The following is a 288,358-nucleotide window of genomic DNA, read 5'->3' on the forward strand; positions in this document are numbered from 1 at the left end:
TCTCTAGCAGAGGAAAAAAAGGGGGGGGGGAATTGCAGTTTACATTAAAAATTGGCTAAACCCTATAATGATTTATAGAGATTAGGAAGGGAGGATTCTGAGAATAGAAATTGAATTTAATCGAAAAAAGATAACATTAATTGTGATCTATGCACCTAATATTGATCAAAAAGCTTTCTATAAAAAAAACTATCAAAAAATAATAAAATTTGAGAAAGAAAATATTTTGCACCAGGGACCGGCTTTAAGCTAGACCAGTTTTCCATGGCCCGGTGGGGGGGGGAGAGCTAGCTGTCAGCGGCGCCGTAAAAGGGGCGATCAAGAGAGGAATGGGTGAATGAATGCATCTCTCACTCTCTCTCTCTTTCTATCCCTCTTTCTTTCTTTCTCTTCCTTTCTCTCTCTCCTCTTCCTTTATCTCCTCTCTCTCTTTCTCTCCCCCCTCTCTCCCCTTTTCCCTCTCTCTTTCTCTTTCTCCCTCTCTTGCTATCTCTCCCCCCTTTCCCTCTCTCTCCCTCTCTTGCTATCTCTCCCCCTCTCCCTCTCTCTTTCTCCCTCTCCCTCTCTTTCTCTCTCCCCCCCTCTCTCTTTCTCTCTCCCCCTCTTTCTCTCTCTTCTCACTTTCTCTCTCTTGTTTTTCCGGCGAAGGTTTTTCTTATTTTGAATATTCCGAGTGGGCTAGCAGGGAGATAGGGAGCACGCGCAACCGCCCGTGCGCCCCCGACATTGAATATCACCTTCGCTGGCCGCCGCAGACTGGCTGAAAAACCCCAACGGCCTGGTCCTGGTCCGCGGACCGGCGGTTGGAGACCTCTGCTCTAAGGCAATAACAATTAAAGAAGATCAGGGGACTAATTTTAAAAATTCAAATGAAACTGGAAAAATGGAATAAGTTACCGATTTCCCTCATTGGAAGAATTTCAGCAATAAAAATGTCCATCCTTCCTAAAATATTATCTGTTCTGAACTAATACAACTCTGAAGAAAGATTTATTTCAACAACTGAATAGAATCATAACGAAATTTATTTGGGCAGGAAAAAAACAGAATTAAATTACAGTATTTACAAGACAATAAAAAACAAGGATTCAGATTACTCGATTTCGAATTATATTATCATGCATCAATTATAGATTGGCTAAGAGAATGAATCAAACTTGAGAATAAAAAAATATTGTTACTAGAAGGCCACGATCTGATGTTAGGGTGGCACGCTTTCTTATGGGATGAGAAAGACAGAACCCACAAATATTTTAGACACCATATTATCAGAAACTCAATATATGAGGTATGGACCAAAATTAAAAGAGCTCACTACCCACAAATTCCGAAATGGTTTTCCAGCATGGAAGCCACGATGCATCTGAACACTAAAGATTTAAATAGAATAGTTAATTATTACCAACTATTGGACAAGAGAGGTAAATTGAAGACCAGGGAACAATTAGAAAAAAACGAGATAAGAATGGATTGGTGGCCGTATGCCCAGATAAAATCAAGATACCAAGAAGATAAAAGAAAAATAGGGATACAAAAGGGGGAAACAGAACTTGATAAAATAATCTTGGGACAAGATAAAAAAATTATCTCCCAAAATAAATTATAAATATTTATTGAACTATAAAGTGGAGGATTATATAGTTAAAAATAATATTCATAGTTGGAATAGGAATTTTGGTTATAGTGTAAATCTAGATAAGTGGGATCTGATCTGATCAAAAACTAACAAAACCAGCAGCATACAGGGAAAACTTATACAAAATGTAGTATATATGGCACCTCCCCCTGGCAAGATTAGCTCAGATGTACACTGGAATAAAGCCATAGTGTTGGAGATGCAAGGAAAACATGGGGACTTACTACCATATCTGGTGGACCTGCCCAAAAATAAAGGAATTTTGGATTAAGATACAAAAATGGATAATGGATATACTTAAAATTAAAATAAACAGAAGACCCAAAGCGTTCCTCTTAGGAATTATAGATCAGAAATTAGACAAAGATAAATATTATTTAATGAGAAACATTGACAGCAACCGGAATGGTGGTAGCCCAATGTTGGAAGCAACCTAACTTGCCAGATGACTAGCTGATTTTAAAAAAATTATGGATTGCACAGAAGCAGACGCATCAACTCTTAAATTAAAAAAAATAAAGAAGACTGTTTACTATAAAATCTGGAACTCTTTTTACGATTGGTTCAAGAGAAGGAAAGAAAGTTTAAATTAAACTACGACAATAACAATTCATTTGTTTTTTTAATTGGTATAATAAATTTGGTATGATATGGGCGTAATAGGTACATGGAAATAAAGATCTTTAGGAAATTAAATACTCAATAAAGAGTGCATAGAAGGCAGGGAGGAAATAAATTACTATTGACAGAATATGGATAACCAAAATGATTAATAGTGGATACCGGCTCTATTTACCAGAACATGAAATATTTAACAATAGAAATATTTTCCCTCTTCATGATGATGTAAAGTATACTTTGATTGTTATTTGTTATGGTGGTGGTGTTTTTTTTCTTCGTTGTTGGTGTCATTTTCGTTTCTTTTTTCTTTTGTTTTTTTTCTTTAGTTGTTATGTTTTTTTAAAGAATTTAAATAAAAACTATTTTAAAAAAAGATAACTCCTCCCCCCAAAAGAACACAGGTGTCAAACCTGATTGCATGATATAATGTGATATATCACAATTTTTTTACCTTTGTGTGTGATGCATCTGGCCCGCGGGCTGACAGTTTGACACCCATTATAGATTTTTTACAGTGGCAACAAAAACTGGGTGCTGTATTCCAAGTGTGGCCCTAACAAGGCATTATAAAATGTTACAGTATTAACACTTCACATAATCTGAATTCTATTCCTCCATTAATGCAGTCTTGAACAGTGTTTGCTTTATTGGCAGCGGCAATACACTGCTGGCTCATTTTTTTAAAAAATATTTTTTTAAAAAATGTTCTTTCAACATGTAAAAAACAAGAGAAAAGTCAAGCAAATGATTGGTCCATTAATAGGAGAACGTGGCAAGAAGATGGCAAGCAACGGGGAGAAAGTAGAACTATTTAATTCATTTTTTGCATCCATCTTTACACAGAGGAAAAAGCAGTGCAACTTACCAAAAACAGTACTGTAAAAAACAGATTAAATGGTGAGTACCTGTTCATCCTAGACGAGTTCAGATCACTAGGACCAGAAGGATGCACACAAGGTTCTGAATTATTTAATAATGGAGATCAGACACATTCTTCCATAACCCTAACTCTTGGTGTGTATTCAGAGGTGTGGTTTGTGTACATGCAAGTTTATTGAGTCCGTCCTATGCGGTTTGGGATGCTCCTGCCTTAATCCTGAAGTGCATGAAATATGAAAAGAAAGATTATGCTCAGATATATAGCTCTCTTTTTTCACCTGGTGCTTTCCTTACCCTGAGGGAATTCCTCTTCTTTGATGTAGGATCCTAGTCTTAAGTGCTAGGATTGAATGGTGATCTGCAGATCAGAAGGCTGCTAAAAGAAGTGTGGAGAAGATCAAAGGCCTTATAACTTCCAACAGGTAGACAGATAAAATATAGCAAGCAGCTCTATCATTCTAATACAAGACATGTCTACAGCACTGCTTTGAGGAAGATAAAGTGTGAGGCTGACCACACACAGGAAAAAGTCTGTATTACTTGTTGGTTTTGACCTCCAAGCTTGGCAATTAGGTTGCAAATGTTCCAGGAAACATCTTCAGTGCACTGGCCATTTTAAAAAAAGCTAATTTTTTAAAAGGCCAATGCTCCCTCAGACAAGCACAATGCAAAGAATGTCTCCATGAATGGGGACCATCAACCAAATTGCCAAGCTCGGAGCTGGAACCAACAAGGTAACTACCAATCTGAGCTAACAAATATTCAAGGACAGTGCAACCTGTATTAGTGTTTATCTCGCAGGGGGATACGACCTGTGAAGAATAACGACTTTATTGCTGTTATTTATTTCTGGGTGAGGAGAATCTCGCAAGGTCGCTGTGTGAAGACTATGTACCTAGATTTGGCCGGAAGAGGGACACTGGCCGTGGGCTCAGCCGCTTGTGTTCTGGATCCCATGCCCATCCTGGCTTATGGCCAAGTAGTAATAAGTAGCATCTCCAAAACCGACGCCTCGCCGCGAGGGTTAAGAAGGTGCAACATACGTATCTAGAGGTTTACTGCGTCGGGGGGGGGGGGGGGTTGTCCCTCAAGAGGGAGCGTGCAAGCCCACAGTACTCCTCCTCTTTTTCCGCCCCGGAAGAAGGAGTTGCAGCAGGAGCGGAAGTCTGGCCTTCGAAAGCAAAACAAACCCACCCCCTGCCCTCTCCGGATTGCGTAGCGGTGCGGAAGGGAAGGCGCTCCTGTGGTCCAGGCCAGCTCTCACTGGAGGTTTTATCGGAGGTGCCGTGAGTGCTTTTTGTGGGGTGGGGGTGGGGTTCGGAGCTTCTTTAGGTGCGGAGGAGAAGCGGGAGAAAATAATAATAGGAGGAACGAAGACCTTTGTCTGCAGCCATAAATTGTACGGCACAACGTCCTGTCTAGGTTAATTCTCGGCGGGGTGAAGAAACAAAGAGGTTCGCGTGGAGCCCAATCGGAGCCTAAGAAGTCGGAACGCCGTGCATAGTGAAACCGATAGAAACGTGTGTTGGCCATCGATGGCGGAGACGGTAAAGAAGGAGCCGGGCGGGAAGGGGACGTAGGGAAGCGGGGTGGCGTTTCGTCCCGCAGCGGGTGATGGCCTTTCCTCCGTTACTCATGCCCTCCCCAGCAGGTGACTATAAGCAGCGACTCGGAGCCAGAGACGCCCCCCAGGAGGCCCTTCCCCAAACGGCGGCGCATTTTGACCAGCGCGCCCATCCCGGTCTATTCGACTCAGGTATGCTTGTAGGGATACTTGTACATTTATTTATTTATTTATTGGTGTGCCTTATTAATTTGTCAAGCATGAGGAAGGTAGCAGGTATTGACCCTAACCACAACAACACAAGGGCACACAACAGATTCAAGCTTAATATTAACTGCTCCAAACTTGACTGTAAAAAATATGACTTTAGTAATCGAGTTGTCGAAGCGTGAAACTCATTACCGGACTCCATAGTATCATCCCCTAACCCCCAACATTTTTCCCTTAGACTATCCACGGTTGACCTCTCCAGATTCCTAAGAGGTCAGTAAGGGGCGTACATAAACGCACTAGAGTGCCTTCCGTCCCCTGTCCTATAGTCTCTCCTATATCTCGTATTTCTTCTCTACTATATCTTCTATAACATTCATTGTGTATTATTGTGTATTGGACAAAATCAATCAATCAATCAATAGTCAATGGGGTGGTGGGTACAGTGGTACACTTATGCTCGCCCCTTGCAGACCTCTTAGGAATGGGGTGAGGTGAACTGTAGATAGTCTAAGGTTAAAGTTTTTGGGGTTTGGGGAAATTAAGATTAAAGGGTGAGCCACGTAGTTTCTTCCCCTCCCACTTCCCCCACCCCCCAAAGTTCTCTCTGTCCCTTACTTTGTTTTTCTGGACCCGGAATCACACATTTAACACATTTCTCAAAGAAATTCTGAGCTGAGTTGTGCTGGTCAATTGAAGATTACCTGTAGTTATTATAATAATAAGAACAACAACAGAGTTGGAAGGGACCTTGGAGGTCTTCTAGTACAATCCCTTACCTGAGCAGGAGACCCTCTACTATTTCTAACCAATGGTTATCCTACATCTTAAAAACTTCTAGTGTTGCGGCATTCACAACTTCTGGAGGCAAGCTGTTCCACTGATCAATTGTTCTGTCAGGAAATTTCTCCTTAGTTCTAAGCTCTTCTTGATTAATTTCCACTCATTGCTTCTTGTCCTACCTGCAGTGCTTTGAATAGTTAATTAAACTATCCCCTTCTCAAACCTAGTTTGTCAGGGAAAGATAAAATTGACAGAGGAAACCTAAAACATTTCATTGCAAAGCTTGTGATTTGGAACTGTTGGGTAACAAGGGATGTAGGGAGATAATTAAGGTATCCATGTAATTCTTATTCAAAGTAGAGACTTTCCCTAACCTTGGAATCCAGGGCTTTCTTATTGTTATTGTTCTGCTCTCATTCCCTCATTGTCTTTATCACGAATACATTTCCGGTTAAATTACTGTATGCTACTGTATCCAATCTGTATACTGTATTATTTGCATTGTAATTGATATTAATCTGTATAATGTGACTGAGTGCCAGTTTAGTGCAATGGTTTAAAGCAGTGATCCCTGAGAGAAAATGTTGATGGTCCGCAGAAAATATTTTTTACATTTTATATGTTGCACTAAATACTATTTATCTTTTTAAAAAATCATATTAGTGGTCAGTGGGATTTAAAATTATGAATTTAGTGGTCCCTGAGATCCGACAGGTTGTTGAACCCTGGTTTAAAGGCATTGGAATAAAAATCAGATTGTCTAATCCCGGTTTTAGACATGAAATCTCAGCCCTAGGAATAAAATAATGACGGCGCTATTGAAAAGCTTGTCAAAAATGTGTATGGGCAATCACAGATAATCAATATTAACTCAAAGACATGACTATTTATGAAAAATACATAAAAATAGCCAAACTGGTGAATTAGCAGTCTTTATTTTTCTTTAGTACAGGCAAAGGAAATAGAGCAGTCAAAAATACAGAGAATTTCTCTCTGAGGGAAAGTGGCGTGTCTCTAACTATTTATATGTTTCGCCAAGTAACAAACCCCATTTGACATGGCAACAAGCCTCCCGCCAGAACGAACAGCCAATCAGAGGCCAACATGCGTACCCTTTCTTCATGGATATGCGCATATTTAACAATTTATATCTAAAAATAAGATTGTTAGCCTCTGCTGTTGCTTGTTCTATATGGAAAAAATATGTAAGATTTCCTTATTAAATAAATTGATGAAAAGTTTTTTTTTAATATACTGCAAACATATTGGTATTGTTTGCAGGGACAAGAGAGCGCTTAATCGTGTCCCCCTATTGGCCATTTTCCATTTTTCCTAAGTTTTTTAATGCTGCCACTTTTACCAGAGGTCTGCAACCTTGGCAACCTGCTGGCTGAGGAATTCTGGGAGTTGAAGTCCACAAGTCTTAACATCGCCATGGTTGCGGACCCCACCTTACATTATTGGGGAAAATAGTGCTGTAATTGTCCTTTGCCAAGTTTTTATTTACTCTGTGAAACTGACAGAAGAATCCATCTCACGTGTAACTTGCATCATGTGATGCAACCAGCCGGCTACTCGGTGGTCATATCCATGTACAGTTCTTGGCAACAGTATATAAATTATTTGCCACTGCTGTCTTCTGAGGGTTTTTCTTCCATTCTCTGCTGTCTCCTCTAGAACTATTAAGATTTCCACCAGGTGACTTGCTTAGAATAGTTCTTGCAATTTTCTTGGTATATTTTTCAGTAGTGTGCCATTGCTCTCTTACTATGGTTGAGAGGGCGTAACTAGCCCAGTGCTTCTCAAATAGTGGAGTGGGGTCCCTGGGAGGGACGGAGCAATGCTGGGGGGGAGTGCATATGACCCCGAGGAATATGGATGGTCCCTCTTGGTGGATTCCTCCAAACAGGGAGTGTTTTCCCAGTTGCACACAGCTCTGAGCCCGGAACAGAAGGTGACCAGGGGAACGGGACAGCTGCATGGGTTCTTCTTGTTCTCGGCAGGTGCCGCAGTAACCATGAACGGTGTGGCAAACCTCAGCTGGACAAGGCGGAGCATCCTTTACAGCTGGGCGAAAGCTTTGAATGGCGCTCTAAAGCTTCCTTCCACACCATTCTCTTGAGTGCCCAGCAGAGACGGCACTTATGGGCCAGGTTAGCAATATGAATATGAGTCAGCAGAGAGACATAGTAACCATAGGTCTTAGGTTTTATTAAAAACATGTCCAGGTAACAGAAAAAGTGATTTAGTGTTCATGTTTGCATTCTTTCTTCTTCCTCTTTTTTAAAAACAAAACTGTTGATTATACAAAATATTTTTTAAAAGACTTCTGGATGTTTTTTAAAGAGAAGGGCATTGTAATTCTTTATAATGCATGCAATTAAATGATGCTCTCAAACTTATCTTGGTTACCTTCCATTATTGTCACATTTGTTTCTTATTCTCATTAGTACCCTTTGTCTTAAAACAGTGTTTCCCAACCTTGGAAACTTGCAGATACTTGGACTTCAACTCCCAGAATTCCTCAGCCAGCATTCGCTGGCTGGGGAATTCTGGGAGTTGAAGTCCAAATATCTTCAAGTTTCCAAGGTTGGGAAACACTGGTCTAAGAGAGCAAAGAACCACAGCATCCCACTTTATCTGTGATGGATCATTCATCTAGTAATCACTGACTCTTATATATTGAGTGATTAATTCTTGTTTCTCTTTCTAGTAACCTGATAAATCCCACCCCCTTTTTGTTTCTTATCTGCAGGTTGAAAGAGGCTTAAAGCTCTTAGACAATCCTATGGAGCTTCCTGGTGAAATCAAAGCACGTTGTAGTAGCAACCTGCCCTTTAGCTCAGAAGAAGACGAAGATGAGGAAAAGCCAATTCCTTTAAAGCAATTGAAGTCAAGACCAAGGTTTCAGTTCTCTTCTGCCTGACTTTCCAGAAAAGCTGAATTTAAACCATTACTTTGTTCTCCTTTTGACAAATGTCAGGACCTTTCATATTCCACTCCACCTCCACCACTGCAAAGGAAGAGTCTCAAAGCCCAATTAGAAATTGGTATTTCTGGAAATGAGGTGGAAGTATAGTGGATTGATAAGAATGGAGAAACAAAATATTTAGGAAGGATTGTGGTCTCTGGGGCATAATTGATTTAAATTGGGTTTCTTTCTCTATCTTGCTCCTGCTAGAGTGTTTCAGATAGCTGAGCAATTATTTAATGTGCATAGGAAGAAAGTTGGCAGATGTAGCAAGCACATTTTGATTAAGGTGGTTATCTGAGTGCAGCATATCAAGTCCAGCAAAAATTTTGCTGATCTGCTTATGTTGATATCATAATCTCTTTTGACACTGATTAAAAGTCAGCATGAGCAAAGCAATATTGTGCTGAAAGTAACAGTTACACAGGATTGAATAAACAGTTATGTCCTATACAGTGGTACCTCTACTTAAGAACTTAACTCGTTCCGTGACCAGGTTCTTAAGTAGAAGCAATTTTTCCCATAGGAATCAATGTAAAAGCTAATAATGCGTGCAAACCCATTAGGAAAAAAATTTGGGTGGGAGGAGGAGGAGGAAGAATAGGACAGTCACTGCCGAAGGAAGAAGTTGAGGTGAGGTGAATCAAAAAGATCCAAAACTTTAAGGCTTTAAAAAAAAAAGAAGGACTCTGAGGCGGCGTGGAGGAGCACGTGTCTCCAATACATGGCGCCTTTCCTTCGCTGTGGTGACTCCTCGGCTACCCAGAGCGAAGAGAGCGTTTCTTTTCTCTGGGCGCTGGCAGAGGTTTATTCCCTCTCCAAGTGCCCAGAGAAGGGAAAGTGCTTCGTTTGCTGTGGGCTGCCAAAGCCTCCTTAAGCACCATCAAAAGGCTCATCTGGCAACCCAGAAAAGCCCAAGATGGTCAGGATTAAAGGGGAAATGGCAGGAAACTGGCTGGGCCTTCATGCTGTTCTCAAATTTCCTGGGAAATTTTTCCGGGCTTGAGTTCTTAAGTAGAAAATGATTCATAAGTAGAGGCAAAAAAATCTTGAACACATGGTTCTTATCTAGAAAAGTTCTTAAGTAGAGGCGTTCTTACGTAGAGGTACCACTGTACTTATCAATACAGCTCCATTGCACAATTTCAGTGAATTGGCTGATATAACTGATAAGGCTGGTCCATGCCCACCTGTTCTTTGTGTATGTAGCTTGCTTTTGTGGTATATGCCAATTTGATTAATACTTAGAGCTCTTAGACTCTCAAAGGCTGAAGAAGAGGACTGGTTTATTGGTGGTGAACTTAGGTTAGGAGTGACAGAATAATACAGATAGTGTTAGAGTCAACCATTTGATTAGTGACTATTTAAAGTTACAGTGGCACTGATAAAAATTGACTTGACAAACTTGACTCACACAACAGTCACAACATCCCCAGAGCCATGTGATCAAAATTTGAGTACGTGGCAACCAGGATGTATTTATGATGGTGACCTGATAGTTATTTGTGACTTTTCCAGCTGATTTCCAAGAAGCAGAATCAAGGGGGAAAGCTGGATTTGCTTAATGGCCACCTGATTCACTTATGAGCAATAATTTGATTAATTTGATCATGTGACTCACTTAACAGGTACCTTAATAATGGAAATTGTGGTTGTAAGTCAAGACATGTATACCATTTCGTCTCTACCTTCCTACAGTATTTTTAGAGCAGTCTTACAAAAAAGGGTAAACTGGTTCCTGTTTATTAAAGAAGTTATGAAGAAAGCAAATTAATTCACTAAGGACTCCAAGACAAATGCTAATCTTCCCATTTCCAATTTTTCTGTAAATGTTAGACTAGGAGTAGAGGCAGGTATGGGAAATATGTTCCAAATTTTTAGAGAAATATTAAATTGGGAGAGAATTGTGGCTCATTGTCTCTTGGGTCAGACACCTTGTCTTTTCTATGCTATATTTGTTTTTAGAAAAATTTTGGGGATTTGTCTTTTCTATGATATTTTGTTTTTAGAAAAATTTTGGGGATTTATAGAGTATCTGTGCAGATAATTCTTAATTTCAGGCGGCCTTATGAAGGTGACAACACCTTCATAACACCTTGCGAAGGATGAAATTGCTGAATCCCATGCATACAAGTGCGACCTCAGTTGAGCCCAAGATTTCTGTTCCTAAGTGAAACATTTGTTAAGTGAATTTTGCCCCATTTCACAATCTATCTTGCCACGGTTGTTAAGTTATTAACATGATTGTTAAAGGAAAACGGCTTCCCCATTGATTTTGCTGCAACCATCAAATATGAATCAGTTGTCACATATCTGAATTTTGATCACGGGAGTTCTGCAAAAAGTTATAATTGAAAAACAGTCATTTTTCAGTGCCATCGTAACTTTATAAACGGTCGCTAAATAAATTGGTGTAAGTCAAGGACAACCTGTATTTTAGTAAATCTGCTGTGTTTAAGTCAACATAAAGTGCTTTTTCCTTAAGGTGCCTTCAATACAGAAAGGGTTTCCATAACAGATCCCAAGTACCCTTGCCTGCTTCAAACTGAGTAAAACATACCTCTAATTAATGGCGTCCCAAACCAGAACCCAAGCACATGTTTGTCTTTGTTTTGTTGGCAGAATCTTCGATCAGAATCTCATAAATTTGAGTAACACCCTCTCAGCTGCTAAGAAGAGCTTACTGGATCAAGAATTGGAGGAGGAGGATGTAGTTTTGGTTGATGCATTTGAACCACAGGAGCTGTTGTTGAAAGTCCAATGCCGAGCTGATCTTTACAAAGTTTGTATTCTAATGGTATGAGGCTTTGATATCCGTATTCACTAACCTTTGCTGTCATAATGTGGTTTTTTCTCTTTTCCTCACACTTGTCTAGGACTCAGTCCTGACATCTGCAATAGACACTAGAGTTTTTTTAATGAGCTTCAATATAGAAGCAGCCATCTTGTGCTTTGGAACCTTATTTTTCATTATTAGATATTCCCCTACTAATCAGCGGACCTGCATATACAATCTTGCATAAATCCATCATTATATGTGAATTCCAATAACCACACTATGAATTTACAGCCCGTGACAATGTAACAAAAGTTTGTGTGTGTGTAACATATTTTTGTGAACTGAAAATGAAGGGAGATTAGTATAGATCTATTTCGAGCTTGTTTCCTCTTATCCCCAAGCCATACCCTCACTGGGATTTGAACCTGCAGTCTCTGAATTAACCTTTAGCCCACAGGATCTCATCCTTACAGCTTTGTGCCAGGGAACTGTTGTATGTGTTGAATGTGGGATTTGAGGGTTGAAAACATGCCTACCTCAAAATGTTACTTCTGAATCCACATGTCACAGGAGTGGACAATTTGCAAATTCCTGAAATCTCTTTGTAGCCCCTTGAAGTTTTTTGTTTGCCAAAAATTGAAGGTCTAACTTCAGTAGAATAAAAATTGCCAAAAATTGAAGGCCTAACTTCAGTGGAATAAAATTGCCACATGTCTCAGCTTAAAAAAATTCCGAAACTCTGTCACAACTTTCTGTTTGCTTTGCTTATAAAGCCATTGCTACATACTATTAAAATTCTCATACCTGTAACCTTCATCGACGCAAAACAATAGGCAACAATTTTTGAATGGGGAAGTACTGTCCCTGAGGTGGATCAGTAACCTATTGTATCCTATTCTTACTGTCTTACAGCTACTTTTATTGTTTTAAAAAAAAAGATAAAATGAACAAAACAAAGATAATGGTGATTATCATTATGCTAATACATTATCAAACAAAAAAGTGCATAAGTGCTTTAAAAAATAACTCGAAAATATAATAACATATTGTTACAACAGCAGAGAGTTTCAGTTCTAGGTATGTAATGCAAATATGCCTGTATGTTCATAAAGGGCTGGTATTATCATTTCTTTGATCCACTGTGTAACTGGTGCCATATATTTATTGTCCCAATGGTGTAATACAGTTTTTTTAGCCAGTAAGGGCAGAGAGAATCCATTTACCTTGTTCTCTAACACAGCTACTTAACTTCACCTTTTCTAGACAGAGCCTCTTCAGCGAGTGGTTGACCACATGTCCACGATACTGAAGGTTCATCCAAACAGAATTAAACTCCTGCACAATGATAAGGAGCTTTCAGTTGATGCAACTCCTGCTAAGTTGGACCTTGGTGTTGCCAGCATCATTGGTGAATAGCTTAGGGACTTCTTTTTTTAACTTCAGATCATCATTGCTTCTAGTCTGATTGACTGTTTTAAATTCCTCAAACCTTTTGCTTCCCAAATGAATTAAAGTTTTGTACTATGAAGTATTTTACAGCTATTTTCTTGTATTGTCTAAACCTGTTTGTTTGCTTTTTCAAAATTAGAACTATGGTAAAGCTTGGGAGATACTAAATTCTAATCCTCCTTCAGACACATACTCTCAATTATTGTGGCCCGGCTCTACCTTTATGGGGCAGTTGGTTAGGATAATATTGGGGTAAATAATTATTTGGCTGTTTTGAACTCAGTGGAGAAAAAGTAAGTTGAACATTCTCTGTGTGATAACTTTCAGATTGTGTAGTGGAGACCGAACGGAGTGATGGTTCTGGAACCCTGTTGCTTCGAGTGCAAGGAAAAGACAAAAGTTCTGTGATGGAGATTACAATCCAGAAGGTAAAGGAACTAAGGTGTGGATTGTAGGATTTCTTCTGTGAGAGGAAGCATTATAGTACAGTGGTACCTCTACCTAAGAACTTCTAACGCCTCTACTTAAGAACATTTATAGATAAGAACTGGGTGTTCAAGATTTTTTTGCCTCTTCTGAAGAACCATTTTCTACTTAAGAACCCAAGCCCGGAAAAATTTCCCAGGAAATTTGAGGACAGCACGAAGGGCCAGCCAGTTTCCTGCCATTCCCCCTGGGTTTCTCTCTCTGGCGTAGTGTATAGGATACGCTGGGTGCATGGGAGGCATGTTCTCCTCCTCGCCACCTCAGAGTCCCTCTTTTTTTTTTTTTTAAGGCTTAAAGTATTGGAGTTTTTTGATTCCCCTCACCTCACCTTCTTCCTTCGGCAGTGACTGTCCTCCTCGTCTTCTTCCTCCTCCTCCTCCCACCCAAATTCCGAGCTTTTATTTCTTTTCTAATGGATTTGCATGCATTATTTGCTTTTACATTGATTCCTATGGGGAAAATTGCTTCTACTTACAAACTTCTCTACTTAAAAACCTGGTCACAGAATGAATTAATTTCTTAAGTAGAGATAGCATTGTACAGTAGAACCCCGACTTACGAGACTAATTGGTTCCGGAAGGAGGCTCGTAAGTCGGAACGCTCGTATGACGAAACATTGTTTCCCATAGGAAACAATGTAAAGTCAATTAATCCGTGCAACAACAAAAAAAAACCGCTGCCGCCGAACGCGGAAGTTAGCGTTCAGAGACAGCTGCGAAGCGGGGCGGGTGTTTTAAAACGTGGCAGCCGGCCTGGGGGGCTCGGGGGGGTGCTGGCAAGCTTCCCCCCGAGCCCCCCAGGCCGGCTGCCACGTTTTAAAACACCTGCCCCGCTTCGCAGCTCTCTGCTGAATCCGAACGCAGAAGTTAGCGGTCCGGATTCAGCAGAGAGCTGCGAAGCGGGGCGGGTGTTTTAAAACGTGGCAGCCGGCCTGGGGGGCTTGCCAGCACCCCCCCGAGCCCCCCAGGCCGGCTGCAACCTTTTAAAACACGCGGGATACGAGCGCCAAGGAGCTGTCTCCTGAAGCCGAAAGCGGAAGTTAGTGTTCGGCTTCAGGAGACAGCTCCTTGGCGCTCGTATCCCGAATATGAGCTCGGGAGGCGAACAAAAATGTCGCTCCCCTCCCAGCTCGTATCTCGAGTAGCTCGTAAGTAGAGCTGCTCGTATGTCGAGGTTCCACTGTATTGTAATTTTGTTCTTCTTTTTGCAGTGGGAGCCCTTAGCATCCCTTATGAACCAGTACAAAAAAGCTCAAGACGGCAGACGATTTGTGTTCTATTTTGATGGGCAGCGTTTGAAAGAAACTCAGACCCCTGAACAATTGGGGATGGAATCTGGTGATGTTATTGAAATGTGGAAGTAGCATCCTTGCATTTCCAAAATAATCCATATCTAGATTTTATTATTATTATTGTTTTTATTTTTATATATATATCTATCTACTGTAAGTGACTCATCTGTGTCCACTTGTTTGATATTTGCTATTTATACACAGTGTCATATTTTTTAAACTTTCTATGCTATTAACAAGGTTTTCTAAATATAATCTCATCAATTAGAAAAAATCTAATTCTGTTCGATTTCCAGGCAATAAATGGACAATTCTCTGGATGGAAAGAAGTGAGAAGTGGTGTACCCCAAGGTTCAGTTTTGTGTCCTTTACTTTTTAATTTATTCATTAATGATCTGGATGTAGAAGTAAATCGTGAGATAGCAAAGTTTGCTGATGACACTAAATTGTTCCGGGCAGTGAAAAGTGAAACTGATTGTCGGGAGCTCCAGAAGGATCTCTTGAAATTGAGTGCAACAAACTGGAAAAAATGCATTTTAACCTAAAGAAGTGCAAAGTTATGCATATAACTATCTTTCTTGTCCTCCCCTCCTTTGGTGGGGGAAGCACGGGGGGGAGGCACGTTGGGGGGGTGACAGGGCTAAGGAAAGGGGAAAAAATTAAACCAAGGGCAAAACAAGAAGGGAAAAGGGTTATTTTGGTATATTATGATTGAGTGTAAGATAATGGTTTTAAATGTGAATGGTTTTGGATCAGATTTGAAACATTTTAGGATATTAAGGATGGTTAAGCAACATAAGGTGGATATTATGATTTTGACAGAAACACATAAAAGACGGGGAGGAAGGGATAAATTGATTAATGATAGAAATTGGAAATGGGTGTATGAATCTAGAGGAACGCAAAATAGTAGAGGTACAGCGATTCTTATTCATCAGAGGGTTCCTTTTGAAGAGGTTGGAGTTCAGAAAGACAGAGAAGGAAGGTGGATATTTGTTAAAGGGAAAATAAATCAAAAGAAGTTGACATTAGCAGCAATTTATGCCCCAAATACGAAAACAAAACAATTTATAATAAATACTAAGAGGCAGTTAGACAACTTTATGGAGGGCTCAACTTTTTTGGCAGGAGATTTTAATATGCAATTAACAAATGGGATTGGAAACAGTAGGACGTTACATTTAAACAGACTTAATATGGTGGATCTTCATGCAGATATTTCAAACAGAAGTACATATTATTCAGCAAGATATCATACATTTAGCTGCATAGATTATATATTAAACTATACAAGTTTAAAAAGTAGATATTAAAAGTATTTGGCTATCAGATCATGCCCCACTATTGGCAGAATTGGAAATAGGTCAGGAACACAATCAAATAATTTGGAGAAATAATGCAGGTGTAACTGCTAGTGAACAAGATAAAGAGAAATTGCAAACTGAGTTACGCAAATATTTTATAATTAATGATGTGGGTGGTATTAAACAATTGTGTGGGATGCATGTAAGGCCTTTATGAGGGGACAATGTATATGTATGGAAGCAGATATTAGGAAGAGATGGGGTAGAGAAAGGGAAATAAAGATAAGGGAAATAGATTTGATACAAGAGCAGTTAAGATTAACTAAAAGTAGAGATTGGAATAGTTTATTGAAATTGAAAAAGAAACAATTGATGGTGTATGATGAGATCAAATGGAACAAGATGAGAATGATGATGCGACAAAAAATATGGAGCTGTGGGACAAAATCTTCGGAGAGGGGCGGCATACAAATCTAAATAATAAATAAATAAATAAAATAAATAAAATAAAATCAATGCAGCAAATGGCCAGATATCTGAAGAAGAGGAAAGAAAAATCATGTATTTTAGCATTGAGAGACTCTACTGGAGTGGTTAGATATGGTAATGAGCAGCTAGAGAAGATAATGGGGAAATATTATGAAGATTTGTATAAAGAGGAGCAGGTGAAGATAGGAGTCCTCAATGTTGGGAAAATAGTAAGTGAAGAAAATAAACAAATATTGAATGCAGAAATTACACAAGATAAAATTGCTAGAGTAATTAAAGGGTTAAAACAAGCCAAAGCACCGGCCCTGATGGGTTTATAGGGGAATTTTACAAAACTTATATGAATGTATTATTGCCGCATTTGGGGAAACTGTTCAATAATATATTGTTAAATTGTGATATCCCGCAGACATGGAAACTTTCAGAAATTGTTACTATTCCGAAGATGGGTCGAGATTTAAGAGAGCCTGGGTCCTACCGTCCTATCAGTTTGGCAAATCAAGATTAGAAAATATTTATGAAAATATTGGCAAATAGATTAGAAAATATTTTACCAAAAATAATTGAAGAGGAAATTGAGTGCAACAAAGTGGCAAATGCATTTTAACCTAAACAAGTGCAAAGTTATGCATATAACTATGTTGCCCCAAGTCTACAGAGAGGGGCGGCATACAAATCAAATCAATCAATAATATATCGGGGCAAAGAACCCCAATTATACCTACCAACTGATGGGGATGAAGCTTTCTGAGACAACCCAAGAAAGGGATCTTGGGATTTTGGTGGACAGCTTAATGAAGTGTGCAGCAGCAGTAAAAAAAAGCAAATTCCATGCTTGGCATGATTAGGAAGGGAATCGAAAATAAGTCAGTAAGTGTTATATTGCCTCTGTACTTGGAGTACTATGTACAGTTCTGGTCACCTCACTTCAAGGATATAATGGAACTGGAAAAGGTGCAAAAAAGGACAACAAATATAATCAAGAAAATGGAACACCTCCCTTACGAAACCAGGTTGCAACGCCTTGGTATCTTTAGCTTTGAAAGACCACGTTTACGGGTTGACTTGATCGAAGTGTATAAAATCATGCATGGGATAGAAAAGGTGGATAGAGAAAATTCTTTTTTCTATCACACAATACTAGGACGAGGGGGTAACCCCTAAAGTTCACAGGTAAGAAAGCAAGGACAAATAAAGGGAAATATTTCTTCACCCAGAGGGTTGTTGGTTTATGGAATTTACTTCCAGAAGAGGTTGTGACAGTTGTCAGCCATGGTAGCTTCAAGGCAGGATAAGATAGATTCATGAATGCCAAGTGTATTGGCTGTTATTTAAATGGATGTCCATGTGCCGCCTCTATGTTGGTTGAGGCAGACAGGATTCCCTTGAGTACCATTTGTTGGGGATCAAGGGAAAAGGAGGGCTCTTCTTATGTTCTTAGGTTGTCTTGGATAAACAGATGTTTGTTCCATTTAGCTACTGTTACTTTGAATTTCTCATAATCACCAAGTATGGTGATTTGGAGTCCAACACAACTCAAGAATACATCGTCTTAATGTGTAGAGCTGAAATCCCAATACAGTAACTCTGAAGGATTAACTTGTGTTTCTCTTGACAACACTATATTGTTGTCAAGAAATCCACAACATTATATTGATACTTTTCCAGTTTAGTCACTGAATCCTGATACAGTGGTACCTCTACTTAAGAACGCTTCTACTTAAGAACTTTTCTAGATAAGAACTGGGTGCTCAAGATTTTTTTGCCTCTACTTAAGAACCATTTTCTACTTAAGAACCCGAGCCCGGAAAAATTTCCTAGGAAATTTGAGAGTGGCACAAAGGCCCGGCCAGTTTTTGCCATTCTCCCTTTAATCCCGGCCATCTCGGATTTTTCTGGGCTGCCAGAGGAGCCTTTCAGTGGCACTTAAGGAGGCTTTGGCAGCCCAGAGCAAGCGGAGCGTTTTCCTTTCTCTGGGCGCTTGGGGAGGGAATAAACCACTTCGCTGTGGTGACTCCCTCACGCTGCCTCCCATACACCCAGCGTGAGGTTGCCTCTCAGAGCATCTGGGTGTGGAAAGGCAAAAGGGAGTGCTCCCCTCACCTTCCTTTGGCAGTGACTGTCCTCCTACTGCTTCCACCCAAATTTCAAGCTTTTATTTCTTTCCTAATATTGCATGCATTATTTGCTTTTACATTGATTCCTATGGGAAAAATAGCTTTTACTTAACGTTTCTACTTAAGAACCTGGTCACGGAACGAATTAAGTTCTTAAGTAGAGGTACCACTGTATTTTCTAGTAGATTCGCACAGTTCACCATCCTTAACTTGTCAAGAGCGCTGATCATGTGCTGGCTTCCAATAAGGCATGGGGAGAATACCAACTTGGAAGAACTGCTTATGCTTAAAACATATGCACATTAAAAATTGGCAATTCAAGGTGTTGGTTATTACCTATAAAACCTACATGGCTTAGGATCAGGTCACTTAGGGGACCATCTTCTGCCTCATACATCCAAGCGACTGATCCGATCCCACAGTCGACCTCCTCCGGATCCCGTCAGTCAAACAATGCCGGCTGGTGGGACCATGGGGGAGAGCCTTCTCCATAGTGGCTCCAGCACTCTGGAACCAGCTTCCCCTGGAGATTTGCACCATGCCCACACTCCTGGCTTTGCTTGTTGGCACAACATCTTGCTCCAGCCTAATTGTTGAATGATTGAAGGATGAATGTTTTACTATAGGGTTTTAACTTTTGTAAGCTGGTCTGAGTCCACGAGGTGATGGGCAGGAAATAAATGTAATTAATTAATTAAATAAATAAAATAAACAAGTATGGTGTTCTTCAATAAAACAGCTGACATTTTAAAAGAAGGGTAAATCATATTGCACGTAGAAAACACAATATTTTAATTTATGAACAGCTTCTAATGATATTGATGTTGAAAAATAACATTCCAAAATTGTATGCAAGCCAAGTGAAAAAGCCTTTCCTACTTTTTTCTTTTCTTGGATATGCACACTGATATTTTTTTAAAAAAAATTACTTAGCTTTTTTTTAAAAAATCATAATTTGCAGAACTTTTGTAAACCACAGTGAATACACTAAGAAACCAAACACTTAAAGGAGTTCTGTAGGAATCTTTTATCTCTATATGCCTTGGATCCCTTTCTCTTGAGCAATTGCAATTACAGTGATCCCCCGTTTATTGCGTCCCCAACCATTGCGAACAGGGTACTTCGCTATTTTTCAACCCGGAAGTCAAAATACCATCTACGCATGCGTGTATGGGCACGCATGCGTAGATGGCAACCGGGAGATCAGCTGCTGGGCGGCTTTCCTGGGTCTTCCCTCTCTTGCTGGCGTCAGCGAGGAGTTTCCCCACCGCCCACGCAAACTCCTCGCTGCCGCCCGCCCTTCGCCAGCCCACGCCGTTCATTCTCGCCGCTTTCGAGCTGAGTCCGGGAGCGAATTCGCTCCCGGACTCAGCTCGAAAAAGCGCCAAGACAAGCCGTTCCTTGGCGCTGTTTCTCGCCGCTTTCGAGCTGAGTCCGGGAGCGAATTCGCTCCCGGACTCAGCTCGAAAAAGCGCCGAGACAAGCCGTTCCTTGGCGCTGTTTCTCGCCGCTTTCGAGCTGAGTCCGGGAGCGAATTCGCTCCCGGACTCAGCTCGAAAAAGCGCCGAGACAAGCCGTTCCTTGGCGCTGTTTCTCGCCGCTTTCGAGCTGAGTCCGGGAGCGAATTCGCTCCCGGACTCAGCTCGAAAAAGCGCCGAGACAAGCCGTTCCTTGGCGCTGTTTCTCGCCGCTTTCGAGCTGAGTCCGGGAGCGAATTCGCTCCCGGACTCAGCTCGAAAAAGCGCCGAGACAAGCCGTTCCTTGGCGCTGTTTCTCGCCGCTTTTTCGAGCTGAGTCCGGGAGCGAATTCGCTCCCGGACTCAGCTCGAAAAAGCGCCGAGACAAGCCGTTCCTTGGCGCTGTTTCTCGCCGCTTTTTCGAGCTGAGTCCGGGAGCGAATTCGCTCCCGGACTCAGCTCGAAAAAGCGCCGAGACAAGCCGTTCCTTGGCGCTGTTTCTCGCCGCTTTTTCGAGCTGAGTCCGGGAGCGAATTCGCTCCCGGACTCAGCTCGAAAAAGCGCCGAGACAAGCCGTTCCTTGGCGCTGTTTCTCGCCGCTTTTTCGAGCTGAGTCCGGGAGCGAATTCGCTCCCGGACTCAGCTCGAAAAAGCGCCGAGACAAGCCGTTCCTTGGCGCTGTTTCTCGCCGCTTTTTCGAGCTGAGTCCGGGAGCGAATTCGCTCCCGGACTCAGCTCGAAAAAGCGCCGAGACAAGCCGTTCCTTGGCGCTGTTTCTCGCCGCTTTTTCGAGCTGAGTCCGGGAGCGAATTCGCTCCCGGACTCAGCTCGAAAAAGCGCCGAGACAAGCCGTTCCTTGGCGCTGTTTCTCGCCGCTTTTTCGAGCTGAGTCCGGGAGCGAATTCGCTCCCGGACTCAGCTCGAAAAAGCGCCGAGACAAGCCGTTCCTTGGCGCTGTTTCTCGCCGCTTTCGAGCTGAGTCCGGGAGCGAATTCGTTCCCGGACTCAGCTCGAAAGCGGCGATAGCCAGCGCCCCCCGGACCCCCAACCCGGGTTTGGGGGGCTGCTAGGAAGCCCTCCATGCCGGCGGCAAACAGCCGCGCCGCCCCCAATCTTCGGCTCCTCGCTAGCGCTATGGGAGTAAAAACACCATCTGCACATGCGCAGATGGTGTTTTTACTTCCGCAGCGCTACTTCGCGAAAACCCGCTCATTGCGGGGGGTCCTGGAACGGAACCCTCGCAACGAGCGGGGGATCACTGTATACAGTATCCTGCAAGAAGTAATTCAGGAGCAGCATAGGTGCTGAAGATATATTTTGCCTACCTTCAAGCAAATTCTAATTAGATACAAATCTCTCCATAAAGTAAGTTGATGTAGAAATTCATTTATGCCAGTATTTGTACTTTTGAGCTCACAAGATCTACATTTGGATGAAAACATTACAGCCTTGCCAATGAAAATGAACATTGATCCCTAAAGAATCTTGTGAATAAGTCAATAAACATATCTACAGATAACAGGAACAGACAAATACAATTTATTTCCTAACTAGAATAAACCATGCCTCTCAAGTAAACTGATGGTAGAAGACTATCTGGGATTTTAGGTCGTGTGGCAGAAAAAGACTAAAGTGGTCTAGAAAATGTTTTAAGATTCATCATTTCAGAGCTATTTCTTTACCCTCAATCCTTCAACAATAGCAGAGTCTAATGTACTTGAAAAGTACTTAAAAATTCAGGGAGATATTCAGAGGCATCTGCCTTGAAATAGCCTATGTTGAACATCAAGGCAGAAAATAGTTCATGATATTTTATAATGTCACAAATTGATAATTTTTATGTTATAAAACATTTTATAGTGCAGTGATAACTTGATATACTCAACTGTTTTTAAGCTAATTGAATTTGGTATGCAACACATTTTGATGTGAAAATTCTGTCCCGATACTGATAAGTTTGCTTGATATTGAACATACCTGCTAGAACTTGGTGGTGAGGGATGCCATGAGACTCATTACATTATTTCTCATGGGAAAAAATTGATGCACATGGTTTTTGGTATTCATCACATCTCCCGGAACCATAAGATGAATACCGAGGTACCACTGTAGTTACCAAATTTCAATTCCACAGAGTTATAGGTATTGGATTTTGGATGCATGCTGTAAGTTAGTTCATTTGAGGTATATTGGTTCAAAAATTGTTGTCCTGTCATGCGTTGTTTTGGTTAGAATTCACTTCCAGAAGGGGTTGTGACAGCGGTCAGCCTGGATAGCTTCAAGGCAGGATTAGATTCAAGGATGCCAAGTGTATCAGTGGTTATTGAAATGGATGTCCAAGTGCCACCTCTGTTGGTTGAGGCAGACAGGATTCCCTTGAGTACCATTTGTTGGGGATCAAGGGAAAGGGAGGGTTTTGCCTTCTCTTTCTGCTCAAAATCCCAATAGACAATTGGTGGGCCACTGTGACACAGAAAGCTGGACTTGATGAGCTTTGGCCTGATTCAACATGGCTCTTTTTATGTCTACAGATTAACAGAGTTGGGAGAGCCCTTGTAGGTCATCTAGTCCAGTGTTTCCCAACCGGTGTGCCGCGAGACACGGTCAGGTGTGCCGCGAAGAAAAAAGCTCAGCTTCTGGTCTCACAACTTTTTGCGAAGATCGAAAAGTTGTGAGACCGGAACCTGAGCTTCATTATTTGTGCCTTCCAAGTTTTCCGGCAGCTGCAGCGCCCCGCCTGGCTGGAGTATCCGTGGCGATGGCAGCAGGTGAGCTTTGGGGCCTGGTGAGAGGGTGGCGCGCAGCGGGAGAGTGATGGCAGCGGCAGCGGGCAGTAGCCGTGTGGCGGCGCCAGGGTGGACAGCTGTGAGGCGGAGCTCCGGGACGGAGGCTCCGACCGGCGGCTGGACATGCTGGAATTGCGTGGCTGGCACTTGCCTGCTGGCTGGGCTGGGATGGAGGCTCCAGCCCCACGTCCATGCCCAGCGCAATGCCAGCATGTACGGCATCTAGCAACATGTCTAGCCGCCGCCGTCGGTGCCTCGGTTCCGGAGCTCCGCCTCACAGCTGATCACCCTGCTGCCGCTGCTGAGAGAAAAAGAGAGGGAGAGAGGGGGGAGAGAAAGAGAGGGACAGAGAGAAAGGGGGGATAGCACCAGAGGGAGAGAGAGAAAGAGAGGAGGGGAGAGAAAGAGATAGCAAGAGAGGGAGAGAGAAAGAGAGAGGGAGGGGGGAGAGAAAGAGAAAGGGAGGAAGAGAAATATTTTTTTGTCCAAACTCCCCCCCCCCCCCGCTCAATGTTTCCCAGGATTTTGTAAATGTGAATAATGTGTCGCGGCTCAAAAAAGGTTGGGAAACATTGATCTAGTCCAACCTCCCCCCACCAAGCTGGAGATTCTAACTATTTCTGACAAATGGCAGTCCCATCTTTCTTGAAAACCTCCAGTGATGAAACTCACACAACTTATGAAGACAAGCTGTTCCATTGGTTGATTGTTCTCATTGACAGAAAATTTATCCTTATTTCTAGGTTAAATCTTTCCTTGATCAGTTTCCATTCATTATTCCTTGTCTGGCCTTCAAGTGCCTTGAAAGATGCCCTATTCTTCATTGCTTATTTCAGTGATTTTCAACCTTTTTTGAGCTGCGGCACATTTTTTACATATACAAAATAATGGGGCACCTTGAGCGGGGGGATGGGGGGATGGGGAGGCTAAAAAAAGTTTGGACCAAAAAAATATATCTCTCTCTCTCTTCCTCCCTTTCGCTCTATTTCTCTCCCTCTTTCTCTTCCTTCCTTCCTCTCTCCATCCCTCTTTCTCTCTTCCTTCCTTCCTCTCTTTTTTGCTCTTTCTATCTCTCCCTCCTTCCTTGCCTCTCTTTCTCTCTCTCTCTCTTGCTTTCTTTCTCTTTCTCTCTCTCTTGCTTTCTTTCTCTTTCTTTCTCTCTCCCTCTTGCTTTCTTTCTCTTTCTTTCTTTCTTTCTCTCTGTCTCTCTTGCTGAGCTTCGCGGCACACCTGACCATGTCTCGCGGCACACTAGTGTGCCACGGCACACTGGTTGAAAAACACTGGCTTATTTGACTCCTATGGCAATCATTAACTGTTGTACCTCATAATCTGTGACAAATCTATCTTTTCTTTTATGTATACCGAGAGCATATGCACCAGACAAATTCCTGGTGTGTCCAATCACACTTGGCCAATAAAAAATTGTATTCTGTTCCTATAACGGTTCTTTGTATGTTTTAGTCTCCAGTCCCCTAATTATCCTGGTTGCACTTTTTCTAGAGCAAGGGCAAAACTGGTAGTAATAAAATAAAATGTGATATTTTGTAAATTGGGGCACACTGAATGTCATACAGACAGTGCAATGCAATGAAACAGCGCTAGGCAAAAAAGCAATACTCCGAAACCATAACAACCGACAAAGACACGCCACCCGCTGCTCGAGGGGAGAAGTAGGAGGAGCCTGCGCCCGGGATGATAACGAGCGCAACAGAAACTACCATTTTCCTTTGCGTCTTCCAAATAAAGAGCCCATTCTATTGGCTGTCATCGGAGCAAATCGTCCTCGCACCCCCACACCAGGGTGAGGCTCCGCCTCTCGAACGTTCTGAGTCGCAGCGCGCAAGGCGGAGGGGAGGCGGGGGCGGAAAAGGCGGGGAAAAAGTCATATGATAAGGAAGGTGGTCCTTTAAAGAAAAAGAAACAACACTCACGTGATCTGAATCGGCTGTTCAAACCGAGGGGAGGAAGGCCGGGTAAGTTTATGGAAGAGGAATATTACATCGAATTTGGAAATGGAGAGAGGGGGGACTTTGGCACGCGCTCATTAAAGAGTTCCTCCCCCACTTCATTTCTAATGAATCCTTCTAAGCGGGAGGTTGAGTGATCGAGGGAGGAGGGGGCGCTGTGGCTAAATTATACCTGCAGGATGAAACCAGCATTTAGGGTTTATTCGGGGGACAGTTAAGCCTCCCACAATCATGATTAGATGTAGTTCGTATTTTGAGAGAATCATCCTGCCTTCCTTTACCTTTTTCCACCCGTATTTCCCTCCGTTCTTTCGGAAGAAGCCCGAGAATGTGTGTGTGTTTTTAAAGTGTGTGTGTGGGGAGGGGAATGTAGTTCTGTGAGAAATTTCTAGCAACAACCCTGTAGAGTAGACACTCCAGTGAAGGACCTTTCTGCCCCGCTGTCTTAGAAGCAGGTGTGGGTAGGAAACAGATCGGCTTTGAGGTATCAGGGATTTGTGGTAAAGATTCCTGAGGTTCGGTTGTGAAATGAAGGCATCCGCCAAAGGAATTTGCAACTTTTCCCACTGCTGAATGAGAATTCGTGATTGGCCAAATGTGATTGGCCACACACAAGGAACTTGCCTCCGGGTGCATAAGTTCTCAGTGTACATACAAGCTACAAATCATCATAAATTAAAGGTACAACACAATGATAGTCATAGGGTACTGAGACAATCGACATAAATCATAACAGGACACCAAATGAAGGTTTATGATAAGTGTGACAAGTACTTTCTTTGTCTGGGCTCTAAATTGACCAGTGCCTTTAATAACAGCATTTGTTTTTCTACCATGCTTCAGTGGATTGATTGAAGAAAGTTTGTAGGGCCTCTCACTCACATTCAATGACTCTGAATGGCTTACAAAATTAGATAGGCCTTCTGGGTTTTTTTCTCTCTTTAATAATTAATATTTATTTGACTTCTATGCTGCCTGATCCCAGTTCAATGATAGCACTTGTTTTTCTGTAATTGTACTTGTTTTGCAAATGTAAAGTCTGTTTCCCCTGTAATTGGACTTCTTTTTCCTTCTTACAGTGGATCTTTCTTCTTTTCAGCCATGGGATCCCAGCAGCAACCTTATGGTGACACAGCTCCAATTTTGACCCAGGCAGATGATATTGAAGGTGAAGGAAAAGATGATCCTCAGCCAGAGCACATAGGGGAAGAAGAAGTGCGTGCCCTGACAGGGATAAACTCTAAACATGCTGGCCTTATTGTGGGTGTGCTCTTTTTTATTAATCTACTGAACTACATGGATCGCTTCACTGTGGCTGGTAAGCATAATGGAATGGGAGCTGAAATTCCTCCAGTTTCTTTTTTGAACTGATGAAATGGGTGAAGGTATATAACTTTTAAAGCAAAGGTAAATAAATAGATTATTTCCATTTGTTCCTAGCTTTGATTAGATCAGAGGCATCAAACTCAAAGCCCACGGGCGGGATGGATCATATGCTGGCCATGCCCATGCTCAGTTTAGCGAAGGGGAGGGGAATCATACATCATATGATGCTGTTGTGATAGTGTGAGTTTGACATCCCTTGGTTAGGTCATTAAGAATGAAATTGATGAAAACTACTATATTTGTCTCCTCATCTAAAGCTCTGAATTTCTTTTGCCTTGTTTCAGGTGTTCTTCCTGACATTGAGAAGTTTTTTGATATTGATGACAGCAAATCAGGACTGCTACAGACAGGTGAGGACTGATGCAATAGCTTTGCTTGTCTTTTCTATCCCCTCTGTAGCCATTTACACAGTTGATATGGAAAAGAAATGGAACATAAAACTTTTTTCTCCCTAACAGTTTTTATTAGCAGCTACATGGTACTGGCACCTATTTTTGGTTACCTGGGTGATCGTTACAATCGCAAATACCTGATGTGTATAGGAATCTTCTTCTGGTCTATTGTGACTCTAGGAAGCAGTTTCATCCCCAAGCAGGTATTTATTGGGTGTTGAAGATGGGACGTCTTGTAAATTAAAATTACAGGGATAAATAAATTGAATAAATATATATATATTAATCTTCTGTCTGTTGCTGTTTTCAAGTAGTTGCATTTCTTGCTCTCTTTTAATCAAACCTCAAATTATCCAAAATTAGAAATAATATTTCTAAGGTTACCTGTTTTTTTGCTGGAGGCGCTTTTGTTTTAAGTAAGCAATAAATAAATAAAATCTGAACAGAGTTAAAATATTTAACTCATAACTCACAACCAGAAGTTTCAAGGTTCCCATTGAGGGTATTTTAGATTTAAAGCTTATGTCTGCTTCTCTATTGTTCATACACTGTTTTTTATCTCCTCTTCAGTTCTTCTGGATGTTGCTACTTACACGAGGCCTAGTGGGTGTGGGAGAGGCTAGCTATTCAACTATTGCCCCCACCATTATTGCTGACCTATACTTGGGTGAACGGAGATCCCGCATGCTTAGCATCTTCTACTTTGCTATACCTGTAGGCAGGTGGGAACATCCTGTGCTCTATATATGGAGGGAGGGTGAAAGATAGGTGTTTAAGGAGAGATCGTTGTTGAAAATTAAAAACTAACATTACATTATATAGCTTGCATATCTATATTCCAAAAGACTAAGCTGATAAAGTGTTAACTAGTTTTGGTGGACGTTGGAAACCCTGCCAGAGTATAGATTTGAATGCTCTCCTGGTTTTCTTCTGCAGTGGACTGGGTTATATTGTGGGGTCAAAAGTGAAAGATGCGGCTGACGACTGGCATTGGGCCTTGCGGGTAAGTAGAATTATAGCTACTTTACTCAATGCTTGTTATGTTACAACTCTTTTAAAATCTAATTCTGAAACTTCTTTTTACCTAAAGTTAGACAGCAGCCTGTTCTCCACTCATTCACATATACTTTTCTCTCTTCAGAATGTTTCACACTGGATTTTTTTTTAAATTATGTTCTCCACAGGTGACTCCAGGTTTGGGAGCAATAGCTTTGCTATTGTTGATAATTGTGGTGCGTGAACCACCCCGAGGAGCTGTAGAAACACGCACTGATGCCCCACTTCATTACACTTCATGGATAGCTGATTTGAAAGCCCTGAGCCACAAGTGAGTCATGTGACCGAAAGAGATCTTGTTTCCTGAATTATCTTCTAGCCCTCATTTTAATGGTTCCAACTCAATGCAAATATTCATAAATGAGAGTTAAAAACAAGCTTTTATTTCATAAGTTGCAGGATTGCCTGAAGTGACATGAAATTTTGTCCCTCCATGTGAAAGGGCTAGTGCAGAGGGCTGGATCACTGACATTTCTTTGGGAAACATCTTTTTTATTTATTTATTTATTTATTTTATTTGTTTTTATTTGTTTGTTTTGTCAAGTACATATTAGTGGTGTACAAATATATAATAATATTTATATGCATGATACTAGTACAGTGGTACCTCTACTTAAGAATACCTCTACTTAAGAACGCCTCTACTTAAGAACTTTTCTAGATGAGAACTGGGTGTTCAAGATTTTTTTGTCTCTACTTAAGAACTGTTTTCTACTTAAGAACCTGAGCCTGGAAAGATTTCCCAGGAAATTTGAGAGCGGCATGAAGACCCGGCCAGTTTCCTGCCATTCCCCTTTTAATTTAATTCCAATATTTTGATTCACCTCATCTCACCTTCTTCCTTCAGCAGCGACTGTCCTCATCCTCTTCTTCTTCCTCCTCCCACCCAAATTCCGAGCTTTTTTTCTTTCCTAATGAGTTTGCATGCATTATTTGTTTTTACATTGATTCCCATGGGAAAAATTGCTTCTACTTAAGAACCTGGTCACGGAACAAATTAAGTTCTTAAGTAGAGGTACCACTGTTAAACATTAGGACAGGGGACGGAAGGCACTCTGGTGCACTTATACACATGTATTCTTCAAAAGAATACAAAACTTGGTTTTTTATTCTTTTGAAGATGAGGAGCTCACTCCTGAGTATGAAATTCACATGCTGACAGAGAACAATAGATTGCTATGCTCTACTGGTATTCTTGGTAGGAGATTTCTACAACATGTCTGGCCAAGGAACTACACATTTATGTGTAGATTGTAGAGTATTAGATTTTTTTAAATAATTACCAGGGAAGTGGTCACTACTTTGGTGTAGTGGTTAAGATACTGGCCCTAGAAACCAGCATACCATTCATTTAAGGTATTATTATTATTATTATTATTATTATTATTATTATTATTAATTAGACTTGTATGCCGACCCTCTCCGAGGACCAGAAGCGGCTGACAACATGCAATACAAAACAATTTATATACAAATCTAATAGTTAAAACAATAAGCTAAGAATCCCATTATGTTAAAAAACAGTCAGCCTACTCAATCACATCCACAAATAACAGTTAACGGTCAAAGCAGAAGGGTACGTGGTCTAGCTGCCCATGTCTGGTGACATAGATGGGTCTTTAGGGTCTTGCGAAAGGCGAGGAGGGTGGGGACAGTGCAAATCTCTGAAGGGAGTTGATTCCAGAGGGCCGGGGCTGCCACAGTGAAGGCTCTTCCCCTAGACGACATTGTCTGGTCGACGGGACCTGGAGAAGGCCAACTCTGTGGGACCTGATCGTCCGCTGGGATTTGTGCGGCAGAAGGCGGTCCCACAAGTAATCTGGTCTGATGCCATGTAGGGCTTTATAGGTCATCACCAACACTTTAAATTGTGTCCGGAAACCAATCAGCAGCCAATACAGGCTGCAGGTGTTGGAGAGACATGGGTGTATCTGGGAAGACCCATGACGGCTTGCATTCTGCATGATTTGAAGTTTCTGAACACTCTTCAAAGGTAGCCCCATGTAGAGAGCATTGCAGTAGTCAAACCTTGAGTTGATAAGGGTGATAAGTGACTGTGAGCATGGACTCCCTGTCCAAGTAGTCCTCGGAGAGGGGCGGCATACAAATCTAAATAATAAAATAAATAAATAAAGTAGGGCCACAACTGGTGCACCAGGCAAACCTGGGTAAATGTCCCCCTCGCCACAACCAAAAGATGGTTTTCTAATGTCAGCTGTGGATCAAGGACCACAGTTGCGGACCCTCTCTGAGGGGGTCAATGATCCATCCCCCAGGGTAATGGACGGACAAATGGGATTGTCCTTGGGAGGCAGCTACTCCGTCTTGTCAGGTTTGAGTTTGAGCTTGTTGGCACCCATCCAGACCCTAACAGCCTCCAGGCACCAGCACATCATTTCCACTGCTTCACCGAGTGGACATGGGGTGGAGATGTACAACTGGGTGTCATTAGCGTACTGATGGCACCTCACCCCATGTCCTTGGATGATCTCACCCAACGGTTTCATGTAGATATTAAAAAGCAGGGGGAGAGGATCGACCCCTGAAGAACTCCACAAGGGAGAGACCTAGAGGTCGACCTCTGACCTCCCACTAACACTAACTGTGACCGACCGGAAAGGTAGGAGGAGAACCACCGTAAAACGGTGTTCTCCCACTCCCAACCCCTCCAGCCGACGCAGAAGGATACCATGGTCGGTGGTATTGAAAGCCGTTGAGAAGTCAAGGAGCACCAGGATAGAGGATAAACCTCTGTCCTGGGCCCGCCAGAGATCATCCATCAGCGCGACCAAAGCAGTTACCGTGCTGTAGCCAGGCCTGAATCCTGACTGCTGCAGGCCTAGATAATCGACTTCTTCCAAGGACCATTGGAGCTGGAGTGACACCACCTTCCCAACAACCTTCCCCATAAAGGGAAGGTTGGAGACTGGACAGTAGTTATTAAGTATGACTGGGTCCAGGGAAGGCTTCTTGATTAGGGGGTGCACAAGTGCCTCCTTGTAGGGAGCCAGAAAGGACACACACACCCTCAAAGAAGCATTGACAATCTCCTGGACCCAGCACCATGTCACCTCTCTGCTGGCCGAAACCAGCCAGGAGGCACACGGGTCCAGCAAACAGGTGGCGGAACTCACAGCTCCAATGGCCTTGTCCACTTTATCAGGTGTCACCAGGTCAAACTTCTCCCAGACAGATGGACAAAGACGGGCCCCTGTCACCTCGACTGACTCGTTGTCAGCCGACACTCCTTACCCATGAAAGCCTGCTAGGTGAATTCATCCCAATCATTTGGATCAGCTCATTGCACAGGGTTGTTTTGGAGTAAATAGGCAGGTGTAAAAGGTACATTCACCACCTTGAGTTATACATTAAAAATATGTATATGAGATAGAATAATAACAAAGAAGTGCTGATTACTATAGGAGGCTCATGTGGGTATTTTTTCAAGATAATCCTTTTGATATTTTATCAGCAGGAAGCTAAAGAGCTTTTTAGCAGATTTGTCATTTTGTTCAAGCCAATTTTGACAGACACAATTGCAAAGAAATTTATTTGTTTGTTTGTTTGTTTGTTTGTTTGTATGCCACCCTTCTCCGTAGACTCGGGGCAGCTTGTAAGAGATGTTGGGTGTGACATAGAGTATCCACTAAGTTTTGAAAGGTCTGGTCAGTTTTCTCAAACTATGAAATTCTACTCCTAAATCTTCTGCAATAAACAAGTAGGATAGCAAGTCAATATAGAAAATGTTCTTTGAAGATAATATTCGAATGTTCTTGCCTTGGCCTTTGATTTATAGTTTTAATCTTAGGTTAAATGTCATCAGCAGGGTGTTTTTCAAAGAAATGAGCTGCTGAGCTGTTTTTGTTTTACCATGATATGTGAATAAACCACAATAGACAGGTCTCTAAAACAAGCCATATTCTGCTTTAGTCTGTTATATAAATTTGATTCATGGAGTTTGCATGTTGTACAAAGCCACAATGTAGGTTTTGCTTAATAAATATTGAATTAATTTGAGATTTATTCAATAAACAATGACTAAAAACCCTGGTATAGTAGGAAGCACTACCAGAGTTCCTAGTACTCTTTTAAATAGCCTAAATAAATATCACTTTGATAGGGGTTGGATTTGCTTTTCTTTAATCTATTGAATTTGTATAGGTAGCACTACAGGAGAGAGGGAGTATGGGATGCCAGAGTCAGAAATGTTAGCTTACAAGACTTCTGCAGTTAGATAATGCTTATCAGCCTTGTGCTGTTCATGTAACAAATTGATTACCCATGGCCTAAGATAGTACTTCCCAAATTTTACATAAAATTGAGTAAAAGCAATTTTTATTTAGGTAAAGGTAAATGAACTAATCACCTATTACAACAGGGACATTTAAATTAACTCAACATTGCAATTTTTATTAAAATATATTAGAAAATCTCCCAATGTATTCTTTTTGAGATGAAAATTGATTGAATTACCAGTGATTCTTTGTTGAAGTGGCATAAAGGTTATTCAATGATATTGTTTGCCAGGAGTTCTAGTGCACTGATAAAATTTACTTAGTTGGGTAATGAAGTCTCTCTAAGCAAACAACCAAGTTCAGAAAACACCAAGCACACCAAAACCCAACCCCTGCCTATATATGTTATCTTCTGTTGATATTGATTTCACAATGTAGATAGTTCTCAACTATTCATTCAGCAACATTTGAAATTATAGTGGTGCTGAAAGGACTTAAAAATGCTCTTTGAAGTGGTATTGGAGTGGTAATGAAGAGAAAAAAATTGTGAAAGACTGGCCTAAGATGTATACCATCAGAAAAGTGCCATTTATGACTGCTAACATGTGTTCAGGTTGTGTCATCTATAGTCATTTTTTGGACAACTTGTGACTCAGTTGTAAATCATTAGGTATGAACATACTGCATTGGCTGCCGATCAGTTTCCGGTCACAATTCAAAGTGTTGGTTATGACCTTTAAAGCCCTTCATGGCACTGGACCAGAATATCTCCGAGACCGCCTTCTGCCGCACGAATCCCAGCGACCGATTAGGTCCCACAGAGTGGGCCTCCTCCGGGTCCCGTCAACTAAACAATGCTGGTTGGCGGGCCCCAGGGGGAGAGCCTTCTCTGTGGCGGCACCGACTCTCTGGAACCAACTCCCCCCGGAGATCAGAACTGCCCCTACTCTTCCTGCCTTCCGTAAACTCCTCAAAACCCACCTTTGCCGTCAGGCATGGGGAAACTAAACATCTCCCCCTGGGCACGTTGAATTTATATATGGTATGCTTGTGTGTGTGTATGTTAATATAGGGGGTTTTCTTAAATTTATAATATTTTAATTAATTGGATTATGTATTGGATTGTTTTTTTTTTCACTTGTTGTGAGCCGCCCCGAGTCTTCGGAGAGGGGCAGCATACAAATCCAAATAATAAATAAATAAATAAATAAATAAATAAATAAATAAATAGAGGACATTCTGTTTAGGTGACAGATCTCTTGACAGCTCAGATCTGTTATCATTTGGTTCTGGGAATCCAGAAGGCTATAGTACATACTGACATTACTTCTTCCTTTCTTTCTGTCCTCCAGCCGTAGCTTCGTGTTATCATCACTAGGATTCACAGCCGTGGCATTTGTAACAGGTTCCCTAGCGTTGTGGGCACCTGCATTTCTGTACCGCTCACGGTTGGCTACTGGAAATCTCCCACCTTGCCCAAGTGGTAAGGTTTGTCAGGGAGACTCTGACAGGTGAGTTAACAATGCGCACTGTCTTATGTCTTGATTTCTTGTTTAGTTTATTTTCCTGGTCTCTTGAAGAACCTCATGACAACTCATTTCCGAGTTCTTCTAAATACTTTGTATCGCTTTTGAAAAGATTTCCAACTTGCTGATTATTTAACCATTTTGAACCATTTCTGAAAAGCCTCACCAGGCCATATGTAATTATCTCTGCAGTCTCATCTTTGGTATTATCACTTGTGTGACTGGTGTCCTGGGTGTTACTGCTGGAGTGGAAATTTCAAGACGCTGGCATCGCACCAATCCCCGTGCTGATCCCCTGGTGTGCGCCATTGGACTGATTGGCTCTGCCCCCTTCCTGTTCCTGGCCGTGGTCTTTGCTCAGCAGAGCATTGTTGCCACTTATGTGAGTTTCTTAAATTTCTCCTTGATTTTATAAGTATAAGTGTTGGGGGCATGGAAATGAGTGTTTCTATGTATGGCACTTCATGAAAAATGATGTATCATCATAACTAAAAGATTCTTCTTCCTTCTTCCTTGTAGGTATTTATTTTTATTGGTGAAATCCTCCTCTCCCTCAACTGGGCCATAGTGGCAGACATGCTTCTGGTGAGATAATGGGGAAGGCAAAACACATACATTTGCTCAACAAACAGGGTCTGAGAATTGGAAATTAATAGCATCAGTGCAAGCTTTTAAGTAGAAATAGAGAAATAATCAGCGGTAGAGTTATATCACTAGTAACTGTTGTACCCTAAGGACCTCTGATAGTTCATGTGACCAATCTGATATTTAGTTCCCTTCCCTGGAGAAAATGTTGCAGAGAGGTTCATCACTGAATCTATGTTTAATTTAGCCGCCCCGAGTTTTCGGAGAGGGGCGGCATATAAATCCAATAAATGAATGCATGAATGAATGAATGAATGAATGAATGAATGAATGAATGAATGAATGAATGAATGAATGCCTCATACCTTAATGGTAGCAGTGCCAATTCCCCCTATCCGCCTTTCTTGGCTTTCCCCTCTTCTGATAAGAAGTAGAAGGGCTAGTAGCTCCAAGCCTGTAGAATCAAACTCCCTGCCACTGGTTTGTTTGTTCATTAAATTTATTTTCTATCCCTGGCATGGAGTTACTTTGGGTACAACAATATAATGGGAAAAAATATATAAACAGTTGCAGCTTCGGGGGTGCAGTAGTTAGAGTGCAGTACTGCAAGCTACTTCTGCTGATTACTTGCTGCCAGCAGTTTGGCCGATCGAATCTCAGTAGGCTCAAGGTTCACTCAACCTTCCATCCTTCCGAGGTTGGTAAAATGAGGACCCAGATTGTTGGGGGCAATATGCTTACTCTCTGTAAACTGCTTAGACAGCGCTGTGAAGCATTGTGGAGGGGCATATAAGTCTAAATGCTATTGCTAAGTGGTATTGCTATTTATCCATTTCTTTTTGCAGTATGTTGTCATCCCAACTCGCCGTTCCACAGCTGAAGCTTTTCAGATTCTGTTGTCCCATCTCTTGGGTGATGCAGGGAGCCCTTATCTTATTGGTTTGGTAAGCATTTGAATATAAGGCTTAAACTGGAGTTGTAGGACTGATATTTCTGCCATCTGTTCCACCTCCTAATCAGCTTTTCTCCCTCCCTCTCTCTCTCTCTCTTTCTCCTTCTTTCTCATCTCTTTCTCCCCCCACCCCCTGCCCTTCTCTCTGTCTCTGTTTTTCCCCCCTGTTCTTTCACCCAATTAGAACAGTCCTTACCAAATCGAAACAATTCACAAAATCTCTTGGACTACCTGGATTCCAGGTTCACCTTGTAATTCCTTTTTAATTCCTATTTAAAAGTAAACATTCCAGCACAGTCGTATACATTGTAGCCTTCCTAGGATTGCAAGGTCATTGCAGATGCTGGGTTTTGGGATTGGAATTACAGTGGTCCCTCGATCATCGCGAGGGTTCCGTTCCAGGACCCCTCGCGATGATCGATTTTTCGCGAAGTAGCGGTGCGGAAGTAAAAACACCATCTGCGCATGCGCAGATGGTGTTTTTACTTCCACCGCAGCAGCAGCGAGGAGCCGAAGATTGGGGTTTCCCCGCCGCCTCGCTGCTGCTGCTTATCCGCGCGCGCCGCCGGGGCTTCCCCCACCCACCCGGTTAGTGTTGTTGCTTCCCAGCTGGGAAGCGGGCCTCGCGCGCGCGCCGCCGGGGCTTCCCCCACCCACCCGGTTAGTGTTGTTGCTTCCCAGCTGGGAAGCGGGCCTCGCGCGCGCGCTGCCGGGGCTTCCCCCACCCACCCGGTTAGTGTTGTTGCTTCCCAGCTGGGAAGCGGGCCTCGCGCGCGCGCCGCCGGGGCTTCCCCCACCCACCCGGTTAGTGTTGTTGCTTCCCAGCTGGGAAGCGGGCCTCGCGCGCGTGCCGCCGGGGCTTCCCCCACCCACCCGGTTAGTGTTGTTGCTTCCCAGCTGGGAAGCGGGCCTCGCGCGCGCGCCCACGCCGTTGCTCGCGCCACTTACCGGGGCAAGAGGGGGAAGACCCAGGGGAAGCCGCTCAGCCCGGTGGGGAAACTCCACCATCTACGCATGCGTGGCCATAGAAAAAAAGGGCACGCATGCGCAGATGGTGTTGTTTACTTCCGGGTTGAAAACTCGCGATATAGCGTTTAGCGAACATCGAGATCGCGAAACTCGAGGGATCACTGTAATAGATAAGATTAGAGAAGGGTACATTCATGTGGTTTTGTTTTTGACGCAATGTAAATTCCATACCATTCTTGCTTAGAGATACCTAACTATGTTTCTTTTCTTCAAAATGTGAGACTTACCGGTAATTGAAAACTTGTGTGGAACTGCTGTTGTAAAATCATGTTTATTTCTTTTATGATTTGCATGCAGTCGGCTGCTATTGTTCAGATTTCAGATATGGAGTATTCCATATTCATGAATTTCATGAAATCAAATTCTTATTTTCATATTTTCCATTGCAAAGAAAAAATAAACTATGGTGTGTGCCTGTTTAGCTATTTATTTCAAATGGGATGAAATAGCAAGAGAAGCAAAATAAAAATAATATCCTGGTTCTAAAGACTTTCTGTAGGGAATTACCTAATAGATTGCATAATAATATATATTTTTTTCATAGATTAGTGACCGAATCCAGAGTGATCGTCCCGTTTCATTGCTATCACAGTTCCGAAGCCTGGAATATGCACTCATGGTCTGCAGCTTTGTGGGTGTTATCGGTGGTGGTTTCTTCCTAGCTACAGCTTGTTTCATTCAGGCAGATCGTAAACGCACAGAATTGTATGCACAAGGTAAAACCTTTTTCCTCTGCCACTTCCAGATTCTGTTGTCCCATCTCTTGGGTGATGCAGGGAGCACTTATCTTTTTGGTTTGCTAAACCTCCAGGGTTGGAATTAATGCCTCAGGAATTCAGGCTGTGTCTAAATTCAGTGCTATGTCATAAAAGCACATGCTGCTAGTAAAATAGCCGTTGGTTTTATTGTATGCCACACATGAAGGAGGCAGTGCTAGAAGTGCAAAAATGAACCAACTATCCTGAAATGTTGAGTGTTTGGGAACGTTTTCAATGTGATGTCCTCAGGAGATAGTCGCTGGTATTGAATAGTATGCCCTGGAAGCATTCTTAACCTTGGATGTTTCATAGATGCTTCTTTCAAAGTTATTCTCAAAATCTACAAAGTATTGAATCACATGAATAAGTTTTCTCTTTTTTCCTAGCACTGTTTTTTTCCCAGCACTGTTTAGTTCCCTACTTTATCTACTTTGTCATTTTCTTATTATTATTTGTGTGTTTCTTTTTTTCCTTTTTCTTTCTTAAAAATTCTGAAAAAAAAAAAAACTTTTCTCAAATGCTTCTACTTGCAACCATTGAAGCCTTAGCCCCAGCACAAGCGTAATGCCAGGGCACTCAGAATTGCTGTATGGATAATTTTTGATTTCTGATCAGAACTGGGACTAGAATTTTCTTTACTAAGCAAACGTTTTTAAGTGAATCATACCTAATTGTATCACCTTTTTGTGGTGGTTAAGTTAATCATTGAATCATTTGGCCATTAAGTGAATCTGACTTCCGCCCTCCCTCTTTTTTTAAAAAAAATCAGAAGCTGATTGGGAAGGTCACAAAGGGTGATCACATGACCCTGGGACCCTTATTTATTTTATTTAGTGTAATGCATCCTAAAACTCTACAACTGTTGTAAATGCCAAGTGCCTGGATGTTGATCATGTGACAAGGGGTGCCGAGAAGTTTGTGAGTGTGAGGACCTGTCAGAAGTCGCTTTTTTCAGTGTCTTTATAAGGTTTGAACAGTTGGCCAAATTGTTGTAAATCTAGGGCTACCTGTAGACGGCAACATGTAGCTATTGCCATAAAAATATCCCAGTAAAGAAAAACAAGAAACAGCAACATAAACAATAATTCTTATTTTAAGATTCAGAGATTTATTGCATGACCAATTTGGAACATGAACAGCCATCACAACACACATATATCAATAACCCATTGCAACGAAGTCATTGAAATAGCTGATTCCAGCAAGGAGTAGCTGTGAAGTCATCCCAAGACATTATTTTTATACTTTTCTGCACACATTTTACAATTTACTTCCTTGTTCTCTCTTGCTGACAGTCAGTCTCCACATAAACATCTCAAGCCTCTATCCATTGGCTACTTTCAGTTTCTTATTTCTCATACGTTTGCTCTCCTGTGTCCAAATATATTTCAAAACTACGTACCTTGCAAAATCACATTTCACACAAACAGCTCAGAAGGATTACAAATAGTTCTAATACACTTCAAAACCTTTCTATCTTAAACTTTTGTTCATGTAGATTTATATGGTCTGCTTTTTCTACTTAGACCATATTGAGTCTAATAAATCAAGAGCCTATATTTTTGTTTCCCACTCTGAAGAAAATAAGGGACAACAATAACATTGAAAAATAGGAAAGAGAGCGCAGACATATGTTATTTTCCTTTCAGAATTGGACAAGGACAAGGCTCCTCCCTGTGAAGGCAGACCTTAACATGCTCCTTTCCTCACTCCAGGTCAGCTGCACGAATCTTTGGAAGGGGAGGACCGTATTGATGTTCCTCAGCGTGGGCGATCAACAAAAGTTCCTGTCTCCAGTGTCCTTATCTGAGAGAGAGAGACAAAGAGACTCTTTTAAATGCACCAAGGCAGGCATTATAGACAACAGGAAATGAAATCACAATTTTTTGCTATGTATATAGGACTTTTTTTATAAATCACAAACACTATTCAGAGTCGTGTGGCGTTTCTCAGATGAATGAGGGTGAAATAGCAAAAACACATCTCCTTAATCTCTAACTTTTACTTGGATGATTTTATTATATCATTCCCCCCCTGCACTGTGAAATTCAAAGCAACTTGTAAAAGGTTCACAAATAAATAACTGAAAAGATCACTCTTCAATAACTTTGGGTTTTAAGAAAAACAAAATCTTCCAGGCCACATCTATGCTTTCATACAAAGGCTTTCATTTCTAGACTTGCTGCCTTCATATATTTTTCCAGAATATTTGGATAGTGTCTGTATTTTTACAATCCCCTAAGTATACTAGACGCCATCTAAATGTCCCTTGCTTTATTTCCTTTTTTCTTTTCTTTTCAGGAGAAAACTTTGTATTCATGACAAAGTCAGTGTTAGGAGGGATTCTTTAAAAAAAAAAAATCACTATGACATGTCAGTTATACTTTATTTGAGAAGCTAAAAAGGTTTGCAGCTCTATGAAGATATCATTGTCAACTTCTGAAGTATGAAAATTTGCATGAAAAAAAATGTTACGTAAATGATTGTAGCCTCAGACTTGTATTTAATATTTGTGTTCCTAACATATCATTGCTGTGGAGCATTGGAATGAAGATGGGCAAGGTTTGAACGGTTGATAACTTTGTTTTGTACAACCAACTCTTGTTTTTCTTTTCCTATCATCCATGGAGGAACTTACCAGTGATAACTATTTTCATCTCCCTTTCCTATTTTACAATGCTTACTGTTGTGTGTTACTTGTGGTTCTACTGGCATCTGGCTTCTGCTCCTGGCATTAAATGCAGGGGTTTGTTAGTTTCATTTGTCACATTGAAATCCTTGTAACATAGTTGCTAGCTGCGTTTTACATAAACTTGCCTTGAGAAGAAGCTTAAATAAAAAGGCTTCCTGCAAAGACATATGAAAGAAAGTGGTTGCACTTTAACAATAAATGGGCTTTTATTAATTTGTAATAAAGATGGATTAGAACCATTATAGTCAATTATGGGTTCATTTCAGTGTGCTTCAATGTAAAACCAGATGTAGAAAAATGACTTGTAATTCAAATTAATTTTTTCTGGCCTGATATCTTACAAATATTTTGAATTAAGCTCAGCCCCCAGCGGCACTGACTGGTTATTATGGTGGTGCAATAACGTTAATACCACTAGGATGGCAAATCTCTCTTAAACTCAAGTTACAATCTGCAGTTTGATGTATTTTTTTTCCTACAGATTTCATTCCTTTTTTGTTTTTGTTGCCTGTGTTGAATACAGCTACTTATTTCTTCATTCATCTGAAAAAAGTGGGTCTTGACTTGCGGCACAATAAATTTTAAAAATTTTTTGAAGCGTTCTTATTAATTTACATTAGTGTTTCCTTTTTCTCAGATAGCAGAGATGGGAATAATTTGTTATCAGATTAGATGAGATAACTTTTTTCAACCGCATAGAATTTGCGAATTGTTCAAGGCAAAAACCATATGGAATTTCATCTGATAGCAAGTGTAAAAATTATATGATTGTGTGCTTTCACTGGTTTTGTTTATAAAAACAGATTTTTGAAGTAGTAAAAGCACGATTGGAATGCAGTATATGGAGGCAATATCTACTGAAATCATAGCAGTTATCTCCTTTGGGCAGACAAGATAGAAAAGCAAGACAGATTAGCAACATAATTCAGCATTCAGTAGTAATAGCATTTAGACTTATATACCGCTTCATGGTGCTTTACAGTCCTCAATGAGTGGTCTACAGAATCAACATATTCCTCCCCAATAATCTGGATTTTACCAACCTCAGAAGAATGGAAACCTGAGTCAACCTTGAGCTGGTCAGGTTTGAACTGCATTCCGACTACTGTGCTACCAAGCCTCAGGTCCAAAATAATGTTTTCCTTGAAACAGATTAATGTTTGACTTGTTAATCATTTATCACTTTTGAACTTTTTTTCAGTTTGAATGCTGTCTTGACCTTCTTTTGATATCTTGAACTTGAAAGTCAATGTTAATTTTACAGATATTTGGTGAATCTTTTACCTGAATCATGATCATTGTGGCTTGCTGTTTTGAATTTCAGGTGGGGTGGGAGATAAGGGAAAAATCACAGAATGCCATGTGTAGATAACTACTGTAAGATTGGTGCAGAAATAAGAGGACATGATTAGTTAAGACTGTTTCTGGATTTGCAGTTTTGTATTGTATGGTGCAAGTAAGAAGCAGTATAGCGTTTCAATCCTGGTAAGTACAACTTTTTTTACTGATCTCACTGATACATCAAATCTTATGAAATAGACACTGCTGTTTGCAAACTTTATATAGAGTAATCAGAAATGCATAATGCCTTTCATTACTCAACCATTTTTGCATATTTGAGGGGAGGTGCATGCTAAAAAGTAATTATGCATTTGGCATAATACCAAATTAAAAAGACAAAGATAGCTCTTGTGTCTGTCTATCCCATCTGCATAAGTAAATGACACTCTAAAAAAAAGTTGGGTAGTGTGAAGGAAGCCTTTTTTAAAAAAACAAGCAATGATAAGAGGATATAATTTGTTCCTTTGCCTTGGTTTTTTATGCAAAGAGCAGACTTACAATGACCACTTTGTATACTGGTACATTCGGATATATGTATTAATAAAACATGAAGCTGCTTTATCATGTTTACTTTGTGGTGTCTTGTCTTGATTTTACTGTACATCAGAAGACTTTTTTTTCTGAAATCTGTAATCGTTTTCCTCTTCCGTTGCCCAAAATGTACAGTCCAGCAAACCTACATAGGATTTAATGCCAATGATCATATAAACTTGGCCTTTGTTCTTACAGCCATACCTTGATAAAATGATTCTTGCATTCATATATAATTTGTCTCTTAAATATTTTCCCTCAGAACTCCTTATGGGATAGATTTTGTATTTCTCTAATTTGTGTCCGATGCTGCTTTTATATTGCTATCCTATACAAAGTGGTTCAGAACCTTATTCGAAAACCTGCCTATTTTGTTCATCCAATATAAAATCTGATTGAAGCAGGGGGGGAAAGGGGTTTAAAGAATGCATTTCAGGTTTCTGTTGAAAATCTCTTATTTTCACCACTTTTCAAAGATGAAAGGTTATCATGTTTCAATGTTTTAAGTCTTCAAACTTTTCTGTTTCACGAAAAGAGCACTCTACTTTAAATATTTTCTTTAAATTGACTTTTGCCTTTTAATAATTTTTTATATCGGGCAGGGGTCTGGGATAGAGATTTACTTCTGTCTAAAATATCCTTATATCCATAATATATTTATCTGCTGGGGGGGGGGGGGGGCAATCTGAAAAAAGAGTAGGAGGTGCATTTCAAATTTATCACATACAAATTGTTATCTAAACTTACAAGTGAGAGTGTTTGGAAAGTACAGTCACATCTGATAAGTGTCTGCAATCTGAATTATGATCTGGTGGGCGATTCAGAACTTCCTAGGAAATTGGTGACTGGGATAAAATAAGTCTTGAAATCACCCCTTCATGCTATGTATATTCCTGAAACCTCTGAATATGGTATTGTGTGATTCCTCATGCCTCCCCCACCCCTCCCCATGTCATGCTTTAATGCATCTGCCCTGTGACTTCCTGCTAGTGGCTGTAGTACTTCCTTCCTGCCGGAACGATCAAACAGCGCATCATCTCTGCTTTAGCAGACAAGCCTTCATCCAGATGTGGAAATAGAGACTCTAGATGTGAGTTTACACAAGGGGGAATTGAGAAAGGGTTGGAGGGAGGTGGAACAGCTGCTGCCACAGTTGTGTCGCTTACATTTTCTGTGATGCCAAACTGTAATTTCCTGGGTTCTTCTTGAGAAAGGAGTGGAATTTCACAAATTGAAGCCTAGAAAGTGAACTAGAGTTGGGAGGTAAGAAAGTGGAAACAACAGGGGAAATTATAATGCGACAGACCATAGAGCAGAATGAACGGAAAGGGAAGTATGTCTTTTCTCTGTGTGTTTCCCTACTTTCTCTCTTGATACTGTCTTTTTTCCCTATCTTGATATCTCATATATTTCCTTAATTCTCTCAATCTGGTCAAAGTTTGAAAGTTGGGACGATGGCAGGCTCTGTTAAAGGAGAGGTTAAAATAAATGAATGATTCCCTTTAAATTTTAACCTGGGAGAGGGTATCCCATGCTACCCTTCCTATATTATGATTCTTCCCAGTTCCCACTAACAAGCCCTCTTGCAATATTGGTGATGGGCCCCTAAGATTATATCTCTCTTCACCTGATGCTAGAGCTCCAGACAAGTGCTGAGGGCTGAACAGGTGTTTTGCAGTATGCCATTGTGTAGTAGAGTAACAGTGCTGTCTACTTCAGATGTCTTCTGTCCCCCCCTCCCTTTTCTCCATTCCAAATACTGAGCTCTCCTTTTTGAATAGATTGCCTCTGCTGCTTTTAAATTTTTTCTCCCAAGTAAGGCTATCTGATCGTGCATTAACAAGGCTGTAACTGCACTCCCTCACAAGGCAGCCACAGAACTCTGCAAGATTGATTTTGCAGGCGCCCAAATCCGGTGTTGGCTCAGCGTTACTGATGTGACTCATCTCTTGTGTTCCTCTGCTGTTCCCATACTTTTTTTAAATGTTGAAATGAATAGGGAGAATTGATAATCTCTCTAAACAAATAAGAAGCTTTGGCTTCTTCCTGATTTTTTTAAAAAAGTATCTCTATGTGGGATAGGCTTAGAATATCTGCAAGGCACAGTTATTATAGCATAACTCAATAATAAGTTCTAGTCTTTCTTTGGAGGCTGTTTCTTGGTCTGATTTGCCTGTATCTGGCTGACGTGCACCTTGCATACCTCATTCCCTCTTTGCTTGCCTCCTGTCTGTTTTCCTCAAGGTCACACCCCAGATTCTCTACATCGTCTGCATCCTCTTGACTTCCAGTTGTATTGACATGTAACTACATGTGTAGTCCTCAACCTATAACCACAATTGCGCCCAACATTTATCTTGCTAAGTGAAACATTTGTTAAGTGAGTTTTGCCCCATTCTGCGACTTTCTTTGGCATCATTGTTAAGTGAATTACGCAGTTGTTCGGTTAGTAACATGGTTGTTAAGTTATCCTGGCTTGACCTTGGTTCTCAGAAGGTCAAAAAAGATATTAAGAGAAAAGAGTAAGAATATAAAAGCACAAGCAAGTAATATATATAGGGAATTATTACAAGCAGAGGAGCAAGTAATAAAGGAATTGACGAGATATTGGCAGGACGAGCTAGAAATTGATGAATGGGATATGGAAGGCATAATTGAAAATATTAAAAGAATTAAAAATACAAGAATAAGAGAGATGAGAAGAAAAATTTTACACAAATGGTATTATACACCAGTACAACTAGCACGCTTTCAAACGATGATAAAAGGAAACTGTTGGCATGGATGTAAGGAAAAAGGAGTACCGGTATTTATGCATATGTTTTGGGAATGCAGCAAAGTCCAAAAATTTTGGAAGCAAATAAAAGTGGAAGTGAATAAAATTACGGGAAGTAACTGGGAAATAACTAAGGAAGCAGCATTATTAATAAAAAATAGCGAGGTAAAAGAATACGAAGAAATTAAAACTGCAGCAATAGAAAGCGCCCAAGCAACTATAGTGTTTGGGTGGAAAGATGCTAACAAATGGACGATGAAAAATTGGTGTAAGTACATGGTGGACCACATTCACTATGAAGTTATGGAAATTAGATTACACAATTACAATGAAGAGAAATTAGCAGAAACAATGAGGCGGTGGGAAAAGGTTAAAAATTATATATTAACAATATCAGTAAGCGATGCAAACGTTAAAAATAAAATTAAATCACTTTATAAAGAATGAATAATGTAACCCAGAAAAGAAGGGAATGAAGGATATAGAATTGAATCTTCCTTGGTGAAGAGTTTTTTAATTTTCTGTTTGGTGATGGTATTCACTTTTATGCTTTCTGTTTTTTGTAAAAATTTCTAAAAAAATCAATTAAAAAAAATTATTAAAAAAAAAAAAGGTCAAAAAAAGATGATCCCATGATCCCCGGACACTGCAACTGTCATAAATATGAATTTGTTTTCAAGTGTTTGAATTTTGATAATGTGACCATGGGGATGGTCATAAATATGAAAAACAGGCACGTGATCACCTTTTTCGACCTTATGAGAAGGAAACTTGATGGGAGAACCAGATTCACCTGACATCCAGGTTACTAACTTATCAACTGCAGTGACTCACTTAACAACTGTGGCAGGAAAGGTTATAAAATGGGGCAAAACTCCCTTGATAAATATCTCACTTAGCAACAGAAATGTTGGGCTCAATTGTGGTCTTAAATCGAGGACTACCTCGACCATTCAAATCCGCATCTGACTTTTAGCATGGGTTCATATAATGTAACTTGCAACCGCCATAGTAAAAGCATGAATAAATGTAATTTTAATGAGTGATTTGTGGTTTAGTAAGTTGTACAAAGTCAGCTTGGAAAATCTGTTCTACTTATTGTGTGCTTATCCCATCATAATGTGGTAGCGGCCACAAGGTCAGCTTCCCTACCGCCATCATGTGTTGTATTTGGGATCCAATTCCCAGAACTTTTAGCCAGCCTAGCCAGGAGAGCCAATGGAGCTCATAGCTAAGGAACTTTTTCAACCTTGGCAAGTTTAAGATGCCTGGACTTCGATTCCCAGAATTGAGCCACATTGGGCTAAAGTATTAAACATGGATCTCTCTCCTAATTCAAGTTCCTTTTCACCCTGAAAATTCCTTCAACCAGTTGTAGAATGTAATGGAAAGAAATCCATGGACAGCATATAGTCAAGGGGTTTAAAAAAAATTTAAGCCATAAAAGCTGTTTAAAAAAACTAACTTTCTTTTTCTTCTAACATTCTTGATTTTTAATATCTTCAAAAAAAATCTTAAAACTTGATTTCTTTACATTTTTCTTTGTCCCTTCTCACAAAATTCTTTAACAAGCCATTTTTGTAAATCCAGTGTGTCTGGATTTTGTAAATTTCTTTTTTATGTCCAGTGTAATATCTTTTTCCATGACATTCTTGTAGCCTGTCATTTTAAATTCATGATGAAATTATTTTCAATCATGTCAGTTTAAAATTTTGCTTTTCTGTAACATCTTTTAAACACAGTCCATCTATACAAAAAAACATACATTTTTAAAATTAACTTCTGGATCCATTCTTAAAAAAATATGTCCAGTGTTAAAATAGCTTGTTTCATTCTATATTTGTAAATCAAATTGTATTTCTGATGGTTTTAATTGTATTCATTAGATCCTTTAAGTTTCCTCTAATGTCCAATTTTAAGTCTTACTCTTTTTAATAATTCAAAACAAAAACATTTTTCCACTGGAACTATTCTTTATAATTGAATCCAAAATCTTATTTCAAACTTAACTAAACCCTTATTTGTTTTAGACCAAATTCTAAGACCAAATTTTTAATCACTGTTTTACTTGTGTGCCTAAAGCTTTGATTTATGTACAGGTGAACCTTGATACTCAACTATTTAGAAGCGTATCAAATTGGTACTCAATGCATTTTGATGCAACAATTTTGTCCCGATTCTCATTGTTTGCTCAATGCACAAGCTAGAACAGTGATGGCAACCCTTTTTTCCCTCGGGTGCTGAAGGTGTGTGCATGCCTACTGTTGCATGTATGCAAGCGCCCACATCTATATGGCAATGCCCCTCTCGCACATCCCGCCTCCTGCACATGCATTCATGACCTCCCTGTTTTGGACTCCTTTCCCCAAATAGAGCTGGAAAGGGGAGAAAGCTTCCCTGCCCCAAACGGCGCTGTGAGGAAGGGAAAAACCTCCTTTCCCCAAACAGCTCTAGAGATCTGGGGTGGAATCTAGAGATCTGGGAAGGCTCAGGCTGCAGAAAGTGAGGAGAAAGCATGCATCTGTCCGATCCAAAAATCAGCTGGCCATCGGGAGGCATTCACACATGTACAGTGGAGTTGAGCTGGTCAACAATAATGGCTCGCTATTCATTACTCCTGATGGGGAAAATTTGTTTGGTATCTTTGGGGTATATTTGTCAAGCAATTTCCAAAAGGGATTAGGAGGTGCAATGTCCAAACTCAGTATCCTTTCAAAGGTGCTGACCACAGATTGAACAAGATGGCGACTCCCTTGTCTTCCGGAGCTCAAACACACTGGAGGCTGCTACATTACGGCATCTGTATGATGATTTCCTCTCCTTAGGAGAGGTTTCAAAGGATACACTTTTAATTCCACTGCAGTTGTTCACCTGGCTTTTCATGGAGCCATCTTCTTCTCCAGAAGTCCTTTCTTTCCTCCCCAGATGTAAAACTTTACATTTGCCTTGAAATTCATTTTGCTGTTCGGCTATGTCTATTATTGGTCCGTCTACCTCTGTATCCATTTAGCATTGGCATAATGAAATCACATGTTGTCCTTTTCTCTATTAGAAGCCCATTGAAGTTTTGTTGTCAAATGCTTTGTTGGTAAAGATAAGTTTCTATGTGTAGAAACATAGAAACATACAAGACTGACGGCAGAAAAAGACCTCATGGTCCATCTAGTCTGCCCTTATACTATTTCCTGTGTTTTATCTTAGGATGGATATATGTTTATCCCAGGCATGTTTAAATTCAGTGACTGTGGATTTACCAACCACGTCTGCTGGAAGTTTGTTCCAAGGATCTACTACTCTTTCAGTGAAATAATATTTTCTCACGTTGCTTTTGATCTTTCCCCCAACTAACTTCAGATTGTGTCCCCTTGTTCTTGTGTTCACTTTCCTATTAAAAACACTTCCCTCCTGAACCTTATTTAACTCTTTAACATATTTAAATATTTTGATCATGTCCCCCCTTTTCCTTCTGTCCTCCAGACTATACAGATTGAGTTCATTAAGTCTTTCCTGATACGTTTTATGCTTAAGACCTCCCACCATTCTTGTAGCCCGTCTTTGGACCCGTTCAATGTGTGTTACATTATTTTGTTCAATTATACTGATAGTTCTCTCAAAAAAACCCAACAGACTGGTTTAATTTATTAGATGAACAATGCTGTTTCCTGCCAAGCGATGCATTCCCCCAAATATTTGAAACTGCTTAATAAAACAACAACCACTGTTTTTCAACTGGAAAATGGTTACAAAGGAAAGTGGAGAGAATGCTTTTCTACTGGTGGAGGAAAGAAAATGCATGCATGCCTTCATGTTTGTGCACGCACACACACACACACTTTCAACTCCTGGGTAAATGATGGTAATGAAGTATAATTGTAAAGTTGTGGCGGAAGAATGGAGAAAAATTCTTGCCGGCAAACAATTCCATGAAAATCCCTAGTCCTTTGACATAGTTGTATTAGCTCATTTATAAAGACCTTTTTTGAGGATTTTTGCTTTTTTAGTGATAATTATGTGCTTAGCCTCCTTCCATGAAATGTCTGTGGAAACCATGAGATTATTTAGATAGCTTCCCAGCTTGATAAATTGGAGACTGATAACCAGTGTTCCCTCTAATTTTTTGGGAGGGTGGGCGGAAAAGTACAGTGTCTGAGCGGCAGTCCCTTTGGGACTGGGCGGCACGGAAATAATAAAAAAATAAACAAACAAACAAACAAATAAAAAACCCACCCTGTTTTGCCTCAGAGAATTTCAAAATAAAATACTGTACTGTGTGTCTATAACAGTGAGCTCATAATAGGGCAACTCTATCAATATCAAAATGCCACTTAAATAGTTGAGCTAGTTTCAAACTAGATTTTGATTTTCTTTCTCTCTTCCTTACTCCCATTCTTTTTCTTTCTCTTTTCCTTCCTCTCTTTTTTCTATCTGTTTCTCTCTCTTCCTCTCTTCCTCTCTCTCTCCTTCCCTCTCACTCTTTCCCTCTCGGCTTCTGGGCAGGTTTGGAAAACTCTGAGTTGATGATTTTTAAGTGAACGATTGCTCACTGCTCAGCTTAGAGGGAACTATGCTGATAACTACTTCGCTACACACCAAAATGACTATATCTAATGGCCTGGAGCAGTGATGGTGAACCTTTTTTTTCCTCAGGTGCGGAAAGAGCATGAGCATGTGGTATCACACGTGCGTGAGTGCCCACACCCATAATTCAATGCCTGGGGAGGGTGAAAACAACTTTCCCCACGCCCCGGAGGCCCCCTGGAGGCCGGAAAGGGCCTGTTTCCCAACTTTTGGTGGGCCCAGTAGGCTCGTGTTTCACCCTCCCCAGGCTCCAAATGTTTCCCTGGAGCCGGAGAAGGTAAAAACGCCCTGGAGGCTCTCTGGAAGCCAAAAATGCCTCTGTGCAAGTCAAAAATCAGCTGGCTGGCACACACATGCACATTGGAGCTGAGCTAAGGCAACAGCTCACATGCCAGCAGATATGGCTCCACGTGCCACCTGTGGCACCCGTGCCTTAGGTTCACCATCACTGACCTAGAGGGAGAATTGGATCTGGAGGTGAAAATAATTATTTCTTAGCAAATTTCCCTGGAAGAGAATTCCTTAATGTGGCAACGTTTCATACTGTTAATTGTGATTATTAGCTACAATGCAAATGTGGACCCCAATACCTGTCATTTCATATTGAGAACTGCATTCAACATTTGTTTTTGCAATTATTCTGTCATGGAGCTCTCTTCCATTTTAAATATGCTCTTATTTTCAAAACAGCATCTCCTGATCTGTGCCAACTATTCCTCTAGAGATACCTTTTGTTGCAGAAAAATAACTCTTTTTACAATAGTGTGTGGTTGGCTATGTTTCAGTTGGAAAACCACTGCCTCACTCACTCTCCCCTTTCATTGCACCTGGTTATGTGGTCTCCCTATCTGCTGTAGATGTTGTGGGGAGCTCTATGATCTTTCAGTGATTGTGAAGTATTACCTTCTAAAGGCAGCCACTCCCACTCCTTCCCAATGCCGACTTCCTCCTGCGAAGATGCTGCAGAGCAACATTACATGTGCTCAAAGACACATTTGCACTTTGCAGCCTGACACCTCACAATTTCAAACAGCCTCCAGCGTCTTTGGGATGCAATCCCCAGAGCCTCTCCCAAGTTTTGCCTGTCAAATGTGCAAATGGCAGAAATTAAGGGTAATCCTTGACCTGTGATCTTAATTGAGCCCTGATAATTACGGTCATAATTTTTGATGGTTGCAAAGTTGATTACATGACTGGACCCATTTTTTATACTTTTCTTGTGGCGATTGTTAAGCAAAGGCCATGATTGTTCAGTAAACTCAGTGTTTACTGTGAAACAGTTTTTTGCTGGAAACCGTAAGTAAATGCCAGTTTCTGGCAAAAATGTTATAAATTGCAATCACAGGACACTGCAACAAGTCATAAATGGAGGGGGGGGGTGTTTGATGTCAGAACTTTGAAACTGGATTGTAAGTCTTTTGAGCGAGGGTGTCTGTCATAATTTTGAATGGACATTAAATGACAAGTCGAAAGTGAACCTGTACCAAATATATAGCAATAAATCAGACTCATTGTTTTTAATTTTGCTTAATTGTAGTCATATCAAAATGTTGCTTCAATTGATTATTATAAAGTGCATTTTTCCTAGCTTAACCCTCAAAAGTCATGGTCGGCCCAAAGGCTGCTGTGGTTTTAGCTTTTAGCTGTTCTGAAGAAGATCATGTGCTTAGAAATACTTCTCTAAGACTGTTCCTTGGAAGGAACTTAAGCAAGTATCTGCCTAAGAAGCATGGGAAAAAAATAATTTATCCCAGTGCTTTGAAAATTATTTCTTTCTCCCCTCCATTGATGCGTCTGCTGGCATTTGCTTATGAACAGGAGTTTGGAACTGATATGTAATAAAGCTACACAGATTCAAAAGCAAAAAAAAAAAGGCTTTAAATCTCAAATCAGCTGCATCTTCTCCACAGTAACAGCAATTCAGTTTTAAGAAAAGATCCATTTGGTTTAAGAAGTGGCAGACATGTTATGCGAATGCTGGGCGGTGGTCTGAAACATATTTTCATCTTTAATCCAAAACACCTTGCTTACTTCTTACTCATTAAAATGTGAAAAGGAAGACTTGATTTACTCAAATGATCATTTTATGTAAAAATTCCAGTTTACTTTTTGTTTAAAATTGGCCAGAGAGTTTTCCACATTTTGAGAAAAGTGTGAAAATAAATAGAATAAGTCCTAAAGTTCTTAACATAACCTTTAAAAAAAGAATTCCTCAAAGAAGCATCATCTCTCTCTCCCCCCTTTTCATCCCTTTATCTTTATATGATCCCATTAATTTTGCATCAGTATCTCATCTGCTGAAGCCTGAATGTTCCTAAATATGTTAGGAACATAGCCTGGATATTTTTTTTAAATGCCCATCTTACAATTAATTTGCACTGGATTTAATGTATTAACAATTTCTGCATTACTTAATTAATCGTAAATTAACCAAAAAAGCCAATGAATGAAACCAATATGAATATATATCCCAGGATAAGGATGTGAGATCGAATTTGGGTTGCTCATTAAATGGACCAGATATTTTGTCTTCTGAGCTTTTGGATTCATGCTAGAGCCCATCTTCAGGGAATTTCTCTCTATGTTTTGGAACATTACCAGTCCAAAGAACAGTCCAAAGCTCATATTCCAGTAGAGAGAAGTTCCCTGAAGATGGGCTGCAGCATAACTCCGAAAATCTGGAATAGTAAATCTCTGAGCCTGGTCACCAGCCCAAATCCAATCTCAAAACAAACCAAATTTATCCCTTCTCTACAACGGAAACTATACAAAATGCGGTGATATATAAATGACTTTACTAGGATTTTTTCTAATCTGGTTAAATCATGTGAATTCAGTCCATCTTATTCAGCTTCCCACCATCTTCCTCCTTTTTTCATTTCTCCAACAATCATGAAGCAAGAATATGAAAGCCATGTCAGCTTTGAAGCACATGTCTTCTCCTCCACTCTTATTGGCTGCTTGTGGACTTTCTACTCGTGAATGTGGCTTCTGATTTTTCTAACAAATGTCCACCATTTTAGAATTGCCATTCACCTGACCAAGCCAGTTTCATCTAGTTGTTAGGGCACCAGATTAGAAATAAGAAAATAATGAATTTCAGTCTTGATTTAGGCATGAAAGCAGACTGGGTGATTTTGGGCTAATCCCTCTCTCAACCCAACTAACTCACATGGCTATTGTTAAAAGTAACATTCTGTGTGCTCACCACATTGAGTTATTAAAATAATAAAGGGGAGGGAAGCAAGCAAGGAAGGATGGACGGACTACTTCAGATAATCTACGCTGTATCCTTAGGCACCCTTCCTTTTTAAAATTCCTTTTGTTTTGTGTTTCTCCTTAGTGTTAAAAATTCCAAATGCTCCCCAAACTTAATTTAGAATAAGAAATGTTACACAGATTGAATGCCATAGAAGGATATAAGAGAGAAAAATGTTTGTATTTGCTTTATATCTTACTCCTAATTTGGTTATTTTTCACAGGGCTGTTGATATGCTCCACTAGCCTCCTCAATGCTATATTTCACTCTGGATTCTGCTGCCATCCCAAATCTCCAATCTCTACTGTCAGTTTGCAGGTGGCATGGATATCTTCCACACGGGTGATTTCTTCTGGATGTTGGCACTCGCAGTCCCAATCCTGGTGGTTCTATTGGTACTGTGTACCGATTGTCGTGACCCTGATATAGACAGTTAAGTCTTGCCCTCCCTGTTCCTAAAATATTTTGGGGGGATAGCCCCCAGTTCTTAAATCCTTTATGTCTTTCATCTCAAGACAAATTGTAGGGATTTCCTAATCTTATTGGTGTATCTGTTTCTTTTTCTGAACAGCACCTGCTATTGATGACTACCAATACAAGTGAGTCCATGACTATCTTATCTTGGGGCAAAATAAAGAATGGGAAACCAGAATTTGGGCAGATTTAGAAAGTAGAAGTAAAATGTGGTCTTAGGAACAACTTTATTTGTTTGTTTGTCTGTTTGTCTGTTTGTCTGTCTATCTATCTATCTATCTATCTATCTATCTATCTATCTATCTATCTATCTATCTATCTATCTATCTATCTGGTTGGTCCAATACACAATAATGCACTTATGTATGCCCCTGCTAGGAATCTGGAGAGGTCAACTGTGGATAGTCTAAGGGTAAAGTGTTGGGAGTTAGGGAGTCCGGTAATGAGTTCCACGCTTCGAGAACTCAATTACTAAAGTCGTATTTTTTAGAATCAAGTTTGGAGCGGATAATATTAAGCTTGAATCTGTTGTGTGCTCTTGTGTTGTTGTGCTTGAAGCTGAAGTAGTCTTTGACAGGCAGGACATTGCAGCATATGATCTTGTGGGCAATACTTAGATCATGTTTAAGGCGTTATAGTTCTAAGCTTTCTAGACCTAGGATTGTAAGTCTAGTTTCGTAGGGTATTCTGTTTCAGGTAGAGGAGTGAAGGGCTCTTCTGGTGAAGTATCTTTGGACATTTTCGAGGGTGTTAATGTCTGAGATGTGGTATGGGTTCCAAACAGATGAGCTGTATTCTAGGATGGGTCTGGTGAAAGTTTTGTAAGCTATGGTAAGTATTATCCTACTTTTGTGTGCACTGCCCTCATTAAATACACACTCCAAATGTTATGGGGACACCCTGAAACAGGTAGCAATCAAAGAATCTAAAGAGAGGCCATAGCTGTTTAATGCTGCATATTCCTTGATTATTTCATTCAACCTTGCCATCTTCCAATTTAAAATAGTGGTGAGGTAGCAGATGATAAACAAGAAAGATGAAAACCACAGCGTGTCTTTTATTTTTACTTCAGCACTTCCACAACTAAAAAGGTTTGAAGGTGTATTGAGATGCCCTTGTGAGTGTTCCAAATTTCAAGAGTTTACAGGTTGGGTTGAACCTGTTTAATTCTTATCTTGAAATACCTTACAGAATAAATAAACAGACACAGGCTTGGCCAATATGCAGCCATTTTATCAAGCTGGATTATTGATAGGCTTTCCTCTGATAGGGAAAATTATAAAGGTTATAAAATCCATACAAAGCAGTGCCAGTGACAAAAGCAAAATATATTACCAAACGCACAACATCTAAAGCATTTCAGCAATAATGTAACAGAGGAAGCAGCAGCAGTGAAGAAAACCTATGTCAAAGTTGAATGCAGTTCTGGAAAGATTCCAAAAAAAGTACTTTATTATTATCTGAGAAGCAACTATTAAGGCTGTTTTTTAAAAGGCCATCAATTGTTATAAATTGGCTCAGCTATCATGCGATTTGTTTAATTTCACTTAACACCTTGTTTGGACCCTGTCATTATAATTGTAATCCATGGTTTATTGTTTAGTGTGTTATGTGAACCCACTCAATACTTATTCAGGAATTCATATTAAGCAAGTATGGCTTAATTGTGAGTGACTCGTGTCATAATCTGACAGTTTAAGCTGTACCGTTTGGTAGCATCTCAATGGAGACGCAGGAGTAAATGACTGGTTAAAGGTATTTATTATACGGAAATACATCAGAAGGGGAGAATTGTATTCGCTTCTACCCATTGCCCTTAAAGTGATACAACAGTCTGGAACAGTCTTTGAACTTATTCTTTTGGATGAGCTGCTGCTTTGAATATATAGCTTGATTCAAAGTGTATTTCAATATGAATACATTTGATCCCTGAGTGTTTTTTCTTCCCTCATTGCACAGTACTTGGAATGAATCAGAATTATGTGAAATATCTTTTGGCTATATTTTGGCTTATAACGGGTCTCCTGTAATTCTTATCACAGGTAGTTGCAAAATATGGCTCCAATTCCTGTTTCAAACCAAAGTACAGTACTGGTATTTTTACAATATTGCTTTCAGCAGTGGTGTTTTGTTTCAGGACTGATTTGAGTTGCTGTGTCCTGCTAAAAAAAAAGAACAAGGCAGTTATAATTCAACATTATTTCAAGGACATTCAATGAGGATTTTCTTTATAGCTTGTAATTTTTTAAAAAAAGTTCTCAGAATTTGCAAGTCCTTAATGAACAAACTTAAATGTGTCATGAAGAAGAGTTTTTGACAATCATAGAGGAAAATAGAGAGCAATGTTAAATAGGAAGATTAAAATATAAATTTAACCTATTTATACTTTCCAACTTGCTTAGTTTAGCAGCATAAGACTACCAGTGGAAATATTTTTCTAATTTAGGCAGAGAGAGGCTGGATTCACATATCAAAGTGAAGCATGACTTGACTATATCTCACATTGACTGGGTTCACACAACATCCAGCTATTAGTCAAGATTTATAAATTGCAGTGGTTGGATTCACAAAGTGAATATGATCGTTGGGATTGGGTATCTGTTTTTATTTTTTGTATATTATTTTTATGTTAACAGCTCAGTTACTCTGGGAAACGGTAATCGTACAAATTGATAATTGGATAAAGCAAAAATAAAGGAAAATCACACCATACTTGGCTTAGCATGATATATAGTTTAAGAGTGGCAGCTGTAGCTCAGTGAAATAGTGTGGGAGCTCTGCATGTAGAAGAAGCCAGGTTTATTCTTTGGTTCCTCTGGATATTTGTGGGAAGTGCTTCTATTTTAAAGCTTTTGCAAGCAGAAGCAGCAGCATTGCCAGGTTTGGTGTCAGGTTTGCAAAGGTTTATTTACATAGATGCCATGGAATGATGAGCAAATCACTCGACACAGTCTAGAACAGCTGTAAAAAGATTCTCACGATGACTGCTGAGTAAGGTAGTTGAAAAATGATAAATGCATCTTTCTGACTTATGTTCTTTAGAAAATAGACTCTGAATGTTTTGTTATTCTCACAGGCCTTCCACTAATGCTCATTCCCAGACTTTCAGACTGTTGAGGCGTCCTCCCTGTAAGTAGGCCTCAATTTTGCCATATTTCAAAACTGACCAGTTTAAGTTGAATTTTCAACGTTACCTCTTCTTTGCCTTTTTTTTTTTTTTTGAGATTTATGGTTTAAAATTTGGGGAAGTGGATCCTCCATCTCAGGATTCAGTAGCCCTGCTGCTAAACTCTCAGCTTTATTATTATTTGAGAGTTTAATCTCTCAGCGTTACCATTCTCAAGCCATGCTCCCTTCCATTAATAGTTTTCAATGTAAGATGCCACCAGTGTCACAAAAGTGGCATTTGATGCTGAAGGCTGTAACTTACTGATGTAGTGTAGTATTTGAAGGTGTTTGAACCTGGTTTTAATTCGGACAATCCGTTCCTCAGAGGTTCAAGCCAACATTTTAATATTACATTATGCGGCTCATCTGTTCATGAGCTTTTTCTTTTAGCACCCCGGGGTTATGTGTATTTATACCAGTGATGGCGAACCTTTTTTGCTTGGGTGCCAAAAGAGTGTGCACACACACTATCGCACATACATGAGGGCCCACGTCCATAATTCAATGCCTGAGAGGGAGAAAACAGATTCCCCCGCCCACTAGAGGCCCTCTGGAAGCCAGAAATGGCCTGTTTTCTGGTGGGCCCAGTAGGCTCATGTTTCACCCTCCCCAGGCTCCAAAGGCTTCCTGGAGCCGGGGGAAGGTAAAAACACCTTCCCCAATCCTCCCGGAGGCATTGTGGGAGCCAAAAACACCCTCCCAGAGCCTCTGTGTGAGCCGAAAATCAGAAGGCCGGCACATTTTATTTTTATTTATTTATTTTGTCCAATACACAATGAGGGTTTTAGTGTGTATATATCTATATACACGATGAAATACATGATGAAGGTTATAGAGGAGATACTCATAGTAAAATATATCTAAGAAATAATAGAAAAGAAGATATAGTAATAGAACATATCAATGAAAGAATAGAAGAAGAGATATAGGAATAGAAGAAAGGTATAGGAGATATAGGAGAGCAATAGGACAGGGGACGGAAGGCACTCTAGTGCACTTGTACTCGCCCTAGGGCAATGGTTAGGAGTTAGGGCAATGGTTTGCGTGCCAGCAGGTATGGCTCCGCATGCCACCCATGGCACCCATGCCATAGGTTCGCCATCACTGATTTATACAAACCTGTTTATGCTTATCACAGGAAATATTTTTCTTAAAAAAAGAAAATACTGGCTCAGATCTAAGATGAAGTTAGATTTGTAATGTATTCAAAGCGTAGCTTTATGTTTGGATCTTGTGGCCAGCCCTACCCTTGGGTGAATTGTGTCATACAGAATGGGATGGCTAACTGAGGCCATTTTCAGCTTCGGAAGGCAGAAAATGGTTAATTACTATGTTTACCATTAGTGTTCTGGCTCATTCCAGCCTTAGATCATATTTCCTTGCCCTAAACCAGTATTTCTCAAATAGTGGGGTTTCTCCCCCCCCGAGGGGGAACAATACCAGGAGGAGGGCGCATGACCCCGGGGAACATGCTTTTTTTGCCGTATGGAATAGGGGTTTTTGCACCAAACAATAGCACACAGCACAAAGTAAGAGGTATGAAGTGCATATAACAAGCCCTTAAGAGACACCGTGGAAAAATATTTAAGAGGGATGAAAAGATACGAGAAGAGAGACAGAGATAATGTGACAAACATAAGATTCCCGAAAGCTAAGATGAGGAAATGATAGGAAGCATATGTAGCACTTGGCTTCTCTGTGACTACGATGGGAGACAAAGAAAGACTGGTATGTTTACTGTGTCTAAAAATGTTGGCAGCGAACAGCATGAAGCCCAATCATTTTATTTATTTATTTATTCAATTTTTATGCTGCCCTTCTCCTTAGACTCAGGGCGGCTTACAACATGTTAGCAATAGCACTTTTTAACAGAGCCAGCATATTGCCCCCACAATCCGGGTCCTCATTTTACCCACCTCGGAAGGATGGAAGGCTGAGTCAACCTGGAGCCGGTGATGAGATTTGAACCGCTGACCTTCAGATCTACAGTCAGCTTCAGTGGCCTGCAGTACAGCACTCTACCTGCTGCGCCACCCCGGCTCTTCATGCTGATAAGCCGCTGTTTTCAGCAAAAACACGCTGAATATTGCAAACAATCGTCCCAGCGGAGAGTTGGGAGCACGCAAAATGGGAGTGGTGGTTGAACAAAAGAAAATAATTGAAAAACACTGCCCTAAACCAATAATGGTCCGAATAAAAATATTTCTATTGCTCTTTATCAGTGTATGCAGCTAAATATTACTGTTTTTTCTCTTTTGTTAAATATATATATATTAAGGACAGAAAGATGAAATAGTGTGAGTTAATATATTGAAGAAAAAACCTGAATTCTTGGTAACATTTTGTAAATAAGCCCATGTTCTTAAATTTTGAAAGCGCCCTTGTTTCAGTTTAACTCCTACTTTCAACCAGAAGAAAACAATTGGGGAGTTACAGCAAATTTCAATGAACATATGGTGACACCCAACAACACACTATCCTTTGTATGTGTAGCTTTTAAAAATATGGTTTAAACTTGGCTAGCCAGCTATTCCCTTATGCCGGTTGTTGCTTTGAGCCACAGAAGATAAAAAAAGGAACCTAGGTTCTGCCCAGTCTTATCTGAGATTGTTTCTTTTTCCCCTTCTCTCCTGCCTCCTTTTGCAGCGCCACCTTGGTCTGACATCCAATACCAGCTAGATTCTCAGAGGTGAGCTGCTTTCTTTCCCACTGTTCTCTATGTTACTGGTGTTATAAAACATCTGCTTAAGATGAAGGATGCTGGGAGGTAAATGGCCGCAACAGCAAAACACTAAAAGGTACAGCTTTGTGTCTTTACTCACTTGCTGCATGCTCTCCTAATGTACTGAGCTCCACTTACCTGCATTGTAGAAACTGTCCTGCTTCTGAGCTGCAATTCGATTCAGTTTTTAATGTGGGTGCATTTTTATTTAATGCAAGTGAGATTGTCCCTTGGATTTGCTTTTTTACTTTGTCTGCTATTTCTTAATTCCTCCCTAGTTGCTTTTCCATGGGTAAACAGTAATATAGGTTTAAGACTTCCTGGGGCAGAATAGACCAACACACCATGGCTATCTTGCCATGGCAGAACTCGCTGCAGCCATCTTTTTGCAGACAAGAAATCCCAGCGACCAGTTAGGTCCCACAGAATGGGTCTTCTCCGAGTCCCATCAACTAAACAATGTCGTTTGGCGGGACCCAGGGGAAGAGCCTTCTCTGTGGCGGCCCCGGCCCTCTGGAACCAACTCCCCTAGAGATTAGAATTGCCCCCACCCTCCTTGCCTTTCGTAAGCTGCTTAAAACCCACCTCTGCCGCCATGCATGGGAGAATTGAGATACTCTTTCCCCCTAGGCCTTTACAATTTTATGCATGGTATGTCTGTACGTATGTTTGGTTTTATAATAAGGGTTTTTAACTGTTTTAGTATTGGATTATTATTATATGTTGTTTTATTGCTGTTGTTAGCCCTCCCGAGTCTGCGGAGAGGGGCGGCATACAAATCCAATAAATAAATACCGGTAAATAAATAAACTTGCCATGGGACCACTTGCTGCAGCCAATTTGCCAGCAGGGCAACTCGCCATTTCATGATTCCTCATGGGATAAATTGACATTATTTCAATTGACAAGGATGGAAATAATGTAGAAGAAAAAGTGGCGGGTAACATCATGTTGAGTTATCACACACGGATTGTGAAGTGATTAATAGTCCTCAATGAGATGGCTGTGGCAAGATGGCCTTCATGAGTTGGCTGTGGTGAGTTGTCCATGGCGACCCTATGGCACGTGTGGCACGCAGAGCCCTATGGAAGGGTACGCAAGACTTTTCTATGTTTCCGCTCCAGCACGCATGCGTCCGCTGGCCAGCTGATTTTTTGGCCTTTGGGAAAGCCGTTTCCTCCTCTGGACGCTTCAGGGAAGCTTCCCTGAAACTCTGGAGGCCAAAAAAAAATCCTCCAATGAACAAACAGGAAGTTTGGAAAAACATACTTCCGGTTTGTTTGTTTGGACATTTTTTTAACCTAACAGCAGGGATAGTGAGGGCAGAACTGTGCCCCACTGATTTTTGGTGATTTTCTTTTTGGGTGCCTCTGTGTGGAGGAAGCCCACAGCTGTGTTTCGGACAAAGGTTAAAGGTCAGCATTAAGACGTGGGAGAGCTCCTTCTGAAATGGAAATGACAGAAATAAAATCTCCAAAAATTAGTTGGTTCATACTGGTACAGCTCTCCGGACCACGCCAGTATGAACCCACCACTGCCTGCCAGGCTTCAGAAAGGCTTGTGCGCATGCGCGGAGGGGTAGCGCAGGGGGAACGCATGTATGTGGGTGTGGGAAGGGATGTGGGAATATGCATGCATGCTAGCACACCCATGCACTCCCTTTTGGCACACAAACCAAAAAGGGTTTGCCATCTCTTCCCTAGACCCTCCTGGTTACCTTGCCAGCATAACGAAAGAGGGTCCTATTAGGAAATGTTGATGGGCTCCTTGTGTCAAGTTGGGTGTACTGGTGCAAGGGTTTGTAGGTGGGAATTCTTGGGGAAGTAGATGGGAGATTCATACAAGCTTTATGTTGAAATTGAAGAGGCTAGTTCAGGAATGGAGGACCCAGATTGTGGGGGCAATAGCCTAGCTCTGTTAATAAGTGCTATTGCTAACATGTTGTAAGCCGGCCTGAGTCTAAGGAGAAGGGCGGCATAATAAATAAATAAACAAACAAACAAACAAACAAATAAATAAATAAATAAATGAACGAATAAATAAATAAATAAATAAATAAATAAATAAATAAATAAATAAATAAATAAATAAATAAGAATCCAGAATGCACATGTCCCAATACCTTTTCTTGTCATCAAAGATTCTGCTTTGAATTTGAATAGCAAACCCCTGCATTATGGAAGTGTGAGGAATTTTCTTCTTTAAAAAAAAATAATTATGGTAAATGTACAATAGTCTTAAGAGTTTTAAATAACTTTCTTCACAGTTAATAGCAAAAAACCCACACATTTTCTCTTTACATCCCTCTACTGATATCACAGCCACTTTTTTATTTAATAAGAAATTCTTGGCAGATGAAATTGCTAAAAATAAAACGTTAAGAAAATGAAGAGTGCTCCATTCCTGTGTTAGATCATGTTCTTTAGGCTGTATGATGTATACAGTAATGTCAAATTTAAAATGTAAAATATACTGCTCAAAAAAAATAAAGGGAACACTCAAATAACACATCCTAGATCTGAATGAATGAAATATTCTCATTGAATACTTTGTTCTGTACAAAGTGAATGTGCACAACAGCAGGTGAAATTGATTGTCAATCAGGGTGCTTCCTAAGCGGACAGTTTGATTTCACAGAAGTTTCATTTACTTGGAGTTATATTGTATTGTTTAAGTGTTTCCTTTATTTTTTTTGAGCAGTGTATATGTATGATGTAAAATACCACCAACAAATGCTGCTACACTTTAAAAAGTCCTTGACTATGTGTCAGAATGGTTAAACAAGATGGCAACTTGAAATCTCAACCAAGAAATGCTGTCTTAGAAATTGGGGAAAAAAATCAGAAAAAATACAAACTGGATGTACACGGACTTATAAATGACCCTCACTCTGTTAATGATCTTGGCGTACTCATTTCTAATGATCTAAGTGCCAGAGACCACTGTAACAACATTGCCAAAAAAGCATTAAGAGTTGTTAACCTAATCTTGCGCAACTTTTTCTCTGATAATATTGTACTTTTAACTACAACATACAAAACATTTGCTAGACCAATTTTAAAATACACCTCTTCTGTCTGGAATCCACACTACATTTTGGACATTAATACAATTGAAAATGTCCTGAGATATTTCACGAGAAGAGTTCTCCACTCTCTGTTCACAACAGAATAACTTATGCCACCAGACTTGAAATTTTGGACTTAGACAATTTAGAACTATGCTTTCTTAGGCCTGACCTAGGCCTGACCTAAGTGCTTATAATTATCTGTTAAAATGTCCTACCCATTAAAGACTAGTTCAGCTTCAACCACAACAATACACGAGCACACAATAGAAACAAACTTCAGGTAAACCACTCCAAACTCAATTGCAGAAAATATGATTTCAGCAACAGCGTGGCCAATGCTGGAATACACTACCAGATTGGTTTCTTCCCCAAATCCCCAAAACTTTAACCTAAGACTTTCTACTATTGACCTCACCCCTTCCTAAGAGATCTGTAAGGGACATGCATAAGTGCATTAACAGGCCTACCGTCCCTGTCCTAAAGTCCCCATGTACTCAATTGTCTCGTGTATGCATGTCTATACTTTTATTGTAAACTTATATATGCTTGACAATAATGATGATGACTGATGATGATGTAGGTATGTTCACATGTATTAATGACTTTCTTTCTCTTCTGGTTTGCAGAACAGACTCTGAATATAGATTTGAACCTACATTCATCAAAATTGAGGATAATGGTAAGTTGTAAAAATAGCATTGACTCCCTTATGTTTATTTATTTTATTTTTATTTATTTATTTATTTTGTCCAATACACAATAATACACAATGAAGGTTATAGAGGATATAGTAGAGAAGAAATACGAGATATAGGGGAGATTATAGGACAGGGGACAGAAGGCACTCTAGTGACCTCTTACTGACCTCTTAGGAATTTGGAGAGGTCAACTGTGGATAGTCTAAGGCAGTGATTTTCAACCTTTTTTGAGCCGCGGCACATTTTTTACATTTATGAAACCCTGGGGCACATTGAGCGGGGCGGGAGGGGGGGCTAAAAAAGTTTGGACAAAAAAATTCTCTCTCTCTCCCTTCCTTCCTCTTTCTTTCTCTCTCTCCATCCCTCTTTCTTTCTCTTCCTTCCTTCCTCTTTTTTGCTCTCTTTCTCTCCCTCCTTACCTCCCTCTATGTCTTTCTCTCTCTCCTTCCCTCCCTCTCTTTCTCTCTCTCTTGCTTTCTTTCTCTCTCTTTCTCTCTTGCTTTCTTTCTCTTGTTCTCTTTCTCTCTCTCTCTCTTTCTCTCTCTTGGTTTCTTTCTTTCTCTTTCTTTCTCTCTCTCTTTCTTTCTCTCTCTGAGCTTCGCGGCACACCTGACTATGTCTCGCGGCACACTAGTGTGCCACGGCACACTGGTTGAAAAACACTGGTCTAAGGCAGTGTTTCCCAACCTTTTTTGAGCCGCGGCACATTATTCATATTTTCAAAATCCTGGGGAACACTGAACGGGGGGGGGGCAGGGGGGGGGGCTAAAGAAAAGTTTGGACAAAAAAAATATCTCTTCTTCCATTTCACTCTATTTCTACCTCCCTCTTTCTCTCCCTTCCTTCCCTTCTTTCTCTCTCTCCATCCCTCTTTCTTTCTTCCTCTCTTTTTTGCTCTCTTTCTCTCTCCCTCCTTCCCTCCCTCTATGTCTTTCTCTCTCCCTTGCTCTCTCTCTGCCTCTCTTGCTATGTCTCTTTCTTTCTCTCTCTCTATCTTTTTCTCTCTCTTTCTCTGTCTCTCTCTCTCGGGTGGGGGGGGGCGCTAAAGAAAGGTTTGGACAAAAAAAAATCTTCCTCCATTTCACTCAATTTCTCCCTCCCTCTTTCCTCCCTCCCTCTTTCCATTGTATCTCTCCCTCCCTCTTTCCTCCCTCACTCTTTCCTTTCTATCTCTCCCTCCCTCTTTCCTTTCTATTTCTCCCTCCCTCTTTCCTCCCTCCCTCCCTCTTTCCTTTCTATCTCTTTTCTTTCTATCTCTCCCTCCCTCTTTCCATTGTATCTCTCCCTCCCTCTTTCCTCCCTCCCTCTTTCCTTTCTATCTTTCCCTCCCTCTTTCCTCCCTCCCTCCCTCTTTCCTTTCTATCTATTTTCTTTCTATCTCTCCCTCCCTCTTTCCTCCCTCCCTCCCTCTTTCCTTTCTATCTATTTTCTTTCTATCTCTCCCTCCCTCTTTCCATTGTATCTCTCCCTCCCTCTTTCCTTTCTATCTCTCCCTCCCTCTTTCCTTTCTATCTCTCCCTCCCTCTTTCCATTGTATCTCTCCCTCCCTCTTTCCTTTCTATCTCTTTCCTTTCTATCTCTCCCTCCCTCCCTCTTTCCTTTCTATCTCTCCCTCCCTCTTTCCATTGTATCTCTCCCTCCCTCTTTCCTCCCTCCCTCTTTCTTTTCTATCTCTCCCTCCCTCTTTCCTTTCTATCTCTCCCTCCCTCTTTCCTTTCTATCTCTCCCTCCCTCTTTCCTTTCTATCTCTCCCTCCCTCTTTCCATTGTATCTCTCCCTCCCTCTTTCCCTTCTATTTCTCCCTCCCTCTTTCCTTTCTATCTTTCTCTCCGTCCCTCAGCGGCGGCAAAGAAGAAGGAAGGCAGGCTGCAGAGGGCACCGAGGACAAGAGCGCTCGCTCGCTCCCTCGCCCTCTGACTTCTGTCCCTCGCTGCTGAAGGGACGAGCGCGCGCGCGCGGGCCCGCTGCAAGAAGTTTTTGTTTGCTTTTTTTTCCCTTCCCCCACCTCACGGGAGAGAGAGAGAGAGAGAGAGAGAAAGAGCAGCGCCCTGTCGGTTCCGAGCGCAGCCAGGGAAAGCAGCCTCGAGCCGAGTGCGAACTGCGGGATACAGCAAAGGACTCCTTGCGAACCAAAAAAGAGGTGGGGGTGGCGAAGGCAAAGCCTGGGAGGCGGGGAAGGGAAGAGCGGGAGACCCCCAGACAGAACGGCTGAGGGGAAGGAAAGACGGAAGGAGGGAGGGATTGAGAAGCGAAGCCAGGGAGGGCTGAGAGAAAAGGGGAGCGGCGCGCGCGCGCGAATTCCTGAAACGGACGGAGAAAGCCCTCTCTCACAGCGAAAGTGCTCCCAGCCAGGGGGTTGCGAGAGAGGGCTTTCTCAGTCCGTTTCGGGAAAGCCCGCCCCGGCACCGGCAGCGCCCCGCCCAGCTGGAGCTTCCCTAGGAGCTCCACGGCGCACCTGGCGGTGTCTCGCGGCACACTAGTGTGCCGCGGCACACCGGTTGTGAAACGCTGGTCTAAGGGAAAAATGTTGGGGGTTAGGGGATGATACTACAGAGTCCGGTAATAAGTTCCATGCTTCGACAACTCGATTACTAAAGTTGTATGTTTTACAGTCAAGTATGTATATGAGTAGAAGAAAATGGGATACTACCCATGTTGTAGCTGCTCTAGGACCATAAACTCTGTTGGAATAGACGGACTTTTGAAAAACAATTGTGAAACAGAGCAAGGATATAGGTCACAATGTACAGTACCTTTGAAAATCTGCTATAGGGCATTCTGACTACCTAATCTCCTTTACAAACGTTGTCTCTTTTCAGAAAGTGTTCCCAGTTATGAAAATGAGGGTAAGTAGCAGCATAATATGGTATTCTTTTTCTCTTCCACTTTTTCTCCTATAATCTTTGCCTAGATCATGCATCATGCCTCATTTTTCTTGAATCTTTTTGGTCTGGACTTGTGCAAGGCCCTTCTCTGTATTCTTGGAGCTTCTTCATAGATTCAGTGGAGTTGTAGTTTCAAAGTGAGAACTAAGAGTAGATCTCAGTTATATATATAAAAAGAGCATCTTTATCTTTTTGGACTTTGTCTTCCCAGAAATACCTTGCCCCACTGATGATGATGAAAATTATACTACTGGATACATGTAAGTCTTTGGGAAGGGAAGGAGTCGGGGGAAAGCTTGTTTCAGTCAATAAAATGCTACTTTTAGGCTCCAAATCATTTAGTCTTCTATCATTTCCAGTTTGTGCAGAGAACAGCCAGGGAATGTAACTACAGTAGTCCCTCGCTATACCGCGCTTCACCTACTGCGGCTTCACTTCATCGCGGGTTTCTGAGGAAGTCGATCGGCAGATTTAAACAGCCCGCCGAACTCAATCGGCAGGTTTTTTAAAAAAAATAAAAATCTAAAATTGTAAATACTGTATTTAAATACTGTATCTAAAATAAATACTGTGTGGGAAGGGTTTATAAACACTTAAAACAATGAAAACATACCAAACAATTACAATATAAATACTTAAATAAGGACTATCAGTCGATAAATTCCACATCGCGGATTTCACCTATCGCGGCCAGGTCTGGAACGTAACACCAGCGATAGGTGAGGGACTACTGTACAGCTATAGACAGCCCCCAACTTTGCAACAGTTGATTTAGTGAGTGTTACATCAGCACTGAAAAAAGTGACAATGATTGTTTTTCACACTCATGACAGTTGTAGCATCCCACATGATCATGTGGTCAAAATTCAGATGCTTTGCAACCGACTCATATTTATGATGGTTGCAATGCATTGGGGTCATTTGATCAGCTTTTGTCATGTGCTGTTAAGCAAAGTCAATGGGAAGCCAGATTCACTTAACCACCATGCAGTCAGGCGGTAGGGAAAGCAAGTAGGATGCTTGGCTGCATAGCTAGAGGTATAACAAGCAGGAAGAGGGAGATTATGATCCCGCTATATAGAGTGCTGGTGAGACCACATTTGGAATAGTGTGTTCAGTTCTGGAGACCTCACCTACAAAAAGATATTGACAAAATTGAACGGGTCCAAAGACGCGCTACAAGAATGGTGGAAGGTCTTAAGCATAAAACGTATCAGGAAAGACTTCATGAACTCAATAAGTATAGTCTGGAGGACAGAAGGAAAAGGGGGGACATGATCGAAACATTTAAATATGTCAAAGGGTTAAATAAGGTCCGGGAGGAAAGTGTTTTTAATAGGAAAGTGAACACAAGAACAAGGGGACACAATCTGAAGTTAGTTGGGGGAAAGATCAAAAGCAACATGAGAAAATATTATTTTACTGAAATAGTAGTAGATCCTTGGAACAAACTTCCAGCAGACGTAATTGAATTTAAACATGCCTGGAATAAACATATATTCATCCTAAGATAAAATATCAGCATGGCTTTACTGAAGGCAAATCATGTCAGACTAATCTCATTGATTTCTTTGACTATGTCACAAAGGTGTTGGATGAAGGTGGTGCCATGGATATTGCCTACCTGGACTTCAGCAAAGCCTTTGATATGGTTCCACATAAAGAGCTGATAGATAAATTAGTGAAGATTGGACTTAATCCCTGGATAGTTCAATGGATTTGCAGTTGGCTGAAGCATAGACATCAGAAAGTTATTGTTAATGGCGAGTATTCTGAGCAGAGTCAGGTTGCAAGCGGTGTGCCACAAGGGTCTGTTCTGGGTCCTATTCTTTTTAATATGTTTGTGAGTGACATAGGGGAAGGTTTGGTAGGGAAAGTTTGCCTATTTGCCGATGACTCTAAAGTGTGCAATAGGGTTGATATTCCTGGAGGGATCTGTAATATGGTAAATGATTTAGCTTTACTAGATAAATGGTCAAAGCAATGGAAACTGCAGTTTAATGTTTCCAAATGTAAAATAATGCACTTGGGGAAAAGGAATCCTCAATCTGAGTATTGTATTGGCAGTTCTGTGTTAGCAAATACTTCAAAAGAAAAGGATTTAGGGGTAATGATTTCTGACAGTCTCAAAATGGGTGAACAGTGCAGTCAGGCGGTAGGGAAAGCAAGTAGGATGCTTGGCTGCATAGCTAAAGGTATAACAAGCAGGAAGAGGGAGATTATGATCCCGCTATATAGAATGCTGGTGAGACCACATTTGGAATACTGTGTTCAGTTCTGGAGACCTCACCTACAAAAAGATATTGACAAAATTGAACGGGTCCAAAGACGGGCTACAAGAATGGTGGAAGGTCTTAAGCATAAAACGTATCAGAAAAGACTTAATGAACTCAATCTGTATAGCCTGGAGGACAGAAGGAAAAGGGGGGACATGATCGAAACATTTAAATATGTTAAAGGGTTAAATAAGGTCCAGGAGGGAAGTGTTTTTAATAGGAAAGTGAACACAAGAACAAGGGGACACAATCTGAAGTTAGTTGGGGGAAAGATCAAAAGCAACATGAGAAAATATTATTTTACTGAAAGAGTAGTAGATCCTTGGAACAAACTTTCAGCAAACGTGGTAGATAAATCCACAGTAACTGAATTTAAACATGCCTGGGATAAACATATATCCATCCTAAGATAAAATACAGAAAATAGTATAAGGGCAGACTAGATGGACCATGAGGTCTTTTTCTGCCGTCAGACTTCTATGTTTCTATACAGAAAATAGTATAAGGGCAGACTAGATGGATCATGAGGTCTTTTTCTGTTGTCAGTCTTTTATGTTTCTAGGTTTCTATGTTGCTAATTTAACTGCAGTGATTCACTTAACAACTATGGCAAGGAAGATCGTAAAATTGGGCAAAACTCACTTAAAAACTGTCCTACTTCATAACAGAAATGTTGGCTCAGTTGTGACTCAGTTGAGGACTACTTGTATAGTACTGTACTTGTATTGTGATGGTTCTCCTTCTTTGAAATGCTCTCCCTGACCATTCTACATTTTAAGCATCTGAGTGAAGAAATGACACATACTTTGTGTGAAACCTACTGTATGATTTCCCCCCACCCACCCAATTCTTCCTATTTGTGTACTTGTGTGTGTGTATGTATGAGTGTTATTCAGAAATTTAATACACAATTGTTTCCTTTGCCTGCATCTGAATAGTTTATATGTTTTACAACACAGAAGCTAATATGCTGTTTAATGTAAGAATATAATGTAGAAGTTGTATTAAAAATTGTGGATCGTAGATATGTGGGATGAGTTAGAATGTATGAACTAGAAATTTATAGAATTTCTTGGTTCCATACTTAAGAACATGAGAAGAGCCTTGCTGAATCAGGCCAAAGCCCATCGATTCCAGCATTCTGTGTCACACAATGGCCCACCAATTGTCCATGGGGATTTTGAGCAGAAAGAAAAGCAAAATCCTCCCTTTCCCTTGACCCCCAACCAATGTTACCCAAGGGAATCCTGCCAGCCTCAACCAACATAGAGGCGACACTTGGACATCCATTTCAATAACCACCGATACACTTGGCATCCATGAATTAAATGAATCAAATCCATGAATACTTGAGAGTTTTGTTTTCTGGATTTTTTCCCCATTTATAGCATTCCTTGCCAGTTCATTCACAGCAGGTCAAGCAATTTAATAATTATTTCTTAGAAATTTAAGAAAGATAATACAAAAAAGAAAGAATGAGCAGTAGAAATAGAGACCAACCCCAATTTATAAGTGCTAATGAAAACAGTTGTGGGCACGAAATAGTAATATTGATTCACTTGTTCATTCTGGTTTTACTTGCCTTCAACAGAGAGGTATTGCCTGATGTTCCAATCACAGAACAGAAGAACAAAGATCATGGCTCGTCTGGTAAGTGGGCAATTAGGAGGATTCTTTTTTAAAAAATAGTTTTTATTAAACAATTTTCTCATTAAAAAAAACAACATAACAAACAACCACAAATACAAAAATAAGACAAATCAAAACATAACAACAAACATAATAGATACCATTTTAAAATATTTTACAGCTTTCCGTATTGCCTTGCATAGTTTGCATTTATATCTCTCTATTAGTATAATAACATATTTTTAAACAATTCTATGTATATTAATTTTTCATATCTACATTTATTTACATTGTTATTTACATCTTTAGACAATGCTGTTTAATTACTCCAGTTAACATTCATTCTATTACCATATCATGTTCTATTTTTGAGCCAATTGTACCTGTTTTTTGTATTTCACAATAATCCGAATTGTCCCTCTCTTTCAACTAGGAAGATTCTTTCGTCCCGTCCCTCCCTTGTCATACTTTCTTTAGTATTATTGGATTAAGTTGCCTCTCTTTGCCTTTGGGATTCTCATGCTGCTCTCACATAGTCTCTTAATTTGCATGGCAAATTGGAATTGGAAAGAGAGGAACCTCCAAACTCAGCAAGAAGAACTAAGGGAATAAAAAAAGGAAGGGAACCCTTAGAAGAAAAAGGAAGTTGAAGAAAACAGCCTACCCAAATACGCTTATGTTCATACTATCTTATATGATGCTGTAGTCACATGCATTCCCCATAGTCATCTGATTGTATTTTGGATGCTTGGCACCCAGCTCATCTCTACAGTCTTTTGCAGTGCGCTATGGTCACAAGGCTGATTTTGATGGGTTTTTTTTGCTGGTTTCCAACATTTACTTCCCATTTCCAACATTGGATAAATGGATTTGCTTTACAATTGCTGCAAAAAATGTCATGAGTTTGGGCACAGATGGCACAGCTGTTTTTAAAACTTTGATGTTCTGAAAAAAAAATAATTTGCTTTGTAATTACTATATTAATTCATTATCTTAATTTAATTGTCAGCAATCCTGAGTATTGTGCATTGGTTTATCCCTTTTAAACATGTTTTTCTTCATCTATTTTTTTTTCTCTAGAATCCATAATAGACCAATATGAAAATGTGGGTGAGTCTCTACGGAATTCACCCAGTAAGTGGAACTGTAGACTGATAGGAGGACTAGCAAGAATATATATATGAATATCATCCCAATTGGTGGGATACCACTGTAGAGAAAAACTCTCTTACTTTAAAAATTAAAAAGAGCAAAGAAAATAAGACACATGTTACATTTGCAAGAATTCATCTACCGTATTTTGGGGTGTATTAGATGCACCTTTTTCCTCCCCTAAATAGTCTGATAATTAGGGTGTGTCTTATACACTGAATGTAGCTTCCCCCTCCCAGCCCTAACTAGCTGCTAACTATCTTCTCAGCTCTTACCTTGCAGCTTCTTTCATTGTTACTCTCTGTGAAGAATGTTTTCCAAGCCCCAAGTCTTTGCAGGTTTTTTTCATTACTTTAACTTGCTCTGAGTAAGTTTCTTTCTAGCCCTAACCAGGCACTAACGATGTTCCCAGCTTTTACTGCTTGCAAGCTCCTTCATTGTTAATCTCTGCCAAGAATGCATTCCAAAACCTGTCTTTGTAGGTGGGGGGGGTTCATTCATTTGTTCCAGATATTTCCTTGCGGCCCTAACCAGCTGCTATTAATGTACCCAAGCTCTTTCATTGTTACGCTCTGTGAAGAATGTTTTCAAGCCCTAAATCTTTGCAGGGTTTGTTTCATTACTCTAACTTGCTCTGAGTAAGTTTCTTTCAGCTCTTTCACTGTTACTCTCTGCAAAGAAAAATGTTTTCCAAGCCCTAAATCTTTGCAGGGTTTTTTTCATTGCTCTACTTGCAATGTAAGGAAGCTCTGAGGAAGGTATTGGCTGGGGTGTGAGCTCAGATGGGGATGGCTAGCTTTCCACCCAGTTCTTTTCTTTTAAAGAGAGAGAGAAAAAAGGGAGTGGGCGACTAACAAGCTTCTCTAGAGAAAGAAATGTGTATCTCCCATCAATTGCAATGCAAAGACAGAAAGACAGAAAGAAAGACAGAATTACACTGCAATTGATGGGAGGTACACATTTCTTTCTCTAGATCAGTGTTTCCCAACCTTGGCCACTTTAAGATATCTGGACTTCAACTCCTAGAATTCTGGGAGTTTATTTATTTTATTTATTAGATTTGTAGTTGAAGTCCAAATATCTTAAAGTGGCCAAGGTTGGGAAACACTGCTCTAGATAAGCTGGTTATTTGCCCACCCTTCTTTCTCTCTCTCTCTCTTTAAAAGAAAAGAACCTGATGCAAAGCTAGCCGCCCCCAGCCAAACTCACACTACAGCCCATCCCAGGTGCATAATCCTCATCAGATTTTCCTCAGCTGGGCTTGGCTTCCCACTCACAGCTGCTATTTCTTCAGAGCCCGGAGATGTCATGCAGTTGCAAAGCGATGCCAGCTCTAAGTCCAGCTAGAGCAGAAGGGGGTGTGAATCTGAACCGTGGGGTGGGTGGGTATGGGGGGGGAGAGAACCAGGAGGAGAGCTGAGTCTGGTATGACTGATGGAGGAATTCTTGGAGTTGAAGTCCACAAGTCTTAAAGCTGCAAGTTGGAAGACCCCCAAGTTAGAGGTTAGGAGTAGTGTTGGGCGAACCGAACCTGCACAATTTGGGTCCAGTACCGAATTTTGCAGTGTTCGGCATGCCGAACCCGAACCCCATTTTTTTTTAAAAAAATTTGCTTCGGTTCGGCATTTGTGCTGAGCACCGCGAAGCGCCACCACCCGGCTGTCATCTGCTGAGAAGAGGAGGAGGAGCTGGTCACCGGTGGCGGTGGAGGAAGGCGAACACCGGGGAGCTGTCGGCCGGTCGGGAGGCTGTGAGGGAGGCACAAAAGGAGCTGGGGATTCCGGGGGCGGAGCTTTGACATCACATATACCGGTAGGTTGCTAAGCACGCCAAGGTGATCACTTCCTGGATTCCGGGGGCAGCACTAGAATAATGGAGGGAGGATGGAATCCAGGAAGTGATCACCTTGGCATGCTTAGCAACCTGCTGGTATATGTGATGTCAAAGCTCCGCCCCCGGAATCCCATTGTTTTTATTTTTATGGATTTTTTATTTTTATTTATTTTTATGAAAAAGGATGCCGCAGCAGCACCGCAAGCAAAGGGAGGTCCTTTCAGGTAAAAATATTTTTTTTTATTTTTACGTGAAAAGACCTCCCTTTGCTTGCAGCGCCGCTGCGGTGTCCTTTCATGTAAAAATTGTTTTTTTTAATTTTTACGTGAAAGGACCTCCCTTTGCTTGCGGTGCCGCTGCGGCGTCCTTTTTCGTAAAAATAAAAAAAAATTAAAAATCCGTAAAAATAAAAAATAATGGGATTCCAGGGGCGGAGCTTTGATATCACGGACCGTTTGGGTTCGGCCGAAATTTGCGTGAAGTTCATCCGAACTTGCCGAACCCGAACACCGTTGGGTTCGCCCATCACTAGTTAGGAGTGCAAGGGTCTTCAAACCTGGCAAGTTTAAGGCTTGTGGACTTCAACTCCCATTTCTGAGCTAGCATGACTGGTGGAGGGATTCTGGGAATTGAAGTCCACAAGTCTTAAAGCTGTCAAGTTTGAAGACACCTGAGTGAGAGGTTAGGAGTGCAATGGTCTTCAAACCTGGCAGGTTTAAGGCTTGTGGACTTCAACTCCCATTTCTGAGCTAGCATGACTGGTGGAGGAATTCTGGGAATTGAAGTCCACAAGTCTTGAAGCTGTCAGGTTTGAAGTTCGTAAAAAGTGTACGTGGTTTAAAAAAGTATACATGGTTGTAAAAAGTATTCTGCTACACTGGTTATTTTATTAAACAATATAATACTACATCATTTGGTTCAGAATGCTTTTTTCCTTGTTTTCCTCCTCTAAAATCTAGGTGCGTCTTATACATTGGGGTGTCTTATACACCGAAAAATATGGTACATATGCTCAAAAAAATAAAGGGAACACTCAAATAACGCATCCTAGATCTGAATGAATGAAATATTCTCATTGAATACTTTGTTCTGTACAAAGTTGAATGTGTACAACAGCATGTGCAAATGATTGTCAATCAGTGTTGCTTCCTAAGTGGACAGTTTGATTTCACAGAAATTTGATTTACTTGGAGTTATATTGTGTTGTTTAAGTGCTCCCTTTATTTTTTGGAGCAGTATATAAAATGCACATTTTGAAATAATATTATGGTGAATCTTAAAAAAATCTCATAGAAATATCAATTTAAAGAGAGATACAGTAAATTTCAAAGGAAAAGCAGTTCCTAATTTTTGCCCTGCCATCTACCTCCAAGGTCTTTTGAAATATAATAACCATAACTTCTAAGCGCTGAACTCTGGATTTATTATTATGTTGGCTGAACCTAGCCAGTAGTGGTTTATTAAATAACCCACAATTGAAATAAACCTTGGTTCAATCTGTATGTATTATCCCAGACAATGGTGGAAAAGTATATTTGTGTGCCTTCTGACTGATTCTGTTTTATTTTGGTTTCCCACCCAAGCCTTTCTGACTAATCACATAGATGTAAGGCAGGACCAGCTACTAAAAGGGAAAAGAAAGCAAAGTATTATCAAATGGGCCATAGCTATTTTGCCTACAAGGTTTATTCTAGTTTTTTCAGCAAATCATGCTGGTTAGGACCTACACAGGGGAAGGCTGTTGTCCTCTATTAACATTGATATGGGATTTAATGCCTCCTTTTTTGTTTTTCCTTTCTCCTGCAAAGATGAATATGTGAACATACTAGAGCCGAAACCAAGCATACTAGATCCTTGTTTTGGTGAGTAATAATAATAATAATTAATAATAATTTATTAGACTTGTATGCTGCCCTTCTCTGAAGACTCGGGGCAGCTCACAACAACAATTTATTTATTATTTATTTATTTATTGGATTTGTATGCGGCCCCTCTCCATAGACTCAGGGCAGCTAACAACAGTGATAAAAAACAGCATGTAACAATCCAATACTAAAACAATTAAAAAACCCTTTTTATAAAACCAAACATACATACAAACATACCATGCATAAATTGTAAAGGTCTAGGGGGAAAGAATATCTCAGTTCCCCATGCCTGACGGCAAAGGTGGGTTTTAAGAAGTTTATGAAAGGTGAGGAGGGTGGGGGCAATTCTAATCTCTGGGGGGGAGTTGGTTCCAGAGGGCTGGGGCCGCCACAGAGAAGGCTCTTCCCCTGGGTCCCGCCAAACAACATTGTTTAGTTGATGGGACCCGGAGAAGGCCTACTCTGTGGGACCTAACTGGTCGCTGGGATTCGTGCAGCAGAAGGCGGTCCCTGAGATAATCTGGTCCGGTGCCATGAAGGGCTTTATAGGTCATAACCAACACTTTGAATTGTGATCGGAAACTGATCAGCAACCAATGCAGACTGTGGAGTGTTGGTGTAACATGGGCATATTTGGGAAAGCCCATGATTGCTCTCGCAGCTGCATTCTGCACGATGGAACAATACAGATATAATTCTAATAATTAAAAACTGTAACTAAAACCCATTACCTTAAAAACAATCGATACTACACAATCATAACCACACATAACTTTCAGTGGTCAAAGGGCGGGATACAGTAGTTATCCCATGCCTGGCATCATAGATAGGTCTTAAGGCTCTTGTAGAAGGTGAGTGGGGGGCAGTTCCAGAGGGCTTGGGATGGGCAAGAAAGAAGTCCTTATTCTCAGCATTGCATTCAATTCCTTTGGCCTATCAGTAAAAAGCCAGTCCTTTTAGCTCCAAATTTGGACCAGGGAGTCTTTACTCACAGTCACTCATGCCCTTATCACCCCGAGGTTCGACTACTGCAATGCTCTCTACCTTTGAAGAGTGTTTGGAAACTTCAAATCATGCAAGCGCAGCCGCACGAGCGGTCATGGGCCTTCCCAGATATGCCCATGTTTCTCCAGCACTCTGCAGACTGCACTGGTTTCCAGACACAATTCAAATGTTGGTTATGACCTATAGAGTCCTACATGGCATCGGGCCAGATTACTTGTGGGACTGCCTCCTGCCGCATGAGTCCCAGAGACTGGTGAGGTCCCAGAGTTGGCCTTCTCCAGGTCCCGTCAACTAGGCAATGTCGCTTGGCGGAGTCTAGGGGGAGAGCCTTCTCTGTGGGGTTTCTGGCCCTCTGGAATCAGCTCCCCCCAAAGATTCGCACCGCCCCCACCCTCCTCGCTTTCCGCAAGAATCTCAAGATTCATTTATGCTGCCAGGCTTGGGGCCATTAGACTCTAGCCCCCTGACAAACAAGTGTAGTGTATGCTTGTTGTGTGAATGGTAATGACTGATTTTAATATTGTTGGAGTTTCAGATTAACTGTTTTAATATTAATTGGATTATGATGCTGCATTGTTTTTATATGTTGTAAGCCGTCCCGAGTCCTCGGAGAGGGGCAGCATATAAATCCAATAAATAAATAAATAGATAAATAAATAAATTGCATGCCATACTGAATGGTGGGTTGGAGAGGGTGTCCTATCCTTATCCAGGCAAATGTACAGTATCCCATGAGCCTTCTCCTCCAAGCTCCTTCAAAACAGCTATGGGCACTAGAGAAGCAAAATAATAGTCCGTCCTTATTTGTCCATCCTTTTTTGAGTTCCATTGCAGCTGGTTTTTATTTTAGGGATGGCTATACTTCCACGGCTATAATAGAGTTTTCTCAGAGCCTTCTATGCTAGAGACAATTCTATGACCATCAGACTTTATATAAATGGTTTTTTGTTGTTGTTTGCAAGAGTAAGTCAGGAGAAAGCCATAAGTCACTGTGATAGGTAGAAGGTCTTGAGTCAAGAGTTATTGACTTCTGGTTTAGTCTCTCATTAACCAGTTATCCCCTAAGAGTTATTAAAAACTATGTGCGTAGACATGTACACACTTTTAACACACTTCATTGTTTCTCATGTTCCAGCAGTTGACACTAGTGATCGAGAAAGTGAAGATGATATTCCAGACTATGAGAATGTCTGTTTTGGACTTTGAGGTATTTAGATCCCGGGAAGGGGATTGGAATAAATAAGACTTGAACTGTGGTATCAGATAATGGTTTGTATTAATCCCAGCATTGATTTTGTTGTGGCAACATCATTTGGCTGATCTTGAAAAAGCTAATCACTTGGTAAATGCCACTCCAGAATTGTGGTTATCAGAAAAATATCTTGGAAGTCCCTAAGAAAATATTGTAGATGTGTCTGAATAATTAACGGAAGTTGAGCTGAGCAACAGTATTATTTTTTGAAACTAGGCAGCCTAAAGTTGCCCCAGATGGCAAACTGGGCAGTATATAAATTTAATAATTAATTAATACTTTTTTTTTACTATATTTGTAATAGTGAGGGAAGTTCTATAATACTGAATATGAATAAACTGCTCAGTGGAGATGCTTGTGATACTACTAGGTTATGCATATTGAATTCTGTATTTTTTAAAAAAAAACAACAACTAAAAATGACTGTAATTTCTAAAATTTGGCCATGCTTTTAAAACCTGTGACAGTGGCTGTTGCTGAAAAGGCTGCAAATCGTGCTGTATGCAGTCCAAAGTATAATTTCCTTTTTTTTCTTTTCCCTAGGTTAAAAGGAGGATTTCAAAGGATCAGTTTTGCATTGGTGGATCTATTCATTTTTGAGAAGGATGGATCACCACGCAGGACATGTCCTCCTGAACAACTTCCAATTTTGTCATATCCTATTTTTTCTTCCTTGCACTTTGGATGACACATCCTGAGAATTTCTCCCAATTATTAGTAGCAGTATTTCAATGGACTTTTCCTAAAGCAACACAATTTTGCTTTTAAGTTTGGTTGACTAATAAAGAACCAAGAATTTCACAATCATTTCTATTTGAATTATAATTGAGCCAGGGAATGAAGAGAAGTCTCGATTAGTCTATTGCGGGGGTCCCTAAACCTGGTAACTTTAAGACTTGTAGACTTCAGCTCTCAGAATTCTCTGGCCAGATATGTGAAAAATGGGGCACACAGAGGGTTTGGGAAGCCTGCAGAGTACTCTTGGGGGCTAGAGGAAGGCAAAAACGCCCCAATTTTTGCGAAAAAAATCCAAGCCCGTTTTTCAACCATTTTTTGCAGAGGATGCCTGTAGAATACTTCTGCCTGGAGGCTGGGGCAAGACAAAAATATTCCCATTTTTGCAAACAATGGCCCATTTTTCATCCTTTTTTATTTTTGCAAAAAAAGGAGTGCACAAAGGGTTTAGGGGACCTGCAGAGTGCTCCTGTGGTCTGGGCCCAGTTTTTTGCAACTATTTTTTTGCAAAAATGGGGTGCACAGAGGATTTGGTAGTCCTGCAGAATGCTCCTAGGGGCTGGGGAAGGCAAGAACACTCCCCATTTTTGCGAAAAAAATGGCTCATTTTGTTAAATCAGAAGCTGGAGGCCGAGGAAGGTTAACAGCTCTTTATTGGCAATGAGGAACAGTTGAAGTGACCAGCTTGCAGGTAGGAAGTGACTGCGAGCTGCCGGCTAAAGCTGCACCTTATACCTTGCTGGTGTGGGGAAAACAGCCGTGAGTTCCTCTTTTTTAACATTCGCCCCAAGGCTTCCCTTGGCCGCGACTTAAGACAATCAGTGGTCACCTTTTATTTAAAAGTACAAGCATAACACATTTTTTGCCTGTTTTCCACAAAAATGGGGTGTTTTTGCCTTCCTCCAACCCCCAGGAACATTCTGCAGGAGTCCCAAACCCTTCCTTACCCAATTTTTATGAAAAACGAGCTGGTTTTTCACAAAAAATGGGACATGGGGGCGGGGCTTTGGGAGGCCAAAAATGGGGCATTTTATACTCTAAAAACAATGTCGTCTGGCGGGACCCAGGGGAAGAGCCTTCTCTGTGGCGGCCTCGACCCTCTGGAACCAGCTCCCCCCGGAGGTTAGAAAGAAAAGGAACACTCAAATAACACATCCTAAATCTGAATGAATGAAATATTCTCATTGAATTCTTTGTTCTGTACAAAGTTGAATGTGCACAACAGCATGTGAAATTGATCGCCAATCAGTGTTGCTTCCTAAGTGGACAGTTTGATTTCACAGAAGTTTGATTTACTTGCAGTCATATTGTGTTGTTTAAGTGTTCCCTTTATTTTTTTGATCAGTGTCCATCAGAGCTTGCATATATATTCTTGGTCAGAGAGCTAGAAACCAGGGGAGGGAGGGAAGTAGGAATGCTGTGTTTTATATTTTAAAAAGCCTCTTTCCCCAAATCCTGTAATGACTAGACTTAAAGTTATTATTCAGTATTATTTCTTGGTAGGACCAAAACTATTACCCTATTTTTCGGAATGTAACATGCACTGAAGTATAAAATGCACCTTAGTTTTGGGGAGAAAATTAATCAGGTATTCATCTGGCTGGCATCCTTAGTCTGATCAGCTTCAGCACATTATTTTTATCCCCTAGTTAAGGCTGAAAAAAATCATATTCGGAGCGAGTAGCAATGAAAAAAAGCCTGCAAAAACTTAGGGCTGGAAAAAACATTCTTAGGTGGGAGTAGCAATGAAAAAAAAGCCTGCAAGCCAGGAAGATTGTTAGCATCTCATTAGGGCTGTGGGAAAAAGCTTTAGAAAAAGCTACATTCAGAGTATAAGACGCACCCAAATTTTCAGCCTCTTTGGGTATGTGTGTGTCCATCTTATACTCCAAAAAATACGGTATATTTGTATCCTGTAAAACAGAGGTCTCCAACCGCCGGTCCGCAGACCAGGACCGGGCCGTTGGGGTTTTTCAGCCGGTCCGCAGCGCCGCTGACAGCTAGCTCCGCGGCCCTGCGCCTGGTCAGAGCTCGCGTGGAGGCTGCCTCTCTCCTCCTCCCATATTTCGCCCCCCTCCCAGCCTCCTGGCCACATTCACCTTCCTCCGCCACCTCCATCATCCAGCTCTTCCTCCGCTTCTCGCTTCTCTGCAAAATGACAGCCGAGTGGCGGCCCGGAGGCTGGGAGGGGGGCGGAGCACTTTGAATCCTGGCAGAAGCTGCTGCCCGAGTGCTCTTGGCCAGCGGGATTCAAAGTGCTGGGGTGGGGGGTGTCCCGACAGCCCCCCCACCCCAGTGCTTCGCCTCCCGCGGGGCAAGAGCACTCGGGCAGCAGCTTCTGCTGGATACGGGCGATGGGTGGGACGAGCGGCGCAGAAGCCGGTGGCTGTGGCAGCTGCTGCAAGAGGCTTCCGCGCTGCTCTGTCCCACTCATCGCCCGTATCCAGCAGATAGGCTTTGAGTTTTTGGCTGGGAGGGGAGAAGTAGGACCTTCCTAACTCCTCCCCCCCCAGCCAAAATCACAAAGCCAGGCAGCCCCCAGCCGCCAAAGGAGCCTCCTGATTCTCCCCGCCCTTCTGTCCCGCTCATTGCCCGTGTCTGGCAGAAGCTGCTGCCCGAGTGCTCTTGGCCGGCGGGATTCAAAGTGCTGGGGTGGGGGGTGTCCCGACAGCCCCCCCACCCCAGTGCTTTGCCTCCCGCTGGGACACCCCCCACCCCAGCACTTTGAATCCCGCCGGCCAAGAGCACTCGGGCAGCAGCTTCTGCCAGACACGGGCAATGAGCGGGACAGAAGGGCGGGGAGAATCAGGAGGCTCCTTTGGCGGCTGGGGGCTGCCTGGCTTTGTGATTTTGGCTGGGGGGGGAGTTAGGAAGGTCCTACTTCTCCCCCCCCACCCCCACCGGGCCATGGAAAAGTGGTCTAGATTAAAGCCGGTCCCTGGTGCAAAAAAGGTTGGGGACCTCTGCTGTAAAAGAGAAAAGCACTATATTAATCATTACTGCAAAGCAATCAGACTTTGCTTTCAGATATGAAATCTTGGCCAAGGGTAAATCTCGGTCTATGGAGTGATAACCATCCCGAGTCCTCAGAGAGGGGCGGCATTCAAATCAAATCAAATCAAATCAAATCAAATCAAATCAAATCAAATCAAATCAAATCAAATCAATAAACAAAGAAAGAAAGATAGAAAGAAAGATAGAAACAGATAAATATCATCAGTTACTGCCATTTTGTGGTGAGGGATCATGAAAGTTCAGTGATATTGTAAAGCAAGAATACAAACGGGGAGGGGGCCATTAGCAATTCCTGAGACCCTGGATTAGGATTTTTGTTACCCTGAGACCAATGATAGCTCTATGGGGAGAATTCTTTTTACACTGTTGTATTGTTCATCTGGAGGGGAAAAGGTGAGCATTAAGAGATTTGCAAAACCAACTACAGATAGTTCTTGACTTACAAACAGTTTGTTTAGTGACCAAAGTTTCAATGGCACTGAAAAAAATAACTTATTGTTCTGGTCTCTGGCTAAGGTCACTGTTAATTGGAATAAAGGCTTGCTGAATGCAGAAATTTATAAAAACAAAACTTCATCTTTATTTTTCAAACTGTTACAAACTGCGTCATCGGTATGCAGTCACTTTTATCTCAGTCTTTAGTAATTAAGGCAGTATAAACATCCTCAAAGCATTCCTCCATTCATCTTAAAATTTATGGCTAGGCAGCATTAGCTCAGGGTAATAAAAACTGCAATTAAAAACACATAAAACATTAATTACTTAATTAATTAACCCATTCCTCTCCTAATATTTCTTCCCTGACACTTATTATTTATTTATTTTATTTTATTACTTAGATTTGTATGCCGCCCCTCTCCGAAGACTCGGGGCGGCTCACAACATGTAAAAACAAATCATAAGCAATCAGACAGATGTAATATTTAAATATTTAAAAAAAACCCCATATGCTAACAGTCACACACACAGACATACCATGCATAAAGTAAACGTGCCCAGGGGGAGATGTTTCAGTTCCCCCATGCCTGACGGCAAAGGTGGGTTTTAAGGAGTTTACGGAAGGCAGGAAGAGTAGGGGCAGTTCTAATCTCCGGGGGGAGTTGGTTCCAGAGGGCCGGGGCCGCCACAGAGAAGGCTCTTCCCCTGGGGCCCGCCAACCGACATTGTTTAGTTGACGGGACCCGGAGAAGGCCCACTCTGTGGGACCTAATCGGTCGCTGGGATTCGTGCGGCAGGAGGCGGTCTCGGAGATATTCTGGTCCGATGCCATGAAGGGCTTTAAAGGTCATAACCAACACTTTGAATTGTGACCGGAAATTGATCGGCAGCCAATGCAGACTGCGGAGTGATGGTGAAACATGGGCATACCTAGGTAGGCCCATGACTGCTCTCGCAGCTGCATTTTGCACGATCTGAAGTTTCCGAACACTTTTCTAAGGTAGCCCCATGTAGAGAGCATTACAGTAGTCGAACCTCGAGGTGATGAGGGCATGAGTGACTGTGAGCAATGAGTCCCGGTCCAAATAGGGCCGCAACTGGTGCACCAGGCGAACCTGGGCAAACGCCCCCCTCGCCACAGCTGAAAGATGTTGTTCTAATGAGAGCTGTGGATCGAGGAGGACGCCCAAGTTGCGGACCCTCTCTGAGGGGGTCAATAATTCCCCCCCCAGGGTGATGGACGGACAGATGGGATTGTCCTTGGGAGGCAGAACCCACAGCCACTCCGTCTTATCCGGGTTGAGCTTGAGTCTGTTGACACCCATCCAGGCCCCAACAGCCTCCAGGCACCGGCACATCACTTCCACCGCTTCGTTGACTGGGCATGGGGTGGAGATGTAAAGCTGGGTATCATCCGCATATTGATGATACCTCACCCCATGTCCTTGGATGATCTCGCCCAGCGGTTTCATGTAGATGTTGAATAGCAGGGGGGAGAGGACCGACCCCTGAGGCACCCCACAAGGGAGAAACCTAGGAGTCGACCTCTGGCCCCCCACTAACACCGACTGCGACCGGCCAGAGAGGTAGGAGGAGAACCACTGAAGGACAGTGCCTCCCACTCCCAACCCCTCCAGCCGGTGCAGAAGGATACCATGGTCGATGGTATCGAAAGCCGCTGAGAGGTCAAGGAGCACCAGGACAGAGGATAAACCCCTGTCCCGGGCCCGCCAGAGATCATCCATCAACGCGACCAAAGCGGTTTCCGTGCTGTAACCGGCCCTGAAACCCGACTGCTGGGGACCTAGATAATCCCTTTGTCTCTGTAATCGTCTGAACGAAGGATTTAACCATCTGATATCTGTCTCTCCTTCACTTGGGTCTGAATTCATAGGAACGTCCCGTGATTGGTCTCCCCCTTCGTCCTCTGCCTGTAAATCAGGACCTGCCACTAATTCATAAACACTATCCAAATCAGAATCTGCAAAATCCTCAAACTGAACAGGAGTATACACAACACTTATTATGACTGTTTTTCACGCTTATGACTGTTGCAGCCATGTATTCGAAATCCAGATGCTTTTTTTTTCCTCTTTCTTGTTCAACTTGCATTATTGAGATACTTTGTATTTAATGATGTTCTCTTTTTAATATATATATTTAATAAAGACTATTTTTAAAAGTAAATTTTAAAAAATCCAGATGCTTGGCAGCTGCAGAGGCCATGAGGTCTTGTGAATCCCTTTTACGACCTTCTGATAAGCAATGTCAAAGGGGAAGCCAAATTCACTGAACAACTGCCTGTTACTAACTTAAAACAATTGCAGTGGTTGACTTAATAATTGTGGCAAGAAAGGTCTTCCCTCTTAAAAATCTTCTTACTTAGTAACAAAAATTTTGGGCTCGACTGTGGTTGTAAGTCAAGGATTGCCTGTATTTAAAGAACAGAACACTCCGGTGGATTCTGGAAAGTTCTCTTCCTTCTCTGGACTAAACCAATCAAACTGTTTTGTGACCAATACATTATTTATGGAAACCCACCAGTGCATCTCCAGATTAGCCAGCACAGCACAATCCAAAGGAGAAACAGTAGATTTTGCCAATCCTTAGTAAGCACTGACTGATTTGATTCGTCAAGCTTTGGCCTTTCAAGACGGAATGCAGGAGAAGTGGCTCCTATTCTCTCTCACCTTTAAATAAGAGTCACTTGATAGTGAGATGGGAGGCATATGAAGGTAATAAAACAAGTAGATCTCTAGACTCAGTATTAATTCTTGAGAATTGCTCCATAGCATCCAACAAACTTTGAGAATAATTCAAAACATTTATTTTCACCACTCTCCCCATCCTCCAATACCTTGGCTATTCAAATGTCCTGGACAAAATAGATCAAATGTCAAAAGTGTTTGAAACAACTTGGAGCAAACCTTCGGGAGCTTGCCAGGCAGATTCCCACAAAATGTTCTAACGCTGTTTCCCAACAGCCCTTGCCCTAACTATTTTTACACCGTCTCATACTTAGACTGGATTCAAACCCTGTCTCCATTCCATTAAAGGGAAGCTTGGGGCCATTATAGTTCCGTGACAGGATTTCAGTAGCTAGCAAATCATTAGCTGTACATAAATCCAGATTGGACTCCAAACTAGGCTTTAGAATGTGCACAGCCATGCTTTTTAAAAACTGTCTCCCAATGTTTGCACATATCCAGGAGAGTTCATCCTTAACTTATGACCATAATTGGGACTAGAAGTTCTGTTGCTAAGCTATGCGGTTATTAGAGGAATCATTTTATTTATTTTATTTGTTTGCTTTTTTGTTTTGTCCAATACACAATAATACACAATGAGGGTTATAGAGGATATAATCAGTTAGAATGTTTTAAAGGGGGAATAGAGGAGAAAATAAAGGAGAAAAATCATCTTCAGAAAAGGAGACCCCTCTCTTGTCGATAACTACAGACCAATTTCACTATGCTGCGTCCCATGCAAAGTCATGGAATCAATTATAAACAAATCAATTACTCTCCATCCAGAAACTAATAATTTGCTCTCTAACAAACAATTTGGTTTCAGAAAAAAACTATCCTGCAACCTGCAGCTCCTCCACTGCAAAAATATATGGACAACTCATCTAGATCAAGGGAAATCTACAGATGCAATTTATATTGACTTCTGCAAAGCCTTTGATTCAGTGGTCCACGACAAACTACTCCTAAAACTCAAATCCTATGGCATCTCAGGATCCCTCCTTAGCTGGATTACAGCATTCCTGTCAAACAGACAAGAAGTGGTCAAAATAGGAAGCACCATATCCACCACTGTCCCAGTTAAAAGCGGTGTTCCCCAAGATAGTGTACTGGGACCAATGCTCTTCATTCTCTACATCAATGACCTTTGCGATTATATCACAAGCAACTGTGTCCTTTTCGCCGATGATGTAAAAATCTTCAACACCACTGATAACACAACTACTCTCCAAAAAGACCTTGATGCTGTTTCTGAGTGGTCTAACACATAGCAACTCCAAATCTCAACTAGCAAATGCTCTGTCCTACACATTGGGAAGAAGAATCTGAACTCCAAATACGAACTGAATAATCAAATTATCACAGATAATCCCCACTCGGTTAAAGACCTTGGTATACTAATAACAAAAGATTTAAGTGCCGAAGCCCACTGCAACAATACAGCCAAGAAGACTTCAAGAGTTGTAAACCTAATCCTACATAGCTTCTGCTCTGGCAATCTCACACTACTTACCAGAGTTTACAAAACTTTTGCCAGACCCATCCTTGAATACAGCTCATCTGTTTGGAACCCATATCACATTTCAGACATTGACACCCTTGAAAATGTCCAAAGATACTTCACCAGAAGAGCCCTTCACTCGAAATAGAATACCCTACGAGACTAGACTTTCAATCCTGGGCCTGGAAAGCCTAGAACTTAAACAAGATCTAAGTATTGCCCACAAGATCATATGCTGCAACGTCCTGCCTGTCGGCGACTACTTCAGCTTCACCACAACAACACAAGAGCACACAACAGATTTAAACTTAATATTAACCGCTCCAAACTTGACTGTAAAAAATATGACTTCAGTAACCGAGTTGTCAAAGCGTGGAACTGATTAGCGGACTCCATAGTGTCATCCCCAAACCCCCAACACTTTACCCTTAGATTATCCACGGTTGACCTATCCAGATTCCTAAGAGGTTAGTAAGGGGCAAGTACAAGTGCACTAGAGTGCCTTCTGTCCCGTCTATTGCTCTCCTATATCTCCTATACCTTTCTTCTATTCCTGTATCTCTTCTTCTATTCTTTCATTGATATGTTCTATTACTATACCTTCTTTTCTATTATTTCTTAGATATATATTTACTATGAGTATCTCCTCTATAACCTGCATCATGTATTTTACTATGTGTATATAGATAAATACCCACTAAAACCCTCATTGTGTATTGGACAAAATAAATAAATAAATAAATATTTTATTTGTTTGTTTGTTTGTTTCGTCCAATACACAATAATAAACAATGAGGGTTATAGAGGATATACTCAGGTAGAATGTTTTAAGGGGGGAATAGAGGAGAAAATAAAGGAGTAAAATATACTATGAGAGAATAGCAGAAAAGGATATAGGTATAGAAGAGAAGATATAGGAGATATAGGGAAGGCAATAGGACAGGGGATGGCAGGCACTGGTGCACTTATGTACGCCCCTTACTGACCTCTTAAGAACTTGGTGAAGTCAACCGTGGATCGTCTAAGGGTAAAGTGTTGGGGGTTAGGGGAAGATACTACAGAGTCCGGTAGTGAATTCCACGCTTCGACAACTCGATTACGAAAGTCATGTTTTTTACAGTCAAGTTTGGAGCGGTTAATATTAAGCTTGTATCTGTTGTGGTAATAACAGATAATTAAAAGGTAATAACATGCCCAATGTTATTACCTTTTTTATCACAGTGAATCCTTGCAGTTGTTAAGTGAATCTGGTTTCCCCCATTGACTTTCTTTGCTGAAAACCAGCTGGGAAGTCACAAATTGTGACCACATGACCCCAGATATTCCAAGCTTTGTAAAAACTGATTGCCAAGCTTCTGAATTTTGATCATAATATCATAGAGGTGCTGGGACAGACACACTGTAAGTGTAAGGACTGGGACATCATTTTTTCAGTGGTGTAACTTCACAAGGAAACTATTTCAGAAGGATATTTTAATATATTTCAATATTAATGTTTTTTAATGGTTAAATTATGTAGATAAATATTGGATAAGATGAATTTGAATGCCAACATGCTGACTGAGGAGTTCTCATCTTAATATCTTAAAGTTACTAAAATTAAGAAACATTGGTATAGAGCAGGGATGGGGGAGGTTATTTAGCAATTTTTAAGACTTGTGTACTTTATTTTTATTATTTATTAGATTTGTATGCCGCCCCTCTCCGAAGACTCGGGGCGGCTCACAACAATGATAAAAACAATATTATAGTGACACAAATCTAGTATTAAAAGAAATAACTAAAACCCATCATATTAAAACCAGACAACACATACATACCAAACATAAATTATAAGGACCCTGAGGGAAAGATGTCTCAAATCCCCCATGCCTGGCGGTATAGGTGGGTCTTGAGTAGTTTACGAAAGACAAGGAGGGTGGGAGCAGTTCTAATCTCCAGGGGGAGTTGATTCCAGAGGACCGGGGCCGCCACAGAGAAGGCTCTTCCCCTGGGGCCCGCCAGACGACATTGTTTAGTCGACGGGACCCGGAGAAGGCCAACTCTGTGGGACCTTATCGATCGCTGGGATTCATGCGGTAGCAGGCAGTTCCGGAGGTACTCTGGTCCAATGCCATGTAGGGCTTTAAAGGTCATAACCAACACTTTGAATTGTGACCGGAAATTGATTGGCAGCCAATGCAGGCCACGGAGTGTTGTAGACACGTGGGCGAATCTGGGAAGCTCCACAATGGCTCTCGCGGCCGCGTTCTGCACGATCTGGTTTCCGAACACTTTTCAAACGTAGCCCCATGTAGAGAGCGTTGCAGTAATCGAACCTCGAGGTGATGAGGGCATGAGTGACTGTGAGCAATGACCCCCTGTCCAAATAGGGCCGCAACTGGTGCACCAGGCGAACCTGGGCAAACACCCTCCTCGCCACAGCCGAATGAGGATGTTGTACTTCAACTCCTAGAATTCCTCAGCCAGCCATGAATGGGAGTTGAAGCCCACAATTCTTAAAGTTGCCATGTTTGGAGATATGTAAAGTGACTGAAGTAGCACCCTTATAATAATTCTCAGGGGTCTGAACTGTGATGGGAGAAAGAAGTTGACTGTATTTAAAGCAGGTGATTTCTCTGAATAGTGGTCAAGAGAGGGTGAATATGGGGCACTACCACCAGTTGTCCTTTTAACACTTGATACAACAATTCATAAGGCAGAAAACATCATTTGCATTATAATGAGGCTGTATCTCAACTGTTTGGGGCTACAATTCTTTTTTTATTGTGGTACTAGCTGGTCCAATATAGCAATTGCAGCCCAGAGCATTATAAGGCATCAAATGGTGAAACTGTGCTGCTGCTCAATAGCAAGAGATAAATGACCTCTTATCAGAGAACAAGCCTTTTTTCCCATTATACCTCAAATTTCAGGGCAAAATTCTTAGGATGGGAAACAAACATTCTAAAGACAACAGATTATGAACAACGCTGGCATCAAGGGCTGAAAAACAATTATGTGCTAAGGCAGAAGAGATTGCCTAAAAATTGTATCCAACCCCCTTAATGTAAATCTTAACAGTGTTTACTCTAAGCTCAAATAAGTCAACACACTGTGTCAAAATGTAGTCTGCAACTTTTTAAGTTGGAACATTGAGTGAAATGTGCCATTTTCAGTGATTCAATAAACTATTGTTAAACAGTCTGGCTAAATTGGTGGAGTTAGGAATCAGCCAATTCTTTTTGTGACCACATACCATATTTTATAAGTCACTACTGGCTGGGTTGCATGATACCCTAAACCAGAGGTCCCCAACCGCCGGTCCGCGGACCAGGACCGGGCCGTTGGGGTTTTTCAGCCGGTCCGCGGCGCCAGGGCCCCCTCGGCCTTTCCGCACCACCAGCGGCGCTCCCCCCGCTAGCCAGCCAAGCCCCGCGCCCGCCGGAACCGGCTCCTCGCTCTCCCCCCCGCCGCCCGCCGTGTTTGCAGGAGGTGGGGAGGGTCGGGCGGCCCGCCAAGGCCAGGAGGGACGCCGCTGCCCCCCCTTCCCTCTCTCCGCCCGCCGCTGCGCCTCCTTGACGCCAAGAGGATTTGCCGGCAAAGGTTTTTCTCAGCGGAGGCCAGCGAAGGTGATATTGAATGTCGGGGGCGCACGGGCGGTTGCACGCGCTCCCTATCTCCCTGCTAGCCCACTCGGAGTATTCAAAATAAGAAAAACCTTTGCCGGCGAAGGCTTTTCTTATTTTGAATATTCCGAGTGGGCTAGCAGGGAGACAGGGAGCGCGCGCAACTGCCCGTGCGCCCCCGACATTCAATATCACCTTCGCCGGCCCCGCCTCTCCTGCAAACCCCCTTGCTGAGAGCCCGGGACGAAAGTGCTCTCAGCAAAGGTGAGGCGGGCAGGGCGTGCGTGCGCGCGTCACCGCTGAGAAGAACGGAGAGAGAACGAGAGTGAGTGAGAGCAACAGACAGCAAGATAGAGAGAAAGTGAGAAAGAGAGAGTGGGAGAAAGGGGGGGGGAGAGAAAGAGATAGCAAGAGAGAGAACAAGAGAGAGAAAGAGCGTGAGAAAGAAAACAAGAAAGAGTGAGAGAGAGAGAAAGCAAAAGAGACAGAAAGAAAACAAGAGAGAGAAAGTGAGAAGAAGAGAGAGAAAGAGGGGGAGAGAGAGAGAAAGAGAGAGGGGGGAGAGAGAGAAAGAGAGGGAGAGGGAGAAAGAGAGAGGGAGAGGGGGGAGAGATAGCAAGAGAGGGAGAGAGAGAAAGAGAGGGAAAGGGGGGAGAGATAGCAAGAGAGGGAGAGAGAGAAAGAGAGAGGGAAAGGGGGAGAGGGGGGAGAGAAAGAGAGAGGGAGAGAGAGAGGAGATAAAGGAAGAGGAGAGAGAGAAAGGAAGAGAAAGAAAGAAAGAGGGATAGAAAGAGAGAGAGTGAGAGATGCTCAGTGAGCCTTTCTTTGAAGTTGCCTTTCTTTCTTTCTTTCTCTTTCTTGCTTTCTTGCTCTTTTTCTTTCTCTCTTTTACCTTCCCTTCCTCTATTTCTTCTTTTCTTTCTCCTTCCTACCTTCTTCTCTTACTCTCCCCTTTCATAAGTTTCCTTGCTTCCTTCCTTTGTTCCTTCCCCCTTTCTTTCTTTCCTTCCTTACCTCCCTCCATTTCTTGCTTTCCTTTTCCTTCCTCCCTTCTTTCCTCCCTCATTCCCTTCTTTCACTCCTTCCTCTCTTACTCTCCCCTTTCACACCTTTCCTTGCTTCCTTTGCACCCTTCTTCTGTTCCTGTCCCTTCCCTCTTTCCTTCCTTCCTTCCCACCCTCCGTCCATTCATCCATTCCTCTCTTGATCGCCCCTTTTACGGTGCCGCTGACAGCTAGCTCCCCCCCCCCCCACCGGGCCATGGAAAACTGGTCTAGCTTAAAGCCGGTCCCTGGTGCAAAAAAGGTTGGGGACCTCTGCCCTAAACCAGTGGTGGCGAACCTTTTTTCCCTCAGGTGCTAAAAGAGTGTGCACATGCGTGAGTGCCCACACTCATAATTCAATGCCTTGGGAGGGGGAAAACAGGTTCCCCCACCCTCTAGAGGCCCTCTGGAGACCTGAAATGGCCTGTTTCCCAACTTCTGGTGGGCCCAGTAGGCTCATATTTCACCCTCCCCGGGCTCCAAAGGCTTCCCTGAAGCTGAGGGGAGGGTAAAAACGCCTTCCCTCATCCCCCCAGAGGCTCTCTGGAAGCCAAAAACACCCCCCCAGAGCTCTATGCAAGCCAAAAATTAGTTGGCTGGCACACAAATGCATGTTGGAGCTGAGCTAGGGCAATGACTCGCGTGCCAGCATGTATGGCTCTGTGTGTCACCTCTGGCACCCGTACCATAGGTTCGCCATCACTGCGCTAAACCATAAATTACAGTTTGCAAGTCACAAGGGCTGGATGTGGGCAACATGTAACACTAAATCAAGACAACATATGATGACTTAATGTATTATTTCCAGTAGACCTCTATGTTAAGAATAGAGTGAATAGACTGTCAGGTTTTGCCTCCATTCAAAACTCGAGAAAGAAACCCCCCAGCTCCATTGAATTAGAGAAGAGTATTTTTTGCTAGTTTGAAATGAGGCCAAAGTCTTCATGTGCAGTTAGAGAGTTCAGCCTGACACAACACAAGGGGGGATGGGAGGGGTAGTGTGTAGTCAGAGGGGAAAGTTACTAGACACAACCAAAGATTCCTTTCTCCAAGCCAAGGCCGCCGTTTGTTCTCCCTCAACTGAAGAGGAGAGGAAGTTGATAAGCCCCTGCACACAGACTAGTTCTCGTGATGAACTTGTGGGTGTGGGGGATGTAAGATGAAACTTAACCTAGGTGGGATTCTGGGAAGGACTCAGAATCGGAATGACAATGGCGTAGCTAACATGGTTCTGTTAATAAATCAAGCACTGATTGAGAGAATTGGACTGGGACTTGTTTTATTTCTCAGATGCTATTTAGAACACTGACACAAAGCAAGATCTGATTCAAAATACACGAAGGTTACACACCCCAAATACCTCCCCACAGGGTTCCCAGCTCTCAGAGTCCAATCAACACCCCAGTATGATGTTATGGGTAATCTCTTCAGATATCTAAGAACGATTGACTTTGACAAAGTATAAACAATTCCACTCAGTATTCACCATAATTAATGAGTACTGTACAAACCTCCCTTCCAGTTCTCATGGATTTTTTACACACCAGCTGGCTTCCCCATTCCAAATGTCCATGCCCCCCTTCCCCGCTGATAACAAGCATGCCGAAGAAATAAAAAATCCAACCAACAAAAAGGCAGATGAAAGCTGTGAAAATGAAACATTCCTTTGAAGTAGTACAGTGGTTGGCCTTTATTTTTTTCCCCTGGACTTTTTATCTACTTATGGTCTAGTCTCTTGATGGCAAACCTTTGGCACACATGGCTTTCTTTCTTTCTTTCTTTCTTCTTTCTTTTTTCCCTTTCTTTCTTTCTTGATTGGATTTGTATGCCACCCCTCTCCAATGACATATCTGAACAACACAACAATACATCTAAAAATCCAATTTATATGACTAAAAAAACTTAAAAACTCTAATATGATTTTTTAAAAAAACATCATCACCATTCACTTAACCAAACATACTAAACATTTGTTGATCAGGGGGCTAAGATCTAATGGCCCCAAGCCTGGTGGCATAAATCGGTCTTTAAACTTTTATGGAAGACGAGGAGGGTGGGGGCAGTGCGAATCTCAGGGGGAGCTGCTTCCAGAGGGCCGGGGCCCTCACAAAGAAGGCTCTTCCCCTAGGCCCTGCCAAACGACATTGTCTGATTGACGGGACCCTGAGAAGGCTGACTCTGTGGGACCTGACTGGGTGCTGGGATTCATGCGGCAGAAGGCGGTCTTGGAGGTAATCTGGTCCGATGCCATGTAGGGCTTTGTAGGTGATAACCAAGACTTTGAATTGTGTCTGGAAACTAATTGGCAGCCAATGCAGTCCGTGGAGTGGTGGTGAAATATGGATATGCCTTGGAAGGCCCATAACCACTCGTGCAGCTGCATTCTGGACGATTTGAAGTCTCCGAACACTCCGAACAGAGGTTGCCCCATGTTGAGAGCATTGCAGTAGTCAAACCTCGAGGCATTGTCCTATGTCAGCTCCAGCACGCATGTGTGCATTAGGCAGCTGATTTTCGGCCTTGGGAAATGCCATTTCGCCCTCTGGAGGCTTCATGGAGTGCAAAAAACAGCCCAACGGACAAACCAGAAATTTGGAAAAACAGACTTCTGTTTTGCCCATTGTGTACACCGGAAGCTTCCTTGAAGGTTATGGAGTGCAAAAAACAGCACAACAGGCAAACCGAAAGTCCATTTTTGCTGTTTTTTACCGTCCCAGGCTTCAGTGTGGCCTGTGTACATGCACCGGTGCAGGGGGGATTGTGCGCATGCACAGGGGTAGCGCAAGGGGTGCACATGCACGGGAGGGAGGAAATGGGTGTGGGCACATGCGCGTGTGCTAGCGCATGCACACACAACGTTTTGGCATGCAATCCAAAAAGAGTTCGCCATCACTGGTCTAGTCCAATGTTTGTCAACTTGGCAAGTATAAGCCATGTGGATCAGCTCCGAGAATTCCCTAGCCATCATATTGACTAGAAAATTCTGGGAGTTGAAGTCCAGACATCTTAAAAGTTGCCAAGATTGAGAAACAAGGATGTAGTAAGGTTAAGGTTTAATATCCTTTGTTCCAAGTACAATTAATCAATCAATCAATTAATTAATTAACCAACCAGCCAACCAATCAATCAATTGATCAATTTATTGATTGATTAATTAATTAATTATTGGATTTGCATGCTGGCCCTCTCCGTGGACTCAGGGCGGCTCACAACAAACATAGAATACATAGTAAAACAATTTGATCCAATTAATTATGATGAAAAGACTTTTAAAATATCCTAAAAACTTAAAAACATTCAATTCACTCAATAAGTCACTCTAAACACACTCGCTGGTCAGGGGGAGAGACCTAGCGGCCCCAGGCCTGGCGGCAAAGATGAGTTTTCTGGGGGGATGGGGGAGGGCATTTTTACCCTCCCCTGACTCCAGGGAAGCCTTTGGAGCTGGGGAGGGTGAAACACGAGCCTACTGAGCCCACCAGAAGTTGGGAAACAGGCCATTCCTGGCCTCCAGAGGGCCTCCAGGAGGTGGGGGAAGCTGTTTTCACCCTCCGCAGGCATTGAATTTATGGGTGGGGGCACTTGCACATGCGTGATAGTGTGTACTCACGCTCTTTTGGCACTCGAGGAAAAAAAGGTTCGTCATCACTGCTTTAAACTGATTTAGTCTTTCTTTTGTTTTTAGACACAACTCGGTTTTTGAAACTATGAATTTATTATGTAAGATGTTTTTAGATATAAAAATATAGATACACTTATGTATTCTTAGATATGATTAAGATGATATATGCTTTCATTTATGTATGTTTTAAGGTGCAGAAATATAAAAAATATGTACCCAAAAAAGTTGCCCGTGTGAAAAATGGTCATAAGTCAATTTTTTCTTTCTCCCCCCCCCAAAGTTTATTTATTTATTTTTTTAGTTTATTTGTTTTTGTCAAATACATATTGGAGGTATGTAAATATATAATAATATTCATATGCATGATACTAGTAAGAAGAAAAAAACTAAGAAGAAACATTAGATATAATAATATTCATATACATAACAATAACAATAATAATTTATTAGATTTGTATGCCGCCCCTCTCCGAAGACTCGATGCTAGTAAAAAATAAAAGAAACATTGGGACAGGGGACAGAATGCATGCTGGTGCACTTATGCACGCTCCTTATTGACCTTTTAGGAATCAGGTGACGTCAACAGTGGATAGTTTAAGGGAGGGGAAGGCAAAGTTGGCTCTTCTATGACATGTGGACTTCAACTCCCAGAATCCCTGAGCTAGCATGATTGGCTCAGGAATTCTGGGAGTTGAAGTCCACAAGTCATAAAAGAGCCAACTTTGCTTACCCCTGGTGTGAAGGAAGCTTTAGAGCGCCATTCAAAGCTTTCGCCCAGCTGTAGAGGATGCTCCGCCTTGTCCAGCTGAGGTTTTCCACACTGTTCATGGTTACTGCGGCGCCCGCCAAGAATAAGAAGAATCCATGCAGCTGCCCCGTCCCCCTGGTCACCTTCTGTTCTGGGCTGAGAGCAGCGTGCAACTGGGAAAACGCTCCCCGTTTGGAGGAATCCACAAAGAGGGACCATCCACGTTCCTCGGGGTCATATGCACTCCCCCCTAGCATTGTTCCGTCCCTCAAAGGGACCCCACTCCACTATTTGAGAAGCACTGGGCTAGTTACGCCCTCTCAACCATAGTAAGGGAGCAATGGCACACTACTGAAAAATATACCAAGAAAATTGCAAGAACTAGTCTAAGCAAGTCACCTGGTGGAAATCTCAATAGTTCTAGAGGAGACAGCAGAGAAGGGAAGAAAAACCCTCAGAAGACAGCAGTGGCAAATAATTTGTATACTGTTGCCAAGAACTGTACATGGATATGACCACCGAGTAGCCGGTTGGTTGCATCACATGATGCAAGTTACACGTGAGATGGATTCTTCTGTCAGTTTCGCAAAGAGTAAATAAAAACTTGGCAAAGGACAATTACAGCACTATTTTCCCCGGTAATGTAAGCAGGAGTCGGTAACCATGGCAATGTGGATTTCAATTCCCAGAATTCCTGAGCCAATCATGCTAGCTCAGGAATTCTGGGAGTTGAAGTCCACATGTCATAGAAGAGCCAACTTTGCTTACCCCTGGTCTAAGGGTAAAGTTTGGGGGTTTAGGTGATGATACTACAGAGTCTGTTAGTGAGTTCCAAATAAGTCATTTTTTTCATTGTCATTATAACTTTGAAGGTTCCTAAATGAACTGTTGTTAAGTCCAGGGCTACCTGTACTTTAAAGGTGATGAGTTTGAGGAACACCGATCTAGCAGCCTCTCTTTCCTCTGCAACCAGCCTGCGGAATCTAGAAATCCCTAGAGATGTGCTAGGAAACCGACCGACCGAGCCTCTTCTCTGCACCTCCATCTTACACGATGCAAAAATCAATAGAGTTATAAACAGGGGGGGGGGGGGGGGCAGCCAGATGAAATCTCAGCAAAGCGCAGTCAGAGGGCGGGGAGGGGGGACGGGCAGGCCCAAGTCGGTTGCGGCGGAGGGGGGGGGGGGACAGGGACGGATTTGTAGACTCTTTCTGTTTAAAGTCCTCCAATTGGACGAGTGGAGAGGGTAGGACCAGCCTGGCGAGTGCTTTTCAACGTCGGACAGACGAAGACGGAGCGGCCGCCCCCCTCCCCTCCGCAATCATGGATAGCTCGTAAGCGATTGCTCGCAACCCCCCTCCCTACTTCGCCTGTTAACAATCAATAATCAATCAATCCATAACCATTGATTTATGCTGATTGCTTGTTTAGTATCCCATAACCGCTGCGTTGTATCCTATGATTTATTATGATTGTGTTTTATTCTTTATGATCATGATTTATAATTTGTTGCTTATACAGTATATGTATACTGAGAGATTAGGCGCTGGAAGCAAATTCCTGGTGTGTCCATTCACACTTGACCAATAAAAAAATCCTCTAAACATGCAAAATGTGTTCGATTCCTATGGCTTTCCTTAGTCACCTGCAGGGCTGTTGCTTTAAGACAGAGGTCTTCAAACTTGGCAACTTTAAGACTTGTAGACTTCAACTTCTGGGAATTGAAGTCCACAAATCTTAAAAGTTGCTAGGTTTGAAGATCTCTGCTGGGCACGTTCGCCGCCCCATCCTCCTTTTCACCTGGTTCTTCTGCTTCCGTTTCCTTACCTTTTTTTTTTTTTTTGCAACGCGGTTCTTTCGCGGGTGTATTAGGAGAAAGGAAGTAAGCTGCTAATATCGCGGCTCTCAGACCGCACTACGTGGTCGCTTTCTCCAGTAGGTAGAGCATTCTTGCTTAGGGAACTTACTACCGTAATAGATGTAATACAGCGGCCTTTCAATAATAGCCATGTTAAGCCTTTGAGAGTGGTCCTGAACATCTGTAGAATGGAGTTCTTTTTTAACTCCACGTTCTTCAGTGGGCTTTCTCTTCTGTAAATTTCCGTAGGATCGCAATTGCAAACTTCCCAAGTTTCAAATGTATTCTAAAATCTTCCTTAAATTAAGCTTGTCTTCTAGTTGTTTGGTGGATGTGCCCTTTGGCAGAAGAACCACCATGAGGTTTTGCTGTTACAATATCTTGATTTGGAGGGTGCTTTTATGCAACTTTCAGAGATCAATACATTAAATTAGCTAGTTAGATTTTTCCTGGAAAGTTACTACAGGTAGCCCTTGATCTATATGTTTATCAACTGTTCAAATTTACTTTAGTAATGAAAGAAATGGCTTGTAACTTGTCTTTGCACTTACAACTTGCACAACAATTATACAATTGATGATAAAAATTTGGATTTTTGGCAACTAATATGGACTCACAATGGTTGCAGCATCCTGGTCATGTGATCACTTCGTAACCTTTCCAGCTGGGTCATGTGATCATTTGGTAACCTTTTCAGCTGGGTCATGTGATCACTTCATAACCTTTCCAGCCGGCTTCTCCCAAACAAGTCAATGGGGAAAGTGGAATTCGCTTATCAATCAATCAACGTGATTCACATAATAAACTCTATCATTAATCAAACATGGCAAAAAAAATATTTTTTTTTTGTAAAATTGGGTGCAATTTATTTAACAACTGCCTTGCCTAGCAATGGAAATTCTGGTCCCAGATGTGAGTATGTAAAGAACTAACTACCTGTATTCCTGAGAAAAAGCTCATTTTCGCTTCATGTCTCAGTTCCTTGTATATAGCAATTCTTCCACTTTTATTACTGTACTCTGATCTGTAACTGCTAATAAAATGTAAGCTTGATGAAATGCCACTGAGATTACAACATAGAGTCCTTTTAATGTAAATTACTATTTTTATTTTGTGCCTGCAAAATATTATTTTGTGCAAATTATTATTTTTATTTCGTGCATGCGAATTTCAGGTTAACCCTGGTGCAATCATGACATGCTGGTTTCAAAATACTAATTCCACGAAATGTGTACTTTCCTAAGGATTGGCCAGTTTTGTTGAGGAAACAGGATGGGGATATCCAACCTCAGCAAATAGATTCTAGTGAATTAATACAAGTTGCAGCTTTTAGGAGAATATATTTATAAAATATATTTCAATATTTTCAACACATGCATGGGAAGGTTTTACAGTGTGTTTGTGGGTGCTGCGTATATATTTTTTCCTGTAGCTGCCGTACCCCCTCCCAAGAAGCCTATCGTGCAGCCATGGTGCTTTCTGGAGCTGGGGATGCCCTTGGATATCGCAACCAGCGCTGGGAATACTGTACTTCGGGGGCCCAGATCCACCAAGAGCTCCAGGAAATGGGGGGACTTGGCAAGATCCATGTAGCTCTTCCTGATTGGCCAGTCAGTGATGACACTGTGCTACACCTGGCGACTGCTGAAGCCCTGGCCACAGGTGAGTGGTTGGAAGCGATGGGAAGCCTTGAAATCTTATTTTGCAAATTTTTGTTCCTCCCACTACCAAATAATAATAATAATAATAATAATAATAATAATAATAATAATTTATTAGATTTGTATGCCGCCCCTCTCCAAGGACTCAGAGCAGCTCACAACAACTAAAACATCATATACAAATCCAATGTTAAAACAGTCTTTTAAAAAAACCCTATTAAAAACAGTCATACAACCCAAACACACCATCCATAAAGTCAAAGGCAGCTAAGGATATGTCAGTTCCTCCATGCCTGGTGACATAGATGAGTTTTCAAAAGTTTGCGAAAGGCAAGGAGGGTGGGGGCAGTTCTGATCTCCGGGGAAAGTTGGTTCCAGAGGGCCGGGGCCGCCACAGAGAAGACTCTTCCCCTGGGTCCCGCCAGACGGCATTGTTTCATCGATGGGACCCGGAGAAGGCCAACGCTGTGGGACCTAATCGGTCGCTGGGATTCGTGCGGCAGAAGGTGATCCCGGAGGTATTCTGGTCCTCTTGTGGTGTTTTATATGAGTTTGGGTTTATACAATGAGGTTTGATTACTGCAATGCCCTATACATGGCACTGCCTTTAAAGAACGTTTGGAGACTGCAGTTAGTGCAAAATGCAGCCATGCGAGACGTTATAAGCCTTCCAAGGCATACACATATCTTATAATCACTCCGTGAGATGCATTGGTTACCGATTGGTCTCCAAACGCAATTTAAAGTGTTGGTTATGACCTATGAAGCCCTACCTGGTTTAGGACCAGGTTACTTACAGTACTGTCTCCTGCCTCAAGTAACCCAACAGCTGGTCAGGTCCCACATAATTGGCCATCTCCAGGTCTTGTCAGCTAAGCAATGGTGACTGGCGGGGCCTACGGGAAGAGCCTTCTCTGTGGCAGCCCTGGCTCTTTGGAATCAACTCCCTCCGGAGATTTGCACCACCCCCACTCTCTTGGCCTTTCATAAGGTTTTAAAAACTCAACTCTGCCACCAGGCCTGGGGTCGTTGAGTGCTGGCATCCTGCTCTGGCCGATGATATGAGTTAAAAGGAATGTAGCTGCTAGTTTTTAATAATCCTAGGGTTTTAGTATTAGATTTTGTGCTTGGCTTTCTCATTGCTATATTTGTATTTTATCCCTGTTTTGTAAGCCGCCCTGAGTCTACAGAGAAGGGCAGCATAGAAATCCAAATTAATTAATTAATTCATGAAGAAAGAAAGAAAGCCAGAAAGAAAGCCAGAAAGAAAGCCAGAAAGAAAGCCAGAAAAAAAGCCAGAAAGAAAGAAAAAGAAAGAAAGAAAGAAAGAAAGAAAGACGGACAGAAGGAAGGAAGAAAGAAAGAAAGGACAAAAAAAAAGAAAGAAAGAAAGAAAGAAAGAACTCTTGGTAAAATATTTCAAGGTGCATCTATCTCCTACCTTAGAGGCCCATGCAGGACTTACCCAATAGTAGCAACTCCTGCTTTTTAACCAACGGTGGCAACAGGCGACCATTTTAATTTCTTGCCTGATGTTGAAAAAACTAAGCTGAATACAAGTTGGTTAGCACTCAGCTCACTCATAATAGGAAATACTAGATTAGTGTTTCTTAACCTCAGCTACTTTGACAGGTGGACTTCAATTCAATTCCCAGAATTCTCCAGGTACCCTTCTTAAAAGTTGCTGAGAAAAACAGATTGGAACAGGAGTCTCCAATCCCCAGGCTGCAGCCCATTGCTGGGCTGAGGCCTATTTGCAACTAGGACATAGGCTGGCACACAAATGCTTGCATGCAGCTTAATTTGTAATTATGTTGTGTGTGATGCATGGATACACTGGACTGCCACTCATGCAGGTCAAGCTGGGTGCATGTGTGTGTCAGTCTGCCACTCACACAGCCCAGTTTCCCTCTCCACCCCCACATGGACTATCAAGCTGCAAAGGTTGGTGACCACCGACCTAGATCACTGAAAGTCAGAAGATAATGGTGGCAGATTACACCTGTACTGTTACCAATTAGTCAAAAGGGACATGAAGTCAATAGGAACAGCAGCTACCTGAGATGAATTGGAATATTGAGTCATAGAGTCTAAACAGACATTTATTTAGCCCTTCATGGCACCGGACCAGGGTATCTACGAGACTGCCTTCTGACGCACGAATCCCAGCGGCTGGTTAGGTCCCACAGAGTTGGTCTTCTCCGGGTCCCGTCGACTAAACAATGTCGTCTGGCGGGACCCAGGGGAAGAGCCTTCTCTGTGGTGGCTCCCTCCAGAGATTAGAACTGCCCCCAGCCTCCTTGCCTTTCGTGAACTTCTTAAAACCCACCTCTATTGTCAAGCGTGGGGGAACTAAGACATCTCCCCCGGGCCTATGTAATTTTTGTGCATAATATGACTGCATGTATGTTTTTGATATTGGGGTTCCTTGCTTTTTAGACTTTTTAAATGTACTATTGTTATTTTAGATTCTAATTATTAGATTTGTCATTATGTATTGTTTTTAATCACTGTTGTGAGCCGCCCCGAGTCTACGAAGAGGGGCGGCATACAAATCTAATTAATAATAATAATAATAATAATAATTATTATTATTATTATTATTATTATTATTATTATTATTATTATTATTATTTATTTATTTATGCAGCCCTTCTCTGAGGACATTCCTAGGATGGTGGCTTGAAATTAATGCTACAAGCTTTCTGAGTTTAGGTTTGGGGATTACAATATGATTTCATTTTTTTTTTTTAGTTCTTAATTCATTTGTATAGCTGCCTTTCTCGTCATTTGTGTCTCTGGGTAGCTCACATCATTTTAGAGTACTCACGCTCTTGATGAGGTGGGTGATTCAAGGTGGTGCTGAGATATGAAGGCTCCTATTCTTAAGCAGTGATAACACAAATGTTTTTCTCAACAACCTTTACCAACTGGATGGTGATAAAGTGTGGTTGCCCTACAAGTTTTACTTCTCCAATTAGCATAGCTAACAAATCCCAGCGACTGGTTAGGTCCCACAGAGTTGGCCTTCTCCGGGTCCCGTCGACTAAGCAATGTTGTTTGGCGGGACCCAGGAGAAGAGCCTTCTCTGTGGCGGCTCCGACCCTCTGGAACCAGCTCCCCCCAGATATCAGAGTTGCCCCCACCCTCCTTGCCTTTCGCAAGCTCCTTAAAACCCACCTCTGTCATCAGGCATGGGGGAATTGAAATTTTCCCTTCCCCCTAGGCTTATAGAATTTATACATGGCATGCTTGTATGTATGATTGGTTTCTTAAATTGGGGTTTTTAAGATTATTTTTAATATTAGATTTGTTCACATTGTCTTTTTTATTGTTGTTAACCACCCCGAGTCTTCAATTATTTTTAATACAGTATTAGATTTGTTCACATTGTCTTTTTTATTGTTGTTAACCCCCCGAGTCTTCAATTATTTTTAATATTAGATTTGTTCACATTGTCTTTTTTATTGTTGTTAACCCCCCGAGTCTTCGGAGAGGGGTGGCATACAAATCTAATAAATATAAATACAAATACAAAAGAAATATTACAGGAAAAGGGATCCTTCAGAAGGAATTACTTTGTTTGTTTGTTTGTTTGTCATATAAATATAGTACTGTATTGTAGTATGTTTAGCATAATATAAGTATAAAGTAGAGATAGAAAAGATAAAAAGACATTAGGACAGAACGGTAGGCACGAAGGTGCACTTATGCACACCCCTTACAGACCTCTTAGAAAAGGGGAGAGGTCTATTGTAGATAATGTAAGGTTGAAAATTTTGGGATTGGAGGAAGAAACAACAGAGTCCAGTAGTGAATTCCAGGCGTTGGAATTTTGGAATACAGGAATTTTGAATAAGCTTTTATTGGTGATAAACTGCATCAAAAGAAGTCCTCGGCAGAGTCTCAGATTTAAAAATAAAAATGTTTATTTTGTGTTTCCCATCTTTTTTGCTTAGGGAAGACTGGGGAGCCCTTGTTCCAGGAGCTGGCAAGATGCTATGTGGAGGCCATGAAAGATATGGAGGGAAGAAAACCTGGACCCACCAGTATTCTGGGTAATACACCATACAGTGATCCCCCGTTTATTGCGTCCCCAACCATTGCGAACAGGGTACTTCGCTATTTTTCAACCCGGAAGTCAAAATACCATCTACGCATGCGTGTATGGGCACGCATGCGTAGATGGCAACCGGGAGATCAGCTGCTGGGCGGCTTTCCTGGGTCTTCCCCCTCTTGCTGGCGTCAGCGAGGAGTTTCCCCACCGCCCACGCAAACTCCTCGCTGCCGCCCGCCCTTCGCCAGCCCACGCCGTTCATTCTCGCCGCTTTCGAGCTGAGTCCGGGAGCGAATTCGCTCCCGGACTCAGCTCGAAAGCGCCGAGAGACAGCGCCAAGGAACGGCTTGTCTCGGCGCTTTTTCGAGCTGAGTCCGGGAACGAATTCGCTCCCGGACTCAGCTCGAAAAAGCGGCGAGACAAGCCGTTCCTTGGCGCTTGCTATCGGCGCTTTCGAGCTGAGTCCGGGAACGAATTCGCTCCCGGACTCAGCTCGAAAGCGCCGAGAGACAGCGCCAAGGAACGGCTTGTCTCGGCGCTTTTTCGAGCTGAGTCCGGGAGCGAATTCGTTCCCGGACTCAGCTCGAAAGCACCGATAGCAAGCGCCAAGGAACGGCTTGTCTCGGCGCTTTTTCGAGCTGAGTCCGGGAGCGAATTCGCTCCCGGACTCAGCTCGAAAGCGCCGAGAGACAGCGCCAAGGAATGGCTTGTCTCGGTGCTTTTTCGAGCTGAGTCCGGGAGCGAATTCGTTCCCGGACTCAGCTCGAAAGCGCCGATAGCAAGCGCCAAGGAACGGCTTGTCTCGGCGCTTTTTCGAGCTGAGTCCGGGAGCGAATTCGTTCCCGGACTCAGCTCGAAAGCGCCGATAGCCAGCGCCCCCCGGACCCCCAACCCGGGTTTGGGGGGCTGCTAGGAAGCCCTCCATGCCGGCGGCAAACAGCCGCGCCGCCCCCAATCTTCGGCTCCTCGCTAGCGCTGTGGGAGTAAAAACACCATCTGCACATGCGCAGATGGTGTTTTTACTTCCGCAGCGCTACTTCGCGAAAACCCGCTCATTGCGGGGGGTCCTGGAACGGAACCCTCGCAATGAGCGGGGGATCACTGTATATTTATTTCTGCAGGTTTTAAGTACAGATAATCCATTCCTTTAATGACTATTCAAATTTACAAGGTCAATGAAAAGAGTGACTTGTGACTGGTTCTTACACTTATGGCCATCACAGCATCCTCACATGATCAAAATTCAAGCACTTGGCAATCAGCATGTGTTTTTGATGGTTGCAGCATCCCAAGGTCATGTGGGTGCCATTTGTGACTTTCCCAGCTGGCTCCCAGCAAGCAAACTCAATGGGGAATACAGGATTCACTTCACATAACTTGGAAAGTTCAATCCTGACAGACAGACCACACTTACTATTTTCACATTGCATACATTAGGCTGGGTTTGCTGTACCGCTGTTACCTGTATGCTGCGCATACAACTTTTTGTATTCAGCATGCACGTGCATGTGTCCCAGCAAGATTTTTCTTCTGTGCATGCACAGGAAGCAAAATCTAATGATTTTTTTCACGGAAGCAAAAATCTCATGTGTGTGCGTATCCCCTTACAAGATTTTGTTTCCTGTGCATGCACAGAAGAAAAATCTCGCTGAGACGTGCACCGATGCATGGGACATCTGCGCGCAGTTCCCATTTTACTACCAGTGCGCAAATGTGACCCGTACCCAGGGGTGGGCCAGGCCCTGGAACCGTGGGAACACTGTTCTGGTGGTGGAAATGGAGCATGTAGCCTAGCTCCAGTGCCGCCGGGCATGCACACACAACTTGCGTGATTTTAGTAAAAAATTACCGGATTTTTGCTTCCACGCATGCATGGAAACAAAGAAACCGGCATTTTTTGCCCAAATTTCGCTGCTGTAAGGACGTTCACGTGAGATTTCAGCTGTTGCACATACGCAGCAGCCGAATCTTGCTCTGGCACCTAGAGCAGCAGCTGGGGTCAACAGCAACAGCGGCCTGCCTGAGCTCCAGCCGTGCAGCCTGTTCTGTTCTCTCCCTCGCTGCAGGCATCTCTTGGTGCGGCAATGCCGCCCCGAGCAAGTCGTGGCCTTTGGAGCAGCAGCACTGTGCTTCCAAAGGCCACAACTCGCTCAGGGTGTCATCACCGTGTCGAGAGATGCCTGCGACAAGGGAGAGAACAGAACAGGCTGCGTGGCTGAAACTCGGGGCTGCCCAGCCTCCTCCACGCGCTGCATGCCATCTTCGGCACCAGAGAGAAAGTTAAGGCAGTTGGCAGGCAGGGGAGTACTTGGACTACTCACAGCGGAGGCACCACTCACAGCAGGTTAGACAGTGCTCGGGCAAATTGGCAGGGCAGGTGGCAGGGGTAACTTACCCAATTTTTGCTGTTTTTGGCTTTTTTGCTTCTGCGCATTTGCGAAAGCAAAAAATACCAGAAACTGCACAACCTCGCGCAAGACTTGGCTTCTACGCATGTGCAGAAGCTGAAACCCGCACTGTGCAAGCACGTACATGCTCCCAGCCCTATTCCAGTGGCACCGGGAATGATATCCCGTTACTACCTTTGAAAAGTGTTTGGAAACTTCAGATCGTGCAGAACGCAGCTGCGAGAGCCATCGTGGGGCTTCCAAGATTCGCCCATGTTTCTTCAACACTCCATGGCTTGCATTGGCTGCTGATCAGTTTCCAGTCACAATTCAAAGTGTTGGTCATGACCTCTAAAGCCCTACATGGCATGGGACCAGATTACCTCTGGAACCGCCTGCTATCGCACGAATCCCAGCGACCGATAAGGTCCCACAGAGTTGACCTTCTCCGGGTCCCGTCGACTAAACAATGTCGTCTGGCAGAACCCAGGGGAAGAGCCTTCTCTGTGGCGGTCCCGGCCCTCTGGAAACAACTTTCCCCGGAGATCAGAACTGCCCCCACCCTCCCTGTCTTTTGTAAACTACTCAAGACTCATTTATACCGCTAGGCATGGGGGAGTTGAGATATCCCTCCCCCCTAGGCCATTATAAGTTATGCATGGTATGTCTGTGTGTATGTTTGGTTTTATTATAAGGGTTTTTAATTGTTTTATTAATTGGATTTCTACATGCTGTTTTTATCATTGTTGTTAGCCGCCCCGAGTCTGCGGAGAGGGGCAGCATACAAATCCAATAAGTAAGTAAGTAAGTAAGTAAGTAAGTAAGTAAGTAAGTAAGTAAGTAAGTAAGTAAGTAAGTAAGTAAACAAACAAACAAACAAACAAATAAACAACCAGGTAGGAACCCGATACCGATGTTGTTGCATTACAGTTACAAGACTAGCAGTTCTTTGAGTTAGTCTAATTTTTAAAAAGGCGTGTTCAAAATCCAAGGATGCTCTTAATTGTAGTAAAATAGAGTAACAGAGTCTTGAAACCTCTCAGCATTTCTCTGTACCCCAGTGTTTCTCAACCTTGGCAAATTTTAAGATGTTTTGACTTCAACTCCTGGAATTCAACAACATGTCTGGTTAGTGAATTCTTGGAACTAAATCCAGATATCTTAAAGTTGCCAAGGTTGAAAACAACATTCAGATGGGTTTCTTTGGAATTTCTCACGCTTTCCTCTTCTTTTTTGCCTTAAAAAAATACATTTCTCCTTTCATTCCCTAATAGCCTGCTCATTCCTTCCCCCTCCCAAAATTAGCTCCCAATTTCTCTACACAGAGAGGGAGGGAGTGACACCTTAAGGTTACGCAGCGAATATATTGTAGTAAAATGGAAATACAGAACCTTGAAACATATCAGTATTTCTCTCTACCCCAGTGTTTTTCAGTCTTGGCAACTTTAAGATATTTTGACTTCAACTCCTAAAATTCAACAAAATGTCTGGTTAGTGAATTCTTGGAACTGATGTCCAGATAACTTAAAAGTTGAGAAAGAGGGTTCTACATGAACTTGCGGGTTTATTTTGAGTTTTTCACACTTTCCTCTTCTTTTCTGCCTTAAAAATCCATCCCTCCTTTCTTTCCTTAATAGCTACTGTACTCCTTCCTCTTCCCCAACGTTAGCTCTAAATTTCTTTGCAGAGAGAGGGATAGCCTAAGGCTATACAGCAAATGTACAATAGAAACTATAACTGAACAATAGACTTCTTTTATTGCTGTTTAGTCAGAGCCACAATTTATAACAGCCATGTTATGGGTGACAGTCAGAGGTGGTATTGTTTGGGCAAGCTGATTTCGCTGTAGAGATGGAGATGAGGGAGGGTCAGTGGGCAGAACACCGAGGATCGGGTGGCGGTCTCTGCGGGATATTATTATTATTATTATTATTATTATTATTATTATTATTATTATTATTATTTCAATACAACACAGCAAACGAGATCACTATGCTGGATTTCGTATTTCACAGTTTTAGACTGTGTGTGTGCTTGAATAAGGCTTCAAAAATGTGATTCCTGCCTCACTAATGACATTCTTTGCTGGATGAAGTTTGTCCGAATTTCTGGTGAGCTGGTTTCTTCTGTTGAATGATAAATAGACTCTGTTATTTAAGGCAGTGATTTTCAACCTTTTTTGAGCAGCGGCACATTTTTTATACTTACAAAATCCTGGGGCACACCACCAACCAAAATGACACAAAATGACACCCTAAGACACTCTCCTCTATTTTTCCATCCCTGTCTCCTCTCTCGCCTCCCTTGTGTGTGTGTGTGTATATATACACAGTCTTGAACCATTTCCAAAAACAGGTGAGGGCTGGGGTTTTTTTCTCTCTTATTCTTTGGGTGCTTTTTATCATATGCTTTAAATCAAGAGTCACTTCTCTCTCTCTTTTGTTTCTCTCTCTTTCCTCTCATTCTCTGTTTCAATCATTTTCTCATTTCTCTTTTTTCCTCCCTTTTTTGCTCATTTCTCTCTCTCTCTCTCTCACTCTTGCTTTCACTCTCTCTTTTCTTTCTCTCTCTTGCTTTCTCTCTCTCTTTCTCTCTCTCTTGCTTTCTTTCTCTCTCTTTCTCTCTCAGCAAAAAGTTGCGAGACCGGAACCTGAGCTTCCTTCTTCGCGGCACACCTGACCATGTCTCGCAGCACACTAGTGTGCCACGGCACACTGGTTGAAAAACACTGATTTAAGGAATGCCATTAGGCCAAGCTAGTGCTTGCCCCAGACTTTGTTGATGCGTCACTCCAGAGAGAGGAATAACTCCCTTTTAATAATAATAATAATAATAATAATAATAATAATAATAATAATAATTTGTTAGATTTGTATGCCGCCTCTCTCCGAAGACTAAGGGCGGCTCACAATAATAATAAAAACAATGTTACAGTGGAACAAATCTAATATTAAAAGAAAAAAAAGACATATAAAACCCCATCATTTAAAACCAAACAACACATACATACTAAACATAAAGTATAAAAGCCTGGGGAAGGTGTCTCAACTCCCCCATGCCTGACGATATAGGTGGGTCTTGAGTAGCTTACGAAAGACAAGGAGGGTGGGGGCAGTTCTAATCTCCGGGGGGAGTTGAGTCTATTTCCTTGCCCTTCAATATGCTTTTTGCTGGATGTTGCTTTTATCAATACAGAGTGTGATTTTACCATGCAATAAGGGATTGTTGAGTTGGTAGGTTCACTCCTAGAGGTCAGAGCGAACATCTTGGATACCAGGTAAATGCAGGGGCTGTGTAGAGGCTCTGGGAGGGCAAAAAACAGGCCTAACAGAAGTATCTGGAAACAGGCCTGTTTTTGGCCTCTAGAGTCCGGGGGAGACCGTTTTTGCCCTGCTGGAAGCTTGAGGAAAGCCTCCACACCCTGGGGAGGGTGAAAATACCACTCCCATGGTGCAAGTGTCTGAGTAGGCCAGGCCCCCATGGCCACACCCAGCCAGCTAGCCAGGCAAATAATTGGTTGCTAAAATTTTTGAATCCCATCTCTACATACACAAGTCTTCCACTTTAGATCAAACCCTTTATTATTATTTTTAAATACGATGCTCAGGACAATGAAAGTCTTAGTGAAATCCAATGTCTTTGGATTTCTGTGTGCTATTTTCCCCCACCTGCTTCTAGGAACATCTCAGTTATGTCCAGGAGAGCCAGGTGGATATCACATTCCTTTCAACTCTAATGCAACCGGTTGTGGTGCAGCTATGAGATCCATGTGCATTGGGCTAAGGTAATACATGTTGGAAGAAAAAATACATGTAAAGTATCAATAGCAGAATGATCGAAGGTCAACGCATGTTCATCCTGATTCTCAACCAATATTTCTTCAAGGTATCCTCAGCCTTCTGACCTCAACATCTTGATCCAAGTCAGCATAGAAAGTGGAAGAATGACGCATCACCACCCGACAGGTAAGGGGATATATGGAGCCATTGTTACATGACTGACAGATCTCAAGGCTTAAAGCAGAGATCTGTAACCTTAAAAACTCAAAGAACCATCTGGGACTATTTCCCACAGGGAAAAAAACACTGGGAGCCACAAAATTTGATTGGGCATGACCAACTCAACATCACTCACTTCCAATGACATGATAACCCCCACCCCCCCGGCAGTCACGTCTCGCCAGCCAGTAATTAGGGAAGACAACCAGGAACCACAAAATCCTATTTTCTCTCCCCCTTCTCTCTGTTTCTATGTCTCTCTCTCTCTGCCTCCCTCTCCCTGTATTTCTCTCTATCTCTCTCTTCTTTTTGGAAATCCGGGGTGGCTGAGAAATGAGCGCAAACCGCAGGGGAGGCTTCCCTTCGGGTGACCCTGCTACTCCTCTCTTTTCTGAGATTTGGAGATGCTAAACACGAATGATTGGTATTGTGTTGATTATGTCACAATTTCTGTATAATACATACCGTACTTTTCCTATCTATCTTCCTTGATGTAATCTGAATTGGATTTTTAAAATAAATAGGGCCCTGCCACTCTTCCCCAAATTATTATTGGAAAAATACGATTTTAGCCTGTTCCTAATATGTAAAATCCCGGGAAAACCAGACAATTTAAACGTGAATCATCGTTTAGAGATTAAAAATCCTTTTTCACTTGTGCAGTAATCAAACTTTGTTTTGCCACAATGAAAACAAGGCAAACTTGGTCTCAGGAATAAATGCTTCAGTTTTATACATCAATTCAGCTTTCAATCAATTAGTTTTTATTAAGTCACAGGCCAGAATTATAAAGTCAGTTTTATTATGTGTCTTTTTGTTTTAGGCAATATGCATTTTACTTCATAGATTGTAATATTTTAGATGCCCTGTTTATACTTTCGCTGTTAATTAACATACCAGCAGAGAAACATAGTATAGTTTCTATGAAATTTCTTGTCCTGTGAAAATCCTTTGGGTATGAACTTAGCTATATTGTTTCCTTTACTATCCTTACTCTTTTAGTGCTAGAAATGTTTGTGAAACATCACAACACACCCATTGTCAAAGCCAACAAGAGGGATCTCATTCACATGCTTTTATCCAGAGGTGAAATGCTAGCAGTTCAGATCAGTTCCCCCAAACCAGTAGTTAAAATTGCTACCAGTTCAGGCGAACCTGTATATCTGACGATCAGCTGTGTGATGATCAGCTGTGCCGCGTGATCCAGAAAGCGGGATTTCTAGCTAATCTAAACTATGCGCCCCAGCTGACCTTCCCCTTGCTGTTCTACTTACCTTTGCAGATTCTGATGGCTTCAAAATGCTCCTTTTTCAACACTGTACATTAGTGCCTGCGGCGTGCAGGTACACACAAAGTGTGCATGAAGCAAACCAATAGCAGACTTCAGAGGATTTCATCCCCGCTCTTATCTATATGGTTGCTAGAAATGGAAAATTTGATAGCACATAATCTATCATAGTAGTGTATAAGTATTGGGTTCCTAGCGGTAGGCACCACACTGCATTCTAGTAGTGAAAATGGAGCTGCATGTGCAGCTCTGTGTTGCCAGCATGTGTGAGCGCGCCCCAGTGAGATTTTGCTTCTGCGCATGAGCAGGAACCAAAATCTTGCAAGGGGATGCACGCAAGTATGAAATTTTGGCAATTTTTTGTTTTCACACATGCACAGAAACGAACAAAAAAGACCAAAATCTTGCAAGAGGAAGCGTGTGAGCGAGATTTTGGCGGATTTTTTTTGCTTCTGCGCAGTTGTGAAAGCAAAAAATCGCCTAAACCTCGCACTTGTGTGAATCCTCTTGCGAGATTCCTCTCGCGAGATTTTGCTTCCTGTGCATGCAAAGAAGCAAAATCTCGCTAAGGCGCATGTGCATTCATGCTGGCGACGCGGAACTGCGTGTGCATTATTCCGGTAGCAGGGGTAGGTAGCAACTCCTGCCTGTAGTCTATGTTACCTTTTTATTACAGAGACTCTTGTTACGTTCATATTTCATCTCATCCATTTGATTTTACTTTTGTGTTGCCTGTTTGACTAGTCATTGGACAAATTTGCTAAACAGGCCATAACTTTGGTAGCTTGGAGTAAATTTCAGTAATTCAATCCAAAATAAAAGACATGTCCTTTCTCTACTTCCCCTCTGTAGGCTATTTGGGATCTCTGGCCTCAGCCCTCTTCACTGCGTATGCTGTCCAGGGACTGCCCCTTGAACTCTGGGGATCTGGGCTGCTGAAGACTCTGCCCCTTGCCCTGGAATACATCCAGGCTGCTGGGGTTGAGACTGAAGCCAATGTAGCAGCTTGGTCCTATTTCCAAGAGAAGTGGGAATGGTAAGTAGTTGGGGAGGGAACAAGGAATGCAGGGTTTTTTATTACAGCTGGAAGTCATAGTAGAGGAGATATGTGATTCAAAAATGTGATAGATAGATAGATAGATAGATAGATAGATAGATAGATAGATAGATAGATAGATAGATAGATAGATGTTGTGGTTAGCTCTGCCCCAGCTCCTGCCCCAAGGAATGTGGAGGTGGATGTGGGGGAGACATCCACATGCCGCAGCCCTGTTTTGCTCCCAGTGGAATCTGCCGACGAAGTCTCCTCTGACCAAGGAGGTGTGAGTGACAGGGAGGAGGGGAGTTTGGCAGACAGCCCAGGAGGAGATCAATCATCTGTACCATCCCTGGATTCTGAACAAGAATTAATGACACATCCATGCATGCTTAGAGTGATGCATAGGAGACAACAACTGAAGGATTATTACAAGAGAAAATGAGGCCATCTGTGGTTGGGTGGGGCTGCTGTAATTAGTGCTACAGATAAAAGCACAGCCTGGTGTTTTAGCCTCATGGCAATTTATCTGATTCATCGTTTCGACAAGATCGTGGTTTTTGTGTGTGGACTCTCTGGACTTTAGAATTGGACTCAATTTCCCAATTATTGGGTAAGCAATTGGATTGCATTTAACCTGTGCCTTGTGTGTACCAGAAAATCCCTTTGACATTTAAAAAGGGAGCTGTTTCTGTTTTTCTGTTTATAAAAATTTTTGGGTTTTCCTTTTATTGTGTGGTGTGTGTCTTCCTGGACTAATTACCCTGTAATTACGGGCTGTTGAAACACACCGGCAGAATAGATAGATAGATAGATAGATAGATAGATAGATAGATAGATAGATAGATATGGACCGCTGGACAGGACAGACTGACCGACAGATATAATTTGAAGAACAATTTTTTGAGGATCTACTTTCCCAGTTTGCGGAAACTCTTAGGGCTATTCCAACTGATACGGAGAAAGGAAGAAATTGCATCCTAGTTTCCAAGGTTTCTCAGGACTTTTTTGTTCCTTCTACTCCTGTGCTTGTACCAGCCAAGGATCAAAGTTCACCAGTGTGCTAATAATGACACATTAATCTTTATCCTGAGCCAAGCAGGGAAAATACTGTGTGTTCACTGCTTTGAGTTATTTATAAAAATAATAAAGGCAGGATATAAATAAATAAGATCATCTAGGAATGGCTATTAGGCCAGAGTATGGTGGCAGGGAAATTACCAATGCATCAAAGTAAGTCCAGTTAACATCACAAGCTTCACTGGCTTCCTATAAGCTTTCAGGAACAATTCAAGGTGCTGGTTACCAAGTACAAATCCCTTCTAAATCCCGCCTGCAGTTATCTCTATCTGCCCCATGAGATCCAGCAGGGTGGTATGTGTCCTTCTAGGAAACAAAGTCATTAAGTGAGACATTAAGTGTGCCTTCTCTGTCCAAACAATGCCTGGTATTTGAAACAGCATATTCCTCCCCCAAATTTCATAGGTCTCTGAACCTGTTAACCTTCCACTTGTTTTCTCTCCCCCGACATACACACACAGCAAAAATTGGGCCAGAGGTTAAAAGAGTCCACCTGAGATTGATTTGAGGATCAGATTATGTCTATGGAGATTCTCAGTTATCCAGGTCATGGTTGCCCAAAAGTGCTTTTTCAAAAGGCAAGTGGAGCCAGAGGAAGCCTTACTTACTTACCTGTCTCTCTGTCTCTCTGTCTCTCTGTCTCTCTGTCTGTCTATCTATCTATCTATCTATCTATCTATCTATCTATCTATCTATCTATCTATCATCTATCTATCTATCTACCTACCTACCTACCTACCTACCTACCTACCTACCTATCTATTTGAACAAGTACAGGATTGTAGTTTGTATAAGCATAACATAAATAGTAAATAATGATAAAGAAGACAATAGGATAGTAGGACAGGGACGGTGGGCTCAATAAACAGCCGAGGTGGCACAGCAGGTAAAGTGCTGTACTGCAGGCCATTAAAGCTGACTGTAGACCTGTAGGTCAGTGGTTCAAATCTCATCACCGGCTCAAGTTTGACTCAGCCTTCCATCCTTCCAAGGTGGGTAAAATGAGGACCCGGATTGTGGGGGCAATATGCTGGCGCTGTTAAAAAGTGCTATTGCTAACATGTTGTAAGCCGCCTTGAGTCTAAGAAGGGTGGCATAAAAATTGAATAAATAAAATAAAATAATAAAATAAATTATGCATGCCCCTTAGCACGAAAGGTAAATTATACAGAAAAACTAGTGTGTAAAATATAGTGGCACCCTTTATTGTCCATTTTGAATGGCTGGTTCTTCCACAGCGAACTTGCATGGTTTCTTCATCCCAGCCAGGGGTTTACCCGATTGCTTCAAGAAGTACTCTGAGAGCATCTGGCTACTTAGGGGAGCAAAAGGGTTGGTTTCCAAAGTCTCTCCTTTCTCAGGGAGGTTTCTAGAAGTATGGAGAATCTGTAGCAGAGGTCAGGGAATTTTCTACAGTCAAGGCGCGATTCCCGCCAGGGAAAAAAAGTCCAGATAACTTTTGAATTGAAAACAAAAATATATAAAATTATGTAAATTTAATGTGAAAGAGATAAAGAAATGAGAAATATGATTGAGAGAATCCAGTTGACAAAAAAACAGAAAAGGAGGCAGGATTAGATAAATATGTAACCTGAAATTAAACTAGAATAGGTTGGAAATTGAATTTAAGATTTAAGAATATGATTATTAGAATTGAAAAGTGAAGAAAAATTGTTTAGTCTGTCATTTATTAAATTAAAATTAGCTGTTGAAATTATATTTCACTTTTTTCTTTCTTTCTCTTTGACAGACTGAATGATTTGTGAAATGTGATTTGGGATACTTTATGTTTTTATATAAAAGATTTTACAAACATATTCTCATTCGTTGAAGGTATATGTATTGTCATATATGTTTATTTTAAGGTGCAGTAAAATATTTTTTTAAAGAAAAAAACACTTTTGATCAGGGGTGAAATCCAGCAGGTTCTGACAGGTTCTGGAGAAGTAGTTTGGAGAACTGGCACCTCTCGTTGGTCCCAGGAGTAGGGAAGGAATGGGGATTTTGCAGTATCCTTCCCCTGCCATGCCCATCATGCCACGCCCCAGAACCAGTAGGGGGGGGGATTGAATTTCACCCCTGGATCAGATTATATTTACTGTTCATGCTTTATTGTGCTGTGCTTTGTCCTTTTGTTTACTTTGTTTTTTGTCCCTAGGCCACCCTCTCAGAATCCCTATTTCCGAGATCGACGGCCATATAATTTGAATAAATAAATGTAACTTAATTATCTCACATTTAGGTACCTCAAAGAACGGGGTCTCATCGATGGTCGGGGCCCAGTTCGATTTCCTTCTGCCTACGGTCCTGCTGAGCGGGACGTCATCTACAAAACCTTTAGCCTGGATGGCTGGGCTGGGCGGAGTGGCCACGATGCCCCCATAATTGCCTACGACGCCCTCCTTGGCGCTGGAAGCAGCTGGGAGCAGCTCTGTGGACGGTCCATGTTCCATGGTGGTGAGTGACAACCTCCTCTGTAAAATGCTTGATCCTTGAACTAGCTAACACACACACTACACACCACAGATATTAGGAGCAGTGAAGGGCTCCCTATCGCTAGCACTACAGTGCACTCCTGGTGACTGGCGCAAGCACGCGGGTGTCCAACATGTGTTCTGATTTCAGGCTCATGCAGATAATAATTGAAATAAATGATTGCTCAATGCATCTTATAATAAAACACTTCTTTATTTTTCTTTGTTCTCTTCTGAAATACACCAACATTGCACACAGTGTTTTTCTTCCTCCTCTCTATCCTTAGCAATTAAGTAGATTAGCTTGGTAGTACTATCAAAGCATTCCACAAGTCATTCTAAAATTTATGGGCTAATCAGGGCTAGCCAGAAATCATAAAAGCAGGCAAATAAATCACACAAAGATTATCTTACGCTCTGGAGCTTGCCGTGGACGCCCCCATCTTGGAACGGCAAGATTGACGAAATCAGCTTCTCTTCCGTTTCACACCGGATGTGAGGTAATTAATTAATCCCTCTAATATCTCCTCCCCTTCTCCTCTAAGCATTTGTGAAGCCTTCTGAAATGGACATTTCTCCATCTTTTATCTCCCCCATTTGATTTCCTGAATCTATTTGTATATCACTAGCTCTGTGGTCTCCACTAACCGTGCCGTCTGTGGCTAAATCTGGCAAATTTACTATCTCTAAAACATCCTCCTCACCTGAGTGTGAATATTGCTCAAGCTGCAAGGGAGTATGCACAACAATGTGTGTGCAGGTTGGCACGAGATTTGGCTTCTGCGATGGACAGGAAACAAAATCTCATGTAAGGACGCTTGTGCGCGAGATATTTCACTGATTTTCAGCGATTTTTTGTTTCCACACATGCAGAAAATCAGCAAAATTTTGCACGTGTGCGCATCCTCCCATGAGATTTTGCTTCCTGTCCATCGCAGAAGCCAAATCTCGTGCCAACCTGCACACACATTGTTGTGTATACTCCCTTGCAGCTTGAGCAATATTCACACTCAGGTGAGGAGGATGTTTTAGAGATAGTAAATTTGCCAGATTTAGCCACAGATGCAGGGATGCAGAGATTCATACACATCTCCATTTTTCCAACCAGGACTGCGTTTCGGACCATCCACGCAGCAGCCCACTACTGGTTAGGAGTCTTTATTAAAGGTTCCAAGTCTGAATTAGTATTCTCTTGTGCCAGCACCAGCTCAGTTCTAAATCATTCCACAGGCTATTCACAAAAAGCCAACACTAGACCTCAAGGCAAAGTTTAGTTTAGTTTATTTAGATTTGTATGCTGCCCCTCTCCGAAGTCTCGGGGCGGCTAACAACAATGAAGAAAACAATGTAACAAATCTAATATTAAAAAGTAATCTAAAAAACCCCAATTTAAGAGACCAATCATATCAACAAGCATACCATGTATAAATTCTATAAGCCTAGGGGGAAGGGAGAAAAAAATTTCAATTCCCCCATGCCTGACGACAGAGGTGGGTTTTAAGGAGCTTGCGAAAGACAAGGAGGGTGGGGGCAACTCTGATATCTGGGGGGAGCTGGTTCCAGAGGGTCGGGGCCGCCACAGAGAAGGCTCTTCTCCTGGGTCCCGCCAAATGACATTGTTTAGTCTTTGGGACCTAACCGGTCGCTGGGATTTGTGCGGCAGAAGGCGGTCCCGGAGATATTCTGACCCAATGCCATGAAGGGCTTTATAGGTCATAACCAACAAAGACATGTCCAGTGCACTAGGCCAGTGGTAGGCAGAGTTGGTTCTTCTATAACATGTGGACTTCAACTCCCAGAATTCCCGAGCTAGCGTGATTACCTCAGGAATTCTGGGAGTTGAAGTCCACAAGTCATAGAAGAGCCAACTTTGCCTACCCCTGCACTAGGCAAAAGCAAATTCCTAAGGCAGACAAAGCAAGGCAAGAACACTTCCCTGACTGAGCTAAATAACTGCTTCTTGGTGCAGTTCGTCAAGAGAGGTGAGGCTGCCTCTTCATGAGTAATCTGGCCAACCTTCTTTGTGCCTGCCTCCTCGCAGCCCTATGTATTTACTGATCTAGAGGAGGAGGTAATTCTTCTTCATCTCCACCAACCAGCTGGGTGCCCTCTCTACCCAAAGCCTCTGGGTTTCCCATCTGCAGCTGTGCCTCTCCTGTCTCTAACTCAGCTGGCTGCTCATCAGGTTGTTTCCCTGTGCTCAGCCCTTTCACTCGACTCATAGCTTTCTGGTGCTGGCGCATCCTTCTCTGAATTGGCATCTGGAGAAGCTCCTGGGGAAGCATCCAGGGGAGTCCTCACAGCCCCTTAATCTAAGGGAGATTGTGATCCTGCTATATAGAGCGTTGGTGAGGCCACATTTGGAATACAGTGGTACCTCATCATACGAACTTAATTGGTTCCAGGAGGAGGTTCGTAAGGTGAAAAGTTCGTAAGATGAAACAATGTTTCCCATAGGAATCAATGTAAAAGCAAATAATGCGTGCAAATCCTTCAGGAAAATCCCAAACTTTAGAAGGGAGGCGAACAGAGGGCAGGGAGGAGCAGCTAAAGGGGGCGGGTGGAAGAAGCAAGGCTAGGCTAAAGGGTGAGTGGGAAGAAAGAAAGGCAAGGGGGGGCGCCCCTCCCTTTTCTTTCTTCAAAAGACACCCTTTCAGTGCCTTTGCAAGCACGTTGTTCTCTGCAAAATCTTTCCTCCTCCAAGCCGCCCCTCCCTTTTCTTTCTTCAAAAAAGGGGAAAAAAAGAAACCCCTTCATCCCAGCAGCAGCTGCTTGGGTTCATAAGGTGAAAATAGTTCGGAAGAAGAGGCAAAAAAATCTTAAACACCGGGTTCGTATCTTGAAAAGTTCGTTAGAAGAGGCGTTCGTAAGATGAGGTACCACTGTACTGTGTTCAGTTCTGGAGACCTCACCTACAAAAAGACATTGACAAAATTGAACGGGTCCAAAGACGGGCTACAAGAATGGTGGAAGGTCTTAAGCATAAAACGTATCAGGAAAAACTTAACAAACTCAATCTGTATAGTCTGGAGGACAGAAGGAAAAGGGGGGACATGATCGAAACATTTAAATAAGTTAAAGGGTTAAATAAGGTTCAGGAGAGAAGTGTTTTTAATAGGAAAGTGAACACAAGAACAAGGGGACACAATCTGAGGTTAGTTGGAGGAAAGATCAGAAGCAACATGAGAAAATATTGTTTTACTGAAAGAGTAGTAGATGCTTGCAACAAGCATCCGCTCCAAGTCCTCGGAGAGAGGCGGCATACAAATCTAATAAAATATTATTATTATTATTAATTATTATCCACGCGGTTGGTAAATCCACAGTCACTGAATTTAAACATGCCTGGAATAAACATAGATCCATCCTAAGATAAAATACAGGGAATAGTATAAGGGGAGACTAGATGGACCATGAGGTCTTTTTCTGCCGTCAATCTTCTATCTTAATATTTTTTGTATGTTTCTCTTGTCCTACAGGGGACAGTGATTCCACAGGGGTGATCGCCGCTTGCTGCTGGGGCCTTACATATGGTCTCCAAGACATCCCACCTGGAAATCACATGGAACTAGAATATCGAGACAGAATGGTATCCGCAGCCGACTCTCTCTATCGCCTGGCTTGGCAGCGGGGGTCTGTTTGAGAAGCCGTTCCTATAGCTAATATTCTCAATTCCCGGGAGGACATAAGCTGAAAACTTTCAATAGATTGAAACCTGCTGCTTTCAAAATAAATCGAATAGCTGTACTGTATTCTGACTCACTTTTGTGGGATAGGGGAGGGATCCATGCCAGATTCTTAAGATTCCATATAGAGGAGTCCTTTAAGATATAAGTTCCTGTATAGATCAGGACCCATCGACTAAAACAATGCCATTTGGCGGGACCCAGGGGAAGAGCCTTCTCTGTGGCGGCCCCGACCCTCTGGAACCAACTCCCCCTGGATATCAGAGTTGCCCCCACCCTCCTTGCCTTTCATAAGCTTCTTAAAACCCACCTCTGTCGTCAGGCATGGGGGAATTGAGATATTCCCTTCCCCCTAGGCTTATAAAATTTATGCATGGTATGTCTGTATGTATGATTGGTTCTTTAAATTGGGTTTTTTAAAATTACTTTTAATATTAGATTTGTTTCTATTGTCTTTTTACTGTTGTTAGCCGCCCCGAGTCTGCGGAGAGGGGCGGCATACAAATCTAGTAAATAAATAAATAAATAGATGCGTCCACAAGGAAGTGATTAAAAATACTTCAATATGGAACCAGAACCATGTGATCGAAGTCCCACTCTTTGGGGGTGGAGTTGCAACCATATGTTTGTGGCGGCCATTTTGACTCCTTTGACCTGTTTTGTAGATGAACTATTTCCTTTGACTTGAAAGATCATCCATTTAACAAGTAAGAGAATAGTGATTTCACAGAGGATTGTGCATTATATACGGAATTTCTGGTAGCAGCTTTTTTATTATTTTACACGTTTTATAGCTAATCTGAGCCACTGTGGTAAAAATGTAATGGCACCTCTACTTACAAATGCCTCTACTTACGAATTTTCTAAATAAGAACCCTTCAGCTTCCCACAAGCAAAGTCAACGGAAAAGTCAGCAGGGAAGGTCACAACTAACTTCATTAATAATAATAATAATAATAATAATAATAATAATAATAATAATAATAATAATAATATATTAGATTTGTATGCTGCCCCTGTCCGAAGACTCGGGGCGGCTCACAACAATAATAAAAAACAATATTGTAGCGAAACAAATCTAATATTAAAAAAGAAGCATATAAAACCCTATCATATTTAAAAACCAACCAACACATACATACCAAACATAAAATATAAAGAGCCTGGGGGAAAGGTGTCTCAACTCTCCCATGCCAGGCGGCAGAGGTAGGTTTTAAGAAGCTTACGAAAGGCAAGGAGGGTGGGGGCAATTCTAATCTCTGGGGGGAGTTGGTTCCAGAGGGCCGGGCGACATTGTTTAGTTGATGGGACCCGGAGAAGACCCACTCTGTGGGACCTAACTGGTCGCTGGGATTCGTGAGCATGCGCATTCACACTTTCACACATCCGTATAGTCTTGTGGTACCTAAGGAAAAAAAAAGGTTTGCCATCACTGCCCTAGGCTGTTTGCTAAACCAAAGAGGTGGCAGGTCCAATCTTACAAAACTGAGCCCGGACTACAGGACACCTGACCCAGTCTGTATGGAGATTGGGTAAACTTGCATAACAATGTTCATTGGCAAGATTTCACTTCTCAAAGCTTACCCCTGGACTTTGACTTTGCTTGGACTCTGGAATAGTCAGGGCATTGGCTGGCATGAAAAATGCTGAAGTAGCAGTAAATGCGACAAAAGGAGATAAGGCAGTTGCTGCAAAAATGCTGCTTGAAAGAGGAAACAGGAAGACTCCAGTATGGAAGATCTATAAGGAATAAATTGTACACCTCTCCTCTTCAAAACCAGAATGCTTTATGTTCCTGAATCTAAATAAGAGCAGTTTCACTGGGTCATCCTATACTTTTTAATAAAATAAAAACAAAGCTATAAAATACAAGAGTTTTAAAATATTCAATCTCTGCCTCAGTTAAGAAATAGTGAACTCTAAACCTGGTGTTTATACAGCCTCCTTTTCAATTCCATTGTTTATCTCTGCTGTGTTTGGGGACACATTTTGCCTGTTGTGGTTTCCTCCAGAATTATGTTTTAATTGGACCACTGAGATCCTTTTTAATATATCCAACCCTCCCCCACCATACACCTTTGTTCAACCAACTTGCCAAGCCATTTTGCTATACAACTCAACTGAGAACGAAGTGGCACAGTGAACATGGCTATAAGTTGCCAAATACTTGCACCATAAAAAGTACGCCAACAGATGCCGAATATTCTCGTCCTCCCCCTTCTGTTGTATGAACTGTGCTCCCTGATAGCTTTTTTGCAATCCAGATCTGTAGCCAAAGATGCAATGGATGGATTGGGCAGTCATTCTAATGGATTCAGCAGTCATTCTAATTTTGAAGAGGTGCTAAATAAAGGGGCATAATTCTGCTTGTATATTAGCATTTACTGCATAAAACTGCTTGTATATCAGCATTTACTGCTATTGAAACTAAGAAGGTTTTCTGGAATGTGGGTTATTGCCATATGGAATGGAAATCAATTTTTCCATCAATTTTCACGTACCAGCAGTGGTGGGTTCATATGGGCGTGGTTCAGAGTGCCGCACCGGTGGGAACCCACTGATGCAATTTATCCTGAGAAGGAGCTTCTCAGCTGGGCTTTGAAGGAAGACATTAAGAGGAGGGAGGGCTGGAGGGCTTCTTCTGACCCCGAGGCGCAGGAAAATAATTGCTGAAAAAAGCATTCGTGGGTTCCTACCGGTGTGGCCCTCTGGACCACAGCAGTATTAATCCATTAATCCATTAATTAATTAATTAATTAATTAATTAATTAATTAATTCATTCATTCATTCATTCATTCATAAGAACATAAGAAGAGCCATGCTGAATCAGGCCAAAGCCCATCAAGTCCAGCATTCTGTGTCACACAGTGGCCCACCAATTGTCCTTGGGGATCTTGAGCAGAAAGAGAAGACAAGAAGAGCCGGGGTGGTGTAGCAGGTAGAGTGCTGTACTGCAGGCCACTGAAGATGACTGTAGATCTGAAGGTCAGCCGTTCAAATCTCATCACCGGCTCAAGGTTGACTCAGACTTCCATCCTTCCGAGGTGGGTAAAATGAGGACCCGGATTGTGGGGGCAATAGGCTGGCTCTGTTAAAAAGTGCTATTGCCAACATGTTGTAAGCCGCCCTGAGTCTAAGGAGAAGGGCGGCATAAACATAAAATAAATAAATACATAAAAAAATAAACAAACCAAGCAAGCAAGCAAGCAAGCAAGCAAGCAAGCAAGCAAGCAAGCAAGCAAGCAAGCAAGCAAGCAAGCAAGCAAGCAAGCAAGCAAGCAAGCAAGCAAGCAAGCAAACAAACAAACAAACAAACAAATTGAAAAATGATCTACAGCAGGGGTCTCCAACCTTGGCAACTTAAAGACTTGTAGATTTCAACTCCCAGAGCTGGCTGAGGAACTCTGGGAATTGAAATCCACAAGTCTTAAACTTGCCAAAGTTTGAGACTCCTGATCTACAGGGATCAGATTGGTCGTCTATTGGAAAACCAGGCAGTTTGAGATGATTGTAATACTGCTTCAGAAAACAGGAAAGTGTTTTAGTCCTTTACTGTTCAAATAGACCCCATTTTCCTCACCAGAGACCCAGGATTACTGGACACACACATACACAAAGGCTCGGCCAAGATGTTTTATTTTGGCAGGTTTTTTTTTTAAGGCAGCCACCCTATGAGGTGGCTATGAAAAGAGAGAAAGAAGTGACATAGAAAGCTTAACCCCCCCAAGGCAAGATGGAAACTTAAGACAGAAATACTGGACGCCTTTCCCCCTCCAGTGGTTGGATTAGAAAAATGTTCAGAGATTGATGGAATTCTCTGCAATTTGCAGTTGTGGGAACCATTTCAAAACATTATATGGTCCTCAGAACAGCGACTGTTGATTTAATATGAAATGTATGCCAGATGTGGTCAAGCAAAAGTTTGAAGCAGCAAGGAATGTTGGGATTGCCAGCAGCAACAATAGATGGGATAACATCTGCAGAACTAACCTAGTTAGTCCCAACCATAAGAAACAAGATGTTCAGCTAAGATTTCTTGCATGGAAGATTGTGTGTGATGAGAATCCCAGAACATTGGGTCCTAGATCCAAACAAAATGTCTCCTCAAAAGAAAACCATGATGAGATGATTAAAACAAACCATGATGAGATGACTCCAGTAGAACAATATCTCCAGAGGATAGTGGTGAGAAGGGATTGACTTCAGCACAGCATGATGAAATGGGGCACATCCAATCAAGCAGGAGTCTCCATGGACAGACCATGATTCTGTTTGTCCACAGAGTGGCAGAAGATGATGGGGAGATGGCAGGCATACCAGGATGACTGGTTTTGCATGATTTTGACTGACATCTGGGATACTAGGAAAGGTTAGTAAGAGTCATGATGATCAAAGGCATTGGTGATATCCTTCAAGGGGTAGCAGGAGTTCCTCACAATGACAGAGGAAGGCTTCAAGGTTTTACTGGAGTCTGTGCAAGATACAGGAAATTGTTGGAAGTTGCTGCTAGGGTTCCACGGCAGCTGATATGGCTACTATAAACACCTCCAGGCAAATCATTCAATACCCCTGTGCTCTGAAAAAAAGAAGAAAACTGAGATTAGAAGAGGCTTTAATAAACTATTTTTCAGTTTGGTCGCTACAAAAATATATGCTTCCTTACCATGAGAATTCTTCTGTCAATTAGACGACACATGTTGTTCCGACTCCCACCAGCTATAATGTAGTCAGTGCCAAGGAAGTGGCAAGTATATAACTGAGAGGAAAGCAAGAGAAAGTCCCTTTATTAAACCAATCAAAAAAGAATCCTATTTTCTTCTTTTTGCCAAGAATTAGCTTTCAATTGGCAGATGTGCACCGTTAAAATCAAACTAAGTCTAAATAAATGAACGAAGTGACATAATGGAATGGCAGATAGAGACATCATGATTGTTGAAATCATGGCAATAAACCTGAGGCATTCTCACTTTTACTTCCCAATCCTGGAAAAGGATTTTCTTGCAAATATGTGAAACCCCCTTGATATTGCAGGACTGAGAACCAGCAGCAGAAAATATGATCCTACACCAAGTCTACCCACACTCAGTTGAAAGATTATGGTATAAAACAGTCGTGGTGATCCCAGTGGTTTATCAACATGCTGGGTGCTATATTACAAAATCTTGGATGGCACTTAGAAAATCTGCACATTGGCAAAATTTCCATCTGGAGCCACTACTACAGTATATACCATATACTATGTCAATACAGTGTAATGCCCTAGATCAATGATGGCGAACTTATGGCATGGGTGCCACAGGTGGCACTCAAAGCGATATCTGCTGGCATGCAAGCTGTTGCCCTAGCTTAGTTCCAACATGCATGTACATGCCAGCCAGCTATTTCTGGAGGCTCTGGGAGGTCATTTTCAGCTTCCGGAGGGCATTTTTGTCTCCATAGGCTCTAGGGAAGCTTCAGAGGCCTTGGGGGAGCAAAAAACCAGCCTACTGGGCCCACCGGAAGTCAGGAAACGGACCATTTCCGACCTCCAAAGCAGGGTGGGGGAAGCCATTTTTGCCCTCCCCAAACATTGAATTATGGGTATGGGCACTCATATATGTGCTATAGTGGGCATGGACTGGGATTTTGGCACTTGAGGCAAAAAAGGTTCACCATCACTGCCCTTGGTCCTTGGGAAGAGCTCAATGTGTAAGCAGCCAAAACCGTCAAAAGACCTGGCAGCTGTGATTTCACATCACTGGGCATACTGCAATCATAAAACAGCAATCTGGTCTGTTTTTTTTTTCAGTGAAAGAGAAAAATTTCACAGTGACCATTTATCCGTACTCCTTTCTTCAGACAATGTCCATTAAATCACTATTCCTATTACAAGAGCTGCAAATTCAGAGCACTTTGTCTTGCACCACAGCTGAGGCAAAATAAATAGCCTTGTGGAAGAAAGGTGATGGTGTCAGGTCACAGAGTTGGAGAAGTTTAAAGTGGAATGTTAAATCCAAGTGGATTTTACAGTAAGAAGGTAAGAGAAGGGGTTTCATGTGTCTTATAAATTTGGTGGTTGGTAGCTGTTTTCAGAAAGGAGCCCTATTGAAAAATATATGATGGGTTAAATTCTCCACACTAATTAGAGTTATATGTGAAATGATCGAACACTTCTGGAGGATTCCCAGGCTTTGGGAAATGTTGGTTTCAACTGAGTTTTCAAAATAATGACAAATAGTTCTTCAACCTGTGAATGACCCCGAAAATCTTCTGGAATGTCCATTATCTTGCGACATGTTTCAGCATCCCAAACCTAGGATAGAGGCAAAGAAAAATATCTGTATTTTATTGGCTGCTTCCTAGATTATACAGTATTTCCACATTTTTAAGCTATGGTTTCTCAAAGAAACATTTCGTAGATTGAGGTTAGTTCTCTGAGTTTATTATTATTGTGGGTTGGTTTCCGAATGCTTCATTACCAGACTAGGCAACATCTGCAGTGGAATTTATTGTTCTTGTGTTTATAACGGCTTCTGGTGTGGTCAGTAGGTCTTTGATGGGGAGGTCACATCAGGAGAGGGTCATGTCAAGTGAAGGTCTTGTATTGGGTCAGCAGGGGTGGGCTACTGCCCGGATGGGGGTGGACGCGGTGGGGGTAGCCAAAATGGAGCTCCACCCCAGAGCACCCAAATTTCATTGAAAGATGTTGAAAGAAAATGCAGGGCATCCTGCATAAGCCACACCCACAGTGTGGTAGTAAAAATTTTGGTAGCCCTTAACTGTAGGTCAGGCGTGGTTCACCTCAAGTGAAGCATTCAGAAACCAACCCACCAGCTCAGAGAATGAACCTTTGCCCTCATCCTTCACCCGAGCTACATGTATTCACCCCATTGCAAACCTGTTTACCTATAATGCTAAGCAACAAATCAAGTCTGACAAAGCAAAATAGCAGGTTTTCACATCTCACGAGTCTTATTGTGATATTTAAATCAATGAATGTACAGTGATCCCTCGATTTTCGCGGGTTCAAACTTCGCGAAACGCTATACCACGGTTTTTCAAAAAATATTAATTAAAAAATACTCAGCGGTTTTTTTTCTATACCACGGTTTTTCCCACCCGATGACGTCATATGTCATCACCGAGTCACTTCTCTCTCTCTTTCTCTTTCTTTCATGTCATTCTCTGCTTCAATCATTTTCTCATTTCTCTTTTTTCTCCCTTTTTCTATCATTTTTCTCTCTCTCTCTACCTTCCACTCTCCCCCCTCTTGCTCTCTCTCTCTTTCTCCCTCTCCCTCTCTTTGAGAACGCCTGCCCCCACCTCTCATCCAGGCCCGTCGCTGATAGCTGGGACGAAAGTGCTCTCAGTTAAGGGACTGTGAGAGAGGCGAGGCAGGCATTCTCAAAGCGCTCAGAGCGGCTACCGGCCGAATGAGGAGGATGAGAAGCCGTAGCTGCCAGCGCTGCTGCAGGAGGACCCGTGTCCGAAGAAAGCCGGTGAGAGGGGTGGATCGGGCGGGCGGGCAGTAGCGGTGAGGGGTCTGGAGGCGCTGAGGGGGCGGGGGCAGCCAACATTCAAAGCAATCTTTGCCGGCCTCCGCACTTTCGTCGCTCCCTGCCCTAATTTCAAGCCCGGCTCCTTGCGCTGCCTTGAAAAAGGGTGCGTGGGGGTAGTTTTTGGCTGTCCATAGCCAAAAATGGTGTTTTTACTTCCGCGCCGCTATATCGCGGAAAATCAACTTTCGCGGGAGTTCTTGGAACGTAACCCCCGCGAAAATCGAGGGAACACTGTATTACTTATTCATGAATTTTATAGGGCTTATAGAATTACCTGAAATGTGTATAAATATATGGCACATCTGTTGTTTAAAGGAACGTTTGAATGATTCATATTAGATCACATCTTATTTATCCTGATCATTAGAAGCAAACTAGAGTTCCTGCATGGGTGGTTTACTATATAATGCAACAATAGAAAAATGACCTGGGAGCATTCCTTGCAAATTTGTTTCACTCTAGGTAAGGAAATCTACTCTATCCTCCCAAATTTTATAGCTGAAAATAGAAATTTGGCCAATTTCCAAATGAATACCTCAAAAGAATAATCAATGCAGAATTGCAATCTGGAAACCTCACACTACTTACCAGAGCTTACAAAACTTTCGCCAGACCCATCCTCAAATACAGCTCATCTGTTTGGAACCCATATCGCATCTCAGACATTAACACCCTTGAAAATGTCCAAAGATACTTCACAAGAAGAGCCCTTCATTCCTCCACTCGAAACAGAATACCCTACGAAACTAGACTTACAATCCTGGGTCTTGAAACCTTAGAACTACGACGCCTTAAACATGATCTAAGTATTGCCCACAAGATCATATGTTGCAATGTCCTGCCTGTCAAAGACTACGTCAGCTTCAACCACAACAACACAAGAGCACAGAACAGTTTCAAGCTTAACATTAACCGCTCCAAACTTGACTGTAAAAAATATGACTTTAGTAATCAGGTTGTTTAAGTATGGAACTCATTACCGGACTCTGTAGTATCATACCTTAACCCCCACCATTTTACCCTTAGACTATCCACGATTGACCTCTCCAGATTCCTAAGAGGTCAGTAAGGGGCGTACATAAGCACACTAGAATGCCTTCCGTCCCCTGTCCTATAGTCTCTCCTATATCTTGTATTTCTTCTCTACTATATCCTCTATAACCTTCATTGTGTATTATTGTGTATTGGACAAAATAAATAAATAAAATATTGCACACCAATAACAATGTGTATATTTATGCAGCATTCCATCCAGAATTGTATATTTGATAAAACTGTAGATGAGAAAGGCAGAGTTTGATTTCTCTATATTTGAAAGTCAACACATATTTGCAATAACTTTTGCATTGAGCACTATTTTTTTCCCCAGAGTCCTTAACTTATGGCCACAATTGGGCCCAAAATTTCCATTGCTGAGTAAGGTAGTTGTGGAGTTGTGCCTGATTTTACAACTTTTTTGCCAGAGTTGTTAAGCGAATCACCAAAGTTGTTAAATGAATCATGATGTCATTAAGTGAATCAGTGTTCCTTCATTAATCTAGCTTATTGGAAATTGACTGGGATGGTTACAAATAGCAATCAATTGGATATTGCAGCCTTTATAAATACATGCCTGTTGATCACTGATTTATTGCACTTGTGCACAATTGAAATAAATGCTACATACCATTCAAGAGAGACAATCAAAAAATCAAAAAGGCCAAAATGTTTCCCCATCAACAGTCCACATCCAGGTTAACACCAAGGTAAGAGTATTATGGTAGTGCAGTGGTTAAAATATAGTATTATAGGCTAATTCTGACCGTCAACAGTTCAATTCTCACCAGATCAAGGTTGATTCAGCCTTCCATCTTTCCAAGGTCAGTAAAATGGTGATCCAGATTGTTGGAGGCAATATGCTGACTCTATAAACCACTTAGAAACTATTATAAAGCACTATGAAGCTGTATATAAGTCTAAGTGCTATTGCTATTAATACTAGACCAACAATCAAGAAGTAAACAATACCTCAATCACAGAACTACAAACTCAGACAAACAAGCTAGTAATCTAATTGAGGAACCATCAAGACTACTCCCATAAACACTGATATGGCAAGCTACTAGTAGATAAACAGAGAACAAATCCACTCCTTCTGACACTGATGATATTACCTAGTTTGGTAATGAAACATTTGCAAGGAAAAAAACCAGCTCAGAGAGCACCAAGGACCCCACAATCTAATCCCGAGCTACAAATGTTCTCTTCTATTGGTGGATCATGGTTCTGTGTCAAAGGAACCAAATCCAAACCCGAAACCTCTAGATCAACTTTGGAGCTTCAGAAGTGTCTTACCTGCAGGGTGTTATGCCGCCTCCAGGATCCCGTCAAAATCTGTAAGCCTGTTTTCTCTATTGACAGGGCATCCCCACAGATGTGGGGCCCAGAAATACGCCTATGAGAAGGGCAGAGCATAAGGTGGGAAAGATGTAAGAACAGAAGCTATGGAAGAAGAAACAATAAGTTAGAGAAAAAAAGGGAAAAAAGGAGAAATGGAAGAGGGAGGAAGGTGGAGAAGGGCTCAAAAAGAGTGAAGTGAAAGTACTGAATGGAGAAGTAGGGGAGATATTTAGGCATACCGTTGCGAATGTGGCATTTGTGTGCTCCAAAACTAGAAGAACAAAAAGTGAAAAAAATGTTGTTAGATAACTCACAGCCTCCAAGGCCCACTAGATACCATTTCCCTTGCCTGGTCTGTCATCTATGGCAGTGGCTCCAAACCTTTTGGACACTTTGGACCAGTTCCATGGAGAGAGGTTTTCTGGGCTGCCTGCATCTTACAGATAGGACTTAAGTTGTTTGCATAGATCAGTTTCTGGCATTCTGCAGCCTGGTGTTAGTCTATAGCCCAGGAGTTGGGAACCTGTGCCTTATGGAACGATCAATGGCGCCTATGATTCTGGGATGCATTTTGAGGTATGTCCTTGAGACAAATTACACAATCTATAAAATACAGCGATCCTTCTGATATTTTTTTTTATTCCAGTCCTAGGTTTCCCAAAACTCAGAGAGACCTTCCTACTAAGATTGGAAAGCTAACCCTTACAGCTAAATTACCTATTTTGGGCAGCATGATTAAAGAAATTTAAATTCCACCTCTTTCTTTTAATAGTTTTACACATCTCTTGGAAGCCACTTGACCAATTCAAATCCTACCCTCCAAATGGCTGAAAAATCCAACCTCATCCCCTCCAGAGATGGCACAACATTGTTACCTACAGTATCTGTCTGTAATCTGCACCTGATACCCTTTGAAGATCAATTTTTTTAAAAAAGATTTTAAATATTCCCATAGTACACACCTTTTAAACATGGAAGAGGGCAGGGGAAGTCCCTTGGTGGATAATCAACTAAATATGAGCCAGCAATGTGCAGCAGCGGCTAAAAAGGCCAACACAATCCTAAGCTGTATCAACAGGGGGATACACTCCAAGACCAGAGAGGTATTAATAATAATAATTTATAATTTAATAATAATTTATCAGATTTGTATGCCGCCCCTCTCCGAAGACTCCAAAGACTAATACCACTCTATAACGCCCTGGTTAGACCACATCTGGAGTACTGCATTCAGTTCTGATCACCACACTTCAAAAGAGACATAGAAACTCTGAAGAAGGTGCAGAAAAGAGCAACCAAAATGATTAGGGGACTAGAAACCAAGACTTATGAAGAGAGATTGCTGGAACTGGGCATGGATAGCCCAGAGAAAAGAAGGGCCAGGGGGGACATGATAGCAGTCTACAGGTACTTGAGGGGTTGTCACAGAGAGGAGGGGGTCATGCTGTTTTCCAGGGCACCAGAGGGCCAGACGAGGAACACCAGAGGGCCAGACGAGGTTGGAAGCTGACCAAGGAGAGATTCAACCTAGAAATAAGGAAGAACTTCCTGACAGTCAGAGCGATAAATCAGTGGAATTATTTCTTCAATGTGCATTGTGTACTGGACAAAATAAATAAATAAATAAATAAATGAATGAATGAATGAATGAATGAATGAATGATAAAATAAAATAAAATAAAATAAAATAAAATAAAATAAAATAATAAAATAAAATAGCCTGCCAGCGGAGGTTGTGATCTCCCCAACTTTGAACATTTTCAAGAGGAGATGTCATTTGGCTGGGGCTGTAGGATTTCCTGCTTAAGCAGGGGGTTGGACCTGATGACCTGCAAGGTCCCTTTCAACACAAACAAACAAACAAACAAACAAACAAACAAACAAACAAAAAAGTCTAACATTTTCCCTCAGGTCCTTTTTTTAAAAAAAAAAATAAATCCCCACATTCTTACCCCATTACAGAGACAAGTGAATTGTTTTTTTAAAGAGTCAGAGGGCAGAGGTGGGGACATTAAAAGCTGTGATGGCACAATGGTTAGAATGCAGTATTGCAGGCTAATTCTGCTGATTGCTAGGAGTTTGATCATGACTAGCTCAAGGTTGATTCAGCCTTCCATCTTTCCGAAGTCAGTAAAATGAGGAGCTGGATTATTGGGGCCAATATGCTGACTCCGTAAAATGGTTTAGAGAGGGCTGTAGAGCAATATGAAATGGCATATAAGTCACTAGAAATTAAAAAGAAAAATTGACTTCCTTCTTCATACCTGCAATGACACAAACAGCCACAGGCCCACCTATGCCGCCAGGCATGGGGGAACTAGATACCCCCCGGCATATATAGTTTATGTATGGAATGATTGTGCTGCATGGTTTTAATATTGGGTTTTTAAATGTTTTTTTAATATTAGATTTGTTTACATTTGTTTACATTATTATTTTGTTGTGAGCTGCTCCGAGTCCGTGGAGAGGGGCGGCATACAAATCTAATAAATTATTATTATTAATTATTATTTAGTGCTATTATTATTGCTATTAAGCTCCACCCCCAATCTTTCTATTTTGAATCAAATTACCCTGGGTTCACATGAAGGTGGAGCAGCACCAATGGGTATTTTATAGGTTCTCTTTGCCTTTGTGTAAAATAGTGGTCAATCTGGCTGAGGTTTTTAGTTATTCAAACCTGGAACTCTAGAGTGTTGTGGTTGGCTCTGGCCCAGCTCCTGCCCCAAGGAATGTGGAGGTGGATGCAGGGGAAACATCAACATGTCATAGGCCTGTTTTATTGCCGACAGAGTCAGGTAGTGCAGTTTCCTCAGACGAAGAAGAAGGTGGGGGTGACTTGGAAGAGGGGGACTTGGCACACAGCCCAAGAAGCCAATCTCCATTATCTTTCGTTGATTCAGATGAGGAAGTGTTAGACCCACGCAGGCGAAGACATGCATAGAAGAGACCAATTGAGGAAATATTGCAGGAGATAAGAGAGGCCACCTGTGTTTGGGTGGGGCTCCAGTAATTAGAGCTGCTGATATAAATAGCAGCGTGCTGGCTTGGGCCGTTGTGGAAGATTATCTGATCGTTGTTCTTCAGAACTGTGCCTTGCTGTTTGTTGATTTTTCACGACTTTGAAACCAAAGCAGAGCAAAGTGTGTGTGTTTCACTTCATGGAAGAAGGAGGGCTGTGATGTTTCTTCACAGCTGCTAGCTAAGTACTTAAGGACTAATTAAGGGGATTGTACAGACTATCAGGTTGCTTTGGGACGAGTGCTCTTTGCAATACAAAAAGGGTGCTTTGTTTCTTTTGAATTTTTGTGATAAAGAACATTGTTTTTGAACTTTCAAGTGTGTGTGTGTCTGAAATTTGTACCCTTGAATTTTCGGGAGACACATACCTGTTCTGTCAGGCTCTCTGGTAGAATCCTCCCAAAAATTCACAGGTACAAATTTCAGACACACACACGTTTGAAAATTCAAAACAATGTTCTTTATAATGAAAATTCACTTAAATCAAGCCCTCTTTTGGTATAGCAAAGAGCACTCGTCTCCAAACAAACTGGTAATTTGTACAAGTCCCTTATCAGTTCTGTGATACTTAGCTTGCAGCTGTGAGGCAATTCACAGTCCTTCTTCTTTCACAAAGTGACACACACTTTGCTCTGGTTTAGTTTCAAAGTGGGGGAAAATCAGCACACAAAGATCAAAGTCAGCAAAGTAGTCATGAAACACAACGATCAGATAATTCTCCACAATGGCCAAACCCACAGGCTGCTATTTATAGCAGCCTCACTAATTACCACAGCCCCACCCAACCACAGGTGGCCTCATTTTCTTTGATAATAATCTCTCAGTTGTTGTTGCCTATGCATCGCTCTCCGCATGCGTGGCTTTAATGAGTTAATGCGTATCATTAACTCTTGTTCTGAATCCAAGGAGGAGCTAGATAATTGATCTCCTTTTGAGCTGTCTGCCACACTCTCCTCCTCCCTGTCACTCATGTCTTCTTGGTCAGAGAAGCCTTCATCAGCAGAGTCCACCGGGGGCAAAACAGGCCTGCAGCATGTGGATGTCTCCCCCGCATCCACAGTCCTTGGGGCAGGAGCCGGGCCAGAGCTAACCACAACAAATACCATAGAGCCCGGCAGAACATACAGTAACTCTGATATTTGCAGGACAAGACACAACCATTTTCTGTTCTGGTTCCTGAAATTTCCATTTGCCAATTCTCAACCCCATAACTGCTCAGCAGCACAACTTTGGTTGAATCCCAAAGTTTCACCTGCACTGTGTCATCCCATCCTCCAGAAATGAAGCGTTCATTGTTTTCTGGGAAGAAAGCCAAAGCATAGACTCTGGACATATGCCCGTCCATCACAGCTGGGGTATCGCTGGAGAAAGAAGATGGATATAGTCAGCTCTCTGAGGTAGTCCATATTAGAAAACTTAAGTTATGCATGCTAATACTACTTTTATCATAAGGCTGTAGTAACGCAATTTTGCAAATTTGAAAGAGCTTGCTCCCTCTCCCTTTATCTTCATGTGGTCTACGGAGAATTTTGTCTGAGATTCAGGTTACAGTTCTAGCCCAAATTCAGAGTTCCTTTGACCTCCAGGTGACCTTTCCATGCCGTGACCTCCCACCAGCATGACTTCCCACCCATGTGATCTTTCCATCACATGACCTATCATCCACACAGCCAACCAATCACATAGTTACACAAGACCATTTAAAAGCAAATGAGACACTTCAACCAATGTTCTAGTGATGACATTTCCTATCCTGGTGACGAAATGTTCAAAAGTGAGCTCGGGAAACCAAAGCACCGATAACAGCTACAAATATTTTCTTTTACCTGACCATTGTCTTGGTTGGAGTTCTTCCTCCTGTTACCTCTGTCCCCTACAATTGCACTTAAAAGCCAAAAACCAACCACAAAATTCCCTACTAAGTGGAGCCCATTACAGTGGTACCTCTACCTAAGAACGCCTCTACTTATGAATTTTTCTAAATAAGAACCAGGTGTTCAATATTTTTTTTGCCTCTTCTCAAGAACCATTTTCCACTTACAAAACTGAGGCTCTGAAACTGTAACCGGAAAAGGCAGGGAGATGCCTCTGTGGGGCCACTCTAGGAATCTCCTGGGAGGAAACAGGGCTGGAAAAGGCGGGGAGAAGCCTTCGTGGGGCCTCTCTAGGAATCTCCTGGGAGGAAACAGGGCCGGAAAAAGCGGGGAGAAGCCTCCGTGGGGCCTCTCTAGGAATCTCCTGAGAGGAAACAGGGCCTCCACCCTCCCTTGGCATGCATTATTTGCTTTTACATTGATTCCTATGGGAAAAATTGCTTCTTCTTAGAAACCTTTTTACTTAAGGACCTGGTGACGGAATGAATTAAGTTCGTAAGTAGAGGTACCACTGTATTTACTTCTTACACTTTCTGATCTTCTCAAGAGCTTATGTCCAAAACTCAACAGCGTACCTGGGCACAAAATTTTGCAATTTTTCCCAGGTCTGAACATCATACATATAAATTCCAGGTCCTGTTCCACCTGTGAGAAATCTGGAGCCAGTAGGATTGAAACAGGCTGCGAGAGTTTGGCGATCTTCTGTGATGGTGCGCATGCAGGTGTGAGACGAGACGTGCCATAGTTTCACTTTCCCACCAGAATCTATGATTGGGAGAGAGCTCAGAGATGTAATGATATTATTCAATGTAGATAGACAGCATTCTTTGTTTTTTGTTATTTTGTACTAATTTATATACTTGAGACAAATTATAATCTGGTGTATAATGTAATATAAATATAGTTACCTTAATGCTAATACAATGCTAATATCTGTATATACTACTATTAATTTAATTTTCTTTGATTTTCTTCTGTAGTTACTATTGTGTTTTCTTTTCTTAAAGTGGAAAATTAATAAAAATACCGTATTTAAAAAGAAAAGAAAAGAGAACATTTTTTTTCGTAAGGCAACAGAACTCAAAATAAGAGCTGGGATGCCACAGTGGTTAGCGGGCAGCACTGCAGGCTACTTCAGCTAAGTGCTAGCTGTAGTTCAGGAGTTCAAATCTCATCACCGACTCCAAGTTGACTCAGCCTTCCATCCTTCCAAGGTGGGTAAAAAGAGGACCCAGATTGTTGGGGGCAATAGGTTGCTTCTATGAACCGCTTAGAGAGGGCTATTAAAGCACTGTGAAATGGTATATAAGTCTAAATGCTATTGCTAAAATGGAGCACAATTAGGAAGAGTCCTTTTTTGACTTGAATAAGTTTGTAAAACATCAAATGTGCAATAGCTTTTCTTTGTCAATGCTTAAGGATGAAGCCACATTTAGATGATCAAGAGAAGAACAAATGGCAATGCTAAATAGCTCCATTCACATATCAAACTAAACCAAATAACAAAATAACAGAGTTGGAAGGGACCTTGGAGGTCTTCTAGTTCAATCCCCTGCTTGAGGAGGAGACCCTATACTATTTCAGACTAAAGGTTATCCAATATCTTCTTTAAAACTTCTAGTGTTGGATCATTCACAACTTCTGGAGGCAAGTTGTTCCACTGATTAATTGTTCTGTCAGGAAATTTCCCCTTAGTTCTAAGTTGATTTTCTCCATTCATTGCTTCTCGTCCTGCTTTCAGATGCTTTGGAGAATAGGCTGACTACCTCTTCTTTGTGGTAACCTGTTCTGCCGGGCTCTCGACACGAGCCCCTAATTAAATGCAAAGGTAGAAAAAGCAGACACACACACGTGAAAAGTCAAGAATACTGTCCAAAGAAAAATAGAAGCAACCTTTGTTAGTCAAAGGGCTCACCTTCAAAGCAAACACACTTGAATGCAGTGAAAAAACAAAAAACAAACTCAAAGCAATTAACACGTAGCTGTGAAGTCATCACAGCTACTCTCCTTCAAATGTTTTCCAACTCACACGTTTGACTATGGTTTAAGTTCAGAGTCCTGATATCAAAGCACAGAGTCCTTGGAGAATCCGGAGAGTAAAGCCACATCCACTATCACGAACAGATAATCTTCCACAGTTATTATTGAAAGAGTGATTGGAGTTTATTTTTCACATTTGCGTCACAGATTCTATTCAGCATATAACCTTTCACCTTATTCCATTGTACCATCAGCTTCTCCAGTTTATTTTCATCAAAGTTGTTTAATCTTATTTCCATGATTTCAAAATGTATGTGATCCACCATGTACCTGTACCAGTTCTGTAGTGTCCATTTTATAGACTCTTTCCAACCCAATACCACTACCGCTTGAGCACTTTCCAGTGCTGCAATTTTTATTTCTCTAAAATCTCTTAGTTCTCTTTGTTTAATTAATATCACTATTTCTTTTGTAATTGTCCAATTAATATTTAACATTTTATTTATTTTGTTCTGCACTTCTTTCCAAAGTTTCTGAATTTCTACACACTCCCAGAACATATGCATGAAAATATTCGAACCCCCTGCAATTCGTGGTGGTGGTTATTGTCGGTCGGGTGATGGGCACACGCTCTGTGCACTGTTTTATGTTTGTTTTATGTAACCATATTTACAAAATCAATAAAAATATATTTTTTTAAAAAGATAATCTTCCACAGTGAGAGGCCAGCACGCTGCCCATTTAACAGCAGCCCTAATTAGTTGAACCACACCCAACTACAGGTGAATTCTTTTATCTCTTGTAATACCTACGTAGCTGCTCTTTTCTATTCATGGCCCTTCGCATGCGTGCGTCTATAACTGCTTCTTCATCAGAGTCCAGCAAAGATAAGAATAGAATAGAATAGAATTTTTTATTGGCCAAGTGTGATTGGACACACAAGGAACTTGTCTTGGTGCATATGCTCTCAGTGTACATAAAAGAAAATATACATTTGCCAAGAATCATGTGGTACAACACTTAATGATTGTCATAGGGGTCAAATAAGCAATGAAAAAGCAATATTAATAAAAATCTTAGGATATACGCAACAAGTTACAGTCATACATTCAACATGGGAGGAAATGGGTGATAGGAATGATGAGAAAAACTAGTAGAATAGAAGTGCAGATTTAGTAGAAAGTCTGACAGTGTTGAGGGAATTATTTGTTTAGTAGAGTGATGGCGTTCGGGAAAAAACTGTTCTTGTGTCTAGTTGTCTTGGTGTACAGTGCTCTGTAGCGACGTTTTGAGGGTAGGAGTTGAAACAATTTGTGTCCAGGATGTGAGGGGTCAATAAATATTTTACCCGCCCTCTTTTTGACTCGTGCAGTATAGAGGTTCTCAATGGAAGGCAGATTGGCAGCAATTGTTTTTTCTGCAATTCTGATTATCCTCTGAAGTCTGTGTCGGTCCTGTTGGGTTGCAGCACCAAACCAGACAGTTATAGAGGTGCAGATGACAGACTCAATGATTGCTCTGTAGAACTGAATCAGCAGCTCCTTGGGCAGTTTGAGCTTCCTGAGCTGGCGCAGAAAGAACATTCTTTGTTGTGCTTTTTTGATGATGTTTTTGATGTTAGGTGACCATTTTAGGTCTTGAGATATGATAGAACCTAGAAATTTGAAGGTCTCTACTGTTGATACTGTGTTGTCTAGTATTGTGAGAGGTGGAAGGGTGGAAGGGTTTCTCTTAAAGTCTACCACCATTTCTACGGTTTTGAGTGTGTTCAGTTCTAGATTGTTCTGGTCACACCACAAGGATAGTTTTTCAACTTCCTAATGGGCTGTCTGCCATGACCCCCTCTGAGGGTCCCATTTCATAGTCACTCCCTGCTTCCAACGATACTGTACTTCATTGTCCAAATCAGTCGGCAGTAAAAACAGGCCTCTGACACTGGGAGGATTCACCCACATCCACCCCCACAGTCCTTGGGGCAGGAGCTGACCCAGAGCCAACCACAACATAACCCCTTTGATATTAGAACACAGTTGTCATGTCATTCGTAGTCCTTTTTTTCAATGAATTTAACATTTAGTTTATTATGAACACTTAATAATATTCAGAGCCTTGCATACTCCAAACAAAAAGAAATGAGCCCTGTGTGCCAAGAAGTTGCAATCAAACTTCATCATATCAGAAAAGTGTTACTCACAGGTGGTAAGTAAGACATCGCCATTGTGGGCAGGTCCACGGGGCATAAAGTGCAGTGAGGTGGTGGGAAGTCCTAGGGATGTTGTGTCATTATCAGCAAGAATGTGGTGAAGTGATCCATCATGGACAGAATAAACCTTAAGCACAGGAGAAGAGACACAGAAATATCAACACTAACCTTGAGGGATGAGGGGAATAAATGAAACACAAGAGAAGAGATATCAGGATGACAGAAAGTTAGCAATTTACAAAAAATGGCTAATATTCCATTAAGTAAAAACCATACCATAAAAATCCAAGGGAATATAGGTATTTTGCCTGGAAAATATCATAAAACTATGTTCTATAAGATTGTAGTTTTGAAGCTGAAACTGATAATATGGCAAATAACAACTCTTTGAACAGCACTATGGTTCCACTTCTGTAGAATGGATTCAATGTATACCATATACTTTGCAAATTTCTGAAGGCATAGCAGTACCCAGATTCAACCTTCATCATTCAGGAAACAAATTTTCTTGGATCCTGGAGAAAAATTGCAATGTCAATACTGTCCAAGGTTAGAAGCATTTATTTTATTTTATTTTATTGGTGGTAGGGGGTATCTTTCCCTTGTTTGTGTATGTGTTTGTTTTAGCATGTAGGTTGAGGGTTTATAACTGGAAGATATTAAGTGAATAAGTAAAAAGGAAGGAAGGAAGGAAGTGTTGTAGCCTGTCCATGTCCTGCTCAGCTGATCACGGATTTTGAGGATCAAGAGACGAGTGCATTTTGGTATCCTAGGCCAGTGTACTTGACATCTGAGTCTGGGAGTGGACAGGATGTGAAGCTGTAGGTCGAAAGCCAATTAGAGACTGTAGCATCTCCAGTGATGTTATTGAGTGACTCAAGAGATGATGAAGAGCCACTTATAGATGTAAGGGTGCACAGAACTATGAGCAGGCAGGATTTTTTGTGTAGAAAGAAGTTTGGGGTGAATAGCTCTATAGAACCTTTGGCCACACCTTGGGAGGTCTCACCAGGAATCAGTGCAAATGACAATGTTCAAGCAATGGCAAGGTGTGGACTCTGTAATTTAGATATCATGTTTGCTTCAAGACAGCTTTAAATATCTACAAAATCCTCTGCCAATAGTCTGTGAGTTTGAGTGATTAATAGACACTTCAAAGCGACTGTTAATTAGTTCTTAGATTCCGGCCTGAAAAGGTCATTAGCTATGGACCGCTGTCCAGCTTTTGATAACTTTTTAGCTTTAACCATTTTATGCTATGAATATTTTTGACCAATATAATTGCCATATTATACCTTTCCAGCTGTTTGTGTGTGTGAACTTATTTTCTGGCGTTTCCTCACTTAGACAGAACTGGAAGGAAGAAAGGAAGGGAGTGAGGGAGGGATCTCATTGACACAAATAAAGAGGCTTATTGCCAAATGTTAGTGATACAATTTAGGAATGCTGTGAAAACCACAGTTTATCTATCCCCGATGAATTAAGTTTAATGATCCCTTGGGTCTCCTTGAGATGAGACAACTTGCATAACAAGTAGTCCTCAACTTACAATAGTTCATTGAGTGGCTGTTCAAGGTTACCATGGCACTGAAAAAAGTGACACGACTATTTTTCACACTTACAACTCTTGCAGTATCCCCAATGGTCACGTGATCAAAATTTAGATGATTGGCAATTTACTCACATTTCTGACAATTGCAGCATCATCTTTTATGACCTTCTGACAAGCAAAGTCAATGGGGAAACCAGGTTCACTTAGCAACAGTGTTACTAACTTAAATGCAGTGACTCACTTAACAACTGTGGCAAGAAAAGTCATAAAATGAGGCAAAAGTCACTTAACAAATGTCACATTTAGCAACAGAAATTTTGGGCTCAACTATGATATTAAGTGAAGGACTATCTGTACACTGTTTCGAGATCTAATCGTAATGAGAGCATGTCCATTAAACCACCATTTATTGCAGTTCTGTGGTTCTACTTAGATGCAAGTCCTTTGAAGCTTGGTATTTCGAAGGGCTTGCTCTTTACTCTTTGGTAAATATATTTAAGATCGCAAATCTCTGATCATTGGTTATATTTATAATCTCCTTTAGAATATCAAAATGGTAAATCCTGCTGGAATTGGGCAGCATATAAATATCACTAAATAAATAAAAATAAATAAATAAATAAATGAAGGCTTTTTATTTTGAAGCATGCAAAATGTTTTGAGCTTTCTGAAAACCTGTGAAGATGGAACAGGTGCTAAAAAATAAAAATAAAAACAAAGGAAAAAGAATTCTGTAATCTATGATCCCGCTCATCTCCTGCTTTGATTTCTAGCAGGCAGAAATGGGTATTCAAATTTTCTACTAATCTGTTGTTTTTCAGATGAAAATTGAACCACATCTTAGTCTCTTGGAGGGTAGCACACCTGGGAGAGAGAGCCAGGTAAGGCAAGACTGCTGAACATTGAAGTCAAAGATAGCATGGCACCTGTTTGTAGGTGGTGTGTGTTGTTTGTGTGTGTGTGTGTGTGTGTGTGTGTGTGTGAAGAGTTAAGAAAGCATCTGGAGCTATGCAATTTTTTGGATTCTAAGAGCCCCTGATTGGGAATTCTTTTCTAAAATATTTTTTATTTGTTTATAATACAAAATATTTTTAAAAATACAAAAACAAATAGTAAGAAAAATAGGGAGGGAAAAGTGAAGGGAAGAGTGCAGAAAAGAAGAAAAAAAGGAAAGAAAAGGCCTTGTCTACTAACTCCCTTGGTGCAGTAGGGTAAGATAGAAACATCAAACCTCAGCTTTTTACTTTTACATAGTAGTATAACTAGCTATTCCTATATCAACGAATCTAATTGGCAAAACCAAAAACCAAAGTTTCAATTTTTTTACCACCTGAAGCAGAAAGTCCAGAAACAGTTTCCAAGTAGAAACAAAAACTCTTTTATCAAAAGAGTCAAGTTAGCCATGCCAGCTCACTCCATCATCTTTTGCAGCCATTCTTTCATTGTGTGGATTGAAGTGTCCTTCCCTTTTTGATCTGTGGCTATGCAATTGAAATGTCTTACAAACACATATATGTAACATCTATGTGTCAAATAGGAAAAAGAGGTGGAGCTTCAATTGCATGGGGTAGCTATGTTCTTTTTTTAAAAAAAATACTTTATTGATTATTTATATTTAAAAAGAATGGATATAAACAATGGAACAATACAACATTTACAAAGTGCATGAAATTACATAATTATTTATGCATAGGCATCCATAGAAAAGAAAAAAAAGAAAAGAAGAGTGGGAAAACAGGGGGGTGACAACATATACATTCAAGACAAAATAAAGCATTGCGCTTTATACATGGATTATTTGGTATCAGAACTTAATATTTACACCTGCTAAATTGCAGGCTAATTGTTTCGTGAAGCATATTCCTTTATTATTATTAATATATATATATATATATATATATATATATATATATATATATATATATATATATATATATATACTGTATATATATATATCCCTCTTATTTTATATTACATATATATGTTAGTTTATCATTAACGTATCCATTTCTATGTAATTGCTTTTGTATCCTCTATATTTTTCCATGGTATAGTAGTGCCTTATAGTCGTAATATTTCCTCTTAACAGTAATTTGGTAGCTATGTTCTTGGCCTTTTTTGACTGCCCTTCTGGGGATAATCCTAGTTTCTGGAACTGTCCTTTCCCCCTGCCTGACACTGACCTTAATGGCTCCAGTACGCAATCCTACTGCAACCCTGGACCCATCGTTATTGAACTGGCAGCAAAGAAGCTGATCTCCACAGTCTCTGTTTGGAAAAGATGACCAAAATATTTGCATTTAGTAGCTTTTCCCTTTTGTCACTGATGATAATAATGATGCTAAAAATCCAGGAATGTCACATTTCAAATTGCAGAGGTTGAAAATCCAACGTACTTACAAGGCGCAGACTTTCGCACCAATTAAACAAGTCATACTTTAAAAAAAAAAGGATTCAAATATAAAGCCAAACAGAAAACAAAATAATAGCCCAGCCATAAATACTGAAGGAACAAATCAGGAAGTCAGGCAGAAAATAGAAATCTAACAATGCATCAAGGTCAAACTGTAAAGCTTTGCCATGTCATAGCTGTAGGAATTGCCAGGAAGGGATGTATTTTTCAGCTGCTTCTAAAAATTCTGGCTTAGAGCAGCATCAGCCTGATCTCTGCTAAAACATGTGAGCCAGCATTAAAACAGTTTTGCATGGGAAGGAAGGATTCTCCTTACATAGGAACAACCCCCACTTATCCAAAAGGTTAAACAGCCAGCACTTTGACCTGGTCACTGAAACCAGGTCAAACCATGATGAACCAGGAGAAACCAGGAGAAAAAAACCATAATCATCACCTCCTTTACGTAGTTACCTACATTGTGTGGAGAAGTCGAAGGTCACCAGATATGGAGGGGCTGCTGACAATGGTATCTTGGGGTGGGCCGCTTGGCCCTGCAATAGACATGCGTGCCTGGCGTGCTGTCATGGCCTGGGGGGCAGCCGAAGATCACCAGATATGGAGGGGCTGTTGGTAACGGTATCTTGGGCTTGGGTGCTTGGCCCTGCAACGGACAAGCGCCCCGGCGTACAGACATGGCCTGGGGGGTTCGGGCCTTTAAGGAGAAGGACAAGAGAGAAGTTAGGCATTTTGCAGCATTTTTACATTCCTATTTTCTGGACAGATTCCCAACATTCTGGGGGAGATCGGACAGTTCCGCCCTGGAACATGCAATTTGCATGCAGGAGCCCTCCGGGTCAGCTTTCAAACCACAGGTCTCTCCTGAGAACATGCAGTGCCACTACATTTAGGATTAAATGCCAAGTTAGTTGGGCAAATATAATGTGGCACCAAAGAGTTCTTTACATTCCCTGACCTCCCAGGTGACTGATCCAAGAGCCTCTTTCCCCATCCATGTCTTTCATTCCAACTCAACCACTTGCCAGCTGTGCAAAGTTCTTCCCAGCCCATCATCCCCATGTCCCACACTCCCAACTGCCTCAAAGGCCTTCTGCCCCTCATCCCTGAACCAGCCTTTCTCTCTCTTCCTCTCTCTTTGGTTCTACTCCAGCTCCTAGCAACCAATGAAGGAGAAGGAAGAATCTACCTGGTTGCTATGACAGCTGTAAAGGGTGAATGAAGACTCAGTAGGTGGACCCACAGCCTGTTGCCTTCTCCTTTGTCTTATCCTACATGTGCGTGGCTGGTGCATGTGTGTGTATATATATATGTGCTGAGCAAGTTGGTGAGTATCAGAAAGCGCACTCACCCACCCACGGAGAGAGGTTGCATACAAATCCAATTAATAAATCTCCCTTGAGACAACTTGATAACTTGGAAGGGACCTCAGAGGTCTTCTAGTTCAACCCCTTACTCAGGCAGGAAACCTTAGAGTTGCCACCACCTTTTCTCCAATTTTAAGAACCACACTTAGGAGTTAAACTAGATCATGACTGCTCTAAACCTCTCAAGGATCAAATGATTCTAAAAATCCAGGTGTGGCCTGCCATAGCAGTATTTATGCTCAACACAGTGGTGGCAGACTTTTTATATGGCTAAGGGCCATGTATTTATATATTTCAGGAGGTATAAAGGCAGTGAAGGGCTACCAAAGTTTTTACTACCACACTGTGGGTGTGGCTTATGCAGGATGCCCTGCATTTTTTTTCAACCTCTTTCAGTGCAAATTGGGTGCTTTGGGGCGGAGCTCCATTTTTGCTACCCCACTGCATCCCCCCTTGTCCAGGCAGTATCCCACCCCTAGATAAAGGCCACAGTGGGCAAGATAGCCATTACATTCTTAAAACTATATGCCAATAAAACGGGAAAAAAATTTTTTGGATTTGTACACTGTTTATGTTGAGATGCCCCGAGTCCTCGGAGAGGGGCGGCATACAAATCTAATAAATTATTATTATTATTATTATTATTATTATTATTATTATTATTAACATAGAAACATAGAAGACTGACGGCTGAAAAAGACCTCATGTCCATCTAGTCTGCCCTTATACTATTTCCTGTATTTCATCTTACAATGGATATATGTTTATCCCAGGCATGTTTAAATTCAGTTACTGTGGATTTACCAACCATGTCTGCTGGAAGTTTGTTCCAAGGATCTACTACTCTTTCAGTGAAATAATATTTTCTCACGTTGCTTTTGATCTTTCCCCCAACTAACTTCCGATTGTGTCCCCTTGTTCTTGTGTTCACTTTCCTATTAAAAATACTTCCCTCCTGGACCTTATTTAACCCTTTAACATATTTAAATGTTTCGATCATGTCCCCCCTTTTCCTTCTGTCCTCCAGACTATACAGATTGAGTTCATGAAGTCTTTCCTGATACGTTTTATGCTTAAGACCTTCCACCCATTCTTGTAGCCCGTCTTTGGACCCGTTCAATTTTGTCAATATCTTTTTGTAGGTATTATTATTATTATTATTATTATTATTATTATTATTATTATTATTATTACTATTACTATTACTATTACTATTACTATTATTATTTATATGGGGTTTTCCTCTGAGATTTGGAGAATGTGGAGGTTTTTTTTTATTTTTATACCTAAACTTTAAAAAAATAGTTTATTCTGTGGTGGTGTTTTGTGTATGTATTTGATGTGTGCTCTGAAGACATTGTTGATTCCTCATAAGTGCCTAGTCCCCACAGTTTTCTTGGCAATGATTTGCCATTGCCTCCTTTCCAGGGCTAACAGTGACTGACTGGCCTACCCAGTTGTATTTCTGCCTATGTCAGGATTGGAACACATACTCATCCAGTTTTTTTTTAGGCTGATGGCTTAATTGCTACACACACATACTGGCTACCCATCCTTTTCTTCCCCGTTTTAATGTTCTGGAAGCTTCCGTCTCTTCCATACTTCCTGAGAAGCCAAGCTGGTCCAGGCTGCCAATTTTCACCACGTGGCCGGTGTTAATCTGGTCAAAAGAGGAGAGATTTATTCTACAGATGTCACAGCCAGGAGAAGAACAAAAAAGGCCTGGATGGAGGAGGGGTCGGAAATGAAGGAGAGATGATCCTTTTCTCCCTCTATAAATCAGCCTCTTCCAAAGAGCCGTTTTTCCGGCTGTTGAAGATTGGGCACCAGGCAGACTGGCTGGGGACTTGGCAACTGGACTGGGACCCACATCTCTCTGCACCATGCAGAACGGACTGGGAGCGGCCTGCATCTTCTTGCGCAAGAACATTGCTGACAAGCAGAGGGTATGGGCTGTCTAGTAGGGATTGGGTCATGAGCATTGGTGGGGTAGCCTCACAGGTTAGGGGAAAGGCACCAGAATAGAGTTGTGTCTTTTTTCAGTGAAAGAGCAATTAACTCAAAAGTGGTCCAGGGCAGGATTGTAATATTCCCAGATTTCACTCTCTGCCACAGGAAGGTATTCTGTTTCTAATTCAGGATATGCAATAGAATTGGATCACGGATCCAAACTAGGCAGAAGATAGTAAAAGTATGAAATTGTGGTGGGAGAGATAGATAGATGCCTGGGTTTTCTTCTAAAGGAATCTTAAAAAAAACATTTCCCAACCTTTGAAAAATGAAAAAAAACTTCAGAAGAGAAGGATTTAGGGGTAGTGATTTCTGACAATCTCAAAATGGTTGAGCAGTGTGGTCGGACGGTAGGAAAAGCAAGCAGGATGCTTGGCTGCATAGCTAGAGGTATAACAAGCAGGAAGAGGGAGATTGTGATCCCTCTATATAGAGCGCTGGTGAGACCACATTTGGAGTACTGTGTTCAGTTCTGGAGACCTCACCTACAAAAAGATATTGACAAAATTGAACGGGTCCAAAGACCGGCTACAAAAATGGTGGAAGGTCTTAAACATAAAACGTATCAGGAAAGACTTAATGAACTCAATCTGTATAGTCTGGAGGACAGAAGGAAAAGGGGGGACATGATCGAAACATTTAAATATGTTAAAGGGTTAAATAAGGTTCAGGAGGGAAGTGTTTTTAATAGGAAAGTGAACACAAGAACAAGGGGACACAATCTGAAGTTAGTTGGGGGAAAGATCAAAAGCAACATGAGAAAATATTATTTTACTGAAAGAGTAGTAGATCCTCGGAACAAACTTCCAGCAGACATAGTTGGTAAATCCACAGTAACTGAATTTAAACATGCCTGGGATAAATATACTATATCCATCCTAAGATAAAAATACAGGAAATAGTATAAGGGTAGACTAGATGGATCATGAGGTCTTTTTCTGCTGTCAGTCTTCTATGTTTCTATTGGGCTCCGAGCTCCTACCAATTTGTCCAGGATGATGGGTGTTGCATTGTAATTCAACAGTGGGAAGATAATACTGTAAATAGGAGAAAGTTGAAAAGAGATAATTGTATTTTACGAGGTATTGTTAATTAATTAGATTTAATTTAGCATATGATGAAAACATGACAGAAGAAAAGTAAACATATGTACATATAAACAAATATTAGAGAGAAGAAGGCAGTTGAAAAAGACATGTTTTCTAATGCTTTTATCCGCACTTTTACTTGTGGTAAATCGCACAGGTTTACAAACAATGGAGATGACAGAAATATAAATAAGTATGGTCCATGTCAAGTGAGGCTTATCTTCCAACTTCTCTTTGTTTTTTCTAGTTGGGGGTTTGTTCCATTCACTCGCAAAGTTTACAAGAAAAAACCGGAGTCTTTTTTACCTCTATTGTGAGCAGCTTGGTTTAGGCTGTCTTCTCAAATATTCTTCTTTTATTTCCTAATCAAAGCTATTCTATTCTATTCTATTCTATTCTATTCTATTCTGTTCTGTTCTGTTCTGTTCTATTCTACTCATTCATCTGTTGCCTGTCGCAACCTGATCCACAATCAGTAGCTAGCAGTTACCTGAACTACTTATAAGACTTGTTCGCCATTGAATTTATTCATCTCATTGAGAGAGGATCCAATGAATCTAAAAGCCCAGTGGCTTTAGCTTTTCCATTTCCTGATAGTTATTTGGGTTTTAACCTGCTATTTTGGGATACCGTGATTTCTTGCCATTCAGTGCAATATTTTCCATTGGCCAAGAACAATAAAATGCTCTAGTTGAGGAGTTATGGTTGGGGCCAATTGAGTGGAGAGTTAAGGGTAGAATTATGGTGACTTGATTCCTCTAGTTCCTCCCACCCCCAAAAGGACAAGTTTTCTTCTGGGTTTAGCAACATCAGCCTTGGTTTCAGAGTTCCTTGTTTTTGTCCCTCTACTGTAGTGAATGTCTTTTTTTGTTTGTTTGTTACAGCAACGTGAACTGAGTGGAGATGAAATTGAAGGTAGGTCAAACTTCTGTTTGTACACATATCTGATTCTGACTAATATATTAAACTAGTGCTCCAAGATCTGCTGAAGTCCTTTGGGAGGTTAGAAAAGATTGAAGAAACATCAGTAACAGATAATCTTCCTTGAAAAAGTGTGCTCTCAGAATTCCCCTGGAGACTGTTAAAAAGGACAAGTATTAATTGTGTGCTGAAATAAATTCATAACGAGGGATGGTGGAGCAGGTGCCTTTCTGGGCCTACTATTCATATTCCAACATAAAAATAAAGTCAGAATTAGTTTAATTTTCTTAGTAATGTAGCTTCAGTGGGAGGTCTCTAAATAAAAAAATTAACAAGAAGGAATAGCGTATTATTAACAGGGTTTAAAACAATGAGATTCAGGAGCTAGGTTGTTTGCTTGTTTAACAGTCAATCAATCAATGACATTTCTGTATCATTTTGCTCCAAAATGGCTCCAAGCTAAATAAATCCAGATTAAAAAAACAGAAATGATATGCCCAAGCATGCAAACCATATTATGGTTTAAGAGGTGATCTGATATACATAGCATACTAAGGGCTGAGCTCCTGCAACACTCTAAGCTTAAATTACTCAAGCATGTTACAAAAGCCCAGCCATGATCTTATCTGATTCTTTATCATCTTCATCATCTTCCTCATCATGCAAAAACAGAACTTTGTGAAGCCTTTCAGGAGTTTGACAAGGACAAAGACGGATTTATCAGCTGCAAAGATTTGGGTAACCTCATGAGAACAATGGGCTACATGCCAACCGAGATGGAACTCATAGAGCTGTCTCAACAGATCAACATGAATCGTAAGTAGTTGTTGGAAAGAGTAAGGGAAACCTAAGTCTGAGACTTTCCAGATGTCTCTGAACTCCAACTCGTATCATTGTAGTCAATACTGAGTGATGGGAAGTTTACTTCAACAACTATTAGAGATCTTTGAGTTCCCAGTCACTCTTTTTTCTTGGTGTGTAGTTGTTTCTGAAGGAAAACTACTTATTGATGGGGGGGAACTGGATCTTTCATTAAAGGCATTTACTACTGGCTTTTGGCCAGTAAATTTGTTAAGATTGAAAGGTCTATTTCAGATCTAAGCAGGGGTGGGCTACTGCCCAGACCGGGGTGGGGACGCAGTGGGGTAACAAAAATGGAGCTCCACCCCAGAGCACCCAATTTGTACTGAAAGATGTTGAAAGAAAATGCATAAGCCACGCCCACAGTGTGGTAGTAAAAAATTTGGTAACCTTTCACTGGATCTAAGGAACAACAGTGGTCGATGATTGCCCTTCAGGAATTAATTACATGTGATGTTTATACATCTTGTTTAATTTGAACCTTTTTTTAAATGAGCGAAGATCAGCTGCTGAAAGGGATGATTGTAGCAGAAAGAAGAGATTCCCTTTATTTCCTGTAGTAAGACTTTACTACAGGTCTTCCCCTATGAAACAATTATTTGCATTGGAAAGAAAATCCCATTTGTTTTGTTCCCACAAATAAAATAATGGCTAAGAGAAAAGATTTTTATAAAGACCACAGCGAGTCAAAGAACTTATTATTTTTTGCCTAAGTATCCAATTTTTTAAAGGAATGATAATGGGAAACTTCTTCAGTTCTTTGAATATGAATTGGACTAGTAGATCACATTATTTCAAAACTAAAGTGCATTTATTGCAATTTTCATTCCTCCTTCTGATAGAAATGATCTCACATGCTCTCTTATCCAGTTGTTTGTCAAATCCAAAACTAAATTATTAACATGATGCTTTGGTACTCACTTAGGAAGTATGGGGCGGCCACAGAATTGATACATTTTCTATTATTTTCTCCTTGATATTCTGAAAAAGCTTTTGACCAAGGAACTGAAGGAGAAGGCACGATATCTAGATGCTCTTGGTAGGGGTAGGGTTTTTGTTTTTGTTTTTTAACTACTTTAAGAAGTATAACTTTTTTTGTTACAGTTGGGGGACACGTGGCTTTTGAGGACTTTGTAGAGTTGATGACCCCAAAACTACTGGCAGAAACAGCGGGCATGATTGGCGTTCAAGAGATGAGAGATGTCTTCAAGGAGGTAAAAACAGATGTCAAGGCACAGGAGCTAGATCCTGAAAGGAAAGCTGGATTAGATGGTCTCTCTTTATTTTAAGTTCATTTCCTGATTTCTTGATCTGAAATAAACTTCATCCACATCAGCATCTTCTTATGGTTGTACAAACAAAATGTAAGGACAACCTATACTTAGCCGTAGTTTCTGCCCACTGTCTGGTTTTCTATAGAGACTTCTTGTAGTGAATAAAGAAAATGACCTTGACAGAAAGAAGCCAAATCCATTCCCAGAGAGATGACTAATTCAAGCCCACTTCAATCTGTGGGGAAAGAGGAAAAGGCCCAGACTTCTCCTTAGTTTCTTGTTTATGTCCCTCTACTTGGGATGTGTGTGTATGTGTGTTTTTGTGTCTGTGGGATAAAGCACAATCAGAATTGCAATTACTATAGCAGGTACTATATTTTGAATTTCCCTTTCAATTTATTTGTGCACTATGTCTGGTGCACATATTGGAGCTAACATCTCCTGATGGGTTTATTAAATTAAATTTATTAACAAGGCAACTGGCTAACAGGCCAATTAATGTACAGAGATTAAAAGAATCCTTTGTTGATGGGGAAAAAATGCCTAAATAACCCCTTTTCAAATGTTGGTTATGACTGGATAAGATTTTAAATTTAGATAGCTAGCCAGAAGCTGTGCAACAGACTTTCCTGCTTTAGCCAGTGCCACCACAGCTGTCAACAAATCCCTAGCTCAACTGAAGGTCGGTCCATGGCCCATTTCAGGCAACACATCTGTACTAAAGGCAGCTTCTATTACCCCATTCTGTGAATCAAATCCTGGGACAAAAAATTCAGGAAACCTCACCCTTATATGGAAGCCATTTATTTATTATTTATTTATTATTTATTTATTTATTTATTAGATTTGCATGCCGCCCCTCTCCGTAGACTCGGAGCGGCTAATAACAAAACAGCAAAAAGACGATATGAACAAATCTAATATTAAAAGTAATGTAAAAAAACCCCAATTTAAGGAACCAATCATACATACAGACATACCATGCATAAATTTTATAAGCCTAGGGGGAAGGGAATATCTCAATTCCCCCATGCCTGATGACAGAGGTGGGTTTTAAGGAGCTTACGGAAGGCAAGGAGGGTGGGGGCAACTCTGATATCTGGGGGGAGTTGGTTTTAGAAGGTCAGGGCCACCACAGAGAAGGCTCTTCCCCTGGGTCCCGCCAAACGACATTGTTTAGTCGATGAGACCCGGAGAAGGCCAACTCTGTGGGACCTAACTGGTCACTGGGATTCGTGCAGCAGAAGGCGGTCACGGAGATATTCTGGTCCGATGCCATGACTTTATAGGTCATAACCAACACTTTGAATTGTAACCGGAAACTGATCGGCAACCAATGCAGACTGTGGAGTGTTGGTGTGACATGGGCATATTTAGGAAGGCCCATGATAGCCATAATCCATACATCTTGCGGAGAAGCTCCATTAAGCAGGGGTGGTGGTGGACAGAGAGGAATGACATATGCTAAAATTGTTGAAGATACCCTTCCCACTTTGGTCAATGTTGCCACCCTATGAAACTTACCACACCCCATGTGTGGTACAAACACATATTTCAGGGGATCTGGGAAGGGAAAGTAAATATGACATCCAAATTTGTCAGTCACTATCCACCACAAGAGTTTGGGTGGATAGGAGCCTGCGCATGTCAGTCAAAAGCAACTGAAAGAGCTGGGCATATCATACCCTCTTCTATGTCATTAGCTCCATCTCCCCTATAGGAGACATTAACAAGGACAAATAACAATTGGCTATATGTACCAAGCAAATTAGTTCTGGTATATTTTGTGCTGCCTCTTAGACTGGACAATAGCACATTCCATTGGCTACCTAAATAGATGTGATGCCCATGATGCATCTCTTCCTCAATAAAATTGCTCATCCCAACATTCTCCTTCAAAAGTTTGAAATTGCACTTCTAGCACATATGGAGGAAACCAACTGGAGCAATGTTCCTCAACCTTAACTGTTTGAAAGGTGCATGGACTTCAACTCCCAAAATTACCCAGCCAGCCATAGAATTAAATTTGAAAAATTTAAAAACATCCCATTCAGCACAAAAGATCATCACACTAGTTAGAGAGTGATATTTCTAATCCACCTGCACTTCGAAAGTGCAAATGGCCTAAGGGAAAAAACAGCTACCAGAACTGTGATAATTAAATCTGTAATGTCACCTATGGAAAGTGGAGACTTGGAAATTAATGCTTTTCCAGCTAAGACCAAGGCATCTATTTTCAATTAGCATCTGGCTTGTCATATACTGTGATACCTCGTCTTACGAACCCCTTGTCATATGAACTTTTTGAGATACGAACCTGGGGTTTAAGGTTTTTTTGTCTCTTCTTCCGAACTATTTTCACTTTATGAACCTGCCGCCGCCGCTGGGATGCCCGACCTCCAGACTTCCATTGCCAGGCGAAGGCTCCCCTCGTTGGGAAACCCCACCTCCGGAACTTCCGTTGCCAGCAAAGCACCCGTTTTTGCGCTACTGGGATTCCCCTGAGGCTCCCCTCCATGGAAAACTCCACCTCTGGACTTCCGCGTTTTTGCGATGCTGCAGGGAAATCCTAGCAGGGGAATCCCAGCATCACAAAAACGGGCGCTTCACTGGCAACGGAAATCCGGAGGTGGGGTTTTCCAGTGAGGGAAACCTCAGCGAAATCCCAGCAGCACAAAAATGGGCACTTCGGCTGGCAAAGGGATGACGTTTGGGCTTGCACGCATTAATCGCTTTTCCATTGATTCCTATGGGAAACATTGTTTCATCTTACAAACTTTTCACCTGACGAACCTCGTCCTGGAACCAATTAAGTTCATAAGACAAGGTATCACTATATTTAAGAGAGCTGTGTTCTTTCTAAATCGCATCAAACAATCCTACCGTTAATAAAAGATGATAGGTGTTCATCTCAGTTTATGGCATCTGGTAGGGAGCAATTCCTTCACCAAAGAATAATGTTTAATATATTCCAAAAACCTGAGATATAGAATAAAATAACAAGAGTTGGAAGGGATCTTGGGTGGTGGGACAGTGGGGAGGGTCAGGCACGCATGTACAGAGGGGCATTGAATTATGAGCACGGGCACTAGTGCGCATGTAATAGTGTTCACATAGACACTTTTGGCACTAGAGGAAAAAAAGGTTTGCCATCACTGTCCTATACCATTTCACACAAATGGTTGTCCACTGCCTTACAAAATTCCAGTGTTGGAGACTCATAAATTCTAGACTGTTCTTAACTGTCAGGAAATTTGTCCTAATTTTTAGGTTGCTTTTCTCCTTCATTAGCTTCCATCTATTGCTTCTAGTCCCGCTTTCAGGTGCTTTGGAGAATAGGTCCTGATATATTGGTTGCCGATCAGTTTCTGGTCACAATTCAAAGTGTTGGTTATGACCTATAAAGCCCTTCATGGCATCAGACGAGAATATCTCTGGGACTGCCTTCTGCCGCATGAATCCCAGCGACCGGTTAGGTCCCACAGAGTTGGCCTTCTCCGGGTCCCGTTGACTAAACAATGTTGTTTGGCGGGACCCAGGGGAAGAGCCTTCTCTGTGGCAGCCCCGACCCTCTGGAACCAGCTCCCCCCGGAGATTAGAACTGCCCCCACCCTCCTTGCCTTTCGTAAACCTCTTAAGACCCACCTCTGCCGTCAGGCATGGGGGAACTGAGACATCTCCCCCGGGCCTATACAGTTCATACATGGTATGTTTGTGTGTATGTTTGCTTTTAATAATGGGGTTTTTAGTGTTTTTTAAATTATTAGATTTGTTTTTACATTGTCTTTGTTATTGTTGTGAGCCGCCCCGAGTCTACGAAGAGGGGCGGCATACAAATCTAAATAATAATAATAATAATAATAATAATAATAATAATAATAATAATAATAATAATAATAATAATATTGGACCATAGCTATGGTCATTGCTCTCTCAAATGCCATTACTACGTAGGTTCACAGCTAATCCTCCTTTTGGTTCCAGTATAGAAAATGTGCGCGGGTATTCTGAATAATTCTGGGTCTTCTTTCCAGTTTGACACAAATGGGGATGGCAAGATCACCTTGATTGAGCTGCGTCAGACCATGCAGCGTTTGATGAGTGAGACGATGACCCCTCAAGAGATTAACGATATGGTGAAGGATGCTGACGTTAATGGAGACGGGACTGTGGATTTTGAAGGTGATATCTGGCAATATAATATTGATGGAAAGATATTATAGGCTTAGAGAAATCAGGGTGAGAGATTAAAGTATTAAAGCTCTAGAGAGATAGGATTTAGAAGCACAGAGTGACAAGATACAAGCTTAAATGGGCTTGGATAATAGATTTAGAAATTTATTTATTACGTTGTTCCAATTTCGCGGAGATTGGAGCTTAGCTGCAATTTCCCCGCACCCAGAGCAGATTTTTGAAGTTTGAATGACTAAGGTAAATATTATGGAATTATTTCCTATTAAGCTTTATATTTCTCTTTTGTAAGAATTTTGTGTGTTCCATCTTTAAAATGTAAAAAAATGGGAACATTCTAGTGGCAATATTATTTTCCCCAACTCTTTTGTATTATAATCGTACTGATTTATACCAAGAAGATATTCATTGCCAGAGATCTTTTATCTGAACTGGGGGGGGGGGGGGGGGGGGGGGGGGGGGGGGGGGGGGGAGAGAGACCTTTTGAACAGATTGCTGAATGAGGGGTGATATGAACTGAGGTCTGCAATTTGGAAAAATTAGCCTCTTCTAGTAGAAAATCAGAAGATCACATCTTAAAACCTTAAAACAGGAGTCCCCAAACTTGACAACTTTAAGATTTTGAAGATCTCTGCTTTAAGATGAAGGCTCTGTATATGTATCATTGCAATAGTTGTATGATATGATAAAAGGAACTTTGATCTGTACCTAATCAGGCAATATAATTTAGTTTAGATCAGCTTTAACAACTGCAAAAAGGATTTTAGTTACTTTAATTCCCCTATTGTCACATTCCTGACAATTATGTTCATATCAGAGGAAGAAACCTGCTGAGGTCATTAAGCAAATCTTGTGGATGGAGTAAGGATTTGACATGAAAAGGATTTGACAATTGACAGGGCTAGTGTAAGTGTACTAATATTGTCTCATGATATTTCCCTTACAGAATTTGTCTGGATGTTGTCACGCTGATGCAATCATCAGCCTTCCTCTACTTCCAAGGAGTGGAAATACAAATTGCACTTTAAAAATAAATAAATAAATGTGCATTCTTTTAGTTCTTGAGCTTCAAAAAAAAAAAAAGTATGCTAGCACAATTTGTTGTACCCTGTAGTCAAATTTTAATCTGCTTCCATAAAGAGGCTTGTGAAAATCCCCACTTTCATTTCTCACTCAATGTCACAAGGCAGAGGGGTTGGGGAGGACAATGCATCAAATCCTGTCTTTAAAATTGAAAGAGGCAAGGTTAGGAAAGCGGGCAGGTGCCTGACAGAGTAGCCACCTTTTGAATTTGCCAAATGACAGATTTATTCAAATGGAGATATGTCTCCTGAGTAGATAGACCTGTTTTGCTCCTGAGGGAATCTGCCGACAAAGCCTCCTCTGACCAAGGAAGCGTGAGTGACAGGGAAGAGGGGAGTTTGGCAGAGAGCCCAGGAGGAGATCAATCATCTGTATCATCCCTGGATTCTGAACAAGAATTAATGACATATCCACGCATGCGTAGAGGGATGCATAGGAGACAACAACTGAAGGATTATTACAAGAGAAAATGAGGCCACCTGTGGTTTGGTGGGGCTGCTGTGGTTGGGTGGGGCTGCTGTAAAGACAAGGAGAACTGTGTTAAAAATGGTTGCCTGAAAGGTTAATGAGATGAAGTAGAAGTATAGAATGAAACTGTGAGAGAGCTTCCCCCGGCTTTATTCTGTGCCCCTTCATCTCACCAACCTGTCACCCAAGTTATTTTTGGACATAGCTTTACTAATATTCCAGAAGACCTGTAAACTGGTGTCCAAAAATATCTCAATGGACAGGTTAGTGGGATAGAAGAAGCATGTGAGTTTAAGAAGAGGGAAGCTTGCAGGGCACTGTTCTGCCAGTGTGTTTCAACCGCCCATAATTACAGGGTAATTAGTCCAGGAAGACACACACCACACGATAAAAGGAAAACCCAAAAGTTTTTATAAACAGAAAAACAGAAACAGCTCCCTTTTTAAATGTCAAAGGGATTTTCTGGTACACACAATGCACAGGTTAAATGCAGTCCAATTGCTCACCCAATAACTGGGAAATTGAGTCCAATTTTAAAGTCCAGAGAATCCACAAACACAATCCTGAACAGCAAAAAACCACGATCTTGACGAAACAATGAATCAGATAAACTGCCATGAGGCTAAAACACCAGGCTGCACTTTTATTTTATTTATTTATTTATTACTTAGATTTGTATGCCGCCCCTCTCCGAAGACTCTGTAGCACTAATTACAGCAGCCCCACCCAACCACAGGTGGCCTCATTTTCTCTTGTAATAATCCTTCAGTTGTTGTCTTCTATGCATCAATCTACGCATGTGTGGATGTGTCATTAATTCTTGTTCAGAATCCAGGGATGATACAGATGATTGATCTCCTCCTGGGCTGTCTGCTAAACTCCCCTCTTCCCTGTCACTCACACTTCCTTGGTCAGAGGAGTCATCGTTGGCAGATTCCATCAGGAGCAAAACAGGCCTGCAGCAAGTGGATGTTTCTCCCACATCCACCTGCACATTCCTTGAGGCAGGAGCTGGGCCAGAGCTAACCACAACAGGCACATAAAGGAGATGCTTCCTATTTCAACCATTTCAACCAAGCTACTTTTGAATACAGATTTACTGTTCTTCCTGTTGCTTAGGAAAGGGCAAAATTGCAGCATTCTTCTCCATTACATTTCAGCTGCCAATTATTCCAAAATGGCAGTGCCGGTAGCATTTGGCAACTGCTAACGGCCACTGCAAGCATCCCATCCAATACACAAGATGACTTTGGAGATGTAAAAGCTCTTCATTCCTCAAAGAAATGAGGATAGTAGAAACCATGGCTGTGTAAGAAACTTTGTTGGCAGGAACTGTGGAACACCTGTAAGGTACTTACCTTATTTTTTGCAGTATAAGATGCACCTTAGTTTTGGGGGAGGAAAATAGGGGAAAAATAATCTGCCTACCAGGTATTTATATGGCTAGTATCCAGGGGTGGTCTACTGCCCGGACCTGGGTGGTGGTGGGGGCGGGAAGCAGTGTGGTAGTGAAAATGGAGCTCCACCCCAGAGCACTCAATTTACAGTGAAAGATGTTGAAAGAAAAAGCAGGGCGTCCTGCATAAGCCATGCCCACAGTGTGGTAGTAAAAATTTTGGTAGCCCTTCACTGCTAGTATCCTTAGTCTGGTCAGCTTCAGCACATTATTTTATCCCCTGGTTAGCGCTTAAAAAATATTTCTTGGAGGTACAGTGTTCCCTCGATTTTTGCGGGTTCGAACTTTGCAAAACGTCTATACCACGGTTTTTCAAAAATATTAATTAAAAAATACTTCGTGTTTTTTCCCCTATACCACGTTTTTTCCCGCCCGATGATGTCATATGTCATTGCCAAACTTTCGTCTGCCTTTAAAAAACATTTTTTTAATAAACTTTAATAAATAAACATGGTGAATAATAATCTAAATGGTTTCTAAGGGAATGGGAAATTGTAATTTAGGGGTTTAAAGTGTTAAGGGAAGGCTTGGGATACTGTTCATAGCCAAAAATAGTGTATTTACTTCCGCATCTTTACTTTGCGGAAATTCGACTTTCGTGGGCGGTCTCAGAACGCATCTCCCGCGAAAATCAAGGGAACACTGTAGTAGCAATGAAAAAATCCTGCAAGCTGTGAAAATCATTAGCACCTCATTAGGGCTTGGGGGAAAAATCTTCAAAAAAGCTACATTCTGAGTATAAAACAAATTTTAGCTTCTTTTAGTGAGGAAAAATGTGCGCCTTCTGAAAAATACAGTATTTGGAACAGAACCAACAACCCCAAAGCTAGAAAAACCCAACTCTCATTTCTATCTTAATTATAGACAGTGATCGCCCTGTTTTTCTTTTTAATTAAATATTTGTCATTTCAGGATTGCAAAATGCATATTTAAAACAGAAACTATAATATTGTACAAGAAGCCTAGGCAGGAGTGGGCTACTGCCCGGATTGGGGATGCGGAAAATGCAGTGGGGTAGCGAAAATGGACCTCCACCCCAGAGCACCCAATTTGCACTGACAGATGTTGAAATAAAATGTAGGGTGTCCTGCATAAGCCACGCCCATAATGGGGTACTAAATATTTTGGTAGCCCTTAACTGAGCCTGAATGGTGCTTTGTGAAACACTGGTCAGGTATTATTAGGCAGATGCTTCTGTAGAAGCCATTTATTTGAATTCTCCTTCAGCCCCAGGCAAAATATTCAAGGAATATACAGTACTGGAAAGAGGGAACCAGAGGAAAGAAGCCCAGGGTTGTGGTTGCAGAATCTGGGAAGGTTCTGATAAGGACTAGGTTGAACCAAGCCATGGCACATCAGTAAGGAGTCATCATAGGATGTTCCTACAAGATAACTTGGTTCAGAAGCAAAACACTAGAGATAAACTGGAATTGCTAAACACAAATGCCTTGCTGGGAAGCTGGGGATGAGATAAAGGTACCACTGTGAAAACATGTTCTCTAAAAATGATCAACAGAATATCTTCAGTTAATCGTAAGCATGGATGGGCCATAGGACTGGAGATAGCCACAGTCATCTACTCTTGGCCATGGGAAGTTAACAGATGATTCTGACTGTCACGCTCTCTTAGCCCAACCTACTCTGTCTTGAGTGGTATAATATGAACAAAAGACTGGGAAGTGAGTTAAATAACTCAGTTTATATAGGACATTGTGGGAGGGAATAGGTAGATTTCTTAAATTCATTTCAAATCATGGATAAACAACTTGAAATCCATATATACATATACAGTGTTCCCTCGATTTTCGCGGGTTCGAACTTCGCGAATAGCCTATACCACGGTTTTTCAAAAAATATTAATTAAAAAATACTTCGCGGTTTTTTCCCCTATACCATGGTTTTTCTCACATAATGATGTCATACATCATCGCCAAACTAATAATTTTTTCAAATAAATAAAAAAAAAAATTGTTAATAAATAATTATGTTTATAAATATCAGGATCACTAAGTGTCTTATTCAATGGTGAGTACCAGTAATAATGGTGAGTAAATGGTTGTTAAGGGAATGGGAAATGCTAATTTAGGGGTTTAAAGTGTTAAGGGATGGCTTGTGATACTGTCCATAGCCAAAAATGGTGTATTTACTTCCGCATCTCTACTTTGCGGAAATTCGACTTTCGCGGGCGGTCTCGGAACGCATCCCCCGCAAAAAGTGAGGGAACACTGTATTTATGTATATACATACATACATATACATATAAACACACACACACACACACATATGAAGGTCTTGGCATATTCGGGTTTCTTCCCATGTAAGTTTGAGAGATTTCTGGTGACGTTTCGACGATGTCTCACTCGTCATCTTCAGGCTGATGCTTCTGTCCTTGTGCTAGAGTGAACACAGCTGTGATCCCTATTTTTAAAAATGGTATTTCAAGATCACTGCCTGGCAGAAAACCTGTGTTTCTTTGAAAACCTGGCAGAACCCAGGGTTTCCTTTTCTCATTATCTTTGATCAGATCTACCTTCTACTCCCAACTAATGAACAATAAAATCTTCCTTATACAGAATTATCTCAGGCTGCGAGTGGCAAATTTCCAACCATCCAACAACCCGAATTATCAGTCAGCATTTGCAGAGATCAGAAACATTGCCCAACAACTCAAAACATGACCCTGATCAAAATGGTTTTGCTTTTGATTATTGCCCTGAAGGAAAAGGAGATTAAACTGAGAACAGACAGTTCTTGTAACTTGAAAAATATGGAAACTTTTGGAAAAACTCTGCTGAGAACCTGAACATCTGCATTTGAGTGTCACTGCCCAGGAAAAGCATGTGGGCCTGCTGAAATTCCCAGGACCTTGTTTAACCCAGCCTTTTCTAAAGGATTACACTTGCAGGCTGGCTGACTTCCATCAATCACCTTTTTTGAGATTAACAGCTGTGGGAATCAAAACAGCTGCGGCCAGCCATCCTTTCCATCCCATCAAATTATGAAGTGAGGGGGGGCGGTTGTCCAGAAAAGAAGCTGATGATATAAAGGATAAACCAAGGTAATTCCGGTCCCTAGAACTGGAATGCTCCAAAAATTTTGCTTTTAAGCTTAGCCATCACATCACTCTTCATTCCCAGATAATGAAGGCTGCCTAATAAAGGAAGGAGCTTTAAAAACAGACAGATTTTCAGAAAAGGAACATATTTTTAATACAGTACTGCACTAGCACCCAATTTTTCCTACACCACATTTTTTTTCATTGTAGCCCACAGGCAAGAGAAAAATCCCATTTGTCCTGATTACTGTTTAGCAAAACAGCTGGTTTTAATCCAGTTTAGTGCTGCCTATATGTGTGGAAGTCTAGTTTGCTAATACTAAACTTCATTAAGTCCATTATATAAGGGCACAGCCCCCTCCTTTCTCCCTCCCACTCTCATTCTGCCTTGCTTAAACAGGTCAACAGATATTCAAGCTAAAACACACATCAGTTAGGAAGCAGCAGAAATCTGCTGTCAAACATAACAGCTGCAAATGTCAACACAAGTGGTCCACGAAGGCTTGAAGAAGTGTTATGATTTAAATCTTGAATTGAGCCTTGGTGGTATCCTATGTGGTCATGGTATGTGGCCACAAAAAGTATTTAAAGGGGGTCCACAGTGAAGAATAGGTTGAGAACCACTGGAGCAGATCATCAAGGCTTTCCAAAATCAATACTTTTCAGAGTATTATTAAATAACAGTGATTAAGAAAGTTTAAGGAACAGACTTAACACTGACAACAAATAAAACGCTAGATACTTATTCCATCTTTCTTTTTTTAATCGATCTTCTGTAATAGAAAAAAGTGTGGAAACCTCAGTAGAAAAGCACAGGAAGTTTAACAAATGTAATAACGTAATATCTCAACCTCCTGTTAGATCCTTGTTTGGAAGTAACCATGATTCTAGGTGGTGGTGGGGAAAGGGATGGTCTTTAGTAAATGCAAATTACATCAGGGCCTCCTTAAAATCCTCCTCCAAAGCTCCAAACGAAGCAGATCCCGTTCTTTTCGGATCCCCAGCAGCACACTCTGGTTCTCATGAGCACGCCGGATCAGGTAAGGGATTACCTCTTCCACAGATCCATAGGGGATAGATTTGTAGATGGCAAATCCTGCTTGACCTGTGGTTGGCCAGAGGGTGAAAACCAAATTAGAGAAACGAGGTGAATATATCACAGGGAGAAAGTGAGGAAAACAGTCAAGAAGGGCAGGGAGCAAACTCACCTAGCGCCAAGGACACCTGGTCACACATACCCAGCAGCTGCCCAAAGCAAATGGGTCCAGCATTTTTGGCGATGCCCATCTGTGACATCCTTAAGAAAATAAAACAAACACAGACAACAATGGGAATGAATTTATTGTAGAATAGAAAGCATATGCTGACTCAGCTAAAAAGTGCTATTGCTAACAGTTTGTAAACCGCTCTGAGTCTAAGGAGAAGGGTGGCATTAAAAAAATCAATCAATCAATCAATCAATCAAACAAACAAACAAACAAACAAACAAACAAACCAGTGAAGGTGAACCTATGGTACGGGTGTCACAGGTGGCATGCGAAGCCATATCTGCTGGCATGCAAGCCATTGCCTTAGCTTATCTCCAATGTGCATGTGTGTGCCAGCTAGCTGATTTTTGGATTATGCAGAGGCTCTGGGAGTGTGTTTTTGGCTTCCAGAGAGCCTCCAAGGGGATGGGGGAGGGCGTTTTTACCATCCCTCGGCTCCTCCAGGGAAGCCTTTGGAGCCTGGGGAGGGCAAAACATGAGCCTACTGGGTCCACCAGAAGTTGGGAAACAAGCTGTTTCCAGCTTCCAGAGGGCCTCCGGGGGTGGGGGAAGCTGTTTTCACCCTCCCTAGGCATTGAATTATGGGTGTGGGCACTCATGATAGTGCACGCTTTTTCAGCACCCGAGAAAAAAAAGGGTTCATCATCACCAGCTTAAACTGTAAGCCAGAAGTCCGAAATGTGTTCTTTAAAAAGCACCTGAATGACTGAAAAACCTTTATAGACATGGGAACTAGAAGACAATTCTGGAGTCAGCATAAGTTCATTGTCAGGTTTCTACCAAGAAGATAGGTATCCCAAAACCTGCCCATTTCATATATGACAAACAGACCTCATACTTTTGTCTCCTATTTTCCCCACGATAAAAACCTTTCGAGATGGGTTAGGTTGAAAAAGAGTAACTAGTCCAAAGTCACCCAGCCAGCTTTCACGCCTAAGGCTAGCCTAGAACTCAAAGTCTCCTGATTTCTAGGCCAATGCCTTAACCGCTACTAGACCAAACTCATTCTCATGTTGCTGAATGTCAACCCTCAGTATCACAGCTTGTATGACCCAAAGTGACAGATTCTGAGAATTGTGACTCAACAAAATCTTGAGGGCTCTAGGCTCCCTCTGCTATTTTATGCAAATCACAAAGCCATAAATATCAGTTTCATTATTTTTTTTGCCCTAATTTCCCACATGTTTGAGGAGAGCAAATAACTATTTGCCTTTACATGCACACTAATGTTTTTAGGCCTTTAGTTATTTTGACCTTTCTCTCTCTGTTGTGTTAAAGTGGAAAACATGTCAATGTTTGCGAGTCTGCGGAGAGGGGCGGCATATAAATCCAATAAATCTAATCTAAATCTAATCAGTGCTTTGAACATAAGCTTTGTTGCTTCTGGTCCAAACCTCTGCTAAAGGCAGGAGATCTTGTACCATCCTGGTGAAATGATTATCCAGTCTGTTTTTCTAAATGCCCAATGATGGAACGCCCACCATCCTGGAAGGCAAGCTATTCCATTGATTAATTGTTCGCACTGTCAAAAAATGTATCCTTATTTCCAAGTTAGATCTTTCTTTAATAAGCTTTCACCCGTTGGTTCTGGCGCTTTGTAGAAGTCAATCCTCTCTTTCCTATGAGAGCTTCTCAAGTACTGGACGATGAATGCCTTATCAGTCTTCAGCTATATGGGCAAATCCCCAGAATTCTGAGCAATGTCACTACTGACTAAACAAGATTAAAGTTTACAAATCTGGAGAGCATATGACTGGGGAACCACTGATCTAAATGAAATTTTGCAGGGTTCCCAGCTAATTGCCTTATTTCTTTCTCTTGGCTTTCAGTTTTTCAGTTTGCTTCTTGTGCATGCAATTTCTTGTACAGATAATTTAAGGAGGTAGAAAGGATTTGGTCACAGAATCATGCAGCATCAATCAATCAATCAATCAATCAATCAATCAATCAATCAGAATGGAGCTGGAAGGGACCTTGGAGATCTACTAGTCCAACCCCCTGTTCAAGCAAGAGACCATATACCATTTCAGACAAATGACTCTCCAGTCTCTTCTTAGACCTCAAGTGACGGAGCAAGCTATTCTATTGGTTCATTGTTTCTCCTAAATTCCATTAAATTGATTAGTTCCCATCCATTGTTTCTTGTCTTTCCCTCTGGTGCTTTGAAAAATAAATTGACTCCCTCCTCTTTATGTCATCCTCTCAAATGCCGGAATCCTGCTATCATTAGTCCTTCTTTTCTTTAGACTAGCCAAGTCCTGCAACCATTCTTCATATATTTTAGTCTCCATGCCTTTAATTATCTTAATTGCTCTTCTCAGCACTTTTTCAAAGTCTCGACATAGTTTTTGTAGGTGATGTGTTATTACACCATTCCGCCTCACCTCTCTTTCACTACTATACCTTTGCACAGCATGGGTCACAGAGGCTTCATTATGTGTGGCCACAATCATCTCGAATCTTTCCTTGACCTGAGAAACTTGGTCCAAGCCAAACTCCAAACAACTCCGGTAACTGTTTGCCAAGGAAAATGAAAATAGATGAGGGGGAAATGTTACTACAGAAGGAAATTCCCAACAGAAATCTTAATAATAATAATAATAATAATAATAATAATAATAATAATAATAATAATACTGTAATTCTCTCTACATGGGGCTACCTTTGAAAAGTGTTCGGAAACTTCAGATCGTGCAGAATGCAGCTGCAAGAGCAATCATGGGCTTCCCAAGATATGCCCATGTTACACCAACACTCCGCAGTCTGCATTTGTTGCCGATCAGTTTCAGGTCATAATTCAAAGTGTTGGTTATGACCTATAAAACCCTTCATGGCATCGGACCAGAATATCTCCGGGACCACCATCTGCCGCACGAATCCCAATGACCAGTTAGGTCCCACAGAGTTGGCCTTCTCCGAGTCCCGTCGACTAAACAATGTCATTTGGCGGGACCCAGGAGAAGAGCCTTCTCTGTGACGGCCCTGACCCTCTGGAACCAACTCCCCCCGGAGATCAGAACTGCCCCCACCCTCCTTGCCTTTTGTAAAGTTCTTAAGACCCATCTCTACCGTCAGGCATGGGGGAACTGAGACATCTCCCCCGGGCCTATACAGTTTATACATGGTATGTTTATGTGTATGCTTGCTTTTAATAATGGGTTTTTTAGTGTTTTTTAAATTATTAGATTTGTTCTTACATTGTCTTTGTTATTGTTGTGAGCCGCCCCGAGTCTACGGAGAGGGGCAGCATACAAATCTAATAAATAATAATAATAACAACAACAACAACAGCAGCAGCAGCAGCAACGGCAACAATAACAATTGTTGTTGTTGTTATTATTATTATTATTATTATTATTAATTATATTTGTATGTTGCCCCTCTCTGAGGACTCGGAGCGGCTCACAGCATGACAAAACTAATACGCAGCATGACAAAACTAAGGCTCAAAACAGAAGAACTGTTCTAATGAGAAAAATAATCCTCACTTTTCATTGGTAGCTTCCCAGCTGGGCTGTACAGGATCAGGGTACCCCTTTTCCTTTGCCAATTTCCGTTCTTTGTTCAGATAAGCCCCCCGGACCAGCTTTACTCCAAAGCATACCCCCAAATGTTCTGCAAGGGCCACATCATGCTTCAGACGCTCCAGAGTGTCCTGGAGGAAAACTAAACCAGTTAACAAACAAACAAAGTGCTATGGAATATTTTTAAAAGTGCCCTAGCACAGTAAAAGGCTGCAAATTTTTTTACTACTGTGGGCGTGGCTTATTTTATGGATGTGACTTGCCAGCCATGTGGCCAGTGGGAGTGGCTTGATGATCATGTGACCAGGGGGGCTTAAAGGTCATGTGACTGGCTTAAAGGTAGCCAACTTGACGTCACTCACATCAAGGGTTTGGGCTAGGGTGCCTGGCCTCTCGTCACCTCAAAGAGTACAATTTCCCTATCTATTTACTATTACTGAACCTCCAAAATATATTTAATTCTGTGTATATATGCCATATGTGTAGATACATATTACACACAGGCACACAAAAATATACATTATCTATTATAAAAACTGTATCCATATGTAAACACACACATGCACACACGCACAGCTTTTCTAAAATTATACACATTCAACCTTATTTACTGCAATAGGAAAAACATACCCAAACCCCAGAAGGGAAAAAAATATATCAAATTTTTTCTACCGGTTCTGTGTACCTGACCATACTTGTAGGAGCCCATCAATGCCCTACCACCACTTATTTTTTCTGAGTGCATTTTTTAAAAATTCCCAGGCAGTGTGGTGAATAAAATACACAGGAGGGAAGATTCTAGGAATAGACCCACCTTGAGATATGCTTGATATGTGTTCCAAATCCAAGGCTTTTGAGTGTTCCAAGTAGCCATCATTGCGATGGTGACTAAGGTCAAGGCAGGATTGATATAAGTGTATTCTGCATCTACCAAAACACGGACTCCTTTTTCTACAGCATACTACATGGAGAGAAGAAAGGCCACATGATTTATAAAGAAGACACTGGCCTTCGGGTATTGGGGTTGCTGAAGATTTTACCTAGTTCCATTCAATCCCCCAGAAACCTATCAAGATTTAAGAATATGTTATTATATAGCAAAGAACTACAGGTTCCTTTGCAAAATCCAACTGTGAAAACAGACCTCTGTAAGGCATTTTCTCCCAACTATTGAGATGTGGAACATTATGTTGCAGATGGATATCTTCAAGTAGCAGCCAAAGAATCAAATATATGGTGAAGAGTTTAGAATTTATAAATGCACTTAGTTAAAACTTGGGCTACACTCTGGTATAATGTTCATCTTTGTTTTTGACAAAGCTACAAAAAAAACCTTGTCTCTTTGCTCCCATCTAATGGTAATATGATTTTATGTAGCCAAAATTGTATTCTTGATCTTCACCTAATTTACCTATTGCTGCTGGATAGGTAAGGCATATTTGATTATCTGAAATAAACTAAACCAGGTAAGGTTTAAAACTGAGATGGGTACTTATGCTCTGCAAAAATTTTGGATTACAGCTCTCAAAATGACATGGGCCGTTTTGGCTAGACTGTATGGTAGTATTTCTTCTTCTTCTTCTTCTTCTTCTTCTTCTTCTTCTTCTTCTTCTTCTTCTTCTTCCTCCTCCTCCTTTTCTTCTTCTTCTTCTTCTCCTCCTCCTCCTCCTTCTTCTTCCTCCTCCTTCCGCGTCCTCCTCCTCCTCCCGCGTCCTCCTCCTCCTCTTTCTCCTCCTCCTCCTTCTTCTCCTCCTCCTCCTTCTTCTTCTCCTCCTTCTCTTCCTCCTCCATGTTGAAGGAGGTGGACATCTCTACTTCTTTTCTTACATGGTTCCGTTCTTTAACATGTGATAAAGTCAATCATCTGTGAAACCTTGCTATTTTCCCAAGTTTAATCCATACTGATTTCTGGATGGTTTCCCACCAGCTGATGACATTCAGAAAGCAGAAGAGTCACACCAACTGTTTTGCTTCACACAAATTACACCCATGTCATCAGGATATGCAGCAGCAACCCAAACAAAAGGCGATGGATGGAAATTAACTATGGAACTAAGAGAGAGAGGAAACGGGGTATTACAAAATTTGGGCTAGATGGTATAATTGGCTCGAGAAGAAAAGCAAAATTAATGTATAAATTTAAATAAGAATGAAGTATGTGAAGAAATGAAATAAAAAAAGAAAGAGGAAATATGAGAGATTAAACTTCAAACTCAAGTGATTGAAACATAATGTATATAGTGTATATAATTATGAATAAGAGTATGGAATTATAGGATAATAGATAGTAGTATACTGTACATATATTGAATAAGGTGGGGGAAAATGTTTTCAGTATATAACAATAGCCAGAACTAGGAAAATGTGGAAATTAGAAGGAAATTATGATGGCATAAAGCTGTATCAATGGAATTATATTTGACATATATGTGATGTACATGTTTGTTTTGTATGTTGTATTGTTTGTTTGTCTTGTTGTTTTTGTTTTTAATTGGAAAATTGCAATTTATTTTTTTTAAAGGCAAAAGATGCAGGATATAAAGATCACCAAAGGGGAAGAGCCAATATTATGCTGAGGAGTTTTTTGCTGACCCAAGAATGGGAAAGAACTCAATAGAAGGGAAAAGGCCCGTGTGAGCCATACGTCTCATCCTGTTCAATCCAAACGTTTCTCTAATTTCTCATTGCAACTGCAATCCTTTGTGATTCTTCTCTGTAACCAAAATATTGCCAACTTTTTTTTTGCCTTGCTTCTGAATCTGAGTTTTTATCCTTCGTGGGAAGGATGACACCCCGCAACTCAAGGAATGCATTGGGGCCAATACACCAAGACTGAAAAACATTCTGGCTACTGAAGTAGACAATCTCCCAATCACTTTTCTCCATCAGTGAAATGAGGATAAACAAATAGAAAACTGATGGATGTTTTAGCCTTCTGCACAAAAGATAGAAGGGCATATTGAAGGGCCAGGATTCTGATCATGAGGTTGTGATTGCCATCTTTACTTTTTAAATGCCACTATGGAGGCTCATTCCATGTAATGGTAAGACAAAGGCTGATTTTGATGGCTAAGGAATGTATGTTAGCAGCAGTGAGGGGCTACCAAAATTTTTACTACCACACTTTGGGCATGGCTTATACAGGACGCCCTGCATTTTCTTTCAGTGCAAACTGGGTGCTCTGGGGTGGAGCTCCATTTTCCCTACCCCCCTGCATCCCCCCTCCCATCTGGGCAGTAGCCCACCTCTGATTAGTGGTAATATGCTGCAACGTCTTGCCTGTCGGCGACTACTTCAGCTTCAACCACAACAACACAAGAGCACACAACAGATTTAAACTTAATATTAACCGCTCCAAACTTGACTGTAAAAAATATGACTCCAGTAACCGAGTTGTCGGAGCGTGGAACTCCATAGTGTCATCCCCAAACCCCCAACACTTTATCCTTAGATTATCTACGGTTCACCTATCCAGATTCCTAAGAGGTCAGTAAGGGGCGAGTACAAGTGCATTAGAGTGCCTTCTGTCCCCTGTCCTATTGCTCTCCTATATCTACTATACCTTTCTTCTATTCCTATATCTCTTCTTCTATTCTTTCATTGATATGTTCTATTACTACATCTTCTATTCTATTATTTCTTAGATATATTTTACTATGAGTATCTCCTCCATAACCTTCATCATGTATTTTACTATGTGTATATAGATATATACCCACTAAAACCCTCATTTATTGGGCAAAATAAATAAATAAAAATAAATAAATATTTGCTATAAGGTTAAGTCTCCCTCCAAAGGACAACAACTGAGTTCATGCTGAGTTAAAATAATAATAATAATAATAATAATAATAATAATAATAATAATAATAATAAATAATTTATTAGATTTGTATGCTGCCCCTCTCCAAAGACTCAGGGCGGCTCACAACAAAAATAAACAATGCGATACAAATGCAATGATTTAAAAAAACTATAACTAAAAACCCAATATCATTAAAAACAATCAATACTAATAAAAAAAATCAGTTTGGCTCAGCCCAATTATAGATCTGTTGTTGACAACACAGGTTATAAATCTGCAATTCAATAGTGATAGCACTTATATACCACTTCACAATCCTCCCTAAGCAGTTTACAGAATCAGCATATTGTCCCCAATAATCTGAGTTCTCATTTTGCCATTCTTTGGAAGAATGGAAGACTGAAAAAGTCTTGAGCTGGTGAGAATCAAACTGCTAAACTTGCAGTCAGCCAGCAGTCAGCAGAAGTGGCCTGTAGTACTGCATTCTAACCAGTGCGCTACCACAGCTCATCAAGTTTTAATACTGCTGCCAGAACGAGTTATATTTTCACAATTTCACGGCCTAAACCAATATAAAAGTCATGGATGAAACTTTAGTTTGGTTTGGTACCTGTGCTACAGAATTCAGGCGCCTCAATGATTTTTGGAAATGCTGGTTTTCTTCTTGGGACAAGCAGTTGAAGGACACTTCCTGGTGGTAATGGAAGAGAACAGACAACATATACATTGAAAAAAACAACTCTTTGTCCATAGATTAAGTGAAAAGGGTAGAAATGAGCCTAGAAAGTTTAGAACTAAGACGCCTTAAACAAGATCTAAGTATTGCCCACAAGATCATATGCTGCAACGTCCTGCCTGTCGGCGACTACTTCAGCTTCACCACAACAACACAAGAGCACACAACAGATTTAAACTTAATATTAACCGCTCCAAACTTGACTGTAAAAAATATGACTTCAGTAACCGAGTTGTCAAAGTGTGGAACTCATTACTGGACTCCATAGTGTCATCCCCAAACCCCTAACACTTTACCCTTAGATTATCTATGTTTGACCTATCCAGATTCCTAAGAGGTCAGTAAGGGGCGAGTACAAGTGCACTAGAGTGCCTTCCGTCCCCTGTCCTATTGCTCTTCTATATCTCCTATACCTTTCTTCTATTCCTATATCTCTTCTTCTATTCTTTCATTGATGTGTTCTATTCCTATATCTTCTCTTCTATTCTTTCTTAGATATATTTTACTATGAGTATCTCCTCTATAACCTTCATCATGTATTTTACTATGTATATATAGATATATACCCACTAAAACCCTCATTGTGTATTGGACAAGATAAATAAATAAATAAATAAAATAAATCAAACAGGGAAACAGAAGAGAAAATGTGAAAGGGGACTTCCTCACATGTCCTGACAAGGCAGCAATGACTCTTTCAATGCTGAGGTCCGATATTCCCTCCTTGTTTTGCAAACAGAGGGTAATTGTTTTCTGCAAAGAGAGAGAGAACAAAAGCATCCTAAATAAAATCAGAGTAATTGTCTTCATTCTCATTCCGTACTGCAGAATTAGGAACCATAATGATCACTATATTTTTATAGGCAAGAGAATGTAGATAGACCTCGATTTACAACCACAATACATACAGCCGCCCCGAGTTTGCGGAGAGGGGCGGCATATAAATCCAATAAATCTAATCTAATCTAATCCCATAACATCTGTTGCTAAGTGAGACATTTGTTAAGTGGGTTTTGTCCCATTTTACAACCTTTATTGCCAGTTATTAAATTAGATGGTTATTAAGTGAATCTGTCTTCCCCTTGACTCTGCTTGTCTGGCCACAAAAGGTGACCACGTGATCCCAGGACACTGCAAACGTCATAAATATAACCCAGTTGCCAAGGGTCCAAATTTTGAACACCTGTTCATGGATATGTTGCAATGGTAGTAAATGTGAAAAACAGACATAAGTCACTTTTTTCAATGTCTTTGTCATTTTGAATGGTTACAACAGTTCATTAAATGATCATTAAACCGGTCAATAAGTGAATTATTGTAAATGGTGGACTACCTGTATTATAGCTTTGTGATTTGAAAATTTTTCACTTAAATCTCCTTCCCGTTAGCTGAAATCTAGCACGCTTCCAGTCTCTCTTTGTTTTATTTTATTCCAGCAAAATGGTCACTAAGTGAATCATGAGACTAAGACATACTGCTATGATTACTGGTTGCTGGTGTCTCATTTATATAACAGTTTTCTCTTGCAGCAACTCCAGTGTGAAGTTGTTAGGCACAGATATTGGGGCATAAGTAATTGGAACATTATTTTTTTTACTATTGTTTACTAGCATTTAATATTGTTGTATTTGTGAATGATCTCTGTCTCAGGTAGTTGCTGTATGAGAATTGACTGTGCTTGATTGGAGGTAGACCATGTTTATCAACAAACTTACATTGCCGCTAAAAAAAACCCTTTAACAATTACTTCTTTCTTTTATGACAATTGCAGCTGTCTCCATGGATACATGATTGACATTTAGGTGCTTCATACCAACTTTCAACAAGCAGAATAAAAGGAGAAGCCAACAGTAAAATTGCAAGTCATGGTAATGTGATCTCACTTAACAATCTACAATGATAAATTAATAACTGAATGGGAAATGACGTTGTTAAGTCCATCATGATGGTGACTTGCTTAACAATCATATCACATAATGACAGCTCCAGTAAGTAAGGACTATAGGGTTATTTTTCCTGAAGTGCTGAATAAAGGGTGGGGGGAAGAAAGGAATGAATCCATCATGAACTTTATCAATATTAAGACATAGGGACTTGTCATAGGGACTTGTCAATTTCAATTCTGGGAATTGAAGTCCATGTGTCTTCAACTTGTCAAGGTTAAGAAACATTGCCATAATATACTAAAGCAGTGTTTCCCAACCTTGGCAACTTGAAGATATCTGGACTTCAACTCTCAGAATTCCCCAGCCAGCATTTGCTGGCTGGGGAATTCTGGGAGTCAAAGTCCAAATATCTTCAAGTTGCCACGGTTGGGAAACACTGTACTAAACCCATTCAGCCCTGATTTAATCCTTTTTGCTGGCACGGTAACTGAGTCAAAGATCACATTTGGGGAGGGGGGATATAATCTCTCCATCCAATGTTTTGGGAAGAGGTATTTAATATCTCATGCACCCTTCAATCAAAAGAGCAAGGTCTCAGCTTCATAATAGTGATAGTGTCTCCTCAGTTTAATAGGACACAATAAGCATGGCTAAATTGGCCACATCAGCCAATCCATAACTGAAAATCATGTTCCACTCTGCCGGGTCTTAATACTGAGTGCTCAATGGAGTAGCTGGTATTTATACCTTCTCTTTCATTTTAGGTTGTTTACCCGGGGGCGGGGAGTGAGGAGGTAGGAGGACTTGGTAATGCCAACTGCCTGGGTTTAATGCTTGCACGGCAAAACTAATTATGTTAATATTGTCTTCAAAGCAGGGGTGGGCTCCAGCCAGAACGCTAAATTGGGCTTGCCGCCGCAGATCATGAATGCTTGTGGGACCGGCACAATTTTGCTTCTGCACCTGTGGAGATAGCAAAATCGCGCATGGAGCCGCAGGTGCGCCCATTTTTCGGCATGCGCAGAAGCAAAACAACCTCACCAAAACATGGGTGCATCTGCAGTTCCGTGCGCAATTTTGCTATCTCCACAGGTGCAGTTGTTTTTTTAAATTGGATTGTTACATGTTGTTTTTTATCATTGTTGTTAGCTGCCCCGAGTCTGCGGAGAGGGGCAGCATACAAATCCAATAAATAATAATAAAAATAAAAAGCAAAACCGCGCTGGCCCTGCAAGCACTCACAAGCCGTGGTGGCAAGCCCAATTTAGCATTCCGGCTAGCAGCCCACCCCTGCTTCAAAGCATAAATTAACTCCATGCTCCCAACAGCTACTGCTTGAGATATCCCAAAATACTCACACAGAGTTCAGCTGCCATCAGGGCCGTCACCTTCAGTTGCATCATGGGATTGGGAGCACTCCCCACCGAGAGATCCAGGCAGGTAATCATGGATTGAGCATTCTTGTCATACCACCCTTCCCTGGTGAGAAGAGTGCAGAAAAGGGAGCTTTGGAACCCTTTCAGATGTGGGTTTCGGTATTTCTGTTGCTTGTTCACCAACTGTTACTTATCTTATGCCATTTATTTCTCTGGATTTGGTTTCACGTGATTGCTATGCGAGTATATGATAGAATGTTGCATCTGTTGGCATGATGTCAAGTTTAAGATGGGTGGACTTCATTTCCCAGAATCCCCACACTGACTGGGGAATTCTAGGAGTTGAAGTTCGCCCATGGCCATCTTGCTCATTATTTATTTATTTATCCTAGAGAAGCTCCTATGGGTTTTCTTTTTTAAGCAAGATTTCAGAAATGCTTTGCTGTTGCCTTTTGCAGGGCTGAGTTAAGAATTGACCCAAGGTCCCCCAGCTGACATTGTGCCAAAAATGGAACTAGAATTCACAGTCTTCCAGTTTCGGGCCTGATGTCTTAACCATCACACCAAATATATGAGGATACAGTGTTCCCTCGATTTTCGCGGGTTCGAACTTCACGGAAAGTCTATACCACGGTTTTTCAAAAATATTAATTAAAAAATACGTTGCGGGGGTTTTCCCTATACCACGGTTTTTCCCACCCGATGATGTCATATGTCATCACCAAACTTTCGTCTGCCTTTAATAAATATTTTTTTAAATAGGTTTTAATAAGTAAGCATGGTGAGTAATGATCTGAATGGTTGCTAAGGGAATGGAAAATTGCAATTTAGGGGTTTAAAGTGTTAAGGGAAGGCTTGTGATACTGTTCATAGCCAAAAACAGTGTATTTACTTCCGCATCTCTACTTCGCGGAAATTCGACTTTCGCGGGCGGTCTCGGAACGCATCCCCCGCGAAAAGTGAGGGAACACTGTATATTGTCTAGGAACTCTGAAGATCCTAGGGAAGGAAACAGGCTAGGAAAGTCTGGTTTATAATGATAGAGGTGATTTATATTACTTAACGATGAGATTATGAGTAACACGTAACCAGGAAAATCTCCCAGGAAAAATCAAAATTGTTGGAAGAAAGGAAACGATATTTCTATTCAAATAAGAACAAGCTTTATTTGACGGGTCATTTGAAGTAGTTGGACTTTCTTTCCTCTACTCAGAATTTTTTTTTAATTATTCTCATTTTTTTCTAGTTTTGAGTAACAGGGTTCCATGTATTACATCAAAGCTTACTGTAGTTAAAGTGTGAGAAATTACTCTTAACACATGATAACCACTTCCTCAGACAGAAACGCCGGAAGAGGATGTATGAATCATGTTTCCCTTCTTAAGCTGAAAATTTGTGGGACTCTTTTCACCTTTTCAGAAGATGTGTGAGCTCTCCATATCACTATAAAACACCCCCTCACTGATTTACAACCCACAATCTGCCAGCTAGCACATTTGTTGTACTGTAAAGCAACCTTCCCCTTCCAATGTCCACCAGATGAATTGGGAAACATCTACCATTATGTCCCAGTTAGCAAATCCAGGAGATGATGGTGGATAATGTTTGAAGAATGGTATAATACAGGAAATGAGATTCACTCTTTATTTATTACTAAAATAGTTATAATACCCTTAAATATTGGGAAGGGGTACGTAGAGGCAAGACTAATGCATTTACCAGTATAACTTTAAAAAAAAAAGAACTTGAAACAAAATTTTATGCCTTTACAGTATGCAAAAATTTGGAGCTGCTGTGTGTACATCTTTCATGACCCCAAAAAATAATAAAGGTTCTAAAATAAATCCCAAACGTTCAGAAGTCCCCGAATTTATTCTTTTTCTGCACATATGTATTCTTCTAGGTACAATTTCTCTGTCTGTTAATTCCCTCCCCCCCACCCTAGAATTGCCTCTACTATATTAACTCTGGTCTTGTATTTGCAATTACTATACACTTGTACTGTTTTGGGTGTAAGGAAATGTAACTATCAGCGTGTAGCAAAAAGTTAAAAAAAATGGGGGGAAAAAACCCACACTTATAGTAAAACCCCTTCAAATGAGGAAAAGTCAATTAATCACAAGTTTCAGATCTGCACAACAAATAATCTACAGGATCTCAAATTTCATTTCAGGTCATAGAGACACGAGCATAGTAGCAGGGTTAAGTAGATCAAGCTTGCTGTCTAAAGTGGCATATATTTATTATCTCAGTTATTTATCAAGCAACTATTTAAAGCTCAGGTTGTACATTTATAATAAAATTGAAATAAGATTCTGTGGTCATCTGGTCAAGAATTTCAAAGGCATCATGTTAGGTGAGCCATCTTAGCAGCATGGACAAAAGTAAAAGATTTTTAGGGGAATCTTGGTCTGATTCTCATCATTAGAGGCATTGGTGCATCCAAAGGTCATGAATTTGGGGAAAGTAACTATGTATAGAGATATTTTAAATGAAGAAGGGGATATAAAATGTAAGAAAGAGCTACAAGAGGAAGGGATTGAACTGGAATGGTGGGCATATCTGCAGATAAAATCATGATATTTAAAAGATAAAAAAGAAGGGGTTATTGAGAAGGAACTAAGAGTGATAGATAAAATTTAGCTAGGACCAGAGGATAGGATGATAAAGAAAATTTCCCAATATTTATTAGAATCTAAAATGGAAGAAGAACAAGTTTAAGGAAGCCATGGTTATTTGGGCTTAAAAGTTTGGATATAACATTAATTTGGATAAATGGCAAGAGTTATGGGATAAGAACAGAAAACTGACCTTGGCTACAGCCTATTTTAGAAATTTTATATAAAATGTTTTACAGTGGCACATCTCACCAACAAGATTAGCGAAAATGGATAGAAAACTTTCAGCGCAATGTTGGAAATGTAAAAAGCCAAAAGTTCTTACCATCATATATGATGGTTGTGTAAAAAAGCAACTGAATTTTGGCATTAGGCTAAGACATGGTTAGAAGAGACATTAAATAAGGACATAGGTATGAAACCAGAATTGTTTTTACTAGGAATCATCAATGAGAAATATGAAAAAGGACAGGTATACTACATATAACAACTGCAGCAAGATTGATTTATGTGCAATGCTGGAATAACGACCGAACTCCATCGGAAGAAGAAATAATGGAAAAATATTGACATGTGCAGAAAAGGACAGACTAACTTTAGAGACGAAAGACAAGGGGGAGACAGAATACTTTGAAATATGGGATACATTGTATCAATGGATAGGAAAAAAGTCAGAGAAGTAGAGATTAATGATTTGAAAAAGGGAAATTAGGTAAGGTTTAGATATATGTAAATAAATAACGATGCGGGATATATATGTAAGATCAAAATAGCAATGTATGCTGATAGTATTTGTTGGTTTGTAAATATTATGTAAAGAAATTACCAAAGAGTGTGGTCAAAAATAAAAAGAATTGGCAGATGAGTTAGACCACTTTGTCTTATCTTTTTCCATCTGTACAAAAAATCCTCTACTACTAGACTGCCTATCATCCCTTCCTTCGCCTATACTTACCCTTCTTTTTCCTCCCCTACATCTTCTTCTATGGGGACAGCAAGGAGAGGCCGGACCCCCAAGTGTTGGAGTCGCTGCAGTGTTTCTTTAATCTCTTTGTGAGTCTCACCAGCCACAAACTGCCCATACAAAGTAAGACGAAGTGCAGAGGTCCAGAGACGACGTCCCAAAATGCGACGGGTGAAAGAAAGGAGCTTGGAGAACAAAGAGAAATAGAAGATATGCGGGCAATTTTATGATGGGAAGCTGTATTTACTTGGAAAGAGAACCCTGAGTAAGGCTACCACATTTGGCCTAAAAAAAATCCAGATAATGGAAACAAAGAGTTTTCTATATCCCTTTTCCTCTAGTGATTTTCATTATTTATTTGTTTTGTCAAGTACATATTGGTGGCATACAAAGATATAATAATATTTATATACATGATACTAGTAAAAGAGAAACATTAGGTCAAGGGATGGAAAGCACTCTGGTGCACTTAGGCAAGCCCCTTTATCTGGATTTTTGTAGACTCAATATGGCCGTCCATCTTCAGATACCTAAGAAGTTAATAGATGGTCTATAGATTAACTGTTAACAAATTAATTACTACAGATCATTTATTCCAATAAGAATATAATTTGTGCATCTGAACAATGGACTTTAGTCCGCCAAAACAATGTCTCCCAATTGCCAATTGTCAGTTTTAACACCAATTATTAACTTGCAATCTATGCAATAAGTTGTCGTAACTATCTTCAATCATTTGTGCAAGTGTCACAAATAACTTATGACTTATTTTGCACAAATTACTCAGTTCATAATTTATTCTAGAAACTCTTATCACCTTCCCAATCAATAGAGCACTCAGTTCAGGTCATTGGGGTAAATTCCAGAGTCATTCCCATATGGAAAGGTAACAAGGGAACTTCCAAAATTTAATTAGTGAATTTACATGTTTAATCATTTAAACTGATCTCCTGTTAAGATCATTAAAATTATTCTCTGGTACATCCTTCCAACCGCACATCATAGAAACCCAAGATCGCAGATGAGAATTGAGACAAAACGGATTAAGAGTTAGGTCAGAAGTCAAAATCTCACCTTAGGTGCTTTCTGCACCAGCCATGGAGAAGAGCAGAGAAAGAAGACCAGTAGTCCACGACTGAGTTCCCATTTGGTCTTGAGGCGGAAAACCTTCCCATCATCCAGGTTCAGTGAATTAGAAGAAGATTGGGGTTTCTTTGAAGTGGTTTCGGGGACTGTTTTGGAATATGAGGATTTCTGGGTTGTCACCTGGGGGCTCCAGAGGATTAATACCCTCCGATGCAAGAAACGAGCCCCACAATGCAGCATGTCGCCAGCTCAGTCTGAAGGTCACAGTGCCACCTTTGAGAATGTAGCATCTGGCGTTTATCCCATTGCGCATGGGAACAAACTGGAAAGATGGAGAGGGTGGAGGAGAGAGTGCAAACACAGGCCAGTAAGGTGCAGTTTCAGCACATTATTGGGGGTAAGTGGGAAGCAATTCACCAGGGCAGAAAACCTGCTAAGGAGAAGTCATTCATTAACATCAAGATTCCTGGCATTTCAACCTTATTGGCTTATTCCATTCTTTTTCTGCAACTTTCCAGATCTGTTCAATTTCACATTCTATAATTCCCAGCTGTTATGTTAGATGGGAGAGTATGGAAGGTGAAAGGCCAAAACACCTGAAGGCCACAAATTAGGGAAGGCTGCTTCATCCTATAAGATTCTAGCTTCTTTAGAATGGAAGTCAGCACCGATATTCCTCCAAATTGAGTCAAATTATATTGTAGAGCATATATTGACTTACATCATTAATTTACTAACTTACCAGGATTGTTAAGAATCAAAAACATTGCATGAGTTGATTTTCAGGTATTTTTCATATTTTTCTGTTTATCAAGAGCACAGTGGCTATGAAAATGTCCAAAGATATTTCACCAGAAGAGCCCTTCACTCCTCCACTCGAAACAGAAAACCCTACGAAAATAGACTAACAATCCTTGGTCTATAAAGCTTAGAACTACGGCGCCTAAAACACGATTTAAGTATTGCTCACAAGAGCATATGCTGCAATGTCCGACCAGTCAATGACTCCCTCTGCTTCAACCGCAACAACACAAGAGCACGCAACAGAGTCAAACTTAATATTAACCGTTCCAAACTTGACTGTAAAAAATATGACTTTAACAATCGAGTTGTCGAAGCGTGGAACTCATTACCGGACTCAATAGTGTCAACCCCCAACCCCTAACATTTCTCCCTTAGACTATCCACGATTGACCTCTCCAGGTTCCTAAGAGGTCAGTAAGGGGCGTACATAAGTGCACTAGTGTGCCTTTCATCCCCTGTCCAATTGTCTTTCCTTTATCTCATATATCATATATATTTTCTTCCTTTCATATATATTCTCCTCTATTTTTACATATTGTCTTTATATATATTACTTCATGTCTATTCTCTTCCATATGTATTGTGTATTGGACAAATGAATGAATGAATGAATGAATGAATGAATGAATGAATGAATAAATAAATAAATAAATAAATAAATAAAGAATGCAACATTGCAGGCAAACTCATCTCACTACCAGCAGTTCAATCCTGACCAGCTCAAGGTTGATTCAACCTTCCATTCTTCCATAGTAAAATGAAGACTCAAATTGTGGGCAATATACTGACTCTATAAACCACTTAGAATGTCTGTAGAGCACTATGAAGCTGTATTTATGTCTAAGTGCTATTGCTATTTATTATCAAATGATTCAATTTATTCCCCTCGTGATAATTTGGACTCTATGCATTTGAAGCATACCCCCATTTAACTCCATAACTGATGTCAACAAACTTGTGGCCCTCCAAATATGGCAGATAAGAAGCAGTATCAGCCTTTCTAGCTGGCTAGAAGTGCTCTTTGATAGCTATTTATTGTAATGCAACATCTGCTATTTCTCATTTTACCGATTATCTATGCAAACAAAAAGTGAAACTGCCAAGTGTGCGCAACCATTTGAAATTTAAAATGTTTTTGGACCCGAGATAGCTTTGAAACAGCTTGTTTTGACTTTACGTTCTGTATTGACCATTTTAGAATTGTTCAAGCTCAGAAAACTTCTACTAAGACCAAAAGATCAGTTGCAGAAGACACAAATTCAAAATGCTTTGCTCACTAATAGTCAACAGTGGACAACAGGTTGAGAAAAACCAACTACAAGGAGAAAGATGCTGGAAGGGTTTTCTAACATTTATGCAATTTTTAAGATGTGTGGACTTCAATTCCCGGAATTCATCCCTAAAGAATCTATATCTACTACATCTCCAAATTCCTTTTTTAGTTTTTGTACATAGTAAGCAAACAAAATGTACTTCAAAGAATAGAAAGATTCAGCATTATTCATAGTGCAGGTTACTGAAGTGATAGGACTTGCTGAGATGGCTATATTGACTTTTTTGATTAAAGAAAAGACAAGATCTGTGTATCGGTAAATGGAAACCTCTTCTCAACTTTGGTATGAAAAAGAAATGAACATACAATTAATGGGGCTACCTTTGAAAAGTGTTCGGAAACTTCAGATCGTGCAGAATGCAGCTGCGAGAGCTATCATGGGCTTTTCTAAATTTGCCCATGTCACACCAACACTCCGCAGTCTGCATTGGTTGCCGATCAGTTTCCGGTCACAATTCAAAGTGTTGGTTATGACCTATAAAGCCCTTCATGGCACTGGACCAGAATATCTCCGGGACTGCCTTCTGCCGCACGAATCCCAGCGACCAGTTAGATCCCACAGAGTTGGCCTTCTCCGGGTCCCGTCAACTAAACAATGTCGTTTGGCGGGACCCAGGAGAAGAGCCTTCTCTGTGGCGGCCCCGACCCTTTGGAACCAACTCCCCCCAGATATCAGAGTTGCCCCCACCCTCCTAGCCTTTCGTAAGCTCCTTAAAACCCACCTCTGTCATCAGGCATGGGGGAATTGACATGTTCCTTCCCCCTAGGCTTATAAAGTTTATACATGGTACGCTAGTGTGTATGATTGGTTTTAATTTGTGGTGTTTTTTTAGAGTAATTTAAATATTGGATTTGTCTTACATTGTGTTGCTATTGCTGTGAGCCGCCCCGAGTCTGCGGAGAGGGGCGGCATACAAATCTGATTAAACTTGAAACTTGAAACTTGAATTAATGATTTTGATCATTAGAATAGAGAATTACATTGTAACCAGTAAGAGGTCAATTAATCAGTGTACTTAAGACTACTGTGAATTTTGGAAGATACATTTTATCTTTTTTCCCCTTTAAGCTCTTTTTTTTCTTACTGTACAGTACATTAGTTTATTAATTTACAGCTTTTAAATTCTTTAATAAAATTATAATAAAAAAACCACTCTTCATTCTGTAACCGTTACTTGAAAAAATTCAAAGGCCGTCTTGTTTTGAAAAACCAGAGAACTTTGGAAATGGAGCAAAATCAGAGGGAAGAATATGGTTTTGACATTCCTCAATAGCAACTGATGGTCCCCCTGCCAGATATGCCACGCAAAGGCCACACCCATCCTGTTCTGTCTGGGTCCCCCCCAGACTCCAACACCAACCAAAAAGAGTAGCCAGACACACTGGTAAAAAGCAAAGGCAGTTTACATATTTGAAAGCAAACACAGGTAACAAAAACTGTTCTTACAGACAGGAACACTATGAAGCTTCACAGAGGTTTCACGACGGCCAGGCAATAAAACAGGATTCTTGCTGGCAAAAACAACACTGGAGGTAATAAAACCCACGCCTCCCCCAAGTCTTCAGCCTTCGAAGCCACAAGCCAGGATCAGAGACGCCAAGAATCGAAGCAAGGTCACAGGACTCCCAGTTGATAACTCTCCACAATACAGTAAGGGCGGGCCTGCCTTTTCAACCCTGCTGAGGAGAACCACACCCAAACCCAGCTGTTACCAATTCAGGGATGGAAATACCTTGCTAATTGGCCCCTTCTTTGGGCTGCCCGTCTCTGCCTCATATCTATGATAGCCTGGGCGTCTTCATCTAATGAATCCAGGCTACTCGCTGGGGAGAGCCCCCCCCGGGGGGTCTCAGGCTGCTCTCCCTCCTCCTCTTCCTCTTCTGCCTGGTCCTCCCCATCCTGTTCATCGTCCTCCCCCTCTGAGCATGGATCCGGCAGAGTTCCAGCCGTTCCCTGAGGAGCCTCAGGCTGAATCACAACACATCCCGGCTCTGCAAAGGCTAAAACATTGTGATGCATCACAAGTTTAACACTCGTACTCTATGGCTCTATGCTGTGTCTGCCAGGATCTCTCACACCAGCTAAGGAAGTGTCTACTCAGTGGACAAAAAGCTGAAATGGGCCCTTGGTGATGAAATTCAAATTGCATGTGAAATCAGTTTGAGTTTTGACTTAGTGAGATATTTATAGTTGAAATTTTTCTAAATCTGTTCTTCCAAGTATGCTGGAGCTGCAGTTCAGTGTTTTTGATCTTAATCTCCATGTTGTTTAAAGATTCCAGGTGCCACAATCTCAATGCGTGAATGAATGCTTTAACTATCTCCCGAGGTAGTAAAAACTAAATGTTTTAACTAAACTCACCATCAAGAGCTAAGGCAGCATCCCATTATCAAGGTACTTTCTTGGGGATGTCCATTAAGAAAACACACTGTCACATGTGCCTCACTCTCTACAGATATTCTAGAATTCTTTTGGCACCTGTTGAAAACTCTCAGGGAGCCTTAAGTTTTTAGTAACAGGATTGTAATACATTTTTTTATGTCAGTTTTCATTATCCTTTTGGTTTTGAATGCTTTACAATGTTTATTTAAACAGCTTTGCCTGATTTTACTTGGGCGTCCTCCTCTATCCACAGCTCACATTAGAGAACCATCTTTCAGCTGTGGCGAGGGGGAAATTTGCCCAGGTTTGCCTGGTGCACCAGTTGCGGCCCTATTTGGACCGGGACTCACTGCTCACAGTCACTCATGCCCTCATCACCTCGAGATTCAACTACTGTAATGCTGTCTACATGGGGCTACCTTTGAAAAGTGTTCGGAAACTACAGATCGTGCAGAATGCAGCTGCGAGAGCAATCATGGGCTTCCCCAGGTATGCCCATGTCACACCAACACTTCCCAGTCTGCATTGGTTGCCGATCAATTTCCGGTCACAATTCAAAGTGTTGGTTATGACCTATAAAGCCCTTCATGGCATCGGACCAGAATATCTCCTTCTGCCGCACGAATCCCAGCGACCAATTAGGTCCCACAGAGTTGGCCTTCTCTGGGTCCCGTCGACTAAACAATGTCGTTTGGCGGGTCCCAGGGGAAGAGCCTTCTCTGTGGCGGCCCCGACTCTCTGGAACCAGCTCCCCCCGGAGATTAGAGCTGCCCCCACCCTCCTTGCCTTCCGTAAACTCCTTAAAACCCACCTTTGCCGCCAGGCATGGGGGAATTGAGATACCTCCCCAGGCCTATACAATTTATGTATGGTATGTTTGTATGTATGTCTGATTAATAACAGGGTTTTTAAAATGTTTTTAAATTATTAGATTTGTTATGAATTGTTCTATTGCTATTGCGAGCCGCCCCGAGTCTATGGAGAGGGGCGGCATACAAATCTAATAAATAAATAAATTTGCCATTTGTTAATATTGCACTGATGATTTTTTAAAATTATGCTTATTAGGGAATGTGTTTTGTGTTTTAATGAATTCTAAGTTTAATAACACCTGGAGAACAATACAAAAATGTTACAAGTAAGCAGAAATAAGTGGCTGAAAGATAGACTCCCCAATTTTCTCTAGGATCAGTTAGTCAGAGGCTTTGGGAAGGCCTTAGTGTTTGCATAGCTAGTACATTTTGGCAAAGACAATAGGGACAGAAGAAAAGATAGTGGCCATTTGGAGTGGATGATAAAGCCTATGTCACTTTTTTCTGTATTGTACAAGCATGTGGATGCAATAAACAAACGAGTGGTACTTAATAAGTAATGTGGATGAAGTCTAATACTGTAACAGTTGGACTTTGACTGGAGAGACTTGTTTAAATCTCCATGTGAACCAAGGAAATTGTTAGATGACTTTTTCTACCAACAGATGGCTGCCCCACTCACAAGGACTGTTGTCTGCTGCTAAAACAGCCACTCACCAGCCATCACCAAATAACATAAAAGTTGTGACTTTCAAGGGACTTGCTGAGCATGTGTCTGCAAGAGTAAGACAGTCTTACAAGACATAAATATTTTCCCAATGTTTAGAACCAACTTGATAAAAGGTTGTACTAGAACACCCCACACCCCTGCAATTTACAATATGGTTTGCCTCCTTGCTAATCTAGAAACAATGACATGTAGCAAAACTATTTTAAAGCCAAACAGGTGTTGTGGTTAGCTCTGGCCCAGCTACTGACCCAAGGAATGTGCAGGTGGATGTGGGGGAAACATCCACATGCCGCAGGCCTGTTTTGCTCCTGATGGAATCTGACAACGAAGCCTCCTCTGACCAAGGAAGCATGAGTGACAGGGAAGAGGGGAGTTTGGCAGACAGCCCAGGAGGAGATCAATCATCTGTATCATCCTTGGATTCTGAACAAGAATTAATGACACATCCACGCATGCGTAGAGTGATGCATAGGAGACAACAACTGAAGGATTATTACAAGAGAAAATGAGGCCACCTGTGGTTGGGTGGGGCTGCTGTAATTAGTGCTACAGATAAAAGTGCAACCTATTGTTTTAGCCTCATGGCAGTTTATCTGATTCATTGTTTCGTCAAGATCGTGATTTTTGTGCTGTTCAAGATTGTGTGTGGACTCTCTGGACTTTAGAATTGGACTCAATTTCCCAGTTATTGGGTGAGCAATTGGATTGCATTTCACCTGTGCCTTGTGTGTACCAGAAGATCCCTTTGACATTTAAAAAGGGAGCTGTTTCTGATTTTCTGTTTATAAAAACTTTTGGGTTTTCCTTTTATCATGTAGTGTGTGTCTTCCTGGACTAATTACCCTATAATTACGGGCAGTTGAAACACGCCTGCAGAACAAACAGGCATGCTTCACACTTATGGGAGTTTCAGATACACAAGTAATGCTCAAACAAGGGTTGGGCATTTGGGTCGTTTCTTCATGTCTAGCATATGAGAACACCACCTTTAAAAAACTTTCTCTGAGGAGAAATTCCTTGTCTTTGCAATTCTGATGCTATTAAGACTGAAAAGGAAAAATAAACTTCAGTCTTGGATGCCATGTCATTCTTTCCTTCTAGGGCCAGAGAGTGACTACTGAAGGTTTTTTGTTTTTTGATTCTTTGCCATTCTCTTTAATTAATTTACTTGCCCTGCTCCCAAGGACACACAACAGACTTCCATTTTAGCCTGCTTTTTTAATTGCATTATGGTCATTGGTAACTTCTTTTCATACAAATTAATTGATTAAAAACAGCTCTAAGTTTAATAGAAGCTGTGGCACTGTAAGTGTAATAATTGTTCTGACGTTATGAGTTTCTAAGTTGCTGTGGTGTTCTAAGTTTAGTAGTTGCTCTGGAGTTTTAGGTTTAGTAGTTGCTCTGACGTTCTTGCTGCCGATATCCTCCCCGGCGCATGTATCCCCCTTCGTTCTTGCGATAGCCATCCTTTTGGTCTGCAAGATAAGACATGAGCTGATTAGGAAGTACCAGCAAAGGAGAAGACAGCAAGCAAAACCGAAATGAATGGTTTTGTAACAAAATGGGAATTAGGGTCAAGGAAGAAATAAATGGCCATGGAATGAATATCATTCCGGCTTTGCAGGTTTGGGGGGGGGGGGGGAGGGAGAAGAGGGAAGGAAGCAGGAAGAGAAGAAATGGCTGCTTAGAAGGATATTAAAACAAGATGGACTTGAATCCTGTAAGGGGAAAAAAAAAGAGATTTCCTGCTCTGACAATAGGGAAAATAAAACCCTTAGTAAAGGAAACTTTCAAAATATTTTCAGATTGTGTTCTACAGCCACTGAAATATTTTTCCCTTTGTTAAAGGGTAGTTCAGACATGAGTATTTTTATGTGTTTTGCCTGGACGTAACAGTTAATAGAAGAGAAATAAGACACCAGCAAAAATATTGACAACAGGGCTTTAACTTACCACGGAAGTAGCCACCATAAGTGCCTTGCTTCTGGTCAAAGACCCTTTCATTGTTTTCCACAAGGCTGCCCAGCTTCTCAGCCAGCTGCAATGCCAGGTTTTGTTGGGTGGTGGGTTCTGTTCGATGCATCACAACTGTCTGAGTTGGCTGATCTAAGGAGGCCTAGAAAAACAAAACACAGAATAACCTGTACACATTAAAAATCTTTCCAAAGAAGATTCATTTCCTATGTTGTGACTTTTTACTTCTATCAAAATTGAATTTCTACAGAATATGTAACTGAATTCGGTCTGAACGCTGTATTCCTCCTACTCACTACAAGGTTTTGATTCAATCTCTCCTGTTCACAATTCCCCCTTGTTAGAAGTATTTATGACCATTTTTCACACTTCTGTCCTTTCCAGCATTTCATGTGATTGACATTGAGATGCTTGACAGCTGACTCAAATTTATGATACTTGCAGTATTCTGCGGTCTTGTGATCCGTCTGCAACCTTCTGACAAGTAAAGTCAGATGCACTTAACAACTGTGTAAATTTAACAACTGCAGTGATACATTCTACAAAGTTGGCAAGCAAATTTGTAAAATGGGGCAAAACTCACTTAGCAAATTTCTTACTTAGCAACATAAATGTCGGGCTCCATTGTGGTTTTAAGTTACTACAACAGCTTTGCTGACTAAAAGAAAAGCACCTGCAGTGGAAAAAAAGTAACTAGTCTTTGCACTTACAATCCCTGCAGCATTCTGGCCATGTAACCAAAACCTGGGCACCTAGCATGCATTTACAATGGTTGTAGCATCGTGGGATGGTATGATTGCCACCTGAAACCTTCCCAGTCAGTTTCTAACATGCAAAGTAATTGAAAATCCAGATTTGCTTAATGACAGTGATTCACTCAATACTGTAGTGAGTCACATAACAACTGTCTGGGGGAAAAAGTGTCTTTAAATCAGAACTCAAAACTCAGCCACCTGCTTTGCAAATGGAAATGTTGGTCTTAATTGAGGTTGTAAGTCAAGGACTACCCATTTAGCTGTTATTAGAGATGAGGTTGTTCTTGATGGCAATATATATAATATTATTACAAATTAGGCCTGTGACTAGAGATTCTCGCTATGGGCTTTAGCTCTTACATATTCTTGTCTTTTTGAAGTTGCTGCAGAAACTGCCCGGGGATGGATGGCCGTCTTCTTGATATTCTTTGAAGCAGGTAATTTCTCCTGCCCCTTCCCGGTGATACAATTAATTTTTCTAGCCACCCCAGCCTCCTTACACAAAAGTTCTCACCATCAGCTCTTCATTGATGATCATCTTGCTAATGATGCTGTGCACAGTGGGCAGGTCCAGCTCAAACATATCGGACAGGATCTCCATGCTAGGAAGATGGACCACAAAAAGCAGAGAATTGTGAGTCAGCTATTTAGGACTGATACATTAGCCTCGTGCCAAGAAGGAAATTTATTGAGAAAACAGTAGTTCAGAAGGGTCTGTAACTAAGGACCAGAGTTACACTAACCACTGTGTACTGTACAGATAAGTCAGATAATTCAAAGGGAATTCGGAAACCCACTGTCCACAGTCAATGTTCTTATCTATAAAATATATGCAGGGAAAAGCACTACTCTGCAGAAATGCCATCACTGTTAACTGTGGACCCCTCTCCTCCTCTGGACCCCCAATATGACTGTACCTGATTGAGTCATAAACACTGCTGTAGGTGAAGAGATAGGTTCTGAGTGATTCCTCTTGGATCTTCCTGTTGGGATGCAGTCGAGAGAAAAAAAACAATGGCAGTGAGAATGAGGTATATGAGTCTCTCTTTTAAATTATTTAAATTTCTGTCTTCAAATTTCAAAATTACAGATATATTTCAGGTCCCCAAATTTCCACCGTTAACTTTCCTGCTACAGTACCAGCAAAGTTTGAAATAGTTGTACTTTTCCTAGATCGATGGGAAGCCGAAAATCAAGAATAATACATGGCTTTTATGCCTCTATAAGAAAATCGTTGGCAGATGGAGGACTCTGTTATCTGCATATAAAATATACTCTATGAACTGTTAGGGAGAAATTAAATACACCTTTCTCTCACATAAGAGACTGAGTTGTCTTTTATCCCTCAGAATGCAGCCCCCCCCCTCACTACATTCCATCGCATCCATGGTTCACTTCCCTTCTCACAATATGCCCCTTTTGCAACTGACCGGACAAGCATGCTGCGCACTTTGTCAGCCTCAGGAAACAGATCCCAGACTTTTCCATTCATTTTCTCATTGACAATGAAACGGTGACACGTCTTCCAATCTCCCATCTTCATAGCCTTGGACGCTGCTACAACATGTTCTCTCATCGATTCAGGGGGGCCTGAAGCAAAGAAAAAGAGAGAGACCAGGCAAGATAAAAGGATGTTTCTAAAGTCCATTAAGAGAGGATTTTAATTATCTAAAGGAATAAGCCACAATCCCTAAGGTAGGGGTGTGTGTGTGTGTGTGTGTGTGTGAGTACTACTTTGTTAATCCAGAAAATGACAGATTTGATGTTACAAAAGAATAAAACCACGTATTTAACTATAAGGAGTAAGCAGACTGTTTCTTTGTTACAAAATCAGGTGAGTTCCCACCAAATTTTAGTTGATTATAGAGATTAAATAATTTGTCAGAGGAAAAAAGCTATTTTAAAAAAACCCCAAAGGCTTAATTGCCCACAACACAACATATTACCAGTCAGGATGGCTAAATATGTCTTCCAGTATCAAATGATGGTTAATGTCACACATTATATTAGAGAAGAATATACCGTAGTTTTGTTTTGTATTCACAGAATTCCACTATTTTGTTAGTAAGCTGTGGTTTATCGGCTAGCAATCTATCTCAACTCAGTCACCCTGGTTACTCATATTATAGGTAGTTCTTGATTTACAACCACTTAGTAGGCTTTGCTATGATTCTAACTTGAAGACTACCCATAAAATTGCAAGTAGTGAGAACCTGTATCCCTTACTACAAACGGAACAACAACGTTGCCTTCATTTCCTCCTTGTTGGTTTCTATTTGCTTCTAGCTGGCAGAACCAGATTCCCTTTAATCTTCTGAAATCTTAGACGTAGATAATGGCTGGAACAGCATCTTTGGGTGGCTAAAGAAAGCATCCTTTGGACCACTTACCAAGAAGAGGCTGGCGCTCGCCCACGCGCAGCTGATGGTGGAACTGCTTGCTGATCATTCGCCGACGGGCGTCGAACTCATGGGCAGCCATGTAAGGGATCTCAAGCAGCATGGCGGAGACCAGGTAGACGCACTCCAAGAGTTCCAGGTTGATGTGCATGTGGAAAGGAACCTGCCGGCGCTTCTCAATCTTCTCTTGCTCCTGGTTGCGCTCTTGCATGCTACGCATCAGGAGGCCCTGCCCCAGCAGCTCCTTTGCTCTTCCGCTTGACTGAATGTCTAGCAAAGCATTGTGAGCGTCTTTGATCAAGCCCTGGCGGAAGGCGCAGATCCCCAGCTGAACCATTGTCCGGTTATACAAGATCTGGGAGGGGGGGAAACCAAAAAGGGTTTGAAAAGGCAAAACTACCAGCACCTCTTTTCCGATTATCTGCACTCGGATCCCATGGAGAATTAAGCAGCTGCTCAAATAACTGATTCTTATTTCTGCCCTTTCACAGTACAGATTGTCAAGCAATTGATTAAGTAGAGCACCTTCCATTTTGTTTAGAGGAATGGGCTTCCGAGGAAAGAGCCTCAGTGGTGCAGTGGTTAGAGTGCAGTACTGCAAGCTACTTCTGCTGATTACCAGCTGCCAGCAGTTTGGCAGATCGAATCTCAGTAGGCTCAAGGTTGACTCAGCCTTCCATCCTTCCAAGATCGGTAAAATGGGGATCCAGATTGTTGGGGGCAATATGTTGACTCTCTATAAACCGCTTAGAGAGGTCTGTAAAGCACTGTAAAGTCTAAGTGTCACTGCTTGCCCCATTGGGGGGTTGGTTTGTCTCCGAGCAGATTAAAGAGAAAGTCAAACTCTGTGCTACCACCACCACCACCACCACCACCACTAAACAGGCAAGTTCAATGTTGGTTCTCAATGGCTATCAAACCGCTTGTTCCTTTCTAACCTGCACTGGAGGGTCCGCGTGCTGGATATTATCTTGAAGGTGGCTCATGAGCATCAGGTCACGGGCCTGGTACCAGCGATCATGCAAGGCATGGTGATAAATATGGCAGAGAATGGCACAGGTGCGGATCCGGTCTGTCCGATCCTTGGCGTAGATGAATTTGCAAAGGCGCTCCATCAACACTGCAGAATCTTCCCCCTCGTTTTCCGCTTGGTCTTGTTCAGACTGAGACAAGCAGAGAGTGTAAATTATAGCCCCATAACAATAAATCACCTACTCCTATTGCAAAGTGTTCGACTTGCAGTCTCAAAGCTGCCAAGTATGATTTGTATTTTGTTTTGCAAGCATATTTATTATTTTTAATAAGCAAATATTAAATTACAAATTAACATGAAAGGGGGAAAAGGGGAATAACAGGAAAGAAAAGTGACGGAGGGAAAAGTCAAACAAATGTAAAGTAAAAGTGATCTTAAATTCTTTTCAATACAAAAATACTGAAATGCTACATCTCTCTAGTTTAAATGATACAGTGATCCCCCGATCATTGCGAGGGTTCCGTTCCAGGACCCCTCGCAATGATCGGTTTTTCGCGAAGTAGCGCTGCGGAAGTAAAAGCACCATCTGCGCATGCGCGCCCTTTTTTCATGGTGCTTTTACTTCCGCACCTGGGAAGACCCGCCGCTTTTCCGCTGCCCGCCCGCCGCTCGCTTGCCCGCCGCGGGGAAGACCCGCCGTTTGCCGCTCGCCCGCCTACCCGCCGTTTGCCGCCGGCGGAGACCTTTTAAAACACCCGTGCCGCTTCCCAGCTGAGTCCTGAAGCCAAGTGCCAAAGGGGAACTTCTGCGCTTGGCTTCAGGACTCAGCTGGGAAGCGCCACGGGTGTTTTAAAAGGTCTCCGCCGGCATGGGGAGCTTCCTAGCACCCTCCAAACCCGGGTTGGGGGCTGGGGGGTGTTAGGAAGCCCCCCATGCCGGCGGAGACCTTTTAAAACACCCGTGGCGCTTCCCAGCTGAGTCCTGAAGCCAAGCGCAGAAGTTCGCCTTTGGCGGTTGGCTTCAGGACTCAGCTGGGAAGCGGCACGGGTGTTTTAAAAGGTCTCCGCCGGCATGGGGGGCTTCCTAACACCCCCCCGAGCCCCCAACCCGGGTTTGGGGGGTGCTAGGAAGCCCCCCATGCCGGTGAGAAGACCCAGGGAACGTTCCTTCGGCCGCCCAGCAGCTGATCTGCCCGGGCGGGGAACGCAAACTCCACCATCTACGCATGCGTGCAGATGGTGTTACTTCCGGGTGGAAAAATCGCGATATAGCCGTTCGCAATGATCGGGATCGCGATACCCGGGGGATCACTGTACTACTTTAATATATGCACATTATTTTAATCTAACACAAAGTAAATTATCAAATATGAATAAGCACATGTTAAAACCCTTAATTTTAACCCCAAGCACAGTATTCCTCTGGTCAGATCCTCAAATTCTAAAGTTGGCATTTCTCCTTATTTTGCATGAACTCTAACAATGATCTCCAGGTCACAAGAAATCCAAAGTCTAATTTTTAATGTAACAAGAGAGGGGGAAATGTGTATTTTTAACAGTGTGGTCCTTGGTCACCAATACTGCACACAGCTCTGTCCTAACATACCAATCTTTCTCTAACCTTTGCCTTCCTCTTGGGATTATATTGATAATATTATATAACCTGGTAATGAAATATCTGCAGGAAAACAACCAAACTCAGAAAATATCACTAACTCAATAGTTAAATCCCAAACTACATATAAAGCTACTATATGCTACTTTCTTTTGCCAGTGAATACAAACTATTTTTGTTAACAGTTTAATGTTCTGGATTCCTAAAAAAAGAAATTGGTTATCTGATTGGAGGACTGGCCTCCAATGCTGGAAGTTGTGGTTTAGTTAAAGTGTGTTTAATTCTCTACAAAGCTACCTCTTGAAAGATGGCACCACTTGGTCAACATTTTTGGACTCAGAAATTAAGTAGTACCAGATCAGGTTATCATTTGGGTGGGAGACCCCTTTGAAATCCAGGGTCGTTAGTCAGATTGGGAAGCAACAAAGATAGAGCTTTGACTTCTATGATAGTGTTTCTCCAGCTTGGCCACTTTTAAGACAGAATTCTCCAGCTAGCTTGCTTAAAATTGCCAAGCTTGAGATTCGCTGGTCTCTGAAGCTTCCTAAAAACTAATTTCAAGGTGTTACTTTTATTTTATAAAGCTATATGCTTTGCAGGGCATAGCTTCCAAATCCAATCCCTGGCATCTGTTAATCAGAAGGTGATGATGATGATTAAGGAAGCACTGACCTAGACAAGCAAATTTCTCTCTCTGGAGAAGGAAGATCCTTTGCAAACCAACTACTAATCTTCCTTGCCTATCTGAGATTGCCATTTTACCTTGCTGTCTCCTGCTGGACCTTGCTGGCGCTGGTGAGCCTTGTAGTCAAACTTGTAATAGGTGTGGAGGATGCAGCGCAAGTAAACCCGGCAGATCTCATCTGTAGTTCCCTTATCCTGCAGGTAAGTTTGCACCCGTTCTATGATCTTGCACACTCGGCCCTCATCCTTCAGGTGATCCACATATTCTAGGAGAAATGTGCCCCATATTTAGTCTTTTACAAGAGGTGAGGGTGGCTTCCCTTGTTTGATTAGGTGGAATCTGCCAATGCAGTCCTCCCAAACATCCCCACCACCACCTTTAATTTTGGTGGTTATGGAGAGATGGTCAAAATATCTGTGGTTTTATGCCCTTACAATTACTTATTTATTTTTATCTATTTATTATTTATTTATTTTATTTATTGGATTTGTATGCCGCCCCTCTCCGTGGACTCGGGGCGGCTAACAACAGTGATAAAAACAGCATGTAACAATCCAATACTAAAACAACTAAAAACTCTTATTATAAAACCAAACATACATACAAACATACCATGCATAAATTGTAGAAGCATAATTAAAAATGTACAAACATGAAGGCCCTTGATCACCAAGCCCTTTCATGCTGATCTATAACTTTTTGTTATCTGCAATGGAGGCACAATGGCTCAGCAGCTTAAAGACGCTGGATTTATCACCTAGAAAAAGTCAGCTGTGTGTATTCCAGCGGATCGTTGGGGGAATTATGTTGATTCTGCAAATTGCTCAGAGGGCTGTAAAGCCACGATGAAGCGGTATATAAGTCTAAGTGCCACTGCTATTCTTCTGTAAGCAGGCATAGTAATATGAAAAAATAAGGGTGAATTTCAATTTTGCAATTTAAAAAGGATACAAATTTCTGAAGAAACCAATCCTCCTGTCTGGCTAATAGAGGCAATTTTGCTGGAGGCAACATTCAGTAGGAGCCAAATATTCCTATTATCAGTTAAGGTTCTTCCTGTCTCAACCCACCACCCTTCATCACCTCCATTTTTAATGTCCTTCTACCTCTAATACACCATTTTGTGATGCACACAAACTCACTCACCTTGAGAATGGGGGTCTGTGTTCTGCATGATTTTCACAAACTCCTCATCCATCCGCTCCACCAACGTCAAGATGCATCCACGTACGCGAAGGGGCTGGCCACGGAAAGGCAGAAAGGAAGGCGTGGGATTAGAACTAATGGACTCAGTTTGGTTTTCTCCATACTGGGACTTTCCTACTGGACTGAGTCACTACCCCCATTACTCCCAGTTGTGAGGATATGGAAGTAACTCGACTGCCAATGCAGCATTCTTGGGGAAGTGGCATAAATAAAAACACTTTTCCTTGGTCTGCCAGAGTTGCAGCATTCTCTTCGATCTTTGCAGATTTCACTCAGCCCTCCCTACAAGTAATCTTATGACTGTAACAAAGCCTGGAATTTTAACCTGGGTATTCTGGCAGTTGTTAAGTTGCGGCATGCATGTGACCAACCTGGTTTAATGCTTTTTTCCCCCAACCTTTTTTGAGCCGCGGCACATTATTCACATTTACAAAATCCTGGGTAACATTGAGCAGCAGGGGCGGCGGGGGGGGGGGCTAAAAAAGGTTTTGACAAAAAAATCTCTCTTCCTCCCTTTTGCTCTATTTCTCTTTCTCTCCCTCTTTCTCTCTCTTCCTTCCTTTTTTCCCTTTCTCTCCATCCCTTTGTTCCTCCCTTCCTTCCTCTCTTTTTTGCTCTTTCTCCCTCCCTCCTTGTCTTTCCCTCACCCTCCTTCCCCCCTTTCTCTCTCTTGCTTTCTCTCTCTCTTGCTGTCTTTCTCTCTTTCTCTCTCCCTCTCTTTCTCTCTCTTTCTTGCTATCTCTCTTTCTCTCTCTTTTTTGCTTTCTCTCTTTCTCTCTTCCCCCTCTCTCTTTCTCTCCTTCTCTTGCTATCTCTTTCTCTCTCTCCCCCTCTCTCTTTCTCTCTCTTGCTATCTCTCTTTCTCTCTCTTGCTATCTCTCTTTCTCTCTCTCTTTCTTGTACACCACGCCGGAGCAGCAGCATTGGGCAGTAGCCGTGGGGCGGTGGCAGGGTGGTGAGCTGTGAGGCAGAGCTCCGGAACAGAGGCACCGACGGTGGTGGCTGGACGTGTTGCTAGACGCCGTACATGCAGCAAAAGTTGTGAGACCAGAAGCTGAGCTTCCTTCTTCGCGGCACACCTGACTTCGCGGCACACTGGTTGGGAAACACTGATTTAGGGAACCCATTTTCTGTATTGGGTGTTATTTGCCAAAATCCAAAAATTAACATCAATTCCTGAGGTGGGGGGAGAGGAACCTTTATAAATCATGATCATATGAGAATGGGATGCTGCCAATAGCCCCCAATGTGGAAACAGTTGCCAAGTAACCAAAATGTGTAGCCATTGGAACTTTGACTCCAGATTGCAAACATCTTTTGGGGGAAATCCATCTTAACTTTGAACGGGTGCTATGCAGCTAGTCCTGAGACGAAGGCTACCTGCATAAGAAATTGCAGGATGATTTCTAAGCGGAGAGGACCTGCAGAAACTCACCTGCTCAGGGTTGGCCAGGTTTTCAGAATCCTCTGCAATGTTCTGTCCAATGAAGATGTTGGTGTTGGCAAAGAGGATGTCCAGCAGCTCATCAATACTGCCGAGACATTTCTGCCACATCTCTGGCTGCGAACAAGGGGAACAAAGAGGAAATCATTAACAATCTTGGTACAGATAATCCTTGATTTACGACAGCTCATTTAGTGACTGCACTGAAAAAAAGGGACTCGTGACCATTTTTCACACTTATGATTGTTGTAACATCCTCATGGTCACTTGATACACATAAGGATGCTTGACAATTGATTCATATTTGTGACAGTTGCAACATCTCAGGGTCACGTTATCCTGTTTTGCCACCTTCTGAAAAGCAAAGTCAATTGGGAAGCCAGATACAAATGTGGCAAGGAAAGTTGTAAAAAGGGGCAAAACTCACTTAACAAATTTCTCACTTAACAACATTAATTTTGGGCTCAATTGTGGTCATGATGACTTCCTGCATTATAGGAATAAAACAGGCACTCTTCCATGCCGCATCTCTCACAGCCAATGTGGGCAAGGAACAAATTCTTATGGCATACTGGAATTACCTCCGGAAACGCCTGCTACCGCATGAATCCCAGCGACCGATAAGGTCCCACAGAGTTGGCCCTCTCCGGGTCCCATCGACTAAACAATGTCGTTTGGCGGACCCCAGGGGAAGAGCCTTCTCTGTGGTGGCCCCGGCCCTCTGGAACCAACTCTCACCGGAGATCAGAACTGCCCCCACCCTCCCTGTCTTTCGTAAACTACTCAAGACTCACTTATACCGCCAGGCATGGGGGAGTTGAGATATTCCTTCCCTCTAGGCCATTACAATTTATGCATGGTAAGTTTGTGTGTATGTTTGGTTTTATAATAAGGTTTTTTTTAGTTGTTTTAGTATTGGATTGTTACATGCTGTTTTTATCATTGTTGTTAGCCGCCCCGAGTCTACGGAGAGGGGCGGCATACAAATCCAATAAATTGCTAGAATTACTTTCCTTCCTTATTCCCCCATACCTTCATGTATGTAGCTAAGTTGGGGTTGTAGTCGTACAAAGAGGCAACAATGTTGAACTTGATTTTGAGGTCAATGGCGATTCCCAAGTTGTTCTCTGCTGCGATTCCAAGCAAAAGCTGCAGAAGATCGATCTGGGCAGCCCTGTGGAAGATCACAGAAAAGGTAAAGACTACTGTGACAATAAGGTATGAGGAGATGGCAGACTTATTATTTTGAGTTACTTCCCCAAACTTTTGTTCTTAAAGCCTTTCACTTAACCATTCTTAAGCATGGTGGCGCAGCAGTTAAGAGCGCAGGCCACTTCTGCTGACTGTCGGCTGACTAATTTAGCCATTCGATTCTCATTGGCTCAAGGTTGGCCCAGCCTTCCGAGGTGGGTAAAATGAAACCCAAATTATTGGGGGCAATATGCGGACTCTGTAAACCAGTGGTCCCCAAACTACGGCCCGCGGGCCACATGCGGCCCGCTGAGGCCATTTATCCGCCCCGCGGGTGAGTGACAGGAGCACAGGACATTGGCTTTGTTAAACGTTAAGCATACTTTAAATACAGATTGATAATTTGGGCGTTCGCAGTGGAGCCTCTCCCACCTCCCCCCCCCCCCGAGGCACTTGGCGGGGCACAGAGGTTTTTGTGAGCGAGAGGGAAAAGAGAGAGAGAAAGAAAGAAAAGGGAATGAGAGGGAGGGGAAGAGAAGTGGAGAGGAATGAAGGAGGGAAGGAAGAAAAGAAGTAACGAAGGAGAAATGGAGGGAACAAGGAAGAAAGGAAGGAAGAATGAAATGAATAGAGGGACAGAGGAAGGAAGAACTGTTTTTTTGGGGGGGGGTGTAATTTTTTTTAAATTTTTCTCTTAACATGCATTCAAACAACACAGTGTACCATCTAAGTTTCCATGAATAAAATGTGGTATTTTATTAGTAACTAACATCAATCATCAAAAAAGTTGCAAAAGTTTTTTTTAATTTTGTCATCCAGTTACATTCATTTTCTTTCAATTAAATTCCCTCCTTAATGTTCCTTCAAAAAGTACACCACCAATTATATTTCTAACTTATTAACCATTATGCCAAAGTGCTTCCTTCTTCCTTTATACATTTTTCTATAAGCCAAGAAAACCTTATATAGCCAATCAGATGTTAACAAAAGAAAATTAAAAACAAAACATAAACATATATGAATTTCAGACTTCCCCCCCCCCCTCTAAATAGAATGTTCCCATTTTGTTTTTTATTTTAAAATAAGGTATGTGCAGTGTGCATAGGGATTTGTTCGATTAGATTTATTAGATTTATATGCCGCCCCTCTCCGCAAACGCGGGGCGGCTCACAACAAAGTAAAAACAATACATAATAGCAAATCCAATACCCACCAATCCAATTATAATTTTAAGCTAAAAAATTCATAAAAAAAACAACCCCAGAATATTAAAAAACAAGCACACAATCAATCTAACACCAAAACAACATGGGCAAGGGGGAGATGTTTCGGTTCCCCCATACCTGACGGTATTTGTTCATAGGGGGTTTTTTTATAGTCCGGCCCTCCAACCATCCGAGGGACAGTGAACTGGCCTCCTGTGTAAAAAGTTTGGGGACCCCTGCTGTAAACCTTAGAGAGGGCTGTAAAAGCACTGTAATGCAGTAAATAAGTGCTACTGCTATTCCAACCATCGCATTTCATCTGTGGCCCCCAGAACACCATGAGGTCATGCCACCAGCATTCGGCAATAAAAACCTCACACACACCCCTGTTCAATTTGGAAGTTTGGGGGCAATTTTAAGAGTAGACATTGGAATCTAAAAATGTCTAAAAGAGAGCCAAAGCTCTCGTTCTTCCAAAATTGAACATAAAAGAGGATGGAAGTGTTTGGCCACACCCCTTCTTATGCAGAAGTTCTTCTCAAACTTGTTTGACAGGTCAAGAGGCTGAATTATAACCCAAACCTGGAACATGTGGTTCCTCCTTGTCTAGTCTGGTCTGATGCAAACAAGCCATAGCAAACTCTAGACGTAGGGCTTATGCTCACTTCCATGGTGTGGTGATAAAAAATTGAAGTAAAGTCAGCTCTCCATTTCAATTAGCCATCTTTTAGCGTCATAAGTTTATAAGATGTACAGTGTTCCCTCGATTTCCGCGGGTTCGAACTTCGCGGAACGTCTATACCACGGTTTTTCAAAAATATTAATTAAAAAATACTTTACGGTTCCCCCCCCCATACCACGGTTTTCCCCGCCCAATGATGTCATATGTCATTGCCAAACTTTCATCTGCCTTTAAAAAACATTTTTTAAAAATAAACTTTAATAAATAAATAAATAAACATGGTGAGTAATAATCTAAATGGTTGCTAAGGGAATGGGAAATTGCAATTTAGGGGCTTCAAGTGTTAAGGGAAGGCTTGGGATACTGTTCATAGCCAAAAATAGTGTATTTACTTCCGCATCTCTACTTCGCGGAAATTCAACTTTCGCGGGCGGTCTCAGAACGCATCTCCCGCGAAAATCGAGGGAACACTGTACCACTGTTTCTTGAGATTGGATAATATAACAAAAGCTGGGGTTAGTTCCAAAGATCTTTTTAAAGAGGATGCTGGACTTTCTTTGATTGTCTTTGTTTTATTTTTGTTTTGCTTTTTCCTTCAAGACAATTCACTTCTCATCCAAGCTATGAAGAAGCTTCTTGGATGAGAAACAAAACATCTTCATGGAAAAACACACAGTCCAGTTGCCTCTTGTAAAAGCACCTTTGGGACAATGGGCTGGATAACCAAGAATCTCCACAGACATTAAGCTGAAGCTAGTGTAAAATAGAAGCAATTGTAGCCCAATTCCTTCTTACTAACACACTGACAAAAGAGGAAGTCTGCTTCAGTGCAAAGGGTGTTGCACCATGTATTGCACCACATGAAGCTCAGAACTGACCAGATCCTTTGAGAGGATAATATTTCAATATCAGGACAGGTGGACCTTCTGTGTGTGTATATTTTACTGTCATCTCAGATTTACTTTGTTTTGATGATCGACTTCTGTACTTTTGGAAGTTAATTTGCCTGTCTCCCTTTTCTTAAAACAGGTTTTGGCTGAGGAAGGGAAGGAGAAAGGAAACAAGAAAGGGGAAGGAGGGAGAAAAAGAAAAGCAAAAAGGGAAAGAGAATGAGAAAGATCAAAGGATTGCATTATTGTCAATCCTTTGATCTTTCAAGAATCTAAATCATGGATATAAAACTCTACTTAATTGGGTTGTGTTTGGCATTGGGGCGAGGGGGGGCGTGGCCAGCTCAATGGCCTCCTGCAGCCTTCTGCCAGCAAAAACAGAGCGCACGTGGGCAGCACGTGGTCTCTCCAAGCTCTATTTTTGCTAGCAAAGAGCTGCAGGAGGCCGTCACAGCCAAGATGAAGCCTCCATTTTCATTGGCAGAATCACTAGTTGTGAGCCTTGAGTTTGACATCCCTGATCTAAACCATCTCTGGTGCCATCTGAGAAGCAACCTACTTATTTGCCTCCCAGAAGAAGAAAAAAGCAGCCAATTTCAGAATGATTTCAGTTACTCTTGCCCAGCGATGTTAAAACATCTTTGTCTCACCTATCAGTGCCTTTCTTGCCACGAGCCTGTAGAATCTCATTGAGTTTCTTCACTACCACAGCATGATTGATCTCTGTGCCCTTAGCAAACATCTTCGGCTTTTCCTATGGGGGAGAGAGGAAAAAAAGGATAAACTTCCCAATTCCTTCTATTCCATCTCTGGCTAATCTCCCAGCTGGAAAGAGAGGCCACTGACAATGCCTCACCTTAACCAGAGGGACGCCTCCTTTGACTTTTTCCCATTCACCGCCTTCGTTATCGTCTTCATCATCTTCATACTTTTTGGATTTACGGTCTTGTTTTTTCTTTGCTTTATCTTCTTTTTTCTTCTCCAGAATCCTCTTTTCCTCCTCTGTACCAACTCTAATTTTGGAGAATTAAACAGATCATGCTGTGATCCTAAAATCTTGAGCTAGCTATGTGATTTAATCCCAGGAACATTACTGGCTTTGAATACTGCAGATCAAACCTGCTCTGATAAAAGCAGCTCACTTTCTTTCTATCCCACAAATTGCATTTGAATCCAAACCTTCACAGGCAAGATTATTTTACCCTAATAAACCAAAATATACTGCTATCTACATACTCTTACATAGAACACTGGTCTGCTAAGATTGGAATCAACTACAAATAGATCAAGTGATATAACTTTCAACCTTTAGGAAATCTGCAGGTTTTGATACATTATTATTATTATTATTATTATTATTATTATTATTATTATTAATTAGATTTATATGCTACCCTTCTCGAGATGACTCAGGGCGGCGTACAACAATTATAAATTATGTCATCAGCACGGTGTCCTATGTCAATGTTGGTTAATGACAGCAATTTCAGCAGTCCTGGTTGCTGTCACTAAATGAGGATTGCAGTCCATAAGCAGAGACCTCATATGATCATGACTTCCAAATTCTTGCCGCTTCCCTGACTTTGCTTTTGGGAAGGCAGCAAGAAACATGAAATCTGTGATCATGACACGATTCCCACACTTCAGGGGGTGCTGCAATGACCAGCACTCCGAGGACCCATCAAAGGTCCTTTTCATTCAGTGCCATGGTTAACTTTGTATGTTCCTTGAAGAAATTGTCATAAACCAAGGAATACCAGTGTAGGACCACGCACACTGGTTAATTCTAAAATTTAAGGAATAAAATTCCTGTAAAAAGAGCTAACGTTATCAACACTCTAGATCAGTGATGGTGAAACTTTTTGGTTCGCACACCAAAAGGGATATGTGGGGAGCTGCTATCATGTGTGCATGTGCCCACATCCCTTCCCTCCTCCCCTGCGCTGCCCCCACGCATGCGCACAGGCTCTTTTGAAGCCTGGTAGGTGAAAAAAAATGCCCAAAAGTACAAATCTGGAAGTTTGGGATAATGCACTTCCTGTTTGCCGTTGTGCTGTTTTTGCACTCTGGGTTTCAGGAAGCGAACTTTTTCCAAATTTCCGGTTTGTCCATTGGGGGATGTTTTTTGCTTCTGGGGTTTTGGGGAAGCCTCCCTGTAACGGCTGGAAGACAAAACAACCTTCCCAAGGCTAAAAATCAGCTGGAGCTGAAATATGACTGTCTCACATGCTGTCTGATATGGCTGCATGTGCCACAGGTTTGCCATCATGTTCTTTTCTCAGGTGCCAAAAGATGTGCACATGTGCCATTGTGCATTCGTAAGTGCCCATGCCCATAATTCAATGCCTGGGTAGGGCAAAAACAGCTTCCCCTACCCCACAGAAGCCCTTTTGAAGCAGAAAACTGCCTATTTCCCAACTTCTGGTGGGCCTAGTAGGCTCATGTTTTGCTCTCCCCAGGCTCCTAAGGCTTCTCTGGAGCTGGGGGAGGGTATGAATGTCCTCCCCCACCCTCCTGGAGGCTCTCTGGAAGCCAAAAATGCCCTCTCAGAGCCTCTGTGCAGGCCAAAAATCAGCTGGCTGGCCCACACATGCATGTTGGAGCTGAGCTAGGGCAATGGCTTGTGTGCCAGCAGATATGGCTCCGCGTGCCACCTGTGGCACCCATAGGTTTGCCATCACTGTTCTAGGTCATAAAATCTGGCTGCAGCAGAAGGCAATAATTTTTTTTTGTAAGTAAAAGGTTTGAGAACCAGGGTGGATAAAAATTGATTTTTTAAAAAGAAATTTTAAAAAATCAGATTTTTAAGAAATTAAACTAGATTTTAATTTTTTTTAATCAAAATTATTATAATAAAATGCTTTTGGGGCAAAAATCTATTTAAATAAATTTTTCTATTTAAGATACATTAATTATTTAGTTTATTCAGCATGAAATGGAGGTTAGTTATATAGAATGAGGCTGTAAATTCTGCAATATTTACATTTTTGGTAAATACTAGTAAATACTTTTGGTAAAATATTGGTAAATTTAGTAAATCATTCAATGAATGCAAGCTCTGCAAGCTAAATAGATAACCTTCATTTTGTTTGCAAATAATAATATTAAAGATTCTAACCAGAATGAGTTCTTACATTTAAAGAGCCATTATGGCAGCGCCTGCTAGCGGGCATCCACTCACCTGCTCCCCACCCCATCCCTCACCTTGTTGTGTCACTGCCACATCACCAGCCGTCCCATTAAAATGAATTGGACTGTTGGTGAGTCAACAGCATGTTAGAGGAGCCGCTTCAGGACAGAGATGAAAGTTGTTTTTTACAAATTATAATTTAAATAAGAATTGATTTAAATCAAGCCTTTTTACTAGTTTACTATTTGATTTAAATCAAATCCACCCTGGACTGAGAACCAAGCACAGAAGTTTCCATAGTTTGGCAATAGCACAATAACAGATTTCAGTCAACCCTAATTTTGACTTATAGCTGAAAAACATTTGTTATCTATCAATGTAGGCAAAATACGATTTTGCAACCTTAGTTGCAACCTGTGTCATTGTTATATTTTGGATGTTATTCAAAAATAACACATAGAAACAAAATTGCAATAATCTTATGGCATAGGTAACTACTGCCAGACTTAGCAGCTTAGAAGTCAGTGATGACTACTATCTCAATTTCTTCATACAAGTACTTCCTGGGTCTAAACTAAGTACAGTGGTACCTCATCTTACGAACGCCTCTTCTAACGAACTTTTCAAGATATGAACCTGATGTTTAAGATTTTTTTGCCTCTTCTTCCGAACTATTTTCACCTTATGAACCCAAGCAGCTGCTGCTGGGATGAAGGGGTTTCTTTCCCCCCCCTTTTTTGAAGAAAGAAAAGTGAGGGGCAGCTTGGAAGAGTAAAGATTTTGCATGCCTGCAAAAGCACTGAAACGGTGTCTTTTTAAGAAAGAAAAGGGAGGGGCAGCTTGGAGGAGTAAAGATTTTGCATGCTTGCAAAAGCACTGAAACGGTGTCTTTTTAAGAAAGAAAAGGGAGGGGCAGCTTGGAGGAGTAAAGATTTTGCATGCTTGCAAAAGCACTGAAACGGTGTCTTTTTAAGAAAGAAAAGAGAGGGGCAGCTTGAAGGAGTAAAGATTTTGCATGCTTGCAAAGGCACTGAAACTGTGTTTTTTGAAAAAAGAAAAGGGAGGTTCCTTCTCACTCACCCTTTAGCCTAGCCTTGCTTCTTCCACCCGCCCCCTTTAGCTGCTCCTCCCTGCCCTCTGTTCGCCTCCCTTCTAAAGTTTGGGATTTTCCTGAAGGATTTGCACGCATTATTTGCTTTTACATTGATTCCTATGGGAAACATTGTTTCATCTTACGAACTTTTCACCTTACGAACCTCCTCCTGGAACCAATTAAGTTCGTATGATGAGGTACCACTGTATCAGTCATTGACATTTCACACCACAGGAGAAATTATAAAAAACAAAAAGCTTTTAAGATGCTTGGCTATATAGGAGGGCTCAACATAAACCACTGGGACTGTTGACTATAACTTCAAACATCTGCCCTTGAGAGACGTAAGCACAAACACAGAAGATTAAAGGCAAAATATTAAAATACAAGATAAATATCATCTCTGTGGCCAGAATGTTGAGGATCATAGCTACACAACTAGTCCTCACTTAAGAACCATTTTTCAGGAACCGTTTGAAGTTATGACAGCCCAGAACGAATGACACTTAATGCTCAATTCTTGAAGTAATGCCTGCTGCAGTGCACTCTGGCACTCTGCAGACTACTAGCATAGAACAAAGTGTGTATTATAAACACCCTGTTCCTGTTCTTTTTGGCCACCCTGCACTCTGCTATCCTGCTACAATGCACCTTGCTGTTCCTGCGGCCCCTATCTGATCTTTATTGTCTTCTTACTGCTGTTGACAAACTGTGCCTGGCTTGGCATGTCACCAGGAAAGTGCTGTGTGTGAAAGACCTCCTTCCTGAGGCTGTGTGCAGTCTTTTCATAAGGCTTTAGGAACTTCGTGTGTGGCCATAGAAAGAAGGCCTTATAAAGACCAATGCCAGGCATGCATCAGCACTGGGACTGTGCCAGTTGGGGATGGTAAGGATGGCAGAGCACAGGGCCCTGTGCATCCTCTCACCACTAGCAACAGTTGCTCCAGCCTGGATGCACATGTGGCATCACAGATGTTGCTTGCCTACCCTCCCATCCCCAGCAGCACCCATTCCTGGTCTAGTGGCTACTTGTGTGCCCTTTGGCCCCTGGCACCAACCACTTATCTGCCTAGAACTCCCGACTTCCTTCTGGTTTCCCCAGAGTCTGCTGTTGGAAGCTAGAAGGAAGATGGAAGATTATCCTTGTTTAACAACCCACGGTAATCACTTAACGACAGCCACTGGAGCTGCTATGATTGCCGTCCCTATGGAACGCAGTAACATCACATCACTAGAACTGCAAAGTTTAGTGATGGAAATTCCAGTCCCAGTTACCATCATAAACCAAGCTGTAAGGCACAATGGATGTTGTTGCACAAAAGTAACTTTCCCACCTCCCCTTGCCCCTAATGCAGAGGTCTTGAAACTTTAAGACTTGTGGACTTCAACTCCACAACTGAATTGAAATCTACAAATCTCAATGTTACCAAGTTTGGAGACCCCTACTCTAAGGGATTTTGTCCTTACTTCTTAAGGAACTTGGAAGCCAATGAAGCGTATTTGGTCTCATCTTCATCTGACTCTGAATCAGATTCTGAATCCGATGAACCCCAATCTTCATCATCATCTGACTCTTCTTCTTCCTCATCTTCATCCTGTTAGGAAAAAATATTCACCTTCCAAAGGAATTTTCTGCCACAGTGTAGCCAAGTTCCTTCCAGCAGAAAACTGCTTTGTTTCTAATAAAAATTGACTGACATGGATAATTTGGCGGAGAAAATGTGAAAATTTCTGTCTTACGTTTCCAGGGAGGCTTGGGTTCTCCTACTTTGAATCCTCTTGGAGACCCCGAGGAGGCTAGCCATAAAATCTTTGTGAGATTTTAGAATTCTCACCTCTATCTTTTTGAGAAACTTGCGACTCTCAGATGCTGTTCCTTCTTTCTTTTTCAAGAAGGCTGCTGCGCTTATTCCTTCATCATCGTCTTCTTCACTTGAAGAAGAGGATCCTGAAGGTGGAAAATGGGAGGAACCACTGAGAGGGGAGATTTCACAGACCAAATCATAAAAACTGTTGCTCAGAACAGAAGGCATCCTCGAATGGCATGGTTCTGGCATCAATACTTACCCTCTGAATCATCACTTTTCTTGTCCTCATCTTCATCAGCTGACAACTCAGGATTCTAGGAGAACAGGACTAATATTCTGAGATCATGATATATATTATTCTACCCCACCCAACATTGACTTTCTTGTCCATTGCAAACATGGCTGTTCAAGCCCTCCCTTCAGCCACAATCCTACACATTTGCTGTTAGTGTTCATATGGACAGCCCATCAATTCCAGACAAGTAGTTGTTGTAAAATATATGTCTTCAGACTCTCCTACATAAGTCAATACCTGTCGATAAGCAGTTATCTGGGTTTCATAATCTCGATTGTACTTCCGGATCTTCTGACGGAGTGTACTCAGAGCTTTGGCATTGTTCTTGTTCATTTTTTTCTTGCCTTCCTTGTCCTCCCAAACCTACAGAAAACGAAAGAGTGCACATGGAGAGCAGCACCAGTTGCTTCCTCAGACTGCTAAACCGATTCTATTCAAGAATTACCCCCCTAGGATCCAGTAAATATTATGCAAACAGCACTGGCTTACATGCTCTCCTACCATCAAGGTGCCTTCAGAAATTGCAAGTAGAAATGACTAAGGAGATAGCATTTTCAAATGCCCAACACATACAAAGTGCTGGGTTTGTTACACTTCGGGATGGCAGAATAATTCTTTCAGATCAGAGCAATGATCACAAAAAGGCTTAAACTATGAAAGAAAAGTTGACAAAACAAGCAAACCAAGCTATCAAAAACATACCGACTCCAAAATCCAAACAGACAGAAAAACTATTATTAATGGATTAGAATTAAATGAATGCGGGGAAAGGCATGGAGGGATAAAAATGAGCTTTCATTACCAAAGAAGTTCCATCTCTTGCTAGAGCTACATAACCTCTGAAAGCAGAGCTCAGATTATGACCTTGTTTCAACCTGATGTCTACCAGATGTTGCTCTCCAACTTCAATGACTTCCAGCTGCACTGATGATCATTGAGGTTGAACATCATGTGAACAGTAGATGAATGTATTGGTCAACAATGACTGGAGGAGCTAATTTATCTCAGGGACCGCCTTCTGCCGCACGAATCCCAGCGACCAATTAGGTCCCACAGAGTTGGCCTTCTCTGGGTCCCGTCAACTAAACAATGTTGTTTGGCGGGACCCAGGGGAAGAGCCTTCTCTGTGGCGGCCCCGGCCCTCTGGAACCAACTCCCCCCAGAGATTAGAATAGCTCCCACCCTTCTTGCCTTTCACAAGCTTCCTAAAACCCACCTGTGTCGTCAGGCATGGGGAAATTAAGATATTTTTCCCCCTCGGCTTCCACAATTTATGTATGGTACGTTTGTATGTATGATTGGTTTTTAAAATAAGGGTTTTTAGCTTTTTAGTATTGGATTGTCGCACGTTGTTTTTATTACTGTTGTTAGCCGCCCCGAGTCTATGGAGAGGGGTGGCATATAAATCCAATAAAATGAAATGAAATGAAATAATTAAAATCATTTGATCGTAACAAACAAAAAGGCTTATATGTGGATATGTGAGTTGGGAGCTGACTATGCAACCCATTGTACAAGAAGTCTAAACAACTGGGAAAAAACATTTTTAGAAGAAGCTTTTCACTCTAGCTTTCACAATGCTATTTTTTAAAAAAATAGTTTTTATTGATTAAATACATTAAAAACAACAAATAAAAAATCGCAACATATTGTAAGAAAAAAAGAAACAACATAAGGGCAAGACAAGCAAAGACAAGTCATATTTTTTTTATCTCAGTCAATGTTACTTTCAGATGTATTGGTTACCACTTACCAACAAAGGAAAAAATGATTAGAATACCATGATTTCTAAATTTCTGGAAATATTATGTACCTGTACTATCTATATTATAGTGTAATTAATTCATTATGAACCAGCAACTCGCTACTGTGTTTCCCTGACAATAGGACATGTCCTGATATTAAGCCCAATAGGGCTTTTCAGGGCATACACTGGAATAAGCCCAACTACTTTCCAGGTAAAGGGGGGCATGCCCCTTGTACCCACACCAAGTCTCCTTGGGGGCAACAGAGGCAGCCGCTCCCTCACCCAGTAGCTCCCACTTGTTCCAAGCCCCCATCTTTTCTTTGGAAAGGTGGTGGCAGTAGCAGCAGCAGCAAATCACCCAGCGCGAGAAAATATTTGGGGTTAACTCATGTCCAGCAGTTTAAGGCAGCAGGAGGGCCCCACTACGGAGCCTGCCAAGCCAGAGGTGCAGGGAGGAGGATCCCGGAGAGGGCAGGTGGAAGGGCACTTTTGCGTGTTTCGACCTCGCTATGAGCAGGGGGTGGGGATGGGGATGCTCTCCCCACATTGGCTCCATATTTCGGGGGTTAAAAGAAAATAAAACCCTGTCTTATTTTCAGGGAAACACAATAGAAACAAAGAGTCAAGACTAAAGTCAGGAAAGATTATCTTCACATCTCTTCCTCAATTCTGAAGTGGACTATTATGTGACCTGAATCAAAGCCTTTTTTGGAAAAAAGAGCCACAGTGGACCTTTAGGATGAGACATCATCCTTTTTCTTTTGCATCACAGGGGACAGCATGTTTCAACACATTATAAAGGCACTTTCCTGATGAAACAAATTGGAACGTGTAATCCTTTCTGACCAGACAACAAAAACAACAACAATTTTCTTGTCTATCATGCTCTCCAGCTAATACCTCATTGAGATAATCCTCCAGATCTGCCAAGATGCGGATATAGAAATGGGGCACCCCTTCCTTGTCGACAATACTCTTGGCCTTCCCATAAGCCTTGCCCAACAATTCAAATTCCTCCAGACATTTGGTGACATCTCGGATCTTCATAGCATTCCGGATTGTTTTGATCAAATTGGTTAGTTCCTCAAATCTGGCAGGCAGGAAAAAGAGGACAGGGAACAATTAAACCAGGGGAGTGAAGACAAAATAAAGAGATATACAGTGTTCCCTCGATTTTCACGGGTTCGAACTTCGCGAAAACTCTATACCACGGTTTTTCAAAAATATTAATTAAAAAATACTTCGCAGGTTTTTTCCCTATACCACGGTTTTTCCCACCCCATGACGTCATGTGTCATCGTCAAACTTTTGTCTGCCTTTAATAAATAATTTTTTAAATAAACTTTAATAAATAAACATGGTGAGTAATAATCTGAATGTTTGCTAAGGGAATGGAAAATTACAATTTAGGGGTTTAAAGTGTTAAGGGAAGGCTTGTGATACTGTTCATAACCAAAAATAGTATATTTACTTCCGCATCTCTACTTTGCGGAAATTCGACTTTTGCGGGCAGTTTTGGGACACATCCCCCGCAAAAAGTGAGGGAACATCATACAATATTTGGGCCATGAACAAAGGCTATGGCCTCAAAACAATCACCAACAGGATAAGGGACTTTCCAGAGATTGAAAAATATCATTTTAGTCCAATCCTCCAAACTTTAGGTACCCTTCTTCTTCCAGTATGCATCACCTTTTGTCTTTAGCACTGCGCACAACTCTTTTTGTATCTTCTTCATCCTCACTCAGCATCAAAGGTCTACAAGACAAGAAGGAAAATAGCTGATAGATATCTATGAGTAACTGGTAGAAGAAACTAGAAGTCAAAGGGGAGAACGTGTAAGACGGACAGCTTATGCCAACAGTTGTTACAATAAAATCATTAACAGGATTGTTTTATAACATATCTGAATGCGTCTGTAGAGGGCTACAAATAACATTAATACCAGAATGTTTTTTCTAGCCTATTTTTAATTATAGATTAGGATTACCTGTTGCAAGTAATGCTATTCAGAGATTACACTAGAAATACAAATTGTAATATCAGATATTTTCATTCAATAGCCTGAATAGGCAAAATGCAACATAAAAATATTACTCCGCCTATTTTATGCAATCTAATTATTTTCTAGGAATCTAGAACCTACTCTCCAATCCTAAACCATCCAAAGATATACTTACTGTTTCCCAAAATTGCCTCCAACAGGCTTGGCTACTAATTCATCTCCAGAGACCGACGACTCTGACTCACTATCTGAGCCCGTAGTAAAAAAACGCGACATGGCAACAGCTTTGGATTATCACTCACAAACAATTTCTGATCCTAGAGGATAATATAAAGATTGAAAAGTCCAGTTAGTATATAGTATTTTCATATTCATACATCTATTTCTAACAATTTCAAAAATGTTTGGAATGTACATTATGTTTCCACTCTGATCCAGAAAAACTCAACTTTCTGCACAGAAAAGAAATGTTAGATGTAACTGATGCTTGAGATTAGGCAGGTAGCCTATCCAGCTAGTCTACTCACTTTTGATGTAACTCCTGAGATCCGGACTACTCCTATTGGCCTTCTAGAAAGCGATAAAGACCAGGCTTTTCTGACAGGCCTCGGGCCATTGATCTTATAATGGTAACCAGGGAGATCCTGCCATGAATGGTATGCCAGGGTTTAACTGTTTGCATTGTAAATTGTTTTTAAACTGTTTTTAGAGGTTTTTGTACTATTATTGATGTTTTAGATTTTTTGCTGTGAGCCACCTGGAGTCCCTAGGGCAGTAATGACGAACACAAGTGGCACGCAGAGCCATATCTGCTGGCATGCAAGCCATTGCCCTGGCTCAGTTCCAATGTGTACATGTGTGCTGGACAGCTGATTTTTGGTTCACCCAGAGATTTTTTTTTGGGGGGGGGGGGCGATTTTGGCTTCCAGAGAGCCTCAGGGGGGGGATTTTTTTCCTGCCCCAACTCCAGGGAAGCCTTTGAAGCCTGGGGGGTAGGCGGGGGTGAGACACAAACCTACCAGGCCCATCAGTAGTTGGGAAACAGGCCTCTAGAGAGCCTCCATGGAATGGGGAGAAACTGTTTTGGAGCTCCCCAGGCTTATGGGTGTGTGCACTCGTGCACGCGATAGTGTGTGTGCACGCGATAGTGTGTGTGCACGCTCTTTTGGCACCTGAGGAGAAAAAGGGTTGCCATCCCTGCCCTAAGGAATATGGTGGCATAGAAATTGAAGAAATAAATAAATAAAATCAATACAAACAATTTTTATTGTTGGTTTTATTGATGGAAACTAATCAAGGGGGGAGAGAAAAAACTGGAATTAAAGGAGAAACATCCTAACAGTTAGAACAAGTAATCAGTGGAAGAGTTTCCCTTCAGATGTCGTGGCTGCTTCCTCACTGGAGGTTTTTCAGAAGAGGAATGGACTTCTCTGAAATGGTATACATCAGGGGTGGGCAAACAGTGGTGGGCTCCTGCTGAATTGTCTCATTGCGCACAGCTCTGGCGTGCAAGCGTGGGTTCGAGTACAATTTTGCTTCCTGAATCTCATGATGCACGTGCTTCGGTGAGGTTTTTTTGCGCAGAAGCATGCATGGAAGCAAAAAACCTCGCAGAAACATGTGCAGCGTGCAGGAAACAAAATTGTGCTCAAACCCACACTCGCGCGCCACAGCCGCAGAACTGCAAGCAATTAGCTGTACCGCCAGGAGCCCATCACTGTTAAGGCAAAGTTGGCTCTCTCCTGTGACATGTGTACTTCAACACCCAGAATTCCTGAGCTAGCATGATTGGCTCAGGAATTCTGGGAATTGGTCCACAAGTCATAGAAGAGCCAACTTTGCCTACCCCTGGTGTATAGGGTTTCCTGCATGAGCAGAGGGGTTAGGCTAGATGACCTCCAAGGTCCTGTATTGTTTTATCTTAGGATGGTCCCTTCCAATTCCAGTCTGATTTTACTTACTTACTTACTGTATTTATATGCTGCTCAATCCAAAGCGGACTCAGAGCGGCTAACAGCTTAGAAGGAATAGTGGCCCTAAGCCATTTAGGGCTTTAAAGATGATAACCAGCACCTTGAATTGGGTTCGGAGACCAACTGGCAACCAATGCAGCTTGCATAAAGATGGAGTAACACGGGCATACCTAAGTATACCCATTACTGCATGCGCCACTGCATTTTGCACCAGCTGAAATCTCAGAATATTCTTCAAGGGTAGCCCCATGTAGAGCGCATTGCAATAGTCAAGACGAGAGGTGATGAGGGCATGAGTGACTGTGCATAGTGCCTCCTGGTCAGGTAGGTAGGGCCGCACCTGGTGGGCAAGTCAAGCCTGTGCAAAACCCCTCTAGCCACAGTTGAGAGGTGTTGCTCTAGCCTCAGCTGTGGATCTAGGAGGACACCCAAGTTGTTGTCCCTCCCAAGACCAAAGACAGAAAGATGGAATTGTCTTTAGGAGGAAGGACCCACATCCACTCAAGTCTTATCCGGGTTGAATTTCATTGCTCTTCCACCCTTTTTGCTGGAATGACATTTTTTACAATGTGTCTTTTCTCCAGCCTGATGCCTCCCAGTTGTTTTGGGCTTCCTCTCACAATCCTTAGCAACCTCCCCCCTCCCTTGGGAATCGTAGTAGTTCAAACCCATCTAGAGAACATCAGGTTGGGGGGGGAGTTATGCGTAACAATTCATAACAAGACCCAAAACAAGACCCAAATATCGTGTCCAAAGCCCAACTCAATAATATTTAAAAAAAAACTGATCAAAGAAAGGCAAGACATGCGGGAGAAGAAGGTACTTTGCCTGTTATTTCCTTTTTACAGATCGCTCAAATTTATTTATTTATTAAGAGTCGGAAGGGACCTTTGAGGTCATCTAGCCCAGCCCCCAACCCCTCCCCACTCAAGCGGGAGTCCCCGCATTAGTTCGGATAAATAAATCCCCTGTTGCCGCTTCCCCTCCACCACTACCACCCTCCGCATCTTCCCTCCCATCTTCCCCTTCGCCTTCTCCAGCCTCCTACCGCCGGGCGATCGGCTTCAACACGCGTTCAGCTCGGGCAGTGCCGACTAGGAAGCCTCGCCACCACGGAATCACTGGGCAAGCGCGAGGCCTTGCAGGAAGTCGCAGAACCGATGACTCCTTCCGCTCCCCCCCCCAACATACAGATAGAAAAATCCCGCACTCCCTGGCGACTTCCGTTAGTGAAGAAAAGCAAAGTTGGTTTTTTGATCATAGAGTTGCAACCTCAAGTGTACGTACTGTAGCGTCCCTAGGAGGATTATCGAAAAGTATAGCTTTCAACGTTTGACAGAAGTAAAGCTTATGAATATCAATATGTTGTATCTTTTAGCTATCCATGCATTTTCTGGTAAATAATTACGATCTTTCACATGGATTTTCTGATTGAATACATCCACACTGCATCATTTTTTTAAAAAAACCTTATGACTTCAAAAAAAAAACCCAACAGAAAAATTGAGTACTGTATATTTACTAATATCCGCGCATGCTATTCAGTAATATTGGACAAAAATGATATTTTATCAGTTTACAGTATTCGATTTACTGGACCAAAAAAAAATAAAAGGAAACAAAGAACATTTCTTAAACAGCTACAGTAAACTATATTTTGGGGCATATTTTGTAAGTTCCACATCTATATACCTGCCTTCAATTGTAAACTTAGCAAAAACTTTTAAATTAAAAGTTAAATGTACACCTGACCCCACCAATCCAGTGAACTCGCTGTACTACATGGAAGGTGGGAGGGTAAGATAACAAATAATTGATGTACATTTAAATTAAAATAAATCTGGCTAATACAATTTATTCCGATGTAATTAACTTTCTCTTCCAATGTGCATAACGCACCCCTGCCCCTGGGATATTAACTAATCGCAATTATTAAGCTAAAACAAAAGACTCATTACCTTTAGTGGCATTTATTTTTATTTATTTATTTTGTCAAGCGTGTATAATGTTACAAAGTATAAGCATTAATAGAAATACAGTGGTACCTCGAGATACGAGTTTAATTCGTTCCGGACCTGGGCTCTTAAGTCGAGCAGCTCTTATCTCGAACGACTTTTCCCCATAGGAATTAATGTAAATAATTTTAATTGGTTCCAGCCCTCAAAAAACTCACAAAGTTAGTCTAAATTATGCAGAAAGACATGTTTTTAATGAAGAAATGTACATGTACATATAAATGAATAATGAAGTTTCTTTCACTTAACTTGTAAACTTTCTTAAACTTTTAAATTTACATATGTTCAACTTCTCTGCCACCCAATCCTGTAGGACAGAGGTCCCCAACCCTTTTTGCACCAGGGACCGGCTTTAAGCGATCAAGAGAGGAATGGGTGAATGAATGGACGGAGGGTGGGAAGGAAGGGGTTGGGGGTTGGGGGGGTTCTGGAAAGCCCCCCAGGCCGGCAGCGACCTTTTAAAACAGCCGCACCGTTTGCGAGCTAACTCCTGAAGCCAAACGCTAAAGGCGAACTTCCGCGTCCTGGGCTCTCAGCAAGGGGGTTGCAGGAGAGACGTGGCAGCGTTCTCTCAGCAGAGGCCGGCGAAGGTGATATTCAATGTCGGGGGCGCACGGGCAGTTGCGCGCGCTCCCTATCTCCCTGCTAGCCCACTCGGAATGTGAAATTCAAAACAGCGTTGGGATCCCCCCACCCCCAGCAGAAGCCAAGGACCCCCAGAGTGGGGCGGCAGGGGAGGCGACCGCCTCTCCACTCACCAAGTGCCGGGATACGAGCTGAGAAGAGCCGGGCTGGCTTACTTTCCTTCCTTTCCGCGCTGATGCAGAGCCACTCGAACAAAGCGTCACACCCCCCTGACGCTTTTGGCGGCAAAAGAGCCCAGCGTCACTTCGGAAGCCGCCGAAAGCGTCAGAGGGGCGCGACGCTTTGTTCGAGTGGCTCTGCATCAGCGCGGGAAGGAAGGAAAGTAAGCCAGCCCAGCTCTTCTCGGCTCGTATCGCGGATTTGAGCTCGGGAGACGAACAAAAATGTCTCTCCTCTCCCAGCTCTTATCTCGAGTAGCTCTTATCTCGAGCAGCTCGTATGTCGGGGTTCCACTGTATATGTATAAGGTTTTGAGCACGTGATGTTTTACGAATATATCGGGACTTTAGGACAGGGATGTTAGGCCCGCGGGGGCCCTTATACACGCCCCTTACAGACCTCTTAGTAATGGGGTGAGATCAGCGGTGGGTTACTAGCCGGAACACTAAATTGAGCTTGCCGCCGTGGCTCATAAATGCTTGTGGGGCCAGTGCAATTTTGTTTCTGCACTTCTGGAGATTGCAAAATCACGCAGAGTCGCAGGTGCGCTCGTGTTTCGGCAAGGTTTTTTTGCTTTCATGCATGCCAAAACATGTGCACATCTGCGGCTCCGTGCACGATTTTGCTACCTCCACAGGTGCAGAAGCAAAATCATGCTGGCCCCGCAAGCACTCATGAGCCGCCGCGGCGAGCGCAATTTAGCGTTCCAGTTAGTAGCCCACCACTGGGTGAGATAAATGGTAGACACTTTAAACTTACGGGTGTTTGGAGAAGAAACTAGAGTCAGGTAATGTATTGCTGAAGTTGAATTTTTTTTTGCAATCAAGTTTGGATTGGTTTACATTAAGTTTGTATCTATTGCGAGCTCCTGTATTGTTGCTGTTGAAACTGAACTAGTCATTGACAGGTAGGACATTGTATTATATACAGTAATTGTGTGCTACATTTAAGTCAGATCAAAGGCAACAGAGTTGTATGTTTTCTAGGCCCAAAATTTTAAGTCTGGTGGTATGTTGCAAACAGAGGAGTGTAGTACAGTGATCCCCCGGTTATTGCGTCCCCAACCATTGCGAACAGGGTAATTTGCGAATTTTGAACCCGGAAGTCAAAATACCATCTACGCATGCGTGCCCTTTTTTTCTATGGGCACGCATGCGTAGATGGTGCCCGGCAGATCAGCTGCTGGGCGGATTCCCTGGGTCTTCCCCCTCTTGCTGGCATCAGCAAGGAGTTTCCCCACCGCCCACGCAAACTCCTCGCTGCCGCTCGCCCGCCCTTCGCCCGCCCATGCTGTTCGCTCCCCCTCTTGCTGGCGGGAGGGCGAGAAGCCCTCCCCAGCACCCGCTCGCCCGCCCTTCGCCCTGGCCGCTTCTTCCCAGCGGAGAAATTCCAGCCCCCACCTGGTCCCGCCCGATCCTCCTCCCTGAGGCAGCTCGCCCTCCCATGGCCGCTTCCTCCACCCTCCATCGCAAGCCCTCGCCACCGCAGCCAACGCGCGCTGCGATCTTCAAGCCCGGCTCCTCTCGGCCCAGCATCCCGGGCCAAGCAGCTGCCTTCCGTGACTGAGCCTGGCTGGCCCGGAAGATCATAGCGCGCGTTGGCTGCAGCGGCGAGGGAAGCCAAGCCGGCAGCAATGTCGCCGCCGCTGCAGCCAACGCGCACTACGATCTTCCGGGCGAGCCAGGCTCAGTGACGGAAGGCAGCTGCTTGGCCCGAGATGCTGGGCCGAGAGGAGCCGGGCTTGATCCGCTGAGCCTGGCTGGCCCGGAAGATCGTAGCGCGCGTTGGCTGCAGCGGCGGCGACATTGCTGCCGGCTTGGCTTCCCTCGCCGCTGCAGCCAACGCGCGCTACAATCTTCCGGCCCAGCCAGGCTCAGCGGATCAAGCCCGGCTCCTCTCGGCCCAGCATCTCGGGCCAAGCGGCTGCCTTCCGTCACTGAGCCTGGCTCGCCCGGAAGATCGTAGCGCACGTTGGCTGCGCTGGCGAGGGAAGCCAAGCAGGCGCGCTGTTCTCCGCTGACTCCTAAAGCGGGGAAGTTCGCCAGGAGTCAGCGGAGAACGGCGCAACTGTTTTAAAACGATCGGAACTTTCCAATGAGTCCCGAAGACAAACGGCAAACTTCCGCGTTTGTCTTCGGGACTCATTGGAAAGCCGCGGGGGTGTTTTAAAGCATCCCCGCTGACATGGGGGGCTTGCTAGCACCCCCCAAACCCGGGTTGGGGGTTCGGGGGGTGCTAGCGAGCCCCCCATGTCGGCGGCCGCGCCGCCCCCCAATCTTCGGCTCCTCGCTAGCGCTGCAGAAGTTAAAAACACCATCTGCACATGCGCAGATGGTGTTTTTACTTCCGCAGCGCTACTTCGCGAAAACCCGCTCATTGCGGGGGGTCCTGGAACGGAACCCTCGCAACGAGCGGGGGATCACTGTAATCCTCTGGTGAAATATTCTCAATAGCAATAATGTCCAATATGTAGGGTGGGTTCCAGACAGATGAACTTTATTCCAGTACAGGGGTACCTCTGCCTAACAACGCCTCTACTTATGAACTTTTCTAGATAAGAACCGGGTGTTCAAGATTTTTTTGCCTCTTCTCAAGAACCATTTTCCATTTACAAGCCTGAGTCTCCAAAACTGTAACCGGAAAAGGCAGGGAGAAGCCTCCGTGGGGCCTAAGTAGGAATCTCCTGGGAGGAAACAGGGTCGGAAAAGGCGGGGAGAAGCCTCCATGGGGCCTCTTTGGGAATCTCCTGGGAGGAAACAGGGCCTCCACCCTCCCTGTGGTTTCCCCAATCGCACACATTATTTGCTTTTACGTTGATTCCTATGGGAAAAGTTGCTTCTTACAAACTTTTCTACTTAAGAACCTGATCACGGAACAAATTAAGTTCGTAAGTAGAGGTATCACTGTATTGGTCTAGCAAATGCTTAAATTTTAACATATTAAATGTTAAACATTTAAACAACATATGCAGAAAAAAATCTGCATAGTTATAGCTCCTTGCTTACTGAAACAGATTTTGAACACAACAGATATTTAATACCCATCTGTATATTATATATTTCATAGAAACATTATATCTTCTGTGTTTCAGCAAAATTAAGCCTGTTAAATACATTGTTTGCAAACATATATACCAATCTTATGTTGCAATTGAGTTGCATTTAAAGCATACTTTATTGGAGTTAGTGAATATTGCAATTTAATAACCAATTTATAATCTCATGTTTAATTGGCAAGGTTCTCGAGAATACCAGCTAGCCAAGTCTGTACCAACCCACTACTGTATATGTGCCTTTGGTTCTGGAATATTATACTCATTTACAAGTATTATAAATAGTTGCAGCTGGAACTCACTGTGTGCAATGTTTAATTCCCACCTTTGCACAATTCAAATTAAACATAACACTATCATTATATAGGCCAAATCTATAGGAATATTGGGGTGGGGGCAGGAATTCCAAACTTAGTGGACTACAGCATCAGTTAACAAACAATTCTAAATATCAGGTACTTCTGCTCAATACAGGTAGCCTTCAGTTAGGACCACAATGAAGTCCAAAATTTCTGTTGCTAAGCAAGACAGCTGTTAAATACGTTTTCCCCCATTTTACAACCTTACTTGCTGTAATTAAGTGAATCGCTACGGTTGTTAAGTTAGTAACATGGTTGTTAAGTGAATCTTTCCCCCAACTAACCTCAGATTGTGCCCTCTTGTTCTTGTGTTCACTTTCCTATTAAAAACACTTCTCTCCTTGAACCTTATTTAACCTTTTAACGCAGGGGTCCCCAAACTTTTTACACAGGGGGCCAGTTTACTGTCCCTCAGACTGTTGGAGGGCCGGACTATAAAAAAACCCCTATGAACAAATCCCTATGCACACTGCACATATCTTATTTAAAGTAAAAAACAAAATGGGAACAAATACAATATTTAAAATAAGAAGTAATTAAGTAATAAAGTAATTTATACATTTTATTAACAAGTAAATTTAAACTTAAATCAAGAAACTCCCTCCATTTCTCCTTCCTTCCTTCCCTCCCTCCTCTCTACTTCTCTCTTCCCTCTCTTTTCTTCCTTCTCTCTCATTTGTTTCATTTTCCTCTCCCTCGTTTTCTCTCCATAATTTTCTCATTTTTCTCTTTCTCTTTTTCTCTCTCTCACTCTTTCCATCTCTCCCCCTTTCTTTCTCTCTCCCTCTCTATCTCTCCCTCTTTCTCTCTCTGTCCCTCTTTCTCTCTCTTCTCTTTCTTTCTCTGTCTCTTTAACTCACTCTTTCTCTCTCCCTCTTTGTATCTCTCCCTCTTCCTTTCTCTCTCCCTCTTTTGCCCTTTCTCTTGCTTTCTTTCTCTCTCCCTATTTCTATCTCTCCCTCTCTCCCTCTCTCTCCCTCTTTCTTTCTCACTCTATTTCTATCCCTCTTTCTCTCTCCCTCTCTATCTCTCCCTCTTTCTCTCTCTCTCACTTTCTCTCTATCTTGGTTTCTCTCTCTCCCCCCTCCTTTTTCTCTCTCTCTCTCATACACCACGCTGGCAACAGAGAGAGAAAGAGAGAGCGGAGCGTGGCTTGCCAGTCCACGGCCCCATGGATGAGCAGCTCTGCATGGCCCCAGCACTGGACTTCGCCGTCGCCCCCGCCTCCTCTCCAGCTAACCCCCTGAATTCACCTGAACGGAGGCGGTGGCGGTTTCAAAGGACCAACATACGTCCACCCCTTCGCCCTCCATGGTGCCCAGCGCCCAGCCCCACGCCGCCTCCGCGTAGCGTGCTCGAACTCTTCCTGCAGGAACGGGTGGTGGGGTGGAAGTGGTTGGACTTATCTACACGCGCGCTTGCTGATTGGGAAGAGGGAAAAAAAATCTGCACCTCCAAAGAGGGGAGGGGGGGGAAGAAAGAAAAAAGGAGTTCCAACTTGGCGAAAGGCGGAGGGGAGAACTGAGCGTGCTGCAGCAAGTTTGCTTGGCTTTCTGGGACTGTGGAGTGGTGGAAGGGGAGGGGAAAAAAAGCCCCAGAAAGCCAAGCAAACTTGCTGAAGCATGCTCAGTTCTCCCCTCCTGCCTTCCGCCAAGTTGGAGCTTTTTTCTTTCTCCCCCCCCCTCCCCTCTTTGGAACAGGGGCGGAGGCAACGGCGGAGTCCAGCGCTGGGGCCATGCGGAGCCGCTCATCCAGGGGGGCGTGGACCAGCAAGCCGCCCTCCGCTCTCTCTTTCTCTTTTTTGTTGCCGGCGTGGTATATGAGAGAGAAAGAGAGAGAACGGAGGGCGACTTGCCAGTCTACGCCCCCCTGGATGAGCGGCCCCGCATGTCCCCAGCGCCGGGCTCTGCTGTTGCCTCCGCCCGCGTTCAGCTCTGCAGCTGAGAGGCAGTAGCCACGTTCACTCCTCCACCTCCCGGTAATGCGCCCGACCTCTGCTTGCAGGGACGGGTGGTGGGGCGGCGCAAAGGGGCAAATGTTTCTGTGTGAGGTGGTCACACATGCAGCTTAGAAGGAACAATGCCGGCGTGGCCACATCGCCGCTGTCACAGCCCTCCCCAGCAGAGCCCTCCCCAACAGCTCCGGCTGCCAGCGCACAGCTCTGCTCGCCCGAAGCCTGGTGTTGAGGCTGGAGAGGGGGCTTCGGGCTCTCGGCTTCAGCGGCCGCCATTGAGCCGTTGTTTTCGCGGCGGCTGCCCTGCGCTTTTTAAATGCGCCGCTTTCCTGCGCTGCTTTCTCAGGCAGCTGGCTTTACTGGCCAGTGCAGGGTGGCTGCTACGACAACAACAACGACGCCATGGCGTCCGCTGATGCCGAGAGCTGTCAAAGAGGCCCTGAAGGGGGACAGGGCGGTCCCCACCGCCTGTGTCAGCGGCGAGGTGTGCTTGCCTTGTGGAGGGGGGGAGGCGATGGAGGTCAGGGGTTTTCAAGCAGCTGCCTCCCCCCCCCCAATGGACAGTTTTTCAATTGCAATCACCTTTTCCTGAATTTCGCATCCACTCACCGCGGAGGTGAAGGGGAGGAGGCGGAGAGGCAAGGAGGCGGGGAGGAAAGCGGGCCTGCAATTGGCTAATTTATTTCTCGCCTTTAGGGAGAGGAACTGTTGCTGCTCTGCCATAGGGCAGCAACAGTTTCTCTCCCTAAAGGCGAGAAATAAATTGGCCAATTGCAGGCCCGCTTTACACCCCGCCTCTTTGCCTCTCCACCTTCCCCTCGCTCAGCAGCCGACCGCGGTGAGTGGACAGGAGATTCAGGAGCTTATTATATTGATCAGTAAAATCTCGTGAGCCGCCCTGGGCCGGTTAAAAGACCTCATCGGGCCGCATCCGGCCCGCGGGCCGTAGTTTGGGGACCACTGTTTTAACGTATGAACGTATTTAAATGTTTTGATCATGTCCCCCCTTTCCCTTCTGTCCTCCAGACTATACAGATTGAGTTCATTATGTCTTTCCTGATAGGTTTTATTCTTAAGACCGTCCACTAGACATTAGCCCTATTTGGACAGGGAGTCATTGCTCACAGTCACTCATGCCCTCATCACCTTGAGGTTCGACTACTGCAATGCTCTCTACATGGGGCTACCTTTGAAAAGTGTTCAGAAACTTCAGATCGTGCAGAATGCGGCCGCGAGAGCTATTGTGGTGTTACCTCGGTTTGCCCACGTCTCTCCAATACTCTGTGGCTTGCATTGGCTGCCGATCAGTTTCTGGTCACAATTCAAAGTGTTGGTAATGACCTATAAATCCCTACATGGCATCAGACCAGAATATCTCCGGGACTGTCTTCTGCCGCAAGAATCCCAGTGGCCGATAAGGTCCCACAGAGTTGGCCTTCTCCGGGTCCCGTCGACTATGTTGTCTGGCTGGCCCCAGGGGAAGAGTCTTCTCTGTGGCGGCCCCGGCCCTCTGCAATCTACTTCCCCCAGAGATCAGAACTGCCCCCACCCTCCTTGCCTTTCGTAAATTGCTTAAGACCCACCTATATCGCCAGGCATGGGGGAATTGAGACATCTCCCCCAAGTTTATAGACTTTATGTATGATATGCTTGTATTGTATGTTCTTTAAATGACTTTTTTTTTTGAATACTTTCTTTTAATATTAGATGTGTTACATTGTATATTGCTATTATTGTTGTTGTGAGCCGCCCCGAGTCTGTGGAGAGGGGTGGCATAAAAATCTAATAAATTATTATTATTATTATTATTATTATTATTATTATTATTATTATTAATATCATCATCATCATCATCATACCTCTGTGAATGCCCACACCCATAATTCAATGCCTGGGGAGAGTGAAAATTGCCCCCCCCGGAAGCCCTCTGGAGGCCAGAAACAGCCCATTTCCCAATTTCTGGTGGGCCCGGTAGGCTTGTTTTTCACCCTCCTCAGGCTCCAGAGGCTACCCTGGAGCCTGTGGAGGGCAAAAATACCCTCCCCCATTCCTTCGGAGTCCCTCTGGAAGCTGAAAATGCCCTCCCAGAGCCTCCTCGTGAGACGAAAATCAGCTGGTCGGTGTGCACCTGTGTGCTGGAGCTGAGCTAGGGCAATAGCTCGCGTGCCAGCAGATATGGCTTCGTGCCATAGGTTCGCCATCACTGACTTAGAGAGAAAATTCAAGACATAGAAACTGAGGCAAAAACATTCAAAAGGCTAACAAGTTTATTCTGCTCAAGGTAAATGCTAACAGTAAAAGTGCTAGCCCGACTGCTTGGTGTGGCACGCTCAGGCTAACAGAGAGCGGCAACGTCTGTACCCTTGACAACTCCTTATATAGTCGGGACAGAATGGTTGCCACCAATCAGCTTGAAACAACAGCCTGGGGTCAGCTGAGGACCTAAGGAAAGCCTGGACGCAGCAGTTGAAGTACAGTTTTATTTACTATTCAGCTGGCATTTTCCCTCTATAACATGATTCCATCCAACAGCAACCAGCAAGTGGTTAATGCCTTCAACCCTGATAAACCCTATAAAAACGTAAAGAGGAAAAAACACAACCTCAGCTGTGTTTTTGGTGGCTCATTACAACCGTCTAATTTCCCCAATCAGAATGTTCAGGAAATTAAATCAAGAGGATAAATCCCTAGCAGCTTCTGATATTCCCTTTTTCTTGTGCTTGAAGGTCGGCCAATAAACAACCAGGAGCTTCCCACCCATACAACTGAGTTATCAGCAATTGAAGACCAAAGGTATAGTACGCCAAGACAACTGTTGATTCCTTTGGAAAACAGACTTCAACGCAGGTGGCAGAAATAGTTGTGGACAGGGATGGCAATGGCCCCTGAAAGCGAGATACCCAGAGTATCAGCTATGCAAGCCACTCCCATGGCAAATTCTCGATGTTCCGGCTTGCTCTGCATGGAAGAAAAGAGAGGGGGGAAATCATATTTCTCTGCCATGACACTGGATATGGATTTCTCGTCTCTGCAAAGTATAATACACACCTTCCTTCTGGCTTTTTAAAAATATGTGGCACAATACTGTTCGGCTGTGGCGAGGGGGGCGTTTGCCCAGGTTCGCCTGGTGCGCCAGTTGCGGCTTGCTTTTAATAATGGGTTTTTTAGTGTTTTTAAATTATTAGATTTGTTCTTACATTGTTCTTGTTATTGTTGTGAGTCCCCCTGAGTCTACGGAGAGGGGCGGCTTACAAATCTAATAAATAAATAATAAATAAATAAAAATAAATAAATAAATAAATAAATAAATAAATAATAAAATAAAATAAAATAAATAATACACACCTTCCTTCTGGCTTTTTTAAATATGTGGCACAATACTGTTCCTACATGGTGTGTTTGATTAGGATTTAGCATAAGATGTGAACCAGTCCGCTGTAACTTAAACTCTATTTTATTTTTAACAAGCCATGGTTTAATTTATATGAAGCCAACCGCAGATGTTAGTATTTTGTACAAGCGACTGCTGGAAGAACTAGATTCATTGAAAATATTTAAACTGAAGTTGGATAACCAAATATCAAAGTCTTCAAAGAAGGTAAGTGTTCCTTCCTACTTGAGGATTGTTCCCTAAGCTGAAATGGAAATATTTGTTTTTTCCTATACTGGTGTAAGAGTTACCATTGAGTTTGTTTGCAGAGCAGCCCTGCAAATCTTATAATAATCCCATCTTTTATTCTAGGGGGGAGTAACCTTCTGGTCAAGAGTGACAATTTACCATTCTTTGGCCAGCTGAAACTGACTAAATCTGGGAAGTTACTCTGGTTAATTGTGAACGGTTATATTTAGAGCCTATGCTACAATTCTGATGTATTTCCTAATTAAAATGCGATGAGGTGATGTGGGCACTCTCTGGCCATTGTTAAGGTATTATGGTTAGCAGGATGTCAAGGACTATGAAGAAAAGGGCAATCATAGGATGTTTATTTGTTCTGCACATTTAAGCATGAGATGCCCTCCTCTATCCCCCAATATATGACTGATCTTCCATCCTTCCAATCCCATTTCTGTTTCTTCCCTCAAACTCACCTCTTCGCTGACACAATGGAAAGTGTTCACATAGCCAGCTCCTCCTAGCAATCCCTCATATAATATCAGCACAAAAACCAGAAATATACTGGGTAAAAACATGTAGCCCACGGCAAACAGGAGAAACACCATATTCAGGCACTAGAGAACAAAAGGAAATTAGCCTGGTAAAACAGTAGCAATTTTCTGGAAGCCAAATCATAGACAAGAAACAGTTTACAGTGGCAGGTCACAGATTATTCAAATAGAGACTCACTGGTTCTTTTTTGTTTTTAATCAGACCTTGCTCTCAGGTTTTTAAACTCATGTATCTTTTGCCAATATTAATAGCTTATGTCCCTGATGAATCTCTCTTGGTTGATTCCGACAGTTACTTATGATGTTAGTAGAACATTCAACTGTTTACCGTAGTCAGATTTTGTTATTTTTATTTGTTTGCCTGATGCAAACCATCTTGAGCCTATGAAAGTAGGCTGAACGTAAATAATTCAAATACAGTAACACCTCGTCTTACGAACTTAATTGGTTCCGGGAGGAGGTTCGTAAGGTGAAAAGTTCGTAAGATGAAACAATGTTCCCCATAGGAATCAGTGGAAAAGCCAATAATGCATGCAAGCCCATTAGGAAAATCCAAAACATTAAGGCTTTAAAAAAAAAAGCCGGGGATGGGGGGACAGACTAAGCTGAGGCGAACGAAGTGGGGGGAGGGACAGTGAGAAGTGGCAAGAGGTTGCAGTCCCAACGAAGCAAGGCGAAAAGAGCCTCTCTTGAGCTCCATGGGTCTTTCCCTCCCGTTTTTGCCCACCCTGTCCTGCTCATTTTCCCGCCTTTCTCCTCTTGAGCTCCATGAGTCCCTCCCGTTTTTGCCCACCCTGTCCTGCTCATTTTCCCCACACCTTTCTCCTCTCTTGAGCTCCATGAGTCCCTCCCGTTTTTGCCCACCCCGTTCTGCTCGTTTTCCCCACACCTTTCTCCTCTCTTGAGCTCCATGAGTCCCTCCCGTTTTTGCCCACCCCGTTCTGCTCATTTTCCCCACACCTTTCTCCTCTCTTGAGCTCCATGAGTCCCTCCCGTTTTTGCCCACCCTGTCCTGCTCATTTTCCCCACACCTTTCTCCTCTCTTGAGCTCCATGAGTCCCTCCCGTTTTTGCCCACCCTGTCCTGCTCGTTTTCCCCACACCTTTCTCCTCTCTTGAGCTCCATGAGTCCCTCCCGTTTTTGCCCACCCTGTCCTGCTCGTTTTCCCCACACCTTTCTCCTCTCTTGAGCTCCATGAGTCCCTCCCGTTTTTGCCCACCCCGTTCTGCTCGTTTTCCCCACACCTTTCTCCTCTCTTGAGCTCCATGAGTCCCTCCCGTTTTTGCCCACCCTGTCCTGCTCATTTTCCCCACACCTTTCTCCTCTCTTGAGCTCCATGAGTCCCTCCCGTTTTTGCCCACCCTGTCCTGCTCATTTTCCCCACACCTTTCTCCTCTCTTGAGCTCCATGAGTCCCTCCCGTTTTTGCCCACCCCGTTCTGCTCATTTTCCCCACACCTTTCTCCTCTCTTGAGCTCCATGAGTCCCTCCCGTTTTTGCCCACCCCGTTCTGCTCATTTTCCCCACACCTTTCTCCTCTCTTGAGCTCCATGAGTCCCTCCCGTTTTTGCCCACCCTGTCCTGCTCATTTTCCCCACACCTTTCTCCTCTCTTGAGCTCCATGAGTCCCTCCCGTTTTTGCCCACCCTGTCCTGCTCATTTTCCCCACACCTTTCTCCTCTCTTGAGCTCCATGAGTCCCTCCCGTTTTTGCCCACCCTGTCCTGCTCATTTTCCCCACACCTTTCTCCTCTCTTGAGCTCCATGAGTCCCTCCCGTTTTTGCCCACCCCGTTCTGCTCATTTTCCCCACACCTTTCTCCTCTCTTGAGCTCCATGAGTCCCTCCCGTTTTTGCCCACCCCGTTCTGCTCGTTTTCCCCACACCTTTCTCCTCTCTTGAGCTCCATGAGTCCCTCCCGTTTTTGCCCACCCTGTCCTGCTCGTTTTCCCCACACCTTTCTCCTCTCTTGAGCTCCATGAGTCCCTCCCGTTTTTGCCCACCCCGTTCTGCTCGTTTTCCCCACACCTTTCTCCTCTCTTGAGCTCCATGAGTCCCTCCCGTTTTTGCCCACCCCGTTCTGCTCATTTTCCCCACACCTTTCTCCTCTCTTGAGCTCCATGAGTCCCTCCCGTTTTTGCCCACCCCGTTCTGCTCGTTTTCCCCACACCTTTCTCCTCTCTTGAGCTCCATGAGTCCCTCCCGTTTTTGCCCACCCCGTTCTGCTCGTTTTCCCCACACCTTTCTCCTCTCTTGAGCTCCATGAGTCTTTTCCCCATGCAGTTTGGAAGGGGGGAGTTTGTCGCTGGGATTCAAAGCAGCGCTGGCAAAAATGAAGGGAATCGAGGAGCCTCAGGGAAATCCTGGCGGCTGCTCGGGTTCGTAAGGTGAAAATAGTATGGAATAAGAGGCAAAAAAATCTTAAAAACTGGGTTGGTATCATGAAAAGTTCGTATGAAGAGGGGTTCTTAAGACGAGGTATCACTGTACATAAATACAAAGCAAGTGAGAGGAGTGGAATAAATCTTATAGTCAAGAGAGGACCTGTTTTAAAAAGGTGGGAAGGAATCACTAAATGGAGAAGAAGGGGAAACATTGGTCAGGAAATTTTTTTACCTGCAATATAGCCAGAAGCCATATTTTCCGGATCCGTATACAGCTAGCAGAGGAACGGGAGATAAAAACTCCTGCCTGATACAGCATTTGATACCTGCAAAAAGACAGTAAGAATTTGGCTCAAGCCACAATATGGTTGGTTAAATTGTTACTTCTCCATATGACTATACTAACCACAAATATTTAGATGTAGCACAAACGTTTTCAAATTTATAGGTAGTCCTTGACTACCTATAAACTTCCTATTGACTGTGCTTGTCAGAAGTTGGCTGGGAAGGGTGCAGATGGTGATCACATGACCCCGACTGATCATAACCCTATGCTCTTTGCCAAGTGCTGAAATGGTGATGCTACAATGGTTGTTAGGTGAAATGACTGGTTGTAATTGATTTTCCCCCACTGCTGTTGTTGTCAACTCTGACCGAAGCCATTTTTGACAGCTTCTGTGTTGCCACACTGGGAACTGGGATTCTGTGGCCAAAACAAAATATTTTCTCTTTGGAACCAAGGACATTCTCACACCTAGTTGGAGGAAGGCAGAGTGATGTCCCCTGGCAGCCAAACCTCCCCTTGATTTATTTATTTATTTATTTATTTATTGGATTTGTATGCCGCCCCTCTCCGAAGACTCGGGGCGGCTAACAGCAGTCATAAAACAGTGTACAATAATAATCCAATACTAAAATGATTAAAAACCCATTAATATAAAAAACCAAAAATACATACAGACATACCATGCATAAAATTGTAAAGGCCTAGGGGGAAAGGGAATCTCAATCCCCCCATGCCTAGTGGCAGAGGTGGGTTTTAAGTAGCTTACAAAAGGCAAGGAGGATGGGGGCAATTCTAATCTCTGGGGGGAGTTGGTTCCAGAGGGCCGGGGCCGCCACAGAGAAGGCTCTTTCCCGGGGTCCCGCCAAGCGGCATTGTTTAGTTGATGGGACCTGGAGAAGACCCACTCTGTGGGACCTAACTGGTCGCTGGGATTCGTGCAACAGAAGGCGGTCCCTGAGATAATCTGGTCCGGTGCCATGATTGGAACAATGTGACAGATTGTTTTGAGAAAGTGGGAAAACGTTTACTTTTAATTAGGTGAAAACCACAGAAGTCTTCAGAGTCTGTTTTTACCAGATCTCTGCCGATATGATATTTCCAATAAAGCTATTCTTTGAGGAATCTACCTGCCTTGGAGTTTTGCTAAGTATGGACTTATTACTTGGAACTCTGAACAGTTGCTAAAGAAATGCCTGTAAACTGAGAGGTACCTGTATCATTTTTCCTCTAGCAAGTAACATTCAGCTATGTTATTCAGTTTGGGATGAGGCTAAAGGCGATTACAGTCTAACATATGGAAAGCACCAAGCAAAATGCAGCTATTCTATCACTTTCCCACTTACCAGCGATATTGTTCCGCGTGATTTAAAGCTGTGTCTTGAAAATACAACAATTCAAACTGGGGGAAAAAACAAGGCAGAGAGTCAATGTTAAAAAACAACAACCAGAAAATGAAACAGCACCCACCACCAATAAAGGAATAAGTACTCATCCCACTCACCAGACCCTGGTTGATGAAGTATTCGGCAAAATACACGACAGACAAGGGGATGAGATATTTCAAAAGACCCTGAAAGAGACAAAGTGAACGGGTTCATTGTGTGAACAGCCAATTTGTTTTAAGAAACCACACATGCATATGTGTATGTACACACATATACATCATATATGCATACATACACCCCAATTATGTATGTATGTATGTATGTATGTATGTATGTATGTATGTATGTATGTATGTATTTATGTATGTATATGGTTCAGGATAGAAGGGGGAATACATGGAGCAACCTCTCTTCACATTTTTCCTCACAATTACATGCCTGTGAGTAAGTTGAGCTGAGAGAAAACAAGTGACCCAAATTCACTCAAGGAATTTCCATGACAGAAAGTGAAGTGAAACTTGAGTCTCTCTACTCCTAGTCCAGCGGGCCTCCATGTGCTTTTTTTAAAAATCCTCTTTTTTTCCAAATCTAAGATACTTCTAAGCTTTTACAGCATAACTGCCCTATCTTATTCACTAATATTTATAAAATGTATTTAAGTAATGTTCTTCCTTCTTGCCTTTTTCTACCATGTTTTTAATCCACCTTTTCCCAGAGAAAATCCATTAAGAAAATATTAAATAGCTACATAATATTCTTACATGAAAACATTGATCCCAACTTAACCACCAACAGGAACATATTTACACTCGCACAGCTCAAAAGGTTCTTCCCACCTTCTCAGGGCAGACTTCTTACCTTGGCCACCTGTTCTTTTTCCTGCAAGGTGAGCTGAGGTTTTTGTGTCACTGGAGCAAGGAAAGAGCAATTGAAAATTATAAAGAGGAAATTGTGTTTTCTTCTGAGAAGCATTCCAGAAATACACAAAGCTATGGGAAAGCACACAGCCTAAGAGTGACCTGATGTTAACTGAATTAGCGTTGACTTACAACCAATTGCTTAGTGACTGAAATATGATAGATCTACTTTTGGGGGAGGGATTATGACCTGGATTTGAAGTCCTTATGTTCAAAGCCCCTCAATGATGTGATCATATTTTGGGCACTTAGCAACCAAGTTGTATTTACAGCTGTTTCAAGCATCTTCAAAAACCATCATTTACTTCCAGTTTTCAGCAAAACCACGCCCATCACAAACCACTGATTTGCTTAATGATCATTTTTGCTTAACAACTAAACTGATTCACTTAATAACCGCTGCAAAAAAAGTCCAGAAAAATTGTGGCCGACCCATTTTGCAACCATCGCAAGTTACAATGGTGATGGGCAGACTCCATTACGATCGCAATTCGAGGAGTGTCTGTGCGTGGTTTGATTTGGAGCATGGGGGCTTCATAGGAAGGAATAGTGTCTCTAAGGAACAAAAATTTAGGAACTTCCGGTTTGGAGGAGACCGCATCGGGATCTCTTCGGCAGCGCTCTGCCTTGGGATCCTTTCTACCCCCTCCGAAGGTCGCATTTGCGATCGGATCGGGCCCGGATGGCCCGATCCCAGAACAGGGGGCTCCCCTCTGCCCGAGGAGCCGTCGCCAGGACGGGAGAACCGCTCCTCTTTCCTTAAGAGGATCGGCCAGCGCTTTTTCCCCTCACCCAGCGGGAAGAAAAAAAAAAGCCTAAGAAGTGAAAGTGTTAAACTAATTTGACCGGGAAAGAATACTGCAGAGAAAGGACCTAAGGTTAAAAAAAAAAAAACTCTTTTTGTTTCGTGTTTAAAAGCAGAAGATCCGATCGTGAAAGTTTTAAGTAAAAGTTTTTTTTTCAATAAGGCGAAAGTGAAAGTTTTTTCCTGTTTGGATTCATCCGCAAATAACAGCCGGACTTAACTTTTTCACTTTCATTTTTTCCATCTTGAACTTGAACTTTGGAATTTAAAAATATTTTTTTTACTTTATGGATTAACAAAATAACTCAAATTTGATATGACTATTTAGAAAATTTAAATTGCTAAAGGGAATTACTAGTGATGATTAGAATTCGTTTTTGATAGATTGCTAAAAACATAGTGTTCCGGGCTTAAATTCTGAAAGCGGAGGAACACACTCTTGCTGCCTTTTTTTCATCTTGTTGTTTTTTTTCACAACAATGAAATAACTTAATAACCATAAAATAAATGGAAATCAGAAGTGACTGAAACCTTTCCCTTGGACTATTTACTCCTGGATTAACCTATCTGGATTACTTGCTGAGCTTCCTTGGATTGCTTGCTGATTCCTTTTGGATTATTTGCTGAGAACTTTTTAACATCTGCCTTGCTGTACGAAATTTAACCTGACTCCATCTTGGGATTTATTTCTTTGCTCCTGCCTTGAACTTGGAAAATAATTGACTCCATTTCAAATACAAGAAAACTACTAATTTGTCTTTCCCTTTGAACCTGAAATTGAAATTAAACATAACTTTATCCTTTGAGACCTGGACTTACATCCTTATCTCCTAGCAAAACTACAGGATTTATAAGAAGAACATAAGTATATAATATACTGATATTGTGTTTTTTGAATAATTATTCCTTTCTTCTTGTTTCTTCTGTGCACTGTTAGTTTTAAAAGAAACCTGAGTTGAAACATATGCATTGTTAACAAACCTTGGTCCCCTGCTCTATTTTAATTAGCTGAATTAAAATAACACCTCCTTTCTGTTTTTTACTTCCCCTAAAACAATTTCCTTCACTTCTTTTATTAATTTTATTAAATTTCTCCTCTTTCTTCTCTCCCTTTCCTTTTTCTTTTTCATAAATTTTCTTTTTCAGGTTCTCTTTTATTTTTTTATGAATAGCTAATATTTTTCCTTTCTTTTTCTTTCTTTTATTTTTACACCTGCTTTTCTTGGCATTGCATATTTAGAGTATTAAAAATCACAATAATTTCGTTGGCAATTGTTGGTAACTGAATTATATTTTAAGGGAAATTGTCAAAAATAGTTTGATAGATTTGGAATTTATAGGAATTCTTTTCCTTTTACTACATATGATTGGAAATTAATTTAAACCAATTTAAATTTTAAAGAGTGGATTCAAATTAGACAATGTCAAATACTTCAACCCTTGTTAAAACAGTTAAAAAACAAACTACATCAACAACCCCCTCTCCACAACTGTCACCGCACCCCTCTCCGTCGCACCAGGTGTTAACTATGTCTACAAAGGACAAAGACAAAGAAAAAACAATGCAGTCCAATTTTGCAACACTACAAGAAACTTTGAACACTTTGAAGGACTTTATGTTTAAATCTCAAGAAGATGCTACTCAACAAAGAGAGGCCATAAAAGAGGATGCAACACAACAAAGAGAAGCTATAAAAGCAGACTTGGCAGAATTCAAAGCGGAGATGGCCCAATTGAAAGTTGACATGGGTGAGATGGAAGACCAGATAAAGGAGATCCAACAAACACTGAAAGAAAGTGATGACCGAGTCAAAAAAGTTGAAGTGAAATCTGATAAAAATGAAAAAAGAATGGACTACCTTGAAGGGAGAGCTGATGAAAGATACAGAAGATATGATGAATCAATCATTCAGCTGGAGATACAACGAGCTTCGTATGGACTTCGATTTCAGAATATAAAAGAGGAAAAAGATGAAGATTTAAAAATGACTATGGCGGAAACTATTGGAGGAATACTCCAAGAGGATCCTGCAGCACTACTGAAAGAAATCGATGAAGTATACAGAATCTCGAATAGCTACATCCGTCGCCACCACCTCCCGAGAGAGATACACATTAAGTTCACAAGAAAAGCGCTGCGAGATGACATACTCCACTATTCAAGAAACTCCCAACCTCAACACCAAGGAGTTGACATAAAAATACTAAAACAAGTTCCAAGAAGTGTCAGAGAAAGCAGAAGAGATGATCACTTTTTAACCAAAATCTTGATTAAAGAAAATATTACTTACCGCTGGCTTATTCCACAAGGTCTCTCTCTGACATGGCGTTCTACAAGATACAAACTGGAAAATGTAGAACAAGCTATGTATTTTTTTGAAAACAGTGGTATCAGCCATTTGGACCATACAAATGAGCAACAAGTGGTCCAACAACAACTAGCTCAACAGCAACCAGGGGAAAAATTACCAACCCAGCAAGAAGAAGATCTGGGGGCTACCGCTCAAGTAATACAGCAGGACCAAGGTGCCAGAAGAGTTCAACCTCAGCGAGAAACCAAAAAACCTACCAAATGACAACAAGTAAAGATTTAAAAAAAAATTCTGTAAACGTCAATGGACTTAATGAACCAAGGAAAAGGAATCAAATTTTTTCTAAAATTAGAAATCAAAATGCTCAAATTACAATATTACAAGAAGTGCATATCAAAAAAAATAACCAAAAATTACTGTTGAATCCAAAAATTGGAAAAATGTATGCTGCATTAGCAGATAAAAAAAAAGAGGTGTAGTGATGTATGTTGAGAACTCTATAAATTCCAAACAAATATTTGAGGATAATGAAGGTAGAATATTGATTGTACAAGTTGATATTGAACCTAGACCTTTGGCTGTTGTTTCTATTTATGCCCCTAATGAAGATCAAATGACATTTTATAAAAATTTGCACCAAACAATAATAGACCTAGCTATTGAAAATGTATTAATAATAGGTGATTTTAATGCTATCGCGAATAGACAATTAGACCACTCAGGGGGGGGGGGGGAGGTAACAATAAAAAGAAAAGAAACAAAAAGACAAGAAGGAATTTGCTACCTAGTACTTTTCAAAAAATGAAAGGGGAATTATTGTTAAATGATATTTGGAGGGAAAGATATCCCCATAAGAGACAATATACTTTTTACTCTAACCCCCACAAAATATGGACAAGAATAGACATGATATGGGCACCAAAAACGGTCGCAGAACAAATAAGAGAAGTAGAGATAGATGCTAATACGTGGGCCGATCACAATCCAATAGTGGTTTTTATGAGAATGAATAATAAACAGAATAATTGGCGGATGAATAGAAATATATTGAATGATAAGAAATATAAGGATTGGATCGAAAAGGAATTAAAAATATTTTTTGAAATCAACAGAACTTCAGAAACTACGCCACAGAACTTATGGGATACAGCTAAAGCTTATATAAGAGGATTAACAATATCTTATATTGCAAAATATAACAAGGAAAATAAATTAAAGTATGCACAATTAATAAATGAATTGAAACAATTAGAATTTTTATCACAGCAACACACTAAGAACAGAGATTTAAAAACAGAAATAAATGTAATTAAACATAAAATAAGAATTATAGAACAAAACCAAATAACTGAAAAAATTAAGAGAGCAAAGCAACACTACTTTGAACATGCAAATAAACCAGGCAGATGGTTAGCATATAAACTTAGAAAACAGCGCCAATCAAAATTAATTAAAAAACTACAAGACAAAGATGGTACAATAAAATACGATACAGAAGGAAAGGCAGACATTGTCTATAATTTTTATAAAGATCTATATGCCAAAGATAATGTTAGTGAAGATGAAGTATTTAACTATTTACAAGCTTCAAAATTACCACAAATAACAGAAGACCAACAGGCCACCATGGATGGACCAATAACAATGGAAGAACTCCTAACAACAATTAAAAAACAGAAAAGCAATAAGGCCACAGGCCCAGACGCTATACCGGCAGAATGGTACAAGATAGAAAATGAAACAATAAGAAGCTACATGTTAGAAACTTTTAACCTATGTAGACTTGAGGGTAAAATTCCTAAATCTTGGTCAGAATCACTGACAACTTTAATACACAAACAGGGCACAGACCCAGAAAAAATTAAAAACTATAGGCCCATATCATTATTAAATGTAGATTATAAGATATTTATCGCCATTTATGCAGACAGACTTAAAAGAGTTATAAATGGAATGATACACCAAGACCAAAATGGATTTCTACCAGGGAGACAAATTAAAAACAATCTTAGAACAGTAATAAATACATTAGAGTATTATGAACAATATCCAGGCAAGACAGCATCTTTAATGTTTCTAGACGCTCAAAAGGCCTTTGATAATGTCAATTGGATATTTATAAAAATGCAATTAAATAAAATGAGATTTGGCCCAAAATTTGTTAACTTAATAGATACTATATATTCAAAACAAACAACCAACATAATATTGAACAACAATCAATTACCAACACTCGATATAAATAAGGGAGTTCGACAAGGTTGCCCTATATCACCATTGTTATTTATCATGATTCTTGAAACTCTATTAATTAAAATAAGAGCGGATCCCAAAATAAAAGGTTTAACTGTAGGAGATGAAACTTATAAAGTCCAAGCCTTTGCAGATGACTTAACGTTCATAATTGAAGAACCGATAACAACAGTTCCTACTTTACTGCAAGCTATTGAACAATATGGAAAGGTAGCAGGTTTAAAGATAAACAAAAGTAAAACATATTTTTTGACTAAAAATATGAACAAAACACAAGAAATTAAATTAGAAAGCATCTCTGGAATAAAGACTGTAAAAAAAGCAAAATACTTAGGAATAAATTTAACAGCCAAAACAATAACATTAAAAAATGATAATTATACAAAATTACTAACAGAAATTAAAAAAGATTTAGCAATGTGGAATAATCTGAAAATATCATTGTTAGGAAGAATTGCAACAATTAAGATGAATATTCTACCCAAGGTTTTATTTCTCTTCCAGGTAATTCCAATAAATCCAGGGGGAATTTTTTTTAAAACTTTAACAAACCTAGTTAAAAAATTCATTTGGCCTTCCAAATTGGAAATTATACTATCAGGCTGCCGCATTAACATGGCTTAGAGAGTGGATAACTCTAGAGAATAAAAGAATACTAAACTTAGAAGGACACGATCTTATGCTTGGATGGCACGCCTTTGTATGGTACGATAAGGAAAAAAATCATTCATATTTTAAAAGACATACATTAAGGAAGTATCTACTAGAAGTCTGGAAAGACATAAAGAAAAATCACTTTTTAAATATCCCAGAATGGCTAGCTCCCCTAGAAGCAATAACGCATCCAAAGTCCATAAAAGACAAGAAAATAACTTATAGATATAAAGAATTATTAAATGACCAGATGAAGCTAAAATCTAGGATTAAATTACAAGAAGAAGGGATAATAATAGACTGGTGGCACTATGCTCAGATTCGATCTAGATACCAGAAGGATAAAACTCTTTATATTTTTAACAAAAGTAAGAATCTTTTAAGCAATCTAATTACTACCAATCCAACAAAAATGATAGGGAAAATATATAAATTTCTCATCGCTCATAAAAATATAGAGTTGACTTTAAAAGATACTATGATAAGATGGTGTAGAAATATTGGCAAGGAAATAGACATAGATACATGGGAGAAAGTTTGGATTAATAATTGGAAAATGACCAAATCAGTTTCACTAAAAGAAAATCAAATCAAAATGTTCTACAGATGGCATCTCCCACCAAATAGGATTGCAAAAATGTTTCCCAAAACATCCCCATTATGCTGGAAATGTAAGAAGGATATAGGAACCTATTACCATCAATGGTGGACATGTGGTAAAGCTAAAATATATTGGAAGATGATTGAGAAAATATTAAAAGAAATAATAAAGCAAGATATAGATAATACCCCGGAATTTTACTTATTAGGAGTCACCAATCAGACCTATAAGAAAGAAATTCTTTACTTAATTATACACATATTAACTGCGGCTAGAATAATATATGCGCAAAACTGGAAAGGGGAGGAAATCCCCAAAGAAGAAGAAGTTATAGCTAAAATACTAGATTGCGCTGAAATGGACATGATGACAAGAAGATTAAATGATCAAGAAGATACTAAATTTTATGAAACATGGAACAATGTTTATAAATGGATAGAAAAGAAAAAATAAAATATACACACTTATTTCTAGTTAACTTTTTGTATTTGTTTTTACCTAGGTGATAACAATATTAATACTAGTTTAAATGCTTTTTTTTCTTTTTTGATGATTATGACATAGTAGTTTACGTATAAATATAAGTATAAGTAATATATTAAGAACTTTGGTCTATATATGTATAATAGTTGAAATTAGTTTCAATGTTTTGCTTGATGAATATGGTATTTTACTATAGTAATTAAGATTACATTAAAGCCATCTTTTTTTATGATTATGTTATACTAATCTTACCTAATATTCATATTGTATTCAAGATTTATAAAACTTTAACTCAAATTTACTAAATTTTTTAACATTTAACATATACAGTATTTAATTATGTATTCTTTTTCTGTACTTGAATGTACACTTTCAAAAGAAGCGGGGGAAATACACCCCCCATTTTATGTTTAGTGTTTGTATGTGTGTTTGTCTATTTTATGAAAATTAATAAAAAAATTGAAAAAAAAAAAAAAGGAACAAAAATTTAGTACAGTGATCCCTCGAGTTTCGCGATCTCGAGTATTGCGAAACGCTATATCGCGAGTTTTCAACCCGGAAGTAAACTCCACCATCTGCGCATGCGTGCCCTTCCACGCATGCGTAGATGGTGGAGTTTCCCCGCCGGGCAGAGGCTTCCCTGGGTCTTCCCCCACTTGCCCCGGTAAGACAGCGGCGGTGCGAGCAACGGGGCGGGCGGGCGGCACGCGCGCGGGAAACCCCCTGCTCCGCTTCCCAGCTGGGAAGCGGCCCCAGCAACGGTGTGGGTGGGCGGGGCGGCGCGCGCGCGCGCTTCGGGACACCCCCAGCTCTGCTTCTCAGCTGGGAAGCGGAGCTGGCAATGGTGGACGGCGCGCGCGAGCGCGGGGATACCCCAGCTCTGCTTCCCAGCTGAGAAGCGGAGCTAGGGTGTCCCCAAGCGCGCGCGCGCTTCGGGACACCCCCAGCTCCGCTTCTCAGCTGGGAAGCGGAGCTGGCAATGGCAGACGGCGCGCGCGAGCGCGGGGATACCCCAGCTCTGCTTCCCAGCTGAGAAGCGGAGCTAGGGTGTCCCCAAGCGCGCGCGCGCTTCGGGACACCCCCCGCTCCGCTTCTCAGCTGGGAAGCGGAGCTGGCAATGGCGGGCGAAGGGCGGGCGGCGGTGGAAGTAAAAACACTATCTGCGCATGCGCAGATGGTGTTTTTACTTCCGCACCGCTACTTCGCGAAAAATCGATCATCGCGAGGGGTCCTGGAACGGAACCCTCGCGATGATCGAGGGATCACTGTACTCTCCCACCCGTGTTTGTGTTTTAAAAAGAAACACCCCCAATTTGGTGGTGGGGTGTGAATGTTTGTCAGGTGATGGGCACCAATCACAGAGCACTTGTTATATGTTGTGTGTGTGTGTTTATATTTATATTTTAAAATCAATAAAAAAATTTTTTTTTAAAAAAAGAAGAACATGCATTAAAGAAGCATGCTTTCCTCTTCTGTAGCCAAGGGAGTCATTCACACAAAAGTCACTTACTTTGAGGGAGTGTCAATCTGTCTCCGAGAAGAGGCTGTTGCATCACAGAAGGGGCACGTGGCGTTTTTGGCTTGCAGACTCCCCAGCCACAGCGAGGGGCTTGAGGAGGGGGAGTCAGCAGGAAGCAATAGCTACAGAAATGGAAAAGCAGGGAGATGGTTATGGGCTATAAAAGGTTCCTGCCAGGTTGATGCTACAGTTATTATCCTCAAAATAAAGCATAGTTTGCTTCTGGCTATCAAGAACACAGGAACACTTCAGTGGCAACAATAGAGGAGTTAGAACATAAGAAGAGCCATGCTGAATCAGGCCAAAGCCCATCGAGTCCAGCATTCTGTGTCACACAGTGACCCACCAATTGTCCATGGGGATCTTGATCAGAAAGAGAAGGTAAGACCCTCCCTTTCCCTTGACCCCCAACAAATGGTACTCAAGGGAATCCTGCCTGCCTCAACCAACATAGGCACATGGACATCCGTTTCAATAACCACCGATACACTTGGCATCCATGAATCTGTCTAATCCTGCCTTGAAGCTATCAAGGCTGACAGCTGTCATGACCTCTTCTGGAAGTGAATTCCATAAACCAACGACCCTCTGGGTGAAGAAATATTTCCCTTTTTTTCACCTCGCTTTCCTACCTATGAGCTTTAGGGAGTTCCCCCTCATCCTAGCATTGTGTAATAGAGAAAATATTTTTTCTCTATCCACCTTTTCTATCCCATGCATGATTTTATACACTTCGATCAAATCACCCCTTAAATGCCGTCTTTCAGGGCTGAAGAGACCAAGGTGTTGCAACCTGGTTTCATAAGGGAGGTGCTCCATTTCCTTGATCATATTTGTTGCCCTTTTTTGCACCTTTTCCAGTTGCATTATATCCTTCTTGAGGTGAGGTGACCAGAACTGTACACAGTACTCCACGTGTGGTCTGACCATCGATTTGTACAGAGGCAGTACAACACTTACTGACTTGTTTTCGATAAGAGAAGAATTCCTCAAAGCACTTTTTTGGCTCTGGGTCCAAAGTGCAGAACATTCATATATTTCATAGGCAATCAATATCCTGCTTCTTGCTTCATTTTATGCTCTCCTAGCCACCATCATTCATTCATTCATTCATTCATTCATTCATTCATTCATTCATTCATTCAATCATTCATTCATCTATCCACCCACCCACCCACCCACCCACTCTTTGCTCTCCTTATTTTCCCCACAAACAGCAACCCTGTGAGATGAGTTGGGCTGAGAGAGAGTGGCTGGTCCAAAGTCATCCAGTTGGCTTTTCTAAGGTGAGACTAGAAATCACAGTCTTCTAGTTTTTAGCCTAGTTGCCTTCACCATTAGTCCAATCTGGCTTTCAATTTGACATGGATCGCCTCTCCTTTTTTGCATCTACACGAGGCTCTCTTTGCAGGCCCCATTTTTAGACCTCACCTGGCCAGCAGGATAACAGGAACAATGGTCATAAAGAGGAGAGTAACCTGCGGAGTCAGACCTGCCAGTGTCAGCCCGAGATAGGAAAGGGCCCCGATCAGGCCAGCCCCACCTGTTCCAGAGGACCAGGCAGACACTACAGCACTTGTGGGAAAAGAAGAAAAAGAAACAACAGGAATCAGTGGTATACAACTTCCACATAATTACCTCCAATCTAACCACAGTTCTTGTAAGCAAGAGAAATATGGGATTGTTTGGCATTATACATCACTTTAAAATGATGCATATATGTACTTTTGAGATGCTCATGCTTTACTACATTAGTCAAAAGCTGCTCAACATTTCTCATGAGCATACATTGGTATTACCCAGGTGCTAGCCAATAAGAACTCTTATGTCTAATTCACATTTCTAAGCTCAACTAACTAGGTTGGATACATTTAGCTTATTTTTTCCACAGGGAAATGCCTATTTATCACTACTTTCCAACCAGAATGTTTAGTATAATACATCTATCTTCTTTAAATCTTATTAAAATAGCCTTTATTAAGGCAAGGAAAATGTTACCTATTAACATGCAGAATGTATTTAATAGTCTCAGCAGTTCAGCTTAACATCAAAGCACATGTGAATACAGTCACAGTAATAAATCATTATTTCTGAGTTTTGGTGGCTGCAAAGTTTATCTATAACTGTTCCTCCCACTTCTTTCCCACCAAATGTTTCTGGGCTCAATTAAGCATAAAACTTTCTTCAAAGGAAAAGCTTAAGACTGGAAAATGACCTCTGAATTCTGTTACATAGCCTGCCCAGGCAGTTAGCAAGAATTATTTTGTTGGTTCACTATATGTATCCTGTCTGAATAATTATTATTTTTTTTGGAAAGGGAAATAGTTTTGACTCTATACAATCTGTTCTGGAATTTTATAAGTTATCCAAATCGTACATATTTTGATGGCTGCTTGGTATCTCTTCCTGCAATTTCTGAGTACCAAACTTGGATACTTGTAAATTTAATATGCCATGTATATAATCATAAGGAAAGATCCATGAGATCAATTACTAGTAAAGGGTTTGAACCCCACAGAATAAAATTTAATATCTGAGGAGTTTTAAGGGCAGGATTAGTCAGATGGTGTCACCTGAAGGTCAGCATAACCAAAAACACCACACAGGATATCCCGTGTTTATGTGTGTGAAAAGAGTTGTATCTATTTGCTAGAAGTCGGGGGACTGCACTTTTCGTTTTCAGTTTTGTCAGTGAGAATATATGATTTGACTTTGGGATTCCAAATCCAGTTTCTGCTTTTCACACTTGTGTTTTTTTTAAAAGAAAGTTACTTAGTCTTACTCTCATGACCATCATTTTGTAGAGGTGGGCTACAAGAATGGTGGAAGGTCTTAAGCATAAAACGTATCAGGAAAGACTTAATGAACTCAATCTGTATAGTCTGGAGGACAGAAGGAAAAGGGGGGACATGATCGAAACATTTAAATATGTCAAAGGGTTAAATAAGGTTCAGGAGGGAAGTGTTTTTAATAGGAAAGTGAACACAAGAACAAGGGAACACAATCTGAAGTTAGTTGGGGGAAAGATCAAAAGCAACGTGAGAAAATATTATTTCACTGAAAGAGCAGTAATGTAGATCCTTGGAACAAACTTCCAGCAGACGTGGTTGGTAAATCCACAGTAACTGAATTTAAACATGCCTAGGATAAACATATATCCATTGTAAGATAAAATACAGGAAAAAGTATAAGGGCAGACTAGATGGACCATGAGGTCTTTTTCTGCCGTCAGTCTTCTATGTTTCTATGTTTTTATGGCAGTTCCTCAGATTTCCAGTTGTATCTATGGGCCCAGAAAAGCTGGACGTCTCGGCAACAAAGACTAATTTGTTAAGCAGCCACACCAAACCCTTTTGTAAAGTGTCATCCACCATCCAAATCCTGAAAATTACCCTTCTCGGCGTTTACCTGTTGAAAAATGATGTAAGTGCCAGGAACGTTATTTCACCAAGACCAGATGAGATACTGGCAAGCACAACACCTATATCGGTGAGAAGGAAAAAAGGAGACATCACACGAAAGCAGCCAGTCCTCTGGTTATCAAATCTCCGAATTGTGCAGAAAGCGCGTGAGGCCTGGGCCTAGTTTCTTCTATCACAATTCCATCAGCTGTATACAATATGTTCATCTTTGTGCAAGTTTTACAACTTCAGAACTTTGGCAGAAATATTTAAAATAGACATATATTTTACTGAATATTTCTTTTGCCTCCCAGAAGGAATATTTCTAGTAGTCAGGTTTCCCCTTCTCTCTTATTCTCAGTTCCATATTCACAATCCCTTTTTAAGGAATTATTCCTCAGTGGCATTCTTTTGCCACTGAGCATGTGCTAGTTTAATATTTTGGCTTCCTTATGATTTCTCAAACTATATTGATAACTTCTACTTCATTTTTTACTAGGGATAGGCAGCAAGCAATGGCATGATAAATCAGGTGATAAACCACAATTTTGGCATATCAGGACAAGTACATTAAGGTTATGGATGGATCAAAGCTAATTCAGCTGCATTTGGTTATAAATAAAGTCAAAAGGACTTTGGTGTTGAAAAAAAAAATGGCTGAGAGAGAATGGCAAATGCACTTGTTTGCTCCAAAATTTGAATAACCATCTGTTTTAAGGTTATACACACGTGACAATGATACTCACCCAGGAGGCTTTGTGTTGTGCTGGTGGAGAAGGCCACCAGTAAAAAGCTACCCCAAGCTGAGATAATACAAATGCCAACACGCAAACTGTGGAGGAGAGGAAGAGGGAGAGAGGGAGGGAAGGAGCGAGAGAGAGAAAGAGAGGGGACGAGAGAGAGAGAGAGAGAGAGAGAGAAAGAAAGAAAGAAAGAAAGAAAGAAAGAAAAGAAGATTAGTACAAACTTTTCTTTTCTCCTTGGCTAAAATTTCCTAATCCTAACTGATTTCTTATCTTGATATGAACATACAGCTTTCTCCAATAGAAAAAGAAATACCTGACCAATCAGGTTTACAGTGGGGGTATGCTGACAATTAGCTAAAAGCCCTGATGTTGGAAGAATTGGCGCTAGACTTATGGTTGGGGGTCATCACAACATGAGGAACTGTATTAAGGGGTTGCGGCATTACAAAGGTTGAGAACTAGTGCTTTAGAGAGTTGTGTGGAAAAAAGGAAGCCTTGAGTTAAAATTGAAGGGTTAAAAAAAAAAATCTAAGAAATAATCATAAAAAATAAAAAATACCTTTGTAGAATTCTGTTTCAGTTTGATTATTCAAATGTTTTGTCATATCTATTCTACAAAATATGGGACAAAGTATATGATTGGTGGAATCTTAAAAATAGTATTAAAAATTAAATAAACAAGAATATATAACTATTTGAAGAATTATAAGATAGAATAAAATAGTATATAGTATAATAAAGTTAGAAGTGTTTAACTTTCTTTTTTTTATTCTATATCGCTAATACTTTGTTTTTCCTTTTGTATAAGTATACAATATCTTAATAGATAAAGAAATTTAATTAATAGGATTAATATTTAAAAAAACAGAGTTAAACTTAAAAAGAATGTAACTTACACGTGTGGTATTTCTGTATTGATCTGAAAACAGTTAGGGTTTTTTATATTTTTGTATTAGTTAGACTTCTACGACAAGCGGAGCTATGGCAGCTCCTTAAATGTTCAATGTTGTATGTCTCTGTTTGTCTTTTTGAAAAACAATAAAAAAAATTTTTTTTTAAAAAAAACCTTCTATTCTCTTATCTGCAATGATATGCTAATTATTTTGCACCAGTGCAAACTTACCCATATGGGAACAAGTGGATGCAAAAAGGAGCACTGAATTTGATGAAGAGCGTTGGCAAAATGTCTGCCAGAAGTACCGCCTATACAGGATGCAAAAATATTTTTTAAATGTATTTGGTCTCAAAACCTCCAAGTACAATACCTCGCTTCTTCCCCTGCCTGATCTGGCCTTTAACTTACCCCAGTCGAAATGGTATTGCAATCATAGCGAGAAGTATTGGCGGTGGTATTCTCTGGAGCAACACTGGGAGGAATCTTGAGTAGAAAACAAAAGATGGGAAGTGAAACTCAGCTATGAGATCATGAGTGTGACTGAGTGTGTTTACTGAGCAAAGTTCCTTGAAATCAGCAAATCACTGATCAGCACTCAAAAACAGTGATGGCGAACTTATGGCACGAGTGGCAATGGTGGCACGCAGAGCCATATCTGCTGGCAAGTGAGCCGTTGCCCTAGCTCAGCTCCAACATGCTTGTGTGTGCAGGCCAGCTGATTTTTGGCTCCCAGAGAGCCTACGGGGAGATGGAGGAAGGCGTTTTTACCCTCCCCTCAGCTTTAGGGAAGCCTTTGGAGCCTAGGGAGGGCGAAACATGAGCTTACTGGGCCCACCATAAGTTTCCGGCTCCAGAGAGCCTCCAGGGTGCAGGGAAAGCTATTTTTGCCCTTCCCAGGCATTGAATTATAGGTGTGGTCACTCACACTTGCGCGATAGCACGTGCCTATTATTATTATTATTATTATTATTATTATTATTATTATTATTAATATTTATTAGATTTGTATGCCGCCCCTCTCCGTAGACTCGGGGCGGCTTACAGCAATGATAAAAAAATATATAATGACAAATCTAATAGTTAGAATCTAAAATAACAATGATACATTTAAAAAGTCTAAAAAACATGAAACCCCAATATATAAAAAAACATACATACAGTCATATCATACACAGAAAACTACATAGGCAGGGGGAGATGTTTCAGTTCCCCCACGCTTGATGACAGAGGTGGGTTTTAAGGAGTTTACGAAAGGCAAGGAGGGTGGGGGCAGTTCTAATCTCTGGAGGGAGCTGATTCCAGAGGGTAGGAGCCACCACAGAGAAGGCTCTTCCTCTGGGTCCCGCCAAACGACATTGTTTAGTTGACGGGACCCGGAGGAGACCAACTCTGTGGGACCTAACCGGTCGCTGGGATTCGTGCGGCAGAAGGCGGTCTCGTAGATACCCTGGTCGGGTGCCATGAAGTGTTTTATAGGTGATGACCAACACTTTGATTTGTGACCGGAAACTGATTGGCAACCAATGCAGACTGCGGAGTGTTGGAGCCTATGCTCTTTCGGTACCCAAGGATAAAAAGGTTTGCCGTCACTGCTCTAAAATCTCATTACATCTGACAATCTCAACAGGTCAATATCGGTTGTGGCTTCTCCGCTGCAGCTAGCTGCAGAGCCTATAGCAATAGCACTTATATACTGCTTCACAATGCTTCACAGCCCTCTCTAAGCAGTTTTACAGAGTCAGCTTCTTGCCCCCAACAATCCGGGTCCTCATTTTACCCACCTCAGAAGGATGGAAGGCTGAGTCAATCTTGAGCCTGGTGAAATTTGAACTGGTAAACAACAGTCAGCAAAAGCAGCTTGCAGTATTGCACTCTAAGCACCGTTCCACCAAGGCTTCTACCAGTGTTCCCTCCAATTTTTTTTGGGGGGGGGGGGTCGGAAAAGTATAGTGTCTGAGCGGCAGTGCCTTCGGGACTGGGCGGCACAGAAATAATAAATAAACAAACAAACAAACAAACAAACAAAAAACCCACCCTGTTTTGCCTCAGAGAATTTCAAAATAAAATACTGTACTGTGTGTCTATAACAGTGAGCTCATAATAGGGCAACTCTATCAATATCAAAATACCACTTAAATAGTTGAGCTAGTTTCAAAATAGATTTTGATTTTCTTTCTCTCTTCCTTACTCCCATTCTTTTTCTTTCTCTTTTCCTTCCTCTCTTTTTTCTATCTGTTTCTCTCTCTTCCTCTCTTCCTCTCTCTCTCCTTCCCTCTCACTCTTTCCCTCAGCTTCTGGGCAGGTTTGGAAAACTCTGAGTTGATGATGATTTTTAAGTGAGCGATTGCTCACTGCTCAGCTTAGAGGGAACTATGGCTCCTACCAACCTCAGAGGAGGCCGAGAGAGAGCCTGGGTCAGCTTCGGAGCCTTTGAATGGCTCAAGGAAAAATAGACGTAGACATTAGCCTCCTTGGCTGGGAAATAAATAGTAAGGGTTTGGGGAGGGGCTGGTTGTCAGGGACAACTGTTCGTTTTTAGGATGCAGCAAGCAATTCGGATTTCCAGGCCAGAACCAGTGATGGACTCCTGCTGGTACAGCTATTTGCGTGCAGCTCCGTGGCTCTGGCGCAGAGAGGAGCAAAAAATCTCACCAAAATGCATGTGCACAAGCATACATGTGCAAGTTTCTGCAAGCTGCACAGGTTCAGGAAGCAAATTGCGCTTAATTACGCACTTATGCGCCAGAGCCACAGAGCTGTGCAGAATTAGCTGTACTGGTAGGAGCCCACCACTGGCCCAAAACCAGGTCTGTTGGGACTAGTTATGTTTGGGTTTTTTGGTTTATCCACATGAATAAAAGACTATTCTTACCCTGTTTGAAAAAGGGGAGTCGTGTTACGAGTAAGCGACTTATTATTACTTACTAAGGCTGGGTCAGAACAACATGTTTAAATATGTGTATGTAAATACAGGTATAGTCCTCGACTTAAAACAGTTCATTTAGTGACCATTCTAAGTTACAATGGCACTGAAAAAAAGTGACTTATGACCATTTCTCACATTCACAAACTTTGCCGCATCCCCATGATGATGTGATCAAAACTCTGATGCTTGGCAACTGGTTCTCATTTATGACCATTGCAGGGTTCCAAGGTTATGTGGTCACCTTTTATAACATTTTGACAACTAGGTTACTAATCTACCCTCTGCAGTGATTCATTTAACAATTATGGTAGGAAAAGTCATAAAATTGGGCAAAACTCTCACTTAACAAATGAAATTTTGGGCTCAACTGTGGTCATAAGTTGAGGACTACCTGTAAGTACAGCACATGCATACATATACAAGAGTATCTAGATAGTGTAGTGCACAACAAAAAAAAAACCAACCCCAAAACCAAACAAGGAGGTGGGATTCAATGAATAATATCATTGGAAGCTCTGAATTATATCTTCCTGAATGTCGCATGAATAAATTTTAAGAAGATGCAGAAGATTTTAAAAAATGCCAACAGTCTTTCAACACCATCTTTCACATAGTGCCTGTAATCCTCGACTTACAACAACAATTAAGGACCTGAATTTCCTTTGCTAAGCAAAGCAATTATTAAGCGAGTCACACCCAGTCTTACAACCTTTTTGCCATAACTGTTAAGCAAAACCGTTAAGCGAATCATTGCAGCTTTTATGGCAATCCAGTTTCCCAAAGTTTGCTTTTGGGAAGCAAACTAGGAAGGTCAGAAACAACAATCACCTGATCCTGGAATGCTGCAACCTTCATAAATATATGCTGGTTGCCAAGTGCCTAAATTCTGATCAAATAAGTGCAGGAATACAAGTGAAGGTTTTAAGTATGAGGACAGCTGTCACTTTTTCCAGTGACATTATAACTTTGAATAGTCACTAAACAAATAGTTGAAAATCAAGGACTTATTGACCCAGATAATCAGTGTCAAATGGTTCTCTGCTAAGAAAATGTAGTTTCTACCACACAGATAATCTAATAAAATAAACTGCAGCCTTCCCAGGATCTGGCTATTGACTCAATTGGTTGAAACTAATAGGAGAAAAAGGCTTTATATATGCAGTCCTGCTTCATTTCACATTCGCTGTGGCGAGGGGGGCGTTTGCCCAGGTTCGCCTGGTGCACCAGTTGCGGCCCTATTTGGACCGGGAGTCGTTGCTCACAGTCACTCATGCCCTCATCACCTCGAGGTTCGACTACAGTAACGCTCTCTACATGGGGCTACCTTTGAAGAATGTTCGGAAACTTCAGATCGTGCAGAATGCAGCTGCGAGAGCAATCATGGGCTTTTCCAAATATGCCCATGTTACTCCAACACTCCGCAGTCTGCACTGGTTGCCGATCAGTTTCCGGTCACAATTCAAAGTGTTGGTTATTACCTATAAAGCCCTTCATGGCACCGGACCAGGATACCTGCAAGACCGCCTTCTGCCACACAAATCCCAGCGACCGGTCAGGTCCCACAGAGTTGGCCTTCTCCGGGTCCCGTTGACTAAATAATGTCATCTGGCAGGACCCAGGGGAAGAGCCTTCTCTGTGGCGGCTCCGACCCTCTGGAATCAGCTCCCCCCAGAGATTAGAACTGCCCCTACCGTCCTTGCCTTTCGTAAACTTCTCAAAACCTACTTCTGTCGTCAAGCGTGGCGGAACTGAGACATCTCCCCCTGCCTATGTAGTTTTAGTGCATGATATGACTGTATGTATGTTTTTTTTATATTGGGGTTCCTTGTTTTTAGATTTTTTTAAATGTACAATTGCTATTTTAGATTTTAAATTATTAGATTTGTCAATACATATTGTTCTTTATCACTGTTGTGAGCCGCCCCGAGTCTGCGGAGAGGGGCGGCATACAAATCTAATTAATAATAATAATAATAATAATAATAATAATAATAATAATAATAATAATAATGTACCGGTAGTTCCTTATTCTCATATTATTTTATTTTATTTGTACTTATTTTCTACATATTTATTTCTTCCAGTAATTTTGGCATTTTCTCTTGACCTGTTCCTTATTCTACCTTTACACAAATAAACACACTGTCTTCTGTCTTGCACACTTACCGGCTCAGTCCCATTATGCCCTGGCACCTTCTGGTGGCTGAGGATGTCATGAGCCGCACTCAACATCACCACATAAGCAAAATTGTTGCAGAGTCCAAGCAGCCTGTGCGAGGAGGCAATTTAGGAAACATGGTGTTACCACATATACTTACATCAGTGCTTGGGTTTATAAAATGTGTTAAACTATAGAATGGATACTTAGTGTTGGATTACTGGACTGTACAAACCCAAATATTGTGGTTTACTGCAGTGTTTTTCAATCTCAGCAACTTTAAGATGTGTGGACTTCAACTCCCAGAATTCCTCGGTCAGCATGGTTGACTGGAGAATTCTGGGAGCTGAAGTCCACATATCTTAAAGTTGCCAAGACTGAGAAACAAGTATGAACTTGGTTGCAATAGATCCAACCAATTGAGGATTTTTAAAGCATTACGGGAACTATGCTTTAACCATTGTATGACCTGTATCACTGTTGTAATTTTGTTCGTTTTTTATTTTTATTATAGATTTTTAATTGTAATTACAGGCCCACCTTCCTTTCACAACAGAGCTCAGCTGCATTGCAAGCAGGGTTCAAACACTGATGAGATCCAGATCAATTTAGTTATGTTTGTTGCATCACTGGTTTTTTCAGACTGTATTTTCAGACTATATAAAACGCTATCACCATACTCAGAATTCCCCAAAGCTCTGATGCATGCAACCTAATGCATGCAATTGGTTGTACAAAGTGCGCTGCAAACAAATAGGAGGACGATTGAAAGTCTGATTGAAAGAGGATGTGTAAAAATATCAAGTTTGTAGAAAGGATACTCAGAAAATAAATGTGGACGCAAGGCAGAAGTGCGTAAGCTGATGTGCTAGCTGCAACCTGAAAAAGAAGCTAGTTTTCACACAACAATAAAGATGAAAGAAGAACTACTTGTAGTAATAATTGAAGACGTGGTATTGAACAATTGAAGACATGGTATTGAACAATTGAACAATTGAGGTCTCCTTGAACCAAAGAAGCAGCATAAAGGAATCACCAGAAGCCTATATTGTTTCTCCACTGGCTGCAAGCATCCAAGGGGGCTTCGGATTCCACAGAGTGCACCACATCTTCATTTTCCTCTGTTTGTGGGGAGAGAACAAGCACAGTTGTCAGAATTGAGGAGACATTAGGGAAGGGGAGGGAGTGGTGGAAATCTGAACGTGAGAACAGACTCACCCTCAGAATCATCCCCCGAGTGCCTCATGGCAGGAGGCAGAAATCAGGGCACCACAGGGATCACCTATAATTAAAAGGAGGGGGGAACGAAGAGGAGGAGCATGAGTGCACAACAAATTTTTGGGCTTCCAGGGACGCACTTGAGATGCTCCCTCTAGCTAGGTGCGCGCCCCGTCCCGTCCCGTTCATCTCTCTGGCTAAAGCAGCGCCGCTACCTTTAAGAAAACGTTCCGATTAGACTTCTCCGCAAATCTGCGGTCAGAGGATCGGAAAAACTGACACCGAAGTCGTAGGCACGGCAACCCTACTGCAGCTCCTACTTCCTGGTTGGATAGCACTTCCTCCTGCCACGCAACGTCCTCAGCTGGGCTTTGCTCTCAATGGCTAAGCCGAGAGCGCGCACGGGAGGACCAAGGGAAGCCGGTTGCGCGCTCCGGTAAGGCGCAGGATGGCTGCATTGGAGAGACCCCGCGGAACCCCCGCTAGTGTTGCTTAAAAGAAGGGGGAGTCTGGTATCTGGGAATTCCTGCAGATGTTGGTGCTTTTAAACACGTTTTCCAGAGCTTCGCATGCCGCATGCCTGCTTACACACCTTAAAAGATGCGTGGCGATGAAAGGATGTGAGTTTCCTCAATGTATGTTTTTCACTACAGTTGGGGTTTTTTTTGGGGGGGGGGGTTCAAAGTGGTGAAGGTGGGGGGAGAGGTGTAAAAATATGCAAACCTGATTTGCAATACAAATCAACATTATGGAATTGCTATAAAGCCTCACATGCGGACTGAAACAACAGAAGCTTCTCCCTGGTGTAGTAAGTATAATGTGTTATATTGTGGAAAGTGTGAGTTAAGTTCCACTTGGCTGTTGGAGAAGACTCCTGAGAACAGAAAGCCAGAAAACAAATGCACCATCAAATAAATCAACTCAGAATTCTCGATTGTGGCACAAGTTGTTTTGAACACATCAAGCAAAGATCTAGCTCTCTGAAAAAGACTCTAATGATGGGAAAGGTAGAAGAAAAGAGAAAAAAAGGGGACAGCCAGCTAGGTAGATGGATTCAGTGATGGGGGTCTTTTGAAAGATTTGACAGATTGTCCTGGATAAAATCTACCTATGTGTTTGCTAGGAGTTGAAAATAACTTGATGGCACATAATCCATCATATGCTTTTAGGAGAAACACAGATACTTCAATCTAGGTTGAAGTATCCTGTTCAAGAAAAAGTCATCTTGATGTTATTGTAAACAAGGTCTCACATCAATTTAAGGTGAAACTGGAAGCCATCTCAGTTTTAATAAACAATGACTCACTTATAATATCCATAAACAATGGGATAATGAAAAAAAAACAGTGATGGCTGTGTGCTCATTAATAGGAGTAATATCTTTTATAAAAGAAGATTACCAGCTTTTCAGTGCTGAAGTGGACACTGTGCTCTAAACAGTAGACATGTTTTTTAGTATCCTGGAATTAATTAGGAGTACCGTATTCAAATTCCCAGTATGTTCATGTAGGTATGTTTCTACCACCTGTTTTTATAAATTGTTGTCATTTTTAATGTTTTTAACCCTATCTTAGTTGCCCAGAGCACCTGGCAAGTAGGAAGCGATATAAATTGAAAAATAAAGTACTGTCTCATTCTTTTCACAATATAATTGGCATTACTTGGTGGCTTTTGAACTGAGATCAGCCTTCTAGTCTACCAACCACTCCTGGTACTTTTCCAGAGTTCAATTAAACAACAAGCTTATCTCAGAAAAATCCACTGCCTTGCTAAGGACCTCAAAATAGTGCATTCCACAAAGTCCAGCCATTCTTCATGTAGTTTACTCAACTCTGAAACCATTTATTCTTTCTCAATAATACTGTGTACTTTTCCACCCAATAATACAACACCGTTTGGGGACCAGCTCTGGATCTGATTCAGAGGAATGGAGTCAATCTATTTCTGTCTCTTTTAATTTACAAGAAACAACTACAGTACATTAGAATTTTATTATGAATTGCTGCCGTTCTACAAATCCAGTATGTTGGTAGAAATTTGTACTTCTCTCTCCCTACTCACCCATCGGAAATCCATTCTGTTCCTGGAGTATATATGCTTTGTAAGAATTTTTCCACCACTGTCCCCAATCTATATCAAAGTCTTAATCCAGTGCCTCGGGGTGGTTGATGTCTGAATGGGAAGGAACAGTTCAACCCTTGCGAGACTGAATGCTTATGGATATAGAATGCTTTCTTCTTTAAGCGTGGTTAGACACACAAGGAATTTGTCTCCGGTGCGTAAGCTCTCAGTGTACATACAACAATAGTGATAGATCAGTATCATGGCATTGGACCAGAATACCTCCGGAACCGTCTTCTACCGCATGAATCCCAGCGGCCGATAAGGTCCCATAGAGTTGGCCTTCTCTGGGTCCCGTCGACTAAACAATGTCGTTTGGCTGGCCCCAGGGGAAGAGCCTTCTCTGTGGCGGCCCCGGCCCTCTGGAATCAACTCCCCCCGGAGATTAGAATAGCCCCAACCCTCCTTGTCTTTCGCAAGGTACTCAAGACCCACCTATATGGCCAGGCATGGGGGAACTAAGACATCTCCCCCAGGCTTTCTTATATTTTATGTTTGGTATGTATGTGTTGTATGGTTTTTTTAAACGGGTTTTTTATATAATTCTTATTATTAGATTTGTTCCATTGTTTATACTGTTTTTTATCGTTGTTGTGAGCCTCACCGAGTTTTCGGAGAGGGGCGGCATATAAATCTAATAAAATAAATAAATAATAATCATAATCATTGTAAAAATACATTCATGATAAAACATTAGATATAACACTTAGTGATAGTCATGGACGCTACATAAGCAATAACTTAAATCATACTAGGGTACTAAGTAGACAATATAAATCACAAGATATAAGCAACAAAATTATAAAAAAATAAGGAGTTAGATAATAGGGAACATGAGAATAATGGTGATAATACTGCCTTTTTAGATAATTTGACATTATTGTAGAAATTAGTTTAGTAGAGTGATAGCATGGGGAGGGGGAAGACTATTGGGTCTTGTTGTTCTGATGTGCAGTACCCTATAGTGTCGTTTTGAGGGTAGAAGTTGAAACAGTATGTCCAGAATATTCATGAGGAGTTTCTGGAGATATTTTCACAGCCTTCTTTCTGGCTCGTGCAGTATACAGGTCCTTAATGAAAGCACGTTGGTAGCAATTGGTGGGGTTTTTTTTCTGTCATTCTAATTATCTGTTGAATTCTGTTTGTCTTGATTGATTGCAGTGCCAAACCAGATACAGATGACTATAATTCCTCTGTAGAACTGTATCAGCAGCTCCTTGGCCATTGAACTGTCTGAGTTGGTGCAGGAAGAACATTCTTTGTTGTGCTTTTTTTTATAACATTTGAAGTTAGGTGTCCATTTTAAGCCTTGACATATAGAATCTAGACACTTCAAAATCTTTATTGGTGCTACCGCGTTGTCTAATATTGTGAATGGTGGTAATGTTAGAGGGCATCTCCTAAAATCTACTAGCATTTCTACAGTTTTAAGTGTGTTCAGTTCAAAACTATTCTGGCTGCACCACAAGGCTAGAAGTCTGCATGCAGATTTGTCATTGTCTGGAATGAGACCAATCATTGTTGTATCGCCTGCAAATTTCAGCACTTTAACAAAGGAATCCTTTGAGATACGGTTATTGGTATATAGAGAGAAGTGGAGAGACCATGCAGCCCTGGGGATCCCCTTGCTAATTGTACAGGTATCTGATGCGATTTTGCCTAGCTTCACCTGCTGCTTCCTGTCAGTTAGAAACTTATGATCCATTTACAAGTTTGGTCATATTTAGATTATTTGGATCTGGGGACTTTCCAGCTTTAGACCAAATAATGTCCCATTCAAGATTGGTCTAATGTGTAATTTGAGGGTTGTTATGGACTGACAACACTGCTCAGACAGAAGAAGGCATCTGCTATTTGGCCTTTGCACAGATTAATTTTGTACACCAATTGTGCCAGTTCTTGGATTGGGAGGCCATGCTTACAGTCACTCAAACGTTAGTCACCTCTTGTGTGGACCATTGCAACAGAGTCCACATGACTCTAACATTGAAGATCACTTGGAAGCCATGGCTTGTTTAGAGTGCAGTAGCACAAGCAATTCACATTATACCCAAATAGCAATCTCTGCTTTTTGATCTCTGCTGATTGCCATTAGTTTCCAGGTACAATTCAAAATGCTGGTTTTGAACTATAAAATTGCATATGGCCTAATTTATTTATTGATTGATTGATTGATTGGATTTGTATGCCGCCCCTCTCTGCAGACTCGGGGCGGCTAACAATAGTGATAAAAACACCATGTAACAATCCAATACTAAAACAACTAAAAAAAACCCTTATTATAAAACCAAACAGACATACAAACATACCATGAGTAAATTGTAAAGGCCTAGGGGGAAAGAATATCTCAATTTCCCCATGCCTGATGGCAGAGGTGGGTTTTAAGAAGCTTACGAAAGGCCAGGAGGGTGGGGGCAATTCTAATCTCTGGGGGGAATTGGTTCCAGAGGGCCGGGGCCGCCACAGAGAAGGCTCTTCCCCTGGGTCCCCCCAAACGACATTGTTTAGTTGACGGAACCCAGAGAAGGCCCACTCTGTGGGACCTAACTAGTCGCTGGGATTCGTGCAGCAGAAGGCGGTTATTTGAGAATCCATCTGTGATATTTGCCAATCCTATAGAATTGGATAGTGTTGGCATATTTAGGTTTTATGGATTAAATGGTTAACACTTGATGGGACTGAGGAAGGTTTCTTCTCTATCACGGTGTCTGGAGCATCTCCCCCAAACTTTGTGTGGCCCTTACCTTGATTTTATTTAGGTAAGATATGAAGACTTCTCTCTGTCCCTGGAATAAGCAGGATTATGGGTCCCTTTTAAAGTAATACAGTATGGGGAAATGGGAATTATATATCTATTGTTCTCTGAGATGACAACCTTTTTTTGTTGTCGATGGTGGTAGTGATGACAATGTTTCGTATTTAATAGTGTATTGCCACCCGACGCCATTATGGAATTGGGTGGCTTTACAAATTTGACAAATACAACAAGAAAACTAGCAATCATAAGGTAAAGGTTCCCTTCACACATATGTGCTGGTCGTTCGCGACTCTAGGGGCGATGCTCATTTCTGTTTCTAAGTCAATGAGCCAGCACTGTCTGATGACGATTTCGTGATCATACAGCCGGCATGACTAAATGCCAAGGCCTATGGAATGCTCTTACCTTCCTACCAAGATGGTCTCTATATTTCTATTTGCATTTTTTTGAGAATTTTTTAAAAAAAATCTCCAACATATTTATGCATATATATTAAAATATATCAATAATATGCATAATGATACTTTTTTTGGCCTCCATCTTTCTAGAATCAACCTCCTATTATATACTTATTACTTCTAATCATCAGTCTGTTATTCTGTATTTCTTCACACTCTTCTCCCTCTTATCCAATCTCTCCCCTTCGCTTTCTTCCCCCTTCTCTCTCCCTTCCTACTCTTTTCCACTCCTTTTCTTCTCCTTCTACCTTTCTACTTCCTCTACCTCCTTCCCTGAGTGATTCTTGTTTTAATCCTCCTCGTATTTAACTGACTGACACTACATTACCAATATCTCTTCTAAGTTGATTATTATTAATCATTTCTATGTGCACAGTTCTTTGTTTTAGGTATATGATGCTACTCTAGTGCTGCCTCCTCAAAAGCTAGTTTTGTCATAATTCATTCTCTAGTTTTCCTTTGTTTATAATGATTGCAATTCAACTCTACTTGCATTTTTTACATGCTTTCGAACTGCTGGCTTGATAGAAGCTGGGGCATGTAGCAGAAGCTCTTTCCATTTATTACATTTCCTCGAGTTTGAGGTTGATTTTGACAGTGTTTGATAGTGAGTGACCATTCACATGCTTCTTGTTTCTATAGGATATGGTGTGCTTTTGTTTTTTTCACAGCTACGCATAGTCAAAACGAACTATGGCAAACTCCAAGGCAAAAAAAAGAAAAGGATGTGGTCAAATACTTCAGTGACGTTAACTTCCCTCTTTGAGGAGAAGGGGAAGCCACTTTGTACCTTCTCTCCAGTTACCCCAGCTGCATAATGGAGTATCTTCGATCATTCTTTGGGAGCTTGCAACAGGCTTTGGTTAGTGGAACCCTGTCACCTCTCAGGCTTTGGAGGGATCCAGAACTTTTGGTTTATCTTAAGTGGGTTTTGTGACTTCCTGTACTAGAAGTACATATTCAGTGTTTCTTTCTCTTCACTCCATTTTCAGGATTTTGTTTCCTCGTTCACTACTTACCTTTTTGGAAATGAACCTCATCCAGGAGCAGAAGAGGCAGGAAGTGGAAGGGAGATGAAGAACTGCAGAAGCCACCATGATTCTGAAGTGGAGACAACATACTCTGGGTAACAAGAATTTGATGTGGAATAATTGTTTCTGTTGGAGTTTGTTTGGTAGTTCTGACCAAACAGTGACCTTTGGAGTAGAATGGTCTCTGACTTGCCGTTGGATTTATTTCTCCTTTCCCTCCTGCCTTCTCCTGCAGGGATGTTTCTCCAAGGGAGCAATTGAAGGTCACTGAAGGTCCTTCCACAGCGGAGGTAGGTGTTGGTTAAGAGGAGGTGGAGTAAAATCCTTCTGTGCGCCACCTTCAATAAAGTCCTTTCTTTTCAGATAACTCCACTCGGTCAGGATTCTCAAGAAGATTCTCAAGGAGAATCAGAAATGGCAGTTACTGGTGATCAGACAATGGATTCCTTTCTCAGATCTTTCAAATTCCCCAACGGACGTGAGGGACAAGAAGAATCTGAACAAAAGTTCTCAGGTGACTGAAACTTATGGAATGATGGTGATGCTTTATTATGAGGAATGGAAGATTCCCACAGCAGGAAATCTTTCACTGATTTTCTTTTTTTTTCTTTTTCCCCCCTTTTTCTGCGAGTGGGTTTTTATTATTCTCTCCCTCTGGACTTTACAACAGCATAGATGGTAACATTAAATTAAACAATGCAAACAATGTCAGGAAAAAACATAACATTTCTGAAAGACACAAAGTGAAGTAATTACATTTAAAGAAATTGGAAGATTATACATTTAAAAATACTTGAAAAAAGTAACGTAACTAAAAGATAATATAATGAAAAGTTCTATTGAAACCCCTCTAATATTTTTAAATTATGAGGAGACTTGGTCCAAAACACGGTATTAACAAAAACGGCCAATGTTTTCCTACAATTTTTTCCTCAGTGTTTACAAATGTGTTCAAAAGGCTGCTGAACTTGAAAGATTGTCCTACTAGGGTGGATTGTAAAACAGGCTTGCACAATATCCAGAGCCACATACTCCTTTTTCCTGTCCTTGTGTCTTTGTGTGTGTATAGGAAGTTGTATTTCAGTTGTGAGTTTTGCACATGAACTGAAATATATCTGTTTTTATTGGCAAATCCCAGTTACTTGAATAAGGGGCCAAATGTTTATTAAGTCTATTTTATCATTTCATAATTTAATAAGAGTGGAGAATCTAGATTTTATAGTTTTCACTTGTAATCAGTTTTTCATGTTGTTTTTCTCCCATCATTTTCTGAATACTTTCACATACAACCCATTAAAGAGGAAAGGGTTAAACAGCAAAATGGTGTTTCATCACAGATAACAATTGATCTGGGAGTATCCTCTTTCTTTAGCATACATTTATCTTAATTTATATTTTTCTCAGAGCTCAGGACACCGGAAATAAAGATTCTCTTTCATCACTACACAAACACTGGAGATGAATTATGTTAGGATTAAAAAAAAATATCGGAGGAAAACAGAGCTGGCCTAGTAAGGGCTTGAATCTGAGTTTCCCTGCCTAGGTCCAAATTCTTCACCACTGCATCATTGATTCTCAAGCTATATGATTTAGCTTACACTGAAGAATGCTGAAAATTATATATGCGTAATTTTATTGGCCAGTGTATATTATGTGCATGCAGGCCTCTTTATTGATAATGATTATGTTGTTACACAAAGATTTGACTTTAAATGGTCCTCCATAATTTCAAATTATCTTGTGATTTGACCAAAAAAATTGTCAAATTTTTCTCTCAGCTTTGTATTTTTTTAAATGAATGTATTAACTTGCTTGAAAAAGGTAAAATGGGGTTTTTTTCATGTACAACAAGAAACACATGTGAGAGATTATTTATATTCTTGGTCGTTCTTTCTGTGGTATGCTCTTCAGCTCTTCTTCACTTGGATTTTGACTTCCATAATTTCCAACTAACATGGCTTTTTATTATGCTAGCTGTGAATTATGTTAAAGGTTAACACACTTGGCTGCAAAAGGCTAGAAAAAGGTAATATGGAGCAACTGTCCTGTTTTTCTAAATGCCCAGAGATAGAAGAACATTTGTTTGTTTGTTTACTTACTTACTTATTTATTTAGATTTCTATGCTGCCTAATCCTGAAGGACTCAGAGCAGCTTACAATAATATAAAAAAGATATAAATACAATAAAAAGATGTCAAATATAGAAATCTGAAACTATAAAACCCCAGTTTGTCCAATCAACACACATCCATACCATTCAACACGATTCGGCTATGACAGATGTCAAATTTATGTCCCCCAGGCCTGCCGGCAAAGCCAGGTCTTCACGGCCTTACAGAAGGCCAGTAGGGTGGGAGCAGTAGGGACATCAGGGGGAGTTGGTTCCATAGAGCCAGGGCGACAACAGAGAAGGCCCTCCCCCATGGCCCCGCCAACCTGTCTTTCGTAAACTACTTAAGACTCATTTATGCCGCCAGGCATGGGGGAGTGAAGATATTCCTTCCCCCTAGGCCATTACAAGTTATGCATGGTATGTTTGTGTGTATGTTTGGTTTTATTATAAGGGTTTTTAGTTGTTTTATTAATTGGATTGCTACATGCTGTTTTTATCATTGTTAGCCGCCCCGAGTCTGCGGAGAGGGGCAGCATACAAATCCAATAAATAAATAAATAAGCCTGCATTGTCGATGGGACCTGGAAAAGGCCAACTCTGTGTGATCTTATTGGGAGGTATGCGGCAGGAGATGATCCCATAAATAGTCTGGCCCTAAGCCATGTAGGGCTTTATAGGTAATAACCTATAAAGGGTATTCTATGCTCTGCTTAATTAGGACAGTATTTATTGGCCATACTAAATCGGATATTGAAACTACTGTATGGATAAAAGGAGCAGGCCCCAATCACAGAAAGCTGCTTTAAATTCTTGGATGACCAGTCCCGGAGAGAAACCCAAAATCAATTATATTCTTTCTTATTTTTGCCCCACAGCATCTTCTGTCTGCCTCGGTGATACCCCTGAATTAGGATCAACAACACCTATCACTGACATCATCCAACAGGCACCCTCGGAGGCACCAAACGTGACCGAAGAATCTGCTTCGATGGAAGTTGCACAGGAAGACATGATAGAAGAGTTGGCAGATGCAGTTTGTAGTCAATATTATAGTCATTTGAAGCCAGATGAACTTTTGCCAGAAAGAAGAGAACTTGGGCAAATGGAAGTGGCAGGAAGAACAAGGATGAGTCAGGAAGGAGAACAAGACAGAAATGTATTAGCTGAAGGGATTGAGCAGGAAGCACCAAGTTGGGCAGCACCTGTAGAACAAAAAGGAGGGCCTGAAGGTGCAAGGCAGACTGGGGAGATTGTTCAAGATAGTATGGAAGAGAGGGCTGAGATTGTTAATAATCAACAATTAGAGGTGGAGAAAGAGCAGGAAGAAGGAAAGGCGGGTGAGAAAGTGCAGGGAGAGATGAATACAGTAGCGTTAAACGAGACAGAGGATAAGGTGCTTGAAGAGGAAAGAACGGTTGGAAAAAGTCAGCTATGGGATGAAGAAGCAGAAAAAATCAGAGAAGATCAGGAGAAAGAGTTGGAAAAGATGTTGTGGAATGAGGGAATTCAGCAAAAGCTCCTAGACTTGACACAGGACAAGGAGGAAAAGCAGAGAGGACAAGGAGATGCAACATGGGATAGGGGGACTCAGCAAGATAGATTGGAGGAGGAGATGGCTAAGACGGTAAGAGACCAGCAGCTAAATGTTGAGAAGGAACAGGAAGAAGATACAAGGATGGATGAGAACGAACAAGTAAAAACAAATGTGACAGCAGAAATTGAAAGAGACCAGATGAAGATGCTAGAAGAGAAAAGGAAAGGTGAGAAAAGCTGGAATTTGGAAGGATGTTTAGCAGGAACTGAAGAGGGGAAGGAGAGAAAGGTGGATGAAAAGAAAAGTGGACTAGAGGGAGTCATTTGGACCGATAAACCTCAGTATGATATACAAAATGTTACAATAGTGAAGACCCAGGGTTTAGAATCTGGGGAGGAACAGGGAGAAGGCACGGAGCTGGACCAGATAATGAAGGAAATAGTAACAAAGAACGAAGAAGTTCAGCAACCATTGCTGGACAAAGTAGAGATGGACACAAGCCAGAAGGCGGCACTAGAAGGGGAAGAAATTTTGAGTTTTTTATACTGGGAGCCCAAAGAAACTGAGATTATGATAGAACAGAAAAGTGGGCCACCAGAATTGGAAAAGAGGGAGAATTGTAAACAGGAAGATTTACCTGAGAAAGGAAATACAGAAGAACATCTGAAGGAGGAAGTAGAAGAATCTGTGGAAAATGTGATGCACTTTACAGGGGAAAAACAGGAACAGCAAATAAGAGAAGAATGTTGGGAAAGTAACCAGAAAGAACAGCCTGAGGTATTGGTAGATAGTTGTGGTCTTAGTGTAGAAATTCTGGAAGTGGCTGAGACTACATCAGACCAGTCAAACCAACTGGAAGAGACCACAAAGGACCTGGTGTGTCTGACCTCTCTTGATACAGACCTGGCTGGACCCAGAGCTTTCCCACACGATGTAAGCATAATGACAAAGGAAAGTGGAACGTGAAAGTAGTCCAGGAAAGTGGAGTAATTATATCCATCTCTATTCTGCAGGTCACAACACTGGACAGCAGTGCCCAGAAGGAGCGGGTGTTGCTACGTCGTAAGAGCTCCATTCGACGAGCGCCCAGCGTGAAGAAACCAAAGCCATCAGCAGAAGAAGCTCCAACAGAAGAGACAAAGATGGCTGAAGATGCTCCAACTTTATTGGAAGTACCAAAGAGACAAAAGCCAAGATTGTCTGGGTAAATCTCACCACCACATGCAAAAGTAATTGAATAGTATATACAGTGATACCTCATCTTACAAACGCCTCGTCATACAAACTTTTTGAGATACAAACCCAGGGTTTAAGATTTTTTTGCCTCTTCTTACAAACTATTTTCACCTTACAAACCCACCGCCACCGCTGGGATGCCCTGCCTCTGGACTTCCGTTGCCAGCGAAGCACCCGTTTTTGTGCTGCTGGGATTCCCCCTGAGGCTCCCCACCATGGGAAACCCCACCTCTAGACTTCCGTGTTTTTGTGATGCTGCAGGGGAATCCCAGCAGTGCAAAAATGGGTGCTTCGCTGGCAATGGAGGTCCGGAGGTGGGGTTTCCCATGGAGGGGAGCCTCAGGGGAATCCCAGCATCGCAAAAACACAGAGGTCCGGAGGTGGGGTTTCAAGGACTTCGGTGTTTTTACGATACTGCGATTTCACTGATGCTCCCTTCACTGGGAAACCCCACCTCCGGAATTCCGTTGCCAGCGAAGCGCTCGTTTTTGCGATGCTGGGATTCCCCTGCTGGGGTTCACCCTGCAGCATTGCAAAAACACAGAAGTCCGGAGGTGGGGTTTCCCATGGAGGGGAACCTCAGGGGAATCCCAGCCTCGCAAAAACGGGCGCTTCAGCTGGCAAAAGGGGTGAATTTTGGGCTTGCACGCATTAATCGCTTTTCCATTGATTCCTATGGGAAATATTGTTCCGTCTTACAAACTTTTCACCTTAAGAACCTCGTCCCGGAACCAATTAAGTTTGTAAGACAAGGTATCACTGTATTAGTGTTGTTTTCTTGAATTTTGTCTTAATCTACCCATTTGTTTTGCTTTCCCAGGTTTGGGCCTATGCACCCCAATATGATGGCTGAACTTCAGATGCGCCTGCAAAAGCCAAAGTGACTTGACGTTTCAGTAGCTTTTTCAAGTAATGAGCTTGCATGTTTTTGGCTCTATCCTAGATCAAGGCACCCTAGCCAATAATTTTGAAAGCAACGGAGGCACCATCTCTATGTTCTCTGAAAACTGAATAAATCAGATGTCCATTCTAAATTATATGGTTAGTGAGGAAACTTTGTGTACCATAGGAATAGAAAATATGAGAAGTATTCCTGGACTATCTCACCAGATCTGATATCTTTATCTCTTCACCTGAAATGGGGAACTCCAGTATAGGTTTCCTTCTATTCATATCATACTTTGGAAAACAAAGTAATTACCGGTAGGTGGAAACTACCTAACAATTTTGGAAGGTTATCTTTAGATTCTACTATATGGTACAGAGTCTTTCCTCACCGTGTATCAATTGAAACCCATTCTATATTTTACAACAATTCAGTGAAACGGAAACATGTCTGAAGAGATTACTACATACATTTGAATCCAAGAAGTGTGTGTTGATTAATGATAAGAACCGAGCTGTTATGATATTACATAGGGCAAAACCTGGAAGACTACATCAAGAGATACTGCCAAGAGAACAGTCAAATGAGAGGCAATAGAGCCCTCATTTGGATAGTAGGCAGGGCAGGAGGCCCAAAAGGGAATGTTCCTAGTTTCTTGGGCTATAAAGGAAGCAGGAGAGGCGTATTTTCAAATTTAAAGGATTCTGTCAATGTAGTTTTACCATGAAGCTTTCTAAGGCCAACAGCTACAGTTATAGAGGAGAATTAGCACATATACAGTAGTACCTCTAGATACGAGTTTAATTCGTTCCAGAACGGAGCTCGTATGTCGAACAACTTGTATCTGGAACAAATGGCTTTAGACTTTGTTTTTCCCCTCCGAGATAACCAGAAGCAAGGATTCTTGTGCCACCTAGGGGACGCTTGGCTCGTATCCCGAATTTGAGCTCGGGTCTCAAAAACAAATTTCTCTCCCCTCGTGGCTCGTAACTTGGAATACTCGCATGTTGAGCAGCTCGTATCTAGAGGTACTACTGTATTTAATCTTTACTCCATCTGTCAGAGTTTTCCAATATTGCCCCTCCCCATCACAGTCTTTCTCCCTACTCAGATTAGGATTTAGGCAGAAGATTGAAAAGATAACAAATGTTTGATTGATCAGTATTTTTACTTCCAGGAGAACATAGAGATGCTTTTCTTTTGGCAAGTTGGCCTAAGGTTGAATGCAATGCATTTTTTGTGGAAAAAGGCTTCAGTTGAGATAATTACTTAGTTTGGTTGGTCTTGCAATCATTTATTTCTCAAGTGTGAAAATGCTTTTCTCAGGCCAATGGCTACAGGACCACTTTCCTGGACCCAGTTGAAGACATTTCTACCTTTTTAGACTTGGGAATGATGGTTTTATTTTTACTGTACTTATTTTATTCAACTTTAATTGCTACTTTTAATTTTGTTTCCTTTTACCATAGTATTTTTACTTTTAATTGGTTTAAGAAAAAGTGTCATTCTTAATATTTAACCTTAGTTGTTATCTTTTATTGTCTTATTGCAACACAGTAAATGTAAATACAATAATGTATTATTATTGCAATAAAATAAAAGGTTGCTAGCTTTGGCAATCAACTGCCCTTGAACTCTTAAATAAATCAGTAAAATGCAGTTGTCAAACTATTTGCATGAAATATTATCTTATCACAAGGAAATAAGAATTAATAAGTTGTTTGTCATTTGCATGTAAGCATAGGACAAATGAACTCTGGCAAAAAAAGTTCTGCTGCATCCCTATTTCCAATTCATACTTGATTTATTCTATAAATCAGATATTGTACTTAACTGTTCCAATGTTAGAGTTGGTTTTTCCTTTTAAATGAGCAATAGCCCACAGTAGTTATGAAATGAGTGCTATCAGGTGCCCAATCAATTCATCCATTCGGGTGTGGTGGTGATTTTGGAGGTGGAGTCAGTTTGATATCTATTGACCACTTCAAGTTGGTGAAGGCAGTCCCTATATCCTATGACCATGTACAGTATCTTCCAGAATTGTTCTGGTTTGGGCAATAGAAAAGTCCAGCTCTTTCAAACTATACTACTGCTCTTTAGCATCTACCTCTTTAACATAATAACAACAACAATAGCGACACTCTTAGTTCAATTGAAAAAATTCAAATAAATTATCAGGTAAAAAGGAAAAAAAATGATTCCTTCAAAACCACCACCACCACCACCACCACCACCACCACCACCACCACCACAACAACAACAGAGTTGGAAGGGACCTTGGAGGTCTTCTAGTCCAACCCACTACTTAGGCAGAAAACCCTACACTACTTCAGACAGATGGTTATCCAACATCTGCTTAAAAACTTCCAATATTGGAACATTCACAACTTCTGGAGGCAAGCTGTTCCACTGATTAACTGTTCTGACTGTCAGGAAATTTCTCCTTAGTTCTAAGTTACTTCTCTCCTTGTTTAGTTTCCACCCATTGCTTCTTGTTCTATCCTCAAGTGATTTGGAGAATAGGTTGACTGTTCCTTCTTTGTGGCAGCCCCTGAGATATTGGAACACTGCTATCGGGTCTCCCCTCGTCCTTCTTTTCATAAAACTAGCCATGCCTAGTTCTTGCAACCGTTGTTCATATGTTTTAGCCTCCAGTCCCCTAATCATCTTTGTCGCTATTCTCTGCACTTTGTCTAGAGTCTCAATATCCTTTTTGTATCGTGGTGACCAAAACTGAATGCAGTATTCCAAGTGTGGCCTTACCAATGCCTTATAAAGTGGCATTAACACTTCATGTGATCTTGATTTTATCCCTCTGTTAATGCAGCTGCTGGCTCATATTTAAATGATTGTCCACTAGGACTCCAAGATCCCTCTCACAGTTACTACTGTTGAGCAATGTACACTGCACCTGTGCATTTTGTTTTTGTTGCCTATGTGTAGAACCTTACTTAAATCCCTGCAAACTATTGACAATTCTTTCTGACCTTTGAAAAAAAATAACAAAGAGAAAGTGCATTCACTAAACAATTGTTTATATGAACCTGGCAAAACACTGTTTTAACAAATAAATTAAAATATTAAAATATTTAGAAAAAATAAATAGATTTATAAGTTAGATATTTTAGATAAATTACAGGACACCATGAACACTAAAATACCAGGATTCCAGCGTTCCTTAGTTATTTGGAATACAATATGATGGAGATTAAAACAGGAAATGTTCAGATTAAAAAATCTTGGAAGGTGAAGCCACTTTGGGCACCCTTATCCTGAGCATCACAAAATCCCGTGCGACCCGAACCAGGAAGCTTTCAAGTGAACGAAGGACAATATATACTTCTTGACGGTTCCTCCACTGACTGTGATATTGAAGGATTTGAGGAGTTGGTGTAGGCTGGATATCAGATGATAGGCCCCAAAGTTTAATCTATAAGAAAAATGAAAGCTGAATAACACAGCCATAACCAATGGACATCTTTCCCTCATCCGTGCTGCATGAAAAAATGGTAAGCTACCTGGTAATCCACTTGATGACCAAGATCTCGGAGGGTAACATCGATATCTTCAAACTGAGAGAAGAATTTGGAATTTTCTTTCATTGCTTCAAAATTCCTCAGCTGTTGTACTAATGTATGATAAAGTGAAACGCTTTTGGCTAACTGTGACAGGCGTCTGGCTTTCTGGAGAGATGTTAGAATGCAAACAAAACAAAGTCAACCACTGAGATATTCATGCATTATTGTTAAAAATAAACAGCTGTGGAAAAAAAATGTTAGGGAAATGATTCTGCTCCCTGCTGCCCATCTCAACAAGCACATTAAGAATTGGAGGCAGGAGTAATTTCACTTTAGGAAGAAAATGTTATTTGTGGTAATTTATATATTCTGGCTGAAAAATGGTTTGCTTAGTTCCATTTCTATATTGCTTGGTGAAACTTATCAGAAAATTTATAAGAATTTTTGATTCAATTTTTTTCATTCCAAGCAAAACTAGTCAGAATAACAAAATTCAGAATAACAAGGTTGGAAGGGACCTTGAAGGTCTTCTAGTCCAACCCCCTCTTCAAGCAGAAAACCCTATACCAGAGATGGCAAACCTTTTTTTCCTTGAGTGCCGAAAGAGTGTGCGCGCACGCTATCGCTCATGCACGAGTGCCCACACCATAACTCAATGCCTGGGGAGGGTGAAAACAGCTTTCCCCGTTCCTGGAGGCCTTCTGGAGGGCAGAAATGGCCTGTTTCCCAACTTCTGGTGGGCCCAGTAGGCTTGTATTTCACCCTCCCCAGCTCCAAATGCTTCCCTGAAGCCAAGAGAGGGTAAAAACTCTCTCCCCCATTCCCCCCTGGAGGCTTTCTGGAAGCCAAAAACGTTCTTCCATCACTGCCCTATACCATTTCAGATAAATGGTTGCCCGATCCTTTCTGAAAAACTTTTCAGTTTTTAAACTTCTCTCTGAGGATTACTTAACATTCTTGGCACCATAAGAAAATCGCAATTGTTAGCATTCTTTGTAGAGACAGTGGGCTTGATAGAAAAACAGGTTAAATTATATACGGTAAGTTGGTGAATAGGTGTTGCCTGCTTTCCAGCTGTTAAGTATCCTATTTTCCTAGCTAATTGAATCCATTATTTCTGGCTTCCAGCCATCACATTGCCTTATTAAATGGCTCTGACATAAATGTTGTCTTTTTCCTGTAGGTATTGGTGGATGGTCACCAATGAAGAAAATTTGCAGTGATACTTCAATTGCCTTGCTTTGTACCAAGTTTGGCATGTTGACAGCACCTTAAAAACTGGTGTGTTTTGACTTTTGAAAGATGAGATCTATCTTATCTACACTTCAAAGATCCACAGGGCTATTAGATGGTAACAGAGATATTTAAAAATTAATTCATTCAGCATTTTTTGTAGCCCAAATACACAAACTTTAGGCTGGACTCAACCTGATGTATTTCGTGAAAGATGCTTGTAATAAATGTCACTCTTTCTTTGAGTGGTCTTTTGGAGAACTTTGAAAATTTTATTGCTTTGTACAAAGTGCAAATTTATACATATATATTCTTACCGAAAGAGAGATCCATGTGTGAAAATCAAGGCTGGTTGAGGGAAGGCGCCCCAAGTGGGAAATAAGAGGAACCTCAACTCCAGGTAAACGATCCAAAAGCTGGAAAAAGAGAGTGAGTTTGACTATAAATAGATTTTTAATTAACCTTATAGTAGAGCATTAGAATAGAATAGAGTTTGTGGGAGGAGATGGGTGATGGGAACGATGAGAAGATTAATAGTAGTGCAGACTTAGTAAATAGTTTGATAGTGTTGATAAAATTATTTGTGTATGAGTTTGGGGAAAAACTCTTCTTGTGACTAGTTGTTCTCGTGTGTAATGCTCTGTAGCATCATTTTGAGGTTAGGAGTTGAAACAGTTTATCTCCAGGATGTGAGGTGTCTATAAATATTTTCACAGCCCTCTTTTTGACTCATACAGTATACAGGCCCTCAACTGAAGACAGGTTGGTAGCAATTGGGTTTTTTTTTCTGCAGTTCTAATTATCCTCTGAAGTCTATGTCTGTCTTGGTGGCTTGCAGAACCAAACCAGACAGTTATAGAAGAGCAGATGACAGACTCAATAATTTATCTTTAGAACTGTATCAGCAGCTTCTTGGGATAGAATAATGATATAAAATAAATTAATGAAAATGATTAAGAATCATATATTACTTGAATAGAGAACAGCATGGTTATTGAGTAACTTGGAGCTATCACTCCAAGAACTTTGAATCAGGATATCTCCTTTTCACTGCTGGATTTCTTAGGGAAGTGGGATAAAATGCAGTGGGTCAGGATTCCAAGAGATCTCCAACTGTTAACCCAAAGAAAGTTTTGGGACATATGATACTAAAGCTCTTCGTTTTTAGTCAAGTGTATCCAAGAATCAGTACCTGGTGTAAATATAGGTTGTCCTCTAGTTTTAACCATAATGGTTGCAAGTTATGAGGATTGTAAAAAGTGATTGTTAAGCTAACACTGGGGTGATTAAATGAACCTATTATTTACTCTGGGTGCATTTTTGGCAACCCCCCCAATCCCCCACACACAGATACAGATTCTAGTTTTCAACAAAAACATCATACAATGCAGGCAGCTGACTTCAGGATGCTGCAAGTGGCCATAAATGTAGGCTGGTTGGTGAACATCCAAAATATAGTCACTTGGAGTCTGTATAATTTGAAATTTTAATCTGGGTCATAAGCAGCTTTTTTCAGATCTGTCCTAATCATAAATGGTTGCTTAGCCTCGAGTCAAAAGTAACAGTAGCAGCTACAGATATTTACAGTAACTCCTGGACAGAAAGAGAAACACTGTTTTATGAACAGCAAGATTTCTTCGTAATTCAGTGCCAAAAAAAAAAAGGAAATTTGAGCTGTTCTTTTCGAGGTAAGCAATATATATTGGCTTCTTAGTCTCATTTATTGAGTCTCCCTACATTATCATACATTGCACATTGCTAACTCCCAGCTCATAATTTCACATTACAAAACAGAAAAGTTCCAGATTTGGAAAAAGATTTGATGGAGGCAGCAGCAGAAAACAACAACTTAGCCTCTCCGAGTCTCTGGAGAGGGGCGGCATACAAATCTAATAAATTAAATTAATTAAAACTTGTTTTTATACCTATTTCTTTAAGATGCTGATGTATTTTATGGATTGGTTTTGACTGATTTTAACAAAATCTTATGTGGTAAGACTACCTGAGAGATAGCTTTGTGAAGATTTGAGCTCAAAAGGGAAAATACAGGAGTCCTTGACTTATGACTACAACTGAGCCCTAAATTTCTATTGCTGAGCAAGATATTTGTTAAGTGAGCTTTGCCCCATTTTGCAACCTTTCTTCTCACAGTTGTTAAGTAAATCAGTGCAGTTTTAAAATTTTAAATTAGTAAACGAATCTGACTTTGCTTATCAGGAGGTTACAAAAGGTGATCACATAACTGGGAGATACTGCAGCTTTCTTAAATATATGCCAGTAGCCAAGCATCCTAATGTTGAGCACATGACTAGTGGGATTCTGCAATGATTAAGTTGCAGAAAAAATGTCACTTTTTTTTTTGCTGATGTTGTAACTTCAAATGTACTAAACCAATGGTTGTAAGTTGAGGACTACTGTTTCCTCCCCCCCCCCCCATAGACACATAATTCCAATTTTTAAGTTCTTCATAAATTTTGCTTGCAAACCATTTGCCAAATGAGGCAAGACTGAAAAGTATTAGTGAAAATTCAGGTGGATTACTTTACATAGCAATAACATAACCCAAATAGTCTTTCCCAGCAGAGTTATAAATACCAGCTCAGTTATGAAAAATTTAGAAAGTCAAGGAATGCTGATAAGGGGAAAAGCGATACAAGATAGATAAGGAGATCCTCAAGAAAATAATTATGTTCATGGCATAACTGTTCCTTTGGTATTTCAAACCCTCATCATCTTTGTAGTTTTGCTCTAGTACAACATTTCTCAGTGACAGCCTTTTTAAATTATGTGAACTTTGATTCCCAGAATTCCCCAGTCATTCTCTAGGGGACAAGCCCTGGAAATGATGACTGCCTTGAAAAAAAAATATTCTGGCAGAGAAGGGTATGAATGCATAGATAAGAAAATGAAGACATTTTGTGCAAGAAAAGAAAGCACAGGTGTAGTGTTTCTTCACAAAATGTTACATCAGGGGCCACTAGGGGCCAAATGATAATAAATTACTAGACCTAATGTTGAATTTTCCAGAAGAAAAGACTTTTCCACAGGAAAACTCTGATTTTGAAACAGTCTTCAATGGAACCTTTTGGGTGCATCAAAACATTTCGCCCAATAAAATGTTATTGACTTTTGGGTGCATCAAAACATTTCACCCAATAAAAAATGTTATAATTTGATTTTATTTCCTGCACCCAAATCTAATTTTTGACTGTAAAATTTCAAACTCACATTTTATTCAACTTTCATTTAGAAGACAAGATGATAACCACATTTTTTTAAAAAATTGATTGTTTAGATCTTATCGATTAGTTGTTCAGTTTATTGATTTGGCCAATTTATTAACCATTACATGAAGTAATATATTTAAAACATTTGTTCAGTTCAGTGAGGGTGGACATTTTGTAAGTTTCTCCACATGACCACATATGTTTTATGTTTGTATGGCCAGTTCCTTGGTCTCCACTAAACCATGGAAGATCTTTGAATGAGCTTAGGCCAGTCATTCTATCTCAGCCCACCTCACAAGATTATCATTGTGGGGGGAAGAGGAGGAAGGAGTGCGGAATATATTATTATTAGTAAAATACCAGCATCCAAATATGTTACTATGAACTATCAATAGAAAGTAAAGATGGTGTGATAGAATTGGAGGAAGTCTCTTCAAAACAATTCCTTCTTTAAGAGGCTTCCAACACATATGATAAGGACAGGATATATTTTCTACTGGAAGCTTGTTCCATAGCATAGACGTTACTACAGAAAAGGAGAAATATCTTTCCTTCAGTTTTACAAAGTGGCATCAATAACATAACCACTAATCCGATTCACTGAGCTTATATTCATTGGTGTAGGCAGTCCTACAAGATACACAAATATCAAACTATAAAATGGTTTATAGGTTAAAACCAATATCTTGAATTATACTCAGAAACTGATAGTAGCCAATGCGGGTCAGTGATGGATTCCTACGGGTACAGTCAGGTATGCAGAACCTTTTTCCCTTCTGGGCTCTGGGTATTATTATTATTATTATTATTTATTAGATTTGTATGCCGCCCCTCTCCGCAGACTCGGGGCGGCTCACAACACAATGCTTTTCCTATCACAGTAAATGAGGTTGAATGTGTATAATTTTAGAAGAGCTGTGCGTGCATGTGTGTACATATACTTTATATAGTAGATAATGTATATGTTTGTGTGCCTGTGTGTAATATGTATGGCATAGAATACACGAATCCCAGTGACTGGTTAGGTCCCACAGAGTTGGTCTTCTTTGGGTCCAGTCAACTAAATAATATCGTCTGGCGGAACCCAGGAGAAGAGCCTTCTCTGTGGTGGCTCCGACCCTCTGGAACCAGCCTCCCGGAGATCAGAATTGCCCCCACCCTCCTTGCCTTCGGTAAGCTCCTTAAAACCCACCTCTGTCATTAGGCTTGGGGGAACTGAACTACCCTTTTCCCCCTAGGCCTATACAATTTATGCATGGTATGTTTGTGTGTATGTTTGGTTTTTAAATAAGGGTTTTTTAATTATTTTAAACATTAGATTTGTTATATGCTGTTTATTACTGTTGTTAGCCGCCCCGAATCTACGGAGAGGGGCGGCGTACAAATCTAATAAATAAATAAAAATAAATAAAATAAATATATACATAGAATTAAATAGTATATTTTGAATGTTCAGTAATAGTAAATAGATAGGGAAATTGTATCTCTTTGAGGTGAAGAGAGGCCAGGCAACCTAACCATAACCCTAACCCAAACCCTTGACGTAAGTGACATCAAGTTGGCTGTCTTTAAACCAGTCACATGACCTTTAAGCCACCCCAGTCACATGATCATCAAACCACTCCCACCTGGTCACATAGCCAGCAAGCCACACCCACAAAACACGCCATGCTCACAGTGTGATAGTAAAAAAAATTGCAGCCCGTCACTGATGCAGGTCCACAAAATCATTGTTGTATATTCCCAGGGACAGGATTAAACACATAGGACCAATTGTACTTTGCAAATAGTTTTTAAGGGCAGCCCCAAGCAGAGTAAATTGCTGTAGCCTTAGAAACAGTGGTGATGGGTTAATAAATTGCACGTAAAAAACAGAATGGAGGGACCAATTCAAAAGTAGGATCTGCCTTCTTCTTGTAGTATCTTTTAATTCATCTCTGCTAGCTTAAAATCTTTGAGAAGATAGAGCAGTAGACTTACATAGTGACTTGTCAAAATCTTTGTTTTGTGAAGAAGTTGTCGCGAGAGTTTTAAGCATATGTTAAATTCTTTCTGCAGATCCAGCTTGTTTTCAGGGATGATCTCAAACCCAGATCCCTTATCCAGGAGTCCAACTGAAGGGGCAGCAAGAAGGATGTCAAACTTGAGAAGAACTTGGAGAAGGAGGAGAGCTGCACCTGGAAAAAAAGATTGGGGCTGTTAGAGAGAAAGCTAGAGAGAAACATTTAGTAGGAGAGTCAAAAAATCGGATGGGAGTGTTTTTAGGCCAGAATGGTGTGCTGATAGAACACTGCACAACAAGACAACTAAATACAAGTACAGGTGTTTTTTTCCTGAACACCATCATTTCTGCTAAAGAAATAATTCCCTCACCACTGTCAAACTATTCACTAAGGCTGCATTACTATTACTATTCGTTTTTTTCATCATTCCTATCACCCATCTCTTCCCACTTAAGACTGATTGATTGTTCCTTGTACCCTTACGATTTATATTAATACTCAATGTTTCCTGATTGCTTATTTGAACCCTATGACAATCATCAAATGCTGTATCTTATGAATCTTGACAAATGTATCTTTTCTTTTATGTACATTGAGAGCATATGCACCAGTGACAAATTCCTTGTGTGTCCAATCACACTTGACCAGTAAAGAATTCTATTCTATTCTATTCTATTCTATTCTATACACTGGTGTTATCATCATTGTGGGGAAAATAGATAAACATCCATGTCATATGCTTTGAAGATCCCTCTTTTTTTGCAGAGATAAACCCCAGTATTTACATGTTTACTATACCTATATATTGAATGGGGGACAAAAATATAAAAAACAGGAGGACCCATCCACCCCAAAAATAATCCAATCCACAATATAAAATTAGCTAATTCATCTTCGGTAGGAAAGTGAGTTTTCCCCATAAAATTCCTGCTACGACATCTCAGGAATAATATGTTTATTCCAGATCTGATTTTCTGATTTGTCATGTGGTCATCTCATCATTCATAGTGGGGAAGTCCATTTGAGGGGAATTTCATTTTACGCAGATGCCACCATATAGAGACCTTTTTAGTTATGTTGAAGTTTCAGTTAATTTCTTAAAAACCGTAACAGGGATATTAATAGGCTGTGTCTGCACATTAATTCCGCAAAGAATTAATACTGCATATTTATTCTGCAAAGAATTAATATACAGACTGCAAAGCTGAGAGTCTTCTCGGAAAATCAATGGAACTAAGAAAGGTGTAATCCAACGTTGAGGGGTAGCAACGATAGGCGCAATGAAAACATTAGTTTAGCCTTTCCCAACCTGCTGATCAAAACAGATGCCTGGCTACAGGTCTTTTTAGCCACAACCAGAATAAGCATGTCCCAGAATAAGCATGGGAGTAATCCGAGGCAGTTTAGGAAAATCTTGGATTATAGCAGTGGAGACAAGTAGAAGGTCCTTGACCAAGTACTCAGTCATTTCTGAATCTGATACTCATGCTTTATTGTTTTCAGTAGGTAATGGGAAGCGTACGTCCCAATCATCCAATTGCTTACACTACTCAGATTGGTTATTTTGTAGAAGTCTCTGTTGCACATGATAGAAAATCCATATGTTTGTTTATTTATTTATTTATTTATTTATCTATCTATCTATTTATTTATTTATTTGTTTGTTTGTTTGTTTATTTGTTTATTTGTTAAATTTGTATGTGGCCCTCTCCGTAGACTCGGGGCGGCTCACAACAGTAATAGAAAAAACAATGTACAATACAAATCTAATAATTAAAACTAAAAACCCATAATTTAAGAAAACATACACACAACATACCATACATAAACAGTATAGGCCTGGGGAAGTTATCTCAGTCCCCCCATGCCTGACAGCAGAGGTGGGTTTTAATGCTGGTACAAAATCAATTAATCAACCAAATAATCGAGGATGTTTCTGATCTGAAATCTGTGTCTCATTAAGCTTGAAATGCATATCGGTGTTTATACTTTAGGTTACGCCAAGCTACGTCCTTTAAAATGTAACACAAAACTAAAGCTGATTGATAGATCTGTAGGTCAGCGGTTCAGATCTCATCACCGGCTCAAGGTTGACTCAGCCTTCCATCCTTCCGAGGTGGGTAAAATGAGGACCCAGATTATGGGGACAATATACTGACTCTGTTAAGAAGTGCTATTGCTAACATGTTGTAAGCCCCCCTGAGTCTAAGGAGAAGGGTGGCATTAAAAATTAATCAATCAATTAATCAATCAATCAATCAATAAATAGATCTGTAATCTCAGGTGCTCCTTTCAGCTAATGTGACCTGATGATACTTCTTGTCATTGAGTCACCCAAGCAGGCTTCCATGGCAAGAAACACAGATAAGCAACTTTTCATATCTTTTCATATCCTTTGACTATCAATCCTAGGTATAGAAAGCTTAGAACTACAATGCCTAAAACACGATGTAAGTATTGCCCACAAAATCATATGCTGCAACGTCCTGCCTGTCAATGACTACTTCAGCTTCAACCGCAACAACACAAGAGCACGCAACAAATTCAAACTTAATATTAATCGCTCCAAGCTTGACTGTAAAAAATATGACTTTAGCAATCGAGCTGTCGAAGCGTGGAACTCATTACCGGACTCAGTAGTGTCAACCCCTAACCCCCAACATTTCTCCCTTAGACTCTCCACGATTGACCTCTCCAGGTTCCTAAGAGGTCACTGGTCTGTCTGGGTTCCCCCAGATGCCAACACCAACTAAAAAGAGTAGCCAGACACGCTGAGGAGCCTCAGATTGAATCACAACAGTCAGTAAGGGGCGTACATAAGTGCACTAGTGTGCCTTTCGTCCCCTGTCCAATTGTCTTTCCTTTATCTCATATATCATATATATTTTCTTCCTTTCATATATCTTCTCCTCTACTTTTATATCTTTTCTTTATATATAATACTTCATGTCTATCCTCTTCAATATGTATTGTGTATTGGACTAGCTAGCTAACTAACCAAATAAATAAATGAATAAATGAATGAATGAATGAATAAATAAATAATAAATAAATAAATAAATAAATAAAAGAACAACAGGTAAAAGCTTCCCCCCCCCCCCCTTATCTTACCGCTTGGACGCATCTTGAGGATTTCCAATTCGTGGGGTGATCTCTGTTTGCCTGTTTGAGAAGTCTAATCCTGCAGCCCATTCTGGGGGCCTTTTGAATTAGAATTTTTTGAAGAACTCCGGCTTTCATTTTTTGTGGGAAATGTCCAAGATTACAATGTAGTGTGGAATTCTGATTACTGGTTTCAGGGGCAAAACCCTCTCCCCCCAAGTTATTCTTACTAGAGTTTCGGGACGGAAGAGTAACGTATTGGAAGAGCAAATAATTTTTTAAGTTCCTCTTTTTTTTCTCTGAGGAAAAAGGAAACACAGTCTTGGTCACGTGAATGAGGTCTCCCTTATCCTTCAGATACCACCCCCTCTGAATATGAAATGTTCTGAAACCACCTACGTATTTCAGTTTTGCTCTCGGTTTGCTCCGAGGGACACCCTCCTCCTTTCTAACAAAGTATTCTACTAAAAAGTGCTGTGATTCCTAGATCAAGTTTCCCTAAAGCAAAATTTCTATGCCATGCTAAGGTATCTGCCAGAGATCATTTATATTTCTGGCTAAAATTAACAAAACACCACATTCTATGCTTGAAAGGGATCTTGGAGATTATTACAAGCAGAGGAACAAGTAGTAAAAGGATTGACGAGATATTGGCAGGATGAATTAGAAATTGATGAATGGGTTATGGAAAGCATAATTGAAAATATTAAAAGAATTAAAAACACAAGAATAAGAGAGATGAGAAGAAAAATACTACATAAATGGTATTATACACCAGTACAATTAGCATGCTTTCAAATAACGAGGAAAGGAAATTGCTGGCATGGATGTAAGGAAAAATGAGTATTTATGCATATGTTTTGGGAATGTAATAAAGTTCAAAAATTTTGGAAACAAATACAAATGGAAGTGAATAAAATTACGAAGGGTAATTGGAAAATAACCAAGGAAGCAGCATTATTGATAAAAAATAGTGAGGTAAAAGAATATGAAGAAATCAAAACTGCAGCGATAGAAAGCGCCCAGGCAACTATAGTGCTTGGGTGGAAAGATGATAATAAATGGACGATAAAAAATTGGTGCAGGTACATGGTGGACCACATTCACTATGAAATTATGGAAATCAGATTACATAATTATAATGAAGAGAAATTAGCAGCAACAATGATGCGGTGGGAGAAGGTTAAAAATTATATATTAACAATATCAGCAAGCGATGCAATTGTAAGAAATAAAATTCAATCACTTTATAAAGAATGAACAATGTAACCCAGAGATGAAGCAAATGAAGGACACAAAATTGAATCGTCCCTGGTGAAGGGAATTTTTATTTTTCTGTTTGGTGATGGTACAGTTTTATGTTTTGTGTTTTTGTTTTCTGTAAAATTATTAAAAAATCAATAAAAATTATATTTAAAAAAAAAGGAAGGGATCTTGGAGGTCTTCTAGTCTAACCCCCTGCTTAGGCAGGAAACCATTTACCAGTGATAGCAAATCTATGGCACGGGTGCCACAGGGGGCCTGCAGAGCCACATCTGCCAACATGCAAACTGTTGCCCTAGCTCAGCTCCAGCACGCATGTGTACAATGGATTTTCACCTTGCACGAAGGCTCCGGGAGGGCATTTTCAGCTTCTGGAAGGCCTCCAGGGGGGTGGGGGAGATGCTTCTGGATCCTGGGGAAGATGAAAAACAGGCCTATTGGACCCACCAGTAGTTGGGGAACAATATGTTTCTGGCCTCCAGAAAGCCTCCAGAGGACAGGGAAGGCAATTTTCGCTTTTCCCAGACATTGAACTATGAGTGTGGGCACTTGCGTAGGTGCGATAGTGTGTGCACACAGGCTTTCGGCACCCAAGGGAAAAAAGGTTCGGCATCACTGCCCTATACCCTTTCAGAAAAATGGTTGTCAAATCTCTTCTTTAAAAATTTCAGTGTTGCAGAATTTACAACTTCTGGAGGCTAATTGTTCCAGTGATTAATTGTTCTATCAGAAAAATTAGTTTTAAGTAGCTTCTCTCCTTTATGTACATGCATGGCCAGCTAATTTTTGGCCTTCCGGAGGACAGGGCGAGGCCATTTTCGCCCTCCCCAGGCTTCAAGAAAGCCTCCAAAGCCTGTGGATGGTGAAAAATGGATGCAACAGGCCTACCGGAAGTTCAGAAAGGAACTTCTGGTAGGCCTGTTGGGCTGTTTTTCACCATTCACATGTTTCAGGAAAGCCGCGTGAAGCCTAGGGAATGGAAAAAAATGGCCCAATGTGACTAACGGAAATCTGAAGGCTTCAGTGTGGCCTATGCGCATGCGCTTGGGGAAGGCATTGCATTATGTGTGTGTGTGTGTGTGCGCGCGCGCGTACCCTTTTTGCATCCAGGAAAAAAAAAAGTTTGCTATCACTGATTTAGCATTTAAACATTGAAAGAGATGTTGAATGTCACCTTCCTGGCCTACAAAAACCTACACCATCCTAATAGATCGGCTTCTCATCTCAACTGATTTTTAAGATTTAATTGGATTTGTATGCCGCCCCTCTCTGAGGACTTGGGGCAGCTCACAGCATGTACAGAAAAACAAGAAACAGTAATAACAATCCAATTAATAATATATTAAAAAACAATATTTAAAATTCTAGTTAAAAAACTATGGTGCTTTTTACACAAAGGAGACATAAGTTCATTTACTGACAGTTCATTCAGTGACATTTTAAAGTTACAACGTTACTGAAAAAAGTGAGTTATGGCCATTTTTCACACTTACGACTGTTGCAGTCTCCCAATGCTCACATGGATCAATATTCGGATGCTGGGCAATTGACTTATGTTTAGGCTAGTTACAGTGTCCTGGAATCATGTGATCCCCTTTGGTGACCTCCTGACAAGCAAAGTCAACGGGGAAGCTAGATTCATTTAACAACCTTGATACCAGCTTGACAACCGCAGTGATTCACTTAACAACTGCAGCAAAAAAAGGTCATAAAAGGGAGCAAAATTCATTTAACAAATGGGTCACTTAGCAACAGAAATTCTGGGCTCAATGGTGAGGACTATCTACTGTATATTATTTTACATGCTTATTTATACTACAAATAACCAATGCAGTGTTTCAACTGAATGGAATTGTTTGACTTCGATAGGTTTGGTCAATAATAATAATAATAATAATAATAATAATAATAATAATAATTGTCCCAGTAGTACTTGGCACGCTGGCCGCAGTACCAAAGGATCTCAGCGGACATTTGAAAACCATCAGAATTGACAAAATCTCCATCTGTCAATTGCAAAAGGCCGCTTTACTGGCATCGGCAAACATAATTTGCCACTACATCACGCAGTCCTAGGTGCTTGGGAAGCGCCCGACTGGTGATGAAATACAAAATCCAGCATAGTGATCTCGTTTGCTGTGTTATACTGATGATAATAATAATAATATTAATAATAATAATATTAATAATAATAATAATAATAATATTAATAATAATAATATTAATAATATTAATATTAATAATAATAATAATAATAATAATAATAATAATAATTTATTAGATTTGTATGCCACCCTTCTCCGAAGACTCGGGGGGGCTCACAACAATAATTCTTCATCCTGCAAAAATGTTATAGAATTGGGGTATTACGAAAAGTAAACTATTGCCTATAGCAAAGCATCAATGTCATAACAATGACACAACTGTTATTAAGTCATCATACAGTTGTCATCATTTACTCCTTTTTGCTGATGCCTCTTAGGTTTCATAATTATGCCAGCCAAAAATATTAAGAAAATTTCCAGCTTGTTCTTTACTATTTGGAACTCATTCTAGCTAGTTGCGAAATTAATGTTATTGTACAATAGTTTGCATGTTATCCCTTTTTGGTATTAGAATGTAGACTGGTCTCTCCAAATCTGTAGGCCAATATGTTATTCTCTTGATTTGCTAGCACAGACTGGTCAGAACGTTTACCGATTCTTCACCATTTGTGATTTTTCAGTGGTATTCCATCAATTCCTGTTGCCTTCTATGTCGTTAATGACCAAAGTATTTCATTCAACTTTTCTAGAACTGAAGACTCTTGTAAGAAGGAAATATCTTCTGAGATAATTTGGATATTGTCATCTTTATTGAACAGTATTTCAGTATATTCCTTCCATCTTCCTTTGATCTCTTTTGAATCCTATTATTAGTACCTGTCCATTAACATCCTTTAACATATCAACTGGTGATTTGCTAATGAAATTGACTAGAACACAACTGGGGCACAACTGCCAGCATAGGACATGGACAGGATGGGTTTATTTTTGCTTCCTGAGAGAGGTTATTGGTAATGAGATGAATGTTTTTTTAATGTGAAATCTCAATACCTTGAAGAATTGAGGCTGTATTTACCGCAAAAGGTGGAACAACACCATATTAAAATATATTTTGATTATTTTTTCAATATGTTTCCATTTTTTTGTCCACCCCCTGTAGATATTGAGGGGATGGCCACATGAGGAGGAGGAAGAAGAAGAGTTTAAAATGTTCAAAACTAAACAGACTGAACTCTCAGTGTTTAAGGGATGCTTATTGTGAGGAAATTGATTTGTTATCCCCTTAAATTTAAGGAAAAGAGTATTAAAGACATTCCATATAGGCCACCCAGGGATAGTCCATATGAAGGTGCTAGTAAGAAGCTACCAAAATTTGACCCGGACCTTATGGAATGGATGGCGACAAGAAACCTGATGTTTGTGCATCCCAAGAGGATACCGGGCATCATCTTCAAAATGACCAGGCCAAAATCCTACTGAGTAAAGCTGGATGATGGTCGAGAATTAGAAGACATGTTGACCAACTCCAGAGCCGAGTTGGAGAATCTTGACTGCACCAACCAGAGGTGGCTGAAGCAACAAAAAACAATCCAGAGAATTTCAGGTCTCTGCCTCGTAGAGACACCAATACCCAGCAACCAGGTGGCGGTGAAAGTAACCAGGCCGTAGCTGAGAGATGATCAAGAGGTCCTAACTCAAGACAAGAGAGGGGGGACGGGCACCTATTGACCACTGCTGGAATACCATGGAGGCAAACTGGAGCTCGGGTCAGCAATAAACAAGCTTCAATTGCCACACTGGAGGCTAATTCAGAGGAGGAGAAACATGTCCTCTTCAGTCAACAACTCTCTAAGAATTGAATTGTACAAGCCCAGTAGGACTATTTAGCATCCTGCGTACTTATGGAACTACATTACTTACATTCACTCCAGACTGGATGTTCCAGGAACTGAGAGGCAAGGAGTGTTGTGTAAACATACAGAGTAAATTTACACAGTCACCACTGATTGCCCAGTGTAGTGGCATCAGATTTAAGTGATTGCCACTAGCTGGCTGGGTTGCAGGGAAGCCCTTAAATGCAGTTTCCCTGCCACTTGGACTACTTTATTTTGTCTGGTAGTTCTCACTACAATAAAGGTGATGAACTGTTCTGCATCTCGCCTTTTCATTTCCGCACAAATCTAACAAAAGGAATATGTAGATTTACTCCCACATGACTCTATCTGGAGGAAGGAGAGGATTGAACTGTATGACATATTGTTTATTAATAGATTTCTCTTAGCTGTGCAAAAATTTAGCGGTGGTTATCTCAGTGGAATGATCTTTGGGTTTCATGATGAGTCAGGCCACAACTGGAACTGGGTTTCCCACTTACACGCGAAAACCTCTGGTTGCCATTGTAGATAAATAAGTGATCACTGCAAACCTAACAAGAAAGTTAGAAGCAGAACTCTGACTTAGAGAAATTTCTACAGATCATTTCAGGAACCTGTTACTAAAAATAATGTTTACAAGAACTATGACCTGAAACCGTGAGTTAAATCAGTCCAGTAGCAAAAGGGGCCCAGAGAAGAAACTGCCTATTGCATCTCTTAACGGTTTTGCTTTGTTTTTAAATAACTGTGATGTTCGTACATGAAAGTAAAGCAGTTGGGCTCAGCGAAGGGCCGTTCCTCCTACCAATGCGGCCTCCGAGGTTGTCGTGGGCGCAAGCGTGCCTGACAAGCATATCAGCACAAGATTTGGTTTCTGTGCATAGGCAGCAAGTGAAATCTCATGTGAAGGTGCTCACGTGAGTGAGATTTAGGTGATTTTCGCCAATATTTTGCTTCTGTGCATTTATGGAAGCAAAAATATCGGCAAAAATTGCCAAAATCTCACTCATGCATCCATCCTCATGCGAGATTTCACTTGCTGCGCATGTGCAAGGGCCAAATCTCGTGCAGGGGTGGGTTGGGGACGCGCATCGGTACGTGCATCCCGGAAATTCATATCGGGATGGAGCCCCTGAATGCACCCGCTGCTGCCCAACACTGGTTGAGCTCAATGTGGATTTAGTGGATAGAGGTCTGCAGCATGAATTTTTTCAGAAGGATGTTGTGGTTAGCTCTGGCCCAGCTCCTGCCCCAAGGACTGTGGGTGTGGGGGAGACATCCACATGCTGCAGGTCTGTTTTGCCCCCCGTGGAATCTCCTGATGAAGGCTCCTCTGACCAAGAAGACATGAGTGACAGGGAGGAGGAGAGTGTGGCAGACAGCTCAGAAGGAGATCAATTATCTCTCTCCTCCTTGGATTCAGAACAAGAGTTAATGATACAGCCACGCATGCGGAGAGCGATGCATAGGCAGCAACAACTGAGATATTATTATCAAAGAAAATGAGGCCACCTGTGGTTGGGTGGGGCTGTGGTAATTACTGAGGCTGCTATAAAGAGCAGCCTGTGGGTTTGGCCATTGTGGAGGTTTATCTGATCGTTGTGTTTCCTGACTGCTTTACTGACTTTGACTTTTTGTGTGCTGATTTTTCCCCGCTTTGAAACTAAACCAGAGCAAAGTGTGTGTCACTTTGTGAAAGAAGAAGGACTGTGAATTGCCTCACAGCTGCAAGCTAAGTATCACAGAACTGATAAGGGACTTGTACAAATTACCAGTTTGTTTGGAGACAGTGCTCTTTGCTATACCAAAAGAGGGCTTGGTTTAAGTGAATTTTCATTCTAAAGAACATTGTTTTGAATTTTCAAACGTGTGTGTGTGTCTGAAGTTTGTACCTGTGAATTTTTGGGAGGATTCTACCAGAGAGTCCGACAGAACAAAGGACCAGTATGCATGAGAAAAAGTGTTAATACCCCCCCCCCTCTTTTCATCTAATGTCTCAATAAAATCTATCCTTTTGAAGATATTTATCACAGAAATACAATTGAAGGTCTAGTTTTGGTCAGGATCATATCCCAGACAGCATAACCAATGATTCAATATACATATACCTAAGCTGGTTAGGAAAGGATGTCCTAAACATAGCAGCACAGCTAACTGCTATTAATGTCAAATAAATCTTGGTTTGACCTTTAATAAAAGTCCTGTTTATAAAATCTTCCCTGAATCTATGATTCAGGAGATGTATGTGGTCATGAAACTCCCTTATATTTATTTAATTAAGGAAGATTGCAATCTAATTTTCAGTTTCTTTTCAGACTTAAGCTGGCAGCTTAGTCATGATTTCAAATGACTCATTCCATCAAAACATCAGAACGTTTCGCTGGGCATGCAACTATTACTTTTCAAAGGAGAGTGGCATTATTATTGTATACGTAAGAAATACTTGTTCATTTTCAATTATATCTTAGCTCAAATTTTTTGATTGGGCATCATCCAGAATCTTTCACATAAAAATGTCATAAATAAAACAATACCCTTCCCCGCTTCAATTATGTTGACTTTTAAAAACAAAAGCCAGATCAGAATGGCCCACTGTTGCAAAGTCCTGGAGCTGAAAAACAGTATGAATCAGATAGTAATCTACCTTATCAATGAATTTACCAAAACGTTTGAATCAATCTGCACCTGAGAGATCAATCAATATCTATATCCATGTCATCCTTAAGCTCATTTCTTTAAAATCACTTTTCCAAAAATTACAAATGTCTGGAAACTGCTGCCTAAACTCAAGGTCTTTCTAATGCTAGTATGATTGGATTGGATTGGATTGGATTTGATTTGATTTGTATGCCGCCCCTCTCCGAGGACCCGGGGCAGCTTACAACATATCAAAATATAATATAAATATCTAAAAATCCAATTAATTTAACGAATTGCTCTAAAAACCCTAAAAACATTTAAAAATCACTCATTCCCATTCAAACAACAGACATACCTACACTCGTGGGCCAGGGAGCTAGAGTCTAATAGTCCCAAGCTTGGTGGCATAAATGAGTCTTCAGACTCTTACGGAAGGTGAGGAGGGTGAGATAGTATGAATCTCTTGGGGGTAGCTGATTCCAGAGGGCAGGTCCCACCAAGTGACATTGTCTAGTTGACGGGACCTGGAGAAGGCCAACTCTGTGGGACCTAACTGGTTGCTGGGACTCATGCCACAGAAGGCGGTCCCTCAAGTAATGTGGCCCGATGCCCTGTAGGGCTTTATAGGTCATAACCAACATTTTGAATTGTGTCCAGAAACCAATCAGCAACCAATGCAGTCCACAGACTGCTGGAGAAATATGGGCAAGCCTTGGAAGGCCCATGACTGCTTGTGCGGCTGCATTTTGCACAATTTGCAGTTTCCGAACACTCTTCAAACACAGCCCCATGTAGAGAGCATTGCAGTAGTTGAACCTTGAGGTTATAAGGGCATGAGTGACTGTGAGTAGAGACTCCCTGTCCACATAGTCACCTGAATAGTGCAAATGGGCATAGAAGAAACTTCTTGGATGAGAAACGAAACATGTTCAAAGGAAAACCAGTTGCTTCTTGAAAAATCACCTTTGGGACAACTAGGATCTGGATGACTGAGAATCTCCATAGACATCCACATTTGTGGACCACATTTTAAATTTTCAGCACTATAATTATAGAATCTTTCTCACTTATGCTTTTTGATAAGCCACAAAAGCGTAATATCAGGAATTCTTTGTTTTTTTAATAGGGACATACTTTTTTTGGAGTATAAGATATATTATACTTTTTTTGGGATGATAATATTTTTTTTTGTGCTTTCCAGCCCTAACAAGATGCTTCCCATCTCTTACTTTGCAGGCTTTTTCATTGTTACTCTCTCTGAAAAATGTTTCCTAGCCCTAAGTCTTTGCAGGCTTTTTTTTCATTGCTCTACTTGCTCCAAATAAGTTTCTTTCCAGCTCTAATGAGTTGCTAACAATCTTCCCAGTTCTAACCAGTTTGCAGGTTCTTTCAGTGTTACTCTCTCCAAATAAGGTTTTTAAAGCCCTAACCGGGGGAAAAATAATGTGCTGAAGACAGATGAATACCTGGTAGGCAGATTTTTTTTCACCTATTTTCCTACTCAAAACCTAGGTGCATCTTATACTCCAGTGAGTCTTATACTCTGAAAAATACTGTAAGTCATTTACAATGGCAAGATTCATAAGAACAGTTAAGGCACATTAGGGTAGAATGGAATTATCCTAACAGAATAATGATTTAGACATGAATTGCTTGGCATTCCCTCACAACTCTATCTGTAACCATGAATTCAAAGATTTATGTTTCTGTTCTTTCTCCCTAAGAGATTCTTCCAGCTGAGAGAAAAACAAGCTACTTAAAACCAGAACGATTACTCTGCACAAGGAAGATTATACTGAAAGCAGCCTGAACTGAATTAAAACAATTTAGAAAAAAGTACCGCAACATTTTCATAAAATACAAAGTCTTCATCCAATTATTTATTTTATGTACATATCAACCTGCATATTATAATAATATTCAGTTTAATTGAAGGAGAAACTTGGGAAAACACTTAACTTTTTTTTAAAAAACCACTTTATTACCCAGTTATTCCTAATAGCATTGTGTCACATCACTGTCTTGGTTCAAGGCTCTAAACTTTCCTTTCCTTTTTTCTACCAATGACACAAAATGTATAAGTAATGAGTTTACGTTTAAGAGTGAGATGGGCATACATAAATTAAAAAAAATAAAAAATAAATAATAGCTTATTACTTACTATACTGCATGCCCTGTGATAAAGACACCTTCATATTTTTAATAATGCTTTTTTTGGCACCGATGGCTAAGGCATCTTCCAGCATACAGAAGAGAAGATAAAAGGTATAATCCATCCATAATACAATTAATTGAAGGTTCAGATCCAGAACTTTGCTGTATTCTCAGAACACTAGCACCTCAAGTACGGTCTAAGAAATTCAATAATCTTACCGTGGACCTTGGCACAGTCCCCAAAAGCACTGATTTTAGTTTCTCTTTCTTTCTTTCTCTGTATCTTTGGACATCTGATTTCTTGTTTATCAACTCCATTTTCGAGAAGTCTCCATGTATTTTTTGCTCATTGATGAAATGTTATAACATGTTGTCATGTGCTTTTTCATCCCAAAGTGTATTTCCCTCTCCATTGCTGCAATGAGAGTGCTCTTTGATCCTTTTCTGCCTTCAAATTTTCAACGAAGGTGGAGACAAAGTGTATGTTTACATAACTCTCTCCAATATAGGTTTTATTCAAATGGTCCAACCTATCTACAATAACCGATGCCCTGATTACATCATATTTACACTTTTATAATGGCAGTCTACACCCAGAACTTTCCACTGTTGTAAAGACTAGAAAGCAAACGGCTCATTTCATCCATATCATGTTAGTCTACAGAAGTCATCATTTAGTAATTCCCTTGGACAGTGACTATTTGCAGTTGCATTGATGATGAAAAGTTGCCTTGTGAAAGATGCCATCATTTGCGACCTTCTCAAATCTGTAAAGCAAAGGGAAGTTGAAGTAAGATCATAAGAACAGTTGCAGTTGTGTGACTTTTCACTTAGCAACTGCTTCATTTAACGAATGAGTTGAGTCACAATTGTCACTAAATGAGAACTATCTGTATTATGGAACTTCATGCCTCTGTTGCTGAAGTCGTATTTTCTGCAGTTGAATATTGAGCAGTTTACATTGAGTTTGAATCTATTGTGTGATCATGTTAAGTTAAATAAGTGAAAACTTATCAAGTTTTACAGCAAACCTCTTCAAGGAAACCGCCCAGGACAGCCTTTTCCAACTTGGGTAGTTTCCAGATGTGGGGACAGGGTAGGTTCCTACCAGTACGGTCTATTCTACCATTCCTGTAGTGGCCTGCTGATTGCGTAATAATAATGATGATGATGATGATGATGATAATAGTAATAATAGTAATAATGATCCCCTTCTGCACAGGCACGGTAAGCAAAAATAAAGCAAAAAAAAAAATGAAAAAAAGGATGGTGCACACAACGGTCTGGCAAAGATGGTACCAGAGTCGTCGTGTACGACTCTGGTACCATCTTTGCCAGACCGTTGTGTGCACCATCCTTTTTTTCATTTTTTTTTTTGCTTTATTTTTGCTTACCGTGCCTGTGCAGAAGGGGATCATTATTACTATTATTACTATTATCATCATCATCATCATCATCATTATTATTATTAATTAGATTTCTATGCCATCCTTCTCAAGGTGATTCAGGCGACTCAGATGCTCGTGTGCACATGATTTTGGCAAATTTTTGTTTCTGTGAATGCACGGAAGCAAAACAAATCATTGAAATGTCATGCACACAAATGTCCCCTCGTGACATTTTGTTTCTGCACATGTACAAGAAGCAAAATCATGCAAAAGGACAAGCGTGCATATGCGCATGTAGCAAGCATGCATGCATGGGGGAAACATGGTGATGTGTGCGGAGTGCACCAGTAGCAAGGTAAGAGAAGCCCATCTCTGTATTGGGACATCAACTCCCAGAATTCTCACCAGTAGGAAATTCTAGGAGCTAGAGATCACATATCATGTGTGCCCACTAGGGCTGCCATACCTCCATTGAAAAATCTGAAGAAGAAGAAGAAAAAGAAGAAGGAGAAGGAGAAAAGGAGAAGAAGGAGAAGAAGAAGAAGAAGAAGAAGAAGAAGAAGAAGAAGAAGAAGAAGAAGAAGAAGAAGAAGAAGAAGAAGAAGAAGATGATTTTATTGGCCAAGTGTGATTGGACACACAAGGAATTTGTCTTTGGTGCATATGCTCTCAACGTACATAAAAGAAAAAGATACATTTGTCAAGAATCACGTGGTACAACACTTAATGATTGTCATAGGGGTCAAATAAGCAATGAAGAAACAATCAATATTAATAAAAATCTTAGCATACAAGCAACAAGTTAAAATCATACAGTTCTAAGTGGGAGGAAAAGGATGATAGGAATGATGAGAAAAACTAGTAGAAATAGAAGTGCAGATTTAGTAAAAAGTCTGCCAGTGTTGAGGGAATTATTTGTTTAGTCGAGTGATGGCGTTTGGAAAAAACTGTTCTTATTCTAGTTGTCTTGGTGTGCAGTGCTCTGTAGCGACATTTTGAGGGTAGGAGTTGAAACAGTGTGTTCATAAAATGTTGACTTTCTGGTATCCTTTTGGAAATCAAATGCAGTAGCCCTAATATTAGCATCTGTAGAAATTAATGAGGAAAGGACTTTTCCCCGCAAATTTATCTCCTACAGAGTTACAATTGCTTCCAATCTATGTGCTCGGAATTAAAATAACAAGTTTTCATATAACTTGGACTTTTTAATTATCTTGAGTGTTTTATTGCTGCTTTTATGAATTTATGAAGGCTACATAACTATGTTCATAATGCATTTATTATTTTATTTTTAGGTCTACATGCTGCCCTCCAGCAACAATATTAATTGGTGCACATAATATTCCTTCTTTGGCATTCCCCCCCATAACTACAAGATTGTAATATTCATTGGGTTGAGAATGAATGACTAGTCCAAAGTTACTCGGTTCACTAAAGGCAGTTTTGAATTTTCTTCTCCACTTTCTCAGCGAGATTAAACATAGTTGGTAATGAGGAAGGGTAGATGAACAATACATCAGGGATGAAATGCTACCAATTCAGGCCAGTCCAGCTGTACCGGTAGTGACAGAAGCTGGTGGCTTGAAGAACTGGTGGTGGCAGCAGTGCGAGGCTCAGCCCATCCTACTGGACATCACCAATTTCTTGTTTTTAACCCTCTACACACCCGCAAAGCATTCTGTAGGTAAAAAAGTGTGTGTGACAGTGGCGGGTGTGTGCTTGCTTCTGAACATTAGGGAAGGTAAATAGATTTCACTGCAGCAATATAGTGTCAGTTGAGTGAAGCAGTAGATGTGATGTGCTGGTGATGTGCTGGAAGTTGTGAGGGTCTGGATGGGAGTTAACAGGCTCAGACTCAACCCTGACAAGACCAAGTGATTGTGGGTTCTGCCTTCTAAGGACCATACCATCTGTCCATCTCTGGTGTTGGGGTGGGGAAGAAATAACCCCCTCAGATAGGATTCGCAACTTGGGCATCCTCCTAGATCCATAGCTGAGACTAGATCAACATCTCTCAGCTGTGTCTAGGGAGACCTTTGTACAAGTCCATCTTGTGCACCTCTTGCAACCCTACCTAGATCAGGAGGCTCTTCGCATGGTCACTCATGCCCTCATCACCTCATGCCTTAACTATTGCAACGTGCTCTACATGGGGCTACCCTTGAAAAGTTGGTTCAAAATGTAGCCACGCGAGCCATTATGGGTGTACCAAGGTATACACATATTACTCCAACTTTCTGCAATGGATGCAATTCTGGATGCAATTCGAGTTGTTGGTTATTACCTTTAAAGCCCTTTATGGCTCAGGACCAGACTATTTACACGACTGCCTGCTACTTCATACTTCCCTGTGACCGATAAGAACCCACCGAGTTGGCCTTCTCTAGGTCCTGTCTACCAAACAATGCCCATGGGAAAGGTGAAATAAACAAGGCCTAGGCACTCGGAATCTGATACTTTTTATTCTCTGGAAGGCAGGAATAACATTGTCTCTCTAGCCGCTGCAATAACCATAGGCATGAATGGCAAACGGTGTTGGGTTACAGTTTTTATGCCCTTCTTTTTCCCGCCCAGAGTAACTAATGGTAGCAAAAAACTCACACTCGACAAAACAACCAATCAGCTTTAAACATCAATAGTCCAACTATTTACATTTAGTAAATACATATTCAACAGAAGGGCCTTTTTTATAGCAGCTCAAATGCTTTGGAAGGAACTGCCATTGGAGACTCATAGTATCCCCAACCTGCCAGCCTTCTGTAAGGCCATTAAAACCTAACTTTTCAAGCAGGCCTGGGGCCATTAAGTTGTCAGGTCGATATGGCCATGAATGATTGAGAGCATATATAGTTTGAAGGGGTATTAGTGTATTTTTATATGTTTTTACTTTTGCTTATGACTGTAGCTATAATTTATATTATTTTTATTACTTCAGCCACCGAAGGTCCATTTGGAATTGGGCGGCATATAAATGCTACTAATAAATAAATAAATACATGGAGAAACCATATTATCACAGTTTCAGAAAACAGGTTGTTGCGTTGGCTGTGAATTTCCCCTCTTTTTTCATTTGATGAAAAATAAATATGTTTGCAGAATTTCAGACATCAGCATGGTTGCTTACAAATGCCAGCAGCTTTGTAATTTGAAATGCAAAATATCAAGGCAGTTAGGCCACTTCAGAGGTCATAACTAGTGCTCTTCCAAATATTTCTCATAATTTTAAATCAGCATGGTCTTAGTTCTCAGACTATTGTGTTAGGCTGGCTGAGTTTCTACCCAACTGATCTTAAGGGGTCCATGTTGGGAAGCAAGGAGATCAAATCCATTCTTTAAAGGAAATTTGGCAGCTGATTTTCACATTAGATGAGTCTGCCACATCCCTGGAATTTTACAGAAAGTTCAGTTGTTACATTTTTTTTCTCTGTTCCTAACCACAATGATGCCAAAATGATAGAACTTGCTCTGTGACATCACAGTACAAATTCTACTCTTTCATAACTGCATTGTACTGTATGCAAGAAAAATACAGTGTGTGTGATGATTGTGCATGTTTCATTATCCCACTAGCATCTATGCTGCTAGACATTTTCAGCAACAGACCTGTAAAACTGCTACAAAGCAGATGACTGTAAATAATGTTGTATACGCGTGGTTTAGTCACAAAACCAAAACGTCATGTGAAGCTCCATTAATTATACTGACCATGAGTTATGCCAAAAAGTCCTTTTGCATAAGTCACTTATTCATGGTTTATTTAAATGTGTTTAGAAAATTAAGTAATTTTTATGGTTTGTAAGCACATTGAATCATAAACTAACTACATGGGGTAGGTTTGCATAATACACTAATCGAATGTGGCTCAGCATGTTAAGCAACAGAACCACAGAGTTACCATAAAGCTTTAAAACCAAAGCAAATACAAATTACACCATTGAACCTAGCCCTTGTTCAGGATAGGATTCAGTGCTGGTTGCATGCAAGGCAACGAGTTAGACCAAAAAAATGGTATACAGTGTTCCCTCGATTTTTGCAGGTTCGAACTTCAGAATAGCCTATACCACGGTTTTTCAAAAAATATTAATTAAAAAATGCTTCGCGGTTTTTTCCTATACCACGGTTTTTCCCACCCTATGACGTCATATGCCATCGCCAAACTAATAATTTTTGCAAATAAATAACAAAAAAAATAATTATTGTTAGTAAATAATTATGTTTATAAATATCAGGATCACTAAGTGTTTTCTTATTCAATGGTGAGTACCAGTAATAATGGTGAGTAAATGGTTGTTAAGGGAATGGGAAATGGTAATTTAGGGGTTTAAAGTGTTAAGGGATGGCTTGTGATACTGTCCATAGGCAAAAATGGTGACACCGCATCTCTACTTCGTGGAAATTTGACTTTCGCGGACGGTCTCGTAATGCATCCCCTGTGGAAATCAAGGTAACACTGTATTTCCTATTGTTTTGTCAAAATTTAATCAAATTAATGAGCACATAGAAATGATATATTTTTTAAAAAATTAAGGACTTAGCTGCATTTTCACAACTAGCCCCTCCACACTCAACAGCAATTAATATGTTTTTGACAAATAGATGCTCAAATAAATAAACACATTTATATTCTACCAGTGGAAGGATTGGTATCAGTGATTTCCTGAAAATTCTAGCATCATTGTTTCGGGAGAAAGCTGAGTTGAGAAGAATCAGAAAAGAGATGCAAAACCAAAATAATTATACCCACTGAAAGAGAACTTTGATATTGCGGTATAGAGACTGAAGAGATATTTCCAGTGAATAAATCATGAAAGGTATGAAAGGCCAGGAGAATTTAGGGGATTTTAGTTAAGTAATCCAAAGGAAAATCCCAAAAACAGACAGCAGAAACCAAAAGCAGCATCCGTTGCTGTTTAAGTATTACTAATTCATGGGCAACTTTAGCTCAGCTCATCCCTGAGTGATTCTCTGCTCTTTATTCTATCATTCTGTATGTCATTCCCACCCACTCAACTTTCAGCATCCACAAGATAGCTGCCCTATTTTTTAAAAAAACTTAGCTTTGCAACATCATTTATTTATCTATCTATCTGTCTGTCTGTCTGTCTGTCTGTCTGTCTGTTTGTTTACTTACTTATTTGTCAAACAATTATTATTATTATTATTATTATTATTATTAATTAGATTTGCATGCCGCTCCTCTCCGTAGACTCAGGGCGGCTTACAGCAATGATAAAAACAATATATAATAACAAATCTAATACAGTAGTTGGAATCCAAAATAACAATAATACATTTTAAAAATCTAAAAAACAAGAAACCCCAATATATCTCAAGACCTAAAATGGTCACCTAACATCAAAAACATCATCAAAAAAGCACAACAAAGAAAGTTCTTTCTGCGCCAGCTCTGGAAGCTCAAACTGCCCAAGGAGCTGCTGATACAGTTCTACAGAGGAATCATTGAATCTGTCATCTGCACCTCGATAACTGTCTGGTTTGGTGCTGCAACCCAACAGGACCGACACAGACTTCAGAGGATAATCAGAACTGCAGAAAAAACAATTGCTGCCAACCTGCCTTCCATTGAGGACCTGTATACTGCACGAGTCAAAAAGAGGGCAGGGAAAATATTTACTGACCCCTCACATCCTGGACACAAATTGTTTCAACTCCTACCCTCAAAACGTCGCTATAGAGCACTGCACACCAAGACAACTAGATACAAGAACAGTTTTTTCCCGAACGCCATCACTCTACTAAACAAATAATTCCCTCAATACTGTCAGACTTTCTACTAAATCTGAGACTTTTTCTCCCCCTAGGCCGTCACAACTGTATATATGGTATGCTTGTATGTATGTTTGGTTTTTATATATTAAGGGGTTTTAAATTTGCTTTTAGTATTGGATTTTATTGTACATTGTTTATGATTGTTGTTAGCCGCCCTGAGTTTTCGGAGAGGGGCGGCATATAAATCCAATAAAACTAAACTAAACTAAACTGCACTTCTATTCTACTAGTTTTTCTCATCATTCCTTTCACCCATTTCCTCCCATGTTGACTGTATGACTGTAACTTGTTGCTTATATCCTAAGATTTTTATTAATATTGCTTCTTCATTGCTGATTTGACCCCTATGACAATCATTAAGTGTTGTACCACATGATTCTTGACAAATGTATATTTTATTTTATGTACGCTGAGAGCATATGCACCAAGACAAATTCCTTGTGTGTCCAATCACACTTGGCCAATAAAAATTCTATTCTATTCTATTCTATTCTATTCTATTCTATATAAAAACATACATACAGTCATCATACAAACAAAAAAATTATGGGATGCTAATTTGTACAAATAAAACATTTGATAAGTAATGATAAAAAGTAATGATAAGAGACAATAGAACAGTAGGACAGGGACAGTAGGCACAATGGTGCGATTACGCATGCCCC

At 41.2% G+C, this 288,358-nt stretch overlaps 9 protein-coding genes across 21 annotated transcripts; 6 read left to right on the plus strand and 3 right to left on the minus strand.

Moving 5' to 3' along the window:
* Nucleotides 1–4,293: 4,293 nt before the first annotated feature.
* Nucleotides 4,294–14,995, plus strand: LOC139155234 (NFATC2-interacting protein-like). 2 transcript variants are annotated; one of them, XM_070730337.1, is made up of 8 exons: nt 4,294–4,417; nt 4,559–4,683; nt 4,788–4,892; nt 8,449–8,597; nt 11,287–11,461; nt 12,707–12,851; nt 13,220–13,320; nt 14,589–14,995. In XM_070730337.1, the coding sequence occupies exons 2-8, from the start codon at nt 4,672–4,674 to the stop codon at nt 14,739–14,741; spliced, it is 840 nt and encodes a 279-aa protein (XP_070586438.1). In that variant the 5' UTR covers nt 4,294–4,417; nt 4,559–4,671; the 3' UTR covers nt 14,742–14,995. The 2 variants fall into 2 exon arrangements, with proteins under 2 accessions (XP_070586438.1, XP_070586437.1); XM_070730336.1 differs by having other exon boundaries at nt 4,295–4,417; nt 4,785–4,892.
* A 2,621-nt stretch (nt 14,996–17,616) lies between these two features.
* LOC139155229 (protein spinster homolog 1-like) lies at nt 17,617–41,314 on the plus strand. Of its 3 annotated transcripts, none has more exons than XM_070730329.1 (13): nt 17,617–17,635; nt 25,892–26,110; nt 26,463–26,528; nt 26,637–26,773; nt 27,141–27,292; nt 27,507–27,573; nt 27,755–27,897; nt 33,214–33,372; nt 33,580–33,769; nt 33,907–33,972; nt 34,818–34,916; nt 36,498–36,669; nt 38,427–41,314. In XM_070730329.1, exons 2-13 carry the CDS (start codon nt 25,894–25,896, stop codon nt 38,519–38,521), a joined length of 1,563 nt encoding a protein of 520 aa, XP_070586430.1. In that variant the 5' UTR covers nt 17,617–17,635; nt 25,892–25,893; the 3' UTR covers nt 38,522–41,314. The 3 variants fall into 3 exon arrangements, with proteins under 3 accessions (XP_070586430.1, XP_070586428.1, XP_070586429.1); XM_070730327.1 differs by lacking the exon at nt 17,617–17,635 and adding an exon at nt 24,533–24,798 and having other exon boundaries at nt 25,872–26,110; XM_070730328.1 differs by lacking the exon at nt 17,617–17,635 and adding an exon at nt 24,533–24,798.
* Nucleotides 41,315–42,290: 976 nt separating this feature from the next.
* On the plus strand, nt 42,291–168,809 carry LOC139155235 (linker for activation of T-cells family member 1-like). Of its 5 annotated transcripts, none has more exons than XM_070730340.1 (13): nt 42,291–42,365; nt 52,112–52,320; nt 52,460–52,487; nt 55,439–55,491; nt 58,177–58,219; nt 61,949–62,001; nt 64,840–64,866; nt 65,117–65,165; nt 68,773–68,831; nt 69,891–69,944; nt 73,604–73,657; nt 75,804–75,877; nt 168,800–168,809. In XM_070730340.1, the coding sequence occupies exons 2-12, from the start codon at nt 52,212–52,214 to the stop codon at nt 75,872–75,874; spliced, it is 600 nt and encodes a 199-aa protein (XP_070586441.1). In that variant the 5' UTR covers nt 42,291–42,365; nt 52,112–52,211; the 3' UTR covers nt 75,875–75,877; nt 168,800–168,809. The 5 variants fall into 5 exon arrangements, with proteins under 5 accessions (XP_070586441.1, XP_070586443.1, XP_070586440.1 ...); XM_070730342.1 differs by having other exon boundaries at nt 75,807–75,877; XM_070730339.1 differs by lacking the exon at nt 168,800–168,809 and adding an exon at nt 76,464–76,721 and having other exon boundaries at nt 75,804–75,875.
* On the plus strand, nt 94,595–116,968 carry LOC139155233 (ADP-ribosylhydrolase ARH1-like). 2 transcript variants are annotated; one of them, XM_070730335.1, is made up of 8 exons: nt 94,595–94,711; nt 96,668–96,897; nt 100,856–100,954; nt 107,019–107,124; nt 107,226–107,305; nt 109,479–109,662; nt 112,985–113,199; nt 116,696–116,968. In XM_070730335.1, the coding sequence occupies exons 1-8, from the start codon at nt 94,701–94,703 to the stop codon at nt 116,857–116,859; spliced, it is 1,089 nt and encodes a 362-aa protein (XP_070586436.1). In that variant the 5' UTR covers nt 94,595–94,700; the 3' UTR covers nt 116,860–116,968. The 2 variants fall into 2 exon arrangements, with proteins under 2 accessions (XP_070586436.1, XP_070586435.1); XM_070730334.1 differs by lacking the exon at nt 94,595–94,711 and adding an exon at nt 95,206–95,312.
* Nucleotides 143,111–152,544, plus strand: LOC139155246 (calcium-binding protein 5-like). The gene is made up of 6 exons (XM_070730357.1): nt 143,111–143,173; nt 145,210–145,240; nt 145,919–146,062; nt 147,212–147,321; nt 151,416–151,563; nt 152,519–152,544. Exons 1-6 carry the CDS (start codon nt 143,111–143,113, stop codon nt 152,542–152,544), a joined length of 522 nt encoding a protein of 173 aa, XP_070586458.1.
* On the minus strand, nt 158,377–175,269 carry LOC139155230 (hydroxyproline dehydrogenase-like). Of its 2 annotated transcripts, none has more exons than XM_070730331.1 (10): nt 174,886–175,269; nt 173,803–173,921; nt 170,212–170,332; nt 167,637–167,720; nt 166,842–166,922; nt 163,241–163,387; nt 162,391–162,557; nt 161,306–161,416; nt 158,843–158,931; nt 158,377–158,739 (listed from the first exon to the last, which is right to left on the minus strand). In XM_070730331.1, the coding sequence occupies exons 1-10, from the start codon at nt 175,135–175,137 to the stop codon at nt 158,570–158,572; spliced, it is 1,341 nt and encodes a 446-aa protein (XP_070586432.1). In that variant the 5' UTR covers nt 175,138–175,269; the 3' UTR covers nt 158,377–158,569. The 2 variants fall into 2 exon arrangements, with proteins under 2 accessions (XP_070586432.1, XP_070586431.1); XM_070730330.1 differs by having other exon boundaries at nt 173,803–173,996.
* A 6,893-nt stretch (nt 175,270–182,162) lies between these two features.
* Nucleotides 182,163–209,206, minus strand: LOC139155269 (eukaryotic translation initiation factor 3 subunit C). The gene is made up of 21 exons (XM_070730390.1): nt 209,077–209,206; nt 206,231–206,372; nt 205,743–205,808; nt 204,951–205,140; nt 202,541–202,666; nt 202,268–202,322; nt 202,036–202,148; nt 201,668–201,795; nt 196,834–196,990; nt 196,628–196,731; nt 193,042–193,183; nt 192,001–192,126; nt 190,506–190,599; nt 189,437–189,624; nt 187,026–187,250; nt 186,079–186,442; nt 185,119–185,278; nt 184,606–184,671; nt 184,203–184,290; nt 182,913–183,075; nt 182,163–182,434 (listed from the first exon to the last, which is right to left on the minus strand). The coding sequence occupies exons 2-21, from the start codon at nt 206,329–206,331 to the stop codon at nt 182,349–182,351; spliced, it is 2,742 nt and encodes a 913-aa protein (XP_070586491.1). The 5' UTR covers nt 206,332–206,372; nt 209,077–209,206; the 3' UTR covers nt 182,163–182,348.
* Nucleotides 209,207–218,461: 9,255 nt separating this feature from the next.
* On the minus strand, nt 218,462–245,681 carry LOC139155231 (battenin-like). 2 transcript variants are annotated; one of them, XM_070730333.1, is made up of 17 exons: nt 245,535–245,657; nt 245,320–245,383; nt 245,138–245,222; nt 244,110–244,212; nt 239,426–239,500; nt 239,246–239,325; nt 238,123–238,208; nt 237,384–237,456; nt 235,407–235,550; nt 233,967–234,097; nt 225,290–225,339; nt 224,548–224,616; nt 224,390–224,445; nt 222,993–223,086; nt 220,302–220,442; nt 219,410–219,468; nt 219,042–219,170 (listed from the first exon to the last, which is right to left on the minus strand). In XM_070730333.1, the coding sequence occupies exons 2-17, from the start codon at nt 245,345–245,347 to the stop codon at nt 219,125–219,127; spliced, it is 1,320 nt and encodes a 439-aa protein (XP_070586434.1). In that variant the 5' UTR covers nt 245,348–245,383; nt 245,535–245,657; the 3' UTR covers nt 219,042–219,124. The 2 variants fall into 2 exon arrangements, with proteins under 2 accessions (XP_070586433.1, XP_070586434.1); XM_070730332.1 differs by lacking the exon at nt 219,410–219,468 and having other exon boundaries at nt 218,462–219,170; nt 245,535–245,681.
* LOC139155228 (golgin subfamily A member 6-like protein 25) lies at nt 245,665–259,080 on the plus strand. Of its 3 annotated transcripts, none has more exons than XM_070730326.1 (8): nt 245,665–245,755; nt 251,328–251,518; nt 251,649–251,782; nt 251,923–251,977; nt 252,051–252,201; nt 254,676–256,267; nt 256,348–256,538; nt 257,391–259,080. In XM_070730326.1, exons 2-8 carry the CDS (start codon nt 251,474–251,476, stop codon nt 257,452–257,454), a joined length of 2,232 nt encoding a protein of 743 aa, XP_070586427.1. In that variant the 5' UTR covers nt 245,665–245,755; nt 251,328–251,473; the 3' UTR covers nt 257,455–259,080. The 3 variants fall into 3 exon arrangements, with proteins under 3 accessions (XP_070586427.1, XP_070586426.1, XP_070586424.1); XM_070730325.1 differs by having other exon boundaries at nt 245,672–245,954; XM_070730323.1 differs by having other exon boundaries at nt 245,672–245,939.
* Nucleotides 259,081–288,358: the final 29,278 nt, after the last annotated feature.

The sequence above is a fragment of the Erythrolamprus reginae genome, unplaced genomic scaffold (genome assembly GCF_031021105.1).
Source record: "Erythrolamprus reginae isolate rEryReg1 unplaced genomic scaffold, rEryReg1.hap1 H_1, whole genome shotgun sequence".
Classification (NCBI taxonomy): domain Eukaryota; kingdom Metazoa; phylum Chordata; class Lepidosauria; order Squamata; family Dipsadidae; genus Erythrolamprus; species Erythrolamprus reginae.

Bases quoted from the DNA above. Each gene is read 5' to 3' on its own strand.
- LOC139155234 (XM_070730336.1), top strand. The intron at 4,893-8,448 runs GTATGCTTGTAG...TCTTATCTGCAG, and splicing joins TCCCGGTCTATTCGACTCAG to GTTGAAAGAGGCTTAAAGCT. The intron at 13,321-14,588 runs GTAAAGGAACTA...TTCTTTTTGCAG, and splicing joins TGGAGATTACAATCCAGAAG to TGGGAGCCCTTAGCATCCCT.
- LOC139155229 (XM_070730329.1), top strand. From the start codon at position 25,894: ATGGGATCCCAGCAGCAACCTTATGGTGACACAGCTCCAATTTTGACC. The intron at 26,529-26,636 runs GTGAGGACTGAT...TCTCCCTAACAG, and splicing joins ATCAGGACTGCTACAGACAG to TTTTTATTAGCAGCTACATG. The intron at 33,973-34,817 runs GTGAGATAATGG...TTCTTTTTGCAG, and splicing joins TAGTGGCAGACATGCTTCTG to TATGTTGTCATCCCAACTCG.
- LOC139155235 (XM_070730340.1), top strand. From the start codon at position 52,212: ATGGATATCTTCCACACGGGTGATTTCTTCTGGATGTTGGCACTCGCA. The intron at 64,867-65,116 runs GTAAGTAGCAGC...TTGTCTTCCCAG, and splicing joins TCCCAGTTATGAAAATGAGG to AAATACCTTGCCCCACTGAT. The intron at 65,166-68,772 runs GTAAGTCTTTGG...TGCCTTCAACAG, and splicing joins AATTATACTACTGGATACAT to AGAGGTATTGCCTGATGTTC.
- LOC139155233 (XM_070730335.1), top strand. The intron at 100,955-107,018 runs GTAATACACCAT...ACCTGCTTCTAG, and splicing joins TGGACCCACCAGTATTCTGG to GAACATCTCAGTTATGTCCA. The intron at 107,125-107,225 runs GTAATACATGTT...TATTTCTTCAAG, and splicing joins TCCATGTGCATTGGGCTAAG to GTATCCTCAGCCTTCTGACC.
- LOC139155246 (XM_070730357.1), top strand. From the start codon at position 143,111: ATGCAGAACGGACTGGGAGCGGCCTGCATCTTCTTGCGCAAGAACATT. The intron at 143,174-145,209 runs GTATGGGCTGTC...TGTTTGTTACAG, and splicing joins ACATTGCTGACAAGCAGAGG to CAACGTGAACTGAGTGGAGA. The intron at 145,241-145,918 runs GTAGGTCAAACT...ATGCAAAAACAG, and splicing joins GAGTGGAGATGAAATTGAAG to AACTTTGTGAAGCCTTTCAG.
- LOC139155230 (XM_070730330.1), bottom strand. From the start codon at position 175,137: ATGCTGCATTGTGGGGCTCGTTTCTTGCATCGGAGGGTATTAATCCTC. The intron at 166,923-167,636 runs GTGAGGAAGTCC...CATTACCACCAG, and splicing joins TTGCTGCCTTGTCAGGACAT to GAAGTGTCCTTCAACTGCTT. The intron at 158,932-161,305 runs GTATAGTAGTGA...TATTTTCTTAAG, and splicing joins GTGACCCATGCTGTGCAAAG to GATGTCACAGATGGGCATCG.
- LOC139155269 (XM_070730390.1), bottom strand. From the start codon at position 206,331: ATGTCGCGTTTTTTTACTACGGGCTCAGATAGTGAGTCAGAGTCGTCG. The intron at 205,141-205,742 runs GTGATGCATACT...CCTGCCTGCCAG, and splicing joins CGCAGTGCTAAAGACAAAAG to ATTTGAGGAACTAACCAATT. The intron at 202,149-202,267 runs GTAAGTATTGAT...TTCCACCTTCAG, and splicing joins GAAAAGTGATGATTCAGAGG to GATCCTCTTCTTCAAGTGAA.
- LOC139155231 (XM_070730332.1), bottom strand. From the start codon at position 245,347: ATGAGGCACTCGGGGGATGATTCTGAGG. The intron at 224,617-225,289 runs GTAAGAAGTCTG...TGTCTCTTTCAG, and splicing joins AAAAAGAACAGGTGGCCAAG to GGTCTTTTGAAATATCTCAT. The intron at 220,443-222,992 runs GTAAAAAAATTT...TTTGTTCTCTAG, and splicing joins GGCTTCTGGCTATATTGCAG to TGCCTGAATATGGTGTTTCT.
- LOC139155228 (XM_070730326.1), top strand. From the start codon at position 251,474: ATGGAGTATCTTCGATCATTCTTTGGGAGCTTGCAACAGGCTTTG. The intron at 251,978-252,050 runs GTAGGTGTTGGT...CTTTCTTTTCAG, and splicing joins AAGGTCCTTCCACAGCGGAG to ATAACTCCACTCGGTCAGGA. The intron at 256,539-257,390 runs GTAAATCTCACC...TTGCTTTCCCAG, and splicing joins CAAAAGCCAAGATTGTCTGG to GTTTGGGCCTATGCACCCCA.